This window comes from Stegostoma tigrinum, chromosome 7 (assembly GCF_030684315.1).
Source record: "Stegostoma tigrinum isolate sSteTig4 chromosome 7, sSteTig4.hap1, whole genome shotgun sequence".
Taxonomy (NCBI): domain Eukaryota; kingdom Metazoa; phylum Chordata; class Chondrichthyes; order Orectolobiformes; family Stegostomatidae; genus Stegostoma; species Stegostoma tigrinum.
The window spans coordinates 75,493,830-75,737,622 of NC_081360.1; the positions used below are offsets into that span (position 1 = coordinate 75,493,830).

The window sequence follows — 243,793 nt, forward strand, 5'->3', positions numbered from 1 at the left end:
ATTTGTTAAACTCTTTACTGGAGAATATAATATGAAATTAAAGTTGAGTTCAGAAAATTTACAAATGCCTTTGAGACAATTTGAATAGTGCTGTTTCTTTTTTAATATACTGCTTTACATGGTTTCTTACCATCTTTTAACAACAAAACATTTCTGTAACATTTTTCACAGATACAACCATGGAATCCATTAGGAGATTGTCATTTCACTGGCTCCAAGCACCACTATTCTGATACAGTTTGGGGCATAAAACATCTTGTTACCCTAAATTTAATAAGTATTTTTATCTTACGGCACACTTAAGAATTGTCTCGAGACATGACTTCTATGTTATTATTAAGGTATTATATGAACTTAAATTGTTTTTGTTTTTAGGAATCCTTTGAATGAATCAACTGCTGTAAAAATTGCTAGTAGATTAAGCCATAGAGCCATACAGCATGGAAACAGACCCTTCAGTGTAAACCAGTCCATGCCAAACATATTCCTAAACTAAACTATTGCCACCTGCCCGTGCTTGGTCCATAAACCTCCAAACATTTCTTATTCATATACTTGTTCAAATGTCTTATAAATATTGTAACTGTAGCTGCATCCATCATTTCCTCTGGAAGGCCATTCCACACCTGATCCACTCTTTGTGTAAAAAGATTTCCCCTCGTGTCTTTTTAAAATCTTTCCCCTCTCACCTTAAAAAATGCCACCTAGTCTTGAAATCCCCCAGCACAGAGAAAAGGCGCCTGCCATTCACCCTACCTATACTCCTCATGATTTTATGAACACCTATAAGGTCATTCCTCATCCTCCTCAGTTCCAGTGAAAAAAGTCCCCGTCTATCTTCTTATAATTCAAACCATCCATTCCTGACAACATCCTGGTAAATCTTTTCTGAACTCTCTCCAACTTAATAATATCCTTCTTATAACAGGATGTCCAGAACCAGACCAAGTCTGCCATAAGAGGCTTCTCCAACTTTCTGAACAACCTCAACGTGAAGTCCCAACTCCTGTATTCAAAGGTGTGAGTGATGAATGCAAACATGCCAAACACCTTCTTAACCATTTTCATATAATGCAAACTTCAAAGAATTATGAGCCTGAGCCCCAAGGTCTCTGTTCTACAATGTTACCCAAAGCTCTGCCTTTGTTTGTTTTACTAAAACACAATACTTCGCATTTATCCAAATTAATCTCCATCTGCCACTTCTCAATCCATTGACCTTATTGATCAAGATTTCTTTGTAACCTTGGATAACCTTTTTCACTGTCCACTATACCACTAATTTTGATGTCATCCACAAATTCACTAACTATGCCTTTTATATTCTCATCTAAATAATTTATATAGGTAATGGTTAAGGATAATCCAAAGATATTCTAAAAGCACATTACCAGCAAGACAGCAACTAAAGAGAGAATAGGGCCCCTTAAAGATCAAACAGGTTGTCTTTAAATTGAATCTCAGGAGATAGGAGAGATATTAAATGAACATTTGCATCAGTTTTTGCAGTGGAGAAAGAAATAGAGGCTAGAGAACCTGGGGAAGTAAATATTGATGTTTTGAAAACAGTTCATATTACAGAAAAGCAAGTGTTCTTAAATCTTAGAAAATATAAAGGTGGATAAAAAGTTCTCTTCTTAGGTGCATCTTAGTTTTCCAAGACCAAGTGAGGTGCAATGGTTCAAGTAGGCTCCTCACCGTCAACTTATAGAGTCATACAGACATACAGCATGGAAACAGACCCTTCAGTCCAACCAGTCCATGCTGAACATAGTCCCAAATTAAACTAGTGTCACCTGCCTGCTCCTGGCCCATATCCATCCAAACCTTTCCTACTCATATATCCATCCAAATATCTTTTAAACATTGTAATTTTACCCGCATTCACCACTTCTTCAGGACGTTCATTCCATACACGAACCACACTCCATGTAAAAAAAATTTACCTTTTATATCTTTTAGCAATCTTTCTCCTCTCACCTTAAAAATGTTCTTTCTCTCTCACTCAAGTTTGTGAGACATGATTTTCCTTGTACAAAGCCATGCTGACTATCCCTAATCAATTATTGCCTCTTAAATGTCCACAAAATCCTATCTTTTATAAATACCTCCAACAATTTACCCACAACCGAAGTCAGATTCTCAGGTCTAGATTGATATTAGTAGGATAATAGTTTGGCACATCATCGTCGGCTGAAGGGCCTGTACTGTGCTGTACTGTTCTATGTTCTATGTCTATAGTTCCTTGGTTTCTCCATACAACCTTGGTTGGTCTTAAAATTCCCCATCTTACAGAAAAAACAACTACTATCAATTCTATCTGCACCTCTCATTATTTTATAAATGCCTAACACGTCACCTCTCAACCTCCTATACTCCATGAAAAGGTCCTAGCCTATCCAACCTTTCCTTATAAGTCTAACTTTCCATACTCAGCAACTGGTAAATCTCTTCTGAACTCTCTCCAGTTTGATAATATCCTTCCTATAACTATGTGACCTGAACTGGATGCAGTATTCCAGAAGAGACATCACCAATGTCTTGTACAACCTCAATGTTGCATCCCAACTCGCGTACTCAAAGGGTTGAGCAATGGAAGCAAGTGTGCCAAACACCTTTTTAACCATCCTGTCTATCTGTGACACAAACTAAAGGATTATGTACATGCATCCCTAGGTCCCTCTGTTCTACATTACCAAAGGCCCAACAATTAATTATATAAAGCCGACCCTTCTTTGTTGTATCAAAATGCAATACCTCATATTTATCCAGATCAAACTCCATCTGCCATTTTTCAATCCATTGATCCATTTGATCAAGATCCCTTTGTGATCTCAGAAAACCTTTATCATTGTCTATAATGCCACCAATTTTGGTGTCACCCGGACATTTACTAACCATGCCTTCTGTATTCTCATCCAAATCATTTATATAAATGACAAACAAAAGAGGACCCAGAACCAATCCCTACGGAACACCGCTGGTCACACGTTTCCAGTCTGAAAAGCAACACTCCACAATTACTCTCTGTCTCCTGCCATTAAGCCAATTATGTATCCAACTGGGAAGCTCACCCTGAATGCCATGTGACCCTACATTATGAATTAGTCTACCATGTGGAACCTTAGCAAAGGCTTCACTAAAGTTCAAATAAACAATGTCTTCTGCTCTGCCACGTTTTGGTAACTTCCTCAAAAACTCACTCAAGTTTGTGAGACTCGATTTTCCTCACACAAAACCATGCTGACTATCCCTAATAAATTATTGCCTCTCTAAATGTCCACAAAATCCTATATTTTATAAATACCTCCAACAATTTATTGTACAAAATCCAGAGGAATGGAATTGTGGGAGATATAGCAGTTTGGATCGGAAATTGGCTTGCTGAAAGAAGACAGAGGGTGGTAGTTGATGGGAAATGTTCATCCTGGAGACCAGTTACTAGTGTACCTCAAGGGTCGGTGTTGGGTCCACTGCTGTTTGTCATTTTTATAAATGACCTGGATGAGGGCGTAGAAGGATGTGTTAGTAAATTTGCAGACGACACTAAGGTCGGTGGAGTTGTGGATAGTGACGAAGGATGCTGTAGGTTGCAGAGAGACATAGATAAGCTGCAGAGCTGGGCTGAGAGGTGGCAAATGGAGTTTAATGCAGACAAGTGTGAGGTGATGCACTTTGGTAGGAGTAACCGGAAGGCAAAGTACAGGGCTAATGGTAAGATTCTTAGCAGTGTAGATGAGCAGAGAGATCTCAGTGTCCATGTACACAGATCCTTGAAAGTTACCACCCAGGTTGACAGGGCTGTTAAGAAGGCGTACAGTGTTTTAGCTTTTATTAATAGAGGGATCGAGTTCCGGAACCGAGAGGTTATGGTGAAGATGTACAAAACTCTAGTGCGGCCGCACTTGGAGTATTGTGTACAGTTCTGGTCACCACATTATAACAAGGATGTGGAAGCTTTGGAAAGGGTGCAGAGGAGATTTACTAGGATGTTGCCTGGTATGGAGGGAAGGTCTTACGAGGAAAGGCTGGAGGGACTTGAGGCTGTTTTCATTCGAGAGAAGAAGGTTGAGAGGTGACTTAATTGAAACATATTAAATAATCAGAGGGTTAGATAGGGTGGATAGGGAGAGCCTTTTTCCTAAGATGGTGACGGTGAGCATGAGGGGGCATAGCTTTAAATTGAGGGGTGAAAGATATAGGACAGATGTCAGAGGTAGTTTCTTTACCCAGAGAGTAGTAAGGGAATGGAACGCTTTGCCTGCAACAGTAGTAGATTCGCCAACTTTAGGTACATTTAAGTCGTCATTGGACAAGCATATGGATGTACGTGAAATAGTGTAGGTTAGATGGGCTTGCGATCAGTATGACAGGTCAGCACAACATCGAGGACCGAAGGGCCTGTACTGTGCTGTAATGTTCTATGTTTCTACGTTCAATTCACCCACAACCGAAGTCAAATTCTCAGGTTTAGATTGATCTTAGTAGGATAATAGTTCGGCACAACATCGTGGGCTGAAGGGCCTGTACTGTGCTGCACTGTTCTATGTTCTATGTCTACAGTTCCCCGGTTTCTCCTTACAACCTTTCTTAATCAAAGCTACAACATTAGCCACCCTCCAGTCATCAGGCACCTCCCCTGTAGTTATAGATGATGCAAATATTTCTGTAAGGGGTCTCGTAATTTCCTCCTTTGCTTTCCACAACATTCTCAAATACATTTGATCTGACCATAGAAATTTATCCACCTTTATATGCTCAAAGATCTCCCAAACCTCCTCTTCTGGTATGTGAACTGTTTTTATCTCTCTACATTCTCCAGACTCCATTTCTTCCTCTGCAGTAAATTCTGATGCAAAATATTCACTTAGTATCTCTCCCATCTCCTGATGGGCCAACCTCCTTGATCTTTAAAAGACTCAGCCCTCTCTCTAGTCACCCTTTTGTTCTTAATGTATTTGTAGAATCTCTTTGGATTATCCTTAACCTTATCTGCCAATACTATCTCATATCCCCGCATTATTATTGAATAAGAGATTCAATTGAACCAAGTTGTCTGTATCTAAAAAATAATTCTCTTTTATTCTTGACTAGAAACTCAATATTTTTATTCATCCATTATTCATCTTACCAGGCTTACCCTTCACTCTAACAGGAACAAGATGCCTCTGAGCTCTCATCATCACACTCCTGAACACCTCCCACTTTTCAGCCGTTCCTTTACCTGTGTACAGTCTCCTCCAAACAACTTTTGAAAGTTTTTGTCTCATACCATTAAAATTTGCCTTACTCAAATTTAACTCTTATTGAAGGCTTACCCTTTCCATAACCATTTCTCAATTAATAGAATTATGTTTGCTAGACACAAAGTGTTCCCCTACATTTACTTCAGTCACCTGCTCTGCCTTATTGCCCAAAAAGGTCTAATTTTGCCCCTTTTCTAGCAGAAGCAGCCACATATTGACAAAAAGATTTCTTGAGCACATATGACAAATTCTTCACCATCCAAACCTTTAACGTTATGGTAGTCCCAGTGATTGTTTGGAAAATTAAAATCCGCCATTATTAAAACCTTATTATGCTTAGATATATCTGAGATATCCCTACATATTTGTTTCTCAACTTCTCTCTGACTATTGGGGGGCCTATATTACAATCCCATCAAAGTTATCTTTCCTTTCTTATTTGCAATTTTGATCCACATATTTTCACTGAGCGAATTTTCAGAAATCTCTTCTCTAGTTACAGCAGTAATATATTCCTTAATCAAAAACACCACCGCACCCCCCCCCCCACATGCACACACACACATACACATACACATACACACGCACACACATGCATATACACACTTTTTTGCCTCCTTTTCAATCCTTCCTGTAGCATCTGAAAGGGGAACATTGAGCTGTCAGTCTAGTCCATCTTTGAGCCAGGTTTCTGTAATAGCTGAGATGTCCACAACCCATGTTCTTAAACATGCCCTGAGATGATCAGCTTTACTTGTTAAGACCCCTTGCATTGTAGTTCTTCAGAGTTACTACGTGCTCTGGATCTCTCTTATCTTCCCTTTCTAATTGACATGCTGTCGTCACATTCAGAACATACCCCATCAATCCTTCCATTTAAACTGCTGCTTAGAATTCCTCCTCTTGCCTCCTCTGTAAGTATAAAATCTCCCTTAACATAATGAGCAAATCTCCCCGCTAAAATATTAGTCCCTTTCCAGTTTAGGTTAGACCCATCCTTTTTGAACAGGCCTTTTCTATCCCAAAAAACGTTCCAATCGTCCAAAAACCTGAATCCCTGAACAATATATTGTCTCGTCAGCCATTGATTTATCTCCTTTAACCTTTTGTTCCTTCCCTCATTTGAATTTGGCTTTGGGAGTAAACCAGAAATTACTACTTTTAAGTTTTGTTTTTCTTATTTTAAATTCACTTTGTACTGCTTTAGTCTCTTCCCTAAAAAACATCATTCCTACCAATGTGTACAAATAATTTCTGGCTTCTCAATCTCACCTTTAACAATATGCTAAAAATTTAGAAGCATCCTTAATCCCAGCAGCAGGAAAGCGACAAACCATCCTAAAATCATACTCAATGCCATAGAATTGCTTATCTATGCCCCTGACAAGAGAATCCCCTATAAAAATAATTCTATTAAATCTTGTCAAACGCTGGCTAAGATAAGAATTGCTCCAAGTGTCCAATGACTGACTGGACCTTCCTTTTGTCTCGGAGAGACAATTCCCTTCAACTATTCCAGAAATTGCATATCTATTTGCTAGAGGAATAGCCATCGGAGACTTTTGAACGACCTTCTTACCTTTCCTGACAATCACCTGTCTATCTGACTGACCCTGCTGGGTAATAACTTTTCTAAATCTACAAGCTATCTCACTCTGTGCTCTTTTTATGGCTTTAATAATATTAAGCCTAAAAAATGAATGTTTCAATAACACCTTATATATGAAATAAGCTACTTTCATTGCCTACAGAAAATAGTGTTAAAATGGAAAATATATATATCTCAAACATATAAAAATTAAATAAAAGCAACCAATTAGCTAATTAACTGAATAAAAATAATTCCTCTTCAATAAATTCCTCCTCAAGGGCAATTAGGAATGAGTAATAAATGCTAGCTCAGCTACCTCTGAATGAATTAAAACACCTTGTCTCAATCAGCAGAAAAGCTTTAATATGATATTTAAAGATGAGCAGAGAATATAATCTTTAATTATATGGCTGCTCAGCTACTTTTACCATTGATTTTCACCTTGAAAACTGACTTAGATGTAGGAAAATGGCAATCATCATTGATTTTAAAAAGCGGCTTAGCTGTAATAAAATTCTTGGAATGACTGAGCAGAATAGAGCAGCCTAGGAATTGTTGGCCTGCCATAAATTACATACACTATAATTTCCTGAAAATCTGCAATTTTATATGCCACAACCAGAAAATTTAAAGCTATTTACAGCAAATAGATTTTTTTTCTGAAAATGCCTATTTTAAAATCAAAAATAGGTAATGATGCTGACTAAACAGATAAACTAAAGTAAACTGAAGCCTAAATGTAAATTAAAAATTTTAATAATGTCATGATTGTGGTAAAATATGGTAATCACTTTTTGAATCCATTATCTGAATTTCATACCTGGGACTTTTATGTACAAAGCTGTACTATAAGCCAGTATCAGTGATAATGGGAACTGCAGATGCTGGAGAATTCAAAATAATAAAATGTGAGGCTGGATGAACACAACAGGCCCAGCAGCATCTCAGGAGCACAAAAGTGCTCCTGAGATGCTGCTGGGCCTGCTGTGTTCATCCAGCCTCACATTTTATTATCTTGTACTATAAGCCTGGTATCTTTGCCTGAGGGCATGATGCACAATGGTAGAGAAAGCAATGTAGTGTCAGCATGCTGTAGGCATCCAAGTAGGTTCTGAATTTGTGAGCATTACGAAAAGAAATGAACATACTGGAGATGCAATCCGGTCCAGTCCAGGGACTGGGTGCATGTTCCTAAATGCAGTGTCCTTGTTGCAGCGTTACAATGATCAATGCCATTGCAGCCTGAGGTGAAACATTTGAAATGCAGAAGAGTAGTATAAACGGATCAGGTTCTTCAAGGATGCTAAAATCCATAACATGAGTTGAATGTAATCGATGCCCAGGAAACATGCCCTGAAATATTAATGCCTGATGTCCAACATGGAGGTCCTCTGGAGCAAGCAGTGAGTTAAAGTCGCCACATCCCCAGTCTCACTTCTATGTCAAGAATTCTCAGCTTTTCGTTTCCTCGTGACTAGTAGAAGGATAGGAAGGAGCATTTTAATGAAATGAGATATGCAGGTAATAAGATTGTTAACAAGCAATAAACTCCCTTAATAGCCAACTCACCTCTGTCTAGTGAGGAAGTTGCCTGGATGCCCAAACTTTGTTAAAAGATACAACCGGTTGCTCCTAACATTGGACTTTCTCACCATAACCCAAATTATTCAGATCCCTATAAGATTCCATCCATTAAATCCAGGCTAGCTGGGGAACATGCAAAGATCGACAGAATCAGGGAGAATCTTTCCCCTTGGTGTGTCCTATGAGTCCGAAAATATCCTGACTTGAGCTGCCCATCTTGGTCATGAAAACCCAGGCCTAAGTTTTTGCTCAAAAGATTGCAAAAGCTTCATCAGCAACTATCAGCAAGATGAACAGTGAGCAACATTTCATAGCTGCTGATTACAAAGTACAGGGTATTATTTTCCAAGCCTGAAATTGCTCCATTTACTAAACGTTGAAAACTCTGTTCTTTTTAGCAATGAGATTTTGATGATATAAATAGGATGAATGGCCTTGTCAGTGCACTGAATTTTATTTGCTTTCTAATTAATCACCAACAGACAGAATTTTTATGGCATCTCATTGTTTTGTTTGAATTCTAAAAACTATTATTCATCATCTTCAACATAAATATCAATGAGCATATTGTTTTAGGAAGGCTTATTTGAAAGGACAAAATGAATGGCTTATATGGCAAGTTGTACATTTTCTGACTGAGCTCTCCTCCCAGAAAAAACACAAACTATAGAGGCATCATGCTTCAGGATAAAGTACGTTAAATTACCACTGCTCTACCTTATAAAGCACAACAGTGAAGCAACATACGTGGGTGGATTTGAAGTCTGAATTCAAACTAAAATCCATTTGCAAATTCCTTTTTGTATACAACATGATGTTTTAATAATGTTAAACTTAGTAATATCAATTTTCCCTCTCTCATTTACAATCCCCCAAATTCAGGGTATTTTCAGCACCCAGGAAAACTATAACATTATGCAAGAGAATATTAATCAACGTGCAGAATGTGTACATAAGTGGCAAATTAAATTCAATACAAATAAGTGCAACATGCATTTTGGTGAAAAGAATAGAGAAGTTACTTTACTTTAAAGATGCAAATGTGAGTGAGTGGATGAAATATGTGATCTCTGAGTATAAATACATTAATCACAGTTCTGATCCCAGCTGATCTTGCTACTGGACAAGTCAGATCCCCAGAATGAAATCTACGTTGTTCGTTTTTATTTTTAATTTATTTGATATGGTGGCCATTCACTGAAACAATGTCACATAGTAAACAAAGTTTCTTTAACAACAGACGTTTATCATACAAAGTATGAAAACAAACAAAACCAAGCTATATAGATATAGAAGACAGTTTAGAAACAAAGTCCTAAAACATTCAATTTTCTAACACTGTTACTTTACAGTGATTCAAATCCGAGCAAATTCTACCTGCAAATGAAATCTTTAGGTTTTACTTAATTGATTCTCCCTGGTTCTATCCTATAAACTATGAAGTCTTTTTACATGAATACTGACAAAAATGAAAGCTTACGCTTTCTCAGCTTCTTATAACTGGCAGATTTTTAACCAAACACTCCTGGTCTGCAAATTACACAGTTATACAGATTACACTTTTCTATCAGGTAATTTATTCACTTCACTTCTGAAAAGCACTACTTTTTAGGAGCGAGATCCCACCCTTCATGCCTCTGAACTGCCCCACAACATTTTAATTTCTGTGTTTTTGAGACAAAAACAAACTTTGATTACTGTAAACTGAAAAGCTAACTTCAATGTTTACTCCATCAGTGCAAACCACCTCAGTATCAATAATATCGCATTAATACTCTATGGGTTCACAATCACCTGCCATCTGACACATACAAAATTTAGTTACTTTTCTAAAAAGACTGTCTGACCTAAGTTTCTTTTTAAGAAAGACTCATTGCAAATGTAAGCATCTTCAGTAGGTCACCGTTTAGAATCCAACCATAAAAAGTATATTAATGTGTAAATAAATCACAGACCTTTTATCATATCACTAGCCATTATGTCATAGGTTAGTAAGACCATTACAATGGCAATGAAGCACTAGATTTTATTTCTAGAAAAATATAATTGAAGAGCAGGGAATTTACGCTTAACCAGTATTATTCTGTGGATAGAATACACTTAGACAATTGTACAGATGTCCTCATGGGAACACAAGGCGGTGCCAAAACAGTCAATGTAATGGAGGAAGAGATGGGGGGTATTGCCAGTGTACCTTGTTCCACGGATCCTATCTTAAGGTTGGGGTGGAAGGTGTTAGTGAAGTGGATGAACTGTCAGCTTAAGTTTACCTGGGCCATCTCTGACACCTCTCTCTCCTTCCTGGACCTCTCTGTCTCCATCTCTGGCCTCCACCTGGAAACCAATATCTATTTTAAGCCAACCGACTCCCGCAACTACCTAGAATACTCCTCCTCTCACCTACCTTCCTATAAAAATGCCATCCCCCATTCCTAATTCCTTCGCCTCCATCGCATCTGCGCCTGAGATGAGGCATTCCATTCCCAAACATCCCAGATACCTTCTTTTTTCAAGTACTGCAACTTCCCCTCCATAGTGATCAAAAATGCCCTCGACTGTGTCTCGCATTTCCCGCAACTCATCCCTCACACCCCCTATCTGCAATATTAATCAAAACAGAATCTCCCTTGTCCTTACATACCACCCAACCAACCTCCAAATCCAATTCTTCAATCTCTGACATTTCCACCATCTGTAATCTGACCCCACTACCAAAGACATTTTTCCTTCCCAACCCTTATGTGCTTTCCAGAGGGACCACTCTCTCCATGACTCCCTTGTCCGCTCCACACTCCCCTCCAGCCCCACCACACCCGGCACTTTTCCCTGCAACCGAAGCAAGTACTATATCTGCCTCTATGCTTCTCCTCTTATCCCCATCCCAGGCCTTAAGAAGACCTTCCAAATCAAACAGATGTTCACCTGCACATCTGTTAATGTGGTGTACTGTATCTGCTGTGGCCTCCTCTACATCAGGGAAACCAGCAGAGGCTTGGGGACTGCTTAGCGGAACACCTATGCTCACTTCGCAACAAACAACCACACATCCCAGTCGTGAACCATTTCAACTCCCACCAAAGCCCCCCCCCCCCCCCCCCCCCCCCCCCGCCCCCACCGACTCCTCCAATGACATGCCCATCCCGGGCCTCCTGTTTTGCATGATGACACCACCTGAAAAATGCAGGAACAGCATCTCGTATCTCGCTTGACAATCCTGCAACCCAATAGTATCAATGTGGGCTTACAAACTTCAAAATCTCCCCTCCTCCAACCACATCCCAAAACCAGCTCAGCTAGTCCCCGCCTCCCTAACCATTCCTCCCAGCTCCAGCCCCACCCCCATCTCCTACCCACTAACCTCATCTCGCCCCCCCTGACCTGCCCATCCTCCCTGGACTGACCTATCCCCTCCCAACTCCCCACCTACATTCACCTTCACTGGCTCTACCCTGCCTCTTTGACTAGTCTGTCTCCTATCACCCTATTTTCTCTCTTATCCATCTTCTATCCACCTCCCCCGTCTCCCTATCAATTTCAGAATCCCCTTCTCCTCCCCCATTTCTGAAGAAGGGTCTCGACCCGAAACGTCAAATTTCCTGCTCCTTGGCCTGCTGTATTCATCCAGCTTCACACTGGTGATCTCAGATTCTCCAGCATGAGCAGTTCCTACAATCTCTGACACCAGAAATGTGTAGGAAAAAATAATCAAGGTTGACCTAATAGAGGTCTTTAGAATTATGAAAGGTTTTGAAGGAATGGATACAGAGACAATGTTTCCTCTTGTGGGGAAGAACATAACAGGAGGCTGTTAATATAGAAACTTCTTTACCCAAAATGTGGTGAGAATGTGGACCTCATTGCATCAAGCAGCAAATAGTATACATGCATTTAAGGGGTAACTACATAAGTATATAAGAGAGAAAGAAAAAGAAGGTTCTAGTGATGGATTTAGACCATAAGACATAGGAGTGGAAGTTAGGCCATTTGGCCCATCAAATCTACTCTGCCATTTAATCATGGCTGATGGGTATTTCAACTCCACTTACTCACACTCTCCCCATAGCCCTTACATCCTTGCGAGATCAAGAAATTATCAATCTCTGCCTTAAAGACATTTAACGTCCCAGCCTCCACTGGGCTCGGTGGCAATGAATTCCACAGGTCCACCACTCTCTGGCTGAAGAAATGTCCCCTCATTTCTGTTTTAAATTTACCCCCTCTAATTCTAAGGCTGTGCCCAGGGGTCCTAGTCTCCCCGCCTAACGGAAACAACCTCCCAGCATCCACCCTTTCTAAGCCATGCATGATCTCATATGTTTCTATTAGATCTCCCCTCAACCTTCTAAACTCTAATGAATACAATCCCAGGATCCTCAGCCGTTCATCTTACGTTAAACCTACGATTCCAGGGATCATCTGTGTGAATCTCCGCTGGACATGCTTCAGTACCAGTATGTCTTTCCTGAGGTGGGGGGCCCCAAAATTGGACTCAGTATTCTAAATGGGGCTAACTAGAGCTTTATAAAGCCTCAGAAGCACATCGCCGCTTTTATATTCCAACCCTCTTGAGATAAACAACAACATTACATTCGCTTTCTTAATCACGGACTCTACCTGCAAGTTAACCTTTAGAGAATCCCGGACTAGCACTTCCAGGTCCCTTTGTACTTCGGCTTTATGAATTTTCTCACCATTTAGAAAATAGCCCATGCCTGTATTCTTTTTTCCAAAGTGCAAGAGGGTTGATATAGTAATAGACGAAAGTGGAGTGGAGGTTTGAATGAAGCATAAAAAATAATCTGGATTTGTGGGTCTAACTGCCCTGTTTCTGTGCTGTAATCCTGCAATGAAGAAAGTTTAAATCTTAATCCAAATGCAAATGCAAATACAGCTTGCAGACAGGATTATATAATTAAGTAATTTGTAACTCTGATAAGTCTTGAGAAAAAGAAAGGGAAACTGTTGAACTTTATTTCAGCACAATTGACAACAGTACATCCTAGAGAGGTTGAAAAGATGAGATGCCTGAATTTTTATGCTTTCGCACCATTCATCATTGGCACAATGAAGAGAGAATATTTTGTGTCCAAAGATTTATTTTGGTGAGACGATGGCATAGTGAAATTATCACTGGACTGTTAATCCAGACATCCTGATAACATTCTGGGGGCCTGGCTTCGAATCCCACCATGGCATATAATTGAATTTGAATTCAGTAAAAATATCTGGAATTAAGAATTTAGTGATGACCATGAATCCATTGTTGGTTGCCAGAGAAACCTATCTAGTTCACTCGTGTCCTTTCGGGAAGGAAACAGCCGTCCTTGCCTGGTCTGGCCTACATGTGACTCCAGACCCACAGCAAAGTTGTTGACTCTGAACTGCCCTCTGGGCAATTAGGGATAGGCAATAAATGCTGCCTAGCTAGTGACGCCCTCATCTTGTTAATGTTTAGAAGAACATCAAAAACGTTTATTACTCAATTTGTGAAATGTTCCGCAATTCTGAACTAAGTAGCAAAGCTTTTGTATTTTTGGTTCAAGAAATGTTTTGCGAAATGAACTTGCTTTTAATGATTCATTGTGAATCTGTAGCAACTGAAGGCAAAATAGAAGTTTATTCTTTTGATAAAGAAATTCTTGCTCTCAGTGGTGAAATTTGGGTGATTATTCCATTCTTCCATTTGGTTTATGTTTCATAATGGAGTAACAGCAAATATAAGGCAGCAAGACTAATTGATGCTCTGGCTTACGTTCTTTCAAGTCTTTTGAGACATATTCTAGGCACCAAAGCTCCCACAGAAACAGAGGCATGGCCTCATGGATTTATGGTAATTGCTGAGATTAATCCCCATGTGCCAGTTTATGCCTTGTTTCACCAAAAATAGATTAGAAAGAGGCATGATGCAGGGAGGGGACAGGCATTTTGAGCATCTGTTAAAGGGTGGTCAACAATAGAGAAATGGAAGTGCAGATTTTGCACATGTATTTATGCCAGTCACTTGTGAAGTATGAAATTTGAATTTCATAATGCTCCAAACGTTCAGCAAGCGTTTTCTTTTTACCCTCCTAACAATAACGTCTTCACTTTAAGTTGCTGATAAAGATGGAGTCTGCTGGTTTCTAAATAAATCCAAACCAGAAATTCAACAAAAAGAGTATCAGGCTTTTGCGTTTGGAATTACAAATTTGAACATAATGAGCTTCTCAAAGTCAATGTAAATGTCAATGGTACCTCATAAATCAAATTACCTCAGAACAATTGGAATCACTTCTGAAATTACCATTAACTTGTCATATATAAATGTATTTGGCATATAAGCAATAGCCTGACCATGGAATCATAATAGTCAGAGTTTAGCCAGAATATGTTTTTTGTTCAACCAACATGGCCTTCCAAAAAAACCATAGCTTAGAAATAGTCTTTCAGTAGTAAAATAACTACCCATTCTACTGGCGCTTCATAGTGGTCATTGTTATAAATTATGGAGGATGGTTTCCTGCAGTGTTTTTCAATTCAATCTTTTTGATTCTGCTTCAGGTAAAAGATACAGAATGAATCAAGATTCAATCTGCTTCCAGTTTCCTGGGCACAGGCAATAGTAGATCCTCTCTCAGGTTCTTTGCTCTCTATCAACTCAGTTCTTTAGAAATGAAATAAATTTATATTTCCCTCATATCATCCTAGTATTTATTATTTACAAGAGAAGAGTGTAATTGTGATATTTCTCATGTTAACAGTTTTAAGTTCCTTATGTATCTGAATTATGCATGTTGAATTCCAGAATCTGTATTAAACATTGGAATGTTCTGTAGCCTTATTTTGGTCCAGACGTAGATTGAGATGACCCACAAATAGTCAACTTTCTCATATACATCTTCTGAATGCAAATTATTTTCTAATCATAACAAGAAAAGGATATTGTTCCCCATTCAAACAGGGATAAAAAATATAAATTACAGATTACATTGAAAAGTGAGCGACTTTAAATCAGGGACTTGAGCTGGGCAGAGAGAAACAATCAGACAACTTGGCTACTAATCCTTTTTCTGAAGACAATAGTCAATAGAGATAGTAGGAACTGCAGATGCTGGAGAATCTGAGATAACAAGGTATAGAGCTGGATGAACACAGCAGGCCAAGCAGCATCAGAGGAGCGGGAAAGCTGACGTTTCGGGCCTAGATGCTTTAGATGTGGCTAAATCAACCTAAACTATTGCCTTAAATCTCCTGAAACCCAGTAATATTTATGTCCATCAATGAATATGAATTCAGCCTAGGTTAAGGACAATGTTCAAAACCTGATTCCATTGTTTCTTTTTTATTACTAACAAAATTACTATAATATCTAGGAACAGAAGTTGGTTAATCAGGCCATTGGGTTACATTAATACTGTGATATAAAAACAGAAGGTGCTGGAGAAACTCAGCATTTCTGCATCATCTGTGAAAGAGAGAAAAACAGTATAGAACAGGCCCTTCAAACCACTGAATCCATACCAACCCATATACATGAGTCCCACTTCCTAGCACTTGCCCATAGCCTTGAATATTCTGACATTTCAAGTGCTTATCCATGTTCTTTTTAAAGGTTTCCTGCCCCTACTACCTCCCAGGCAATGCCTTCCAGATCCCACCATCTCTGGGTGAACCTCTGTTCCTCAAAGTGAAAATGATGCTCCCTTGTTATTGACCCTTCAATTAAAGGGAACGGATGCTCCACATCCACCCGGTCCAAGCTCCTCAAACTGTTATTGACCACTGCCAGGACCTCATTCAACCTTCTCTACTCCAAAGAAATCCACCCGAGCCTATTCAGCCTCTCTTCATACATGAAATTCTCCATCACAGGCAACATTCTGGTGAACATACTTTGTACCCCATCCAGTGCAACCATATTCTTCCTGTCTTGTGGTGACCAGAACTTCACACAGTGCTCTATCTGTGTCCTAAACAAAATTCTGTTCGGCTCTAACCTCCTTGCTCCAACAATCTATGCCATGACTGATAAAGACAAGTATCCTGTATATGTTATTAAGTGCTCCGTTAGCCTGTCCTTCAAGGATCTGTAGACAAATACCCCAATACCCCTCCTCTCCATTGAACTATCTAGTATCCTGCCTTTAATTGAGTATGTCCTTGTCTAATTACTTCTTCCAAAGTGCACCACTTGATGTATTTTAGGCTTAATTCCATCTGCTACTGATCTGACCGTCTGACTAGCTTAATACCTTATTCCTCGTTATTAACTACCCTACCAATTTTCCTGTCATTCACAAACTTACTAATTTTCCCTTCCACACCCCATATTCTCATTTATATCATTTTTATATATGTTCAATGCTGATCCCTGTGGTACACCATTGAATACTAGCCTGACAAACAGCCTTTTCTGTTTGCTATCGCAAAGCCAATTTTAGGTCCAACTTGTCAATTTACCCTGAATCCCTTGTGTTTTTAACTCCTTTATCAGTCTCCCATGCAGTAACCTTGTCAAACGGTTTGCTGAAATCCATATAAACAACCCTCATTAACATACCTGATCACAAGCTTGAAAAATACTATCGATTTTGATAGACATGACCTTTTCTTGACAAAACCATGTAGACTATCTCTGATCAAATCTTGCTTCTACAACCGGAGATTAATTCTCTCATTCAGAATTTTCTCCAATGGTTTCCCTACCATTGATGTAAGACTCACTGGTCTGTGATTCCCTGGTTTATCTCTACCACCCTACTTGAAAAGGAAACACATTAGCTCTTTTCCAGTCCATTCACTCCAAGATCCCACTCTGCTCTGCCTTGCTCCTGCTGCTTCCAGACTGAGCCAGACAGAGACCTTACACTCCAGGCTTTTAGCAGGAAGCTCCAATGCCATTCATGCCCCAGGCTCCATTTTGCTGCACTCTGCTCCTGCTCAGAGTGACATGACTCATCTTAGGTACTTATTTAATCTTCCCAGCATCTGCAATGTTTTGTTTTTATTAATATCATGACACTTGTGCCGACGAACACTGGACCTGTTAAACTATCTGTGTAGCTTCTCCTGTTTCTGTTTTTATTCAGAAGGATTAAAATGGAAATTTTTTCATGTGTGGTTGCTCTTGATCTGCAAATTAGAAGCAGTTGAAATTCAGAACAGACAAGGTTGACGTTCTACACATAAGAAGGAGAAATGGGTTTTACAAATGCACGAATGATGCTGCACCAGGAGCTACAGATCAATTTTAGATTATGGTAGTTTGGTCCCTTAACATTTTGAATGATGGTGTCGCGACAACAAATAAAGTGAACAGACTGCTAAGCTATACCATTAGAGTATTCTTTCACTGCTTTGTATCTAAGTTTTTTTACACTTAGTTATCTTTGTACCTAAGATCACGTCATATGTGGTGATATTACGCACTTTTCACTGTACTCCTGGTCTTCTGCGCTTGAATACGTGACAATAAAATCTAAAACTAAATCTAAAAACAAAAATTTATAGTCAGGTGATATTGCAATGAAACCGGAAAGAACTGCAAATGTTGTGAATCAGGATTTAACGTTTCTGAGGAAGGGTCACCAGACCCGAAACATTAACTTTGTTTTTGCCTTCACAGATGCTGCCAGACCTGCTGAGATTTTCCACCAACTTTGTTTATGCTCTTTATGTCGCAATGAAACTTTATCATGCCTTGGTTGGACCATGTATTAAGTGCAGCATAACAAAGTATGAAGCTGGATGAACACAGCAGGCCAAGCAGCATCAAAAGCTGACGTTTCGGGCCTAGACCCTTTATCAGAGACGGGAATGGGGAGAGGGTTCTGGAATAAATAGGGAGAGAGGGGGAGGCGGACCGAAGATGGAGAGAAAAGAAGATAGGTGGAGAGGAGAGTATAGGTGGGGAGGTAGGGAGGGGATACGTCAGTCCAGGGAGGATGGACAGGTCAAGGAGGTGGGATGAGGTTAGTAGGTAGGAAATGGAGGTGCGGCTTGGGGTGGGAGGAAGGGATGGGTGAGAGGAAGAACAGGTTAGGGAGGCAGGGATGAGCTGAACTGGTTTTGGGATGCAGTGGGGAGAGGGGACGAGCTGGGCTGGTTTTGGGATGCAGTGGGGGAAGGGGAGATTTTGAAGCTTGTGTAGTCAACATTGATACCATTGGGCTGCAGAGTTCCCAAGCGGAATATGAGTTGCTGTTCCTGCAACCTTCGTGTGGCATCATTGTGACACTGCAGGAGGCCCATGATGGACATGTCATCTAAGGAATGGGAGGGGGAGTTAAAATGGTTCTCGACTGGGAGGTGCAGTTGTTTATTGCGAACCGAGCGGAAGTATTCTGCAAAGCGGTCCCCAAGCCTCTGCTTGGTTTCTCCAATGTAGAGGAAGCCACACCGGGTACAGTGAATACAATCCGACCCCACCACCCAAGACACCTATCCCCTCCTCCCACCTCAAGCCGCACCTCCATTTCCCATCTACTAATCTCATCCCACCTCCTTGACCTGTCCGTCTTCCCTGGACTGACCTATCCCTTCCCTACCTCCCCATCTATACTCTCCTTTCCACCTATCTTCTTTTCTCTCCATCTTCGGTCCGCCTCCCCCTCTCTCCCTATTTATTTCAGAACCCTCTCCCCATCCCCCTCTCTCATGAAGGGTCTAGGCCCGAAACATCAGCTTTTGTGCTCCTGAGATGCTGCTTGGCCTGCTGTGTTCATCCAGCCTCACATTTTATTATCTTGGATTCTCCAGCATCTGCAGTTCCCATTATCTCTAATCATTAAGTGCAGCATGCAGTTTAGGTTCCCAGGTTGTATGGAAATGTTCTAGCCTTCAATTCAATGCAGAAAGAATCTCCATTCTGATCCCTGGCAACCAGGCAACTGGCAATAAAGAAAGGATGTGAATTGTGCTCTTTTGCTCGGAATGGAGGAGTCTGGTGAAAAATGAACAGAAGTATTTATGATGTTAACCAACATGGTTAAAAAGAAAATGAGATATTTTTTCAAGATGCCACATTTATCAAGGATAGCAGGGAAAAAGAATGAATTTACATTACAATTGCTTTTTCCCTTTTAAGCCAGAGAAGTGAGGTATTTTTGTTTCACTCATTTCCCTTTTTATTCCTTACTGAGTTTGGCTGAAAGTTGACCCTCAAACGTTGGATTTTGGATTCAAATTTTTGGAATAAACTCACAGCAAAATCCTTTAAGAGTAAATCACCAATAGGGATTATTAACAAAACATTGATGAATTGCTGTGTTACTCCAAATGCACAAGCACTCAGGACATGAAAGCGGACAGGACAGAGGAGTTAAAAGAATCAGTCACGTGAATTACAACTCCAGGGAGGTCAGTGTCCAATAGTAGTTTCCTCAGTGAACCAGGCCCAGTAGTTGGATTCCTCCTGTCTTTTGTGTATGGGACATAACTGGGCAATTTTCAACATTGTTGGGTAGATGCCAGTGTTGTAACTGTACTGGAAGACCATGGATGGGGTGGGGTGGCAAGTTCTGGAGTACAAGTCTTCAGTATATTGCCAGAACATTGTCAGGACCCAAAACTGTTTCAGTATCCAGTGCCTCCAACCATTTGTTGAGAGCACATGGCGTCATTTGAATTGGCTGAAGGCCGTTATCTGTAATGCTGGAGACCACTGGAAGATGCTGAGATGAATCATCCACTTGGCACTTCTGACTGAAAATTGTTGCAAACATTTCAGCTTTGTCTTTTGTCCTGATGTGTTTTCTCTCCTGTCATTGAGAATGGGGTACTTGTGGAGACACCTCCTCCAGTGAGTTGTTTAATTGTCCTCCAGGGTTCATGCCTGCATGTGGCAGGGCTGCAGAGCTTAGATCTAATCCATTGATTGTGAGGTTGCTGAGCTCTGTCTATCACTTGCTGCTTTTGTTGTTCGGTGTGCAAGTTTGGTAGCTTCACCAGGTTGGCATCTCATCTTCAGGTATGCCTGGTGCTGCTCCTGGTATGCCGTCTTACACACTCCATTGAACTATATGCTGTGATGATTATGTCTGAAAGGAGGATATGCTGAGATTTGAGGTTGAAGATTATGTTGGAGCCCACAGTGCCTCTTGGATGCCCAGTCTTGAGTGGCCAGCTCTGTTCAAAATCTATCCCATTTAGCATGGTGATACTACAACACAGTGAAGGTTATTCTCAACGTGAAGCTGGAACTTCATCTCCACAAGGACCGCGCGCGCCCTTACTGTCATGGGCAGTTGGATCTTCAGCTGGCAGATTGTTAAAGATGAGGTCAAGTATGCTTTTCCCTCTTGTTTGTCCCTCACCATCTGCTGCAGACCCAGTCTAGCAACTATGTCCTTTAGGAGCCAACCAGCTCAATCAGTAGGCTGAATGGAACACAATAATACAATTAGGTTTACTAATGCCAAGTGTTGAGGAAATGAGTAATGATGAGTGGTTGAGTAGATTGTGCCTGTACTTATTGAGTTTAGAAGAACGAGAGGTGACCTTATTTAAACATACAAGGTTTTTAGGTGACATGAGGAGCAGATGAGGAAAGGTTACTTTCCCTTGTCGGAGAGTCTAGGACTAGAGAGCACAATCTAAGAATAAGAGGTCACACATTTAACACGGAGCTTAGGAGGAATTTGTTCTCTTAGAGAGTCATGAATTCTTTACCACATAGGGCTTTTAAGATTGGGTTGATAAGGAGATTCCAGGCTGAGATAGGCAGATTTTGAATAACGAAGGGATAGCACAGTGGCTCACTGGTTAGCACTGCTGTCTCCCAGTACCAGGGACCCGAGTTCAAATCCAGCCTCGAGCAACTGTCTGTGTGGAGTTTGCACATTCTCCCCATGTCTGCATTGGTTTCCTCCAGGGGCTCTGGTTTCCTCCTACAGGCCAAAAATGTGCAGTTTAGGTGATTGACCATGCTGAATGAATCATAGTATTCGATAGATTAGCCATGCAGGGTAACAGGGATCTGGGTGGGATGCTGTTCAGAGAGTTGGTGTTGAGAAGGCCTGTTTTCACACTGTAGAGATCCTATAATAAGGGAATGAAGGGTTAGAAGGAAAAGGCAGGAAAGCGGAGTAGAGGGATATCAAATCAGCCATGATCTTATTGAATGACAGAGCAGACTCAATGGGCTATATGACCTCCTGCTCCTGTGGCTAAAGGCCTTATCGTTTTATAGTCCATTCAGCATTGGAGCTTGCTGAATTTACCCATCTATGCTGCATACATCCTTTGATATCCTAAGCTAACAAAAATCTATCAATCTCAGTCTTGAAAATGTCAATTGACCCAGAAAACAAAGCATGATTTAGATTCCCTACAGTGTGGAAACAGGCCCTTCGACCCAACAAGTTCACACCGCCCTTTGGAGCATCCCACCCAGACCCATCCCCCTATAACCCACACACCCCTGAACACTGCGGGCAATTTAGCATGGCCGATCCACCTAGCCTGCACATCTTTGGACTGTGGGAGGAAACCGGAGCACCCGGAGGAAACCCACGCAGACACGGGGAGAATGTGCAAACTCCACACAGACAGTCACCCGAGGCTGGAATCGAACCCGGGTCTCTGGTGCTGTGAGGCTGCAGTGCTAACCACTGAGCCACCGTGCTGCCCACAATCTTTAAAGAAAATCTTAGGTTTTTTTTCTGGCATTATGAAAAAGTGTTTCCCGACTTTAAAAGTATACCCCTTATTCTGGATCATTCCATCAATGGAAGCAATTTCTCTCAGTCCTTTCAAATCCCTTTGTAATTTTAAAGGCCTGATTCAGATTACCCCTCAACCTTATCAAATCATTGTATACACACCAAATTTATTCATCCTGTTCTCACTGATTAAACCTTTATCCCATGGTATTGAATTTGCTCTGTACATTTTCCACAGCCATTACATTCTGTGAAGAGTGAAGCCTAAAGTAAAATGTTGTACAGTACTCCAGATAGGGTTTGAACAAAAATATTATCCCTTCAATTCTGTATTTCAACTCTCTTAAGATAGAAGTTTCAATCAGATTGACAGGTAGAAGATGGAATAATAAACCAATTTAGTTCCTTTCCCTTCAGAGTTAAGTGGCTCAACACACATGAGGCAGAATTTTCCTGAAGTTGCCTGAATCCTGTTGACGGGTTCAGATGGGGGTCAGGATCCCACACTGTGGCGAAAAGATCACGGACTGTGATTTTCCCCATTGCAATCATTTGATAGCTAGAGGACAGGTTCGCCATATAGACAAGGATGACTGGGTTAGGAGAAAAAAAACTTGAATTAAAAAATGCATTCAGCAGCAGAGCCAAAATTTCCCCTTAAGTAGTCATTAACTGAACCCGCCTGTTTGGGGTGCCAATGGCTGATACTGGAAAAAAATGACTGAAAGTGGCTCTCTGCTGACTGAGAAAGTGACTCGGGAAGATTTTTAGCCAAAACAGCAGCTTCCCTAGTCTGATATGTAAAATCAGATTATAAACTAGAATAGTTGTAGCCTTCATAGAAGGAGTTTATCTAAGGTAACAAGATGAAGACAACACAAAAAGGCCGGTTGAACAGAAGCAGATACTGTTGCCTGTATAGAAACTGTATATAAGGTACACTCTTGACAAGTGCTGATCGATGCCGCCATGCCAGGCTGGCCCAAAATCTAGTGTTTATCATGGATTAGAAAGGAAGGGTCTGACATCTAACAGTTAAGACTACAAGTAACACAATATCATGGGCCGAAGGGCCTGCACTGTGCTGTACTGTAATTATGGCTGCGTGTTATATATCAAAATGGTGTTTTTAAATGTACAGGCATTACGAGATACAATTACATTCCTCTGGACATTCAGTCAATGTTGGATGGAAGAGGACCCCTTCCTATCAGCAGAAGAGTGCTGTACAGCTGGCATAGGAGGTAATCGTGGAATGTGATTGACTAAGATGTATTGTGAAGGTCCAAGAATAATTGATAAGGAAGTCTGGTAAACATCATGAGATCATGGGATGACCTAAAACTGCCCACAAACTGCTCACGCAATCATATGATTAGCTTGACCGATCAATTATAACTCAATTGATCTGACTTAATTGAGGCAGGCTAAAAGCAAATGTATCAAAAAGTGTATGTTTCCTTTTGTTTGGTTGGGAAGTCCGTGGACCGCCCAGAGCCTCTCTTCCCACTGGTGTAAAACGATAAACACTTTGTTGCATGAACTGGTCGTGGACAACGAGTGATTCAGTTAGTCATTCTCACCACAACATTCGCTGAACAACTTCCTCCCACACTCCAGAACCACAAAATTTCCTTCCCTACTGGCAGCATAAATGCATCCCCATTGAATCATTTATACCAGAAAGAAACCATTTGGCCCATCGCGCTGTTTGAAACCATACATTCAATTTGACCCCATTCCTTGCTCATTCCCCATAGAAGTTTGTCACTTCTACATTTGCATGCAACACAATTTGGAAAGGTTACTTTTGAATCTGATCACACCACCTTTTCAAACAGTGCAGTCTAGATAACTGGAACTCATGACATAGAGGCCTTTCTCCTCACTCTCTAGTTTTTTTCAATCTTAATTATGTTGGCCTGCATCCCCTGCTAACTGACTCTCCTGCCAGTGGAAACAGTTGAACCAATCTGCTTGATCACAATCACCTCCTTTTTCCCACAAGCAGTTTTGAACAGCTCTGTTAAATCCATCAAGACATTTTCCTGCTCCCAGGGGACAACACCTAAGTCCCTTCTTCTCTCCATATGACTGATTTTCCTCAACCTGGCGTAATCTAGTAAATATTTTCTCCACCTTCTCTAGGATTTCAACATCCTTACGAAAGTATGGTGCCCAGAATTGGATGCTCCATCAAATCTTCAATAGCTTTGATGCTATTGCCCCATCAAAGCCAGGTTGTGGTGACCCTTGATGACTACCGCTGTAGAACCCTTTGCCTTCCCATGACTTACTGCCTCCCAAGACCCATTATTCTCTCCAAGGCTGCTGAGCATGCTGCCTCCAAACCCCACAACTGACTTCCCCAATTCCCTACCACAGTAATAATCCATGAAAAATCTCTTGACTTTCAGTAAGCAGATCTCCAAAACAGTCCAAGACCCATCTCCTTGGTAGACTTGGAAAAATAGCCCCAACTGATGATTAACCAGCCCATTGATTGATATCTTTGCAGCTTTCTGGCTTATCATTAAACTGCATACTATAAGGATATGGGCCACCTGACACTTGATGCTCAATCCAGTTGATCAGCCATATCCAAATCCCCAAATTGATATTGGATGTTATCCTTGTGTAATGTCAGATGCTAGATTCATGTAATTTTAATATAATTTATTCAGAACTTTTTAATCTGGTCTCGAGGAATGTGAATTTTCAATGTGTGTGAAGAGATTTCCTGATTAAATTGTTAGTATTTCTGTAGCCAAAATAGAATGAGATAGACAGTTCTCGAATCGAATGGAATTTGTTTACATTGGGAAAGTTTTGCAAATACATGCATTAGGCTTCAATTGGAAGGTTCCTGAATGATTTTTTTTGGCTTGGGGAAACCCCCATTCCCTAAGTAGAGCCCTTTTGACTTCAGTTTGCAGAGGTTTTAGCTGAAGCTGTATCTTTAAAACAGAGATAGTGGAAACTGCCGATGCTGGAGAATCTGAGATAACAAGGTGTGAAGCTGGATGAACACAGCAGGCCAAGCAGCATCAGAGGAGCAGAAACACTATATTTCTGAAAAAGAGTCCAGACCCGAAATGTCAGCTTTCCTGCTGCTTTGATGCTGCTTGGCCTGCTGTGTTTCTCCAGCTCTACGCTTTGTTACTTCTTTAACGCAGTTGCCCTGAGAGCAAGAGATAGTTCAGAACTGATAAGAAAGAAATTGCCTTCGGGTAAGAGGTGTGCTTTTGAAAGCCCAGATGAGAAATGATTGAGTAAAACCCTGATTAATTTGATTGAAGTTGAGAAAGCCGAAGTTTGGTTGCATGAAGAGGAAGAGATAATCAGATCTCAAGACCGAAGAAGTAAAGCCTCAGCAAAGTCGAGATAATAAAATGTGAGGCTGGATGAACACAGCAGGCCAAGCAGCATCTCAGGAGCACAAAAGCTGACGTTTCGGGCCTAGACCCTTCATCAGAGAGGGGGATGGGGTGAGGGTTCTGGAATAAATTTTTTAATCCAGAACCCTCACCCCATCCCCCTCTCTGATGAAGGGTCTAGGCCCGAAACGTCAGCTTTTGGGCTCCTGAGATGCTGCTTGGCCTGCTGTGTTCATCCAGCCTCACATTTTATTATCCTCAGCAAAGTCGACACAGTTCTGAGGAAGGGTCACTGGACCTGAGATGTTAACGCTGATGTTTTCTTCACAGATGCTTCGAGACCTGGGGAGCTTTTCCAGCAACTTCTGTTTTTGCTCCTGATTTATCGCATCCGCAGTTCTTTCGGTTTTTGCTCAGCAAAGTTAAACCCTATTTGATAAAGTGAAGACAATTCTCTCCCTGGTGTTTGAGTGCTGTAAAAGCTGCTGTTAGGATTAATGGGATTGTAATTTATCTGGCATTTCAAAATCCATAAATTGTGTTTCTAAAACTTCAGTTTTATTGTTAGACACAAATCTGGGCATTTTATGGTTGTGTTTCAATGGAAACCACCTCATTATAACCAAAACAAAACAAAATCTGATCTAACAAGCCAGATTTCAGTCTGGGTTCTGACTTGTCTGTTAAAACATCAACTTGGATCATGATACTTGACTTGTAGCTGCCGTCGAGTTTCTTTCCACTGTTTGGGAAATGACAACTCACATGAAAATGATACAAGATGGGAAATTATGAAATCTTAAAGCATGAAAACAGGCCCTTAGTCACTAATGAGCAAGATTTTCTTCTCATCCTTGGAACTTTACAGCCAAATTTAGACTTTATTGTTGAGAATTTTTTTTTTTCATTTTGCCATATCAGAAATATAAGGGCTGAAGTGGGAGATCAGCCATTTGATTTGTGGAGTGTAAAGACAGTATAAATGGATGATGGGACGGCCAGAGTACTGTAGTGAGTTATGGAAACAGTCTGGTCAAGGAAAGCAAGGTTTTTTTTGGGATAGTTGCACTGTTGTCAATGATGGAAGGGAACCCTATGTTCTGGGAAGTCTAAGACATACTTATGAGGTCACAGTCTGTTCAATTGACATCTTTTGCTATGTGTTCAAGGCTGCTTGTCTCTCAGTTGAACCCGAGGTCAAAATGAAGTGCAGGCCCCAGTAAAATTGGTAGTAGATAACTAACATTTAAACTACATACCTGCAAAACTGGGACAGGCAACCCTCCAATGTCTGAATTCAAGGAAGTAAAAATGGAGAAGCTAGGTGGACACAGGGACCATACTGCTGAGGCCAACCTTACCATCTGAATGTCAATCTGCATCACTCACACCATTTCAGTATTAGAATGAGTCCTCCTGATGTTTTATTGCTGATAGATCTCATGCCCTGCTTTGTAGACTTGGAAAAAAGACACCCAGGTGCAAGTGACTGGTCTGAGCTCAATGCAGAATTTGCCCAAGTGCTGCACTAAATATCCATGTAAAATTGAAATAAATAAGGAGTAAGAGGAATCTTTCCAGTGAATGGCTTCCAACCTAGCATAAAGCAAAGTGTTTATCATCTTTGCAGGCCCAGGACATGAGGAGTTCCTCAGTGCAGCACTATGAACTCAATTGCCGTGTTTTCATCATGACTATTCTAAGATCGGAAGTCATGCCATTATGTCTTATTTTGAATTACTTCTTTGACTTAATTTATTATTATTGCATTTTAACATGAATAGAGATTAAAATTTGAACAAAATGCATATTATGTAATATGTTTTTAAAAAATTCAAGATGTTTCACAATGCCATCTTTGAAAAAGCAGATGTGCTTTATATTTTAAATGTAGTGTTCCCACTTAATATTGTCTGATTGTTATGTTTCGCTTCAACTTCATTGTTTGTTACCCAAGTCAGCTGTGCTCTATTTCCATCAAAGTTTCATGAAGCGGAAATTTGTTTGAGATTACATTATGCAGCAAGAATGAAGAAATGTATGACAAGTACAAGTAAAACAGTGAAACATGTGATCTTTTCTGCTTCATTTTATAACCACAGAACATTGGTGCCTGAGAACTAGGCCAAGACAGCATGAAGTTGTGACAATGTTGTTCTGAATGGCCCATCAAAATAGACTCAACTTCCTCAGTTTATGAACTTGTTACATCTACAAGGTTTCATTCAGCAGCATCATTTGCGTCTAATAAAATTTGACCAGCTGAGGCTTGCAAATGTTACATTTTCTCTTGGCCCTATTTCTTTCTTGCCACTCTCGTACTTCCAGCCAAGATAATGCCAATTGTGCCTGAGGAAATTGCGTAGAACTAAAACAAGTTCCTCTGTTTCTAAAGCAGTAATTACAGCTCATTGAAAAGGAGCCATTAGTTTTGGGAAATGTAGTTTTATAATCAAATGCTGCCCATTATTTGTGTGACTGCACATTAACACTATTTTTATTGCTTTCTCTGAGGATAAAAATGTTTTGTGAAAGCATGAGCTATAACACTTTCACTGTCAACACATCTGCCACTTTCAGTTTAATCCAGAGGTACATGACCAGTTAGTAACTGTAAGTAAGTTCAAATGATAGTAATCATTTTGTCTTCTTCTATACTGCCTGTATTAGGCAGCGTCAGTGGGGAAGAATTAAATCCTACCACACATAACTGAGGGCTTTGATATTTTACTTCTATTCCTCCATGCAGCAACCATTGTATACGATCAGAGCTTCAGGAGACTGAAGTTGTCTGACTCAGTCAAAATAGCAGAATTATATTGCAACATTGTTGCGATGCCCATTGTAATGAACAGGAACTAGATTCCAAACGCAGCTAAGAACACTGGAATACTATAGTAAGCCATTGTGCCGTATTTTTACAAATAAACTTTGGAAAAGGTAAGTTTTTGAAAAGTAAAACCTAATGTTTGTAAAAAAACACAATATGAAAATAAGTAAACATTATTTGTATGTGCTGTGATAACTTCTACTGATTGACCATAAGTGTCTAAGCACAGGTTTACAATCACTTATCATAGTGAATGGAATGTATCTAACTTAGCAAGAATTTCTTTGAAAATGACAGAACAATTCAATATCTTTCTACTATGTAAGCATTTCATTATCTAATTTCAAACTTGTTTCATTAAAGTATAAGAAAGAGATGTACAATCCTCATCATAGGTTAACATCATGTTCATCCAAACAGAGATTGCTTAGTCCTACCTTAGCCTCTTACTGTTTGCCCTATTCCTAACCAGCATCTGCCTATTCCTCTTCTTACTCCAAGACTACTTAAATATTCTGTTGATATCAGCACGAAAGTTCGCCTGGAGAAACTGCTGACGCTGACTTTTAGGGTGCATGAGGTTCATTTACTAAGCCTTCATGATATGCTTTTGCCCATCAGAAACTGTAAAATTGTATTCCCTAAAATCTATAATTTTGAGGTCATTGTAACAAGTTCATGTCTATCAATCAATATGAGAATTGTTTTCGGTACTTGTTTAATAGTCTCAAGCCTTCCATTAATCTTTTGCAACTCTTGTAATTGCTTAACTTTGGCAGATGCTGATTACAACTGTCCACACTGGCTCTAGCCAAACACCACATTGGTCTTTAACATTGTTAATGTTAAAGTGAATAACATTGTTGTCTAGGGCAACAGTGTGTTATTCAAGAAAAATGTCTTTGTCTTTATGTATGTTGGGTAATCAGCACATCGTGTCAGATGTACTAATCCTGATGCTTGGCTGATATCTTACTTCAGAGTCGTATCGTTTCAGATCATCGACTGATTGAAATGTGTCATGTGTGGTCTGTTCCAGTATGGTATGAATCACATAGTGAGATCTGTGCAAACTGTTAGTCTTGCCACTGCTGGATTATTTATCTCTATTCACTAAAAGATGTCAGGAAGCCAAGCTGACCCTGTGTATTGGCACTGCGGTGTGATTTGGTCAATGAATGGAATTGGTGATCCCTTATATATTGTTAGATGGTCTCTTGTAGGCTCTGACCTCTTGCTAAAGTACACGTCTTCCAAGAGGCATAGTGGTTACATTTTGGCATTAACCCCCATTTTGACTTTAGCTTTTAGCGTGCATCATCCTGCCTTTCCAGGACATATGGGGTCATTGGTTATCAAAGCATCTGTTTTTTTCCTGTATTATCTATGAGGTGGGTGAGGTTAATAATTGGAAAGCTTGGTCATCTTCTGAAATTTGCGTTTTCTTTGGCTGACACTGAATCCTGTTGAAGTGTTGCAATAGTTTAACTTCTTAACACTTTGCTTGCTGCCAGTGTTCCGGCTGTACCATTTTGTTGCTGACTTTGCATTGCTCTAGGGTCTAGATTAACATTTGGAACCAAATTTCCTGAACTTGTGTGCTCAATATTCCTCAACGTCACCTGCTTTAGAGGTATCAAGAGAAAGAATGGACAGCTTTTGGGCAGGTGTGACAAGCACACCTACTACAGATTAAACAGTATGGACCTGGAAGAACACAGCAGGCCAGGCTGTATCAGAGGAGCAGAAAAGTTAGCGTTTTGGCTACTGCAGATTATGTTGGGTCAGTGCATTTTGCTGACCATATCAATAGTGTTGGCTGTAACTAAAACATGTACTTGTTTTTCGCCTCATTCTTACTTCTATCCTTAAGTAATGTGTCAATGGTATGGCCCTTTTACGTGCCAAATAGATTCCTTTTAATGGCTTTAAATGATATGGAGGTGACAACAAACTCAGAGAGCTTCTCTGACAGTTACTCATTGAAAAGTCATATTCATACTTTTTGCTGTGACACCCTTTGTCAAGTTTTTCAATAGACATTGGGGTTGTTGTCTGTGTCAAATGAATTGGAGTCTGCTAATCCTTATATTAATTTTTATTTTGAATGGATCTTCAAAAACTTTCCAGATCTTTTCTGGATCCTTCTGCTCATTCATGATAATATGGGATGTGTTAATTCTGTGAAATCCCTCCTTGGCAATGGCAGATGAAATGTTTAGAGTTTTTTTCTGATTTTCACCTCTCACGTAATCTGTAAAATAGAACTGTACACATTGGATCAGTAGTTGTAATTAAGTCTAGTTGTAGTGGATGCCCATTCCATTGTGTTATCCATAGTTCAACCTTAAAATCATTCCATTTTACGTTAAGCCAGTGTAAGCAAACAAAAAAATGCACATTGGCTTTGTGTCATGAAAATTAAAATTGATCCTTCTTTAAGAATCAGGCACTGAAACTATTTTGAGAGATTGTTATTTTTGTATCAACTATCAGGTAATTGAGGCAATCTGGGAAATATTGTTTATCTGGAAAGAGTGTATGTTTTCTAGCATAATACTTAATTGCCTATCTATAGAACTATACAAGTAACTGTATTCACAGGAACTGACGTTGCAAACCTTTTCTATGTCTGATTTCTCTGTTGTCCAAAACTACTGCTTGGTTGGACTTTAATTAGCTTTCCAAAAATCTACCATAGAGGATATTAGAGTTTATTTGTTTATCAACATCCCACTGCTGTCACAACAATGTGTGTTTTTCTTTCTTGCAGCAGGGTATTTCATCTGAAATAGTAATTTTTATGTTCTCCTTCCAACAGACAAAACTGGCCCTGAATATCAGGGTATTGAAGATTCCAACAGTCATTCAGCACATTTAGTTAATGCTTACATAAGATTGCATTTACAGAAACAGGTAAGAGCCCATTGCATCCAAGGAAATTTAGCACATTGGGCCTACAGTTGGATGAATGGTAGGGAGCAGACAGTAATGATTGAAGGGTGTTTTTCCAAACGGAGGTCTGTGTCCAGTGAGGTCCCACCGGGGTTAGTGTTGGGGTCCTCGCTGTTTGTGCTTTTCATAAATGATTTAGACCTGAATGTGGGAGTATGATCAGTAAGTTGACACACAATATAAAAATTGATAGAGTGGTGAATAGTGAGGTGGATAGCCTTAGATTAGAAGAGGATATAGATGGATCCTTCTGCTCATTCATGATAAGATGGGATGGGCTGGTTAGTTGGGCTGATCAGTGGCAAACGGAATTCAACCCAGATAAATGTGAGGCAGTGCACTTGGACAGTACATTTGAGGCAAGGGCATACATAATGAACTGGGAAGCACTGAGGAGCAGAGGGACATTGGTGTACATGTACAACATCTTCCTGAAGGTATCAGGACTGGTAGATAAAATGGTTACAAGGCACATATGGTAAATTGCCTTCATTACTTGGTCACAGGAATATAATGACATTGAATCATTAGGATTACTTTCATTAGAAAGACGGAGATTGAGGGCCGACCTGATTGAGGTCTACAAAATTATGAGGGGTATAGACAGGGTGGATAGCAAGAAGCTTTTTCCTGGAGTGGGGAACTCAATTACTAGAGGCCATGAGTTCAAAGTGAGAGGAGGAAAGTTTAAGGGAGATGTGCGTGGAAAGTTCTTTACACAGAGGGTGGTGGGTGCCTGGAACGCGTTGCCAGCGGAGGTGGTAGACGCAGACACGTTAGCGTCTTTTAAGATATATCTGGACAGGTACATGGATGGGCAGGGAGCAAATGGACACAGATCCTTAGAAAATAGATAACAGGGTTAGACAGAGGATCTCGATCAGCGCAGGCTTGGAGGGCTGAAGGGCCTGTTCCTGTGCTGTAATTTTCTTTGTTCTTTATTCTTACAGTGCGGAAACAGGCCAATTGGCCTAACAGGTCCACATTGTCCGTCCAAAGCGCATCCTACCCAGTCCCATCCCCCACCCCTTCCCAATAGCCTGAATTTCCCATGGCAAATCCACTTAACTTATTGAGATGTATAAAACTATAAAGGGCATAATGAAATAGAGAGGAAAGGGCCTTTCCCCGTAGTAGAAGGATCAATGACTGGGAACACAGATTTATGATAAAGGAATGAAAGTTTAAAGGAGGTGTGAGGAAAAACCTTTTGATATAGAGGGTAGTGGGAATTTTGAACTCACTGCTTCTGAGGGTGGTACAGTCAGAAACCCTCATACCATTTAAGAAGTATTGAGATGTGCTCTTGCAATACCAAGGCATACAAAGCTATGGACCAAGTGCTGAGGAAAGTGGGCTCAGAATAGTCAGGTGCTCGTCTTTGATCAGTATAGAAACATTGAGCCAAAGGGCCTTTTTCTATACTGTAGATCATTATGACTCTTCAACTCCATGGCTCTAACACTGTCTGACCTAACATGAACAACATGAACAAATGAACAAATTAAAATGTACAGCTCAGGAACAGACCCTTTTGACCCTCCATGCCTGTGCCAACAATCACGCCCTCATTATTCTAAAAATCAACCTTCAGAAAATCATTTTCTGAAGAAGGGTCCAGACCCGAAATGTCAACTTTCCTGCACTTCTGATCTGCTTGGCCTGCTGTGTTCATCCAGCTCTACACCTTGTTATCTCAGATTCTCCAGCATCTGCAGTTCCTACTATCTCTGCCATTTTTTGATCTGTATCCGACTATTTCCTCCCTGTTCATGCACCCATCTAGGTGCCTCTTAAATGTCTTCAATGTGTCTGTGTCTACACCTCTTCTGGTAGTGCATTCCAGGCTGATGCCACTCCCTGCACGAAAACCTTCTCCTGCGCATCTCCCCTAAACTTTCCCCCTCTGACCTTGAACCTGTGTCCCCTTGTAGTTGAAACTTCATCCCTGGGAAAATGCCTCTGACTATCCACTCTATCAATGACTCATAATTTTCTAGACCTCTATAAAGTCTCCTCTCAGCTGCTGTCTTTCCAGTGAGAACGGCCCTTGTTCTTTAACCTTTCCTCGTAGCCAATGACCTGGAGGCCAGGCAACATCCTGGTGAAACTTCTCTGTACTCTGTCCAAAGCTTCTATATCTTTATGGTAATGCGGTGACCACAGCTGCACACAATACTCCAAATGTAGCATAACAAGGGTTTTATATAGCTGCAGAGATAATGGGAACTGCAGATGCTGGAGAACCCGAGATAACAAAATGTGGAGCTGAATGAACACAGCAGGCCAAGCAGCATTTAGGAGCACAAAAGTTGGTGTTTTGGGCGTTGACTCTTCATCATCTAGGCCCGAAACATCAGCTTTTGTGCTAAGATGCTATTTTATATAACTGCAACATGTTTTGCTGACTCTTGTATTCCATGTCCCAGGCGATGAAGCCAAGCATGTCATATGCCTTCTTAATCACCTTGGCTGCCAGTGTTGCCACTTTCAGGGAGTTGTAGACCTGCATGCTCAGATCTATTTGAATGTTAGTGTTCCTAAGGTTTCTGTAATTTACAATGTAATTCACACCTAAATTTGATCCTCCAAAATGCATCGCCTTGTATTTGTCTGGATTAAAGTCCATCTGCCATTTCCGTACCCAAGTCGCCAATCTATCGATATTATGTTGTATCCATTCACAATCATCGGCATAATCAGCAACTCCACCAATCTTGTGTCATCAGCAAATTTGCTTATCAGACCACCCACATTTTCCTCCAGATCGTTTATATAAACGACAAACAATAGAGGACCTAAGACTGATCTCTGTGGAACATCACTAGTTACTGGTCTCCATTCTGAAAAACATCCTTCCACCACTACCTTCTGCATTCTATGACCAAATCAGTTTTCTACCCATAACCCTGCAACCCAATGGTATCAATGTGGACTTCACCAGCTTCAAAATCTCCCCTTCCCCCACCGCATCACAAAACCAGCCCAGTTCGTCCCCTCCCCCCACTGCACCACACAACCAGCCCAGCTCTTCCCCCCCACCCACTGCATCCCAAAACCAGTCCAACCTGTCTCTGCCTCCCTAACCTGTTCTTCCTCTCACCCATCCCTTCCTCCCACCCCAAGCCGCACCTCCATCTCCTACCTACTAAGATCATCCCACCTCCTTGACCTGTCCGTCTTCCCTGGACTGACCTATCCCCTCCCTACCTCCCCACCTATACTCTGCTCTCCACCTATCTTCTTTTCTCTCCATCTTCGGTCCGCCTCCCCCTCACTCCCTATTTATTCCAGAACCCTCACCCCATCCCCCTCTCTGATGAAGGGTCTAGGCCCGAAACGTCAGCTTTTATGCTCCTGAGATGCTGCTTGGCCTGCTGTGTTCATCCAGCCTCACGTTTTATTATCCAGTTTTCTACCCATCTAGCCAGCCCATTCCAAATGCCTTGTCATTTTAGTTTTTGTACCAAACCTGCCAATTGGGACATTTTGAATTGGAGATTGACTCATAGAAGCCCTACAGTGTAGAAAGAGGTCATTCCACCAATCAAATCTGTACCGACCCGCTGTTGAGCATCCCACCCAGACCCGCTCCTGCATCTCAACCCCCTAACCCCACATTAACCATGGATAATCCACTTTACCTACACATCCCTGGACACAATGGACAATATAGTAAGGTCAATACACCTAATCTGTACATCTTTGGACTATAGGAGCAAACCGGAGGTCTCAGCAGAAACCCATGCAGACACAGGAAGAATGTACAAACTCCACAAAGTCAGCAAAGGCTGGAATCAAAGCCAGATCCCTGGCACGGTGAAGCAGCAGTGCTAACCACTATGCCGTTTTTATGCAGCATTACCCGTTTTTAGCTTAAGCTCAGCAAAGATATAAGGCTATTTTGCTTACTTTTTGATAATTAGACCTGCTTAAACTGCTTTTTTAAATGCAATGTATTAAACTTTTGAGGAAGTCATTATATTTTTCCTCTACAGGGGACTTCTTGCAAATCCCCACTCCCCAGAGTTAAGCAGAAGCAACAGCAGGAAAAAAAAGTACAGATTCAGGAAAATCAGAGAGCTGAAGGTGTCCTACGAGGTAATCTTAGCAGCACCCCCCAAAAAATGTCATTTTGTCAGAAATTGGACACAGGCATGCTGTATTTCTTCAATAAGGAACTCTGGACCATTCCTATCTGGATAGCTGCGCCACCTCTGGAATCACAAGCCTCACCACAAAACAGCACGCTTTAAAGATTGTAAAAGTACTTTACCATCTTGCAGAAGTCCTCCAATATATTATAGCTTATGACATGTAAGCACAAATACTGTTTCATTCATTCTAATCATCCCGAATCCTTAGAGAAGTAATTGTAAAAGACACATAACATAATTTGCTTTTAATCACCCAATGCCCTTGACAATGATCTTCTGGTAAGGGTTTGACTTATAATGATTAATAAGATGACTATGACTGCCTGCTTCTCAGAAGATGTATTATCATGTTCTTTGATTTGGGCTCATTTGTCAACCAAATTATGCCATGTCATTTCGAACATCTGGTCGATCTGCACTAACTTCATACAACCATAATTCATGTCTTAAATGTACTGCTGGGCCTAATTTGAGATTAATAATTTAGCTTCTTGTATGACATTTAAGCTTAATCCTATTTTTCTAAAACAAAATATTCTTTTGATCATGCTTTAATTTGAAACAAAATCTATGTGGTATTCTGAAAGGTTAATTTATATTTTGTTTTGTTTCATGTCATAAAATGCTGCAAACTCGTATTATCCATTATACATGCAGACAGGAAAACTGTTAATTGCTTCACAATTCCAGTGCTAATTCCGTTCAAGATCAAACAGAGGCATTCAGTGCTTGCTAACTATGTTGAAGCAGGAAAAGTTGAAACAGACCAAAATTTTCAATGTTTGACCGAATCCATTTGGGGAGGGGAAGGAGGAATATAAATTGTCAGCAATTTTAGGACATCATCTGTAAAAATGGCTTGGGATTTGCAACAGCAGTGAAACCATGTTTTTCATCATTGACCTTGAACAAAACTGCACATATAGATCTAAAGAACTCTGGTGTAGTTTTATCTTTTCCTGGCCTCAGTTTGAAACTGATGCCAAATCACCTCAAACTGCAGGCAACCAGAAGTCATGTCATAAAGTAAAATGAGCAATCGATCATATTGAAGTATTCCCACAAGCAGCAAATCAAGAAGAAAAATACACTAAATCTTTCATGTTTTAATAAAATTTTATAGATAGCTAAAAATGATTTTGACATACAGATCGGATTAAAATAAGTTAAGCTGTCACAAGCAAAAACTATTAAAAATGTGTGAATGTACTTCCATAATGGAGTTATATGGCGCTTTAAATTAGAGATGAACCTTCTTCAATGAGGTCCAACGTTTTCAAAAAATTTTACAGGGAGACTTTTTTGTGGATGGAGCAAACAAGGACATCCTGTATGACAGGGCGAGACAGTGTACAGTGGATCCCCTGTTTTTGACCTTCTTAATTAGCAACAATAATGTTTAACTTTACTTTCATGCACAAGACTCATTGTAAAGAATGTACTTGCAGCAACGAACCTTTTTTTTCTCTACATTGAAGGGAAAACCAATTTTCTGAATCACAGCATTGTTAAGCAGCTGAAGGAGACTGTTTGGCCCAATGTATCTGTGCCAGCTCTCTGAATGAACATTGTGACTTGGTGCCCCCTTCTGCATTTTCCTCATCATCATGAATAATTTTTCAATTTAACTAATGGCCTAATGCATTCTTGAATATCTCAATTGACTATGCCTTTTCTACCAAACGTATCGCCTCACACTTTTCATTGAACTTCTATTTGCCCACTTGACCAACTTGTCAATGTCCTTTTGTAGTTTTACACTACCCTCCACATAATTTGGACTGCTTCCAAGGTTTGTATTATCTGCAGCCTTTGAAATTATCCCCTGCACACCAGGATCTGTGAGGAGAATGTAGAAATGCTCCAATGTGATTTGAACAAGGGGCAAATGCATGTCAGATGCAGCATTATACGGATAAATTTGAGGTTATCCACTTTGGGAGAATAAAAAACACACAGGAGGCTGGATTATTATCTGAATGGCTATCGTTTGAGAGAGAGAAATATGCAGCAAGGCTTGGCTGCCCCTGCACACCAGGTGCTGCAGGCAGTCAATAAGGTAAATGGCTGTTGGCATCATAGTTAGAGGATTTGAGTATAGAAGTCTTGTTGCAATTATCTTGTGTTGTGGTGAGATGATACCTGAAATATTGTGTGCAGTTTTGATCTTTGTGTTTGATGAAATATGTTTTTGCCACAGAGAGAGCACAGTGAAGTTTTATCAGACTGATTCCAGGGAGACCAGGACTTATGCATGAGGAGAGGTTGATTCAGTTAAGATTATATTGACTGGAGTTGAGAAGAATGAGGGTGAACCTCATAGAAACCTATAAAATTCTAACAGCACGAAACAGGAGCGGATGTAGGAAGAATATTCCAAATGACAGGGGAGCCCAGAACCAGGGGTCAAAGTTTAAGAATATAAGGTGAACCATTTAGGGCTGAGATGAAAATAAATGTTTTCATCCAGACAGTAGTGAGTCTATGGAATTTGCTACCACCGAAAGCCAAAATATTGTATTATTTCGGGAAGAAGTTTGTTGCAGCACTTCGGGCTAAAGTGATCAAAGGATATGGGAGAAAAACAGGAACAAGCTATCAAGTTGGATGATCAGCTTTGGTCATAAAGAATGTTGGAGTAGGTTTAAAGGGCCAAATGGCCTACTCGTATTTTCTATGTTCCTATTAATATACAGTACACTATTGTACAATTTTGTATCAATTTATAATGTCTCAGTTATTCTATGAGTTATGTAAATCCTCACAAGTATCTTGTGATACATTCTATTGAAAGCTTTTTGAAAGTTTATATACACCTCATCAGCCCTGTATGTCACCTCTTTGAAAAACTCCAGCTGTAGTTATTGAGTTGTAACCAGTCATAACAATTATTCTACCACACTATTTCCCAAGAAATCCATGCTATTCCTTCAAATTTAACCATATATTTCCATATAAGTATCAATTCCTGAATAATTGATTCAACAAGTTTAAGGCACTGAAGTTAAACTGACTGATATGTAATTGCCTGGTTTGTCTTTCAGAGGGCAATTAAAATTCAACCATATTGCTGTGAATATGGAGTCACACGTAGGCTGGTCCAGGTAGGGTCAGTAGCTTCCTTCCATAAAGGTCTTTAATGAACTAGATGGGTTTAATATGGAACTGTTTTTTAATATCAGTTAATTCCAAATAAATAATAAAGATGCAACATGAAACATGTATGCACCCAGACACAATGTTAATGAAGGTAAGTGCCCATTACAATAGCAAAATTTTTAAAAAAAGCAATTTAAAGTACTTAGAACATCGTTGACCTGTTTCATTTTCAATCTGTGACTGTGGTTGTTTAATCATTGTCTTGGGTTTTCAGCAGTAGTGAATATTGCAAATCTAAGTTTTCATAGTCCAATGTTTCTCTCCAGTATGTGCTGTCACTGAGTGTTTTGTCCTTTGAGAAGTAGACAGAGAATAAGAGAAGTTTCTCCAGTTCTGCAATCACAAATCCATCTCTCCTATTCTGCCAAAAGCAGTTTCCTGGTGTACAAACTGCTTTGTGTATTTTTATGCCTGAGTTCACTGTTTCCAATCTTGATAATTACAGGTGATGTCTTTCATCTCCAATATGCGAAATGTATGCCAGTATAAATCAAGAATAGGAGATGGGGATTTTCATACATGGCTGGATTGATTAGTTTCAATAAAGATGTCAATTTCAAGTCACAAAATTTTGTTTATTCCACGTTGATTTCATGAAGTTTGTCTTATTTCTGTAGTCAGCTAATTGTTGTGGCCATTTTAGATTGTGTGTTTACTTTATAAAACATTTTCAGTCCATGAAAATCCCAGCTGTTAAATCAGATGATGGAATTCGGAAACCAATTGTCCATATTTTGGCACTAATGTGACAGGTTTTTTAACAATGTTGGGTTGATGTCAGTGTCATTGCTGTACTGGAACACCTTTTCTAGAAAGAAAGCTTGAGTAGAGCAGACGTTGTTAGCATTATAGCAGAGATATTGTCAAATCTGGTAATTTTTGTTCTGATTATCTCAGTTGTTCAGCATCATCAATCTTGCATATATGACATGGAATAAACTGGATCAAGTGGTGACTTTCTGAGACAGACAAATTAGGGAGATCATAGTCTTCGCAAACTTAGTAGACCTCAGCCAAGCCAATTATCAAGGCTCTGGAGACAGAAATCTACAGATGTCTGCTTCTGATCTCTATCTACCAACTCCTACTGAACATTGAGAAATGGCAGAATCAACTTAGTGGATTTCCTTCATTACTTCTTTACACTCAGCAGCACTTAAGCATATAAATTGAGATAATGGAACGTGGTGCAACATGGAATCATAGTCATGAATTGAATTCATGTCTCAAGGAGGGAGAAACTCAACATGTAAGCCATCAGGACAATATGGTATGTGGCAATATGGCCTCACTTTCAACTGACGCTTAAAGAAAACACAAAGGGACAATGGATAGAATTTAATGAACGTGGCACAGGGTTGGAAGTTCACCAACAAAATTGATGAATTATAACCCCCACTGATGCAAACTCCAGGACTGCTAAGGAGATTAAGTGTCCAACTGGTAATATTCTTTCATCCATTTTTTCTTCATCTGACTATTGCCCACCACTGTGGTTGACAGGGCCTTCAACCATCTCCAAGCCATTCCCCATTCTTTTGCCCTCATCCCTTCATCACCCTCCCAGACAACAATCAAGTTCCCCTTGGAATGATGCTCATTCTTTTTGAAGAGTTAGTGCAGGCAAGTTGGGCCAAGGGGTCTCCTTCTGCACAATAACAATTCCATGATTCTCTGATTGTCCTCACATTCTACTCCATCGACCTTCACATTCAAAGCAGCATCTTACTCTATTTCCATCACTTCCAGCAGGATGCCACCACCAAACCCATCTTTTCCTTTCCTCCACTGTCAGCATTCTGCAAGGACTATTCTCTCTGTGACACCTTGCTTCATTCTTCCATCAGTCTCAACACTTCACTGTCAAAGCACATTCCCATACATCCTTTTAAGATGTAACAAATGCCCTTTTGACTCCTCCTTCCTCACTGTCCAAGGTCAGAAATGCACCTTCTAAATGAAGCAGCAATTTACTCCTACTTCGTTCAATCTATTTTACTGCATTCACTGTTCACAGTGCAGTCCCCTGCATACAGCTGGGACCCCAAATGCAGACTGGGCGACCACTTTGCAAAATACCTCACAAGAATAATCCTGACTTTCCAGTTATCTGCTATTTCAAAGCACCATCTGATGTTTATGCTCTCCTCTCTATCCCAGGCTTACAGCAGTATTTGAGCAAAGCCCATTTCGTGGTAAGGGAACTACATTTGATTTTATGCTTAGGCACTTATAGATTTCAAGACTCAACAATCAGTTCAACAACTTCAGAACTTGAACACCTTCCTCCATTTTGATTGCAACACCCCTTAACCCAACCCCCAGGGATTGCTGTCAGCACAAATGACCAATTTTCTGTCTTATCACTTATAATTAGTATCTACTTTTCATTTCTATCCCTCGTCAAGTTCAGGAGAAAGTCATTCACACAGGGTAAATGAAAATATCCAAACTAATCAACAAGTTGAACCAAAGACCTTACATGCTTCAACATATCAGTGATTGAGAGTAAAGATTCTGAAAGAGCTAATGTTGAAGTGACATTAACTTGAAGCAGTCTGAGAATGTCATACAGTCTTTAGGTGGAGAATCAAGCTAATCTGTATCTACTGCTCTCATGCAGTGAACTACTTCTCCTGTGTAAGACAAATGCCTTTCTTGTTAATGCTTACAGTGGCCTACCTGCGAATAGTGATTATTGAACAAACCCTTAGACTTGCTATAGAATGGAAAATTAGTGGCAGCTCTAGATCTCAGATACCTACAGCATGATATGATGAGTGCACCACAGTCAGAGACAAAATCAAATGTTTTGCAAACGGGTGTTTTAATCATCTAAAGAAACAAAATTTGTTGGATATGGGGAAATGGTGGGCGAATGGCATTAGCTGAGTTGACGAAAGCTGTCATTAACTCAATTGGGCGAATGATTTTTTTTCTGTGCTGCAATGATTCTTAGATTCTATCCTGTTGTGGATGCCATACAATTTCATTAATTAAACATTCTTAAAACTGAGGTCAATCATTGTTAAAAAAAAATTTACATTCTGTACACCTCAGGAAGAATCATTTTGTTATTTGACCTTGATGTGAAATTTAGCTGCCATTTTCTCTCCATCACAAAAAAACTACTTCTATTTTCATATATTATCTGTCCCCATCCAGGCATTCGTTTGCTGTCAAAGCTTCCATCTATGTGTGTGGCGGGCTCCAATGCTATCTCCACCATGTCTCATTCCCCATTTTCATAATATTTTATTTGACTCAAGCATGTGTTATCTATATCCTCTCCCACACACAAAAAAAGTACCCGCCAACTCTGACTTTTTCTAATCTACAATCCAGCCCTCCAGTGTCTCAAATTAATTTCATGTCTGAACGTTCAATTCATTTCACTTTCTGCTCTTCAATTTCTCTGTAACTATCTCCCATCCCTATAAATCTCCAAGAACTCTGCATTCTTCCAACTTTACCATTTGCATCTCCCTTCCAAGCCATTGATAGTCATGCTTTTGACTTTTTACGAATTCCACAATCTGGAATTCTCTTGCCAAATCTTACTGCCTTCCAATTTCCCTGTTCTTTTAGGATACTTCTTATAACTCATCTCTTTAACCAAACTATTGTTCACCCTGTTAATATTTCCTTCCGGAGTTAGAATCCATTCGTTACTGACTATGCCTCTAAAGTATATTACAAAAGGTAACTTATCAACTTAGCAAGGCATTTGATAAGGTTCCCCACGGCAGGCTCATTCATAAAGTCAGGAGGTATGTGCTACAGGGTGATTTCACTGTCTGGATTCAGAATTGGTTGGCTGACAGGAGGCAGAGATTGGTTGTAGATGGTAAGTATTCTGCCTGGAGGTCAGTGCTGAGTGGTGTCCCGCAGGGCTCTGTTCTTGGGCCTCTGCTCTTTGTAGTTTTTATAAATGACTTGGATGAGGAGGTTGAGGGGTGGGTTAGTACGTTTGCTGATGACACAAAGGTTGGAGGTGCCGTTGATAGTATCGAGGGCTATTACAGGCTTCAGCGAGACATTGACAGAATGCAGAGCTGGGCTGAGAAATGGCAGATGGAGTTCAACCTGGATAAATGCGAAGTGATGTATTTTGTAAGGTTGAACTTAAATGCTGAATATAGGATTAAAGGCAGGATTCTCAGCAGTGTGGAGGAAGAGCGGGATCTTGGTGTTCAAGTGCATAGCTCCCTCAAAGTTGCCACCCAGGTGGACAAGATTATTAAGAAAGCATATGGTGTTTTGGCTTTCATTAACAGGGGGATCGAGTTTAAGAGCCACGAGGTTATGCTGCAGCTCTACAAAACCCTGGTGAGACCACACTTGGAATATTGTGTCCAGTTCTGGTCGCCCTATTATAGGAAAGATGTGGAGGCTTTGGAGAGGGTGCAAAGGAGGTTTACCAGGATGCTGCCTGGACTGGAGGGCTTGTCTTACGAGGAGAGGTTGACTGAGCTCGGACTTTTCTCTCTGGAGAGAAGGAGGAAGAGAGGTGACCTGATCGAGGTGTACAAGGTAATGAGAGGCATGGATAGATTCGATAGCTGGAGACTTTTCCCCAGGGCAGGACTGACTGCCACGAGGGGTCATAGTTTTAAGGTGTTAGGAGGAAGGTATAGAGGAGACGTCAGAGGGAAGTTCTTCACCTAGAGAGTTGTGAGCGCATGGAATAGTTCACCAGTGGTAGTCGTGGAAGCGGAGTCATTAGTGACATTTAAGTGACTACTGGACATGCACATGGACAGCAGTGCATTGAGGGGAATGTAGGTTAGGTTATTTTATGTTTGGATTAGGACTATTCCACGGCACAACATCGTGGGCCGAAGGGCCTGTACTGTGCTGTACTTTTCTATGTTCTATGTTCTATGTTCTAATGCAGGTTTTCATTTGAACTAATTGGGCTTAATTTGTGCTTATTTGTATTTTTAATTGTAACTTCCTCCCAAAACAATTTAAGTACTTTGACGTTTTGGCAAAGATCTGTAGCTTGCATTGTGGATAAGTCAACAACCTCACAATTTAAGCACCTTGTATATACTCCAGTGTTGGGCAGAATTTATTTGTTACTACTTATTTTGTAACAAACTTTGAATGTCTCTTGTGGTATTCCCAGAGAAACCTTGATGAACGAAGAGTCTAATAAATGCAGAGAAAGCTTTTGAAACAAATGGCAAATGTCTCCACAACAGTAAAAGTTGACTGATAGTGTGTTCAGGAGTCCAACTCACACTTGCATGCAAATGTCTTCATCAGCCATTCAAGCACCAATCAGATTGTTTGCAGTGTCAAAATCTGTCGGATATGTTTGTGCGTATCAGCCGTTGTTCTTAATATGTTCAGAAAATTCACATTCAAAAGAAAAGTGCTTTGTTGGCAGTTTGAACAATTACAATGTTCAGAGATCCAAAGGAGGTTTAAAAGAATGATCCTGGGGATGAAGGTCTTGTCACATAAAGAATGCTGTATGCAATGGAGTTTAGAAGGATGAAGGGAGATCGGATTGAAACTTACCAAAATACTGAGTGGTCTGGATAGAGTAGACATAGCAAGGATATTTCCACCAGTAGGAGAGACTGGGATCTAAGGGCAGAGCCTCAGAGTGAAGGGACAACCCTTTAGAACTGACATGAGGAGGAATTTCTTCAGCCAAAGGATGGTTAGTTGTGGAACTCATTGCTGCAGAGGGCTGTGGGCCAAGCTTCTGAGCATTTTTAAAAGAGATGTAGATACATACTAAACAAAAGAAAAGAACTGGATGCTGAAAATCAGAGGCAAAAACAGAATTTTCTGGAAAAGCTCGGCAGGTCGACCAGCATCTGTCAATGGAAAGCAGAGTTAACATTTTTGGTCCAGTGACTCTTCTTCAGAAATGATAGCAGGGATCAACAGGTACTTAATTCATAAAGGGGTCAAGGGTTATGAACAGAAGGCAGGAGAACAGAGTTGAGAAGATTATCAGCCATGATTGAATGGTAGAGCAGTCTTGATAGGCTGAATGGCTTAATTCTGCTCCAATATCTTATGATGTTATTAACCCTTCTTCTCTCTCCATGGATGCTGTCAGAGCTACTGAGTTTTTTCTAGTATTTTCTCTTTTTATCTGTAATTTCACTGGTCCACTTGCTCTAGCATTTTTATGTTAAATTTGATGCTAGCTGTCCTTGGACAAAAAGGCAACATAACTCAAATTATGTATAAATAAAATTTGGAACTAATCATTGACATTTTCTAAAGTGGAGTGAGAGTCACTGGCAAAGCCAGCATTTATTAACCATCTATAATTAATCTTGAGAACGAAATGGTGAGTTTTCTTCTTAAAATGCTGCAGTTCATGTGCTGTAGGTAGAGAGGGAGTTCGAAGAATTTTGACTAATGACATGAATGAATTGCTACATGTTTCAAAGTCAGAATGATGTCTGACCTGAGGGCGAGTTTGCAGGCAGTGGTGTTACCATTAGCCTGCTGTCTTTGCTCTACTATGTAATCAAGTTCAAGGGCAGATGATAACACCAAAACCTAATTGATGAGGTGCTGCAGTGGACATTGTACACACCGCACTTATGTTGGTGGAGGGAGTAAATGTCTAAAATAATGGGATACCAGTAGGGTTTCTGTCATATGGATCACTTTACCCAAGATTGTGCTGAGCTGCTTGTATGTTGTTGGAATAACTTCAATGTAGGCAAGTAGAAACTATTCCATCCCATCATAGTCCTGAATAGAACCTTGTCGATGTGCAGACAAATGATGTTATTTTTTGCAGGATTTCCAAGACTCTGACCATGCTGCAAATGTAGCCTGAGTAATTAAACAGCTGTTCTTGTTAAAATTCTGATTAGTAGTGACTCTTAAGTTGCTGATGGCAGGGAATTCAATTAATGGCCAAATGGTTAGATTTGTGTTTATTGGTGGTATTTATTGTTTAATGCCTGCTACTTCCACTTACGTTATGATTTCAGATGATGAACACACCGGACAAATGAGATTCCAGAATGAATCCTGACTGAATAGATCATATGTCCATTACCATTGTGATTTGTTACTTGAACATGTTCATACAAGGCTGCAGATGTTCTTTAACAACATATAAATACCCACACAACCGTTGGGAAAATATTAGTATACACAGCAAATCAACACCAGCTTTTTCCCAGAGTGGGGGACTCAATTACTAGGGGTCATGAGTTCAAAGTGAGAGGAGGAAAGTTTGAGGGAGATATGCGTGGAAAGTTCTTTACACAGAGGGTGGTGGGCGCCTGGAACGCATTGCCAGCGGAGGTGGTAGACGCAGACATGTTAGCGTCTTTTAAGATATAATTGGACAGGTACATGGATGGGCAGGGAGCAAATGGACACAGACCGTTAGAAAATAGATAACAGGTTAGACAGAGGATCTTGATCGGCGCAGGCTTGGAGGGCCGAAGGGCCTGTTCCTGTGTTGTAGGTTTCTTTGTTTCAACACTTCAACATTTTTCTTAACGCTATCCTTGTATACATAAGGAATGTCAGACAAATTTCACTACTGTTTCAATTCTTCACGTTTTCTCTTAACTGGCACTTTCTTGTTGCTTTTCCTACAACCGCAAGGACAGCTTTACCATTTTTTTCTAGTCCACTGATGTGAGCCTTTACATTTCTGATGACTGAAATCTTTTCAGTTCTGACAAATTGAAGATTTCTATTCAAACTCTCCTGGTTTTGAAATTCCTGAAACAAAACACATTAGCTAAGGTAATAAAATGTGAGGCTGGATGAACATAGCAGACCCAGCAGCATCTCAGGAGCACAAAAGCTAGGCCCGAAACGTCAGCTTTTGTGCTCCTGAGATGCAGCTGGGCCTGCTGTGTTCATCCAGCCTCACATTTTATATCTTGGATTCTCCAGCATCTGCAGTTCCCATTATCACATTACCTAAGGTGATTGCTTCTCTTAACTGAAATCTTCACTGGCCAACTAAAACATTCTTTCTTTTACATAGAACACAGAACAGTACAGCACAGAACAGGCCCTTCAGCCCACAATGTTGTGCCGACCATTGATCCTCATGTATGCACCCTCAAATTTCTGTGACCATATGCATGTCCAGCAGTCTCTTAAATGTCCCCAATGACCTTGCTTCCACAACTGCCGCTGGCAACGCATTCCATGCTCTCACAACTCTCTGTGTAAAGAACCCGCCTCTGACATCCCCTCTATACTTTCCACCAACCAGGTTAAAACTATGACCCCTCGTGCTAGCCATTTCTGCCCTGGGAAATAGTCTCTGGCTATCAACTCTATCTATGCCTCTCATTATCTTGTATACCTCAATTAGGTCCCCTCTCCACCTCCTTTTCTCCAATGAAAAGAGACCAAGCTCAGTCAACCTCTCTTCATAAGATAAGCCCTCCAGTCCAGGCAGCATCCTCGTAAACCTCCTCTGAACCCTCTGCAAAGCATCCACATCTTTCCTATAATAGGGCGACCAGAACTGGACGCAGTATTCCAAGTGCGGCCTAACCAAAGTTTTATAGAGCTGCAACAAGATCTCACGACTCTTAAACTCAATCCCCCTGTTAATGAAAGCCAAAACACCATATGCTTTCTTAACAACCCTGTCTACTTGGGTGGCCATTTTAAGGGATCTATGTATCTGCACACCAAGATCCCTCTGTTCCTCCACACTGCCAAGAATCCTATCCTTAATCCTGTACTCAGCTTTCAAATTCGACCTTCCAAAATGCATCACCTCGCATTTATCCAGGTTGAACTCCATCTGCCACCTCTCAGCCCATCTCTGCATCCTGTCAATGTCCCGCTGCAGCCTACAACAGCCCTCTATACTGTCAACGACACCTCCAACCTTCGTGTCATCTGCAAACTTGCTGACCCATCCTTCAATCCCCTCATCCAAGTCATTAATAAAAATTACAAACAATAGAGGCCCAAGGACAGAGCCCTGTGGAACCCCACTCACCACTGACTTCCAGGCAGAATATTTTCCTTCTACTGCCACTCGCTGTCTTCTGTTGGCCAGCCAATTCTGTATCCAAGCAGCTAAGTTCCCCTGTATCCCATTCCTCCTGACCTTCTGAATGAGCCTACCATGGGGAACCTTATCAAATGCCTTACTGAAGTCCATATACACCACATCCACAGCTCAACCCTCATCAACTTTTCTAGTCACATCCTCAAAAAACTCGATAAGGTTTGTGAGGCATGACCTACCCTTCACAAGGCCGTGTTGACTGTATTTGATCAAACCATGCTCTTCCAGATGATCATAAATCCTGTCCCTCAGAATCCTTTCTAACACCTTGCAGACGACAGACGTGAGACTTACTGGTCTGTAATTGCCGGGGATTTCCCTATTTCCTTTCTTGAAGAGAGGAATTACATTTGCCTCTCTCCAGTCCTCAGGTACGACTCCAGTGGAGAGCGAGGATGCAAAGATCTTCGTGAGTGGCGAAGCAATTGCATTTCTCGCTTCCCAAAGCAGCCGAGGACAAATCTGGTCCGGGCCTGGCGACTTGTCAATCTTAATGTTTGACAAAATTTTCAGCACATCAGCTTCCTCTATCTCTATCCATTCCAGCATGCACACCTGCTCTTCAAAGGTTTCATTCACTACAAAGTTCGTTTCTTTCGTGAAGACAGAAGCAAAAAACTCATTTAGGGCTTCCCCTACCTCCTCAGACTCCACACACAAGTTCCCTATGCTATCCCTGATCGGCCCTACTCTTTCTGAATTCAAATTGGAATAATGGTTTTGTGATTTGTTGGAATTCAGCAGTAAAAATAATCCATCCATTAACACCACACAGTTTCCTCATGGTACTTAACTAAAACTGCGTACTCCCCTAGATTTGTTACACGTGGGTCACTGCTCCGAATAACATTCTGACCTGCTTTATAGAGAAAAAAAAATCTTCACAGAGCTGATCCACATCTATTTGCCTCTATCTTAGGGGTCCACTCAGAGGTCCTGTGCACAGCAATTAGCAAGCCAATACATTGATTTCAGCATGCAGAGGTCATTGCTGTGCATAGACCTTGGAGATCCGAGCAGCAGAAAAGAAAATTAGGTTCCAATGACTTTGTTTTGAGTTGGATTAATTGCAGGTAACAGTCATTCCAACATGTAACTTCCAAATGGTCCAAATACAGAGCTGAGTTTCAGCACCTTTTATAGTGATGATAATTTCAGCTCAGCCTGACCCTTCATACTGATATTTTTATGACCTTGGCCAGGTGATCATAAAGGTCAATATTTGTCTGCTTTTAAAAAGACCACAATGGTCTCTGGTACTAAAATAGATTGATAGAAGTTGAATATTGATTTCAGCTTCCAGCTACAATGAAAACATATGCCATCAGCAAGCTCTGTTTTCAAAGTACACCTGATCATAGAATGTACAGCATAGAAACAGACTCTTCAGTCCAACTTATCAATGGTGACTAAGTTTACCAAACTAAACTAGCCCCACATGCCTGCATTTGGCCCATACCCCTCTAAACCCTTTCATTCATGCACCAGTCCAAATGTCTTTTAAATGTTGTAACTGTACCTGCATCTATGACTTCCTCTGATAATTCATTCCACAGACAAACCAATATCTTTTGAAAAGGTTGCCCCTCAGTTCCCCTTTAGACCTTTTTCATCTCTTCGTAAAAATATACCTCCTAGCTTTGAACTCACCCACTCTAGGGCAAAGACCTTTGCTGTTCATCCTATCCATGTACCCCATGATTTTACAAACCTCCACAAAGTCACCCCTCAAACTCCTACGGTCATAGTTCTGCAGACAGGGGTCATTCCCAGACTCTCTCAGGTGATTAAAAATCAAGATCTATATGTGAAAATTGTATAAAATCTATTGGCATAATTGCAATAATCTACTATGTTTCTGTATTCCTTGATTGATTTAAGCTATGACCTTACAATGTACTCTTGTATACGTCTTATATTTTCAGTATTTTGGACTGCAGGAGTATTGATTTAATTTATATCAGAATGATTTGAGCTGCAGTGAAAAGGTGTGCAGCAGTATTACTATGTCACTCATTCTTCAGATAGGATTTACTACAGCATTTCTGGACAATGCACAATCATTTGCAATTTAATAAGTAACAGGAATGTACAATGTAAGAGCACATAAAACAAGGAAACTTGATTGGAAACTCAAAGCCTAATCTTTTCACAGAATATTTCACGGAGCTACCAGCTCTCTGCTAATAAATAATTTTCCGTTTTAAGACCAATGAGAATTTGTTCCATGAAATATTTCAAATTCTCTCTGTACACATATCTCAGTTATTTCAATTCTTGTTCCAACATTGATACACAAACACTTTCTTTTGAAAGGCTATAATTTAAATAATTTAGTAAGGCTCCCACATGCTTCAAGTGGGCCAGACAATTAAATGGCCTTAGCAAAATCATGCGAGGAATTAAATGAGGCACTGCAATTTTAAGGGGACTTCCGCTTCAACCTCAACGACTGGAGTGAATTAAAACTGATTGTTTCACTGTTTAACAGCAGTAGTGTAGATCTATGTTCTTTTCTGGGATAGATGGAAGAATTTTCTTGCAGCGATTGAGCTTAGAGGGTGATTTAATCTGGATGAAACATGCCAACCTTCTGCAATTGCCCAAAATCTGCCAATTATACTCGAATAAACAATCTTTACAGAGCAAACTGTAATTTCATGATGCTCTTTCCTACAATCTTACTTCAGATCTACAAACCTGTTTTATCATTTCTGTCAATAATGCCTGGTTGCATTTCATCTTTAACTTTCTATACTGTTGTGATGATATTCATTATATTGCTGTTCTACTTTTACTGTTTTACTCACACCTGTTTTCTTGTTTACAATCTGTTATTATTGATCACTTATAATCCTATTATTTACCTGCAACTATATTGTTTACTGGAAGCCAAAGTTTATTTTCACAAGAAATTCCAACTGAATTACAAATTTGAAAATTTAATGTTATCCAACCCATGTACAATTTGAACTTTAATTTGTAACAAACATTGTATTTATCACCAGACCCTCTAATACATTGTTTTTATTCAGATGAATGTGATGATTTGAGTTTGTAAGACAATGTTTATTTTTGAGGTTTGTTTATATAATTCTTTAATTGAATAGAGAAAGCACATTTGTTTGCATTTAATGTCTTTGTACAAAGAAGCATTTATATGTAAAATCGTAAATTGGGAGATGTTGTGTGGGAGCAGAATATCCCTTCTCTGGGAAATCCATTAAAGTTCTTTTGTGGTAGCTATAAGGGTTCTAAATTAAACTAATTTTGTCAATTTTACTTCATTAACCCAATGGGCATCCGTCCATAGCAGAAACTGTAATTGAATACTGACTGGCAAGTGTTTTTATAATCCAAAAAATTGGCTGATTTTTAAACGTCAAATAGGGAAGAAATAGGGCCTGTTGTGACATTGTCTGAAAGCCAGTTGATCATGGGCGCATTCCAGGAACTTTATGTCGCATCTCACTAATATTTTGTTTGACATATATAAAATTGAAACAAGGTTAACTAAGGTATTAATATGTTCTAATCTTTGTGTTGATGAGTGCAAAAGTTGTTATATTGCGGTGTGCTGCCACCTTGCTCTGTAATTCACCCATATAGAAACATCGAAACACATAAAATGTGGGGAATACATCAAACAAATTCAAGGAAGGAGAAAGAGACCGTAGCTTCTATCTTGGTATATTGCATTATGCAGATAGACCAATATAAATGGGAATTAATAATCAGGGGAGTTATTATATTGAGTACTTAATTTACCAAAATTTGAATATGGATGGATATCATAATTTAGGGATATGGAATATGAATTGCAAAAATAAAAAAAAGCACTGAAAAACACAGGAATTCTCTAGAATATATTGCCTCATTAAGATGATAAACATAGCCTGTGGAAATAATTTGTATTATTTATTCTTGCTCTTCCTCTGAGATTTAGCTACATCTATACAACACAAAATTCAAATCAGATTTCCACTAGTTTGCAGTAGAACTGCAGTATAGTAGGCAAGGGTAATCATCCACAGATCACTCTGGGAAAGTAAGTGAGCCTGTGGAAACTGTGTAAAGTTAACTGCACATTTAGCTGCAATGTCCCATGTGGTTGCACAGCCTGCCACAACACACTCTCCAGGCCATTACACAGAAGATGAACACTGAAGAAGTAGCAGATGGCTTCCAGCATCTGTATGACAATGCCCAAACTGAATCACCATTGTCAAGATGGAACATTACAGGAAAAACAATCATGTTTCAATAAATAGAATAGAGAACATTAATTTGGATATTTTTTGTTCCATTTTCCTCAGGCAACTATTTTAAATAGTGGTTACCTCCTTCCCCATTGATAAGAACATTTTGATTCTTCATTCCTTGCCCTGTTTCTGGTCTGAGCATGCATAGCTGAGGGATACTGGAACATTACCTCTTATACAATATGTAATTGAGTTTTCCAGGGCAGTGCTGAACAGTAGTCCCTTGGCACAACCTGCAGAAGAAATTGTGTGGACTCTACTTTTACTTCTACCGTGAAATGGGTAGCATTCCAATATCTTATCGAGCAGCTTATTCAAATAATACACTTAGAAATACAACATTTAGTTATGAATATAAGCTTAGTGACTAACCTTCTGTTGGAAATTTTGCACTACAGTAGTGCAAATGAAGAACAGCGAAAAAAAACAAAGCTGTGTACATTTGTTGAACTGTGCGTGGCATTTGACAATAGTGCAGCATGTTCAAGAACCAACAACTGCACCATTACACCCCCATATAACAAAGTTATCATTTTAATGGATTATGATGTTGTGTTTGCAATCAGTATTTTACCATTATTCCAATTACATTAATAGCTGTGTTCATCAGGATAATCATAGTTTTTAACATTCTTTCTGTCTAATTCTGCCTCTTCCTGTTTATTCTATTCTCCTTATTTTATTCTCCTCTGATTCTGCATTATCCACTTTATCTCTTTTTATATTCATACATAGATGAGGGTATTGCTGTGGGATTTGAAAGAATGTTAACCGGGTCTCTGGATTAATAGTCCAGTGATAATACTACTAGGCTGTTGTCTCTCCTAACGTATCAAAGAATATATTTGAATTACAGTCTTTTAAAAACAATAGCTTTCAACTTGTCAGGAAGAAAAATAATTGTCAAAACTATGGTTATAAATTGATATAGAACAATGGCTACCAGGCAGTGAACTGTAAGGCAGGAATCCAACTAAGTGATTTTGGGCATGTCACAATCTGTGAAAATAATTATTATTCAATCTATGAACGTCAGCAGAAGAACAGCATTGATTTGTTATCTTTAATTTGCTATGTCTCATTTTTAAATTATCTTTTAAGTTTTCCTACTTGTTTATGCATTCGTAAGGTTTCATGCTTCCAAGGTTCATGTGTGAGCTTTGATAATAGTTACTAATGGGTTATCTTACATAAATGAGACAGCAATATATACAGACTGATCTAACATCTAACACATAGGAGGATGACCAGTATCAGTATCTTGATCGCAAGAAGGGTCAACTGAAACTTGATAAGCAGCCAAAGGAATCTGACTCATATAAACCCATGAGTTCGTGGAAAACATAACTGAATTATCAGGGGAACCCCTTCATTATTCATTTGTTATTTATATACAATTATATGATATTTATACATAAATGCTTAACATAATGCTTATTCACCTATATATCTCTTAACCAACATCATAAAAGTTATCTGATCAAAATTGTTTCACTGTATGTGGCCTTGCTGTTTGTGAATTGGTTGCTATGTTTCCCATATGACAACAATTTCCTTCAAAACCTAAGTGTCTATAAAGTGTTTGTTTTGTGCTGAGTGACAGTATGGGTAGGATTTTCCTGTAGTGTCAGAATTGCTCATCTTTGATTGATTTGCATTACACTTCTGTTCCTCAGTGCTGCGCCTTGGACTGCACTGTACATTCAGGGGCATTGACCATCTGGGAGAGTACATGAATAGGAAGGGTTAAGAGGTATATGGGCCAAATGCAGGCAAATGGGACTGGATTAATTTAGGATATCTGGTCGGCATGGATGAGTTGGACTTCAGGGTCTGTTTCTGTGCTGTACAATAACTCAATCACTCTATGGCTACATGATCCAGTTCATGAACTGGATCAGGCTGCACCTCTGGGCTGTTTGCTGGCTTTCACAATGCTCACAAACTCTGAACATGTTTGCATGCTTACCCTACCTTACATTGCCTTTTCTGCTTTTTGCCCCTTCAGCCAGAGATACCCAAGCAGTGTTTTCATGTTGACTTGTAGTTTAGCACAGACACAGAGACAGGAACCTTGTTATAGTTGTCAATAACGCTCAATAATGTCGAGGGAAATAGTCTTAGCTCAAGGGATCCTGGCACAGTAAGTCAAGGGTAGCCTCTGATATCAGTTCAGTGGCTTAGACATGGTAGTCTACGATTTCCAGCAGTCAGAGTCAGGATCTTTTCCTTTTAAGATGAGAGTAGCCAAATGTCCACCATCCATGTTGACATGTTGTGCCCTTTAGTGGGCTGTTTCCATCTGGAATGAGGGAGAGAGTCAGGTATTACAGAAGATGAAAGTCGGTGTCACAGTTTTGGTGCAAGTGTGGGATGTTCCAAATTAATGACCAGGCAGGGCAGAAGGGATGGTGAGTTAGTGGTGCCACAAGGTAGGGTGGGTGACAGTGAGAGAGGGAAGACGTTGCAGGAAATAGTGAATTGTGGTAGAGCTTCAGCTTTGGTGGAAGGTGGGCACAATACCTGAGCTAGAACGAGTATGAGTTTTGGTGAGAAAATGATGACACTTAGCCGGCAGAGTGGAGAAAATAACTGACCTTCTTCCCTCATTGCTGTCCATTCCACCAAATGACTGAACCTGCATTAACTCAGGCAACAAACTTGGACCAGGCTGCAAATTCCCCTTTTCTGCCATGTCCAGGACATGTGTAATGAACTATACATGGCACCTCTGAACTGACAGTGCACATTCCGGTGTGCAAAGACCTTTTAAAGATGATGTCAGTACCAGGGAGGCTGGCCAATTCCAGGGTAGTCTGGCAGTAGTGCATTGGTCCTGAAGTGATGCATGGTAAGGTGGAGCTAGAATGGGTAAGAGGGACCATAGTGATGAGGTAGATAGTTAATGAGGCGAGTTTAATAAGCTACAGCAAAAAATCTTCTGGGCCTTATGGAAAAAGACCTTCCAAAAAAGTGACTCAACTTACACTTTACCAAAAAAAGTAAGATCCAACCTATGGGTTTGATTTTAAGAGTCTCTTAAAAATTAGTTGTTCTGACAATCCATCCAGATTTTGTGTGTGTGTGTGTTTTGAGTGTTTTTATGAGGGTCTTTCATTATCTGAACATATTTTTGTGCTTATATTTTTATATAACTTCATTACACAGAAAACTAAACAACAAAACTATTCTCACACACACACACACACACACACACACACACACACACACACACACACACACACCACATATTAACATGAACATCAAGTCAAAATTTCAACTTCGTTCCCCTGGCCACCCATTGCACAGACTCAATCCAGAGAACTATCAATTTTCTGAGATAATGGGAACTGCAGATGCTGGAGAATTCCAAGATAATAAAATGTGAGGCTGGATGAACACAGCAGGCCAAGCAGCATCTTCGGTCTAGGCCCGAAACGCCAGCTTTTGTGCTCCTGAGATGCTGCTTGGCCTGCTGTGTTCATCCAGCCTCACATTTTATTAACTATCAATTTTCTCTCAGCTTTTTAAACCATTACTTTCATCATGAGTTATGAAAAGTATCAGCTTATTCATTGTCTGCAGTGTCCAATAAAATATATGCAGTCCTTGAACACCACACTATAGAATCTTTGGATCCCAAATATTGGTACAATATTTTTATGCTTAATGTTTGAATAATTGGATTAGCTTTGTGAAGGACGTTGAGATCCTTCTGCAATTGGTTTGTCTTTTTTCATAATACATACTTCTAGCCTTTTCTGACGTACGTGAACTTCCAGGATTTTCTCCTTCCTTGGGCCATGCTACTTTAGGAGACAAGTTTCTGCTGATAACGCTTGTTCAAATGACTTGCATGTATTGCTGGTCCTCTTGCCGTACTCATGGGATGTACTTCCTTAGGAACACTCCTGATGAAGGTTTATATCGTGTTGTGAAATATAAAAATCAGAAACATCACTGCAGGCCTTCTTTGTCCCAGAACGTACACGTGCTGTATACCTTCAGCTTTGATTGGGTTGGAATAGTTCCTATAACCCAGATAGCTGGAACCAAAATGTTGATATGATTTACGTTCACCTTGTCATTTCTTGCTACTGAGAAAGAATCTCTCACAACGAACTGCTGCCATTATTAGCACACATCTATATGCAGGCACATTTTCTATAATTTTCTCCGTACAGTGTTGGAACAGGTCCTGACTGACTGATAGACTGAAAGGGAATCTCTTAAAGAGGTATTTTCCAGATGTGTTCTGAAAGTAGTAATGTATTGAGACTCCTTTGCCAAGTGAACTTACCAACATCTGTGTTTAGCATCCAGCTTTGAGAAGAATTTATCTCCTGTGAATTTGGAATTGAATTCTAATGTTGGAATTTTATGGGGCCATCTCTTTAGAGAATCAAGTGTCTTGAGCCCAAACATTCTGAGATTGTGACATCTTTCTTTAGCACACAAGTAAGAGAACACCATTAGCCTGTGTGATGTGCTCAATGGATAATAACATTGCATTAAATTCCATATCTTCCAACTCATTGTAAGGTTTTGCTTGGCTATGAACGTTGCACTTTCTGGGAGGGTTATATGACGCAATTGCAATTCCTCTGACGTGTAAATATGGCATCACCTTTGAATTTTCCTGTGTCATCAAATCATGGGTCTTTCGTTGTGAATTCTGTATCTACTCAATGTGAGTATTCTTAACTAGATTTATAATTTATATTTTGGTGATTTTGAGAGTGGTCACAGTGTTGAATTCTGTACATCCTGGCAGTCCTGACATTACTGGTCCATTTATGCTCACCAGTCCAAATATCTGTGTTTTCTACGTAAAATTGTTAAAACATGTAGCTATCTAAAGTAGCTACAATTCATTGTGAATGTTCCAAAGTTAGGAATGGGTTATTTTCAATCAGTTTTGCTGTTGTAGATTCTATCATTGACTTCCAATGATGAATGTATATACCCATAATTCTGGCTGGTACAACGTTTAAACTAGGTCTTAACTCTTGAAGTAGTGTCTTCCAACACAAGTCCTCCTCCTGGACACCACCCCCAGGCCTCCTACCCTCCCTCGACCTCTTCATCTCCAACTGCCGTCGAGACATCAACCGCCTCAACCTCTCCACCCCTCTCACCCACTCCAACCTCTCCCCCGCAGAACGGGCAGCCCTCCGCTCCCTCCGCTCCAACCCCAACCTCACTATCAAACCCGCAGACAAGGGTGGCGCAGTGGTAGTATGGCGTACTGACCTCTACATCGCCGAGGCCAGACGCCAACTGTCCGACACCACCTCCTACCGCCTCCTCGATCATGACCCCACACCCGAGCACCAAACCATCATCTCCAACACCATTCATGACCTCATCACCTCAGGGGACCTCCCACCCACAGCCTCCAACCTCATTGTTCCCCAACCCCGCACGGCCCGTTTCTATCTCCTTCCCAAAATCCACAAACCTGCCTGCCCTGGTCGACCCATCGTCTCAGCCTGCTCCTGCCCCACCGAACTCATCTCCACCTATCTGGACTCCATTTTCTCCCCTTTGGTCCAGGAACTCCCCACCTATGTCCGTGACACCACCCACGCCCTCCACCTCCTCCAGGACTTCCAATTCCCTGGCCCCCAACACCTCATATTCACCATGGACGTCCAGTCCCTGTACACCTGCATTCCGCATGGAGATGGCCTCAAGGCCCTCCGCTTCTTCCTGTCCCGCAGGCCCGACCAGGCCCCCTCCACCGACACTCTCATCCGCCTAGCGGAACTCGTCCTCACACTCAACAACTTCTCTTTTGACTCTTCCCACTTCCTACAGACCAAGGGGGTGGCCATGGGCACCCGCATGGGCCCCAGCTATGCCTGCCTCTTTGTAGGTTACGTGGAACAGTCCATCTTCCGCACCTACACAGGCCCCAAACCCCACCTCTTCCTCCGGTACATTGATGACTGTATCGGCGCCGCCTCTTGCTCCCCAGAGGAGCTCGAACAGTTCATCCACTTCACCAACACCTTCCACCCCAACCTTCAGTTCACCTGGGCCATCTCCAGCACATCCCTCACCTTCCTGGACCTCTCAGTCTCCATCTCAGGCAACCAGCTTGTAACTGATGTCCATTTCAAGCCCACCGACTCCCACAGCTAACTAGAATACACCTCCTCCCACCCACCCTCCTGCAAAAATTCCATCCCCTATTCCCAATTCCTCCGCCTCCGCCGCATCTGCTCCCACGATAAGACATTCCACTCCCGCACATCCCAGATGTCCAAGTTCTTTAAGGACCGCAACTTTCCCCCCACGGTGATTGAGAACACCCTTGACCGCGTCTCCCGCATCTCCCGCGACACATCCCTCACACCCCGCCCCCGCCACAACCGCCCCAAGAGGATCCCCCTCGTTCTCACACACCACCCTACCAACCTCCGGATACAACGCATTATCCTCCGACACTTCCGCCATTTACAATCCGACCCCACCACCCAAGACATTTTTCCATCCCCTCCCCTGTCTGCTTTCCGGAGAGACCACTCTCTCCGTGACTCCCTTGTTCGCTCCACACTGCCCTCCAACCCCACCACACCCGGCACCTTCCCCTGCAACCGCAGGAAATGCTACACTTGTCCCCACACCTCCTCCCTCACCCCCATCCCAGGCCCCAAGATGACATTCCACATTAAGCAGAGGTTCACCTGCACATCTGCCAATGTGGTATACTGCATCCACTGTACCCGGTGCGGCTTCCTCTACATTGGGGAAACCAAGCGGAGGCTTGGGGACCGCTTTGCAGAACACCTCCGCTCAGTTCGCAACAAACAACTGCACCTCCCAGTCGCAAACCATTTCCACTCCCCCTCCCATTCTCTTGATGACATGTCCATCATGGGCCTCCTGCACTGCCACAATGATGCCACCCGAAGGTTGCAGGAACAGCAACTCATATTCCGCCTGGGAACCCTGCAGCCATATGGTATCAATGTGGACTTCACCAGTTTCAAAATCTCCCCTTCCCCCACTGCATCCCTAAACCAGCCCAGTTCATCCCCTCCCCCCACTGCACCACACAACCAGCCCAGCTCTTCCCCCCCACCCACTGCATCCCAAAACCAGTCCAACCTGTCTCTGCCTCCCTAACCGGTTCTTCCTCTCACCCATCCCTTCCTCCCACCCCAAGCCGCACCCCCAGCTACCTACTAACCTCATCCCACCTCCTTGACCTGTCTGTCTTCCCTGGACTGACCTATCCCCTCCCTACCTCCCCACCTACACCCTCTCCACCTATCTTCTTTACTCTCCATCTTCGGTCCGCCTCCCCCTCTCTCCCTATTTATTCCAGTTCCCTCCCCCCATCCCCCTCTCTGATGAAGGGTCTAGGCCCGAAACATCAGCTTTTGTGCTCCTGAGATGCTGCTTGGCCTGCTGTGTTCATCCAGCCTCACATTTTATTATCTTAACTCTTGAATGCTTCTTTACTAATTTTCTTTGTATGTATGATGTTGATAGTGGCAAAAGCTTCTAACTCTTTTACTTTATCCACACATTGCATCACTTTCACAATGTGGAAATTTTATTTACCAACTGGTTGAAAGTTCTTTCACTCTGAATCTTTACTCTGTCATGCTACGAAATCTGGTGTGTGCACTCACACTTACGTACGTCCCTCTTGTTTTTGCAAGTATGCTGCACAAGTTTTATTTTAGTTGTGCCTTATTGTAGCTTCTTTGAAACCAGATTTCCTGCATAAATGGGCCCAGTGTCCTTTTACACACATGACTTTCAATTATCTTTGAGGGCATAACTTTCACAGTTGGCGCAATAGACCACACTTTTCACACAACAAGCTTACATTCTGCTTCCTAGTTACTGTTTCAGCCCTGGGAACCAAACCTGATGCTTGCATATGTTTTTGCCTGGCTACAATTGCTCCATGATTTCTGCCACCTTTTAGCATGCGGATGACATGACCTTCCTTTTCTCTGAGTTGTTTGGGAAAGCTTTAATGGCCATTAAAGTTGCAACCAGCTTGTTATCTGCTCAGACAGCCACTCTCTGAGAAATCACAGACCATGATCTTGTCACACAACCGACTGATGAACTGATCAATTAATTCTTGTAGCTGTTGCCACAAGCTCTAGATGGTGTAAAAGTTCACTTTTACACCGAAATTGATCCTCCAGCATTTCCCATAACTTAGCAGGATCCTTTTGTTTCACATCAGAAAGGTCTGAAGTTGACTTAGTGCAATATCTCATTTCTAATGACCATTTTCACTTTCTTCTGTGTTTATCTATTTCTGTAATAGAACAAACAAAAACAAAGAACAGTACTGCACAGGAACAAGCCCTTCGGCCCACCAAGACTGCACCAATATATGATGCCTTTCTAAACTAAAAACCTTTTGCCTCGACACAGCCCATATCTCTCAATTCCCTGTCTATTCTTATATCTGACAAGATTCTTCTTAAACATTGCTATTGTATCTGTCTCCACCACCTCTCTGAGCAGCACATTATAGGCACTTAACACATTCTGTGTAAAAACCTTTGCCCCTCGCATCTTCCATAATGTGCGTGGAATAACCTGCCAGAGGATGTGGTAAATACAGGTACAATTACAAATGTAAAAGACATTTGGATAGGTAAATGAACAGGAAGGGTTTTGAGGGCTATAGGGCAAACACAGGCAAGTAGGACCAGTTTAGTTTGGGAAACATTGTTAGCATGAACGAGTTGGATCAAAAAGTATGCTTCCATTCTGTATGACTCTGTGTTCCCTTGTCATTGTCATTTCTATCCTGGGAAAAAGACTCAATTTAAACATTCTATCTATGCCTCCTGGAATTTTGTGAACTTCTGTCAGGTCACCCCCTTATCCAACAATCTTCAAGTAGAAATTAATCAAGTTTACCCAATCTCTCCTCATAGCTAGTACTCTCTGAATGAGGCAACACCCTGGCAGACCGTTTCTGTACCCTTGCTAAGGCCTCACATCCTTTTGGTAGTGTGTCAACCAGAATTGTATATAATATTCCAAATGTGGTCTAACTAAAGTTTTACACAACTCCAACATGATTTGCCCATTTTTACCCTCTATGCCCCGACCAATGAAGACAAGCATGCCATATGCTTTCTTGACCAACTTATCCTGGTGTTGCCTCTTCCAGGGAACTGTGGACCTGTACTCTTAAGGATTGTGCCATTTACTGTATACTTCCCTCCTGCATTAGATCTTCCAAAATGAATCACTTCATATTTGTCCAGATTAAACTCCATCTGCTATTTCTCTGCCCAAGTCACCAGTCTATCTGTATCCTCTGGCAATCCTCCCCACTATCCCCAGTTCTGCAATCTTCATGATGTCAGTAAACTAATGAGGCCACATACAATCTCCTCCAGATCATTTATATATTGAGCAAACATTTTATTGCCCAGCACCAATGGAACCAGGAGTGCACTGGTTAATCAAATATTCCAGTTGATCAAGAGGTCCACATAATCAATGTAAAATACACGCTAAGTAATAGAAACATAATGCAGGAGGGAGACACATCACTGTTAAACTTTATTTACAAAATAAATCTCTAAATTGGAATGCAACTTGACCTTAAATAAACTTACTGGCAGCCAACCTTCTCATTCACACCCTCAGCTGACAACTTAGATGTCACGGAGATCATGATAACAAAAGAAACTTCTGACATTTCAGGTATGTAATCTTTGCTGGTCTAGTGAGAGTGCTGGTTCATAAGATGCCAGTTAAAACAAAGTTTGCTGTATTACAGATATCAGGAGCCCCAGCACTGTCCCCTGAGGAACATACTCCAGTCAGAAAAACACCCTTCCACTGGAGGAGGCTATTCCCTGTCTTCTATGACTAAGCCTCCATCTTGCCAGTTCACCATGGATCCCATGTAACTTTGCCATTTGTATCAGTCTGCCATGAGGAACCTTGACCTTGTCAAAGGCTTTGCTAAAGTCCATCCATACATCTACCTCCCTGTCCTCATCATCATCTTTGTCTTCTTCAAAAAAAACTCAATCATATTTGTGGGACATGATTTTCCCTGCACAGAGTCATGCTGCCAATCGCAAAACAAGTCCATATTTTTTTAAAGTGAGTAAATCCTATATCTAAGAATCTTCTTGAATTATTTTCCAAAATTGACAAAAGGCTCATCAGCCTGTCATTTCTTGTATTATCCCTGTTATCCTTCATAAACAAAGACACAGCTTTGGCTATTCCCCAGATCTCTGGGCCCTCTCCTGTGACTAAACAGGATACAATGATTTCATGCAAGGCCCCAGCAATTTCCACACCTGCCTCCCTTAGCATTCTGGGATAGATCACATCAGGTCCTAGGAACTTGTCTACCATAATTCTTAATACCATAATACCAAAACACCCACCATGTCTTACCTTTTTATATGGAAATGACCTAGGATATCAATGAACCCCTTTCAAGGCTCCACAATGTACTTCTTCTTTGTGAATAGTGACGCAAAGTATCCATTTAGGACCTCATCCACTGCCTTCAGTTCTATGCATTAGCTCCCCCCTTTGTCCTTGAATGGACCTACCATTTTCGTAGCTAACTGCAAGCTCCATTTATATGTATAATATACCTTGGGATTTCCCTTAACCCTGTTTGCCGAAGAATTTCATTGCCCCTTTTAGCCCTCCTAATTCCTTGTTTGAGTTCTTCCCTGCTTTTTTTTTATATTCTTTGGGGCCTCTGTCTGTCTTCAGTTTCTAAAATTCTACATTTGCCTTCTTTTTCTTTTTGACTAATCTCTCAATGTTTCTTGCCATCCAAGGTTCCCAACTTAATACTTTCACCCTCGGACTACATCTGTCCTTATCCATAAGTGATTTAAAGCTTACAGAATTATGGTCACTGCTCCTGAAATGCTCCCCCACTGAAACTTCAATCACCTGGTCAGGCTTCCTCTCCAATACCAGGTCTGGTATGTCCCCTTAGATAACAAGGTGTAGAGCTGGATGAGCACAGCAGGCCAAGCAGCATCAGAGGAGCAGGAAGGTCGACATTTTGTGCCTAGACTCTTCTTCATTTTCTGAAGAAGGGTCTAGGCCCAAAACATCAGCCTTTCTGCTCCTTTGATGCTCTTGGCCAGCTGTGTTCATCCAGTTCTACACCTTGTAATCTCAGATTCTCCAGCATCTGCAGATCCTACTATCTCTGGTATGTCCCCTTCCCTGGTTGAACTATTCATATGTTGCTTCAAAATAAAATCATTCTGGACACACCTAACAAATTTCCTCTCATCCGAGCCCTGACAAGAAGTGAATCCAAGTCAATCTCAGGAAAGTTAAAATCACCCACCAAAACAATGCTGTTATTTTAAACATTTTCCATAATCTATTCACGTATCTCTTCCTCTATCACCCACTGGGTTATGGGAGTTCTGTAGAACAAGCGCATCAAAGTAATTGCACCCATCCTATTCCTGAGCTCTATCTCAAATGGTGTCATTGGATGAGCCTTCCAAGGGTCCTCCCTCAGTACAGCTGTGATGTCCTCCCTAATCAGTCACGCACCTCTTTATGCACGTCTGCAGCATGCCTGAAACATTTAAATCCTGGAGCATTAAACTTCTTGTCCCTTTCTCAACCAAGTCATTGTAATTGCTACAATATCATAGTTATATGTATTAATCTAAACTCTAAGTTTATCATTGTATGAAGTTTGTCTTGAAATGAACCCATTTTACAAAAAAGCTTACGAAAATGAAAAGACATTGTTGTGCGTTTTGAATTGATTTACAATGAGAAACTAATGAAGGTTTACAAGCTGTTTAATTATCAATTTGAAAGACTTAAAATACAAGTGTTGTCAATCTTGTACAGTATAGCATCTATCAAAATAAGAGGGGCTTCATCTCACTGGACCTTCGCTGTTGTTTTTGTATCTCGGACTCAGGCTCATCCTCTCTAAGTCCCTGATTCAGGCTTATCCTTATGGTGGCATAGTAGTTAGCACTGCTAATTCACTGTGCCAGGAACTCAGGTTCGATTATAATGTTGGGTGACTGTCTGTGTGGAATTTGCACATTCTCCCTCCCTGCATCTGCGTGGGTTTCCATTGAGTGGTTCCAGTTTCCTCCCACAGTCCAAACACATGCATGTTAGATGGATTAGCCATGCAAAATTGCCCGATAACAGGCTAGATGTGTTAACTTTGGTAAATGTGGGGTTACAGGGATAGAGTGGGATGTTCTTTGAAGGGTTGGTGCTGACTTGATAGGCAGAAAGGCCTTTATCTGCACTGTCAGGATTCTATGGTTGTCTATGACTTCCCGATTCAGGGTTATCCTTCTCATAAGTGCTGTTGCTAGATTCTCATCCCTGCAATTGAATTTTAATTAGGGTTTAAATCCTGTTTCCAGGATGTTTATACTCATAAGTACTGATGCTGCTCCATTCAATCTTAATCTGTCACTATTAGCTCCTCAGTGGTCTCACTCTCTCCAGAAATTTATGCTCCATTATTGGCAATACCATCTATCTTTTATTCAAACAGACTCGTGATTTCTTATTTCAGTTTTCAGTAACTTGTGACTACAGCTGTCCTAATTTGCTTAGCACACCAGAATGACTTAACAACATTAATTCATTAAAGTTCACAGATGTATACAAATGGTTACATTGGGGATCATGCCTCTTGATTTCCTGCTTTACAATTTGAACTTCAATGGATGTGAGAGATATATCTTCATAATGTATTCCAATGTTTTGGGACCTATTGGCACCAGCTGAAGATTCTATGCATTATAGGCATAACCTCACGTGTGTTACAAATTCTGGTCTAGGTTCAGCACCATTTGTTGTATTAGCAAATTACTTCGTATTATTAAATAGGTAGGAGTCATCCAAGTGGATAAAATCAATTGGATTGACTTTCTACTTCTGCTTAAGTTTGACTTTTAATGAATTTGCTTTGTATCTATAATCTGAGTCACAGTCTAATAATATATTTAATTTTTTCTCAGCTTCTGCTACCTAGAAACTAGAAAAACATGCTGCACTCATGTCAATCCTGCCTGATGATTATAGTTATAAGGTTTTATTTTCAACCTTGTGAGAAATGCAACATTATTAAATATGGTACATAAAAGGTCACATTATGATTCATAGGCAATGAGATGAAATGGGCTCCTATTTATAATTTACTGCTCAAGATAATAAGGTCTGCAATATCAAATGTCAGATGTTACAGATTTATTAAACATCTAATAATTAAACATATATTTAACAGTAGCAGTTACAGAAAATAGCATCTCATATGACTACAACTGGCTGGTGATGGAGTCCATCTATTATTAATTCACAAGGGGCACCTTTGTACCAGTGTGAGACTAGCACCACTGGGGAAGAGATCTCATTGAGCAAATTAGAAAGAGCCTTGCTTCAAAAACGATGTTATCTCAGTCAATAAAGAGAGGCTAATCTGCTTTATCAGCAAATTATGTTTCTTCAATACAGAGGTTCAACACATTTTCAACTCACAAGCCAGAAACATCCTACCTCCATTTATCTTCAGGGAACCCAGAGAAAATGCTTCAAGTTTGTAATGACTTCAACCAGCATCTTAAGGACAATGTAAAGCAATGATCTGGTTTGGTGTGTGTGTGTGTGTGTGTGTGTGTGTGTGTGTGTGTGTGTGTGTGTGTGTGTGTGTGTGTGTGTGTGTGTGTGTGTGTGTGTGTGTGTGTGTGTGTGTGTTTATAATATTGCAGTTAGTCAGATGTTGGAATAAGGGAGAAATTATTTCAGATCCCATCTGGTCTGTAACAGAGGGAAGCCCTTATCTCCAAGCCTTTTCTTGAGTGAGTAAATTAATCCTCTTTGCCATCATGTAGTTACTATGATGTGTTTTAATGAGGCTAAACTGACCATTGAATTAACATCAATCTTAATTCAACAGTTCAGTGGTCCTTGGAACTAAATTGATAGTAAATTGTTAAAGGTTACTTTTACTGAAATTTATATAGAAATCCATGAAAGTTGAACATTGACAGACTTCAAAGCACTCTGGTTAACCTCTTCTTTTCAAATAACTGCTTGCCTATGGGAATGATCTATATCAGTTAAGTGTCTAGTGAAACTTAAAATGAAAATATTCTTGAAAGCTGTAAGTAAACATTACTTTGGATTGCTATGCTGCCTGAATATACCATCATAATTCCACTGGTACCTGTCTGAGAACAAAACAGAGAATGCATTGCAGACAAGAGGTAGAAGATGTGCCATGTTACTTTCACATGGGTTCAATAGGAAGAGTTATAGAGCAAAGGACAATGCTTCTTACTCAATTGTCTCCACTGGACTGGCCCAGGTAGTGAGATACCGATTGCCAGGTGACCTATTACAGTTGTGGCTCACTTAGACTTGTTACGTATTTAGCCGTTTGCACTTAAAATCGGAGTATGCAGGTCATTAATCTTCCTGCTGCATTGCTGGTTGCTCCTCTGAATGTCTGATATCTCTCTAACCCAGTTGGTGGCCTTGGATCAAGCTGGCAGGGTTTCTCTGATAGTCCTAAGATAAGAGAACACCGCTCTGCTACACTGTTGCATCCACTGAGATCTCCAGATCCCTGTCTGCAATTTCTCTTGACTGTAATGTCTAGGGCAATTGTCTTGAACCGTGCTGGGCAATTTGATATGGCGAGCACTTGACTGGATCCATAACAATCTTTTAAATATGACTCTTGTGTCAGGGATTCATACGTGTCCGAGCAACAGTGAATACATTCACCTATTGCGATTGTGAGAAACAGGCTAGCATTGGACAAGCAAGGTGCCATAGAAGTAGGGTATTTAATTAATGAGATGAGTCTGGGATGAAAGCACAAGAAAATTCATAGAGTGAAACCCTTCTTGAAACTCAATGAAAATGGCACATCCAATTACAATTCAGACTATTGTTACTGTTTGGAAGCAATGGGCCAAGACAAAATGGGTTCATGACAGCACAGCATAGCCAAAGACCTCTGATTGGTTCTTACAACTGAATACAACTCTGTGAGGGGAGCAAATCAAAGAGAAGAAGGGAGGAGAGCTCATGAATTTAGCTACATAAATCTGCATTGGCTATGAAGTTGTAATCTCCAATTAGCTGTTGAAAGAGCAGAAAACAACTATATTCCAAATGTTGAAAGAAATAATTTTAAAACTCGACAGGAAAGATGCCAAGTCTAATCAAGTACCCAATGAACTTTAGACAGACCATTGCCATGCACAGCAAGGCATCATTGAAGAATTGACAACTGTGAAACCAGACCATCTAGTTAGTGATTCTCATCTGACTGTACTGTATTTGCCTGATTTATAATATTTGTGTTTGTCCGTTTCTGTTCTTCAAGTGTGTGTTAGAGTTTTGATGGATTGGGATTGCAAAGTTTAGATCTGATTCACTGTTTGTGTGATAGCTCAGCTCTATCCATCACATGCTGCTTTGCTGTTTGGCATGCAGTAATCCCACGTTGTAGTTTCACCAAGTTGACACCTTATTTTCAGGTACGCCTGTGGCTGCTCTTGGCATCCATTCTTTCACTCCTTATTGAATCACGGCAGATTCCCTGGTTTGATGGTGATGATAATAGTAGAGTAACAGACATAGTGGGTCATGCGTTTGCAGATTGTGTTTGAGAACAATTCTGCTGCTGCTGATGACCTACAGCTAAAATGGATGGCTGTTGCTTCGTCAATCACTTAACTGGCTGCTGCTGATGAGCTGTGGCCTGGAGTCCTGTAGAGGGTTAAAGGAGCGTCACCCCTTGGACCTATTGGTCGGATTAATGTCCATAGTTCAATACTAGATTGTATGTGACAGGCTGTCTGAAATTAATACAATATGCAGATGTTTATGTTTACTTTACTAATAACTTCTACAGTCAAGAAAGCAATGAGCCTGATACCATAGTACCTCTTCAGTGTGGAAGCAGGCCATTCAGCCCAACAAGTCCACACCAACATTCTGAAGAGCACCCCTCCCAATCCCTGCGACCCTGCAATTCCCGTGCTAACACAACTAACATACATATCCGTGGACTCACTGGGCAATTTAGCATGGCCAATCCAGCTAATCCGCACATCTTTGGACTGTGGGAGGGAACTGAAACACTCAGTGGAAACCCATGCAGACATGCGGAAAACATGCAAACTCCACACAGACAGTGACCCAAGGGTGGAATTGAACACAGGGTCCCTGGCATTGTGAGACACAGTGCTAACTACTGAGCCACCATGCTGCCCCTTAATCTTAATTAACTGTTAACAATTCTGTAAAATTAGAATTTGATGACACATATGCTTCTGCGCCATAGGTGCAAATTATTTTTTAGTAAAATGAATTGCTATTAAATGGGCACCGAAGTATTAAATTGCCAGGAACCTGTAAGCAGGAATAACTAATTGCTTTTCTCAAACTTCTTCAAATGCATGAAGTAAATAACTTCTGAAGCAAATATATTCATGGCATGCTATCTTTCACTCTCAATGGCCCCAAACGTACGGTGGGAAAGGCATTTAATTTGGGGGTCTGCCAGTGTACCTGAATCCCATTGTGTTCCCACATCAACTCAGAATTAGATTCTGGGTGAGAAAACCCACTGTTGGCCCATTGTAGACCTATTGCCCTGCTTTCAATTGTGAGCCAATGCCCCAAATGCCCTTGCAGCTGACCCCCTTCCCTGCCTCTGCCCATGAATCCACCCTGACAACCCATCCCATCATTAATTACCACTGGCTGGTATTGTTCCACAATCCAGGGATTCCAGAGCCTATTGTTCTGTCCATTACCTCCTGGGTGGCACTGCTTAGCACAAGTGCTGCCAGCTTCAGATTGGACCGATGCTCTTGGAGGGTGAAGCTCCCACCTCCAGGTTCTTCATTGCAGAAGACAACTCGCCACTGACCTTGCCTCTGCCTGACTGGCCCCGGTTCAGCAGATGCCTCCCCCACCCCCGAAAAGAGTCAGTATGGATCAGTCACTGGCCTCCCAGTGAGACCTCTGCCATCTCAACAAGACTTAGTCCTTGATTTCTAGTGTAAATCCTCTGAGTAGAATTCACAGAACACTGAAGTAAGCATTTGGATGAAAAAAAAACTACAGCAACAAATCACCTTCATTAATGGGTTTTGCCAATCTGTTCTACTTACTCTAGTGGACAAATAAAGCATGCTTCCTGCTCAATAGTTCAACAAGAATGATATAGATATGAACTCCTACCCATAGTTGGCATCAAATGACCACTCCAAATCTTGTATTGCTGAAGATCTAGGAGCTCCATTTTATTAGTAAGGTTTATGCACGTTGTTCCAACCGGGTAAGAATGGTGAATTATTTCTCTTTGTTTCGGGCTCCTCAGTTGGTCACAACAAAAACTCAAGTTATTTTAGCATGATGCTATGACTTTCTCAAAGTAAAATATAATTAACTATTTGTAAGCGAAAGGAAAGCATCATCAGAAACAAGGTACAGAGCTGGAAGAACACAGCAGGCCAGGCAGCATCAGAGGAGCAGGAAGAAGGGTTCTGACCTGAAACGTCAGCTTTCCTGCTCCTCTGATGCTGCCTGGCCTGCTGTGTACATCCAGCTCCACACCTTGTTATCTCAGACTCCAGCATCAGCAGTTCCTACTATCTTGGAACGAATCATCAGCTTTTCTTGAAGGGTGAACATATTGATTTACCTGCTAATTCCAAGAAAAATAATGAGGATGCAACATCAAGCGCGCGTGCGCACGCGCACACACACACACACACACACACACACACACACACACACACACACACACACACACACACAAATTGAGATATCTAATAGAAAGGAAGATAAACAATTCATATAGTTCGGAGATCTTTAAAGAGACCTTGAAACATAAAGTATTAACCTGTGGTCAAATTTGATTAGTTAGCTCTTGGATGTATGGTGAAGATTAGCGGGAAGCCATTAAAAACTAACATTTGACAACATAAAAAGCAATGAACGGGCAGAAGATGAAATCTGAAGGCAAGCTAGCTAACAATGTAAAAGAAGATTGCAACAGTTTTTTGAGATATATGACAAGTAAGAGAGAGGCAAGAGTGTACATTGGACTGCTGGGAAATGAAACTGGAGAAGTAGCGATGGTAAACAAATAAATGGCAGAGGAACTGAATAAATACTTTGCATCAGTTTTCACAGTGGAAGAAACCAGCAACATACTAGAATTTCAAGTGAGTCAGGGCAGAAGTAAGTATAGTATCCATCACTAAAGAGGAAGTGCTGGGGAAGCTGAAAGATCTGAATGTGATATGTTATCCAGATCAGATGGACTATATTCTGGAGTTCAAAAGGAGATTGTGGAGGCATTGGTGGTGATCTTTCAGGAATCACTGCAGTCAGAGAGGGTCCCAGAGGAGTGGAAATGGTTAATGTAACACCCCTGTTTAAGAAGGGAGGGAGGCAGCAGACTGATTAGCCCAGTCTCAGTTGTTGGTAAGATGTTGGAGCCATTATTAAGGATGAGATTGCAGAATACTTGGAAGTGCATGGTAAAATGGGGCTGAGTCAGTACAGCTTCATCAATCTGTTAACATTCTTTGAGGAGGTAATAAGGAAATTCGACAATGGGAAGAGAGTGGACATGACCCATTTAGAGTTCCAGAAAGCCTTTGACAAAGTGCCACACAAAAGGCTGCTAAATAAGCTAATACACAACAGTGTCAAGATCACAGTACTGGCATGGATAGAGGATTAAGTTGACTGGTAGAACATAGAACATTACAACACAGTACAGGCTCTTTGGTCCTCAATATTGCGCCGACCTGTGAAACCAATCTGAAGCCCATCTAATCTACACTATTCCATTATCATCCACATGTTTGTCCAATGACCATTTAAATGTCCTTAAAGTTGGCAAGTCTACTACTGTTGCAGGCAGGGCATTCCATGCATTCCACGAAGGCAAAGAGAGGGAGGTAGAGAGAGGGTATAAAGGGGTCATTTTTAGGCTGGCAGCTGGTGGCCAATGGAGTCTACTACTGCACTAGTGCAGGGGCCAGTGTTGGGTTCTCAACTATCCATCCTAGACATTAGTGATCTGGACCAAGGGACTGAGGGCATTGTTCCTCAGTTTTCAGATAATACAAAGATAGGTGGAAGGAACAGGTAGCATTGAAGAAGCAGGAAGGCTTTGAAAGGACTTTGACAGGCTAGTAAAGTGGATAAAGACATGGCAGATAGGATTTAATGGGGGTAAGCATGAGGTTATGTACTTTGGGAGGAAAAATAGAGGAGCAACTGTTTTCTAAATGGTGAAAGCTTTGGGAAATCTGTAGCACAAAGAGACTTAGGCATCCTACTTCAGGATTCTCTTAAAATTAACATTCAGGTTCAGTTAAGAAAGCTCACTCAGAGATAGTAAGAACTGCCAATGCTGGAGTCCAAGATAACACAGTGTAGACCTGGAGGAACACAGCAGGCCATGCAGCATCAGAGGAACAGGAAAGCTGACGTATCGGGTCAGGAGCCTTCTTCAGAAATTTCTGACCTGAAATGTCAGCTTTCCTGCTCCTCTGATACTGCCTGACCTGCTGTGCTCCTCCAGCTCTACACCTTGTTACCTCAGTTAGGAAGGCAATGGGTAAGTGTCAATTTCAGCTCAGAATGTCTTCGCTCTAACTGAAATCAGATTGATGAAACTTGAACAAACTCTAGGTGATTCTTGTGACCACTTGCAGTTAGTGCTTTCATCCCTTTTTTTAAAATTGGTTCCAAACTTGAATATTCTAAGTATTAAGTCAGCTGTGGAATCTGAAGATTAATAGTCGTTTTTTTAATGTCGTCATGACAATATACATTAGAAAAAAAATGTTGTGTGACCGTTCCCAAAATTGCATTATCTTATTCTCCTTCCCCCTCTTACTTTACTAATATTTTCATTAAAGAATCAAGACTATTTTGAAAATAAATATATGTTCATTTGACCACAAAGCTGTCCACATGCAAGTTTTTGTAATACAGCATTCCTCTTCCTGACTCGGGATACTGCAATGAACTGCAGTTACCCCTTCAAATTCCCTAAGAATCTTAAAATAGAACAAAGAACTGCAGAAGCTGGAGATCTGAAACAAAAACAGAAATTGCTAGAGGAACTCAGCAGGTCCGGCTCTTCAAATCACTGGACTCAAAAAGTTAACTCTGCTTTTTTCTCACTGATGGTGCCAGAACTGCTGACTTTTTTCCAGTAATTTCTGTTTTTGTTCCCTAAAATTCTTATATGTTTCAATAAGTTCAGTCTTGTTCTCTTAAACTTCAATAAATACAGGCCCAATCTATTCAACTCTCCTCAGCAAAACATTCCTTAATCTCAGAACTGCCTCCAATACCAACATACCCTTCCTCAGATCAAGAGACCAAAACTGTTCACAATATTTCAGCTGTGGTCTATCTAGTGCTTTGTATAGTTTTATTGAGGCTTCCCTAATTTGTTGAATTTTCTTTGAAACAAAAACCAACATTTCATCCCATTCCCTCATGCCCACTGGATTTGGATGCTCAGATTTTGTGATTCATGCACAGGATCTCCCAAATCCCTTTTACCTGCAGTTTTCTGTTGTCCTTCTTCATTTGAATCATATTCAGTTCCTTCCTTCTTCTTGCCAAATTGCAAAACCTCACAATTTCCCAGATTATTTTTAGCTGCCAATATTTTCTTTTCCCACTCACTTAACCTGTTTGTATCTTTCTGTACATTGTTTGTATCATCCTTGCCACTTGCCTTATCACCTATTTTTATGTCAATCCACAAACCTGGTAACAGTATATGCACTTCCTTCATCCAAATCATTAGTATATATTGCACAGCACTTTGCTTTCCAATGTCATAACCCCTAATGACAGAAACAACAAACTGAACACCAGATATTCAAACTACTGAAAAATATTAATTCCATTAAAAATGCAATGCAACGCAGTAGATTTGTAGCTTGGGTTGTGGGTGTTGAGGTTGTTGAGATTGGTTGACTCACTGAGCCGGTTTCTTGTTTCACAGACGTTTTGTTACCATGTTTGATCCTGGGACAGGCTGGGCAGAGACAGGCACAAGAATTCCTAGAAGCATGGCGCTCCATGAAGCATGCTATTAATAAACACATTGAACTGAACCCCATATACATTCCGCTCTGAAGGAAGACTGGAAGTGAGGCAGTCCATCTCAATGGACCCCAGAATTTAAAAACCAGGTGGGAAAACACACTGACGCTTCATCAGAGACTGCACTGAGAATGTTACCAAGCTTGGCAAAAAAATGTCTGCAAAACAGAAACCATCTTGGCGAGCCAACCAACCTCAACACATTGTAGTACAATTTACTTTATTCAAATTCAACTGAGTACAAGAAAGAAAGAAACTAATTTTTCCACTTGACTTGGAATATGCATTACTTCAGTAAGACGTTTGATAAGGTTCCCCATGGCAGGCTGATGGAGAAAGTGAAGTCGCATGGGGTCCAGGGTGTGCTAGCTAGATGGATAAAAAAAACTGGCTCGGCAACAGGAGACAGAGAGTTGTAGTGGAAGGGGGTTTCTCAAATTGGAGACCTGTGACCAGTGGTGTTCCACAGGGATCTGTGCTGGGACCGCTGTTGTTTGTGGTATACATAAATGATTTGGAGGAATGTAGAGGTGGTCTGATTAGCAGGTTTACAGATGACACTAAGATTGGTGGAGTAGAAGATAGCGAAGGGAACTGTCAGAGATTACAGCAGAATATAGAGAGATTGGAGAGTTGGGCAGATAAATGGCAGATGGAGTTCAATCTGGGAAAATGCGAGGTGATGCATTTTGGAAGGTCTAATTCAAGAGTGAACTATACAGTAAATGGAAAAGTCCTGGGGAAAATTGATGGACAGAGAGATCCGGGTGTTCAGGTCCATTGTTCCCTGAAGGTGGCAACATAGGTCAATAGAGTGGTCAAGAAGGCATATGGCATGCTTTCCTTCATCAGACGGGGTATTGAGTACAAGAGTTGGCAGGTCATGTTACAGTTGTATAAGACTTTGGTTCAGCCACATTTAGAGTACTGTGTACAGTTCTGGTTGCCAAATTACCAAAAGCATGTGGATGCTTTGGAGAGGGTAAGGAGGAGGTTCACCAGGATGTTGCCTGGTATGGAGGGTGCTAGCTATGAAGAAAGGTTGAGTAGATTAGGATTATTTTCATTAGAAAGACAGAGATTGAGGGGGGACCTGATTGAGGTCTACAAAATCATGAGGGGTATAGACAAGGTGGATAGCAAGAAGCTTTTTCCCAGAGTGGGGGGCTTAACTACTAGGGGTCATGCGTTCAAAGTGAGAGGAGGAAAGTTTAAGATAGATATGCGTGAAAGTTCTTTACACAGAGGGCGGTGGGTGCCTGGAACGCGTTGCCAACGGAGGTGGTAGACACAGACACAAGAGTGTCTTAAGATGTATCTGGACAGGTACATGGACGGGCAGAGAAAAAAGGGACACAGACCTTGAGAAAATAGATGACAGGTTAGACAGAGGATTTCGATTGGCGCAGGCTTGGAGGGCCGAAGGGCCTGTTCCTGTGCTGTAATTTTCTTTTTTCTTTGTTCTTTATACTTCAGCTTTACAAACCTGCGTATCGTTGATTTTTGATAACACATTGTGAAGCTGGATGAACACAACAGGCCAAGCAGCATCTCAGGAGGAGAGAGGGGGAGGCGGACCGAAGATGGAGAGAAAAGAAGATAGGTGGACAGGAGAGTATAGGTGGGAAGGTAGGGAGGTGATAGGTCATTCCAGGGAAGACGGACCCGTCAAGGAGGCAGGAAAGGGTTAGTAGGTAGGAAATGGAGGTGCGGCTTGAGGTGGGAGGAAGGGATAGGTGAGAGGGAGAACAGGTTAGGGAGGCGGAAACAGGCTGGGCTGGTTTTGGGATGCAGTGGGGGGAGGAGACGAGCTGGGCTGGTTTTGTGATGCAGTGGGGGGAGGGGAAGAACTGGGCTGGTTTTGTGATGCGGCGGGGGGGAGGGGAAGAACTGGGTTGGTTTTGGGATGCAGTGGGGGAAGGGGAGATTTTGAAGCTTGTGAAATCCACATTGATACCATTGGGCTGCAGGGTTCCCAAGCGGAATATGAGTTGCTGTTCCTGAAACCTTCGGGTGGCATCATTGCAGGAGGCCCATGATGGACATGTCGTCTGAGGAATGGGAGGGGGAGTTAAAATGGTTTGCTACTGGGAGGTGCAGTTGTTTATTGTGAACCAACTCCCACAGTTACCTAGAATACACCTCCACCCACCCACCCTCCTGCAAAAATTCAATCCCCTATTCCCAATTCCTCTGCCTCAGTCGCATCTGCTCCCAGGATGATGCATTCCACTCCCGCACATCCCAGATGTCCACGTTCTTCAAGGAACTCAACTTTCCCTCCGCAGTGGTCGAGAACGCCCTTGACCGCGTCTCCAGCATTTACCGCAACACATCCCTCACACCCCGCCCCCGCCAAAACTGCCCCAAGAGGATTCCACTTGTTCTCACATACCACCCCACCAACCTCCGGATACAACGCATCATCCTCCGACACTTTTGCCATCTAAATCTGACCCCACCACCCAAGCCATTTTTCCATCCCCACCCTTGTCTGCTTTCTGGAGAGACCACTCTCTCCGTGACTCCCTTGTCCGCTCCACACTCCCCTCCAACCCCACCACACCCGGCACCTTCCCCTGCAACTGCAGGAAATGCTACACTTGCCCCCACACCTCCTCCCTCACCCCTATCCCAGACCCCAAGATGACTTTCCACATTAAGCAGATGTTCACCTGCACATCTGCCAATGTGGTACACTGTATCCATTGTACCCGGTGTGGCTTCCTCTACATTGGGGAAACCAAGAGGATGTTTGGGGACAGCTTTACAGAACACCTCCGCTCGGTTCGCAATAAACAACTGCACCTCCCAGTCGCAAACCATTTTAACTCCCCCTCCCATTCCTCAGACAACATGTCCATCATGGGCCTCCTGCAGTGCCACAATGATGCGACCCGAAGGTTGCAGGAACAGCAACTCATATTCCGCTTGGGAACCCTGCAGCCCAATGGTATCAATGTGGATTTCACAAGCTTCAAAATCTCCCCTTCCCCCATTGCATCACAAAACCAGCCCAGCTCGTCTCCTCCCCCCACTGCATCCCAAAACCAGCCCAGCCTGTCTCCGCCTCCCTAACCTGTTCTTCCTCTCACCCACCCCTTCCTCCCACCTCAAGCCACACCTCCATTTCCTACCTACTACTTCATCCCGCCTCCTTGACCTGTCCATCTTCCCTGAACTGACCTATCCCCTCCCTACCTCCCCACCTATACTCTCCTCTCTACCTATCTTCTTTTCTCTCCCTCTTTGGTCCGCCTCCCCTTCTCTCCCTATTTATTCCAGTTCCCTCTCCCCATCCCCGTCTCTGATGAAGGGTCTATGCCCGAAACGTCAGCTTTTGTGCTCCTGAGATGCTGCTTGGCCTGCTGTGTTCATCCAGCTCCACACTTTGTTATCTTGGATTCTCCAACATCTGCAGTTCCCATTATCCTTAATAGTCATCAGAGCTCTAACATATTTTTTCATGTTTAGTTCCTGAGGATCAAAAACTTGTAGAATGATACCTGGACTTAACGGATTAAGTTTTGAGGAGAGATTATACAAATTAGGCCTTTTTCTCTTGAATTTAGAAAGTTCATATTTAATTGGGTTTTAGAAATTTAGAAAGTTGAGGGGTAATCTGACCAAAGTCTTTGATATATTTACAGGAAAACACAGGGTAAGAGGTAAACAAACCATTTCCACCATTTGGAGATTTTAAAACTCTGGGCATAGTGTGAGAATTAAGGGCTAGACCATTCAGGAGAGATGTTAGGAAGCACTTCCACACAAAAAAGGGTGGCAGATCTTCCGCAAATAGCAGTTGTCACTAGGTCAGGTGTCAATTTTAAATCTGAGACAGATTCTTTTATAAGCAAATGCATTCCTGGATATGGGCCAAAGACAGGTATATGGAGTTAGGTCACAGATCAGCCATGATCTCATTAAATAGTGGGCAAGAACCCAGGGGCTGAATCGTCTACTCCTATTATTTTATTGTATTAAAATTCTGTGAGCATATTTTGCTGAATCTGTTTTATTCATATTAATGAATTATACCAGAAATTATCAAGTTCTTTCTTACAAACCTTTTAGACATTTGTAGCTGATGATTACTGAGGTGTCTGATCTCAGTCATGGGCATTGTGACTTTATTAATACAGAAAAGCATGCCATGCTATCATGAGTATATTCGAAAAATATCTAGATGTAGTCAGGGCAGGGGAAATGATTGTCTGCGTGGATCATTTTCAGCTCAGAAGAACATACAACCATCATTCCTTTACTGTTGAAAAAGCTGTCTAATGCTAAAGTAAACATAAACATTATAGTAACATTACTCTCAATATATAAAGAAATGCCATTAGAAAGGGAAGGCAAGGCAAGGCCTGGAGAGAGAGTCTCAAGGCCAATGTACTGGTCTGAAGAAGTGCCTTTTCATGGCACATAAGAATTATTCGTACATTTATAAAAACACTCATACTACAAATGGAATAGTGAAAACATAATTGTCGCAGGGTTTGCAATCCGCAGTGAAAGAACTGCACTTGATGTACGCAATGCTGACAGCTCCAACAGAACTTTTGTTGAAGTTTCAGTAGAGATTTGCTATCATTCAGGCATCTGATTCAGTGAGCTATCCTCTATGCCACCTGTGGTATTTGTGAGCAGGCGACAACATGGATTTTTTTCTGGTCACGTAATTCCTCAGTTAAATGCTGTCACAGTTTTGATGGCATCACATCTTTACAGTGTGGTTACCAGCTGTTCTGAGATGATGTTGCCTTAAATATGAAATAATCTATCCCAATTCCTGATGCTCTGCCTGCACCATTCCCATTCAGTGGGGAAATGGTTACCATCAAACTCTTCTGAGTAGTGAAAATCTCTGACAATTTTGATTGGGGATTCACATGTAAAGGTTTGATAAAGAAGGATGTAAACACCTTAGGCAAAAATAAGCCGTGAAGCATAATGCCATAGCTAATGGTTATGCTATTAGTGTTAAGGATCGATCTATCTCTGCGGGTAATGCTCTCAACTCTGAGGTGTGAAGCTTTGGTTTCAACTCCCAGTCCAATACCTCTTGGCCAAGGAAAGTGCATTCATGATGCAGTCAGATAAATTGAGAATAAACATGGTAATACTTCCGATGTACTTACTGCAGGCAGTAAGGGGAGGAGAGATCCTAGGTCACTTGGCCTTGATGTAGGGTGGTAACCTTCGAATTATAACAGCTTGTCTTTCTCAAAAATAGAGAGACACTTTCTGTGAATTATTGTTATTTTCAGATGGATGAATGATAGCAGCACTTAGCGTGATTGCGTATAACTTAGTGCGCTAAATATGGATATCTGGGTCTTGCAATCAGAGTTATTCTTTTGCTCCACGGCTATGCGATCCCATTACCTTATTAGTACGCTGTGCCTTAATGTACATGCTAAGGCATGAAGCTTTTATACTTAGCCACAAGGTTCAAATTTTCAGTGGCAAAAATATTTGCATTCAGTGCAATGGAAGTTACTAATACCTGGAATGATTCTTGTAAATCGTATCTGCACTCTTTCCAATGCATTCACATCTTTCCTGTAATGATATACCCATAACTGTACACAATACTTCAGTTGAGGTGTAACATATCTTCTTCAAGTTCAACATCATCTTGTTCCCTTATTAATAAGGCTGAGAACACTGTATCCTTTATTAACCGCACTATCCACCAGTTCTAACTGTTCAATGACCTGTAAACAGATACACCCAGGTCCCACTGCTCCTACACCTGCCTTGATATTGCAGCCCCTATTTTATATTATCTTTCAATGTTCTTCCTACCAAAGCAAATCACCTCCCATTTCCCTGCATTGAAATTTATCTGTCATCTATACACTCACTCTACTAAAATATATATGGAGTTCCATACTGTCCCCCTCACAATTTACAATTATTCCAAGTTTCCTGTTATCTGCAGACTTTGAAATAGTCCCCAGTGCACCAACTCACACAATGCAGACTCCCAAAACCATCTCCTTGGGAACTTCACTACAAACGGTCTATCCAGCTTGAAGAATATCCATTGAATTTGCTCTGTTTTCTAACACTCAGCCAACTTTGTATTTACATTGCTACTGTATCTTTTATACCAATTTCCTCACAAGTCTTATGTGGCACTGTATCAAATGCCTTCTAGAAATCCATATAAATCACATCTCTGCATTACCTTCATCCAACCTTTCTGTCACCCCATCAAAAATTTCAGCAAATTAAAAATGTCCTCCTCTTTAGAAATCAATTTGATTCTTCCCAATCAACATGGTTTTTCCATATGATTACTAATTCTATCCTGAATAATAGTTTCCACAAGTTTCCCAACCGAAGTTAAATGAATTGGTTTGTAATTGCTGACAGTTTCCTCACAACCTTTATTCGACAAAGTTTAATCTTCCTGTCTTCTGGCATCTCCACCGAGTCCAGGGAAGACTGAAAAATTATGTCAGCAAGCAGAAACCCAAGCCACAAATGTTGAAGAGAAGACAAAAGGTGTTGGAGGTCACAAAGCTAATTATTTCACTTTGATAAGAGGAGATTAAAATGACGTAGTATACTGCATTGTCAGAGAAATGAAAGATATCAGAACAAATGTTTAAACATCCATTGGTTCTCAGTACTCTATACTGAGCACACATTCATAATTAGTCCTCGACATTGGATTAAGGCTGATTCAGGCAGCCAAGAGCCAGAAAACTTGCAAATTAAACTTCTTTAACATTGTGTGATAATAAAAAGAGGCTTAACAAAAGCTATTCCAATTAAACTCCTGCTGTTTCTGTATACAAGTCACAATATTTGGAAAGTCACGGACAAATAAATTCGATGATCTGATTTTCAACGTTCATACTTGCAAATCCACTAATAGATTAGATGCACTTCAACCTTTAAACTTCTTGTCTAAATGAATGATTTTTCCATTAACCTGCATGGACAGTTAAATTGTTTGTGCCTGACTAATACTTTCTTTAAGTGAATGTTCTCATTAGTAGGATACAATCTGTCTAGAAGGGAAAGGGACGTTTCTTAGTGCAAAATGTAGCTAAATTCCCTTTATGCCTTCAGTGCGAGAGTTTAAATCACAGCAGCAATTATCAGAGACAGGTCAGAACTACATTTAATTACTGTCAGAATGTAGAGTCAAGTGAGCCTATTGTGGTTTCTGAATGATGGTCTTGGTCAGAGCTCTATCATTGTTATGTCCCTAGACTTCATTACCGGACAAGTAACAACAAACTGAGAGTCAGAAGACAAAAACAACATTTTCGGCAATTTTCTTGTGAATAATACACAGGTCGTGGTCTCGAGTATTTATATCTGGATTTCTCATCTTCTATCTCAATTTTGGCGGTGCAGCACTTGAGTTATATTTTAAAATTGGGGTGAGAGGAAATAAGTAAATTTTCTTTCCAATATAAAAATAATGTTTATGTGCAAGTAATCTTTTGTTTTCATCTTTCCAGATGTTTCATAGCTGCTGTATTTCTTTGAAGGAAATAAAATTGTTCTTAGCAATGACAGCTTTTAAACTGTGACTGCCACTGTTCAACTATAATAGCTGGCAATACCTGTTCATATTGAGAATTTAAGAAATTTAAGAACAATTGAAAGACACACATATTTCATCCAGGAGTGTCACAGAACTGCATTGTCTGTAATAGAACAATAATACAGTCAATCAAAAAGGAAATGATAACAGCCTAGAAATGTTTTATGTCACAGACAGTACCAGTGAAAGGGTACAGATGGCTTAGATTTCATAGTCAATAGTAAAATGATAGTATTCACCACTGCTCTTGATGAAAGCTGCCCACAACAAACTAATGATGCCTACGGCATTGATTTCACATTGATCATTGTTACTTTGATTACAGGATCAGCAAAATAGGTCACTGCTACTCAGTAATAGTGGTGGCATCCAGAAGGCTAAATAACCAATCGCTTTGAAGAATTCTCACAGGCAGCAAATCTGGAAAGTGAAATCCATTGATTAGTATGCTACTTTTTAATCATTTAAAGAAATCAGAATATAAATCTGGAGATATGTGTAGGATTACAGGTACAGCCTAAAGAAATAAGTTATATTAAATATATATAGATTATTTGTAATTTGGAAGAATCTGACACTGCAATTCTAAAATCAGCTACTAAAACCAGAGAGTTTGTTCATAAATAATTATGAACTCAGTACGGTGTTAAGAATGTAATCACACTCCGTTTAACTTTTAAAAGATATTTTACTGCAAGATTAAAAGCGTAGAAATGGACACACATCAAATAAATGATTTGAGAAAATTTCTGTCTGTGAGGGTTTCAACAATACAGGCCTTGATTGCGTAGGAAGTTGTTAACAAGGCTTTCTGCATTTCTAATGAATAACTGTGCACATACAGATGTCTAAATTTGCTGTCAATTTCACAATTGTAACACTAATAGTTTCATTGTCATTACAGCAACAAGCCTGATCTTCAACTGAGTTAGTATCATACAGTGCAGGTAGCCAATAACTTAATGTTAAATAGATTCTTTTCTTCAGAGTTTCCATTGGGACTAGTGGCTGTACAATATAGCATTGAATTCTCAAAACACATGAGACTGAATATTCATCTTAATTAGATATCCAAACTCAATGTCGTTGGCTAGGACTTATCAGTGTTGGTCAGGCTTCTTACTGAAATCTCTGAAATATATTGGATAACTGCTGAGGAATCCTTTTTTTCCCCATCCTGCAGCAGGCCACCTTTGTTCTGCAGGTGGATGAGGAGCATGTTTTCAGGCAGCCGTTCAGGTCATGCATCAGAAGTGTCTGGTTGAGGATACAATGCTTATTTGCTGACCATGATCTCCATGCATTGATATTCATTCAAGATCCTTCATTGTGTATTACAAGATAACCACACATGGACTGAATGGAAGCCTCTGTGGTCGACACAAACCATTGGATTTCCTTTGGATATTTTTGTCCTAATATACCAGTAAGCAGCATATAACATTTCTGAAAAGGTAATAATGATACAACAATACTGCTACCACTTCAACTTTCGGTCTAGCTCTTACGAGAAAATGGAAATAAAAATCTATGGTGCCTTTGAAACGGTAAGTAGTTATTCTTAAAACCATGCCAATGTCTTGTTGTGGCTAACAAAATAAGTTGCAGCAATGCAGTTGAAACAATCAGATAAAGAGTTGAGTGGAATGTGGTGGACATGTATTAATATATAGTAGGTTTTGATGGTATGTACTAGGTCTAATCTTACTACTTATTTGGAAGACCATAACTACAGGCCATCAATAAAGAACAGGCTCATGATACGCAATGTTGAGAAAAAAAAGCTTCTTTGGCAAAGGAATGGTGAGAATGTGGAATTTGTTATCACAGGGAATACTCAAGCTGAATGGTATAGATGCAATTAAGGAGAAACTAGATAAGCATACATGGGAGAAGAAGGCTATATTTAATTTAAATAAAACATGGAAGGAGCTTAGAGTCAAGCATAAACAATGTCACAATTGGATCCCAGGTGATGTCAGATTATGGTGGATAGTGATAACACCTGGACACTCACCGACACAAGCACATAAGAAATAAGACCATAAGACCATAGGACATAGGAGTGGAAGTAAGGCTATTCGGCCCATCAAGTCCACTCCGCCATTTAAATCATGGATGATGGGCATTTCAACTCCACTTCCCTGCACTCCCCCCATAACCCTTGATTCCTTGTGAGATCAAGAATTTTTCGATCTCTGCCTTGAAGGCATAGGAGCAAGAGTAGGGCATCTGGCTCCTTGAGCCTGCACTGCCAGTTAATAGGATCATGGCTGATCTTTTCATGGACTCACCTGCACATACCCACCCACTCACCATAATCCTTAGTTCCATTACTTTTCAAAATCTATCTATTCTCACCGTAAAAACATTCAGCAAGGTAACCTCAACTGTTTCAAACATTTTCAAATATTACAAAAGCATGATTTCCATGCAGAATTTACTTTGCAGAATTAAAAGTATACATCATTGTTCCTTTTTATGTAGATTTTGGCTTCTTAATGAGTAAATATGTTTGTAGTAACTTCTTTAGTCAGTCATGGATCTATATTTGCAGTATTCTTTGGGCAAACATGTCCAAGATAGTACGAGTGTGTAATTTTAAGCATATTTTGTTCAGACATGTTATGGTACACTTCTGTAGCAGGAATTTGAGCCTAGAATTAGGGACACTACCGCTGTGCCACCAGACCCCAGTGTTGTGGAATGATATGTTGACAGGAGAGTTAATGTCACAGATCTGATGTCTGCAATAATGTCTGTAGGAGAAAATGACATCTTTTGTCATCCAGATTATCCACATTAAAGATATGAGATAGCTTTTCCTCATTTAAATATTGAAATAACCAATTAACATATTATTATTTCTGACAGTAATGTGCATTAAATATGAGCTGGGCCATTAAACAGGAGCAATTTTTTTTAGCAAAAAGCCTCATTTTACATCTACACCTGTTGTTTGAATAGTATACAAACTGACATCACGTAGCATTTGTTAATTGGCTTTGGTTTGATTAACCTTGCAGCATAAAATGGATTCACATAACTGTGATCATGCTGCCAAACAGGTGTTGTATACTACAGAGTGGTTAGATAAGTGCTTAGTCTGTTAGAAGTGCTTTGAATCAAATTACTATTCTTTTTGTCATTGTCAAAATATCCCAATGAATCTTTTCAGTATTGTCACATTTTACTTGATTTTGAAAATCTATCGATGCAACAGCACTGTTCCTATAGTTTTCTAACCTTGATCCTTTGACTCCAATTTTAAAAAAATCTTTAATAAAATGTTGCCTTCGCCAATATTTGTGCCCATCCCTAATTGCCCTAGAGAAGGTGGGGCAGTGAGCCTTCTTGAACCACTGCAGTCCATTAACTGTAGATCTATCCATAGTGCTTTTACAGAGGGAATTCTAGGTTTTGACCCAGCAGCAGTGAAACGACATTCATTTTGTTCCAGGTCAGGATGGTATGTGGCTTAGAGGGCAAGTTGGGGGTGATGGTGTTTCAATGCATCAGCTGCCCTTCTAGGTGGCAAAGGTTGTGAATTGGAACATACTATTGCAGGACCCTTGATGGGTTGCTGCAGTACATTTGCAGGTGGTACACACCAGTGCCATGAAGTATGGGTGGTGGAAGATACAGTTATTGTGATGACTGGAGTGCAAATTAAATATCCTTTGATTTGCCTTCTATTCATTCACAGGATGAGGGCATCACTGGCTAGGCAGCATTTATTGCCCCTCCCTAATTGCTGAGAGGGCAGCTAATTGTCAACCACAATGCTATGGGTCTGGAGTCACAGGTAGGCCAGGCCAGGTAAGTATGGCCGATCCCTTTGCTAAAGGACATTAATGAACCAGATGGGTTTTTCTAATAATTGGTTCAAAGTCATTATTAGATTCCTAATTCCAGATATTTATTGAATTCAAATTCCACCATCTGCCATGGTGGGATTCAAACCCTGGTCCCCAGGACATTGTCTGGGTCTCTGGGTTAACAGCCCAACAATAATACCACTAGGCCATTACCTCCCCATATTCATCAATGTGGCCATGTGGGCCATGTAGGTATTGGGCCTGGTGCTGCCTTGTCTTGCAGAAGTAATGTATATCTGCAGAGATAGGTTTTTCCCCCTAAATCTTGCGATTTATATCCCCGGTTATGGTCCTATTGTTTATTTGTTAACTATGATCTTATTAGATTGCACTAATGATCAATGCTAAGCTCAATTAAATAGTACCGCAAATGGGAGGCATGGCTGTTTTCTCAGTTCATTTGAGTATTGATTTCAAAAAGCAGAGCTTTCACATGTTAACTCATCTCTCTAAGCTGTCTTCTCTAATCTTGCTGCTTAAATTTTAAATGATTAAGTACAGTCGACACATGGATGTCAGGTACAGTCAGGGTTAGTTTAAGCTGTCATGCTCTTGCAGACAAATATACCCTTGTTGAAAATCACTTGGCTCAAACACAGAACGATCTCATCCATGAACCATAGTCCAGGATGATTTACCATTTCAGGACAGTCTAAGGTGAAGATGAGAAAAACAAGAGGGTGGTTAACCAGCTATATGCCTTAAGAGAAAATAATCTGTATGTTAATTCTCCTTCTTAACATTGTCAAATGAGGCAATCAGCTTCAATATAAATGACTTTATTTTGGCACACATACATTCACACAACTGGGGCAGAATTTACAAGGTTAATCGCGCTCAAAATTGTTTATGGGTAAATGCGACAGCAACTTCAGGTTGCAAGCAGATATACATTTAAATGTGAATATCCAATAGTTGCCTCGTCAGTTCCGATGCACTGTCTCACAGCATCAGACTCCCTTCTATTTAGAAACTTACCATATTTGCCATTAATTTGCCAAAAGAAAATCAAGAGGAGTCATTACAGGTGGAAACTTATATAGGCCTATGCGACATAGTCTATGCTGAAATTTGTGGCAGAAGAAGATAAGAAGTCCTCCAAGGTCCATCTCAATACTGGGGACATCGCATTCCATTTTTTATACTTTTCACAAGTTGCATGAATGGTTTGTAACCAGGCAGCAACAACTTGCCAATTAAGAACACTGCATGTTAAACACATTGCTGATGGTCTAGCACACTTCATTAAAGTTTGGCTTCCTATCTTACCAAACTCACCAAACAAGCTAGATGTCAACGCTTCTCGACATAGAAATCCGGGCTGGTACTTGATGGGTTTAGCTCACCACTCGCTCTGAATGACCTCCGTGTTTATTTGATCAAATTGCAATCCACATACCCCAGCCATACATACGCCTCATTGTGTGACTTTGATACCTGGCATCTGTCATTGCCTGATGAGCACTCATGCTCACAAACAATAGTAGTGGGTAGGACAAGTACTCAACCTGTGAGGGTGTTTAAATGGAAGGAATATTACACTTAGACCAATGCATCACACAGAATACAGACACAACCCCCTCTAGAGTGCAGACATTTTGGTGGGGGGAGGGGTGCGGTGCTGCATATGGTTCTTCCTCATGCTGAGGGCCTCCTGGAGCTGCCCTGCCTGCTTATTAGCTTGGGGCATCTGGAGCACCCTGTCTTCCTGTTGCCATGCCTTTGGTACTGAGGACCAGTGGCTGAAGCTCTGGACTAAACAAGACAGTTACATAACTCACTGCACTACTGCAACTTTTGGGCAATGAGAATCATTACTTCCCATATCCCTGTCTACTGTTCCTGTTTCTCCCTGTGCATGAGATAAAGTCCCTGATTGCTGACAATATAGCATCCTTTCCTGCTTCAGCTTCATCAAGTGCCTGGTTTCTGGCAGTCCTTTCAGTGCTATGGGCATGGAATATTTCTTCTTCAGCAGGTGCTGGAACTGTTGCAGTGAGCTGCTCAACAGATTGTGGTTCCCACACTCCCCAAGCCTACTGTTCCCATCAAGGCACCCTTATCTGGGCAGGAAGTGCAGGAGACAGCCTTCCATTGTTTCTCCTGAGGCCTCAGTCAGAGGTTGAGGAGATTGGTTCTGGAGAAACTGAATGTTTCTCCATGAAGGTGGTGGCGATGCTAGCTGTACCTGAAAGACACAAAAAAGAGAAACAAAGAAGGCATCATGATCAGTGTTAATAAATAGCATGCAAAGAATAAAACTGACAGTGGACTTAATGTCAAAGTTACTGTGGATTGAAGTCTGGTAGTTACTTGGTTGCTGGGACATAGACGTCTTTGCATCTCCACAGGAATGGTACTTTTTGAGGACCAGAATGTTCTCCTTTTTTGCACTGAGGAGCCTAATTTTGGGCACTCATCCACCCATATGAGTTTGCTCAGCTATGTTTGTCTTCTCCTATATGAATTGAGGGGGTGGAAGTAGGTGGAATGCCTGTCAATCCCTGTTTTAGGTAGTCAAAATATGGTGAGGTTTTTAAGATCATGAAGAGGCAGCACAGAGGCCATGCAGAGGTTACTGATGTGGAAGGTTAGGGTGGGGAAAGATAACTGAGTGAAGATGTTGTAGTCAGTAATGAGAAGGATGAGAATGAGCCTTCATGGGATGTTGGGGCCTGTAGCAAAGATAGACTGAGTATGATGTAGGTAGATGATGGTGGCCCTCGCCCGAGTGTAGTGGAGAAGGTTATTGACCTTCTTATAGGCCCACTACTGGCTGTAACTCCGAACTGTGGATCTAGCACTGAACAATATCATTGATGTAAATTGTAAACTGTCGCCCAGCACTGATCCTTTGACACACTCGTTACTCATTACATCTTGTCAATCATAAAATTACCCATTACAGTTTGGTTCCTATAATCTAGCCAATTTTGATTCCATGTTAATTTGTTAACTGCAACACCATAAGCCTTTGTTTTCCTCAATAATTTGTTATGAAACCGCTTTTAAACACCATCTGGAATTCCAATAAAGCCAACCATCCCTCTTTATCTACCATACATATTACTTATTCAAAGAACTCCAGTAAATGGGTAAAACCATGTCAACTTTTGACTGCCTCAGCCTTTCTAAGTGTTCTGCTATAACATCTTTAGCAATAACTTCTAAATATTGTTCTGTAATAAATGTTAACCTAACTAGCCTGTACTTGTTACATTCTATTCTTTTTCCCCATTAAGTGAAGGAGTCTCATTTGCTATCTTCCATTCAAACTAAAATTTCTCTGAACCTTGGAAATTTTGAAAAATTAGACCCAATTCAAAGACAACTCTTTTTCAATGCTAGAATGAGGTTCATCAGGATGAGGATCTGAAGTTTGTGGCGCCAAATTTAAACAATGGTAGACATTTGCCACCCGAAGGCTGCAGGAACAGCAACTCATATTCCGCCTGGGAACCCTGCAGCCTAATGTGGTATCAATGTGGACTTCACCAGTTTCAAAATCTCCCCTTCCCCTACTGCATCCCTAAGCCAGCCCAGTTCGTCCCCTCTCCCCACTGCACCACACAACCAGCCCAGCTCTTCCCCCCCACCCACTGCATCCCAAAACCAGTCCAACCTGTCTCTGCCTCCCTAACCGGTTCTTCCTCTCACCCATCCCTTCCTCCCAGCCCAAGCCGCACCCTCATCTACCTACTAACCTCATCCCACCTCCTTGACCTGTCCATCTTCCCTGGACTGACCTATCCCCTCCCTAACTCCCCACCTATACACTCTCCACCTATCTTCTTTACTCTCCATCTTTGGTCTGCCTCCCCCTCTCTCCCTATTTATTCCAGTTCCCTCTCCCCATCCCCCTCTCTGATGAAGGGTCCAGGCCCGAAACGTCAGCTTTTGTGCTCCTGAGATGCTGCTTGGCCTGCTGTGTTCATCCAGCCTCACATTTAATTATCTTGGAATTCTCCAGCATCTGCAGTTCCCATTATCAATGGTAGACATTGTCAGGATGTAGCTCAGCAAGAAATTCTCTTTCATTATTTACTTTTTGAAGGACAATTTGTCCACTTGGTGTTTCCCATTTTAATTTTAAATAGAAAGTAATCCATGATACTCAACAGAAGAAAATGCATGTTTCAAGGGGCAGCTGTTCTCTCCAAAGTAAAATCACTAGATTAAAGGTCCTCCAGATATTACAACCAATCAATTGTCTGTTTCAGCATGAAAAACTCCTCAATAAAGGAGAAAAAATGTCCTTCAAATTAAAGGGGATTTCAAATGGCCAGCTGTAACTAGATGAGCATCACAGCAGTCATTGCTGGGGCCTCAATTATTTAAAATATATGTTAAAGACTTGGATGAGGAAAGTGAAAGTGAATAACCAAGTTTGTGGGTGACATAAAAATAAGTGAAAAGGCAAGTAGTGAAGATAGTATAAAGAATATGCAGAGGGATACAGATAAGCTAGTAAGTGGGCAACAACTTGGCCAATAGAATATAATATGGGAAAATATTATGTTATGCGCTTGGGCGGGAAGAATAGAGGAGCTAATGTTATTTAGATGGAGAAAGACTGAGGAAAGCTACAGACCAAAGGGATTTGGCAGACCTCATTCATGAATCACAGAAAAACTAACATCCAAGTTCAATAGATATGAAGGGAAGGCAAGTTGAATGTTGAGCTTTATTTCAAAGAAAATTGTGCGTGGAAATAGGAAAGTTTTGCTCAAACCATACAAGACAAGAGTCAAGCCACAGCTGAAATACTATGAATTCTAGAACTGTACACAAAGGCATTGGAGGTGATTTTATGGTTTTGTGGTTTTACTCAGTAATCTACCAATCTTCCAAATTAGAATACAACATGCTCTGGGAGAACAGTGAAGCCTTCAGACTGTCTGAATTTGTGAAGTCAGAGACTTGGGGGGGAGATAGGGTAACAGTAAAAGTAATTATTACACAGAACTGTAAATTATTATAACAAAACAAAAGTTTTGAGGCAAATGTTGTATAATGATACAATGTTCTTAAAGAGTTAATGCTGAGGAGGGCATTAGCATCAACAACTATATTGGTATCATGTGAACGTAGGGAGGGAAGGCAGCTTAAGATCTCAACGGAGTCTTCATAGTTTCTATCCAATCTACCCTATTTATGTAATATGTAAGTAGTTGTAATCATGTAATAAACTACATTTTGTTTATGACAGAGCCTCTGCTTACTAGATCAGCAAGTGATTTTCCTTGGCCACATTAGACAAAGGGCCTTGTAGAACTTTGGCAGGAAAGAGGATGGTAAAGTAAATCTACCCAATGGCTCATACAACATGCTGAGCAGAGGTGAGGATTCATCTTATAATAGGTCAACCATAAGTCTGCCCAGCCATAACTTTCAAGAAATTGAAAAGGCAGCAGGTTCAGTTATATCATTGTCCAGCTAATTAAATGCCCTTCCCCCTCCAATTCACAACTAGAGAGAGCAGAAGGAAAAATGAAATCCAGCATGTAAGACTTTGAGGACAACTTTTATTGGTATCAAATTAATCCACCACATATGTTCACTTTGCTCCACTGTTGGGAGAACTTTATCAATTCATGTGAATACTTTGCCTGCCTTTTGCTAGTCACTGGTTAATGTGTAATCTCCCTTGAATGCACCTTGTCAAAGGAAATGGAATGTTTAAAGGCTTTTATTTTTTTCTATATAGATCAAAGGAGCAGAAAGTGAAGTGCAGAATTAGGTTTTGAGCCTAAATGATTACACACAATAAAGTGCAATCTGGTCATAGTAAATGCAGAGTGAGCAGTGCATGCAGTGGCACATTACCTTCTGTATATGCAGTGGAAGCTTATCTACTTCTAATATTCTGATAAAAGAAACTTTTTTTTTCTTTAAGTTGTTTGACATCATCCTTTCATAGAACACTTCCAATTTAAGCTAGCTTCATATTGACTGAATCATATAAAGATTGACATTGAGATTGATGCTGAAACGTTTTATTACGTCTGGCTGTATTGTGAATGTGAGTTTTTACTCATTCATGGAATGTGGAAGTCAATGCCTGGGCCACCATTTATTGCTCATCCCCAATTACCCTGGAGTTTCTATTATGTCTTGTCAGTATTGAAGTTTTGAGGTCCCGTTACTTCTGGTTTGTTTTAAGATTGTGAACAAAAAAAGAAAATGTTGCAAATACTGGAAATGTTCATCAGCTCAGACAACCACAACAGAGAGAACAGATTAGATACTTTAACACAATGTGGAGCTGGAGGAACACAGCAGGTCAGGCAGCATTAGAGGAGGAGGAAAGCTGACGTTGCAAGTCGGGACCCTTCTTCAGAAATGGACCTTGACCCGAAATGTCAGCTTTCCTGCTCCTTTGATGCTGCCTGGATTGCAGTGCCTCCCCAGCTCCACACTGTGTTATCTCTGATTCCAGCATTGGCAGTTCTTACTATCTCAGACTAAATATTTTGTTCTGTCCTATCCACAGATGTTTCCTGACCTAATAAGTATTACTCGCATTTTCTATTTCTGTATCAGTTTGTGTAGCTCTTGACCCTCCTTCTTCGACCTTCTAATCTATTGCTATCTGTTGGAAGAAAAGCCCAAAGATGTGTCAGTGTCCCCATGTACATTGACCTCACTCAGCTTTATTGCACTGCGATATCTCTTGACTCCTTCACTACCTCTCTGTTGACAAACCAGTCTGCTTCCAATCCTGGTTGAGTTGAAATTACATCAATTTAACATCAGGAAGGCCAGTTTCATTGAGGTCATCAAGACTGCCTATATTCACCTCCATAACATCACTCAACTCAGTTCAGCTGAAGCTGAAATCCTCATCCAAAATTTGAGTATCTCCAGTCTCAACTATTCCAATATACTCCATCCAACACACTCGATAGCCTTAAGCTCAGCTACATTATATTCAGACAAAACCAAGGTCAATTCAGCCATCACCTCTGTGTTGAAATGCTTTAGATTCTAGACCACAAATAACTCCAATTTAAAGTTGTTATTCTCTGGTTAAAATGCTTCAAAGGCCTCACACCTCTCTTTTTTTTAACAATCTACCCTATCACCCCTCAGTTGGATAAATCCTGTGATCTGGAAAAGTGTAATTTTCTCCATCCTTTTCTTCTTGTTTAAGAGACTCATCAGACAGAGGTTGTGGGGAAGATGTCTTCAGAAAGGAAGACATGAAGGACTGAGATACATCGTCCTACAAGGAAATGGAAGATGATGCTGGTGATATTCTGCTATAGGAAGGATGTTGTGAAACTTGAAAGTGTTCAGAAAAAATTTACAAGGATGTTGTCAGGTTTGGAGTGTTTGAGCTAATGGTCAAGGCTGAATAGGCTGGGGCTATTTTCCCTGGAGGGTCAGAGGCTGAGGGGTGACCTTTTAGAGTTTATAAAATCAGAAGGAGCATAGGTAGGGTAAATAGACAAGGTATTTTCCCCAGAGTGGAGGAGTCCAAAACTAGACGGTGGAGGCTCAAGGTGAGAGAGGAAAGATTTAAAAGGGACCTAAGGGGCAGCTTTTTCATGCAGTGGGTGGTGTGTATGGTATGAGCTGCAGAGGAAGTGGTGGAGGCTGGTACAATTACAACATTTAAAGGCGTCAGGATGGGTGCATGAATAAGAAGGGCTTAGATGGATATGGGCCAAATGCTGTCAAATGGTCTAGATTAATTTAGGATATCTGGTCAGCATGGATGAATTGGACCGAAGGGTCTGTTTCCATGTTCGATATATCTATGATTCTGTATGGAGCAGGATGGATGACTTCAACTTTCCAAATATTGATTGGAAACATTTTAATTGTAATAGATTAGATGGAGCAGACTTTGTCCAGTGCATTCAGGAAGGATTCCTTACACAGTATGCAGATAGACTAACACGAGGAGAGGCCACTTTGGATTTGGTGCTTGACAACAAACTGGACTAAGTGTTAGACCTGTTGGTAGGAGAGCATTGTGGCGGTAGCGATCATAACTCTGTTTTTTTCACGATTGTCATGAATAAGGATAGGTACATAAAGCAGGATAAAGTCTGTAATTGGGGGAAGGGTAATTACAATTCAGTTAGGCAAGAACTGGGTAACATAAATTGGGAACAGATGCTGTCAGGGAAGAGCACCACAGAAATGTGGAGATTGTTTAAGGAATGCATACTGCATGCGCTCGATATGTTTGTCCCTAGCAGGCAGTGAAGATGCAGTAGAGTGAGGAAGCCATGGCTCTCAAGAGAGGTTGAACGACTGGTGATGAAGAAGGAGGCTTATGTAAGGTTTAGGAAAAGAGGAACGGAAAAGGCTCTAGAGGGATACAAGTTAGCCAGGGAGGAGCTGAAGAAAGGGCTTAGGAGAACTATTAGGGGGCATGAGAAAACCTTGGTGGATAGGATCAAAGAAAACTCCAAGGCTTTTTACACGCATGTGCAGAACAAGAAAATGACCAGAGAAAGGATAGGGCCAATCAAGGATTGTAAAGAGAATTTGTGCACAGAGCCTAAAGAGATAGGAGAGGTCCTTAATGAATATTTTTCTTCAGTATTCACAACTGAGAGGAACCTAGTTGTAGAGGAGGACAGAGTGAAACAGGCAGGTGGGCTAGAGGAGGGTGATGTTAGTAAAGAAGATGTGCTAGGATTTCTGAGGAAGTCCCCCAGGCCTGATGGGATTTATCGAAGGATTCTATGGTAAGTGGGGGATGAAATCATAGGGCTTTGGCAATGATCTTTTCACCCTCACTGTCCACAGGTACAGTGCCAGAAGACTGGAAAGAGGCAAATGTCATTCCCTTGTTCAAAAAAGGGAACAGAGATAACCCTGGAAAATACTGGCCAGTTAGTCTTAAGTCAGTGGTGGGCAAATTATTGGAAGGGACTCTGAGGCACCGGATCTATGTTCACTTGAAAAGGTGCAGTTTGATTCACGATAGTCAGCATGGATCTGTGAGGGGTAGATCATACCTCACAAACCTTTTTGAATTCTTTGAAGAGGTGACCAAACATGTGGACGAAGGTAGAGCAGTGGATGTGGAATACATGGATTTAAGTAAGGCTTTTGATAAGGTTCCCCATGGCAGGCTCATGCAGAAGGTAAGGAGGCATGGGATAGGGGGAAATATGGCAGATTGGATTCAGAATTGGCTGACCCTTAGAAGACAAAGCGTGGTAATGGATAGAAAATAATTAACATGGTGCTCAGTTACAAGTCGTGTACCATAAGGATCTGTTCTGGGTCCTCTTCTATTTGTGATTTTTGTAAATGATTTGGATGAAGGAGTAGAAGGGTAGATTAGCAAGTTCGCGGATGATACAAAGGTGGGTCATGTTGTGAACAGTGCGGAGGGCTGTTCTCAGTTACAAGGGGACATTGATAGAATGCAGAGCTGGGCTGAGAAGTGGCAGATGGAGTTTAATCTGGAAAAGTGTGAGGTGATTCATTTTGGAAGACAAACTTTAAAGCAGAATACAGGATTAATGAAGATTCTCAGCGGTGTGGAGGAGCTGAGGGATCTTGGTGTTCATGCTCACGGTTCCCTGAAAGCTGCCACCCAGGTGGATAGAGTTGTTAAGAAGGTGTATGGTGTGTTAGCTTTCACTAATAGAGGGACAGAGCTCAAGAGCCATGAAGTTATGCTCCAGCTGTACAAAAGCCTGGTTCAGCCACATCTGGAGTATGGTATCCAGTTCTGGTCACCTCATTACTGGAAAGATGTGGAAGCGTTGGAAAAGGTGCAAAGGAGATTTACCAAGATGTTGATTGGAATGGAGGGAAGGTCTTACAAGGAAAGGTTGAGAGAGCTAGAGCTTTTCTCTTTAGAACAACGAAGGATGAGAGGTAACTTGATAGAGGTGTACAAAATGATCAGAAGTATAGATAGAGTAGACAGCCAGAGACCTTTACCTAGGGTGGAGGTAGCTTTTACGAGGGGACATAGTTTTAAAGTGAAAGGGGGTAGATATCGGGGAGACGTCAGAGGTAGATTCTTTACTCAGAGAGTGGTAGGGGCTGAAAAATGCATTGCTGGAGAGGGTAGTGGAGTTGGCCTCATTAGGGGCATTTAAGCAGTTATTAGATAGGCACATGGATGATAGTATAACATAGTGGAGGAGGTTAGATAGACCTTAGATTTCGGGTAAAAGCTCAGCACAACATCGTGGGCCGAAGGGCCTGGACCATGCTATACTGTTCTATGTTCTATGTTCTAGGATGATTGTAGGTAGGGCAAAAGCAAAACAATGGTCAATTGAGGTAAACTGGCTGCTGAAAACCTTACTGTCAACAGATTTTAGTCCAAGCGAACTGCAGGTAAGTGTTCTTTTTGGAATGTCTTTCATAAAGTCATCTGGCAATAGCCCACTGCTTTCTCTTTGGGGTACAGAACTATGTGTTCATAATATTTCCTTTTTTTCATTACATAAAACATTTTATGCTGGACTTGTGAACTCTGAGAAGTGACAAACTTAGCCTGAGCACTAATTTTGTGTAACTGTATCTGCACAGCACTGTGTACTCAGGCTCCTGGAGGGATGCAACATTATGGGTCTTGCTTCAAACAAGCCCTATATTGGCACCTTTGCCGAGGTTCCATTGGTCTCTTGGGTCCTTCCTGCTATGATCTTGGGGAGGAGGATCTTCCTTTTATCCTGAATAGCTTGTACCAGAGCTTCTAGCAAGGCCTTGCCAAAGGATATGCAGCTGTTTCTTTTTGTCTGGTGTGAAACATTTGTAGCAGATGCACTGGTGGTAAATCTAGATTCCAGTGATCCATGGGCTTTCAGTGAGTGAATGGTTGTCAGTGCACCTTTAAACACGATGGCTAACCCTTTGACTAAGAAAGGTCCTAGCAGGAACAAGAGTTTTCTGCAAAACTTTGCCTCATAAAATTCACCATTGTACTCATGCAACATCTTTCATGCATGAAGCTGAAATTCATATGACCCTGAGTGTAAATTCGACATGCCCCTAAATAGAAATGACAAACACAACCGACACAATACTTAGACAACATAATGAAAAATTCTACAAAATGAGTTGATGGTGAGTACTATTGTTAAATGCATCAGAATTTGTAAAGAGAGTAAACAGGATGTTGGGGACTAGGGTGCCAGAACTATGACATACAGAATATCTTTTGTGACTTTGACAAGAGCCGTTTCAATGCTATTTTAGTAAAGCCATACAAACTCCTCACAGAACTATGCTTCTAGTCATCGCCCCATGTCTTCTCTTACTGCTCTGTGGGAATTGTTTCTGTCTTTGTGCTGTAATTTGGGATATCTCCAACATTAAAGGTGTTGTTGTATGAAGTGTTAAACTCTGAAAGGCTTAATGGTGAACAGTATATTCTGCTCTGGCAAATAACATGATGTTACAGAGATTTGAGTTGGAGTTCTAGATCTCAAAGTAGACAAATCTATGATTGATATCTCCTTCGTGGTTTTAGTAACAATGTCTAATGTACTAATGTAAATGGAAATCCTGGTTTCTGGTACCATATAGGAATTAAACTTTCCAAGATAAAAGGCCAGAGGGGTCCTGGTGGAGGGACAGTGTTGGAAATGGGCAAAGGGGTCTGTGGGACAGGAAGAGGACTCTTGTTCAAAGAAATGAGCACGGGGCGAAGACAGCAGAAGGCGAGTTTGGTGTCATGTTGAGCCCAAAATTCCTTAAGGTGGGCACGCAGAGGAATAAAGCTGAAGCTGTTGCTGAGTACAGAGCGTTCAACATTGGGGACTGGAAGGTTAGGAGGGATAGTGAATACTTGACAGAAGGTGGGGGCATCGGGTGAGGGGATGGAGTCAGAGGGAAGGGGAGGGGAGAAAGGTTCCAGAGGGCCATGGATATCTTTAAGATGTTGCATCTTGTGGGCCTTGATGCCTGAAAGGAAAGAAAACGTTTCTTGTTAGCCTGACGAATAAGCTGGAGGATGAATTGGAACTGCGGAGTGGTGCAGCCCTCAGCCAGTGTGATGTGATGTTGTTGAAGACAAATGTTGAGAGTGCGCATGTGGCACCGCATGGCACTGAGTGTGAATCTCAGGATACGGCAAGAGTAAGTGTCTGTGGAATGTTGAACTGTGATTCTGAGATATGATTGAACCTCATTTTTTAGTTGAAGAAGCACATGTTGATGAGCATGTTAGAGTGGATGCACATCTGAGAAGAGTAAAAACAATGTTCCTTAATGCGTTCTGCCTCATTGATCTCTCCATCAGTGCAGGAACAATTTTGGTCTTTATCTTGCAGCCGGAATGTATCTTCCTGAAAAACAGTGAGGATGTAGAGTTCAGGAACCCTGCTACTGGTCTGGGCCCTCTCTTTGTTATTTGTCCTGCACTGAGAGAAAGTGAAGGCTTGACGGTGATGGCAATGTGTTCGTGAGCATTTGTCAAGTGTGCATTGCACTGCTAGATTCCCCCAATTAAGTGAATAGAAAGCACAACAGTTTGGATAGTGTTTGAAGATTGGCAGCATAATGCTGATGTAGCCCCTGGATGTGCGAGAATTCCTGTCTGCCACTCGTAGGTTGTTTCAGTCTTGTCCTGTTGAGAAACTAACAGGATTACGTGAGATCCTGATTTTATTTCAATTCTAATTTTGTGCTCCAGTGGAGTCATTATTATGGATTTTTCATGACTTGATTCTTCCTCCACTCAGAGAGAAATGAGAAATATTAGGGAGTACACTTTCACAATTTATTCAATAAAAGCATTAGTAAAACACTGCCTAAATTGCATTCGCCTCACTTGTATATGAAATGAACTAAAAAGCAAATGCTCATTCCAGAAATCTCACCACGGGTCATAATGGAATTGATATCACCCAAGATGCTTGTGCCATACTTTAACTCCAAAATGGAAAATCCTGTCTGCTTTCTGATCCATCCACGTGGAACTATTGTAGCAATGATCTCAGTCAAATTGGATTGATGAAAATTTGTGAAGTGTCTTCCGAAGTGCAGTAGTCATATTCTTGAACTTGTAGGAGTGAGTAAAAATCCCTGTCATTTAGAATACTGGAGCAAAACCCCTGGATTTTTAACAAAACTTCTACAACAAAAAGAAATGCGACTGGGCTATGATCTGGAATTCACAATCATGGGGATAGTTGATGGAACCATGGTTCATTTAGAAATCCTATTCATGCCTCAGTCCTAGATGAACAATGAACGAGACCTAAGACAATAACTTCAGACAGCTTGGACTCTTCAGTGGTAGAAAGGCATTCAAAAACAAAAATTGCTGGGAAAAGTTCAGCAGGTCTTGCAGCATCTGTGAAGAAAAAAATCAGAGATAACATTTCAGGTCAGGTGCCGCTCCTCAGAACTTGAGACCTGCTGTGCTTTTCCAGCAATTTCTGTTTTTCTTCCTGATTTACAGCATCCACCGTTCTTCTGGCTTTTACCAAGGCATTCAACTTCAATTAATATTCATTCACATTCTATGCAATCGAAATATATTTACCCTTACTCTGATCAGGAAACCTATTCACTTCTGATTGAAAACACCTACTCGAAGGATCAGGAAGCCAATTCACCTCCAGAAGGGAAACAGTAATATTATTGCTGAAGCCAAATTTGGTGCCAAGATAAGAGGCCTGCAATCTTGGAAAATTGCAGGTCCCAATTTCATATAGAGGGAGAGAAAAGAAAGAGAGAGGGCGGAGGGAAAAAAAGAATGCTCCGTCTCAAGAGATTTCCCCTGCAGCTACCAACAGGGTCAGTGGTGAGCTTGCAAGATGGATATAAAACTGGCTCAATCATAGAAAACAGAGTATGTCAGTGGAAGGGTGCATTTCTGAATGGAGGGCTGTGACTAGTGGTGTTCCTCAGAAATCAGTGTTAGGGCCTTTGCTGTTTGTAATATATATAAATGATTTTGAAAACAATGTAACTGGTGTGATTAGTAAGGTTGGTGGAATTGCAGAAAGCAATGAGGACCATTAAAGGATACAGTTGGATATAGATTAGTTGGTGACTTGGGCAGAGAGATGGCAGATGGAATTTAATCCAGAAAAATGTGAGGTACTGCATTTTGGAGGATCTCATCCAGCTGGAAAATATACAGTAAATGGCGGAAAGCTTGAGAATACTGATAGGCAGAGGGATCTGGGTGTTCAGGTATACATGTCACTGCATGTAGCAATGCAGGTGGAGAAGGTAGTCAACAAGACATACGGTTTGCTTGCCTTCATTGACTGGGGCATTGAGTTTAAAAGTTGGCAGGTAATGTTGCAGCTTGATAGAACCTTAGTTAGGCCGCATTTGGAATATTGTGTTCAATTCTGGCTGCCACACTACCAGAAGGATGTGGATGCTTTGGAGTGGGTACAGAAAAGATTTACCAGGATGTTGCCTGGTTTGGATGGCATTAGCAATGAGGAGAGGCTGGAGAAACTTGGGTTGTTCTCACTGGAACGACAGAGTTTCAAAGGCGACCTGATAGAGGTCTTCAAGATTATGAACGCCATGGGCAGACTGGCAGTCAAAAGCTTTTTCCAAGGGTGGAAAAGTCAGTTACCAGGAGTCATAGTTTTAAAGTGCGAGGGGCAAAGTTTAAAGGTGATGTACAAGGCAGGTTTTTTACGCAGAGGGTGGTGGGTGCCTGGAACTCACTGCTTGGGTGGGGGGGTTGGTGGTGGTGAGGAAGCAGATACTACAGTGACTTTTAAAAGGCGTCTTGACAAATATCAAATATGTGAATAGGATGGGAACAGAAGGATACGGTTGCTGGAAGCGTAGGCGGTTTAGTTTAGACGGGCAGCATATTGGCGCAGGCTTAGAGGGCGAAGGGCCTGTTCCTGCACTGTAATTTTCTTTGTTCTTTGTTGGGAGAAGGACTCCAGAGAGCTACTGCACCAAGAAAGACTCCTACAACCATCTCCAACCACCGGCGACCGATTACGACCTGCAGAGCAAACAACCAACGAGCTCCAAGAACCAATAACCCTACCAACACGACAAGGCCCCAGACACATCCTGAGGTGAAAACATGCTCACAAACTCACCAAAAGGAAGAAAACCAAAGTATTGATCCGATACATCCACAACATGTCTCACCACATCAGTGGACTCAACCCAGACTGAAGGCCCACATTGTCCAAAGTCTTCAGCGAAGCTTCAACAAGCGGGAACACCCAGCTGTAATTCAAAACACATTTGTCGCCAGAGGTGAGCTTATTTTTCTTTGAGACCCAAAGGTATCCAACCTAGCTGGCAGGGAGGGAAAGGTGGGATGGTGTCTGTGCAGGGCACCCCAAGGTAAGGAAGTCTGATTATAGTGTCAGTGATTGAAACTATCGCTTACTTTATGATAATAGTTGGTCTCTGTTAATAATTAATAACTGATGGTGTCAATTTCACTGTTTTGCATTTGTTTTTGTTATCTCGTGTAAATTATTTACCTTTGTATTATTTGCCTTTTCACTTCCTGTGAGATATTCCCCTTTATATTTAATAAATACCTTCCTCCTGATTTATTACTCCACCTTCACTAACCTAAGTCTAGTGTCAGAACCAGGGACCTGGTGTGTGACCCAGGCAACCTGAGAGTTCTGGCAGGGTTACTGAGCACACAGACCAGAACTGCCAATATTCTTATTATTTCAATGCACTTTCGCTGGCTGGATAAGAAAGGGTTTATAATATAAACATTAACAATTCTATTTCTCCCAGGTGAAAACTCAAATTCAATTTAAAAGCTTTGAATCGTATACTTCTATTTTAACTAAGGCCTTTCCTTTTCAGAGCATTGTTTTCATGTCTGAAGCACAGATCATTTAAATTTCATGCTTATTAATATAACAAATTTCTTTCTGGACAGAAATGTATTCACTATTTTGCAGCTAGGAGTACTGGAAATGAAATTCTGGAGCTCCATGTTCTGCACAAATAATGTTCTTCAGAACCATCTTCTGAATTCTTTGCCCTTTATTCTCTTAAACCCGTGTCCTTTTTGCTTGAGATTTATAAATGAAATGTCAACAGAAGATGTAGTTTCAGCTCAGTGGTGCAGTATTTGTATGCTTTATTTAAAATCCAGAAGGTGCAGATTTGATTTTCAGGGATGAAAGTCACTTAAATGATGCAGTGTCAGAAGAGCATCTCTTAAGTCTTTTAACATCATGCATTAATTCAGGGCAAACTAAGCATTACCACCTCATCTGTTTGAAATGGTAAATTCCCCACCATCAGAAGTCAATTTTCTTTCTTTGTCAACAGTAGTGTCACATTTGATGACCTTTGACCATATTTCCACAGAAGGGCATTGGGAGAAAAAAAATGGTTATCTTTATATTCAGACTATAAGAAACTAGGACATGGAACAGTTTGAGTTTTCTGGCTCAATGGGGCTTCATTGTGTGATTTAGAGTCATAGAGATGTATAGCACAATAACAGACCTTTTGATCCAACTTGACTATGCCAACCAGATATCCTAAATTAATCTCATCCTTTTTGCCAGCATTTGGCCCACATTCCTCTAAACTCTTCCTGTTCATATGCCCATCCAGATGGCTTTTAAACATTATAATTGCACCACCCTCAACCACGTCTTTTGATAGTTAATTCCATACATGCACCTCCACCTGAAAGAGATGCCCCTTAAGTGTATTTTAAATCCTTCTCGCCTTATCTTAAACCTATGACCTCTAGTTTTTGACTCCCCTATCCTGGGGAAAGGTAATTTGACTATTCGCTTTTTCAAGCCCCTCATGATTTTATAAACTTCTATAAGGTCACCCCTCAGCCTCCAATGCTCCAGGGAAAATAGCCTCAGCCTATTCAGCCCCTCCCTATGGTTTAAAATCTTCAACTCTGGCAACATCCTTGTAAATCTTTTCTGAATCCTGCTACATTTCACAATAAGTTTTCTATAGCAGGGAGACCACAACTGAATGCAGTATTCCAGATGTGGCCTAACCTGTCCTGTAAGCTGCAACATGACCTCCCAATCCTTATTCACAATGCACTAACTAATAAAGGCAAACATACCAAAATGCCTGTCTATCTGTGACTTCACTTTCAAAGAATTATGAACCTGCATTTTAAGGTCTCTTTGTTCAGTAACGCTTCCCAGAACCTTACCATTAATCGTATAATTCCTGCCCTGATTTGCCTTTTCGTAGTGCATTTCTCTGCCCACCTAATCAAGGTTCTGTTGTACCCTGAGATAACCTTCTAAGCTGTCAGCTACACCACTAATTGTAGTCTCATCTTCAGACTTACTAAATATACCACCTATATTCACATCTGAATAATTTATATAAGTAAGGAAAAGCAGTGGACCCAGCATCAATCCTGTGGCACATCATTGGTCACATACCTCCAATCTGAAAAGCAACCCTCCACCACCACCACTCTTTGTCTCCTACCTTTGAGCCTTTCTTGGAAATAAAAAAAAACCCCAATAGGTAAAAGATAACTTTGTATTAGCTGTTATTTACTGAATAGACAAGTAATTTTGGAAAAAGAATACCAAGAAAGCTTTTAAGAGAGCTAAGAAGTGGATTTTCCTCAGTTGCGGAAAAGAAGATTTGGAGACGCCTAGGATCTGTGCTGTTCATTGCCTAGTAGCAGTGTCCAGGATCAGGTTGTTACATGTTTTCACAGGCCACAAGGTAAGTTGTTGAAGAAAGTTGCAGCAGAAAGCATCTGTCTTAGGAGCAGCATGTTGTTTCACTGCCAGGGACCTAAGTTCAATTCTAATCTTTGGTGACTGTGTGTGCCAGTCGCATGTTCTTCCCATGACTGCATGCATTTCTGCTTGGTGCTCTGGTTTTCTCCATAGTCCACAGATGTGCAAGTTAGGTGGATTAGCTGTGGCAAATCCAGGGTTATGATAGTATGGAGGGCTGGTCTGCGTAGGATGCTCTTTTGACTTTAGTGCAGATTCATTGGACCGAATAGCCTCTTTCCACACTGTCGAGATTCTATGATATTAGGAAGAAACAATCCTTCAAGCAAAAACCAAAAGAACTGAAGATGCTGTAAATCAGGAACGTAAACAAAGTTGCTGGAAAAGCTCAGCAGGCCTGGCAGCATCCATGAAGGAGAAAACAGAGTTAATGTTTTGGGTCCAGTGTCCCTTCCTCAGAACCCTTTCCTTAAAGCAAAACTAATTGAAAGTTTTCTTTGAGTGAATTAATTCGAGCTCATTAAACCACATATCATCTGCTTCAGATACTTTTTAATCAACCAGTTCAGAGATGCTAACACACACATCTGGAGTAGGTGGGGCATAAACCAAGTCCTTCTGGCTCAGAGTTAGGGAAACTACCGCTGCTCCATAACAGTCCTATATCACCTGCTTCATTAACAAGGCACCTATGACAATCACTTGAGGCAGCCAATGATTGTAGACAGATCATTAAGGGTGACTTGTTTGAGACATTGATTTAAGATAGCTCACAAGACATGAGCTAATCAATAGGCTCATCAAGTTACAATTAAAACATACAATCAAAATTGAGTTACAAGATGTTAGAGTGAGAAATACCCTTATGTGTTTTCAAGCTCTTAACTCTGTGGTCGGAATGATCAAGCAGTTGAGAAGATAAGTGAAGTTACTTCAGTCTGTCTCTTTTGCTCTCCACAGCACATACAAGCTTTGAGTTCTGCTTGTTGTTGGCTCTTTCCAGGTGTAGCTGGTGGAAATTTTAAAGAAGGATTTTAACGCCACAGCAGTGTCTACGCTTTCAAGTTGGAAACGTTGAGAATATTAGATTCAACTTGAAACCATCTGAGTAACTGAACTACAAACTGTATTCTGTCTTTTTAAATATATCCTAATTTGGTCAATCTACCCTTTCTCACTGTTTAATTTGTATTTTTGTCTCTGTGTGTGTGAGGTACTGTGGATTGTGCATCAGTATTATTTTACCATTTCACTTAAATCAGTTTAAGTAAAATAAAACTAACCTCTTTATTAAACTCAAAGAAACTAGTCCGCTTTGCTCTTCTATTGTCACAGCAAGTAAACTGTTATATACTCATTTTTAAAACCCTAATTCAGTTAGTCAAAGAAGGAAGCCCTTTGACTTCTTCTCAACTTGGTTATTAAAATACCAACATAATGTTAATTATGGGGGCAGGATTACTTGATGAGGAACACTTTTGCTGTTTAACAGGGTCGTGGCTATTTATGAAGTATTTCTGGTTATCAGAAGAATATTCCTCCCTTTTGTGGAACTCGTGGAGGCCTCTTTAAAATATTTGGGAATTTCCCAATTATGCATCTGCACTCCACAGAATTTTTTTGATATCAAAGTTCTGTTGAAAGTTTGATGGAGGTGGTAATTTGAACTATTTTGGAAAAGCAGGAGGTAATAACAGCTCAAAATATTTCTGAAATCTGCTGTCAGTTGAAGGACAGCCTGTACTGTTACTGTAGTTAAGTGTCCCAAGACATTTCAGAGAAGTGTAATCAAGCAAAAACTGACACACAATTAAATAAGGTGTTAGCAGGATTTGTGACTAAAAGTCCTGGTTACAGCCTTTTAATGAAGGCTATAAAGGGATGCAAAATTAGATGGACAAAAAAACGTTTGTGGATGGCATTTTAGAGAATAGGGCACACATGGTTGAAGGATTTTTGAAGATAAGACAGCCACTTTGCAATTTCTAACCTCTGCTCAATGTTGTAAAACACAAGAAATTACAGGTAGATGACTTGGAGAATGCTATGTTTTGGCACTCTAGTTATGAACAGTCCTAAGGGTATCTCCTAGACAGTAATGAGATCCTCAAAGCTGCTAATGCTCATAATGCCCTCTAAATGATGATATTGCTAGAGTAATATACAGCTTGGGTTTTTCACAATTAACTGTGGTGATCAATATTTCCACCTCACAATGAGAATATGTATGTTGAAAGAGCTTTATGTTAGAGCCTGGAATTTAGCAATTTGATTAAAAACAGGTGATTGTGAGCTCTTCTTGTGGTTGGATACTTTTCCCCCCCTACATTGAGATTACTAATTGCAGTTTACCTAAAAGCTACAGGTATTGAAGATATTCAATTTTGTCCCCATGTTAGATATGAAATGCATTCTCCATGATTTTACTTTACAGAACCTTGTATTCCTATACCATTATATTATAGGCTATATTTTCCACATAAAATTGATTTTTTGTGTTCTGCAAGGATATGTTGTATGTAATCACAATGTTGTACCAGCAGATATGAAATGCTAGATGTCAATTTGCTGGGAAACATTGGTGATGAAAAAAAGAGGAGAGCCCTGTTCCTTGCTGATTGCCAAAGGATGCCACACCATCAGACATTGATAGTCTGAACAAAAAAATCTGAAGGAAATGTGGATGTTGGAAATTAGAAACATTTTTTTTAAAAATGGAAATTGCTGGAAAAACTCAGCAGGTCTGGCAGCAAATGTGGAGAGAAATCAGAGTTAACGTCTTGGGTTCAGTTCTGAAGCAGGGTCACTGAATCCAAGGCATTAACTCTTATTTCCCTCCACAGGTTCTGCCAGACCTAAGATAACAAGGTGTAGAGCTTGATGAACACAGGAGGCCAAGCAGAAGGGTCTAGGCCCCAAACTTTTTCATTCAGCACTACACCTTGTTATCTCTTTTCCAGCATTTGCAGTTTCTATTATCTCTGCTGCCATACCTGCTGAGATTTTCCAGCAATTTCTTTTCTTTTCATTGCTCAGAGCCTGAACCCAGATAGCTGCCAATTCAGTACTGCGCCTCAAGCTGAAAGGAACATTTAGTAGAGCAGGAGTAAGGTTTATGATCACATGGGCTTTGCAAGCATAACTATCATATTACTATCATATTTCTGCAGTGTCATCTCCCTGCTAGATCAGGCTTGCACACCCACACCACCTCATTCTGGTTCTACTATTGCACACACTTCTCAATAAGGCTCATGGGCTACAACTCTCAATACTGGATGCTTCATGTTCACTTTGAAAGCTTTCATAGTCTCAAACTACTCCCCTTCCCCATTCTATACACTTCCTCCTCAATCAATGAGGACAGCTTACTACCTCTTTTGCTCACCATCACTAAATGCTCTTTCATCGACTTCCATCATATTCGATCCCTTAATGTGGTTACAGTGGGTAGCACACTACACCTATGGGCAACAGTAATAGTGATGAGTCCCATTACCTGAGGTCCTTGATTTCCCCTCATAATTGGAAAAGGATAGGGAGTGCAGTGCCCTGGAGAAAATAGCAGCAGTGACAGCCTGGTTGCCTTTGTAGGTAGAATATTGGGAGATGCTACACAGTTCCCAAGTTGCTCCTTGAAATGAGCTGGTGGCATGAAGCTTCAGGTTAGCTGTAACCATGATAGCCTCGAGTGTGGGATATCCATTGAGTCCTTCTAAGCTCTAGTGGTTGTCTAGCAGATACCACAGCTTGGTAATGATGGTCTGAAAATATCCTTAATGGCAGTTAAGACAGCCAGCCTTCTAAACAAATTAAAGTCCATACCTCCATCAAGTGTTTTGATGTATACACACTTATTTAAATGTAGATTGCACAGCTGTAATTTTCATGCTACAGTGGTGCAGAAGATTTGTGCCAGTAAACCATCATGATGCTCTGCCTCGAGGGATGCAAAAAAATGCACCTTTGCCACTCACAGCCATGCTTGCAGATTAGTGGGTAAATTTGGCAGCTGAGAAACATTGGTCTCTGGACAATGATTATTATAAATGCCCATAGCAAGTCATGAAATTTGAAAGGACTCTACTCTGCTGCCCAAAGAAAAGAAGAGTAACTTACACCACCCACTTTCCATGTAGTGTAGGCCATTTTGCGAAGTTATAATGTGGTTGGCTTTCAATCTAAGATGGCAAGGTGACTTCTGAGGAAGGTGCTGGTTCTGCCTGATTGTTTCTAAGCTGCTTGCATATTTTAGAAATATTTGCTGGTATCCAATTATTTGTGCTTGTATTCCTAACTGCCATTTACTGTCCAATCCTCATTGTGCATTTTTTTCATTCTGCTTTGACACTGAAGAAGAAAGCTCTATGTTTCTGAATAGATAAGCAATTAATTGCTGGGTAATGTTGTTTGCACTTGCCTTCAAGCATAAATTGTCATAGGGATGACAATCCTTAGCCAATGTCTGCATTTTCCTGCTACACTGATACAACAAGAAGATTTTCTAAAAAAGGACTGTTACCAGGTTTTGAGCTGTGTGGGCTATGGCAGCAAGAGCGGTACAATTGGGTAACATGCTTAGTGAGGTTTATCTCAACATCAAGATTATTTTATCTCACCTTGTAGTAAAGGAGTGTGGTAAGATTCCAGTGACGTGCTCCCAATTGATACACATTATTGATTATCAAATGCCTTATTAACAGCTGTACTTGCCATGGATTGTGATGTTACTAAACTCATTACATAAACTCAACATCAGAAAAACTCCTGTGTCCAAGAAACTGGTTCCATAATCATTGTCAAAAGTCACAAGACAGCAGGTTTATTTGCAATCTCAAGCTTTTGGAGCACTGCTCCTTTGTCTGATGAAGTCTCCTTGTGATTTCAAATAAACCTGTTGGACCACAACCTAGTGTTGAGGCTTTTGACTTTGTTCACCCCAGTCTGGCACTGGAAGCTCCACACCATAATCAATGAGGTGAGGAGCAGAAAACTGCATTGGAAATGCCAGCACAAGCCATGGCCTCACTCGACAAAACATTTTAACTGAGAATGGAAAAATTCCAACTTATTTGGTGAGTTCACAAACTTTTTACTTTGAATTCCTTTGAAATGAAAATATTTTGCCTTTACTGAAGTAAATTGCATCTCTTCAGAAATAACAGGATGCATGCAGCGGAACTATCACATTAAGTTTTAGCCCAAAAGTTTGGGAGGGATTGACATAATGGTTGTGTCACTAAGCTGGTAATTTATAAACCCTAAGGTAATTCTGTCATGTCATGGGTTCAAATCCCACCATAGTTGTAGATGTTTGCATTAAAAAAAAAGCCCTGGTTTAACAGTGCCCATGTGCCAATTGTTGATAAAAGACATCTGATTTACTAATTCCTTTAAGGAAGAAACCTGCCATCTTTACCTGGTCTGACCTACATGTACCTGTGGACCCATACCAATGTTGTTGACTCAACTGTTCTCTGGAAAATAAGTACTAACATAACCAGAAATACCCATGTCCCATGAAAGATGAAAAATTGGCAAATGACACAGGAGAAACATATTTGTATTCAAACCAAAGCTTTCAATGTAATTAGGCAGCATTGAATCTGTACTGATACATTCTTGCATAGTAGATTGTATATACCATATTTAACTATTCATTTGTTACCATAATTAGCCAAGTAGCTACGTTATTAACTGTAACACTGATCCTTTTTGTGTTTTGTCTTTTTTTCATTTTAGATATGTAAAAATGATGTATGTTTTATGAACCCTGACTTTTCAGACTGTTTGTTTGGCTGAGATTTAGCGCTCCATGCACTAAGTGCAGTACAGGCACTTTCAGGGGCCACTGCATCTACCAGAAAGAAACCTCGCTGAACCCAGCTCCAATCAGCCATTCAAGAGCTGACCGGTGATCTTCTTGGTGAATTATAAGCTTCGGTGCTGAAAATCCACACTGTAAGAAACTGTTGGCCAATCAGTGGCTGGCAGCTTTTAGGTCCTAGATCATGTTGCTGGAGGCAGATATCATAGACGCTTATACCCTAAGAAGGTAAGAACTTTTATGACAGATCTGACAAGTTGGGATTGTAGGAAGTGAAGCAACATCAGTTGCAAGACCAGGACAGTAGCTTTCATCAGCCACTCTTGGTTCCCTCATCTCTGATTCCAAATTGGCTCCAGACCAGGATAAAGGGAGAACCCCATATCCTACAATGTAGCAGGCAAGCTGTCCTGGTTTCTCAGTTATTTTCCCCACCTCCTGGGAAAACAGGTAATCAGACTGGTAGCAAACCGAGGCTCATAAGTGGCTGTTAAGTGATCATTTAAGGGCATTAATTGGCTGAGAGTTTAGAAGATTGCCCATGGATTTTCTTTTCTAATACTTACTTTTCCAAGGTCGGGCCATCTCTATCAATACTTCCAGAATCACCATCTGCCCTTCCACCTCTAAGAGAAGATATTGCTCCTCTGCCTTATTATTTTAGAAATATGGAGTGCACATTAATTTGATTGATAAATGTAAAAAAAGATACTTGAAAATAACACAGAATTCTCAGTCTCTCTCTCTGGTGCAATTAATTCTTTTCAATGTGGAGGCAGCAAGCTCAAGTGTGAAGACCTGTCTCCATGGAAATAATTGTCATGCTGTGATTGTTTGCTCCGAGGTCTGGGGTAAGGATGCTGGAGAGCATTTGACAGTGGTATGATCAGGTTGAACATGCTGCAGTTTGAATGTGACTGTGAAGACGGGTGAATGCTGATTTAAGCTGGTTAAATGACCTGCCCTAGTTTTGTGAGATTTCAGCTCAGTTTTTATAAAAGTTTGTTAGGCCCTCTAGTTGTTAACCCCCACATACCCTTCCACCCCATGCTACTTCCACAGCTGCACTCCCAAGATCCACTGCATGTAAAACATGGATGCAATGTGGAGATGAGAAAATAGACTCCTAACAATCTAAGACTACTGTCACTTATATAAACACAACAGAGAAAGAAAACCCATTCAAATTTTAAAATCTCAAGGTTTGTAATAAAGCAAAGAAGACCGTATTCGATGATCATTTCAAATATATCTAATCATCTAACAGCCTCTCAAAACTGTCAATCAACTCAACTCATCTCCAATCCCGACACTAATATCATTGGTCTTTAGAGCCTCTGAAACTCAGCCAAGCATTAATAATTGCTTCATCTGTAATAGCAACAGTCAGGAAATGTCAACAAGGAACTCCATTTAAGTTGTAGGAGCAGATGGTAACTTTTTTCCTAAGCTGCACTAGATAGCTTTTCATTGAAATCACTCCAAGAGCAGGTGTTTTGATTTTTATCTGACTGTGTATTTTATTTTTCATCTTTATAGGGTTGGAGATTTAAGTAACACCAAGTCATACTGCTTAAACAGACCTAACCAACCTTCCAAGGACATTTGTCCTCCTCACTGGCAAAAGTTGGATCTCCTGGAAATGGTGTGAAAATTTCCATATATAAGTGCACCTCACCCTGTAGTCAGCCTGACTCCTTAACAATCCATTCCAAATTTTGCAAAATACACATAATATTTCGTATCACAAAGGTTAAGTGGTACCTTCTCCAGATAATTAAAATCTCTCTCATGAAAATAATGGTTCAAAATTATGGTATCTAACACAACTGCTAGAAATTGGTGAATATTCAAACCAGAGTATTTTTTAATAATAAAAATAGAATCCATATTGCAGCTCACTGTGAAGGTTGAGAAGAATTTAAAAAGACACTAGTGAGATATCGATCTGGTGACTTTGTGCATGTGTTTCAAAAATCTGAAAATTGGAGGAAGAGTGGATGCTTTCTATCTGCTATACCTCAGGGTCCAAGAAGTTAAATCATATAGTAACCTTAACAATAATTCTGATTTTAACAATGAGAATAAAAGGAGCAGAATAGCTTGTTACCTGCTATATTTAGAGCTTAGAAGGCAAAATAAAGAAAGCCCAAAGCAACAGTGACTATGGATAAAATGGTACAAAATAAATGATTGAAATAGAAAGAAGTTGAGGATATAGATTTTAAAAAAGGAAACTATAGAGAGAATATTGCTTCTGATTTTGTTTTGAAACTAAAACTCAGGCCTACAGTGAAGTGCAAAGCAAAGATGAATTAAAATTAGTGTAATTACAGGATGATTAAAGGAAGTAGACTTCCTCTTGTTTGAAACTCTGCTTAAAATTTGTAAAAATATGTTTATATTAATTTAATAAGCTGTGGCCATTATGAACCCCAATTCATTTTAATACGTTCAGAAAATACAAAGACATGTTGAGATGAAACCATGTGACATTTTATTGAAGGACTGCACAACAAATGGAGAACAGAGTATTGATTTACTAAGTTGCTTTCGTTGTGTCCTCTAATTTATTCCCAATTTCAATATTTCATTGACACAAACAGCCTTTGAGAAAGAAACAATTTTACAGGACAACATTTACAAAACACACTATATTGTACATTTAAAATGTGTTTTCTTACAATGCTATGTTATGTTTTGGCTAGTTGAAACTACCTTGTATTTTTTTATTTCCCCTACAGAAGGAAAACAAACTATAAAGATTGCATTCTTCAATTCATGTGCAAATTTGACATTTAGAAAATTGCTCATTCTTGTATAGGGAGCAGTATTTGAAATATAAATATGCAGTTTAGCCTTGAGCTGAAGTTTCAAAGATAAAGTTTATTATTTTTATAACTGCATATTTTAATTTTGTTCTTGCTGTGAGGACTGCTTATAACAGCCACTTCATTTTACAAATGCTCATCATGCATTTACACCATCAGATGCTCCCTTTGGGGTAACGGCTGCATCAAACCAGAGGCGCCTGTCTTAAACATTTACTATCATTATTATTCCATGACATTGACTATGTATAAATAAGTTACATACAGAGGGGTGGTCTTCACACAACATAAGCCACGGGTATTCTGTTAACCAGATGAATAATAAGGGGTTTCACTATGATAGTTGTAATCGGGGCAAACCTTCTGCACAAGTTTATAATCTACACTGTAGAAAGCTATATATATGCATATAACCTTGAATGGTTTTGAACATAACCAGGAAACATGACTTTGGGTCTGTTCCTGATAGCATATCTTTGAAGGATCATAATTACATAGTGCAGTCTTCTTCGCTCTGTCCGTTTTCTCATACTCGATTCGACAGTTGAATGTTTTGGACTCCTTGGTCTCCAGCGTTGACTGCTGGGAGAAGTCAAACTCCACAACCTTGGATGGTGGTACCAGGCTTACAGATACATTCCCAAGACCAGTCGAGTTGTGTCTAAAGTAAACGCTGAAAGTCCCATTCCCGTGGTCAACTATCTTGCCGGTAATGAGAAGATTCAATTTAACTGTTTTGATGTTGGAATGGAAGTCTCCCCACCCAAACATTTTCTTGAATTTTCCTGTTTTAACAATGGGTCTGCGTTTGGTCCGTGAATGGGATTCCTGAATATCTGTTAGGTTGTTTAACCATGCCCACAAGTCATTTGAAGCTTTAACACGGGAAGTATCAGTGATGTCCTGTTTCAGTTTGGGACTCTCCTTCACAAACAGCCGCAATGGATTTACCCTCTGTGGGTCAGCCAAATTATCAGCAAGTGTTTCTCCTGCTGCCTTGTCTCTTAATTCCAGTAGTTCCAGTGTTCTTCCCAGATGATTCTTATGAGAGGTGACCTACAAGTAAAAACACAAAGCATCAATCAAGTCCAAATAGCAAATTAGCTCTCCCAATTCAGTCTTCAGGTGCATAGTTTTTGTGTTCTGGAGTTGGGTAAGTGATTTTTACCAAACATTTCCAATTATTGTAAAGTTTCTATGAACACTTATGAACAGACAGCCAGTGAATACTGTGGGAGCAGTTGTGTGGATAAGCTAAATTTAGCTCGTGTCTCCTACAAGCTGATGTGTATTCTTTTTAACAATCTATCCTGTAAGGAAATAAAATTGACTATTTAATTTTGTGTGAGAACTGGGGATTGATAACCCTCTAATTTCACTATGCAGAAGTGATATTTTCAAAGCCCACGAAAGTAGTAAAAAATTGATTGAAAATAATGATTTCAGTTAACGAACAATTATTCCTTTACAGGTATTGTATTCTGAAAAGCCAACAAACGTCTTTTTGTTTTGGTTTTAATGCCATAAGTTCCTTGCATCATTACACTCACTACTACAGCAGAAAGAAATCATTACCATATACAGATGACACAATAATTTATCTTTCTTTTATAAACCATTGCTTCACAAATACAATGACCTCTGTTTATCATTGCATTTGGATGTCTTTCCAAAGACAGTGATGGAAGTTTTATGGTTGATAATTAGGGTAGAACTAAGTGGGTGTATGTGTGTATCACATCCCTCATGAATAAAACAAAGCCAATTCACCACCCACATGGTGTTGCTGGGTTAAGCGCACTGCATTGCAAAAAAGATAGTTGGAATAAATAAATGAACTGGACCTGAAATACTTTATTTTAGGTTGAAATTCAATCATAACAATTAGGATTGTGCCCAGTAGATTCTACAGGATTGATGCTGCTGGAGCTTGTGGGTTTAGTCCCAGGAATATTAGTGTACTAGAATTAGGGGACAAAGGCAGCAGGACAGATGCTTTATTGGTAATTTGGCCGATCCATGGAGGATGAATCCATTAATGTTTGTGAGGGAGAATCCCTAGCTGAAACAGCACATCATTGTTATTTAACTAGCAAAACCTCCGAGGTAATTTATGGACATGGCCAAACAACATAATTAACATTCGGATATGGACCAGATGAGCATATCCTTGGTATCTGTCCGCCAGAAAATCTGCTGTCTCCCTGCCTCTTAAAGGAGGGCTGTCCAAAACTCACCCCACCCCAGGTTTTCAGACCAAATCTTTCTTGAAAAAAAGATATAACGTTTCAGGGGCCTATGCTGTTTGCTGAGTTCAAACGCGACTGCTAAATGCATATGTCATCATGTAAGTCCTTTAAACCTCAAATCAACACCAGTCACGATTAATACACCAGGGCCTCTTCTAGCCAATGTGATGGGAGCTCATAAATTTGAGAATGTTTGGATCCAGTTACTATCTTCCTAGTGATGGATGGCCAGAGGTAGAAATGTTCGAAAGCATCGGTTTCTTAAGAGTGGCAATCACCAATCAGTCCTGTTCCACCCACATTGATGCGATGGTCAAAAAAGCACAACAACATCTCTACTTCCTCAGGAGTCACGTAAAGACTCTTATCAATTTTTATTGATGCACCACAGAAAGCATTCTATCTAGATGCATCATGGTTTGGTATGGCAACTATTCTGCCTAGAACTGTAAGAAACTACAGAGGCTCGTGAACACAGCCTAGCGCATTACACAAACCAGTGTTCCATCCATTGACTCCATCTACACTTTTCATTGCCTCCAAAGGCAGCCAACATAACTAAAGACCCCTCCCACCCTGGTTATAATCTCTTCCAACCTCTTACATTGAATAGAAGATACAAAAGCTAAAACACATAGGCCAACAGATTCAAGAACAACTTCTTCCCTGCTGTTATCAGACTTCTGAATGGACCTCTCAAATCTGACATTTAATGTTGATCTCGTTCTTTGTGCACCTTCTCTGCAGTCGTAACATTGTATTCCTTGGTATGTTCTATTATCCTTATGGACTTTGTATGGTATGATCTGCCTGTACTGCATGCAAAACAAAACTTTTCATTGCAGCTAGATACATGTGATAATAATGAATCAAAACAAGAAGTCCCATAAAAGACAAAGGGAAATTTCTAGGAAGGGAAGAGATTAAGCACAACCTTGCATCCATCATTTTCTGGAAGTAATGGCAATCTCCAACTGTAATTATGGAAGGAGACTAGTGTAATCCCCACAGAAAATAAAATGTGAGGCTGGATGAACACAGCAGGCCCAGCAGCGTCTCAGGAGCACAAAAGCTGACGTTTCGGGCCTAGACCCGGGTTTAGGCCCGAAACGTCAGCTTTTGTGCTCCTGAGACGCTGCTGGGCCTGCTGTGTTCATCCAGCCTTGCATTTTATTATCTTGGATTCTCCAGCATCTGCAGTTCCCATTATCACTAATCCCCACAGAATCCTGACCCTTTGTTAATGCTACGTTAAAGGTTTAATAACTTAAACCAGCACCCATAAACAGATACAAGTAAGGAAAATGTCCACACGATCAACTATTTGTCTGTGATACTAGTAAATGTTTAATAATCAAATGTTGGAGAAAAGAGCTTGTGAGAAGGAGAATTTATACAGTACTGGGACAAAACAAACAATTGACACATAAACTGTAAGGCTAAGCTTTCAGCAATTAGAAAAATAACATAAAGCTGAATTTTACTCCCTGATAAGAGTGAAAGTGATGACCGGGCAGCGGGGGGTGTGTGTGTGTGTGTGTGTGTGTGTGTGTGTGTGTGTGTGTGTGTGTGTGTGTGTGGGGGGGGGGGGGCGCATGGTTCCTGGATGTTGCTTTGGCACTTGGGAGGTATCTTAGTATCATTCAGGGTAAAGTTGTGTGCCAGCTACCCAAACCACAAAGGTAGACTGCTGATAATTTGCACGATGTAGGATCTTGTTAGGGACCATTAAGTGGACCCACTAGGATTTTGCCAATGACTAGGTGTACCCCGCACCCTACAACTGTTCCAAAACCGATATACATGGTTACATTGCCAGTTTCTTTGAGAGTACTAGATAACAAAGTGTGGAGCTGGATGAACACAGCAGGCCAAGCAGCATCTCAGGAGCACAAAAGCTGACTTTTCGGGCCAAGACCCTTCATCAGAAAAAGGGGATGGGGAGAGGGTTCTGAAATAAATAGGGAGAGAGGGGGAGGCAGATTGAAGATGGATAGAGGAGAAGATAGGTGGAGAGGAGAGTGTAGGTGGGGAGGTAGGGAGGGGATAGGTCAGTCCGGGGAGGATGGACAGGTCAAGGGGGCAGGCTGAGGTTAGGAGGTAGGAAATGGAGGTGCTGCTTGAGGTGGGAGGAGGGGAAAGGCGAGAGGAGGAACAAGTTAGGGAGGCGGTGACACCACCCACGCCCTCCAATTCCTCCAGAACCTCCAATTCCCTGGCCCCCAACACCTCATTTTCGCCATGGACGTCCAGTCCCTGTACACCTGTATTCCTCATGCAGATGGCCTCAAGGCCATCCGCTTCTTCCTGTCCCGCAGGCCCGACCAGTCCCCCTCCACCAACACCCTCATCCACCGAGCCAAACTCATCCTCACCCTCAACAACTTCTCCTTCGATTCCTCCCACATCCTACAAACAAAGGGGGTGGCCATAGGTACCAGCATGGGCCCAAGCTATGCCTGCCTCTTTGTAGGTTATGTGGGACAGTCCCTCTTCTGCAACTACACAGGCCCCAAACCCCACGTCTTCCTCCATTACATTGATGACTGTATCAGCGCCGCCTCTTGCTCCGTCGAGGAGCTTGAACAGTTCATCCACTTCACCAGCACCTGCCACCCCAACGTCAAGTTCACCTGGACCACCTCCAACACATCCCTCACCTTCCTGGACCTCTCAGTCTCCATTTCAGGTAACCAGCTAGAAACTGATGTCCATTTCAAGCCCACTGACTCCCACAGCTACCGAGAATACACCTCCTCCCACCCACCCTCCTGCAGAAATTCCATACTCTATTCCCAATTCCTCTGCTTCTGCCGCATCTGCTCCCAGGATGAGGCATTCCACTCCCGCACATCCCAGATGTCCGCGTTCTTCAAGGACCGCAACTTTCCCCCAACAGAGGTCGAGAATGCCCTTGACCGCGTCTCCTGCATTTCCTGCAACACATCCCTCACACCCCGCCCCTGCCACAACCGGTCTAAGAGGATCCCCATCGTTCTCACATACCACCCCACCAACCTCCGGATACAGCGCATCATCCTCCGACACTTCTGCCATCTATAATCCGACACCACCACCCAAGTCATTTTTCCATCCCCACCCTTGTCTGCTATCTGGAGAGACCACTCTCTTCATGACTCCCTTGTCCGTTCCACATTTCTCTCCAATCCCACCACACCCGGCACCTTCCCCTGCAACCGCAGGAAGTGCTACACTTGCCCCCACACCTCCTCCCTCACCCCCATCCCAGGCCCCAAGATGACTTTCCATATTAAGCAGATGTTCACCTGCACATCTGCCAATGTGGTATGCTGTATCCACTGTACCCGGTGTGGCTTCCTCTACACTGGGGAAACCAAGCGGAGGCTTGGGGACCACTTTGCAGAATACCTCCGCTCGGTTCACAATAAACTACTGCACTTCCCAGTCGCGAACCATTTTAACTCCCCCTCCCATTCCTCAGACAACATGTCCATCATGGGCCTCCTGCAGTGCCACAATGATGCTACCCGAAGGTTGCAGGAACAGCAACTCATATTCCTCTTGGGAACCCTGCAGCCCAATGGTATCAATATGGACTTCACAAGCTTCAAAATCTCCCCTTCGCCCACCGCATCCCAAAACCAGCCCAGCTCGTCCCCTCCCCCCACTGCATCCCAAAACCAGCCCAGCTTGTCCCCACCTCCCTAACCTGTTCTTCCTCTCACCTATCCCTTCCTCCCACCTCAAGCCACACTTCCATTTCCTATTTACTAACCTCATCCCGCCTCCTTGGCCTGTCCGTCTTCCCTGGACTGACCTATCTTCTCCCTACCTCCCCACCTATACTCTCTTCTCCACCTATCTTCTTTTCTCTCCATCTTCGGTCCGCCTCCCCCTCTCTCCCTATTTATTCCAGAACCCTCTCCCCATGCCCCTCTCTGATGAAGGGTCTAAGCCCGAAACGTCAGCTTTTGTGCTCCTGAGATGCTGCTTGGCCTGCTGTGTTCATCCAGCTCCACACTTTGTTATCTTGGATTCTCCAACAACTGCAGTTCCAATTATCTCTTGCAAATTATAGTGTTCCCAGGTTTCTTCTGTCATTGTCCTACATGGATCTATACATGGTTTGGATGGTATAGTCAAAGGATGCTTGGTGAATTTCCATAGTGCATCTTGTAGAGAGTACACACTGCTGTTACGGTGTATCTTGGTGAAGGGATGCTTGTGGATGATGTGATACCAAACTTTGTCCTGGATAGTGTCAAGAATGATGTTGGAGCTGCACCCATCCAGGTTATTGGAGAGTATTCATCACACTTCTGACTTATGTCTTGTAGATGATGAACAAGCTGAGGACAGTCAGGAGGTGAGTTACTCACTATGGTATTCCTAGTCCTTCTCCTTCTCTTGTAGCCACAGTGCAGTGAATCCTGTTCATTTACTGGTGAGTAGAAACGATCAGGACGTTAATAGTGGGAAGTTCATTGTGGAAATGCCATTGAATTTCAAGGGAGGATGGTTAAATTCTCTCTTGTTAAAGATAGTCATTACCTGGCATTTGTGTGGCATGAATTTTATTTGTCAATTTAACTTATCTCTGTGGTGTTTAAGGTCATCTCTTTCTATGTCAGCAGCATCCACCTCCCTCAGTGGCACTGTTGAAGTATCAGAGATGCTGCCAGTTTGCCATTCTTCATGGACAGAGGGCTGCAACAGACAGCCAGTAATGATGTTGTCTCCCAGAAAATTACTAAATTGGCTTGTTCTCTCACATGTATGGGCTCAGGGAACCCACTTGATCCTGATGTCATTGTTTTGAGATTTGAGGGAAAATTCAACCGTTAGTTCCTGGGCTAAATAAATTCTCTGGAATTAAGAAGGACAACATACTTAACTTCTCTGGTCTATCTTCTGTGTAGGGAACCTAAACTTGCAGTACACACACAGGATATACCATTATACGACAGAAAAGGCAGTGGTATAGGATAAATCCTTTACAGGGGAGGTGACAGGCTAGTGATATTATTGCTGGACTGTTAATCCAGATAATGCAGGCACTTGGGTTCAAATCCTGTCACAGCAGATGGTAGTATTTGGATTCAATAAAAATCTGGGATTAAGAATCTAATGATAACCAGAGGTTGATTGTTGATTGCCAGGAAAAATCCATCTGGTTCAATAATGTCCTTCAGGGAAAGAATCAACCACTCTTGCCTGGTCTGGCCTGCTGGTGACTCTAGATCCACAGCAATGTTGTTGATGCTTAACTGCCCTCTGGGCAATTAGCAAGGGGCAATAAGTGCTGCCCTAACCAGCAATGCCCTCATTACATGAATCAAAAAAAATCAGAAAAATATTCAATTAGCTGACTTGTGCAAAGATCACACAATGCAACTGAATTGTGTTTACACAAGTTGATGTAAAGCAACATATGAATGTTTGTTGAAAACCAGAGCGAGCAATATTTACAACAAATTTCAGTGATCCAAGGTTACTGCGGCAAAGGCTTCATTTTCCCTCTTTGTAAATGCAAAAATAAATATATACCCTCATCGAGAAAAAGGTGAAACGTAGGAGAAACAAGAATATCTTATTCAGATGATTGGCATAAAAACAGATGAGGTGCATAAAAAGAAGCAGCAAAGATTAATGCCTTCTAGTAAACACCACAGTGAGCAGTACTACAAGGGGCAACTTTCCCAGAATAATCTGCAGCATATAGAAAAAGGCCTGAGAATCCATTAAGTGCATGCACTGCAGATCATTTTTATAAAATGTCAAGAGCAATCAGCAAAGTGTCTGGACAAGATTGAATATATTCAGTTATACTGTAGCAACGTGCCAATAGGTTTCAAATAGTACAAAACAGGGACTAAGTGGCAAAAAAAATTTTCATAGCTATGCTAGTTGAATTGGAATGCAGCTCACGTTGACAGGATGAAAGTCTTTCTCTGCCGACTGCAAGGGCTCTGTGTGGAATGGATTCTGACAAATGTCTAATCAGTTCCGAGTAATAATGAGCCTACAGCACCAATGTACTCAGAATTTCCATCACGCTGTCATCTCAGCTTGACTCAGTAGCTAGCATCTTCACCTCTGGGTTACCTCTGTTTTCAGGACCAGATTCATAATTTGACTATTTGGTCTGAGATGCCACTTTAATGCAGCTGCATTGCTGAAAGCGTCCACTTGTAAAAAGATATTCAACTGAGGCTCCAGGTAGCTGTAACGTATCCCAAAGTTCTATAAGACCTAATAAATTTATGTGGTGCTTTTTCCATTTCGTTTATATCCTCTTATAAAGGGAGGTTGAAAATTGCACACCAAATTATATAAAAGTTCAACGTTTCCTCCTTGATGTGCAATGTATGCTTCTAAGTACAAAACCAAAGATTCCTTTTACATTTTTATGTTGCATCGACTTGCGCTGCCACCTTAGTGACCTGTGGATTTGCACATTGAAATACCCCCACTCTTCGATTCCACATTAAATCTCACCATTTCAGGTGTACATATTTTCTCTCCTTTACTTCTAAAATTACTGCATATTTTTGCAAGCTGAACTGTTTCTGTCCATCCTGCTCCTCTTATCTTGCTCCTGCAATCCTTTCTACCACACCTCTCAATGTTGTGTTAACAGCAGCTTTTGATATCCTCCCTCAATTCCCAAGGTCAGCTCACTTACGTACATAAATAATAGTGGATCAGGACAGATCCTTCTGAAACACCATTCATCATTGTTTCTCAATATGAGAAACTTGGCTTTGCTGCCAGCTAAACCTTTCTGATCTCCAACCTCTTTATGCTTTTGGTGACAGTCTGCATAATTTCTTTTGTCGTTATCATCGCATTAGGCATTTGGTGTGGTACTTTATCAGGTGTGTTTTTGTTTGAAAATCCATATAATCAATCCACAATGAGTTTTAACCCTCTGTTGTTTTTCAGAAAAATGTTCTAGAGAACAGGTTCAGTATGCAGGGATATTGGGAACTGCAGATGCTGGAGAATCCAAGATAACAAAGTCTGCCAACGTGGTATACTGCATCCACTGTACCCGGTGCGGCTTCCTCTACATTGGGGAAACCAAGCGGAGGCTTGGGGACCGCTTTGCAGAACACCTCCGCTCAGTTCACAACAAACAACTGCACCTCCCAGTCGCAAACCATTTCCACTCCCCCTCCCATTCTCTTGATGACATGTCCATCATGGGCCTCCTGCACTGCCACAATGATGCCACCCGAAGGTTGCAGGAACAGCAACTCATATTCCGCCTGGGAACCCTGCAGCCATATGGTATCAATGTGGACTTCACCAGTTTCAAAATCTCCCCTTCCCCTACTGCATCCCTAAACCAGCCCAGTTCGTCCCCTCCCCCCACTGCACCACACAACCAGCCCAGCTCTTCCCCCCAACCCACTGCATCCCAAAACCAGTCCAACCTGTCTCTGCCTCCCTAACCGGTTCTTCCTCTCACCCATCCCTTCCTCCCACCCCAAGCCGCACCCCCAGCTACCTACTAACCTCATCCCACCTCCTTGACCTGTCCGTCTTCCCTGGACTGACCTATCCCCTCCCTACCTCCCCACCTACACTCTCTCCACCTATCTTCTTTACTCTCCATCTTCGGTCCGCCTCCCCCTCTCTCCCTATTTATTCCAGTTCCCTCTCCCCATCCCCCTCTCTGATGAAGGGTCTAGGCCCGAAACGTCAGCTTTTGTGCTCCTGAGATGCTGCTTGGCCTGCTGTGTTCATCCAGCCTCACATTTTATTATCTTGGAATTCTCCAGCATCTGCAGTTCCCATTATCTCTAACAAAGTATGGAGCTGGATGAACACAGCAGGCCAAGCAGCATCCTAGGGGCACAAAAGCTGACGTTTCGGGCCTCGACCCTTCATCACCTTTTCTGATGAAGGGTCGAGGCTCGAAACGTCAGCTTTTGTGCTCCTAAGGTTCAGTACGCAAGTTCTTTAGTATTCTATCCTACCCATCCCTGATGTTTTAAAGTGAATTCTTTCATTGTATGCAGGCAGTGCTGGCTGAGCTAACACTTATTGCCCATCCCAAATTGCCGTTGAGAAAATGATGGTGACATGACTTCTTGAACCACTGCTGACCATAAATATAAGCACATCCACAATTAGGGAGGGAAGTGCAATTAACTCCTGCATATAAATCTGTTATAAACTCTGATTGTGATAAGATAAAGTATCATACAATTTCCTGACATATCCCTGCTTCTTTGTTTTCAAAGTACAGAGTCATATTTACCAGATAGCCTTTCATGCTCTAGAACAGTTTGGAAAATGGCTGTCGGAACATCCATTGTTCAGTAATCTTTGCATTGTCAGGAAGATCGTTTCCGGAGTGAGACGCAACTCAAGTGAGTTTAAGTTTCGGGGACTTTGGAGACAGTGTGGGAATTCGGTGCAGAGGGGAAGAGGTAAGAATTTTTTAACAGAATAAATTGAAGCAGATCAGGCTTCAAAACCAAGTGTGACATCACAGGAAAGCTGTAAGTTTAATGGTTCATAATAGCTGTTAATTTAACTATCTATTATAGGTCACTGACAGAAACAAAATTAGAAATTTCTGGAAAACTCCGCAGTCCAGTTATTTAAATGTACACCTTATCTGAAACGAGGTGAATGAGCTTGTGGCACAGATTGAAATTTGCAGGCACTATGTTGTGGGTTTGACAGAGATGTGGCTGGAAGGGGATCAGCGTTGGGAACTAAATATCCAAGGATCCTATCAAAGGACAGACAGAGAGGCAGAGGGGTGGGTAAAGAAATAAAGTTAAATCAATAGCAAGAAGTGATACATCTTTGGAAGGCATAGGATCTGTGTGGATAGAGGTGAGGAACTGCAAAGACAAAAAAAGACCTTGATGGGACTTTTGTACAGGCTTCCTAGCAGTTGCCAGGATGTGGGAAAGAAAATAAACTAGGAGATAGAAAAGGCATGTAAGAACGGCACTATTACATTAATCATGCGGTACTTCAATATGCAGGTGGACTGGCAGCAGATACCAAGAAAAGGAACTTGTGCAATGTCTACGAGATTTTTTTTTACCACAGCTCACTAGGGAACAGACAATCTGGATTTGGTGATGTGTAACGAGGCAGAGTAGATTAGATAGCTTGATGTAAGGCGGGGGCCAGTGACCATAGTACAATAGAATTCACCATGTGTTTTGAGAGGGAGAAGTTTGAATCAGATGTAACAGTATTACAGCTGAGTAAAGGTAACTACAAAGGCATGAGGGAGGAGTTGCCCAGAGTTCATTGAAAGGGGGCCCTAGCAGGGAAGATGGTAGAGCAGCAATGGCAGGTGTTTCTGGGCAATTTGGGATGCCCAACAGAAATTCATCCGAAGGAAGAAGAAACACACTAAGGGGTGGACAAGACAAGCATAGCTGACAAGGGAAATAAGGGACAGCATGAAAGCAAAACAAAAATCATACAATATAGTGATGATCAGCGGAAAGACTTTAAAAACCAGCAGAGGATAACCAGAGAAAAGCAATATGGGGAGAAAAGTTGAAATAAAAGGGTAAGTCAGCTAGTGAAATATCGGAAGATTGCAAGAGCTTTTTTAGATATATCAAAGGGAGAGGTAAGAATAAACATTGGTTCACTGGAAAATGGGGTTGGGGAACTAGAAATGGGGAACAAAGAAATGGCAATGTGACTGAATAGGCACTTTGCATCAATATATACAGTGGAAGACACAACCCGCATACCAGAACTTCGAAAGAGTCAGGAGGTAGATGTGAGTGTGGAGGAAAAAGAGAAGGTGCTGGGGAAGCTGAAAGGTCTGAAGGTGGATAAATCACCCAGACCAGAGGGAGGACACCGCAAGTTCTGAAGGAGATAGCTGAGGAGATTATAGAGGCATTGGGGGTGATGTTTCAGGTGTCACTGGAGTTAGTGAGCATTCCAGAGGACTGGGAATTTGTCAGTGTAACAACCCTGGTTTAGAAGGGAGTATGTGGATTGCCTTTTCTCCTTCCTCCATGTTTGGGTGCGGGGGGCTGAGGTGGTGCCAGTCCTGCTCTCAACAGGGCAGCCAACATTCACCATTTCCCTGACTGACTGGTTCAATCAAATGTTGTTGTTCATCTCAGCTTGTAGCTGGAGGCCAAGATGATTTCTTCACAACAGCCCACAGCCAGTAGGCAGCTTTCCTCTCCATGGTTCATTGTTGTCACATGTACCAAGATACAGTGAAAAGTGTTGTTTTGCGTGCTCTTCAAGCAGATTGTACCATACAAAGTGCATCAGGATAGCAGAAAAGAGTGCCTTTTAGAATTGCTCCCTGATTGGTCGACAGAATTAGACTTTTACCTCCTGGCACCCTTTTTCCAGCAGCTTGTTCTACCCTGTGACATCTCTGCTCATTCTCCCTGTTGCTTTATAAAAAAGGAAAATGTTGTAGAAACTCAGGAGCTTAGGCAGCATCTGTGGAGAGAGAAACAGAGTTAATGTATCGAGTTTCATATGAGTCTTCTTGGAAACATAGTACTTTAGCTCCAAAGAAGAGTCATTTCAGTCTCGAACTGTTGACTCTATTTTTCTCTCCACAGATGCTGCCAGAGCTGTTGAGTTTCTATACACTTTGTTTCTATAGCATCCTCAGTGCTTTGTTTTTACTTCCTATTGGACTGTATACAAACAACTGCACACTTATCTGGGAGCAATAAATTTGTGCCGAATCCATGAGTTCAGGATAAAATTCTTCAGCTTGTGCTGTGACAATCCAATAAAGTTGATTTCAGCAACTTTAAACAACAGAAACGATTCAAACAGTTCTCCAAGTGCAGCAAGTGCTAATAGATGTCAATCAGCAACTGACTGGAAAGTTATTAATGTTTCCTTTGAATACTACTCATGAAGGGTGGGTTCCTTGCTGCTGACAAATGTGCGTTCAGATGTATAAGTTTAAAAGAGAAAGTTAGCCAGAAGGCTGCATTCTAAAATACTCATGCTGGCATTAAACCAAGGTTACTTGCTGGTTATTTGGTCCAATCAGGGAGCCCTGGCTGACATATAAAAAGGGGAGTGTCAGAGATGCTGACTCTCAATTAGGTTGTACTAAAGTCAAGAACTGTTCATGTGCAAACAAAGGGTGACATTGTTTCAGACATTGCCCTGTGTGGAGTTATTTCAGGAAAAGACTGGGGGGTCTGAATGGCCTACTCCTGTTTCTATATAAGTGTGAGGGGATTTTCAGGATCAAGAGTTAGATGTCATGGGGAGGGAGGTTGGTAGCAAAAGCAGGGTAAGTCTTTCAGAGGGCTACTCCCTTTTCAATGTCATATGGCAAGTTTTTTACTTAATTTGCTCATGAGCTGTAGGCATCGCTGGCTGGACCAGCAATTATAACCCATCCCTTATTTGTCCCTTGATCTGAGTGGCTTGTTACGGTTATTCCGGAGGGCAGTTAAGATTCAATAACATTGCAGTAGTTCTGGAATCACATGTAGGCCAGCAGTTTACTGCCCGACAGGATACTAATTAGTCAGATGGGTTTTCATTACAAATGTCAACGGCTACATGGTTGCAATTAGACCAGCTTTTAATGCCAGTCTGAATTCAAATTCCACCAACTGCTGCCTAGGCATGAGCCTGGGTTTCTGGATTTCTGGTCCTTTTGAAATGACCACTGTTCCATTGCCTCCTTTGTGCCATTGAAGTAATATTGGTACTGGTGGAATGAGGCCCTTAAGTGTGTACTAATTTCTCATTTAAGTACTTCAATTATTGGCGAGTTAGGAAATCTGCAAACTTAACCAGGCTGAGCACAGCGGGATCCCAATCCCCTAACCTGATTAAAAGCTGCTTGTTAAATTCCACCCTTAACTTTATCCCTATACAATCAAGTTACTACTTATTTATTGAAACCAAGTTTTGAGATATGTATTTGCAGCAGAGTTCCAGCTTCCTCCAAAATTCCATTTATTACTTCAGATCCTGGATGAATTAGGTCAACAGGTATTATCATTTTAATTGGATTTAACAGATTTAAATCTGCTTGTGTATCTACCAGAATAGGGTAAGGAAGCTGAGATAGCAAGGTGTAGAGCTGGGTGAACACAGCGGGTCAAGCAGCATCAGAGGAGCAGGAAAGCTGACGTTTCGGGCCTAGACCCTTCTTTAGAAAATGAGTAAGGAAGCTGATTCCTGCAAGTAATTGTTAGCTCAATGTCACAAGTTGCAACAGCCTCTGAGATGCTAATCTAACTTTAATTACATCTGGAAAGAATAGCCATGTTCTATCACTGAAACTTGATGGGATGAATGTCTTTATAGCAGAGAAATTAAATCAAAGTGTAATTGGCTGTTTTGTTCCCATATTTCATTCTGCATTTATACCACAGAATAAATTATTCCCGAAATTCTATTATACCATTAGCTGTGAAATCAGTCAAGGTGATTGTGTGGTAAATTAAAATCACATGCATTTCTGAGGTTCAGGGGGTACATTAAGGCATATTAATAGGTAGGCATATAGGGAGATTCACCTGTATGGGCATGATACTTATCAAATTTTTCTCTTCATATTTGGTGTGCACATGTTGTTGCACACTATGGATAAATATTGGTATTTACGCTAATTAGCTGCTTTTTTGAGATAATCAGAACAATCAGTAAGTACAATCAGTTTCATTTATTATCACAAGTTTTGCCAGGCAAGGAGTTAGTTTCATTGCCAGGTGTGAGGACATGCAATATATAGGCTTTTGGGTGCTCTAGCTAGAGGCAGAATAACAAAATACAGCTAAAATCAATCATGACTTGGCTGTCTGCACTAGAATTTTCACCATGAACTTATGCAACCCATGGTTACACAACTTCTAACTAGCATTTTAAATATTTTCTAATCAATCTATTCAAAGATCTTATTGCAGACCTCTGGAGCAGGTGAGACTTGAACTTGGGTCATCTTGGCTCAAAGTTGGGGTAACTGCCACTGTGCCACCATAACCAACATAGCATATGGAATTACCAATGCTCCAGAACTGCCTTGGCAACTTTAGAAATTGAAGATTAAGTCCTTGAATGTTGCTGAAAACATCACAGGCGTATTTAACAATGTGTATGTTAATATCTATATTCTTTGAACTTCTTTTAATTATAAAAGTTTGCAGTAAGGAAATGTTATTGGTATGGATTGATCATTCGGTCTGGGATGATTGGAAGCCCAAGGTCATGTGATGAAACCTCAAGTATTATGTCTGGCAAGAGTTGGCAGCTCTGTTGTTATCCTAAGCATTGGTCTAGAGCTCTGAGCTCATTTCCTTGCAGCTAAGCATTTGGGCTATGATTGACAACAAGCACAAGAGAGTGATGGGGATAAAACATTCTAAGATCACTTCCCCTTGGATCTCAAGTTAAATTGATTGGCCATTTGCCAGTGACTCAGAACTATAAAGTTTTGTTTCCAAATTTGGACACGTTCTACTCGATGATTTTACAGATCTCCTACTTTCAACGGCCCTTCTTCTAGACTCCTGCAATTGGTCACTCAACATGCCGAGCATCATGAAGCCTCACCTTCCCATGTCTTTTCAAAGTGTCCTGGTTTTGACTTTTGAACATCTGGTCACCCTAATAAAGTAAGCAGAATTGTTATTCCTTTTAAGATAATGAAGACAGCAGTCCACAAAGTATGGATGACTGCAAGTCTTTGACTGGCACTTGCCAATTGATCACAATTACGAGCACAAGGAATTAAAACTTGTAAGCTGTTAGGCTGTCTCACTGGAACAGAGAAACATAGAAATTGAAGTACGCCATATAATGTCTGATTAATTTCTTAATCGTCCCACTCTATGAACCAAGAACTTAATAATACCAATTACGAAATGTTCAGGAACGATTGGGAGCAGACAAAAGGGATGGCATCTTTAATCAAGGAACTATTGTAGCTGTAAAAGGGGATGCTGCGATTCTGGGGTCAAAGATTATGATCGTAACAATGGAAAGTAAAAAGTGTGTGAAGAGTAAATGAAATGTGTATAAAGGAACTACATTTAGGGGGATATGATGGCAGGTGAGGCAGGGTCGGAAAAATTGGGCATAACAGCAATGCTGCCACCTATGCTCTCACCTGGTCTGTTGTAATTTTACCAGCAGCTGTGGAGGAGTTGGATGCCTCATGGCCAAAGGGCTAATTGTGACCAATCCTTAATGTCCTAGGGACTGCTTTTGCTAATGCTGTTGGGGAGGATTTAAGCTAATGTGGCAGGGGGATGGGATCCAAATGAGGAGGTTAGTGGATAGTAAGGAGGTAGTAACTAAAGCCTGTAAGGGAGTAGATAATGAAGTCAGCGTGACTAAGGGGAAGAGTAGGCAGAGAGCAGATGATGAAGGCAGAGGGACAGGTGGTCTGAGGTGCACTTGTTTTAATGCGAGGAGTGTAGTAGGTAAGGCAGATGCACACTTAGGGCTTGGACTAGTACCTGGGAGTATGATGTTATTGCTGTTAGTGAGACTTGGTTGAGGGAAGGGCAAAATTGGCAACAAAATATCCCAGGATATAGATGCTTCAGGCAGGATAGAGAGGGAGGTAAGAGGGGTGGAGGAGTTGTATTACTGTTCAAAGAGGATATCACAGCTGTGCTAAAGGAGGATACTATGGAGCACTCGAGCAGTAAGGCAATATGGGTAGAGCTCAGAAATAGAAAGGATGCAGTAACAATGTTGGGGCTGTACTACAGGCCTCCCAACAGTGAGCGTGAGACAGAGATACAAATATATAGACAGATTATGGAAGATGTAGGACCAACAGTGTGGTGGTGATGAGAGATTTTAATTTTCCCAACATTGACTGGGATTCACTTAGTGTTAGGGGTCTAGATGGAGTAGAAATTGTAAGGAGCATCCAGGAGGGTTTTATAGAGCAGTATGTAAATAGTCCAACTCAGGAAGGGGCCATATTGGACCTGGTGTTGGGGAATGAGCCCGGTCAGGTGGTCGAAGTTTCACTAGGGAATAACCTTGGGAATAGTGATCACAATTCCGTAGGTTTTAGAATACTGATGGACAAAGACAAGACTGGTCCTAAAGGAAGAGTGCTGAATTGGGGGAAGGCCAACTACAGCAAAATTTGGCAGGAGCTGGGGAATGTGGATTGGGAGCAGCTGTTTGAGGGTAAATCCATATTTGATATATGGGAGGCTTTTAAAGAGAGGTTGATTAGAGTGCAGGACAGACATGTCTCTGTGAAAATTAGGGATAAAAAGGATAAGATTAGGGAATCATGGAAGACAGGTGAAATTGTGAGACTAGCAAAGAGGAAAAAGGATTCATACAGAAGGTCTAGTCAACTGAAAACAGATGAAGCTTTGGAAGAATATTGGGAAAGTAGGACCAATCTGAAATGAGGAACTAAGAGGGCTAAAAGGGGTCACGAAATGTCTCTAGCAAACAGGGTTAAAGAAAATCCTAAAGTATTTATTCATACATAAGCAGCAAGAGGGTAACTAGAGAAAAGGTTGGCCCACTCAAGGACAAAGGAGGGAAGTTACACAAGAAGTCAGAAAAAATGAGTGAGATTCTTAATGAGTACTTTGAGTTGGTATTCACTGAGGAGACGGACATGACAGATGTTGAGGTTAGGGTTTGATGTTTGATTACTCTAGGTCAAGTCGGCATAAGGGGCGGGGAAGTGTTGGGCATTCTAAAAGGCATTAGGGTGACAAATCCCCAGGTCCGGATGGGATCTATCTTATGGTCTATCCCAGATTACTGAGGGAAGCGAGAGAGGAAATATTTGGGGCCTTAACAAATATCTTTGCAGCATCCTTGAGCACAGGTGAGGTTCCGGAGGACTGGAGAATTGCTAATGTTGTCCCCTTGTTTAAGAAGGGTAGCAAGGATAATCCAGGTAATTATAGACTGGTGAGCCTGACGTCAGTGGTGGGGAAGCTGCTGGAGAAGATACTGAGGAATAAGATCTATTTACATTTGGAAGAAAATGGGCTTATGAGTGATAGGCAACATGATCTTTTGCAGGGAAGGTCACGTCTTACCAACCTGATAGAATTCTTTGAGGAAGTGACAAAGTCGATATATGAGGAAAGGGCTATGGAATGTCATTTACATGGACTTTAGTAAGGCGTTTTATAAGGTTCCCCATGGTGGGCTGATGGAGAAAGTGTGGTCACATGGGGTCCAATGTGTACTAGCTAAATGGATAGAGAACTGGCTAAGCAACAGGATTCAGAGGGTTGTAATGGAAAGGAGTTTCTCAAAAGTGGAGAAGTGTGACTGGTGGTATTCCACAGGGATTCATGTTGGGACCACTGTTGTTTGTGATTAGATTAGATTCCCTACAGTGTGGAAACAGGCCCTTCAGCCCAACAAGTCCACACTGTCCCTTGGAGCATCCCACCCAGACCCATTCCCCTCAAACCCACACACCCTGAACATGACGGGCAATTTAGTATGGCCAATCCACCTAGCCTGCACATCATTGGACTGTGGGAGGAAACCAGAGCATCCAGAGAAGACCCATGCAGACAGGGGGAGAATGTGCAAACTCCACACAGACAGTTGCCCGAGGCTGGAATCGTACCTGGGTCCCTGATGCTGCGAGGCTGCAGTGCTAACCACAGAGCCACCGTGCCACACAATATACATAAATGATCTGGAGGAACATATGGATGGTCAGATTAGCAAGTTTGCAGATGGCATTAAGGTTGGTGGAGTAGCAGATAGTGAAGGGGACTGTCGGAGAATGCAGCAGAGTATAGATTGATTGGAGAATTAGGCGGAGAAATGGCAGATGGAGTTCAATCCAGACAAATGCGAGATTATGCATTTTGGAAGATCCAATTCAAGAGCGACCTATATGGTAAATGGAAAAGCCCTGGGAAAAATAGATGCACACAGAAATCTAGGTGTTCAGGTCCATTGTGCCCTGAAGGTAGCAACACAGGTGAATACAGTGGTCAAGACCGTGTATGGCATGCTTTCATTCATCAGATGGGGTACTGAGCACAAGAGTTGGCACGTCATGTTACAGTTGTATAGGACTTTGGTTTGATCACATTTGGAATACTGCGTACAGTTCTGGTTGCCACATTACCAAAAGGATGTGGATGCTTTGGAGAGGGTGCAGAGGAGGTTCACCAGGACGTTGCCTGGTATGGAGGGAGCTAGCTATGAAGGGAGTTTGAGTAGATTAGGATTATTTACATTAGAAAATTGGACGTTGAGGTGGGACCTGATGAGCTCTACAAAATCATAAGAGATATAGACAGGGTGGATAGCAAGAAGCTTTTTCCCAGAGTGGGGGACTCAATTACTAGGGGTCACGATTTCAAGGTGAGAGGGGATAAGTTTAAGGGAGATATGCGTGGCAAGTTCTTTACGCAGAGGGTGGTGGGTGCCTGGAATGCGTTGCTAGCGTTGGTGGTACAGGCGGGTACGATAGAGTCATACATGAATGGGCAGGGAGCAGACAGATACAGATCTTTGGAAACTAGGCGACAGGTTTAGGTAGATGATCTGGATTGGCGCAGGCTTGGAGGGTCGAAGGGCCTGATCCTGTGCTGTATTTTTTTTTGTTTTTTGTTCTTTGTTCTAAAGTAGCCAATAAATGGCTATTGAAGGGTTTTGTCCCATTGGCAATGTGAGTTTACTGGATTGGGGAGGTTTGGGGCCTAGCCTGACAGGTGAAACCTGGCAGAATGCTGACTGTTCAATGCTGGAGAGGCTGCCTCCTTAATTGAGCCTGCTGTGCCCTTCAGAACCTAGCCTCCCCAAGCTAATTTCCCTCTTCCAAGTTTCCCCTTCCAGCTGAGACTAGATGGTTTCAACCTTTTGGCCCTCTCTCTGGAGCTTGCCAGCCTGGTTCCAGCAGCCCCATAACTACTTTTAACTCTATAACTTTGACCCTGTAACTTCATGACCCCTGCTGGTTAAATTCTAAATATGATCACCGTTGAAAGGGTTGCCATCGGGATAATACAGTGTCAGCCATTTGACTCATTGGTAATTCACATTAGCAGAACCTCCCTGTGATGGGTTTGGAAGACTCAAATCAAGCTGAAACAGGCCTGACAACTATTAATTGGCTGCAGGGCAAGCCAGTACAAGAGGAGTGGGCTCAACCCTGACTTTTATCCTGAAGGAAGAGTACCCCTCCCTATACCAAATTCAATCCACTAAGTATGTGACCAGCCCATCGAGGAAGGAAGCTGTGCTGGATCTAATTCTGGTGAATGTAATGGAGCACATCTCAGTGGGAGAATATCTCAGGGGCACCAATGATATCATCACCATCAAATTTAGAAAGGTTCTGGACTAGGTGTAATCAAAGCTTAAAATGTTTAACTGGAGTTGGATATCCCCCAGGTGCAAGATTTCACCTTGTGGATTGGACCAAGCTGAATCTAATGGTGGCACACTTGCTCCCTCAGTATTTGCTCAGATATTGCTGACATGCATTCACCATGCCATCTCTGTTAGAGCACTGGTGTCTCAGGCAGTGCCAAAGGCTATCAGTACTGTCATACTGACATGTTCTTTCATGTAGATACATGGACAGGCTGTCTATCATTAGGGATCTGTACAGTGGGGGCCAGGGAGGTCATCTTTATTACTGGCACACCAAGATACCAATCGAACACCTCCAATATGTGCCAATTCCCAGCACAACAAACACATCACACACTTATTCGACCAAACGACCATGCCGGAAACCTGGTGGGGTCTGGTCCTCAGCTCAGTTGGGATGGGGGGAGGTGAAGGAAATGGCTGTCTGCCATGGCTCCTGGTACCATCAATCATCTGCTTGGAATGCTCGCAGTTGAGAGATCTATTCCATATGATCACCATCAGTAATGATGGGAATTACACATTGTCACAGTAGTCAAGACTGATCAGTCGTCAAGGGGCTGCTCACCCAAGTTAGTCAGAGTTTTGGACTAATACAGTCCTGGTCACCTGTCTATTGATTGTCACTCAGGATGGTAGAGGCAGCTGTGGATCGCTGTCAAAGGGATGTGATGCCATTGTGTCAAAGGGCACAAGGGGGAAAGAAGAGGCATTTGTAGGGGTAGGAGTAAGAACAGTGACATGGGGAATCTCAAGGTGAGTGGGGGATAGGTGGAACAGCTTCACAGAGCATGGTAATGACAATCCCTGTGGTTTCCACAGAGGGAGCACACAGGAGCAGTTTAGCAATCAGTAAAGTGTAATGTAGGGGCTCAAGGGTAGGGAAGAGTATTGGAGGTGAAGTTCGATATGTTGTGTTTCCATACTGGGGAATGGGTAGAAATGGGCTGTCAGGGTACTGGATGGTAAAAGGGGATATGGTGGCTCTGTGAGGGTACCTGGCAATTAGGTGGAGCCCAGTGTTGACAGTACTGATTGCAAGCTGCATTCCTAGCCAAGCAGGCACTCCTTTGTCAAAAGTGTGCTGGTCACTCAACCAGAGTGGCAAATTCACCACGTTGCTGGACATACTGAGGTTGAAACTGAAAGGATGAAAGAGGCATAACTGTGGTTATTGGGGTGGTGCATGTGTCACTCTATGGAGGAGTGTTTGCAGCCTTCATCTGCAGGGTATGTCACCATCGACCATTCTGAGACCTAACAAGTTCTTTGTATTTTCCTGACAAATGTTATTTCCAGCAGGAGTGTTATGCCCAGAGGCATATTGGTAACCCTTCTCTCGATGGCAAAGGCTGATACAGGAACAGCAGGGCTGAAAGCAAGCCTAGGAGCAGCAGTGGGTTGCCCCAGAGGATGAGGTGCAGCCAGCTCAGGAAGAGAGGTCACAATTGCAACTCCTACCAGCCCAACCCCCACCCAAAACCGGATGCGTGGGCTGTGCAGGAGGCACACAGGTTTTCAGCTCCTACTTCATTTCCTGTGAATGGTCAAGGGGCAGTGGCAGCACTGATATCATGTATCCCAGGACCCCATGATGAATGAGACTAGATGCTGGAGCAGGACCTGAGGGCTTGCAGGAGTTGGAGGTTATACTTTCCCAGAGGCTCCCAAAGTAAAGGACACTTAGAACTTCTGTGTGACCAGCGAGTGATGGGTGACCTGTGTAGGATCACTCGGTGGTGCACTCACAAATACATCAGGACGGTCGCTGCTGTTATCTGTGCAAGATCACACCCGTTCATTTCATTCCCTTATGACAAAGTCCATAACCTGGACAATAGGGTTCAGAAACAAAGCTGGGTTCTTCAGGCATACAGTACCATTGACTGCACACCGTGACGCCGTATAAAAGAATGCAGAATTCATCGACAGGAATGGGTCCTGTTTTTAAGTCTATACAATCCGTGATCATGGTTACCACCTCCTGGAAGTGTGCGTCCATTACCCTGGCTGCTGTCATGACTCCAACATTCTGGAGCACTCTTGTGTACCTGCTGCCTTTTAGGTTACTGCTTCACAAGGGTAACACGCAGTGACCATGGCTCACAACGGCATTTTGTAACCCCCTGACTGATGCAGATACAGTGTTTAAAATACTATGCATGCTTCAATAAGACCATGGTGGAGCAGGTGATAGGACTGCTGAGATACTTTTCCACTGCTTGAACCAATCCATTGGGACCCAGCAGTGGAGTCTGGACAGAGTGTCTCAGATCAGCCTGCAGTGTTGAGCTTTGCACAGTTAGAGAGCCATAGAACCATACAGCACAGAAACAGACCCTTTGGTCCAACTCGTCCATGCTGACCAGCTTTCCCAAACTAAGCTAATTCCATTTGTCTGCATTTGGCCTATAACCCTCTAACCCTTTCCTATTCAAGTACCTGTCCAAATGTCTTTTTAAATGTTGTAACTATACATGCATCTATCATTTCAGCTGACAGTGCATTCCATGTGTGCACCACCCACTCTGTGAAAAATATCTCTCCTCTCGAATGCCTTTGCTCTTCAGCTTATCTATGCCCCTCATGATTTTATGAACTGCTTTGAGATTATACCTCAGCCTCTTATGCTTCAGGGAAAATAGTCCCAGCCTATCCAGCATCTCCTTATAACTCAAGTCCTCTAGTCCCGGTAACACTCTTGTAAATCTTTTCTGCGTGCTTTCCAATTTAAAAATGTCCTTACCATAGCAGGGTGACCAAAACCATACACTGTACTCCAAAAATGGCCTCAGTAATGTCCTGTACAGCCACAACATGACGTCCCAATTCCTACACTCAATGCTCTGACCAATGAAGGCAAGCGTGCTAAATACCTTCTTAACCACCCTGTCTATCTGCAATGCAACTTTCAAAGAACTATGTACCTAAACTCTGGTTCTCTGTATTTGATAACACTCTCCAGGGCACTACCGTTAACTGTGTGTGTCCAGCCCCGATATGCTTTACCAAAATGCAACACCTCCATTTATCAAAATTAAATTTCATCTGCCACTCCTCAGCCCATTGGCCCATTGGAGCAGGCAATTAGGCACTGAGAGAATGGAAGCAGTCTGCTGTGTAGGAGGTGGACTTTGGGGAGGAGAAAGCTCTTGTTTGTGACTGAGCTCAGCTGTGTCAGCTGCTACAAGCTAGACAGGACTTCATTCACTTCTGGTTCCAGCAGATGAGAGCTGACTGCAGCAGAGCCATCATGGAATATAAAATCGCCATTTGTTTTTATGCTAACATTTGGTTAGCATTGTAGCCTCAGGTTGTTTTGCTGGTGTCACTGTTGCAGCCTGTAAATAAAAGCTCATGTTTAGAATTGGTCCATTGCTTATCTGTTCCTCTGTTGGATTATGACAAGATGTAATCCACGGTGGGCATTAAGGCCAGAGTAACGGTGACCTAGAGAGAGTGTTTAGATAGGAAGTAGTGACAGACAGGCAGACTGAATAGCCTGGTGCTGAAACAGTGATGAAGGTGACGGAATGGTTTTCTATGTGCAAGGGAGTATGGTGGATTTGTGGCTGCTGCACCATTATGTTGCCCAGTGAGAGTCAATAGTGGATTACCAATGCTTGTTCAGTGCACAATGGCCTTTCCCAGGTGGTGCGGGCATAAGAGATGCCTGTCTTTCCACAGATAATGGGAACTGCAGATGCTGGAGATTCCAAGATAATAAAATGTGAGGCTGGATGAACACAGCAGGCCAAGCAGCATCTCAGGCTCCTGAGATGCTGCTTGGCCTGCTGTGTTCATCCAGCCTCACATTTTATTACCCTGTCTTTCCACAGATATCCACTGAGTGATGAGTTGATCTGGGAATAGCACGTGGTAAGGTGAGGTGGAATCAGATGTGAGGGATATCATGGGTGAGGGTAGGTGGTTACTTAAGAGTGTTTTGTGAGCTGACATGAGAAATCTTTCTAGGTCTTGCAGAAGAAAACCTTCCAAAAAAAAACTTGAGGGAACTGGTACTTAAAAATACACAATTTTTTGTTGCAGCCAAACAAAATGGCTGTAAACAGGGGAGTTGATTCGACCATCCTCACCTGGTCATAACAGTACTTCAAAGAAGAAGAGCTTCCTCCACTATATGAATAAATCAGCATTCTTTCTAAAATGACTTAGAACATCAGCGGCTTTAACTTTAAATCATCTGTTTGTCCTCTGTTCCAGCAGAAGAGATGCTTGAATGTGTATTATACCCCAGCAAATTACATGGATATTCTACACACAGTATATAATTCATTGATAGCAATCACTTTACTGCTTTTGGCAGTTGCCTTGGCTAAAGCCCAAGCAATTTAACGTAATCGTGCCACAATATATTTGTCAAAACTATAGCAAATTTAAATCTTGTCAAAAATTATCAATCTCAGCAGCAAATATGGTTGTTAAATGAACTAACAATCCTCCCATTGAATTGGATGTTTCAGATTGTTCTGCAGTTTCTTCTCGACAGCATAACCTGTGTTAATTAAACTCAGAGAATGACACTGTCAATAATGTAGGGAACATTGGGACTTGCATTCCTTACTGAAATTTCTAACATATAGAGATCTGTTCCAGTTAATCACACTCAATAATTCATCAAGATTAGTGAGCTTGAATTTTGTTGGCAATTAGATTGCAGGTTCTTACTCGGGGCTAATGATCTAAAGGATTTTATTACTGATACAGAAGCCATACAGAATACTGCTCCAATGTTTAAGAATGGAATAAAAAAGCCTGAAGCAAAAATGGGCAGCAAAGATGACACAGCAGCACCCTTCTACCTGACAGTACAGCTGGGTGTTTTTGAAGCCTAAAATGGGTTCTTTACATGGGTTCCCCATTGTATTAGTTAGGGAAGGCTCTTCAAACTGAGATAATAAAATGTGAGGCTGGATGAACACAGCAGGCCAAGCAGCATCTCAGGAGCACAAAAGCTGACGTTTCGGGCCTAGACCCTTCATCAGAGAGGGGGATGGGGAGAGGGAACTGGAATAAATAGGGAGCGGGGGGAGGTGGACCGAAGATGGAGAGTAAAGAAGATAGGTGGAGAGAGTATAGGTGGGGAGGTAGGGAGGGGATAGGTCAGTCCAGGGAAGACGGACAGGTCAAGGAGGTGGGATGAGGTTAGTAGGTAGCTGGGGGTGCGGCTTGGGGTGGGAGGAAGGGATGGGTGAGAGGAAAAGCCGGTTAGGGAGGCAGAGACAGGCCTCCCTAACCGGCTCTTCCTCTTACCCATCCCTTCCTCCCACCCCAAGCCGCACCCCCAGCTACCTACTAACCTCATCCCACCTCCTTGACCTGTCCGTCTTCCCTGGACTGACCTATCCCCTCCCTACCTCCCCACCTATACTCTCTCCACCTATCTTCTTTACTCTCCATCTTCGGTCCGCCTCCCCCTCTCTCCCTATTTATTCCAGTTCCCTCTCCCCATCCCCCTCTCTGATGAAGGGTCTAGGCCCGAAACGTCAGCTTTTGTGCTCCTGAGATGCTGCTTGGCCTGCTGTGTTCATCCAGCCTCACATTTTATTATCTTGGAATTCTCCAGCATCTGCAGTGCCCATTATCTCTGATGCTCTTCAAACTGAGTTCATTTTTCATGCAGGTACAGGCAACAGTAGAGATGCTTGAAATATTTAACTTGAAATTGATTGAGAGGTGTACATTTCTCAAACTATGAAATGATTCACTATAATTTTTTAAAGTCACTTTCAGTAATTTTAAAGCTGCTTATGCATGGGGGATGGATACATCTCATTGTTAGACTTAACACATTGCGGAGCTGGAGGACCACAGCAGGCCAGGCAGAGTCAGAGGAGCACGAAAGTTGATGTTTCTGAAGAAGGGTCCTGACCTGAAACGCCAACTTTCCTGCTCCTCTGATGTTGCCTGGCCTGCTGTGTTCTTCCAGCTCCATACTGTGTTATCTCTGACTCCAGCATCAGCAGTTCTTACTATCTCTCATTGTTAAACTTGCTTTTTCTTTGTTGATAAATACTTTTTCAACTATCTTAAGGAAAGACATTAGACTACCATCATTAAATACATTAAGGAAGAATTGAATTGTATTGACTTGAATTGAATCAGTTTTATTGTCTTTTTATTGGAGGAAAAATGTAGGGAGTGAAGGGATATTCTTATGAGAAGAGGTTCGGTTGGTTGGGCTTGTACTCATAGAACATAGAACATAGAACATTACAGCACAGTACAGGCCCTTCAGCCCTCAATGTTGTGCCGACCTGTCATACCAATCTCAAGCCCATCTAACCTACACTATTCCATGCACGTCCATATGCTTATCCAATGATGACTTAAATGTACCTAAAGTTGGCGAATCTACTACTGTTGCAGGCAAAGCGTTCCATTCCCTTACTACTCTCTGAGTAAAGAAACTACCTCTGACATCTGTCCTATATCTTTCACCCCTCAATTTAAAGCTATGCCCCCTTGTGCTCGCCGTCAACATCCTAGGAAAAAGGCTCTCCCTATCCACCCTATCTAACCCTCTGATTATTTTATATGTTTCAATTAAATCACCTCTCAACCTTCTCTCTCTAACGAAAACAGCCTCAAGTCCCTCAGCCTTTCCTCGTAAAACCTTCTCCTCTGCACCCTTTCCAAAGCTTCCACATCCTTCTTATAACGCGGTGACCAGAACTATACACAATACTCCAAGTGCGGCCGCACCAGAGTTTTGTACAGCTGCAGCATAACCTCTTGGTTCCGGAACTCGATCCCTCTATTAATAAAAGCTAAAACATTGTATGCCTTCTTAACAGCCCTGTCAACCCGGGTGGCAGCTTTCAAGGATTTGTGTACATGGACACCGAGATTTCTCTGCTCATCTACACTACCAAGAATCTTACCATTAGCCCAGTACTTTGCCTTCCGGTTACTCCTACCAAAGTGCATCACCTCACACTTGTCCGCATTAAACTTCATTTGCCACCTCTCAGCCCAGCTCTGCAGCTTATCTATGTCTCTCTGCAACCTACAGCATCTTTCATCACTATCCACAACTCCACCGACCTTCGTGTCATCTGAAAATTTACTAACCCATTGGAGTTTAGAAGAATGAGAGGTGACCTTAGTGAAATATACATGATCTTTAGAAGACTTGACAGAATCTTACAGCTTGTGTTCCTATGTATCTGCTGCCTTTTCCCTTCCAGATGAAAGTGATCATGGGTTTGGATGTTTCAGTCTGCAGAACTTTGGTGAATTTCTGCAGTGCATCTTGTAGATAGTACACACTGCTACTACTGGGAGTCAGTGATAGAAGGAGTGGATGCTTGTGGGTGTGGTGATAATCAAGCAGGTTGTTTGTCTTGCTTCTTGAGTATTTTTGGAACTGCACCCAACCAGACAAATGGTGAGTTTCTATCACAAACTTACTTGTAACTTGTCAATGATGCACAAGCCTTGAGGAGTCAGGAGGTGAATTACTCACCACAGTATTCCTAGCCTCTGACCTGCTCTTGTAGCCACTGTATTTATATGCTGAGTCCAGCTGAGTTTCTGGTGAATGATAACCCCTAGATGTTGATAGTGGGAGATTTAGTGATGGTAACACCACTGAATGTCAAGGGGTGATGATTTGATTGTCTCTTATTGGTGGTGGTCATTGACTGGCATTTGTGTGGCATAAATGTTACTTGGCACTTGTCAGCCCAAGCCTCAATATTGTCTAGATCTTGCTGCATTTGAATGTGGACTGCCTCAGTAACTGAGGGGTCATGAATGGTGCTAAACATTGTGCAATCATCGGTGACCATCCCCACTTCTGAACTTATGATGGACAGAAGGTCATTCATGAAGCAGCAGATGATGACGGGGCCAAGGACACTACCCTGAGGAACTCCTGCAGCAATGTTCTCGAGCTAAAATAAATGATCTCCAAGAAAAACAGCCATCTTCCTGTCGACCCAGGAATGACTCTAAACAATAGAGAGTTTATCCCCAAAAACCACTGATTCCAGTTTTGCTAGGCCTCCTTAATGCAACACTTGTCTAAATGTAGACTTGATGTCAGAGGCTGTTACCCTCACCTCACCACTAAAATTCAGCTGTTTTGTCACTGTTCGAACCAAGGCTGTAATGAGGTCAGGAGCTGAGTGGTCCTGGTGGAATCCAAACTTGACATCACTGAGCAGGTTATTGCTGAGCAGGTGCTGCTTGATAGCACTGTGGATGACACCTTCCATCACTTTACTGATGATCAAGAAAAGACTGCTGGGATGGTAATTGGTTGGGTTGGATTAGTCCTACTATTTGTGTATAGGACATACCTAAAGAATTTGCCACATTGTTGGGTAGATTCCAGTGTAATAACTGTTTTGGAACAGCTTGGCTGAGGGTGTGGTATGTTCTGGAGCACAAGTCTTCAGTACTATTGCCGGAATGTTGTCAGGACCCATAGCCTTTGCAATATCTAGTGTCTCCAACTGTTTCTTGATATCATGTAGAGTGAATCGAATTGGCTGAAGACTGGTATCTGTAACACTGGGGACCGCCGGAAGAGGCTGAGATGGTACCCTGTCGGATGGTGATGAACCTGTAGAATTCTTTACATCCAGAACGCTGTTGAGCCTGGGTTGTTAAGTGCAGTCAAAGCTGAGGTGAATAGATTTTAACAAGTCAGGGAATTGAGGGTTATAACGAGAAGGCAGGAAAATAGAGTTGAGCATTATCACAACAGCCGTGTTCTCGATGAATGGCAGAACAGAATTGATGGGTTAAATGGCCTACTTCTGCTCCGGCCACATGTGGTCCCATGATCGTCATACAGCAGAAACTTCTGAGCCATTGAATGGTGTGGGCAAGGCTAAGAAGGTTGGTAAAATATGAAACAGGAAAATTAAATTCTTGATGGTTAGAACAGAAAATCTGATTTTCTGCACAAATTTTTAACAGCAAGGCGGTAATCTTGCTAGTCAGTGGTAAGACACCTATTTACATGTGGTAACATCTTGTTATGATTCCATATCTCGCCTTTTATGTGGTTTGCTATTTTTCCAGGCAGTGGTGGAAAGCGAGATGGCGATAACTTCCAAAATATAAATCTAGGTGAGTACCTGGGTTTTGCAACTTGCTGCTTACTCTTTCGAACGTCTGTTTTGGCCAGTGTTCCCCATCATCTCAGTTGGGCACAGATTGCCCACATCCATTGTTCTGAGGTTGACATTGGACATGTATCAGCCTCACCACATCGTCATGGCACGAACAGTACTGACACAGTATGCAGCTCACCACTTCAACAGTACAGCTTGGAGTACACCAAAACCTTTCAATGAACCAGTACTGCCAGGCCACTTTGTGCGTAGGCACAGACCTCCATCTTGTGCAGACCAACAGGATACATCTCAGAAATCTAAGCTTACTATCCTAATGGTCAGTTAATTACATTTTGCTTACTTAATAGCTTGCTGCATTCCTTCCTTCCCTTGACTTTATGTGCATTACTGCCTCATTCAGAACTAACTAGTACTTCTGCCTTGCCCTGGCATTTAGCACCGACACAAAGCCAGGCAGCTTGTCTTGGATGCTAGCGGTGCTTAGGATCAGTTAGAATATGCCTGCACTGTCAATCAGGAACATTGCTAATCACAGTCCAGGGGCTTGGACATGCTTAGTTATTAGCTTGAGACAGGATCAAAGGTTTCATGTCATTACTGTTCATGGAGTGGGCCATGGTCAGTCATGCAGGTCCGGTGCAACCAGTCAGGGATTTGTGGTAAGTCACTCCTGAACTGTCATTCATGTTCTTTGGGATGTGAATACTAGTCAGTCCAGAGAATGTCTTCACTGAATGTCAAGGGGTTTGTTTGTCAAGGGGAACGTTGCTGTGGTGAGTAGATTAGATTAGATTAGATTCCCTACAGTGTGGAAACAGGCCCTTTGGCCCAACAAGTCCACACCGCCCCTTGAAGCATCCCCCCAGATCCATCCCCCTATAACCCACACACCACTGAACACCAAGGGCAATTTAGCACAGCCGATCCACCTAGCCTGCATATCTTTGGACTATGCGAGGAAACCGGAACATCTGGAGGAAACCCATGCAGACATGGGGAGAATGTACAAATTCTGCACAGACAGTCGCCCGAGGCTGGAATCAAACCCGGGTTCCTGGTGCTGTGAGGCTGCAGTGCTAACCACTGAGCCACCGTGCCGCCCTAAGAAATGAGAAGGGGAAGTGTGTTGCGAGGAATAGAGGCAGCACGCTGGGATGTACAGAGGGTAATAATTGCAAAAGTGGTTATTCAACATATAAGGGGTAGTAACGATGGTGCATTTAAGGACACAAGTTACTATGAGGTGGGTCATTGACAGTCGCCATTAACCCGGTTTCAGCACGGGGAGAAGAGCATTACATTATTGGCATAAATAAGCTGTAGGCCCAGGGCTCAGAGAGTAATTTTAGGCGATTAAGTTTTGGTTAAGAGTTGGGCAGAAACTCAGAACCAAATGGTGTCAACAGGAAGACCAAGGAACAAAGGAACATGAAGGTTTGTGCAGATTAACAGGCTAAGCCTTTAAAACACTCTTCATAGTGTGACTTGTGATGTCTTCTATCTTCATTCAATTTGCAAATGCTCGATGTAAATGACCAACGATGACTACCAGTGTTTTCTTCTGTTGTAGATTTAGGTTCTTCTTCTAGCGATATGAGGGCATCCATTCATTCATCAAGCTCTTAAACAGTACAGGATTAAGATGTCTATAATCACAGAATTCTGCATTTGAACCACATGCACTGAGCTTCACTGGAACACTGCAGCAAGCCTGAGACATCAGTGCTTCAGCACAAGCTGGAAAAACAGCACCTTGTTTTCAGCCTGGGGACTCTGCAGCCTTCTGGGCTCAATGTAGAGTTCGATAACTTAGGGCTTGAGCTCATCCATGTCCTTATCCCAAACACCACAACCAGGCCTTGTTATCACACAGTCTGCTATGATACACCACCCATTGTTAGCCACTAACAGTCCCCATTAATAGCTATTCATCCTCCTAGCCAGATCGTTATCCACTGCTTTGTCTGTTTATCTGCTCTTCACTCTCTTTGGGCTCGATCCCTACCTATCGTTTACTCCTTATCCCCTCCCCATAGGCAATTGACATTTCCCTAGCTACCAGCAGTTCTATGAAAGAGTCACTTGACATAAAATGTTAATTCTGATTTCTCTCCACAGATGTTACCAGGCCTGCTGAGCTTTTCCAGCAACTTCTGCTTTTGTTTCTGATTTACAGCATCTACAGTGCTTTTGGTTTTTATTTACCAATACTTACCATGTCATTGGTCATTATAAGCTGACCACAATGACCTTTGTGAAGTAGGAATAATCGCAGGCAACTTTAAAATTGTTACCCATAAGCCATCATTCACAAAAACAATCTATGGTCTCATCGGCTGCATGAGGAAGTAGAGCCAATTTTCTCTCACTTTGAACTTCAAAGGTTTGACAACATCCTCTTGTATGAGTTGCTGCCTTTCTTAAACAGTGTTGGGAATGTGGGGAGGAAAAAAATCAGTAATTCTATAGCACTAAAAATCTCCCACTGTATTTGAACAATATCTTGTGCTTCATATCTGCTAGTGCCTCAGGTCTGAGATGAAAATGTTGGCCAGGGAACACGGTGGTGTGTTGAAGTGGCAGGCAGCTGGAAGCTCAGGTCATTTTTGTGGCCAGAATGTAGGTGCTCCTTCTGTCGTGATTCAGCGAGGCTTGGTGCAAGCATTTTCCACGTGGGGACTCTGCAGCCTTCAGGATTCAATATCAAGTTCAATAATTTTAGGACTTGAACACATTCCTCTAGGTCCTTTACCCATCCCAACACCTCAAGCCCTGTCATGATGTGGGCTACTTTCAGCATGGTCAACCAATTTTCATCAACCTATGATCTCCAGCATCAGCTTTTCTTTCTTCTGGTCTTACCATGATCCAACCCTTTGTCTGTTTGTCTTTCTCTCTCTGGATTCCATCTCCACCAATTCGTTTACTCCTCCCCACCATATATTCAGCATATATACCACCTCTTCCTCAGAACTAATGGTTCTGAAGGAGGGTCACTAAATGAGAAATGTTAATTCTGCTTTGTTTCCTCAGATGGTGCCAGAATAGCTAAACACCTGGGCAATATCCAGGCTTGGGCTAAAAAGTGGCAAGTAACATTCATGTCACACAATTACCAGGCAAAGACTATCTCCAACAAGAGAGAATCTAACCACTGCCCCTGGAAATTCAATGGCATTACCATTCATCATTTGAACCTTCCATGAGCAATATCCTGGGTTGACCAGAAACTGAACTAGACTAATCATATCAATACCATGGCCATAATAGCAGGTGACAATTAGATATCTTGGATTGAGTAACTCACTGCTTGATGCTCTAAAGCCTGTCTATTTACAAGGCACAAGTCTGGAGTGTGATGGAATACTCCCCACTTGCTTCAATGATTCCAGGTCCAATAGCATTCCAGAAGTCTGACACCATCCAAGATATAGCAACCTGCTTGATCAGCACCAAATCCACAAACATTCATTTCCTCCATCATCGATGCTCAGTAGCAACAGTGTACACCATCTGCAAGATGCACTGCAGAAATTCATCCTTAGACAGTACCTTCCAAACCGATGATCACCGCCATCTGGAAGATCAAGACCAGCAGATACATGGGAACAGCAACCACTTGCTAGTACCTCTCCAAGCCACTGGCTTGGAAATATATCACTGTTTGTCCTGAGTCGCTAAGTCAAAATCCTGGAACTCACTCCCTAACGGCATTATGGATCTACTTATAGAACTTAAACTGCAGTGGTTCAAGACAGCAGCTCACCATCATCTTCTCAAGGGGTGCTCAGGACGGGTAATAAATATTGGCCCAGCCAATGACACCCATGTCTCATGAATGAATTAAAAATAAATTGAGAGATAACTCACTACACCTCACAGAAAGAAACTCTCCATGAAACTTCTGAAAATTGACACTTAGTCAATTTTTAGTAAAATTCAGCTTGTGGGAGCAATTCCACTCTATTACATTACCTTATTGAACTATTTCATAAGTGTATAATTACAGTAATTAAAATTATTTTCAGCAGAACTTGAAGCCCTAAACAGCACAATTTGAATCACTAATAGCTTTGAGATTTAATGTGCTCTACATCTTACATGTAGAGGTTATTAATGTTAGCTAAAAACTTCTTACCAGGTTTGTAAAAATTGAAGTGGCAAAGGAATGGAGACTGAAAAGGTGTAAATGAACAGAAATTAAGGCCCACACAAAAATAATGTACTGGACGATTGCCAGAGAAAATGTGGAATATGGGTAAAGCTATTGAAAAATTACCCGATGCATAGATTTTTTTAGAATCTCAAGTACTGTCAGATATCTTGTATAACATATTATCTGTTTCTAAATCAAGGATAACCAGATTGAAACTGTTACTTTTAACTCAATTTGAGATAAGTCAGATATCTTCCCACTTAAAATCCATATAAATATTACGAATGATTAATTAAAACCAACACCTGTATGAGTAATGAGCAATCCACAAATCTGATGCATTACACTCACTCTTACATTTTGTTTTCTAACGGCTAGAGATATCGAAATATAATGATAAACAACAAATGGGGCTAAATGAGATAATGGGAACTGCAGATGCTGGAGAATTCCAAGATAATAAAATGTGAGGCTGGATGAACACAGCAGGCCAAGCAGCATCTCAGGAGCACAAAAGCTGACGTTTCGGGCCTGGACACTTCATCAGAGAGGGGGATGGGGAGAGGGAACTGGAATAAATAGGGAGAGAGGGGGAGGCAGACCGAAGATGGAGAGTAAAGAAGATAGGTGGAGAGCGTATAGGTGGGGAGGTAGGGAGGGGATAGGTCAGTCCAGGGAAGACGGACAGGTCAAGGAGTTGGGATGAGGTTAGTAGGTAGATGGGGGTGCAGCTTGGGGTGGGAGGAAGGGATGGGTGAGAGGAAGAACAGGTTAGGGAGGCAGAGACAGGTTGGACTGGTTTTGGGATGCCGTGGGTGGGGGGGAAGAGCTGGGCTGGTTGTGTGGTGCAGTGGGGGGAGGGGACAAACTGGGCTGGTTTAGGGATGCAGTTGGGGAAGGGGAGATTTTGAAACTGGTGAAGTCCACATTGATACCATTAGGCTGCAGGGTTCCCAGGCGGAATATGAGTTGCTGTTCCTCCAACCTTCGGGTGGCATCATTGTGGCACTGCAGGAGGCCCATGATGGACATGTCATCTAAAGAATGGGAGGGGGAGTGGAAATGGTTTGCGACTGGGAGGTGCAGTTGTTTGTTGCGAACTGAGCGGAGGTGTTCTGCAAAGCGGTCTCCAAGCCTCCGCTTGGTTTCCCCAATGTAGAGGAAGCCACACCGGGTACAGTGGATGCAGTATACCACATTGGCAGATGTGCAGGTGAACCTCTGCTTAATGTGGAATGTCATCTTGGGGCCTGGGATGGGGTGAGGGAGGAGGTGTGGGGGCAAGTGTAGCATTTCCTGCGGTTGCAGGGGAAGGTGCCGGGTGTGGCGGGGTTGGAGGGCAGTGTGGAGCGAACAAGGGAGTCACGGAGAGAGTGGTCTCTCCGGAAAGCAGACAGGGGTGGGGATGGAAAAATGTCTTGGGTGGTGGGGTCGGATTGTAAATGGCGGAAGTGTCGGAGGACGATGCGTTGTATCCAGAGGTTGGTAGGGTGGTGTGTGAGAACGAGGGGTATCCTCTTTGGACGGTTGTGGCGGGGGCGGGGTTTGAGGGATGTGTTGCGGGAAATACGGGAGACGCGGTCAAGGGCGTTCTCGATCACTGTGGGGGGAAAGTTGCGGTCCTTGAAGAACTTGGACATCTGGGATGTGCGGGAGTGGAATGTCTTATCGTGGGAGCAGATGCGGCAGAGGCGGAGGAATTGGGAATAGGGGATGGAATTTTTGCAGGAGGGTGGGTGGGAGGAGGTGTATTCTAGGTAGCTGTGGGAGTCGGTGGGCTTGAAATGGACATCAGTTACAAGCTGATTGCCTGAGATGGAGACTGAGAGGTCCAGGAAGGTGAGGGATGTGCTGGAGATGGCCCAGGTGAACTGAAGATTGGGGTGGAAGGTATTGGTGAAGTGGATGAACTGTTCGAGCTCCTCTGGGGAGCAAGAGGCGGCGCCGATACAGTCATCAATGTACCGGAGGAAGAGGTGGGGTTTGGGGCTTGTAACTGATGTCCATTTCAAGCCCACCGACTCCCACAGCTACCTAGAATACACCTCCTCCCACCCACCCTCCTGCAAAAGTTCCATCCCCTATTCCCAATTCCTCCGCCTCTGCCGCATCTGCTCCCACGATAAGACATTCCACTCCCGCACATCCCAGATGTCCAAGTTCTTCAAGGATCGCAACTTTCCCCCTACAGTGATCGAGAACGCCCTTGACCGCGTCTCCCGTATTTCCCGCAACACATCCCTCACACCCCGCCCCCGCCACAACCGCCCAAAGAGGATACCCCTCGTTCTCACACACCGCCCTACCAACCTCCGGATACAACGCATCATCCTCCGACACTTCCGCCATTTACAATCCGACCCCACCACCCAAGACATTTTTCCATCCCCACCCCTGTCTGCTTTCCAGTGAGACCACTCTCTCCGTGACTCCCTTGTTCGCTCCACACTGCCCTCCAACCCCACCACACCCGGCACCTTCCCCTGCAACCGCAGGAAATGCTACACTTGCCCCCACACCTCCTCCCTCACCCCTATCCCAGGCCCCAAGATGACATTCCACATTAAGCAGAGGTTCACCTGCACATCTGCCAATGTGGTATACTGCATCCACTGTACCCAGTGTGGCTTCCTCTACATTGGGGAAACCAAGCGGAGGCTTGGAGACCGCTTTGCAGAACACCTCCGCTCAGTTCGCAACAAACAACTGCACCTCCCAGTCGCAAACCATTTCCACTCCCCCTCCCATTCTTTAGATGACATGTCCATCATGGGCCTCCTGCAGTGCCATAATGATGCCACCCGAAGGTTGCAGGAACAGCAACTCATTCCGCCTGGGAACCCTGCAGCCTAATGGTATCAATGTGGACTTCACCAGTTTCAAAATCTCCCCTTCCCCAACTGCATCCCTAAACCAGCCCAGTTTGTCCCCTCCCCCCACTGCACCACACAACCAGCCCAGCTCTTCCCCCCCACCCACTGCATCAGTCCAACCCAAAACCAGTCCAACCTGTCTCTGCCTCCCTGACCTGTTCTTCCTCTCACCCATCCCTTCCTCCCAATCCAAGCCGCACCCCCATCTACCTACTAACCTCGTCCCACCTCCTTGACCTGTTCGTCTTCCCTGGACTGACCTATCCCCTCTCTACCTCCCCACCTATACTCTCTCCACCTAACTTCTTTACTCTCCATCTTCGGTCCGCCTCCCCCTCTCTCCCTATTTATTCCAGTTCCCTCTCCCCATCCCCCTCTCTGATGAAGGGTCTAGGCCCGAAAGGTCAGCTTTTGTGCTCCTGAGATGCTGCTTGGCTTGCTGTGTTCATCCAGCCTCACATTTTATTAAATGAGGCTAAATGTTGCTTGAGTATTTTCAGCCAAAAACACTGGTACTCGAGGAACTCAACCCTTATGCTCCCTCTTATGGTTAATTAGAAAACTGCTGCTAGTCACAATCTGAAAAAACTCCCAATAATTTATTTCTACCTGAGTTTAAGTAGGATTCATTAAATTTGTAAAATCATAACAAGCAAACACATTTAAATTGTAACCAAATCAATGTTTTGTGCAGACACACTGTTGTTTTAAATCAATAAGAGTTCCTTCAGATAGCAAGGTCTGTTACTGTGATTTCACATCTCCAAAGAAATATTGTAACTGATGAAACGATTTAGAAAAGTTTGTATGTGCAAACATTACTAGAATTCAATTACAATAATTTCCATTATTTGTCAAAATCTCAAAGTTAGTTTGCTTGGTGTCAGTAAATAAAGGCTGGCACATAGGCAGGTAAGAAAAGGGAATAGCTGTTCGCTGTCTTTGACAGACTGGCTGGTTCCAGTGGATTTCTGCAGGACACAGAACTAGGTTCCTTAGTTTTTGCAGTATTCATCAATGATTTGGACTTTAAAGTAAAGGGTTATAGTTCAGACGTTTGTAGACAAGAAATACAAATTACAAAAATATTGGCTGAGTCGTTGATAATGAAGCAGAAAGCTTCAGACTGGATCAAAACATCAATGGCTCATCAGGTGGCTGTAACAGTCAAACACAGAATTCAGTCTGGAGAAATGAGTTAATGCATTCGGGAAACACTAACATGACAAGAGATTGAACAGTAAACAGTACGATACTGAAAAATGTAGATCAGGAGGACTTCAGGGTGCATGTCCACAGATTCCTGAAGTTGCTTGACAAATAGATAAGGAGGTCAAGAAGGCAGACAAGATACTTGTCTTCATTGTCAAGACATCAAAGATCTGGGGAGGCTATACTGTAGCTGTACAAAACACTAGTTAGGACACAGCTCAAGAACATGGAATGGTTCTGGTCACTATACTACAGGAAAGATTTGATTGCACAAGGGGCCATGCAGAGGAGGCACATGAGGTTGTTCCCGCACTGGAGCATTTTAATTATGACGACAGCTTGGATAGCCCAGGGCTGTTTCTTTGGAATATAGGGGAGACCTAGTAGTAGAATTTAATAGAATATCACAGACTAATAGAAAAGATAGCTAAGTCCTATTCCCCTCCCTGAAATATTTAAAGCCAGACAATATGGGTTTATGATAGGAAGCAAGATATTAAGAGGGAATCTAAGAAGAATTTTTTCACAGGGATCTGGAATTCATTGGCTGAAAGGGGGATTGAGACAGAAACCATCATGATGTTTTAAAAATACTCAGGTGTGAATTTGGAATCCTGTAACTTATGAGGAAATGAACCCAGAGGTGAGGCTGGATGGTTCCCTAGCAGCTGGTCAGACAAAGAGTGCCTTCTGAGCTGTAAATTTCTTATCAACAGATACAAAATGGAATGTATATTAATGGGTGTCTGGCATACCCTGCAGTATCTAAAACAGCCAGTTTAACCCAAACTGAGCAAACAATTTATGGGGGGTTAAGTAGGACTACTTTGGGTTGACACCACGGATATTGCGAATTCTGCTATTCAAAGAAGAACCTACAGCTCCAAAAGTAAGGCAATGCTTTCAAATGAACTTTATGCAGCAAATCAACTGAATTTTGACTAATGTTGCTGATTATCCAATCTCTGAAAAACACCAAGGCAAAAAAGATTACTTTCAGGTTTTACTGTCCCTGTAGTTCAGTTGGCATGCCAGCCTTTCTCTCAATATTCTGAAATATTGCTTCATTGGGCACATGTTACATCAAATGGCATCTGGCATAGCTTGCTCTTGAAATTTATGCCAAATGACACTTGTAGTCCTGAAAAACCAGGCACGAAGAAAGCTTCAATCCCTGTGGATCTTAGGTGCAGCCTGCCCATGGAAATTATACTGCTTGAATATTGATTGTTATTTTAAGTAATGATATGGCTGGTTTAGTGGTGTTTATTTTAGAAAGAGCCGTGTTATCTCTGGTGGAGACTGCTCTATGTAGGAGCCTTCGGAGACGGCTTTTGTGGCAGAGTGTTAATGTCCCTTTCTTTGAGCCAGAAGGCTGGGTTCAGATCCCAACTGCTCCAGAGGTGTATAACAACATGTCTGAGCAGGCTGATTAGAAAACAGCTTGTTTGGATATTGACATTATTAGCATATGATTTGAGACCAGCAGGAGAGAAAAAGAATTGAACTTAAAGTCTTTTTTGACACCACTTGCTTGAGAATTGAAGCTAAATTTCTGCGATAGTAGGAATTGCAGATGCTGGAGAATCTGAGCTAACCAGGTGTAGAGCTGGGTGAACACAGCAGGCCAAGTAGCATCAGAGGAGCAGGAAGGCTGACGTTTCGGGCCTAGGCCCTTCAGCGCTGTGTTTTAAGTGCATTCTAACCGTCTCCATCTGACCCGCAACAAGAGATGCCTATGAAAAACAACGACTAAACAAAACAGGTCTTGGTTTCAATTTTCCTTCTTTAATGCCCATGCAGAAAGAATGAAAAGCAGGGAAAATTGGTCCCATAATACATATCTTGTGCTAACTGGATGCTGAGACTGCATGCTAATCCATTTAATCAAAGCACTGAAGCTATTTATTATACTTGTCTGTATGCAAATTTCTATGTCTTGCATGCACCTGATTGCCTCAAATTTAATATTCATAAATTAGCAACAAATCACAATTGAAAATATCTGTCAGCAATTGCCTCGTGAAAATAAGATCGCTAATTGTGCGGTTAAAAGAAACTACAAATAAGGAATGAATATTCGGTAGCATATCTTAATAAAATGAATTAACAACCCAAGAAAAAACATTCCACATTTGTTTGAAACACATCCTGGTTTCTCCACTAAATTAAGAATTTATAAATGAAAATATGATACATAGCATGACAAAAATCATAATTAACTGCAAAATATGTAAGTAAGTGTTTGCATTTATCCAGGAAATAGCGTTTCCTGACTTTCAAGTGCTAAATTTTATTGGCGAATTATACATGCACCCTTTTAGCCTAAGGATATTCATGATAACAAACTACAAGCACTCTGAGTACATCTATTCATGCAGAGAGTGGGTCAAAATGTGATCAGAGAAAATGGGAACTGCAGATGTTGGATGAAGGGTCTAGGCCCGAAACGTCAGCTTTTGTGCTCCTAAGATGCTGCTTGGCCTGCTGTGTTCATCCAGCCCCGCACTGTGTTATAGTGGGTCAAAATGTGTCTTTTTCGGGGTTGTAGCCAACGACTAGTAGAGTTCTGCAAGGGATCAGTGTTGGAAACACAACTGTTCATGTTGTACATTATGATCTGGACAACGGAACACCGGCTCAGTGTGAAACTTGTAGATTGTGGTGTTCCTGTGTATCTGCTACCTGTGCCCTTCTTATTCCTGCAGTGCATCTTCTAGATAGCACACATAGCTGTTACTGATCAATGGTGGTGGAGACGATGAATTTTTGTGGATGTGGTTAAATTACATTAAATGGGCTGCTTTGTCTTGCACATTGCCATGTTTCTTGAGTGTTGCTGAAGTTGCACTCAACCATACAAGTGGGGAGTATGCTGTCGCACTCCTCTCTTGTGCCTTGTAGGTGTTGGACATGGTCTGAAGAGCCAAGAGTTGAGTTACGTGCTGTAGGATTCTTAGCCTTTAAGCTGATCTTGTAGCCACTGTGTTTATACTGAAAAGCCCAGTTGAGTTTCTAGTCAATGGTAACCACCATTATGGATATTGATAGTAGGAAATTCAGCTATGGAAATGCTGTTGAAACTTAAGGAGTGTCATATGTGCATTCTTTTTTTGTTGGAGATGGCCATTGTCTGGCACCTGTGTGACACCAGAGTCATTTTCCACTTGCAAGCCAAAACCTGCATATTGTTCTAATTTTTCAGCATTTAGGTCTGAATGATTTCGGTATGCTTCAAAATTAAGCTCCAATATTACCGTGCATTAATTTCCAAGTATTACTCAGTTCTGCAACTCTGGGTGTAACTTTCCGGGGAACACAATGTCAATTGTAATTATCCTCTGTGAGTAAAACTTTCCCCTCATCTACGTCTTCAAAGGAAGTCCTCTTACTCTTAAAAAACATCTGCTACTTATAGTATCCCAAACAGGTTTTCACCCAATCCGTTCCCCTCAGAGTCTTCTACTCCATGGGATTTATGGCATTAGTTTCTCACAATAATAACTTGTTTTTATATATGGCACCTTTCACATAGTGAAAGGTCCAAAATTATGATCCACTGGGGTAGCACACTGAACATCACAAATGTTAAGCAAAAACAGAAATAGCTGGAAAGGCTCAGCAGGTCTGGCAGTATCTGTGCAGAAAAATCAGAGTTAGCATTTCAGGTTCAGTGACCCTTACTCAGAACTGACATTAGCTAGGAAAGTGTTGTTTTTTATACAGAATAAAGGGTGGGGAATGAGGTATTAAAAGGTTTAGTTTAACAAATGTTAAAAGGTTTAGTTAAATTTATTTCTCTGAAAAACTCAGGTCAAAAGAATATACACATTTAACCCGAAAGAAAATATCTATTCTGACCAATTTACCTTAAATCGACTGTAATAAAAGAAATATGAAACTATTAACTTAAAACTCTATTACTTTCACCTTTCTTAACTACCTAGATACACCAAAACCGATGATCAATGCATTTCAATAATGCCAATCTGGAGTGCTTTTCACTGCTTTGCTGATAGCACATAGTTGATTGCATCGTAGTTCAGTCCTTTGATTGCTGGCTGAGAATTGGTCCTTTAAACACTGGGAGACTATTCTTTCCCTTCCTTCAGCAACATTATAGAAAAAAAGCACTTAACTGGAAAAAGTGGATGAGAGCAGCCAGCAGGAGCTGGATTTGCAGGTACCTTTCACATATATGAAGGGGAGGAGCTATATCTTGACACTTTTCCTCGAGAAGTTAGGTCCTCTCTGCTGCTCATGCTCTCACACACACAACTGGTCTCCTTCTCAGAGGCCAATCCTGTTCTGCAGCTCTGAGAGTTCTCTGGCATCCATCTCAACTGATCATCCAGTGTCAATGGGCAGGTTGGTCGTGAACGCAAACCAGTAGAGACAATTTGTCTGGCTCCAATGAATCTCACATATGAACATAGATTTTTAACACCTGGTAGCTCCACTTGCTTTGCAATCTACAACCACATCCAGTAATTAATCTTTCGATACTCAGCTAAGTCTGAATGGTTATATAAAGTTGATGATGAACTAAAACTTAAGCTTCAAGATACTGGAATATGCTTCAAAACATGCGTGTTTGAACAAGGTTTGAAATTTCCATTTCTAACATCAGATGAGATCTGCCTCCTTTCAATCTTTGTTAGACCAGAGTGATCTTCTACATTGTTTATTCCCTATAATTCATATTCCCTCTATTCACAGGAGGTCAGTTTCTGCAAGACTAATCTGGGCAACTAATTCTGCTAAACTTAAATTAATTAAATTACAGTAATTAAAACAGATGTGAATGATCAGACAAGAGCCCAAACTACCATTTGTAGTATAAAGCTTGGTACACTTCATCTTCCAACACTAATGATCTCTGAATATAACCCTGATAGGCAAGGTTTTGAACATTATTAACAGATATTATATCAAAGCTTTTGCACCTGGTATGATCAGAAATTCTGAAATGTAGCACAATGGTAAAATCATGAAATGTATTTACTTTATAAAAATAAACATTTGTAGAACATGAAAAACACAAAGACAATGGTAACACATCGAATGAACAGATTCTAAAACAGTAAATTACGCACTTTTAAGGGAATTCTAAAATTCTTTACTGCTCATTGATCTATTTCTTCAGTGAAAGTTACATTATTCACCAGCAGAGGGAGTCACATGCAAGTTTCTGGGGTATGTATATTTGCATATATGGTATAAATCTAGTTTAATTGAGTTCTAAATGTGCAGCTTAAGTCTACAAGAACTTGGTGCAGTCTCTGAAATGTTTGTACTCTCCATTACAATGTTGGGAGACAGTAAAAATATATTACAAAGATTCATTCCCCAACCCCTTTGTCTAATCAGAGCACTTGGCATCACAATCCTCATTTGAAATGTCCTTACCAATAGCATGCGCAGCCACAGGGCACCTGAGCCCACATAGTATCATGACAGGGTAGCATTGCCCGAGTAGTAAATTCTCCACTGCAAATTTTCAGGGAGGGATTGATGTAGTAAGATCAGGGCTACACTCTGATGAGTGAATATTAACTGGCCTAATTAGATACACTACATAGAAATAATGGTGAGAGGGAATATCTTCTGGAGCCCTACAACTTCAGGTTCCAATTCCAGGTGATCTGACGTCACTACAGCACAACTATTTACAGAGATAACAAGGTGTAGAGCTGGATGAACATAGCAGGCCAAGCACCATCAGAGGAGCAGGAAGGCTGACGTTTTGGGCATAGACCTGTCTTCAGAAATGGGGTAAGGGGAGGAGGATCTGAAACAAATAGGGAGAGAGGGTGATGCGGATCAAAGATGGATAGAGGAGAAGATAGATGGAGAGGAGACAGACTGGTCAAAGAGGCAGGGATGGAGCCAGTAATGGTGAGGGTAGATGGGGAGGTAGGGAGGAGATAGATCAGTCCAGGGAGGACGGACAGGCCAAGGGGGTGGGATGAGGTTAGTAGGCGGGAGCTGGGGTTGGGGCTAGAGGTGGGAGAAGGGGATACCCTTGACATGTTCATCCTCCCTGGGCTGACCTCTCTCCTCCGAACCTCCCCACCTACACTCACCTTTACTGGCTCCATCCCCGCCTCTTTGACTGGTCTGTCTCCCTTCCACCTATCTTCTCCTCTATCCATCTTCTATTCGCCTCCCCCTCTCTCCCTATTTATTTCAGATCCACCTTCCCTTCACCATTTCTGAAGAAGGGTCTAGCCCCAAAACGTCAGCCTTCCTGCTCCTCTGATGCTGTTTGGCCTGCTGTGTTTATCCAGCTCTACACCTTGTTATCTCAAATTCTCCAGCATCTGCAGTTCCTACTACCCCATAACTATTTACATGTATGTACAGACACTATTCTCAGTGTTATGAAGTTGTGTAGAGTGTATGCTTCCTTTAAGAAATAAAGTGCTTTTCCAAGCTTAGAGATTTAAACAGAAATAAAATGTCTGCATGTAGCTGAAGATGTTCAGCCAGTTCGGAAATTGAAACATGTATCAATTAGTTGTGTGAGTGATAATGGGAACTGCAGATGCTGGGGAATCCAAGATAACAAAGTGTGGAGCTGGGTAAACACAGCAGGCCAAGCAGCATCTCAGGAGCGCAAAAGCTGACATTTCGGGCCTAGACCCTTTCTTTTGCCTGGAGATGCCAGCGCATGGCCCGAAATGTCAGCTTTTGTGGTCCTGAGATGCTGCTTGGCCTGCTGTGTTCATCCAGCTTCACACTTTGTTATCTTCAATTAATTGTGTGACTGGAAGCCTTAGGTTTGTTTTAATGTTTTGGCAACTAACTGGGACCAGCCAATTAACTTAAACTAAGCACATAGAGATTGAGAGTTAATTGAATTTAAATCTGATGGTTTTGACACCTTTGGACCAATGCTGTTGCAAAATTTATTTTTCATGCAAGGCATATCTGGAGATGATTTTTGAAAATTGCTGTGAGAACGAACTGCCATCTAAGAAATAAGCAGCTAGCTGTCATAAAAAAGCACTAAGATCTCTAAAAAAGCACCATCTTATCCATAAAAGGTACCACGGCACTTCTAACTAAGAGTCTTCATAGAGAAAACATCCCTGACAGCAGGGCCTAGGGAAGAAAGGCATTTATGACTGTAGAGGCAAGGGAGAAAGCAAAACATTCCAGAAGACACATTCTGTGTGGACTTTGAGAGACTAAGTTTTAATTTGCTTTTTCTCTTACTATTTGGGTTATATAAATGGGACTTGTATTTACTGAAGTAGCATATCAGTCAAATTTTGTTCCATTAGGAAATACTTAGAAGCCAGTGGGAATTGTTTGGGTTGTTGGAAGTTCTGGTAATTTGTTCACTGTTAGAGTTAAAGAAATAAATTGTTACTTGTTACTTATAAAGTGAATACCAAAGATTTTCTTTCATTTAACCTCTGCTTCTCCGTAACATCAGTCTGAAGTTATTATTAACCATTTACTCTATTTCTCCTCCAAGTTCTTTCACTGTATACCTTTTGGACATTAACATATTCACTCTCTACTCCAACATCCCACCCACCCCCTCATCTGAGTTCTTTTACCACAGCAATTAATCTCCAACAGTATCCTGAACTCTCTAAGAGGATGTGTAGAATGTACAATTTCTCAAGAAGGCAAACACATCTTCTCACAACGGCTGATTCCTGGGCTGGGCTGCAAGTGAAAACCTGAATGTAACAGCAGTGAAGTCCAATCATGGAGAAACTGATTCAAGAAATAACATTTGTGGACTCAAACAACTGTGAATGTTCTTTAGACTATTCTGTAGTCAAAGCATTCCATTTCTTCTAGGGTAGGAACTTTTCTCCTGGATGTAGTTGTGTGACTTCCACACCTGCTTGAGGATGAGTCCGATTTGGTACAAACTATAATATCTCAGAGACATCAGCAGAAAGTATGCTTACACCATCGTCAACAAGGGAATACACTTGTGGACCAGGATCTATAGGCAGTTCCTATGATGTTTCCCGTCTACAGGCTTGCTGGAAAATCAAACCTAATGCCAGGCACTTCTGGGACCAAAACCTCACTAGAGGTAGTAGAGAGAACAGCAAGTGTGGACTCCTTTCAACAGAGATTCTGCAGTTTGACTGCATTGTGTGAATGCAAATAGCTTCATTTTGGTTAAGCTTTCTCTTTTAGGTTGTTAGTCTTCTCCAATTCTTGCTTGGTTTTAATGTGACCAAGCTCCACTTGATGTTCACTTTTAAGCTTAAGGTTTTCTCAGCTCTAAGAGCTCTGTCATGGCTCTTTGCTCATATTCAAGGAAGGACTTTTTTGTATACATTCATGGGACATTGGCATCGTTAGTCCAGCACTTATTGCCAATCACTAGTTGCCCAGAGGCCAGTTAAGAGTCAGCCACATTGCTGTGGGTCCAGAGTCACAGTTGGTAAGGATAGCTGTTTCCTTCTCTAAATGGCATTAGTGAACCAGATAGGCTTTTCCCTGACAATAGGCAATAGTTTCATGGTCGTTGTTAGACTCTTAATTCAAGATTTTTTTATTGAATTCAAATTTCAATACCTATCATGGTGGGATTTGAACCAGGGTCCTTGGAACTTTATACGCATGTCTCAATTAGCAGTCTTGCAATAATATCATGAGGCTGTTGCCTCCCCTTAAACCTGACTACATCCTTAGATTTCTCATTCGGTCTATTAAACATGGGTAGACATTCGTGATTGTTTGAGTCTTAGATTACTTCTTAAATCTGTCACTCCATGGATGGGGTTACTCTTCTCAAGAAAAAAATACAAGATGTTCGATAATTCGTTAAGTGAGTCAATGAACTCAATTAGGTTTATTCAAATTAAGGTCTTGTTTATAAATATTTATAGATTGAAACTGTAGTATTGTTTTATGATTACTTCACTTAAATTATGGATAATTACACTTTTAGAATGAGCAAATGTTATATTTGTGTCCAGTGGACATATCCAGGGAGGCCTCTCCTATTCTGAAATACAACTGTGAATGCCACTGAGTCCCACTCAAGTATGCCCCCAAATCTCTGAGAAAGGTAATCAGATGTCTCTACATTGTCACAATGATTACACTTCAACAGTCCTTAAATGGCTGTAAGTGCTGAGGAAACATTGTGCAGCTGTGAATATACATCGTGAATATCTTGCCCAAGGCCTCCCAAATGGGAGAAGAAGTACACTACACATACACTATCAACTCCGTAAACATGTGTTCACTTTTCTTCATCAGCTGTGTGAGTGCGTATCATTTTAGCTGCAACTAGAAGAATGAAGGTACAAAAGCAAGCCATCCTTGGCACTGCATACTGTTCTAGCATGGAACAACAGCTATTCTAACCATAGTGCTCAGACCAGCATGAAACTATATCAGGATTGAAAGAAAGCACCCTGGATGTCGTGAAGCCTTCAATCTAATTGTAACTTCAACTTTTATTATATTGAATGAATCACGTTGAAAGATCAAAGTGGAAAGTTGCCTTTGGAGTTTGGCTCACACATGAATGCTGGCCTTAGCAATGACAACGGCAAAAAAAGACCTGTCAACTCTGCAAAGTTCTCCTTAATGACATCTGGAGACAAGTCTCAGAATTGAGAGAGCTGTCTTACTCATTAGTCAAGCAACAGCCGGACAATGTCCCTTACCATCTCTGGTTATTCCTATTGACTGACAAGTCAGCCCTGGCACAGGTAGTGGCACATTGGCATATAGTCAGGAACGAGTTGCCCTGGGAGTCCTCAGCAATGACTGAGGGTCCCATGAAGAGCTATGGCATCAGGTCAAACATGGGCAAACACAGTACTACCTCCCGCGAGCTGATAATCCTGTGCTCTTAAGGGAGTACTGAGGGTGACAAAGAGAGTTCTTTCAGTTTTTAATTAAAAAAGAACACTTAGATCCTTCTGCATCTCTGAATTCTGCAGTCATTCTCCACTTAGGTAATGCTGTGTTTTTGAAATTCTTCTTGCAAAACTGAATAATTTCAGATTTTCTCACATTTTACTTGTGTCACAAGAGTACCACCCTCCCCTCCTGATTTGATCTGTTTCTTTTTCCCCTCTAATCAACCTGTTCAAAGGTGTTATTACACAGTTCCAGAGCAGGAAGGACTTGAACCTGAGCCTCATTTTCCATGGGTAGAGACATTACCACTGCACTGCAAGAGGGCCACTCTTCCCATCTAATAAATTATTGATTTAAATTGTAAACAGCTGAGCCTCCTGCAAGTGCCCTTGCGGGACTTCATTCATCATCCTGCCAATCAGAAAAAGATGTATCTACATTTAAATCTCTCTTTTCTTTAAACGTTAATATGTAACCCATGCAACCATGTGCTTCTACTTTGTGCAATAGTGTTCTTTGTGACGCCATGTCAAATGCTCTATGGAAAGCCAAGTACAGCAATCTCAAGATTCCTCCTTATCTACTTTGCATTTTATTCCTTCAAAGAAATCCAACAGGTTAAGCAAGACTTTCATAAAACCATGCTGACTCTTGATTACTTTGAATCTTTCTAATTGCCTAGAAATAACCAGCCTTTAGTTTCCTGTTTTCTGCCTCTCTCTCTTTGTGAATAATATTTTCCAGTCTAATGGAACCTTTCCAGAACTTAGTGAATTTTGGAAAAGTAACACCAATGCACCTGCTACCTCATCAGTGTTGGATAGAAGTAATCAGAGCCAGACATTTTACCAGCCATTGATTCCACTAATTTGCTCATCAATAAATTTATTTTTGGTGATTGTAATTTCGCCAAGCTTCTCTCCTCCTTCCACCTCCTGACTCTCAGCTATTACTGTTTTGTTCATTTTATCACCCATTTTCTTACTTTATTAATTCCTCATTCTCACTCTTTAAAGGACCAAAATGCACTCTATTTGTATTCATTCATGAGAAATGGTTGCTGATAGTTATGCCAGCATTTATTACCAATTCCTAATTGTCTGGAAAGCAGTTAAGAATCAATCATATGTTTTATGTGTCTGGAGTCACTTGTAGGCCAGATCAGATGAGGATGGCAGATTTTCATTCCTAAAGGACATTCATGAACCAAATGGTTTTTACAACAATTGACAGTGATTACATGGTCAACTGCAGGCCATCCTTTTATTAAATTCAAATTTTACCATCTGCTGAGGTAGGGCTTGAACCCATGTCCAGAGGACATCAGCGTGGGATTCTGGATTGCGAGTGCAATGATATTGCTAAGACACAGCTGCCTCCCCCTGTTTAAATGCTTTGCCAAGTGGTGTGAGAGATTTTCATCTGCCCACTATTCGATACACACTGAAAAATGGAGCAAATTAACATTTCTTTTAAAAGTTGTTTGCTTTTGATGGCTTGACCATGAAGGTGGTTCTGACTGCCACAGTGGTGTCACTGTGCAAGGAATACTGTTGTTCCCCAATTCACATGCCTCATACTCCATATGAAGATTTTCCACATTGATGTTCATTTCCTCTTTTTTCAATTGGTTCAGTTTGTTTCAAGAATATTTTATTCGATTTATGGAAATCTAAACAGATTTTATAAAAGAATTTTTACATATCCAAGTGACTTCTCTTCACTCATTGAAATCTTATAAATACCACTAATATGTGCACCAGATTTATCACAATCTAGACAGAAGTAAAACACATGCCTTTCCTAAATGTGATGTGTAACATCTATAACAGTGCTAAAACCAGCTTCTGTTGCATACCTACTGATGCACTCTTTGACTTAAGCTGGTTTTTATGTCATCCTACTAGTTACAGGTTTGCTCTTGGGATTAGAGACATCTATTGCTATATTAGAATCGTCTACAAAACACCAAGATAAGCTGACAAGGCATTTTCAGTGCTAAAGCACTGCTTGTCTTTAATTTTCAGTCAATTCAAACACATTTGTATCAAAAAGCACACCAATTACATCCTCTAGAAAATCATTTTTGCCTTTAATCAAAATTCATTTCTAAAAACTCCAGTTATTGTTTATTATTAGCTACAAAACATGCAGGAATTTATTTTATTTCTAGTTTCATCTTCTAATTGATATAATAAGCTGCTTACTCTGCATATTTCCATTAGATTTTCCCTGTGCTTACTCACAAAAAGGGTGTCTGATGTGGTGAATACCAGAAATGCATGTGTACCTGGTCGCTTGAAAGCAAAACAATGCAAGCTTGTGCTGAAGATGGGTGCTCTAAACTTAACAGCGTATGATTGTTTAACCGTTTCTTTTTCTTTCTCCTTTCCAGCAGTAATATGCTATGATGTATTCAGTTATGTGGATTATACCGACGTCTATTCAAATTTATTGCACAGTGTAGTTCCAAACTGAAATAATTTATGAGAAAAGCTTTGCAGTTACATCTTAACCTAATGCTGAATTAGATTACAACATTCAACAGTTGATTTTTAATTTTCTCTGGGGCTTTTGCAAACTGATTTTGAGTACATGACTGTTGGTAATACAGGGCTGAATCTTACCAGAAATTGGCTAGGTGTCATTTTCATTGAGTTTCATGGAAGGCTTCTTTTGTTTTGAGGGCTGGGAGGTTTCTCGCACAAATGTCCCAAACTCACCTCATTTCATTGAACCATGTCCCTATGATGCTCCACACGTCAGATTCTCTCACTCAGAGTAGGCAAAAGTACTTGTCATTGCCAGGATCTTCCAGGATTCCTGGCACAGGCTATTGTGCACCCAGTCAAGAGCTGGCAGCATGGAACTGCCCTGCACGGTTCCAGTGAACTGGCTCGGAAACAGGAGGCAGTGGCAAGTTACCTCCATGATTTGCTGACAGGGTCCAGGAAGTCCTGGTAGATGAGATAATGTAAATGAGAGCCATCTTGCTTCCTCAGGAATGTGAGAAGAGACCATGCCGCAAGACCCTGTCAACCTGGGCTGAAGTTACTACTAGGGTCCGCTCCAGGTGTGTCTGTACTTGTTATACACACCACACCGAAAGGAAACATGAATCGCTCCTCACACAGTAAGTTTCAGGCTCAAAGCCTTACTAGTGCTGACTTGCCCAGCGTATGCAATCCTTGCATTCCCACCTTGGTGGTCCTCACTTTCAAACCTGTTGGCTTTGACCTTCCCCAAGTTTCCACCCAACCGTTATCAAAATGCTCATACCTCTTCTTTATATCCCAGACCAGGCATTTTGAAAAAATGTGACAGATATAGTTGTGCAATGGCCCTCCATCAAAACCAGGGTATTCTAACTGTCAACGACTCCCCCTCCCACATTACCAGTTTCCTTTCAACATTCCATCATCTCCTCCCCTATATATTGTGTTTTTTCCCTTCACAAGTGTCATTCCCTTTGCATCCCAGCATGCTGCCTCCAGTTCCTGCAATTAAGTCCAATGATATACCTCTTTTAGTGAATGCATCCCCAGATTGATCATGTTCAAACCTCTTGAGCAATTTAGATGGAGAGTCTCAGGCAATTTGTGACCATGTCCCTGAATGATCTCCGTATAGCCCTCCAACTGGCTACCAGTGGTTTCCTGGACTGGTTACATTAGACTCACAGGACTGACCATGGGACATGGAGGTACTGACCCCCTAATTCTTACTGCCTTAAGTGGCTTTAACTGGGTTCAAACCTTAGATTAATATTTGGAGACTGCCCTTCACTTACTGAACCTGGACCCACTGACTTAAGAGTGTCTCCCTTGGCTTAACTGAGGGTCACTTCCCTTGGACTTTGAGACATGGCTATTTGGTTAGTGTGCATACAGCATATTTGGCACATAGGCTGCTGGCACATGGTGCAGGAATGAGATTGGTGTAGCATGGCAACATACAGCAGCAAATCGATCCTCTTAGACCATAAGGCATAGGAGTGGAAGTAAGGCCATTTGGCTCATCGAGTCCCCTCCGCCATTTAATCATGGCTGATGGGCATTTCAACTCCACTTCCATGCACTCCCCCCCACCATAGCCCCTGATTTTCCTTGTGAGATCAAGTATTTATCAATCTCTGCCTTGAATACATTTAATGTCTCGGCCTCCACTGTGCTCCAGGGCAATGAATTCCACAAGCCCACCACTCTCTGGCTGAAGAAATGTCTCCTCATTTCTGTTTTAAACTTACCCCTCTAATTCTAAGGCAGTGCCCACGGGTCCTAGTCTCCCTGCCTAACGGAAACAACTTCCCAGGGTCCACCCTTTCCAAGTCATACATTATCTTACAAGTTTCTATTAGATCTCCCCTCAAACTTCTAAAATCTAATGAATACAATCCCAGGATCCTCAGCCGTTCATTGTACGTTAAACCTACCATTCTAGGGATCATCCGTGTGAATCTCTGCTGGACACACTCCAGCGCCAGTATGTCCTTCCTGAGGTGTGGGGCCCAAAATTGGACACAGTATTCTAAATGGGGCCTAACTAGAGCTTTATAAAGCCTCAGAAGCACATCACTGCTTTTATATTCCAACCCTCTTGAGATAAAATTGAGATAAAAATAACCGTTCCTTTGCACAAATGCCCTTGCAGCAGGATTGCAATGAAAGGTGCCAGTGCAACATTACAATATGATGCAGTGAGGCTGGTATGTGTTGAATGCCAAGGTCCATAGTCACTGTCCATTGAGAGTGCCCTGGGATATTGGTGCTGGGTACCAAGATGGAGATCTCAGGGAATAAACGGTAAGCTGCAGTCATTAGGTAATCACTCTGGCTTTCATGTTAGGAATTCTTAATGTCTAGTTTCTATCTGGTGGGTGTTTTCTTGTCTGCTTGTTCATAACTTATTTGGATAATAGGATGGTTTGCTTTTGACATTGAAAAGCTCTGCTCCAGATATCTTATGCAATTTTCCCAACTCCTTCACCATGGCCCACTTTGTACAGTGGCTGTGAAAATTCTGATCATCGTGTGCAATTTCAGTTGGCGGTAACTGCTGTAAACAAGAGAATGAATAGTAGATCAGGGACCCCTAACAGCTTGAACAGACTTTGTCATGATCATTTTATATTGCATGAATAAACAGATGAATTGAAGCATTTGTAATGCACTTCTGACTTTCTGACCAGAGGGAGCAAAGCATGATCATAATACCAGATCAGACAAAGGAAGGATTTCTAATTGACGGAGATCTCTGGCTTGGGTCAGAGAAGCTGTACACTCTTCAGGGTGGATGCTGCAGTTTCAAGTCTTCAAGAATAGAGGTGAGACTTGAGAAGATTACTCCCTGGGTCTTTCGCTTTGCCTGCAGGTCCTATTGAGGGTTTGAAGTGAGCTGAAGCTTCTTACAGACGGCAGGAAGAGGCACAGGAACAAGCAACATTGGATGAAAAAGCCAAGGAAGTCCACAGCAGGCGTGTGGTCCTTCCAGCCTGAACACACTATATCAAAGGGATCCAATAACTCAGGAGGGTGGTGGTGGGGGGGGGGGGGGGGGGCACTGATTGGCAGAACATTTTAAGGTGCCAATTCCAACACATTGACTTTTCTAGAATTCTCTTGAAAACCACTCGTCAGAACTATATATCTTTGTGGCTTTACAGTGACAGACACCTGGGTGATCACTGATAATTCTCAAAGGCAAAAAAAAACAGCAAAAAGCTGGCAATACTTGTAAATGTAAGTACTGGTTGCAATGGAGCTCCAGTTTGAAGTATACATGATTAGTATGTGTCATTTTCCTTCAAGGGTAAGACATTTATGTTTACTCCATGAGGAAGGAGGCCATGTTCTAGAAGGTTACAATATCCGTAATGACTTGAATTCCAAAGACACTGGTTCTTGGCAAAATGGCCATCCTACCTCTTTATAACTGCATTTGTGTCCATTGCTTCTGTCCTGTGAACAAGAGCTCTTCCTAGTGTTGCTCCCACTGCTGCTTTTGATGTTGATGTTGGCTCTCACTGCTCCTTTTGTCACTCAACAGATCTGCAAGCTAGTGTTTTGTACATTACTCACTTGCATTGCTGAGGGCTTAAAGCAAGTGCGTGCAGATATAGGTGAGTGAGATAGAAGAAATGACTTCTAACAAGTAGGTAATCAAGAGTCAAACTCTGAAAAGACTCTCTGAGAAGAGTGCTGGAGGCAACAACCTATCACCTGAGCAAGGCTGGAATTCTTCAGTCACACTAGTCAAAGGCTTCCTGGCCTATCAGTTTTACTGAAGAAGCAGCCCCTGGTATGCAACATGGTGACATTGGTGAGTTGTTGATAGATTGCAAATTTAGTGCACTTTTTGTTAAAGCCAAAGGGGTTGATTAAAGCAGAACTCAATTTCACATTTGCATATTAAATAATTTAGTTGGTGGTTCCCTGCTTGCCTTCAAACTCACCCAGCTGGAAACCAGAAGAAGGTGAGATGACACCTGGATCTCAATCCTGTGTTCATCCTAGAGAGGGGCTTAACTCCCTGAGTGTACCCAAACCTGCCCATAACACTTAATCAAAATTTTGTCACCCCTCCTGCTCCATAATGTCCATTGCTATACGAGGTTCACATATACAAGGCGAATTTATATTGTTTAGCGTGAAATCTAATTTAATAAATTCTATTTTTTTCAGTTACTATGCATTTTTTCAAGAATTAATGTGCAAAGATTAGGTACTAAAAAATTATGAATGGATTCTGGATTAAATGTGTTTCCTTTATCGTTCTAATCTCAGACTGTTTTGGTAAACAATGCCATTTTTCTTTGTCTTGGCTCAAATAATATGGGACAAGCATTAACTGCAAACAAATTTATCATGTTGCAACTTTGTTCTGCATTAAACTTCAAGCCTTAAATGATTCCTGCAGAGGATTATCCTCCTGAGAACATCATTGCTAACAGCAGCCAACTAAGATGCCATTGATAAGCTTGAAACTAATATCTGCCAAACAATGCAATAGCTTCCTCTAAATGGTTACTGCTGTACTCCACCAAGTTGTTATCACTGTCTTGCATTGTTGGATACATGCCACCATCAGGACTGCATGCATATGAATGAAGAACGTGGGGACAAAACCAACATAGATAAACTCAGCTATTTATTCTGCAAAAATTTCATCTCCAAATTCAAAGGAAGAGTGAGAACCCATTAATCAAGCATTAAACAAAAATCATTGTGAAACCCTGGTTAAAGACACACTGTTGAATTGCTTATTGCCAGTACAGTTAAGTTGTGCTGCTTTAAATAAATATTTTCCACTTAGTTCCGGCTTTTACCCTTGAATACCCTGACAGTGCACAAACGTCTGATACAAGGCAATGGCTTTTTTCCTGACTTAATCCAATGGTGCACTCTCACAGAGAAAGTGTTCCTTAAAGATTCTCGGATGTTTTGAACATACCCACTGTCTTCAAACCACAATAGTATATTAGTTTACATTCTAGTTTAAATAAGTAAGCTCTAAAGATCTCAAACAGCTAATTGAAATAGATAACAGGAACATAAATTATGCTTTGATTACAGTAATAGCCATTGTATTACGTGAACCATATATTACAAGGCTGATTGTTCCGGAGATGTAGACCAATAACACAGCATACTGGTACTTAAATCTTTTGCACCACATAGTGGAAGGGGCCCAGATTTCACAGTCCTACCCTCAAACAAGACCTTTTGGGTAAAGGGCCTGGTAAAATTGAAGTGAAGATGACAGACAGATCTTTTTGGTCAACCTAAGAGTAGAATTGGCAGATTTGTAGGCGATTAGCTGGTTATCCTCTTCAGTTGACATATAATGTGACTTAAAGCTGGGGAAGGCAGGCACAAGTTATAAAGAGGGTGACAGTAAACGTCAAAAATATGATCAGTTGTGATATGCACTGGGGATTCTCGTACAGTGGTAATGTTAGCAGACTTTTGATCCAGAAGTCTTGACTATTGCTCCAAAATGATAGGTTTGAATTCAATCCTGGTAGTTGGAGGAAATTCTGCAGCAAGTAACTCACCTTTTGCCCTTACAAAGCCTGTTCACTACATGATGTCATTAAAACTTATAAAATACTGAGATGTCGTGATAGATTGGAAATGGAGAAGATGTTTCCATTCATACAAGTGAAAGAATGACCCCTTAGAACTGAGATAGGGGGAATTCTTTCAGTCAAACAGTTGTGAATCTGCAAAACGCATTGTCACAGAAGGCTGTGGAGGCCAACTCATTGAGTGTCTTTAATATGGAGATCAATAGGTTCTTTATTAGCTAGGGGATCAAGGGTTAGGAGAAGGCAGGAGAATGAGGTTGAGAAACTTATTAACCATGATTGAATGGTGAAGCAGGTTCGATAGGCTAAATAGCCTACTTATGTTCCTATATTTATAGTTTAACACTCAGTGTCATCCAGAACAAAACAACACATTTCAGTGGCATCACATCCATCATGAACACGCAGTGGTATCAGTTTCTACCACCTATAAGATGCGCTGCAGACGTTCACCAAAGCTCCTTACCACCAAGGCACTTTCCATACCTGCAAATTCTCTCACCTAGAAGGACAAAGGCAGAAGATGGGCAAGAACATTACCAACTGCATGTTACCTTCCATGATACCCACTACACCAGCTTGGAAATATACCTCTATTGCTTCACTGTTGACTGGTCAAAATCTCGGATCTCCATCCCTGACAGCACTGCAGTGACACCTTCACTACATGAACTGCAGCAGTCCAAAAGGGCAGATCACCACCACATTCTCAAGGGAAATTAGGGTTGGGCAATAATTGCTCATTATCCAGCAATGCTCATCATCCTATGAAAGAATAAATGAATGAAGATAACGAAAGTCAATGGACTTGTCAATCCCACAGCATTCACTGATGTCTTATGGCCCAGAATTAACACTGAGGTCAAGCATCAACACAACTATGTTGAAAAGATGGTCAGAAATATGCTTTTTCTAAAAACTCTGGATTGATTCTTTATGAACGCTTGGCTAAGATCTGTAATTGACTAATCTTAGTCACAGCTTAGCAGAGTGCTGACTTCTTTTGACATGTTTCTGATGTTGTAATCACCTAATCTTTCTGTAGACTTTTGTTTTACAGGAAACTTGCTCACGTTGAGAGTTTCAGGGGCATTTTAACAATCACCAGATTTGTCAACACATCTGCACAGACAGCAGACTTGTGTCCAGCCTATGCCTGCTTCCCTGTCACAAAGGTAGCTAGGTGAACTCCTCAACATCAAAGACAGGAGTTTCGCAAATTCCTGGGTCCTGACACCAGCCTCCTCGATGAAATCTAGCCCTGTGTATCAGTCACTAACAGAAAGTTATGATGTGATTTTTTTTAGAAAAAGCCCTTTTAAAGGTTAGCATAAGTCTTTTTTAAAGGAAAGCCTTAAAAATGACTGTTTTGAAATGGCTGCAGGCCCAAATACAACTGTACATTTCAAACTGGGCCTCCAGTCCGAAAATTCAGGAGCTATACTAAGTTGAATCATCAATTTAATTATGTTTCACTGGTGTTGTCCAGGAGATAATGAAGTTTAATTGTCGATTCACTGTAAGAATGTAAATTAGATGCTGAATAGAACAAAAGTTCAGAACCACAGTGGGAGAAGGTCTAATTCTCGAAGTGCTAATGCCATATATTGAACATGATTAAGGTTTTGTGATGAGATCACATGATAACAGTGGCCACTTTTTCCTGCCGGCTAAGAGTGATACAAAAGGGTAAGTAGGCTGCCCAGAGAAATAGAAATTCCATCTTGCACCATCTGGAAGAAAGCTCTCTCCAGTGAGATAGCGAGGGAGGGAGACACAGCTAAACACCTCAAAACAGCTGGTCATTTTTTGTGGAGTAACAGAGCAGCTCAAAGTGACACACTTGCAGGATCCGAAGCCAGAGATCTGCTCTCACTCCTAAAATCTGTAGTCCTGCTGAATCAACCTCTCTAAGAAGTAACAACTGTTCAACTAGAGAAGCTATTGCTGCTGCTGGATATGACTGTGATGGTTAAGACCACAAGAAATAGCAATAGAAATAGGCCATTCAGCCCCTCAAGCCTGCTCTGCCATTCAACAGAATCAAGCTATTCCCCACATCCACTTTCCTGCTCTTTTCCCATAATTCTTGTATACCCTACTAATCTAGAATATATCTATCACTGCCTTACATGTACACAAGATTAGGATATCTGGTTGGCATGGACGAGTTGGACCAAAGGGTCTATTTCTGTGTTGTACATCTCAATGACTGTATGACTCTGACTCCACAGCTCTCTGTAGCAAGGATCCAAAGACTCAAAACTCTCTGAGAACAGTAGTTTTTTATCATCTCAGTCTTAATTTTGGGCTCCTCAATTCTAAGTTTATGCCCTCTGGTTCTAAAGTCTCCCATGAGGAGAAACATCCTCTCAGCATTTGCATTGGCAAGCCCCTACTGAGTCTGATAAGTTTCAGAGATCACCTCTCATTCTTTTAAAAGCCAGTGAGTAGTCTCCCACTCTAATTAAAATGTTGGCTCACAAGATAATGCATCCACACTGGAAATCCTAGTGAACCTTCTCTGAACTGCCTCCAATAAAATAATATATTTTCTTAAATAAAGGGACGACAACTGCTCACAATACTGCAGATGTGCTCTCACCAGCACCTTGTACAGTTTAAGTAAGGTTTCCCAACTCTTACACTCTGACCCCCTTGAAATAAGGGCCAACATTCCATTAGCCTTCCTGATTACCTGCTTCACCTGTGTGCTAGCTTTTTATGATTTATGCACGAGTGCCCTGAAGTCCCCTCGTGTTGCAGCTTTTTGCAGTTTTTCTCTATTTAAATAATACTCTGGTCTTTTGTTCTCCCTTCCAAAATGAGCAACTTTACAACTGCCCACATTGTACTCCATTTACAAACATTGTGCCCACTCACTGAGCCTATCAATAGCTCTCTGCAACCTCTTGTAGCCGTCTTTCAAAGAGCCTTTCCAATTATTTTTTGTGTCGTCTGCAAATTTTGGTATTGTACATTCACTTCCTACCTACAATTGATTAACCTTTGCACTTCAGCAAGAAAGGATTCAAGCAACATGGTTCATGGTTACCATAGAGAGTTATTGGGACTCATAAAATGCTTTCTTTTATCTGTATTTGTTTCAATAGTGTAACCTATACTTTTACTTAATATGATTAACTCTTTACTCGAAGAAACTTACAGTAATATCTTGTAGCAAACTGAACGTTAGCCTGTTTAAACAAAAGCTTGACTGTTAGTCTATTTGAATTTGAATCACAGAAATGAAAAGAAATTGTCTCAAGAAGATATATTAATTCACAGCCCACTGATCATGTTGGACACCTGCTTGGATCTTGAGATGTATGTTTTTGTCGAGCGTAAAATAAATATAACAAAATGGAAAGGGACCATTCAAATGGTAAAAGAAATATTTGGCAAACAAAAATAAAACCAGACAATTAGAATTTATTGTAGAAATTCAATTTCAATTAAACAAATACTGATAATTGAAAATGTCTGTACAACTGTGTAAGGTCACTTCTCAATGTAAATTGGTATAAGTTGTTTGAAGTGAAGCTTCAGGCTCGTTTGACAAGATTTAACCACCTAAAGAGCTGAAACTAAATGACAGAAAATTGATAAGCGGACAGAAACCCAAAGTAATGGAAATTCAGAATTACATATTGTAAATAGGAGAAAGCATGTGTTGATTGAACGGAGGTTGCTCTTATTGAATTTATTTGATGTTTTAAGGTTGTGACTGATTTATATTATACATGAGAAGGTGTTAGACAAAGAGACTTAAAAAAGAACTTGTTCAACTATTTTAAGGCTGAGGGAATCAAGGAATCAGCAATTAAGTTGGATTAAAAATGGGTCTGACAATACAAAGTAGACAGCAATCATGAATAGCAGCAATTCAAGCTGAGCAACTATGACTACTGAAATCCAGCAGTGAGTAAGTCATGGCAACCAGAATAGTATAATGTCTGGAATAGAAGTCCAAGATGATACTCCAAGTGGCACCATCTGGACTTCTGTAGCTAGTTCTGATCACTGCAACGACAAAAATGCTGCAGAACAATTAGAAAGAGGACAGCGACTAACAGTCTAACCACAGGAGAGCATTGGCTGATTAGGTAAAGCACTGTGACTCAGGTTCTAATGCAAAAAATAATGAAAGGAAAGCAATGATTTATACATTTAAAATTGTGATGGCACCTAATGAAGCAAAAACTCACTGTGTGGAGCTACAGCAAGCCATTTTACAACCTTATGAGAAAAAAATAAGTTGCTTCTCACTTTGAATTGCTTCCATGGAATGAAATCATAATCAAAACAGTGAAGGCAGCTTCTGTGGAATGCTTCCGGGAAGGAAACACACAAGTTCCTAATTTGAGAGAAAGTTAGTTGATGTTGGGGAAAAAAAATGAACATCTAGAAGACATATCCCAATCATTAGACTTCAGTGAGGATAACCTGGTGACTTTTTCAATTATGTTCTGAGAACAAAGAAAAAGCATCTCTGAATTCAAGACAGTGCTAGCATATGTGTTTCGTGGCACAATCAAGTTCTATCACAATGCAATATGTCTCTATCATACAGCTTATTCTCAGATTCTCTAGAATTAATTAGTTGTTTTCATTTTGTAAGATTCAAATGAAACTTTTGAGTCAACAAAAAGAAAATTAAATTCATTTGCTCTAGAGTCTGAGAATTACTTGAGGAATATTCCAATATATTACTGGATGGTTAAAAAGATTAGATTAGATTAGATTTCCTACAGTGTGGAAACAGGCCCTTCGGCCCAACAAGTCCACACTGCCCCTTGAAGCATCCCACCCAGACCCATCTCCCTATAACCCACACACCCCTGAACACTACGGGCAATTTAGAACGGCCAATCCACTTAGCCTGCACATCTTTGGGCTAAATCTGAATCTGATGAATATCAAGCTTTCAGGAAACTGCTTCAGCTGACCACACAGGCATTTCCAGCAAATAATTGCTACTGTTTAAAGCATGCCTTGTCCCATCAAAGTAGGGAGGCAACCAAGATTAACTTAAATCGTGCAGTTCACATTCAGAGCAATAGACTTGACTTATTTACCAATGAGTGTTACCAAGATTGATGATGTAGTCTGTTAGGAATGGGAAGTAGCATGGAAATATTGTAAAGTTGATTCAAATGGTCACTCTCTCTGAACATATAACTCTAACACCTGATCTGTTGTTCAATGTAACTTCTGGAAGAAAGTCATTTTGTTTCTTTTAAATTTATATCTGTGCACTTTTATTCCAAGTAAGAAAAACTGCTTAATCATCCACCATTCATATCTACTAATGAAAAATATGCCAAGGTGTTTGAGATGTGACTTACAGTCACAAGTGGTGCTCACCCAAAGTACATGTCTATTCATTTGACTTTTCATTAATGTCATGAATACCCAACAGATCAAAACTCATTCTTGTTTAGACCATGTATAAGAGACAATATAAATATGATACAATTATTATGTTCTTTTCCAATCAGGTTTCTCCACTAACTGGAATTTCTGGTGTACCCCTTTTGTGAATTTTCACTTTACGGACCAGAAGACATCAAGAAGCTACCCAGAAACCAAAGATTCTCCAGCTCACAGCTAGTTGGTGGTAGTCCTTGCTGCCATTGTCATTTTTAACTTTGCAGATATATGAAATGTAAACCCACTGAGCTCTCATGGCATCCAATAAACCAGTGAAAGGTTGACTTGTAAGAGTTAAATAAATCTAAAAATTAATGTGTGGGCATATTGAAAAGGATGAAAATATTGATGAAAGAATAATATTGACATAATCGCAATGTAAAATATTCGGTTCAAAAAGAACAATCACTGAGGTTTTGCACTAGCTCTGAATCAAATAAAGCTGGTGAAGGGTGCTGTACTCTGCGTGCGCCTAAATTGAGCAGCTGGACTGTATTATATGAATAGCTTTTATTGAAGCACTCAGTGCGTGCCCTTACCTCCAGCCTAATGTTCATTGAACAGACAAAAAAAAATTACAACCATAAATGCTATTAACCAAATCATGTGCATTTTCTAATGGATGGCTTTAATGTTTTAACACCATCATCTCGTTAGAAAGTCAATTGCATCTAGTAAACAAAAATCTTCCAAACTGCAGAAAACTGCAGAAAAATATTGTGCATTCTTTATTAAATTATTTTCTGAACACAAACTATGTTTTGATCAAGTTTATACCGTCAACCTGAGAGAACTTAAGTGCTAATTAATTCAATTAGTAACATGTGGCTAAAAATACATGTTACAAATTTTCACTTATTTTAATTCTAAATTAGAAGTTTTGATTTAACATAAAATAAACATTAGGAAAACCTATTTCGATGATCACAGGAATGAAAGTAAAATTGCTGGAGAAGCTCAGCAGGTTTGGCAGCACCTGTGAAGAAAAATTCAGAGCTAACATCTCGGGTCTGGTGACCACAGGCTGTGTTAGCTTTTGAAAAGGCATTTTGAAATGTTAATTTCAGGTATGAGAGAAAATCACATGGGCACAACATTGCTTTCTCTTAAATATTATTGTTTAATTTTAACCTATAAACTTAAGAGAGGCTCATAGTCACATGTTGATTTGTTGAATGCATCCAGTTTCAACTTGATTTGGTTGGTAACACTTTCTCTTCTGCATCAGAAGTTTCAAAATCCAAATCTTCCACCAGCACTTGGACACGTAACCTTGCTTGAGATTTCCTTGCAGTATCGTTGAGGTTATATTGTCAAAGCACTGGCTGAGAAAAGAGATATTAAAGCAGTGTCCCATTTACCTGGTCTCTGACCAGGGTGCATGCCAAGTTCTATGGAAATATACAGTGTGGAGCTGGAGGAACACAGCAGGCCGTGCAGCATCAGAGGAGCAGAAAAGCTGACGTTTTGAGTCGGGACCCCTCTTCAGAAATAAGGGAGGGGAAGTAGGCTCTGAAATAAATAGAGGGTGAGGGGGGGGCGGTGATGGCAAGTGGATAGCGGAGCGGATAGGTGGAGAGAAGACAGACAGGTCAAGGAGGCAGGGATGAAGCTAGTAATGGGGAGTGTAGAGGGGTCTCTTGATTTTCTAGTCCACATTCCTTCTCAACCAATGCCACAAGAGCCAAGATTAATAACCTCTCAACCTCACATCATAGTTTCAATACCATTCTGTGGTAGATTAGCTACTGTGTATATTTACAAAATGATAGCGGCTCCATTTTGTTGGGGATATGATAATTGCCGAGATAAGTGCAAGGCTCTTTTCATTTCAATGAAAGATCCCATTCTGTTGGCTTCCCTCATTCATAGCCCTGCTTGCAGACTAAAGGTTTATACTTCACACACCACTTCACAGAGCTCTACAACGGCTTAGTATTTAGATAATATGCCTCTTTTTATTCTTACTGCCAGAATATACTACATCACGTTTTCCCACACCATATTCCTTTTGCCCACTCACTTTACCTATCTAGTTCCCTTTGTTGCCTCCTCATGTCCTCTTCACAACCTTCCATCAACAGCAAATTTAGCAGCCATGCTTTCAGTCCCTTCATCCAAGTCAGTTTAATAAATAGTAAAATGCGGAAGCTGGATCCCTGAGAATAATTTTATTTATGCTCTAGATTTTTTTTGGCCTTTTCAATGAGCATTGGGCTGGAGGTAAGGACACACTCTAAATGATTCAATGAAAGCCATTCATATAAAACACCATCTGCTCTAGCTTTAGTCCATGTTGAAAACAACATCCTTCACCACTTGATTTGGTTCAGGAGTAGTGTAAAACTTCAGTAATTATTCTTCTGTATTATTGTAGTCGAGCTGACACTACATTCCTTCATTAAAATCTCACAGTTCGCACCCGTCACAATCTGTTCACAAATGTCAATTTTCTGCTTTCATCAACACTTTTGCACATCTCGAATTAACCTTTCACTGGATGCCATAATAGTTGGATGGGATTTAAAATTCACACGTTAAAAAAATGAATTTCCATCAGTTTCCCTTTATCCACAACACATGCTACTTTTTCAAAGAACTCAAACAAATTGGTTAAACATGATTTCCCTTTCACAAAACCATGCTGACTCTGCGTGATATCCTGTATTCTTTTAAAGATAACATCTTTAGTAATTGTATCTGACATCTTCCCTGTGATAGATGCCAAGCCAACTGGCCTGTAGTTTCTTACTTTCCATTTCCTCCCCAACTTGAATAAAAGAGTTACCTTCATTATTTTCCCATTTATTGGAACCTTCCCTAAATTTAGGGAAGCTTGGCAAATTAAAACCAATTCATTTCCACCATCTAAAAAAAGAGCTATGGATGCTGGAAATCATAAATAAAAATAGAAATTGCTGGAACATTTCAGCAGGTCTGGTAGTACCTGTAGATGGAAATCAGAGTTAAAATTTTGGGTCCAGTGACCCTTCTCGAGGATGGAGGAACTATCCTACGAGCTTTTTCTTTTGAAAACGTAGGATGAAGCTCATCATGACCAAGGGGCCTACCATCCTGCAGCTCCACCCATTTTCTCTGTATCACCTCCCTGGTGGTTATAAATTTAAGACTATAAGACCATAAGACATAGGAGTGGAAGTAAGGCCATTTGGCCCATTGAGTACACTCTGCCATTTAATCATGGCTGATGGGCATTTCAACTCCACTTCCCTGCACTCTCCCCGTAGTCCTTGATTCCTTGTGAGATCAAGAATTTATCAACCTCTGCCTTGAAGACATTTAACGTCCCGGCCTCCACTGAGCTCAGTGGCAATGAATTCCACAGGCCCACCACTCTCTGGCTGAAGAAATGTCTCCTCATTTCCATTTTAAATTTACCCCCTTTTAATTCTAAGGCTGTGCCCACGGGTCCTAGTCTCCCTGCCTGACGGAAACAATTTCCCAGCGTCCACCCTTTCCAAGCCATACATTATCTTGTACATTTCTATTAGATCTCCCCTCAACCTTCTAAACTCTAATGAATACAATCCCAGGATCCTTAGCCGTTCATCATACGTTAAACGTACCATTCCAGGGATCATCCGTGTGAATCTCTGCTGGGTACGCTCCAGCGCCAGTATGTCCTTCCTGAATCTTTACTCTTATACTCTAATTTCTTGAAATACATAGAAAAACACAGGAAATAGGCGCAGGACTACGCCATTTGGCCCTTTGAGCCTTTCCACCATTCAATATGAACATGACTGATCATTCAAATCAGTATCCTGTTCACATTTTCTCACCACACTCTTTGATTCCTTTAGCCCCAAGAACTATATTAAACTCCATCTTGAAATCATTCAATTTTTAAGTCTCAACTGCTTTGTGTGAAGAAGAACTTCAGAAGCTCACCATTCTCTGGGTGAAGAAAATTCTCCTCATCTGTCTGAAATGGCCTGTACACTATCCTTAAACTGTGATCGCTGTTTCTGGACTCTCCACTCATTGAGATCATCTTTCCTGCATTTACCCTGTCTAGTCCTGTGAGAATTTTAAAGGTTTCTATGAGATTTCCCTCATTCTTCTAAACTCCAGTGAATGAAGTATTAACCGATCCAGTCTCTCTTCATACACCAATCCTGCCACTTACCCTCGGTTTTTATTGTCCATTAAATCCCATCAGTCACCCTACCACCATTTCCTCGGTAAGACTGACTTCTTTCAGTTTCTACCTCTTACCAAACCCTGTGTTCCCCAACATTTCTGAGACATTATGTGTGTCTTCCTTTGTTGAGGCAAAACCAAACTATGCATTTAATTGATCGGCCATCTTCTTGCTCTCCATTAAAGCCTCTCCTGTTTCTGCCTGCAATGGGCTTAGATTTTCTTCACTAATCTGAGTCTCTTCACCTGGGTTTCTCCTTATTTCCCATTTCCTGATTTACAGCTATCTCTGCGATGTTACTTATACTCACTACAGTGCAAGATTGATGCAAAATACACATTCAGTTCATCTAGCATGTCCTTATTTTCCATTATTAATTCATCACTCACTTTTTACAAGACAAACATTCAGTTTGTTAACACTTTTTCTTAAAAAATCTATACAACCTTACTAGCTGCTTCTATATTTCCAGATAATTTACTCTTGTACTCTAATATTTCTCTCCTTATTAATCTTCTAGTTTTTCTTTGCTTTTTTTAATATTCTGTCCAATTTTCTGATCTGCCAACCATCTTTTCATGACGACATGAGTTACAAGTGTGATACTGTGGTTAACTTTTTGAGTTAACCAGAGATGGTGGGTTCTCCTCTTGGAACTTTTCATTCTTGTCGGAAGGCATCTATCCTGTGTATTCCAAATTTTTACAAGATGGTGGTGCTGGCATGTTAGGGAGTGTTAGGGCTCCCAAGGATGTATCGCCCAGGCTGGCCACATCATTCTCTCTTTCTCCCTCTCCACTTTTCCATCCTTTCTGTTCTCCGTTCTTTCTTTCATTTTCTGATGTTGGGGGAAACTGGAATGTTGCTCAAGGGTTGTTGGTAGCAGTAGTGGTGGTGCCCAGATTGAGGAATCCTGGTTTTGGTAGGCCCAGAGCCTGGACTCGGCAACTTGGTGGGTCATCAGTTGTGCTGCGGCTTGGCGTACAGAGGGAGTTACATCCTTTGTCAGTATAAAGTTGAGTTCAGGACGACTGGAGGGGAGTTCCTGGCATGGGACCAGAAATGAGGTTGGCAATGGACAGGAGGTGAGGCCTGCTATGATTTGGAGATAAGACCCAGCACAGTCTGGAGGTTAGATCTAGCCCAACCTGGAGGTGAGATCCAGTGCCATCTGAAGGTGAGACCCAGTGCAATCCAGAGGTGAGACCTGGTGCAGCTTGGAGGTGAGACCCAGAGCAGCCTGGAGCTGAGACCTGGTGCAGCCGGAAGCAAGGCCCAACATGGTCTGGAGTTGAGACCTGGCAAGGTCTGCTTAAAGGTCTGTAACGCTGAACTTTTTATTCCTTTATTTTTCTAATTTATTCCTCAGATCCTGTACCTAGGTATCTTTGTACTTAAGATGGCACCATAAGTGGCAACTTTATAAACTTCTCACTACATCCTTGAGAGTACATGTGCCAATAAACTTAAACCTTTTCTATTTAATTCTTTAAATTTCAGTTAATGTAGCTGCCATGACTCATACCTAACCTAATTAAACAGTTCACTTTGTGATGCTACCATAGTTTTAAGAGGTCTATTTTTTGTCTAGTTTTTTTTTAAAGAGTGGTTATGAGACAGGGGCATCTAGCTGTCTATTCAGAAGCCAGTGAAGTAAACAGCTTGTGAGGCCTTGGGGTCTTTTTTAAAGTTGGAACAATAAAAGCAGCTTGAATGGGTGTGGTCAAGTTCTCACAGAACCAAGGTTTTTAATTTCTTAAACAAAAACAGAAAATGCTGGAAAAGCTCAGTAGATCGGGCAGTGCCTGTGAAGAGAAATCAGAGTTATGTATTGGGTCTGGTGACTCTTCCTCATGATAGCTACATTAACTGGCATTTAAGGGAATAAATCAGCATAGGTTTAAGCTTATTATCACATGTTTAAGCTTATTATCACATATACACCTAGTAAGGTTGTATAGATATTTTTAAGAAAAAGTGTTAACAAACTGAATGTTTGTCTCACATTCAACCCCTTTAGAGATGCTGACAGACCTGCTGAGCTTTTCCAGTAACTTCTGTTTTTATTTCTAATTTATAACATCCACTGTTTTTTTTAGCGTTTCTTAGTTTTTCAATACCTATTGTTGTTAGGTCTGTTGCTGCAGTGTATCTCTCCCTGCCACACTTCTCAGAGTTCTCTTGATATTTTTCCTCCTACGTTGCTGGAGTTGCATGTGAGACAACCTGTTTTTTTTGAATTTGCCTTTCACTAGGAATGTGTTTTATGGGATGCTATTATACTGAAACAGCTATTGTTAAGTAGTGAACTAATCTGTTTTTTTTTGCTAAGTTTTCCAATAGAGTTACAGATAAACTAATTATTTTCTTTATTCTTTCTTTTATTGTATTTTAACTAGAGTGTATGAATAAAATGTATCTTGCATCAAATCTTACAGTTTGACCAATCAAATTATGTCTGGAATATGTCACCTTATACTTACCCTTAAGATAAGAAAATGTTAGGAACTAGACTATCATTCTAATATATTTTGAGGGGGTCAGGTCTGGTCCATAACAACTTTACCGTGCTCAATTTCAACAACCTTATAATTGCCAATATTTAATATACTGGTCTTGGACCCATTCGTTTCTCTGTCAAACTGAATGTAAAATTCAATCATTCTATAATCACTGCTAACTAAAGATGCTTTCACCACAAAGTCATTCATCAATCTTCACTGCACAAAGCCGGGTCAAAACAGCCCTCTGGTTAGCCTTAGAACAGGGTGTTTTAAGAAACTATCTGAAAAACATTCTTTGAATTCCTTACCTTTGACCAATTCATTTTTCTGGTTGTTGACACCCATATGGAACATGACAATAAGACACTTTCCCTCCCACACCAAGTTTCTCTCCATACCTGAAGTCATTGGTTTCCCAGGAAGGCAACATTACCTTCTGATCTTCCACTCCTCAGAGACTGACATTTATAGGTCCTCATTACAGTTTTCCCTGCTTATTTTGCACTCCTTTTGCCCCTTCTGCTTTAATGACTTCACGAACCACATACTATAGTCAATTAACTGACACACGCTCCAGCCATCTCTCTCAACCAAACAAGCTGAAAGAACATCTAGCTTCCTCCCTCCGGATCAATCTCAGGGAATCTCTCTCCCACTGCAACTCTCTTGTAATCCCTTCAGCCTTGAAACCTCTCTGATGAAGGGTCTAGGCCCAAAATGTCAGCTTTTGTGCTCCTGAGATGCTGCTTGGCCTGCTGTGTTCATCCAGCTTCACACTTTGTTATTTTGAACATCTCGTCTGTTGGACAAGTACAAAGAATAAGATTCCTATGCTCCTGCCCTCTGAGTCTCTTTACCTGCCACACTTGCGGGTGCTCCCTCCTTTTCCAGATTAGTGTCCAAATCAGAAGGCCTTATCCTAAGGGATGTGACTACCTTGTGCAATGAATACTCCAGGTAACTATACCCTCCGTCATGAATCATAATGTTTGTAGTTTTGCCTCTATGTCAAACTTGGAGCCAACTCTGAGCTGCAAACACTGACTGCAGATGTGTCTGGCCTTGGTCAAACTGATATGCAGGATGGCCACACATTCTGCAATTGCAACATATAGCTAGCATGAAATCTTTATTGGGTCTTAATTGAGTAATTAATTGTTGTAATGTCTTCTCACTATTACTTAATTCACTAACTTTAATCTTAGAATCCTATAAGCTTTACTGTTTTCAAGTAAGGTTCATAATGACAACACTTACAGCTACAGTGTCTTAATTACAGATTATAATTGCAGTTTGTCAAAAAAATCTTTTTTCTCAGTTTCATCATTTTGCACACTGTCTATGAAAGCAGTTACCCACTAACTATGCCTTTCCTGTGATGTCACTGATTTTGTTTCCCACACCCAGCACATTTCCTCTGCTCCCTGCTTTGTTATCCCCAGCAGAACCGGTCTGCTCCTCTCTGGGTAAATCACCTGCCAAGGGTAGACATGTCTGCAGTCAGTGTTTGCAGCTCGAGCAGATTTGGCTCAGTGTTTATGAGATACAGGCCAAACTACACACATGACGGAGGGAGAAAGTTATCTGGAGACTTTATTCTACAAGATAGTCATACCCCTTAGGACACGTTTTCTTGTGATGCCACTGTTCATTCTTTTCTATTCAAATGATTGGCTCAGGGTGCTCTGCTCATCTGCTCCTCTCAATATATTTTTCATGAATGAATTTGTTGAAATAATATAATTCTACTTCAGGTTTAGGCTTTGAATTTCAATGAAATTATCAATAAAATTAATAAGATCTATTTATAGAGTCTGAGTCATAGAGTAATACAGCATGAAAACAGATCCTTTGGTCCAACTAGTCCACGTCGACCATGTTCCCAAACTAAATTAGTCCCACTTGCCTGCATTTAGCCATTATCCTTTCAAACCTTTCCTATTCATGGACTTACCCAGATGTCTTTCAAATGTTGTAACTGTATCTGCATCCATTACTTTCTCTGGCAGTTCATTCCACACACTAACTACACACTCTGTCAAAAAGTTGCCCCAATATTCTTTCTAAATCTTTCTCTTCTCACCTTAAAACTGTGCCCCCTAGTTTTGAACTCCCTCACCTGAGGAAAAAGACTCTTGCTATTCACCTTATCTGTATCTCTCATGATTTTATCAACCCTGTAAGGTCACCCCTCAACCTCCTGCACTGCAGTTCAAAATGCCCCAGCCTATCCAGCCTATTTTTATAATTCAAGCCTTCCATTCCCAGCAATATTCTGATAAATCTTTTTTGTATCCTCTCCAATTTAATAACATCCTTCCCTTAACAGAGTGGCCAGAACTGCATACAGTGGTCCAGAACAGGCCTCACTAAAGCCCTGTAGAACCTCAATATGACGTACCAATTCCTATACTCAAAGGTCTCAGCAATGAAACCAAGCATGCTTAATGCTTTATGAACCAACCTGTCTACCTGTGAATGCAAATTTCAAAAAACGCTGGACCTGAATCCCAAGGTCTGTCTGTTCTACATACTACCCAGGGTCCCACAAATTAATTGTGTACAAAAACAAAGTTGCTGGAAAAGCTCAGCATGTTTGGCAGCATCTGTGGAGAAGAAAAAAGAGTTAACTTTTTGGGTCTGGTGACCTTTCCTCAGAACTTCTCCTCCACAGATGCTGCCAGACCTGCTGAGCTTTTCCAGCAACTTTGTTTTTGTTCCTAATTTACAGCATCCACAGTTCTTTTGGTTCTAAATTAATTGTGTAAGCTTTTCACTTGTTTGTTTTTCCAAAATGCAATACCTCACATTTATCCAACTAAACTCCATCTGCTAGTCTTCAGCCCATTGGCCCAACTGATCAAGGCCTCTTTGTAACCTTGGATATCATTCTTCACTGTCCACTATATCACCAATTGTGCTATCGTCCATAAATTTATTAACCATGCCTCCTATATTCTCATCCAAAACATTTATATAAATAGACTTTATGGCTTTCTATGCTCTGATGTATTTTACATAGTCATGAAACATCTTTTAACCCCAAAATATACCAATAACTCCTGTTTTTTTAATTGGTTACCTTGTTTTATCTTCTATGGCCATACTCATTGCTAGCTGTCCCTCAATTCAAGAGTGATGACTTTTCAGCGCAAAAAATTTCTACCCTGGGTCATCACAGGAGTGCAGAGGTTAAATCTTGGCTCACACACCTTTTTGCATATGGGTACTCAAATGCAATGTACCATGTGATAGTGGGGCTCAGAGTTTAAGATTTGTTTCCATTTCTTTCCTGTTTTGGGCCAGGAAATTTCATTGCCACCAATCCTCCTTTCTGCTCTTTTTAAATAAACATTAAACATGTTATATAGTGCAAGTCTTCCTTTTGATTCTGAGGCTAAGTGCCTGTCTAGCCATCAGTGGCACAGGATAGACCGATAGACCACCATAGAGTCTTAACATGAAGAGATAATTGTCACTTCAATGTTTGGTTTATTGCCTGATGCCAACAGGCATATTCAACATTGATTAGTTTGGCATAATTGGAACTATCAGGAGCCTGGTGTATCATATCTGTTTTGGTCCCAACCTCATGCAACAGAACTATTTCTCCACCCAAACACTGTGCAACTTCAGCAGATTGAGTGACTCTCACCACAGCTCAACATTACCTATTTCAGAACCATTTCCTTTTGAATGCCTCCCCAAAACTTTTTCCCAGGGATTCACAGAAAAGCTATAGTGTAGAAAGAGGCCATTCAGCCTAATCTGTCTCTATCAGAGTCTTAACTAAGAATTACACATTCATAATCCATGTTTATATATCCAATTCACACCTGTTCTCTTAGCCCCCATGCCTCAGGCAATCCTTCAGATCATACTGGATGATAACAGATTCACATTTCTCTTTCTCAAATAAATACACATATTTTATATAAAACAGACAGAATATTACAAACCAGTATTTTCTTCTTTCTATATTAAAAGTTCCAAGCATCTCTTTTCAGCACGCGTAGCAGTTTCTTTGAGCTTGCTTCTTTCTTTGTAAAACAATTAGATTTCTGATGGCTACTAACAACCCATTTCACTTTAGAGATTTTCTGTTCTCCAGCCTCTGCTTTAAAACTGCAATATTGATCCTGTCTTTTCTCATCCACACATTTTGTTGATCATTATCCCATAGTGACTTATTATTGACTGAACATTCAATGGGTTTTGCTGCTGAATCCCTTTTTTAGAATTGCTCCCAATATTTTCACAAAGAAAAACACTAAGACAGAATTTCTATCATGAAGGTATTTTTCTACTAATTTTCTGATCTCTTCAGCTTTGCAGACTAAAGGACAACATTGACCACCCTCTCTCACAAGAAAAACCGTACACCCTCCAGCACTGAAGGACCCACCACAGAAATTTGTACACGTAGCTTCACGAGAAACAAGAGGTTTCATGTTCCTGGCATTCCCCTGAAAAGAAATTTTCAAAGCACAACACTCCTGTTTTAGTTTTTTCAATGTTTTGTTCACCTAAGTGATACCTTCCAGATTGGGGTTTTACATTGTACTCAATTTTAATACATTAAAGCTGTCTTCTGAACTTGCTTGTGTGCCCAGCCAATTTAGCTGTCCAATTAGACTTTGCAATTCCCTAATTTCAGGTTAGATCTTTCTTGTGCCCACACTAAATTGTCAATATTGTTCAGATGCTTGCTAATAGCATTTTTTACCCTGTCTAACAGTACGGAGAGAACACGTGACAATAACTGAGATATTTTGTCTGTAAATTATTATAAACCCCTTTTGTTAAGACAGAATTTCTATCATGAAGGTATTTTTCTACTAATTTTCTGATCTCTTCAGCTTTGCAGACTAAAGGACAACATTGACCACCCTCTCTCACAAGAAAAACCGTACACCCTCCAGCACTGAAGGACCCACCACAGAAATTTGTACACGTAGCTTCACGAGAAACAAGAGGTTTCATGTTCCTGGCATTCCCCTGAAAAGAAATTTTCAAAGCACAACACTCCTGTTTTAGTTTTTTCAATGTTTTGTTCACCTAAGTGATACCTTCCAGATTGGGGTTTTACATTGTACTCAATTTTAATACATTAAAGCTGTCTTCTGAACTTGCTTGTGTGCCCAGCCAATTTAGCTGTCCAATTAGACTTTGCAATTCCCTAATTTCAGGTTAGATCTTTCTTGTGCCCACACTAAATTGTCAATATTGTTCAGATGCTTGCTAATAGCATTTTTTACCCTGTCTAACAGTACGGAGAGAACACGTGACAATAACTGAGATATTTTGTCTGTAAATTATTATAAATTATGTTCAGGTTACCATCATGAATTCCCTGTGACAGAGTATTTTAATACACTAGAGTCAATAATGTATGTTACACATCACTTATTTATTTATGAAGCACATACTGAACGATTGAAAATTAGTTATTTGCAGTAACTAATGCGCGCATATTAAAATAAGTTGAAACCTGACCTGGCAAAGGTTTCATAATGCAAAATGCTAATTGTGTCAAGAGATTGTACATGTGTATGCCAAATTCAAATTAGCTTAGTTTGTAGATGAAGTTGTTGGCTGCCATCCTCTTGGCAGTCTGAACATGAAATGCAGGCATGTTTGTTTCTTCCATGCACCACAGTACACTGATTGGCATCTCTTACTATTATATTCTGTCTACCGTCATTTTTTTTCTGAAGTCCCAGTTCTTCCAATAATAGATCCTCGTTCATTTTTGATCTGGGATGTCAACATTATATTGTCATTTCTGACTTACTGTCACTTGTTATAGACTGAAGCTTCAGGCTCACAGACATATCTCATCATTTTCTATCATTTTAAATGAAAGGACACTCAAATGGGAGCTTTCCTCTCTCTAATTCACTAAATCTAGTTATTTCTTGAGTTTATTGATGGGTTTGAGAGTCTCAGTGATGATGACGGACAACCGTCGTAAATGAAGTACACTAGCAAATGGATTATTTAATTAAAATCATGCAATTATCATTAAAAACTTATATAACACCCAAATTTAAAAAGACAGGGAGGCAGAATCCAGGAACCTAGGGGCCAGTTAGCCTGAACTCAGTCATTGATAAGACTTTAAAGTACATTATCAAGGATGAGATTGCCAAGTACTCGGGAAGTGCCTGGCAAAATAGGGCTGGCTTTGTTTATGGGAAGTCATCCCTGACAAATCTGTCAAAATTATTTGAGGAGATTAGTTAGACAAAGGAGAGCCAGTAGATGTGTTCTACTTGGATTTGCAGAAGGCCTTTGGCAGGGTGTTGCTCCGGAGGCTGCCAAATAAGATAAACGCCCATGGTCTCAGGGGCAAGGTACTGGCATGGATAGAGGATTGGCTGACAGGCAAAAAGCAGAGTGGGGATGAAGAAGTCTTTTTTGGATGGCAGCTTGTGACTGGTGGTGTTCTGCAGGGTTCAATGTTGGGACCACAAGTAGTCATGTTATACATTAACGATCTGGACAAAGGAACTGAGGGTATTATTGCAGATGACACAAAGATAAATGGAGGGGTAGGTAGTGTTAAGGAACTGGGGAGACTGCAGAAGGACTTTAATAGGCTAAGAAGGTGGGATACTACTGTAAACCGTACTGCACCAAATATAATCTTCAACTAACCACCATTCATAAACAATTCAGAGAATGATCCATATAATGCTTTTTAAATAAGATTCATTTGGATTTGCCCCTTATTTTTAATGTGTGTGTTGCATTACTCATTCTTATTGCATTTAGTAATAAGTTGTCCTCTTTCTGGGAGAAAGAGAAGAGATGCTTTTCAAATTTACCTCATTGTAGCCAACTGAGAGGCCGGTGAATAATAGGACAGAATAGAAGTTTATTGTCACATGTACTTTTGCATAAAAAGTACAGTGAAAAGTTTTATAAGTTGCCTCCCCAAGGCACCTACATCAATGACAGAAATCATACATTATAATTTCAAAAAAGTGAAATTAAGACAAAGTTCATCACAGTTCTGTTAATATCTCCTGGGGTCAGGGAAAGCCGATTTAAGAATAAAGATAGAGAGCCAGTCTATCTTTCTTACCTGGGAACTTAACAGTTTGGGATCATGAAGTCATGAAGTACAAGAAATTGGGTAACCACGCCCAGGGTTTGGTGGTAACATGACATAATTTTACTTCTATGAAAATCATGCACAATTATTTAAATAGACTTCTATGCATTTAATATATAAATCTGATGATATTTAATCAGTGAAAATCTGTGCATCCTTTCCTCCAGACTTCGTATAAGTAAAGCAGAATAGTTCATGCCTCTCTTAACAAGGGCAATACAATGCCATCCCTTAAAACTGCAAACATTCTCATAATATAGTTTATCCTGAATATGACTGTAAGATGAACCAGCCCAGATTACCTGAAGCTGTGTAGCAATGGGCCTCATTGCAACTGGCACCCAGGTTACGGTGTCCTCTATTTCCCAGCCAGCAGCTACCAGACTTCAAATAAAGGCATGTTAACAGTTTGCTCAATCCTCGCTTGAGTTGAGCGTTCATTTAATTCATAATCTTTACTGATAATCTCACCTGAAGCAGAGGGGCCAGCTATAACATGTGGCTTTCCCATTTTAAAGGGCTTGAGCAGGGATATTGAGACTTGTCTCCGAAAGAAGGCCTCTCTATAAACAAAATAAAAATTAAGAACGAAAAGTTTCACAAATCCCATTCATTGGTGCTATACTCTGCCTTCATTATTTCCTGCAAACACTTTTTTAGTCATAATTGTCCTTTTTCTTTTGGTATTTTTAGTCCTTAAAAGCAATTTTAATGAATAAGGCTTTCTTGCTGGGTTCTGTAAACAAGATGGGAGATGTCTGTCTGAGCTGTTTATTAACACATAAACTGGAAGCACCCAGAGATACAGTCCTGTCACCCACTTGACGTTGAATATGTCACAGGAGACCCACCTTTCCTGTTTCTGCTATGCAGGACAGAATGTCACAAAGGGAACGTGACTGACAGGGAACCTCTGGAAGAAGAATTAAAGAATTTTACAGCATGAGTTGAATCCTCTCAGAATCCTCTCAAACGTTGGCCATATTAGAGGAGTAAATTGAAGGAATGGGTAAGTTGGGCAAATGTATCAGGGAAAGGGATAAGTATTGAAGAAAAGAAAAACGAAAATTTAGAGAGATGGAAATAATTAATGGGGATTGGACTCAACTGTTTTACAGAAGGGCAAGTACTGAGCATCATTAGAAACCTAACTACAAACGGGACAACAATGAAAGATCAAATACATCAGAATGTAAAGGGGACAAAATACAATCACTCTTAAAAGTGGACCCAGTAAATGGTATGTTAATCTATTAATCATTAATTTATACCAGTTCCACCCATGCAGGAAATACAACAGCTTTATGTTCTTTGCTAACTTAATAATTCAGATCAGGCAGACCAAAATATGCTGCTTAGAGGTTACATGCCTCAGTGCAAGACATGAACTTGTGTGAGATTAGTACATCTAAACCGAGTCAGCGCTACTTAAAGCCAGGACCACCTTTTGAAGGGGAAGTACACTCTAGAAATGGCTAGGAAAAGGAGTAAAACCTGACAAAATGCTGATTTAATGGTGTAAGACAGCACGCTCCATGATTTTCTGAAGCAGCAATTAGGGCCTTAATGTTGTAAATTGGGGCCAGAAGGTGAATTCTGAAAAGGAAATGTGGAGAACAGAGGTCCACAAGATGTTTAATAGCCTCACACAAGTGATCAAGATCAATGAATTATCTTTGAGGGTCACAAAAGCCTTAGAATTGAGCCACTAGCCTGAGAGATTACTTGTTGGACTATATTCCTATCACTCATGAACATTAAACTCAGAAGCAGGAATTGACTATTTGGCTGTTTGAGCCTACTCCACCATTTGATAAGAATATGCACAAGGTATAAGGAGAAAGCAGGAGAATGGCATTAAGTAACAATGCTCTTTTAATGAGGTGATCAGGCATGATGGGCTGAATGACCTGTACTGCATCGTAAGACTTCTATGATCCTGTGATTGTGTCCTGTATTTTCCTGTTTACCCCTGTAGCTTTTGTGTGAGTCATGTTTCTGTCCAATATCGACTTAAAATTATTCAATGATCCAGGAGGAATCCTTAGATTAACAACATCTGAGGAGAAAAAATAAAGCTTTCCTCATCCCCATCCTAATGGTATATTCCCTTACTATTAAATTGTATTCCCTAGTTTTAGTCTCTACCATGAGGGGAAATATCCTTCTCGCATCTGTCAACACTTGGTCAAGATCCGTCAGGATTTTATACAAGGTTACCAGCAATCTCTATGAATCATGACTTGCTCCACCTGATCCTGTTGCATTTAGCACTGTTACAACCCTCACTTACATATCTCTCAGCTTGCACATACTGCTAGCTACTGACAGGCATTTTACACAAAAACTTTGTAGCTCACTCACTGAAAACCCTCCTACTTGCAAGAAAAAGTGATGCAGGGCCAGAGGCTTCCGCACACCTAAACAGCCAAGCTTAGCTATATGTCCTGAACTTTATGGAGGAGATGGTGCTTGCTTTCATTGTAGTGATCATCACAGAGATCATGATCAGTGGAGGGGCTGAAACTATGAAATGAGACAGTATGGTCATTTTGAATCCTCTTTCTCAATCTCACTTCCTCTTCAATGCATACCCCCACTTCTGAAATTCAGAATGTGGGCACCTCTTATTTTAATCTCTTTCCCTTACTAGCATCTCAACCACTGCGGTTAACACTACATAGAATTTAAAGAATAGGTTTGAAAGACTGGGACGAAGAGAAAGTAGGGTGATTGATTGCTTAGATTGTTAGATTAATAAAAATTGATTTGCAATGTTTGGTTATGGTGGAATTTATTTTAGCATTGTGGCTAAATGGGCAATGTTACAGTCAATTAACAGAGGAAGGAAGGTGTGAGGTAGCTGGTGCATAGGGAATTGGAGTTGTGTTGACTGATACCGCAATCACTCACAGACAGCATAGTCAGAAGGCAGACCTCCCTTCTTCCAGACTCCTCCTCCTGCTCTACTTCCTCTTCCTCAATTGTGTATCAATTGAGGTTAGCAAGGACTTTACTTATATGATGGTGAGGATGTGCCGCAGACCGTAATGAATCTTGACATGCACTCGGCCAAGTACTGCAGATTTCCATACGGCAGCCCAGGTAGGGAAAGAATTATTTCAGTGGACAGATGATTTCCTCAGTTTTGAATGGAAACCTGCCTTCGTTATATACATGATGCTCCTGTTTGAGTTGGTTGCAAACCGAGGTTACGAAGCAGTTATCAATCTGTGTCTCTTAGTAATCATTGTTTATTTATCATGATGGGTCAAACTGAGCTCCTTGCAATGCCATAAGTTTGCTCCACCTTTTTCTTTCTAACAAGAGAAAATAAAATGTTCTTTTGGAATGCAAAGCCCTAGTAACCTTCAGTGAGCATTAATGGATAGCAAACTGGAAAGTGTGACAAATATTGTCTGCATCCAAGCTGGAAGGAACCCAAAACATAAAAGTTCATGAACACGGCCACCTTGGGAGCTATTAGCAATATCATCTTTGCCTTCTTCTGCAGTTATGGCTGTGGCAGTGGTGATGAATTCAGTGAAAACAAACTTAATAAAGCGAAGACATCTGACACATTGTTCTTTACTGATGTTATAGCGGGAGAAGGGACATCTCTATGATGTGCTTGACTTCTCTGCAGGATCCTGATCCACAGCTCAGTGGTGGCAAGAGATTTTTATTCTTTACTTTCCAGATACATTTTAAGCAAAATCATATGGCCGAGGGATACATGCTCCCCGACTCTCCTCATTAAACACTACTTCTGTGCATTCCTGCACTTTGTTTCAGGGTCCTGCATCAAAAGTTTGCTAAACTGAATTTTAAAAATTGCGTCAGTGAACAGTCAGGCCTCACGAGCTCCCTCCCCTATGCCAGCCACAGGGTCACAGAATTATACAGCTCAGAAACAGACCCTTCAGTCCAATTTAATCATGCCAACCAGGTTTCCCAAACCAAATGAGTCCCACTTGCCCTTGTTCGGCCCATTTCCCTCGAAACCTTTACAGAAAACAACAAATGCCGAAGATCAGACAGCATCCACGGAGGGAGAGCAAGCTAACATTTTGAGTCTCGATGATTGTTCATCAGGATTGAAGTGAAGTGTGGAGGGGCAGTATTTATGCTATTGTTTGGGGAAGGATGTATGGGGGTAGTGATTGTAGGGTGCTGCTGGAGAAAAGATGTTGGTAGTTCAGATTAAGTGACCAGAATGTGAGATTGGCAGAACAATGGTGTGTCTAACAGCCAGACCAGAAAGGATAGACAACCCCACTGTCCTTGGCCTCTCGCTCCATTTCGAGGAGCAGACAGTCCGCTAGCATGCACTACAAAGCCACTGACTCCCATAGCTACCTTCACTACAGTTCATCATACTACATTTCCTGCAGGGACTCCATCCCATTCACCCAGTTCCCTCCTTTTCGTCACATCTGCTCGGATGATGTCACTTGCCTACACAGCACTGCTGACATGGCTCGCTTCTTCCATAACCTTGATTTCTCTCCCAGGACCCTCAACCCAATCCGACCTATCACCCATGTTTCCGCCCTTGCCTGTCCCATCACTCCCAACAGCATGATTATGTTCCCCTTGTTTTCTCTTTCTACCCCAACAGCATCTGCATTCAAAGGATCATTCTCTGCCATTTCAGACAACTCCAACAAAACACCTCCACCAAACACATCTTCCTCCCATTCTCCCGTCCGCATTTCACAGGGATTGTTCCCTCCAGTTCATTCCACAACCATGAACTCCACGTCCCCCTCCCTCCAGCAACTTCCTATGCAACAGTAGAAGGTGCAACACTTCCTTTCTGCTCACCATCTAAAGACGTAAACAGACTTTCCAGGTGGAGCAGTATTTCACCCGTACCTTCTCCAATTTTGTGTATTCTATACGTGCACCTAACTTCAGCTGTGCTAGTGACCAACAGTGCAGCTATTTGGAAGTCCAGTGTCAGTATATAAGGTAAAATTATTGACCAGCTATTCTGCTTTCTAACATGAGCCAAAGTTAGGCAAATCTCTCACGGCTTAGATTCTTCCTCTTCATTTACGGTAACCTAGAAGTAAATGTCCTATCAGGTAAAACGATTCTGTCTGAACAGGTAGTTGAAAGCCTACTTATACCCTGTGCTATATTTTTATTTCATTATGTGTCAACAACACCCAATGCATCTTTCACAATGTCTGACGCCAATGCACATTTGGGGTTTTTGCCAAGACAATACCTTTCACGAACTAGGGCTGTCCCAAATTAATTTATAACTGAGGAAGTACTTTGAAAGTGCATTCACTGATGCAATATAGGAAACACATCAGCCAAGTTGTTCCAATAGTCTGTTTATGTGATGTTGGTTGGGAGATAAATAAGTGACCAGGACACTGGGGCTAACACACTGTTGTTCTTAGAATGTACATGAGATATTTTACATGTGCATAAGAGGATGACAAGGCTCCAGATTTATATCTCATCTGCAAGATGGTACTTTCAAAGGTGCTAACTCTCTCTGCAATACATTGAAGCATCAGCATTGCTTTTGAGATCAATTTTCTGGAGTTCACTTGAACATACAGTCTCAGAGATGTACGACAAACTGAGCTATGTGGACACTTGCAATGTTCTGGTAACCAGGATTGCATGTGCCTGTGTATGTTTGTGCATGTGCGTGTGTGTGTCACTAGTTCATTAAAGAGACGCTTGAGTAACAGGTTCCTACACATATCAGATACTTCAAATTCTACCGTGAGTCATTTTGATTACATCCAGCAGAAAGTCTTCCTGGATTGCTTAGTGAAACAAGGAACAAAGAACAACACAGAGTGGTAGTGCAAGTGAAAATAAACACACATAATATTACTACCACTGAAATGAATTATTGCGTCAATATATTTCTCACATAAAAAATTCTTATTCATTGTTGTTGAAATCCCTTTTATTGAAACATCAAACTATTTGTTAATTACTGTGTAACACTTGCACATTTACATGGCAACCAATTCCAACAATTGTTTCAAATGTGATAAATCATGACTGCATGAAAATATAAACAGCTTTTTCCAATGTACTCTATAAAATGTGTGGTCTACTAATGAATTTTGTTGCGAGCCACTGAGTATGTGCAGCAATTGGAATAAATGTATTAAGTTTGAATGATCACGGTTTGCATTTTTCTATTAAGTAAATTGAAAATGGGAATTAATATCAGTCTCAAAGACAAAAATTGATATTGCTGGAAAAGCTCAACAGGTCTGGCAGCATCCATGGAGAGAAATCAGAGTTAATGTTTTGGGTCGATTGACCCTTCCCCAGAAATAATATCAGTCCGTTGGTTAGTGACCACATCTAGTCTATTTAGCTCACAGTTTCAAAATTCTCATTTGCAGACAGTTAAAATAACCAGGAGGCAATGGAAATTGGCTCACTTGCTAGCAATACATGTTCCTGAGGACGGGCTAAAAAGGTTAGTACACTATTTTCCATCTATGGAAATTAGATTCAAATCTGTCCCATTCTGATATGGTAAAAATTGCCTTCATCAATTTGGCCAGAGTGAGAACCTTGGGGCAGTTCTAACTCCATTACAAATGTCACACAAAGCCAGCCTTCATTTAACTAGCTTATTCAAACAGTGCAAGGATGGTATGGTTAGGATTGAGCATGTCTGGAAAACAGTCACAGAGTCATAGAGTTATACAGCACGATCCAACTCGTCCATGCCAATCAGATATTCTCAACTGATTTAGTCCCATTTGCCAGCATTTGGCCCATACCCCTTTAAACCCTTCCTATTCACATAGATATCCAGATGCCTTCTGTATGTTGCAATTGTATCTACCTCCACCACTTCCTCCGGCAGCTGCATATACACACCACTGTCTGTGTGAAAAAGTTGCCCCTCAGGTCCCTTTTAAATCTTTCCCAAGTTCCTTAAACCTACGCCCTCTAGTTTTGGACTTCCCTAACCTGTTGCTGTTTACTCTATCCATGCCCCTCGTGATTTTATAAACCTTTATCAGGTCACTTCTCAGCTTCTAACACTCCAGGGAAAAAAAAATCCAGCCTATTCAGCCTCTCCCAAGGTTTGGAATTTTATGTGTAAATACATTTTCTGTAAAGTTTTAATTTTTGGGGACTTGGAATAGCATCCTGACAACATCATCCAATCTTTGTGTTCAGCAATAATATGGGTGTCTGATCGAATTATATAGTTTGTCAAGATAAAATAATAATGGTGATATTGTAAAGAATCTGTCATCACTGTCTCTAAACCTAACAGCAAGCTGATACTTCTCAACGATTGACGGCCATGCAACAATCAGCATGATGCTTACCAATGACAAGGTAAATCATCACATAGCTGGGTAAAAAGTGACTGATAAAAGATTGACACTTTAATTAAACTGGAAAATTTCTGCATTATTATGCCCATACATTTTTTTGTTAAGGAGCAAATACTGTTCGTAGATTTCCAATTGATGAAAATTTTGCTTATTTTCTGGTAGGTATGCTATAGATTTCACAATAATTTCATGTGGAATTCAAGGTGCTCTTTTTACATATTTCTGTTGACTGTGTTTACGTTTATGTTTAAAAATGATATTATAATTTAAATATAGTCACATTTTAAGTCAGTTAAGTAAACAGTTTTTTTAAAAAAGCTTCCCTTGTCAACAACTTCTAAAATAATTGTTGAAATGAAACCTCACTTCCAGCTCCTTTGAATTACTAAAGTGTAATGTGTTTGTCAATATAAAAATAAATGTTATCAGATACATGCAGAGCAAGGCTAACTGCAGCTTTTGATCTCAGAAACATCCATACACTTTTAAGAGGCTAATATAGGAAAAAAAATTATGGGGACTAATTTGGATATCTGCTGAAAACAGGCACAAGGATTGTGATCACTTTGTACCTGTTCAATGTACTGCAGGCACATTCTAACTTCACGCTGCTTGCTCACTTGAATGATTTCTGAGTGCCAATAGTGTTAACTGTACTGTTCATTAGCAGCATGCATCAGCAGGCTGCCCAGAGTCATAATCCAATGGCACTATTTGAAGCTAGTCTGCACTGCTTAAACCTGGCCTGCAACTTTTAAATTAGGGATGGTGGCAGTGGTTGCGGGAGGGCTGTCAGTATTGGAAGAAGAGATTTGATCTGGGAAAGGATGCACAAAGGCACAGCATGGCTCATAGAAAGATCTAAGCTTCTGAGGTTTTCTGATTCTCAAACTCACAGCTTGTATTTTCTAGTTAATTCAGAGCAGCACAGTGGGTCTGCAGTCTAACAGTGCCAGGGACCCAGGTTCGATTCCAGCCTTGGGCGACTGTCTGTATGAATTTAGCAAATTCTCCCCATGTCTACATGGGTTTGCTCCTGGTGCTCCAGTTCTTCCCGCAGTCCAAAGATATTTGGCCTAGGTGGATTTGCCATGGGAAATGCAGGGTTACAGGGATAAGGTATGGTGTTAGATTGAGGTGGGATGCTCTTCAGAGGTCAGTGTGGACTTGACGGGCCAAATGGTCTGCTTCCACAGTGTAGGGGTTCTAGGGATTGTGACCACGAAATCATTCCAAAGCCCAAGCTGCTCCAGTCCAACTAAAATGCTCGTACCTACTCGGCAAAATGGAAAATTGCCCAAGTATGTTCTGTTTGTACAAAGCAGGAAATATCTACGCCAGCCAAATACCACTCATTAGTCTCTGTGTCTGACCATCAGCAAAGTGCATGAGGGATTGTTGACAGTGCTGTTGAGCAGCACTTCCTCAATGATAGCCTGCTCAATTTTGGTTCTGCCAGAGTTCCTGGCCTTACTACAACCTCAGTTCAAATTTGGACAAAGAAGCTGAATTCCAGATGTAAAGTGGCAATGACTCCCATTCACATATACATAGGTTGTTCACTGGAGTCATCAACCTTGTGGTTAGTGAATGGCCCTTGTCATCCAGTTATCACCCTTCAGTCTGTCACAGTTGCTTCTATGCAAATGGAAAATGTAGCAATACAGAATGAAGGCAACATGACTTTTGGCAGGACATTGCCACCTTATGGGATGAGTAGAAATTATTTTGCTCAGGGAGTTGTGAACCTTTGAAATTCTCGAGCATAGTGGGCTGTGTGGAAGCTCAGTCTTCAAGGATGTTTAAGGTTGAGGTTGATAGATTTCTAATTATCAGTGGTAGAGAGGGTTCTGGGGATGGGCTGAGCAAAAGGCCTTCAAGTATTGATCAGGTTCATAATGAACAGTGGGACAGGCTTGGTGGGCTGAATTGCCTACTCCTGTTCCTACATTCCTATGTTCTGCTGCTGTCTGACAAACTAAATTAATGGCTTTAAATACAGAGCCTTAGTGACTTATGCATCAGTATATGGAAGACTAGGATATATTGTAAATATCTCCAGCTAGAAAGTAAACAGATGCACAACCGTTTATTTTCAGGTTGAACATCACAGCCAGTGGCAATGTGACCTTTTCCCTATTTTGAGGTTGCGGCTGTGGCTACAGCAAGAGATAGTTTGCAGTAAAAATTTCCTTATTGAAGCACAGCGGGATCACACATTTTCCCTTGCTATGGTCCTGGTAGAAGGAATCCTTATCATAATATACATGTTTTATACTGACAAGAAAATCATTTGTTGAACATTGGGCATTAGCTGTAAATTTAATTTATATGAATCCACCTCATATTGAAGAACATTTTGATTGAGCACATTACAATAATAAATGGGAAAGCAGAGGAAGATTAATGATGGTATAATGAGCAATGCACAGATGCAGCCTTATTTTGGAGTAAAGGGAGATGCATTGAGGTAAAGTGGTTTTATGAAGTAGAGCACCGGCTGTTGGCACAGGATATTGAAATAAGAGGACAGAATTGAATTATCCAGATTCAGGGGGGAAAAGAATGTAAGCTATGACAAGTGACTGAAGATAATTGTACATGTTACCTAGAGTGGAGACCATTATGAGATATGAAAATCAAAATGGCTTAAGTGGTTAATGTTCGGGGAGTGAGTGCAGGGACAGAGGTGATGGGCATGTGACACACTGTCAATAACGATATTGATATTGCAGTTGTGCATTTTAAGGAGAAAGGATTGGGCTGAAAGCAAGAAATATTGCAATGATGAAAAATCAAAGCCTGAGAAAGGTAGTTTAACATGAACAAATTAGCTTTTGTTTCTTCACCAATGTTGCCTGATCGGCTGAATATTTCCAAAGGTTTTTTTTGCCATAAAATTTCCAGCAGTGCTTTGTCATCTGGAAAAAATGATTGTGCAGATGTGGAGATGGAAGAACAGTTTAAAATGAAGCCAATGTTTGTCATTGCATGTCGTTTTAATTTCAGCTCATGCATGCATCCGGGGATAGTTGATGCAGTTAGTGGTGGTACAAAGCTGAAAGAAATGTTGACTCGTCTTGAAATTGTCAAAGAGGGCAACAGTAGCCTTGAAATCCATACTGGGTATAGGGAGGTCAAGCTTAATTAAACTGAGCACTAGTTCTTTTATAAAAACTCTTGTGATATAGAAAATAGAATTAGTACTAAATAGAAACTAAACAGAATCATAAGCCCATAAAACATACAGACAGAAATTAGGCCATTCAGTACACCAAGTCTGCTCTGCCATTCAATCATGGCTGATAAGTTCCTCAACCCCATTCTCCTGCTTTCTCCCTGTAACCCTTGATCCCCTTAATATAATTAGTACGTTATACGTTATACTAAAACGAAAGGTATCATACGTTCCATAGCTACCACAAGTCCACTTCGCTAATTGACAGGTAGATTATTCAAATTATTATCAAACTAATTAATCTAATGATACAAAAATCCCGTGTTGCAAATGTTCCTGCTAACCACAAGTCATCATTTGTAATTGTCAATTAGTCAAAGCTTTTATCACTGCAGGGAGATCTGTATGTATTGACTGACATTTATCATCAAGGTATTTCCAAATACAGTAATCCTTTTGCATTAAACTTAGCTGGAGTTTCAGTATTAAAAGCTACAGCATATGCTCTTCTTTAATAAAGTCCTAGGCTCCATTCAGATTCAATGAATTTCTTCCTTTTCTTTTATTTTCTTATATTTCTCCAGTTTGACCATTTTTTTAAAAAAAATCAAACAACTTTATGTAATTCTTAAAAGGAAAAATCAGCCAATTAGAACAAGCCAGATGTTGCTAAGCAGGCAGTATTAACTTCAGGGCAAAGATCATTCATGTGCAGGATAACAAACTGTTTCCAACAAAATAAAGAACTTATAGAAGGTAACTTGACACATTTTAAGAGAACCTCAGTTTTTTTAAGTAAATTAGAACATTCTGATAAATTAAAACATGTGTAAAATGAAGCGCATTGTTATGATCAGATGAACACTAGTTTCTACACACTGAATAAATGAAATGAGTGGGGAATCGTGTAGCCTCTCTGGGTTGTTGGCAGCAAGTGTAAGCAGAGCTTGCAAGATAAAACACAACAGGGCAGTATCAAATATTTTGAGGACTTGTGGACCCTAAACCTTATTGGTTCGATGACATTTATATATTATTTTGCATATAGTGTGCAACACAGAAAAAGACTAATGAGTCCAGACAGTCCATATTGCTGTTTAAGCTCTACTGAACACTCTTCTCATTTTTTCTTATCAAAATCTACCATCATAAATATTGATTTTCCATTCCCCCAAGGTTTTGAAGAATAGTCATATCAAATGTGAAACATTAACTCTGTTTCTCTCTCAACTGATGCTGTCAGACCTGCTGAGGTTCTCTGGCATTTTCTGTTTTCTTTTCAGATTTTGCAAATCCAGATTCTCCTTTTATATAACTTTTTTTTATATATGATTTTTTTTAAAAAATCACTCTTGATGGGAGTGGGTTCTACTCTTCGCCCTCAGAGGGTACTGAATCAGTGGGATTGTTTAGTGTGGAGCATTGTCTCAGAACACAGAAGCAGGAATAGGCCATTCAGCCCTTCAAGCCTGCCCTGGCATTGTTTATGATCATGGCTGACCATCCAACTTATTTGCCTATTCAAGTCTTTGCCCCATGTCATTTGATCCCTTTAGCCCCAAGTGCTATACTCAACTCCTTCTTGAAATCGTGCAATAGTTTGTACTCAACTGCTTTTTGTGGTAACCAATTCTGCAGGTTCACCATTCTGGGTGATGAAATTACTCCTCACCTCAGTGTCGAATGTGTTACTCAGTACCTTGGACCATCATTGGGAATATACTTCCTGCATCCACACTGTCTGGTCCTGCTTTCCTTGCCCACCCATGCTGGCGCCCACCACCTGCATTCTTGTGAACGCCAGTGAATATAATCCTAATAGATTCAACCTCTCCTTGTCGGTCAGTACTGCCATACCTGGAATTAGTCTGGTACACCTTTGTTGCGCTTTTTCTCCAAAGCAAGAACATCCTTCCTCAGATAAGCAGACCAAAAACTGCACATAATGTTCCAGAGGTAGTAGGAACTGCTGATGCTGCAGAATCTGAGACAATAAGGTGTAGAGCTGAATGAACACAGCAGGCCAAGCAGCATCAGAGGAGCGGGAAAGCCGACGTTTCGGGTCTTCTTTTTCAGAAATGGGAGAGGGAAGGGGATTCCGAAAGAAATAGGGAAAGAGGGGGAGGTGGATAGAAGATGGATTGGAGAAGATAGGTAGAAAGGGGACAGACAGGTCAAAGAGGCGGGGATGGAACCAGTAAAGGTGAGTGTAGGTGGGTAACACCCAGCCCTTCCGGGTCTTCACCATCCCCCCAGACCTCCCCCTCACTGAGGATGAACAGTCAGTCCTCAGTAAAGGTCTCATCTTTGGCCCCCTCCACCGACACATCAACAAATATCACTCACGCTTGGACGTTGAACAGTTTTTCTGCCACCTTCACCTCTGCGCTTACTTCTTTAATTGTGAGCCTAACCCTCCCTCTACTGATCCCTTCTCCCACCGTCAACATACCCCCTCCTCCTGGACACCACCCCAAGGCCTCCTACCCTCCTTCGACCTCTTCATCTCCAACTGCCGTCAAGACGTCAACCTCATCGATTGCCTCAACCTCTTTACCCCTCACAACCAACTCCAACCTCTCCCCGTCAGAATGTGCAGCCCTCCACTCCCTCCACTCCAACCCCAACCGCACCACAAAACCCGCGGACAAGGGAAGAGTAGTTGGAGTGTGGCGCACTGATAACCTACATCACAGAGGCCAGACATCAGCTCTCTGACACCTCCTGCTACTGCCCCCTTGATCATGACCTCACCCCCAATCACCAAAATATCATCTCCCAGACCCATCCACAACCTCATCACTTCAGGTGACCTCCCATCCACAGCCTCCAACCTCAACATTCCCAACCCCGCACCGCCCACTTCTATCTCCTTCCCAAAATCCACAAACCCACCTGCCCTGGTTGACCCATTATCTCCACCTGCTCCTGCCCCACTGAAATTATCTCTACTTATCTCGACTTCTTTTCTCCCCCTTGGTCCAGGAACTTCCCACTTACATCCGTGACACCACCCACGCCCTCCACATCCTCCCAAACGTCCTATTCCATGGTGCCCAACACCTCATCTTTACCATGGACGTCCAGCCCCTATACACTTGCATTCCCCATGCAGATGGCCTAAAGGCCCTCTGCTTCTTCCTGACCTGCAGACCTGACCAGGCACCTCCACCGACACTCTCATCTGCCTAGCCAAACTCGTCCTCACCCTCAACAACTTCTTTCGATTCCTCCCACTTCCTACAGACAAATGGGGTGGCCATGGGTACCCACATGGGCCCAAGCTATGCCGGCCTCTTTGTAGGATACGTGGAAGGGTCCCTTTTCTGAAGCTACACTGGCCCCATCCCCCACCTCTTCCTCCATTACATCGATGACTGTTTCGGCACCGCCTCGTGCTCCCATGAGGAGCTCGAACAGTTCATCCACTTCACCAACCTTAAGTTCACCTGGACCATCTCTGAAACTTATTTCTCCTTCCTGGGCCTCTCTGTTACCATCTCTGGCAGCCACCTGGAAAACGATGTCCATTTCAAGCCCATTGACTCCCACAGCTACCTAGAATACACCTCCTCCTGCCCACCTTCCTGCAAAAATGCCATCCCATTCCCAATTCCTTCACCTCCACTGCATCTGCTCCTGAGATGACGTATTCCACTCCCGAACATCCCAGAAGTCCTCGTTTTTCAAGGACCACAACTTCCCCTCCACAGTAGTCGAAAATGCCCTCGACCGTGTCTCCTGCCTTTCCAGCAACTCATCCCTCACACCCACTCCCCGCAATAACAACAAAAACAGAATCCCCCTCGTCCTCACGTACCACCCCACCAACCTCCGGATCCAATGCATCATCCTCCACCAGCTCTGCCATCTGCAATCTGAACCCACCACCAAAGATATTTTCCCTCCCCACCCTTATGTGCTTTCTGGAGGGACCACTCTCTCTGTGACTCCCTTGTCCACTCCACACTCCCCACCAGCCCCACCACCCCCAGCACTTTTCATTACAACCGCAGGAAGTGCTACACCTGCCCCTACACCCTCCTCCCTCACCCCCATCCCAGGACCAAAGAAGACCTTCCACATCAAACAGATGTTCACCTGCACATCTGCTAATGTGGCGTACTGTATCTGCTGTTCCCATTGTGGCCTCCACTATAGCGGAGAAACCAAGCAGAGGCTTGGGGACCACTTTGTGGAACACCTGCGTTCAGTTCGTGATAAACAACTGCACCTCCCAGTCGTGAACTATTTCAACTCCCCCTCCCACTCCATGTCCATCATAGGCCTCCTGCAGTGCCAAAACGATGCCAACCGAAGGTTGCAGGAACAGCAACTCATATTTCATTTGGGAATCCTGCAGCCCAATGGTATCAATGTCGACTTCACAAGCTTCAAAATCTCCCCTCCACTGACTGTATCCCAAAACCTGCCCAGATCGTTCCCGCCTCCCTCACCTGTCCTTCCTCCCACCTATCCACTCCTCCTACTTCAAGCCCCACCCTCATCTCCTACCTACCATTCTCAACCCACCTCCTTGATCTGTCCATCCTCCCTGGACTGACCTATCCCCTCCCTAACTCCCCACCTACACTCACCTTTACTGACTCCATCTCCGCCTCTTTTACCTGTCTGTCCCCAATCCACCTCTCTTCTCCTTTATCCATCTTCTATCCATCTCCCCCCTCTTTCCCTATTTATTTCAGAATCCCCGTTCCCTCCCTCATTTCTGAAGAAGAGTCTAGCTCTGAAACATCAGCTTTCCTGCTGCTCTGATGCAGCTTGGCCTGCTGTGTCAGGTTCCAGGTGTCATTTCACCAAGGCCCTGTGTAATTTTAGGAAAACATCCCTGCTCCTGTACTCGAATCCACTCACCATGAAGGCCAATATACCATCTACCAGGGGCAGTTGATGGCTCAGTGGTATTATTACTATACTATTAATCCAGAAACTCAGATAATGTTCTGGGGGCCAGAGTTCAAATCCCACCATGGCAGAACTTAAATTCAGTAACTTTTAAAACTTCTGGAATTAAGAATCTACTGATCACTATGAAATCATTGTCGATTGTCAGAAAAAAACCCATGTGGTTCACCGATGTCCTTAAGAGAAGGAAATATGCCATTCCCACCTGGTCTGGCCGAGGCAGGACTCCAGGTCCACAGCATTGTGGTTGACTCATTTGCCCTCTGAAAGTCCCTTGCAAGCCACTCAGTTGTACCAATTGCTACAAAGTCTCAAAGAAATTAAACTGGGTGGATCACCTGGCATCAACCTTGGCACCAGAAAAGACAACGGCAAAAACAGCCCTATCGACCCAGCAAAGTCCTCCTCACTAACATCTGGAGGTTAGTGCCAAAATTGAGAGAGCTGTCTCACAGACTAGTTAATCACATCCTGACACAGTCATACTCACAGAATAATACCTTACAGGAAATGTCCCAGATACACCATCCTCATCCCTGGATATGTCCTGCCCCACCAACAGGACAGACTCAGCAGAGCTGGTGGCACAGTGATATACAGTCAGGAGGGTGTTGCCCTGGGAGTCCTCAACATTAACTCTGGACTCCATGAAGTCTCATGGCTTCAGGTTAAACATGGGCAAGGAAACATCCTGCTGAATACCACATACCATCCTCCCTCGGCTGATGAGCCGGTACTCGTCCATGTTGAACAACACTTGCAGGAAGCATTGAGGATGGCAAGGGCACAAAATGTGTTGGTTTCCCATGTGTTCTGGGTGGAGGATTTCAATGTCCACCACCAAGACCGGCTTGGCAGCAATACTACTGATCGAGCTGGTCGGGTCCTGCAGGACATAGCTGCTAGACTGGGTCTGCAGCAGGTGGTGGGGAACCAACAAGAGGGAAAAACATACTTGACCTCATCCTTACTAATCTGCCAGCTACAGTTGCATCTGCGCATGACAGTAACGATAAGAGTGACCATCGCACAGTCCTTGTGGAGATGAAGTCCTGCCTTCACTTTGAGAATAACTTCCATCATGCTGTGTGGTACTGCCACCATGCTAAATGGGACAGAATTAGCACAGATCTAGCAAATGCAAACTGGGCATCCATGAGGCACTGTGGGCCAGCAACAGTAGCAGAATTATACTCCAACACAATCTGTAACCTCATGGCCCGTCATATCTCCCACTCAGCCATTACCATTAAGCCAGGGGATCAACCCTGGTTCAATGGAGACTGCAGGAGGGCATGTCAGGAACAGCCCAGGCATATCTGAAGATGAGGTGTCAACTTGGTGTAGCTACCAAACGTGACTACTTGCGTATCAAACAGTGAAAGCAGCAAGTGATAAACCGAGCTAAGCAATCTAAGCTCTGCAGGCCTGCCACATCCAGTCATGTGTGGTGGGCAATTAAATAACTCACTGGAGGAGGAGCATCCACAAACATCCCCATCTTTGACGATGGAAGAGCCTAGCACATCAGTGCAAAAGAAAAGGCTGAAGCTTTCACAGCAATCTTCAGCTAGATGTGCCAAGTTGATGATCCATCTTGGCCTCCTCCAGTGGTCCACAATATTACAGACACCAGTCTTCAGTCCAATTGATTCACTCCACGTGATATCAAGAATTGGTGGCAACACTGGATACTGCGAAGACTATTGGCCCTGTTAACATTCTGGCAATGGTACTGAAGACGTGCTCTGGAACTCACCACACCCCTAGCCAAGCTGTTCCAGTACAGTTACAACACTGATATCTACCCAACAATGTGGAAAATTTCCCAAGCATGTTCTGGACGCAAAAAGCAGGACAAATCCAATCCAGCCAATTACTGCCCCATCAGTCTCCTCTCAATCATCAGTAAAGTGATGGAAGTTGTCATCAACAGTGCTATCAAGCAGCTCCTGCTCAGAAATAACCTACTCAGTGATGCCCAGTTTGGGTTCCACCAGGGCCACTCAGCTCCTTATCTCATTACAGCCTTGGCTCAAGCATAGACAAAAGAGCTGAATTCCAGAGGTGAAGTGAGAGTGATATCAAGGTGACATCAAAATTGCATTTGACTATGTGTGGCATCAAGGAGCCCTATTAAAACTGGAGTCAATGGGTATCGGGGGGAAAACTCTCTGGTCGTTAGGCTCATGCCTGACACACAGGAAGATGGTCGTGGTTGTTGGTAGTCAATCATCTCAGCACCAGGACATCTCTGCAGGAGCTCCTCAGGGTGGTGTCCAAACCATCTTCAGCTGCTTCATCAATGACCAATTTGACATAAGGTCAGAATTGGAGACGTTTGTTGATGATTGCACAATGTTCAGCACCATTCATGACTCCTCAGATACTGAAGTATTTCTTGTTCAAATGCAACAAGATCTGGACAATATCCAGGCTTGGGCTGACAAGTGGCCAGTGATATTCATGCCACACAAATGTCAGACTATGACCATCACCAATAAGAGAGACCACCCCTTGACACTCAATGGTGTTACCATCACTGAATCAACAGTATTTACATCCTCGGGTTTACCATTGACCAGAAACTCAACTGAACTCACCACATAAACAGTGTTGACAAGAGCAGGTCAGAAGCTAGGAATACTAGGGCGAGTAGCTCACCTCCTGAATCCTCAAAGCCTGTCTACCATCTACAAGGCACAAGTCAGGAGTGTGATAGAATACTCCCCACTTGCCTGGATGAGTGCGGCCCCAACAACACTCAAGAAGCTTACCACCATCCAGGACAAAACAGCCTGTTTGATTTGCACTAGATCCACAAGCATTCACTCCCTCCACCACTGATGCTCCATAGCAGCAGTGTGTCCTGTCTACAAGATGCACTGCAGAAATTCACGAAAGATCTTCAGACAGCACCTTGCAATCCCACTTTCCATTTAGAAGGATAAGGGCATCAGACATAAGACAACACCACCACCTCCGAGTTCCCCTACAAGTCACTCACCATCCTGACTTGGAAATATACCACCATTCCTTCACTGTCGCTGGGTCAAAATCCTGGAATTTCCTTCCTCATTGTATTGTAGGTCAACCTACAGCAGGTGGACTGCAGCAGTTCAAAAAGACAGCTCACCACCACCTTCTCAAGAACAACTAGTGATGGGCAAGAAATGCTGGCCAGCCAGCCACCTCCACATCCCACAAATGAATAAAATAAAAATCTGCCGTTGCGATTTCCTGCTGTGCCTGCATGCTTACCCACAGTGATTGGTGAACAAGGGTACTCAAGTCTCAATTTATAGCCATTCAAATAATAACCTGCCTTTCTGTTTTTGCTACCCCCAATTTATTCACATTATACTGCATCTGACATGTATTAGCCCATTCACTCAGCTTGTCCAAATTGCACTGAAGCATCACTGCATTCTCCTCACAATTCAACATCCCACCCAGCTTTGTGTCACCTGCAAATTTGGAGTTATTGCTTTTAGTTCCCTCATCTAAATCATTAATATCTCGGCTAGGTCATTAAGAATACTCAAGGCTGAGATAGATAGAGTCTAATTACTCAGGGAATCATGGGTAAAAGGCAGGAAAGTGGAGTTGAAGATTATCAGATCGGCCATGTTCTCATTGAATGTGGGGGCAGTACAATGGGGCAAATAGCCTACTTCTGCTCTTGATTCTAATTATCATTAGGTGAAGATGCACTCTCTGAAATCCCTTTTGGATTCTTGGTTACCATCTTATATTGATAATCTTTGGTTATGACAAGTTGAAACATTCTCTCTATATATTCTATCAAAACATTTCATAATGTTAAAGATCTCTATCGGGACCCCCAATCTTTTTTCACAAGAAAACAGCGTTGTCCTCGTAATCCTTTCCTGACTTGTACAGATGCCCCATTTTTGGTATAATTCTTGTTAATCTTCTCTGCACAGACTCTCTAGATCTTTTTTATAATACAGTGACCAGAATTGCACACTGTTCCAAATGTGAAGCCTAACTAAGGTAGAATGCCTTTCAGCCTAACATCGGAATTCTGAATTCCAATCCTCCATAAATAAAAGCTATTATTTTGTTCAATTTTTATCGCGCAACCTTTACTGGATAATGCACCTATACTCCAAGATTTGTTTTGGAAGTATAATTTATGAAATGAGCAAGGTAAAAATCAGGAAGTACTTTTTTTTCGAACTTGATGATAATGGCCCTGGATTTTAAATGAAATTTTCAACAACAATTCAAACACAGCCATGTGGGGAAAGTAGCTGCTACATATGGATGAAAACTGGGTCTAAGGATAGCCAGACAACAATTTCCTGTTTCCATCTTGTGGTTTTTATAGAATCAGATGAAACAAGACAAGATCCTAAATACAGGATCATTCATGATAAATATGAGCTAACTACTTTGCAAATCAAGATGCTGTAACTCCATGAGGTATCCTAATAGAACATAGAACATTACAGCATAGTACAGGCCCTTCGGCCCTTGATGTTGTGCCGACCTGTCATACCGATCTCAAGCCCATCTAACCTACACTATTCCATGTACGTCCATATGCTTATCTAATGACGAATTAAATGTACCTAAAGTTGGCGAATCTACTACCGTTGCAGGCAAAGCGTTCCATTCCCTTACTACTCTCTGAATAAAGATGAACATATTCTCATTACTTGAAATAAAAGTATGTTTTGTCCAAAACATTAGGAGATGAAAATGACACAAGCTGTTTTTCAATAAGGAACCAAGCTTGGCAAGTTAGATTGGTCTCAACACAATCCTTAGAATCTACAACTCTTAATCAATGAATAAATATTCAACTGAGATCAATATTTATGCAATGCATATGATATATTTATGGGAGTTGCTAAGGTGGGCGGAACAGAGCGCAAAACTGGATACTCTTAGAAGCAGACATAGGGTTCACAATGTGTGATTAACCTGCAGCAATTTCTCAGATGTAGGCAGGACGCAAACTTCCTTTTGCTAGGTTATTTAAATGATTGCTGTGTGCAGCATCACTAAAAGCACTGCTGAGTGGCTACACACTTCAGCAAGATGATCATGAGTGTTCAAGGATAGCATTAATTAAAAATAAAGCATGCTTACACCACTTTAAAAGGAAGTGCACTCAGCAGAATAAATGCTGGAAATGGTTGGGGAAGAATGTTTGAGCTGTATAAAAAGTGACAACAAAGCAAGTGAGAGAGCATATTCTAATGTTCTGAGATGCTAAACTGGAATCCGTGGTGCAGGAGGCAGAGATGAGGGGATTGGCCCTCAGTGCCAGAAGGTCCTCCAGATAGGCACTGAGAATGCAATTAGATCAGATATCTGTTGTGGTTGGTGCAAGCATTGGGGTCGCAGTGGCCTGGGTATAGTGCTGCAAGAATTCCAGTGACTTCACACAAGTGGTTGTGCTCAGGCCAAATACAACATCCCACTAACTGAAGCAGTGGTCTCAGACACTGCTCAATACACCTCACTCACCTACCAGTAGTCTTCACCTTCACCTTCACCACAGCTTCACCTTCCTGTCATCATAAGGTCAGAAAGGGAATGTTTGCCAATGACCTATTCCAGCCAGGAGCTAGCCTAGCATGTAAAGGTTCCTGACCGTGGTCACACTCACATCCATTGGCAATACTGCTCCAACTGTACAGTTTAAGATGCAGCTGATAACAGATTTCAGGGAGGACCTCTTTGGTGAAGTGCAGGTGCTGGATACTCTGATACCCAAGAGGCAAGTTTGTCTCTGAAAACTCTGGCCAGGTATGGGAGTTTCATGGTGAAAATTTTTCTCCATCCTGTCCTCCTCCTTCTTCCTGTAGCATGTCTTCAATTGTCTTCCCTCTACTGATATTTTTACTTTTCTGCTGCCAGAGCAATTCATCTGAGCAGAGTTGACGAAGTCATAATGACATGATTCCCTGCAGATTCCAGCCATGTGAAATAACAGCAGAAAGCACCAAACCATGCAAAACAAACTCAACAAAAGCGAGTAGAAATCAATCTGCAACTTACCCGGCCACTTTAAGCACAAAAAGGTGCCTACAAGGGTGAAGAACACTGTAAACCTGTGCAAAATGTACAAAGTTCCAAATTAGTTTCCCAGGGCTCAAATTTAAGATGTCAATTTGGGGTTTCAAATCCTTGTACTATTCACAGTGCTCAATGAAGAGTAGGTCAAAGTCATGAATTAAGCCACAACCACTGAGGAAGGCACACTTGACCTGAAATATTGACTCTGATTCCTCTTCACAGATACTGCCAGACCTGCTGAGCTTTACCAGCAATTTCTATTTTTATTACTGATTTACAGCATCCACAGTTTTTATTTTCTTTTTTTTTCGTGAAATAACCCACTATATCACAGTTGCATCACTGACTTTTATGAACAGACATGGATTTTGGTCTGTGATACTATCTTTTCTGTGTTTTATTTTTTGTTTCAATAACTTCATTGGAGAAATTACAGAACCTGCCAACGTACAAGAGTGGAATGAACAAACACATAATGCTGGATCAGCCTGCGTAAATAATGGTGTCTCTGCTTCCCAGCCTTTCATGGCAACATAGTCTCTCTAGCCAGCCACCACATTTATCTGAACCATCAAAAGATTTAAAAGCACAATGGAAAAAGGAAAAAACAAAAGGCTTTTTTCTTAAGAATCAGATTTAATTCTAATTTTCATAGTTTCCCTCAATTCAAATATTCCTGTACAAATTTGTTTTGTGCTGTTGTAATAAAGTGTAAAATACATGTAGTAACAGTGCATTTGCTGATTATCTTTGCCTTTCCTACCATTTCTACATGCTTAATGGATACCATTATTTCTTCCTTTGGGAGAAAAAAAACAATCAATTTCCAAAAAAAAACTGGCCATTCAAGAGTAAAATTGATCAATTCATGATTCATAGGTATTTTCGAAAATTGTGCGTTAAGATTATCTTGGTGGGTTATCACCACGGCAACCCGAAGAATATGCATTGTGACCTTTATCAGGGTAGGCTTGGAACAATGGTTTCAGAAATAACTTCACTCTGGATGGTCCAACCGAATAGGTAAGATCACATTTACTTTTTTCTGTACATCTGATATTTGAAGATAATACAACTGAACCTGATGCAAGCTACATCACGGGGGCCAATGTACAATTGTCACACCTGCACCACCTTCTAAAACTAATGCCTTTTTATCTAACTGTCAATCACTAATTTTTAAACATATGGACACTACAGAGGGAGAAAGGGAATGGGTGACCAAAAAGCAGAGAAAGAGCAGGAAGGCAGTGCAGGTGTCCCCTGTGGTCATCTCCCTTCAAAACAGGTATTCCGTTTTGGATACTGTTGGGGGAGATGGCTCACCAGGGGACGACAGCAGTAGCCAGGTTTGTGGCACCATGGCTGGCTCTGCTGTACAGAAGGGTGGGAAAAAGAGTGGAAGGGCGATAGTCATTGGGGGTTCAATTGTAAGGGGAGTAGATAGGCAGTTCTGTGGTTGAAAATGAGACTCCCGAATGGTATGTTGCCTCCCAGGAGCACGGGTCAGGGATGTCTCAGATCGACTGCAGAACATTCTGAATTGGGAGGGTGAACAGCCGGTTGTCGTGGTGCATATAGGCACCATCGATATAGGCAGAAAATGGCATGAGGTCCTACAAGGAAAATTTAGGGAGTTAGAAGCCAAGTTATAAAGGAGGGCTTCAAAGCTAATAATCTCAGGATTGCTACCAGTGCCATGTGCTAGTCAGAGCAGAAATGAAAGAATAGCCAGGATGAATGCGTAGCTTGAGAGATGGTGCAGGAGGAAGGGGTTCAGATATTTGGGACATTGGGACTATTACAAATTGGACAGTCTACACCTGGGCCGGACTGGAGCCAATGTCTTTGGGCGTGCTTTTGCTAATGCTGTTGGGGAAGATTTAAACTAATGTGGCAGGGGGATGTGAACCAAATATTAGACAGGTTATTGGACAGAAAGGAGGCAGTAACTGAAGCCTGTAGGGAACTAGATAATGAAGACAGTGTGACTAAAGGGAATAGTAGTCGAGGAGCACATGACAAACACAAAGGGACAGGTGGTCTGACATGCATTTGTTTTGATGCGAGAAGTGTAGTAGATAAGGCAGATGAACTTAGGGCTTGGATCGGCACCTGGGAGTATGATGTTATTGCTATTTCTGAGACTTGGTTGAGGGAAGGGCACGATTGGCAACTAGATTAGGGAACCATGGATGACAGGTGAAATTGTGAGACTAGCTAAGGGGAGAAAAGAAGCATACATAAGGTCTAGGCGACTGAAGACAGACAAAGTTTTGGAAGAATATTGGGAATGTAGGGTGAATCTGAAATGAAGAATTAAGAGGGCTAAAAGGGAGTACGAGATATCTTTAGCAAACATGATTAAGGAAAATCCCAAAGCCTTTTATTCATATATAAAGAGCAAGAGGGTAACTAGAGAAAGAATTGGCCCACTTAAGGACAAAGAAGGAAAGTTATGCGTTGAGTCAGAGAAAATGGGTGACATTCTTAATGAGTACTTTGCATCGGTATTCACCAAGGAGAGGGACATGACACATGTTGAGGTTAGGGATAGATGTTTGCTTACTCTAGGTCAAGTCGGCATAAGGAGGTGTTGGAGATCCTAAAAGGCATTACGGTAGACAAGTCCACAGGTCCGGATAGGATCTATCCCAGGTTTTGAGGGAAGCGAGAGAGAAAATAGCCGGGGCCTTAACAGATATCTGTGCAGTGTCCTTAGACACGGGTAAGGTCCCGGAGGACAGGAGAATTGCTAATGTTGTCCCCTTGTTTAAGAAGGGTAGCAGAGATAATCCAGATAATTATCGACCGGTGAGCATGACGTCAGAGGTAGGGAAGCTGGTGGAGAAGATACTGAGGGATAGGATCTATTCCCATTTTGAAGAAAATGGGCTCATCAGTGATAGGCAACATGGTTTTGTGCAGGGAAGGTCATGTCTTACCAACTTAATAGAATTCTTTGAGGATGTGACAAAGTTGATTGATGAGGGAAAGGCTGTAGAAGTCATATACATGGACTTTAGTAAGGCATTTGATAAGTTTCCCCATGGCAGGTTGATGGAGAAAGTGAAGTTGCATGGAGTCCAGGGTGTGCTAGCTAGATGGATAAAAACTGGCTTGGCAACAGGAGTTAGAGAGTTGTAGTGGAAGGGGGTTTCTCAAATTGGAGACCTGTGACCAGTGGTGTTCCACAGGGATCTGTGCTGGGGCTGCTGTTGTTTGTGATATACATAAATGATTTGGAGGAAGGTAGAGGTGGTTTGATTAGCAGGTTTACAGATGACACTAAGATTGGTGGAGTAGAAGATAGCGAAGGGGACTGTCAGAGATTACAGCAGAATATAGACAGATTGGAGAGTTGGGCAGATAAATGGCAGATGGAGTTCCATACAAGCAAATGTGAGGTGATGCATTTTGGAAGATCTAATTCAAGAGCGAACTATACAGTAAATGGAAAAGCCCTGGGGAAAATTGATGGACAGAGAGATTCGGGTGTTCAGGTCCATTGTTCCCTGAAGGTGGCAATGCAGGTCAATAGAGTGGTCAAGAAGGTATATGGCATGCTTTCCTTCATCGGACGGGGTATTGAGTACAAGAGTTGGCAGGCCATGTTACAGTTGTATAAGACTTTGGTTTGGCCACACTTGGAGTACTGTGTACAGTTCTGGTCACCACATTACCAAAAGGATGTTCAGAGAGGGTGCAGAGGAGGTTCACCGGGATGTTGCCTGGTATGGAGGGTGCTAGCTATGAAGAAAGTTTGAGTAGATTAGGATTATTTTCGTTAGAAAGACAGAGATTGAGGGGGGACCTCATTGAGGTCTGCAAAATCATAAGAAGTATAGGCAAGGTGGATAGCAAAATGCTTTTCTCCCCAGAGTGGGGGACTTAATAACTAGGGGCCACGAGTTCAAAGTGAGAGGAGGAAAGTTTAAGGGAGATATGCGTGGAATGTTCTTTATGCAGAGGGTGGTGGGTGCCTGGAACGCATTGCCACTGGAGGTGGCACTGACACAAGAGTGTCTTTTAAGATGTCTCTGGACAGATACATGATTGGGCAGAGAGCAAAGGGACACAGACCCTTAGTTCTCAGGTTGGGCAGAGGATCTCGATTGGCGCAGGCTCGGAGGGCCGAAGGGTCTGTTCCTGTGCTGTAACTTTCTTTCTTTGTTCTTTGTACAGCAAAACCATGAGGCCATTTTGACACCACAAAATCCATTTACATACTGATAACTTAAAATTTATCCTCAGATCGTTGCTTATTCCGGCAGGATAACACAGCCATAAACTGTTAGACGACATTTAGAATTTGTTATTTTTGGCCAAATTTGTTGTTTAAATTATAAACAATCTCTGGTTTATATGCAATAGTTATGCAGAATATATTTTATTGTTTCCTGAAAGGGTAAGTATAAAAGAAATGAATGGGACTCCATTCATCAATTTACTTTGAACACCTGGCACAAAGCAAGTTCACAAGTGATATAAGTGACTCATAGTTTCCAAATAAAAACTGCAGAAAGCTAAAGTGGTTCAATGTTCCTGGACTGGCCATGCTCCTCAACTGCCACTATCGTCTTGATTTTACAGATGACACTAAGATTGGTGGAGTAGAAGATAGCGAAGGGGACTGTCAGAGATTACAGCAGAATATAGACAGATTGGAGAGTTGGATTTTATCTGCCCAACTCTCCAATCTGTCTATATTCTGCTGTAATCTCTGACAGTCCCCTTCGCTATCTTCTACTCCACCAATCTTAGTGTCATCTCTAAAGCAAGTTCTGACCTACACAAACACATGTCTGACTGCTTTAATTGAGAAGTGGGGGGACTATTTTAAAAAAAGAAAATTGAAGGGACCTAACCTGAGTTTTGTTACTTTTGTATTTTTGCTACTTTCTTTGTTTGTTTATTCCTCACCTCAGAACTTCCCAAAATTTCAGCACAGATTCTCCATCTGGATTCATCCTATCTCCTGGACCAAGGAAAAGGTCCTATCAGGCTCAAAAGAGAACAATATGAAACATTACAAACAAAAACAGAAAGTGCTGGAGATACTGAAAAAGTCTGGCAGTATCTGTAAGGAGAGAAACAGAGTTAATGTTTTGAATACACATGGATGGCAGGACTGCCATTTGAAGAGAGATTGCATTGGCTCGGAATGTATTCACTGGAGTTCAGAAGAATTCTAACAGGATCAGATAGGTTCAATGCAGGAAGGATGCCTTCAATGGAAGAAAGGTTCAGAACCAGGGTTCATACTTTAAGGATAAGGGGTGAATTTTTTAGGACTGAGATGATGGCACGGTGGCTCAGTGGTTAGTACTGCTGCCGCACAGCACCGGGGACCCAGATTCAATTCCACCCATGGGTAACTGTCTACATAGAGTTTACACATTCTCCCTGTGTCTGTGTGGGTTTCCTCAGCGTGCTCTAGTTCCTCCCACAATCCAAAGATGTGCAGGGTAGGTGGACTGGCCATGCTAAATTGCCCATAGGGTCCAAGGATGTGCAACTAATTGGAGATGTAGGGTTTCAGGGATAGGATAGGGGAGTTGAATGCTTGTCGGAGGGTCGGTGTTGTCTGATGGGCTGAATAGCCTGCTTTCTCTTTGTAAGTATTCCACGAGGAGAAATTTCTTCACCCAGAGAGGGGCGAGCCAGTGAAATTCATAACCACAGAAAATGGTTGAAGCCAAAACATTAGGTGCTTCCAAGAATTGAGTAGATATAGATGTTGTCGCTCAAGGGATATGGAGAGGGTGATAGTAGGGTATTGATCTCAATGATCAGCATTAGTCATATTGGATGGCAGAGAAACCTGAAGGATTGAATAGCCTGCTCCTGCTTCAGTTTTCTATGTTTCTATTTCAGAATCATTCAAACAAAGGGTCACCAGACTCAAAATGTTAACTCTGCTTTTCTCTCTACTGGTGCTGCCCAACCTGCTGAGCTTCTGTAGCATTTTTCTTTTCTTTTTCAGGTCCAGAATATGTAGTTTTTTGTTTTGTTTTAAAATATTACAAGCTTAGATAGGGTTTTGTTAGTTTGAAATTATTTGCACTGATGCTCGTGGACAAATATTCAATTTACATGTCCAGCAAATCAAAGTGGTCTAGGGATGGGCTGAAATGCTGCTAGAAACAGCAGTAATTTTGAAATATCAATAATAAGGCAAAGGAGGAGATACTGAAGGAAATGGAATTTAAAGCAATAATTGAGCACATATCTTTTGAATGACTATGCTGGAATCTCAGAATTGCAAGTAATGAAAACAGGTGGATGCGATTCAGGGAGTTGAAGAGCAAAAGAAAGCTAACAAAAATCTCCAGGAATTATGAAGTAAGATCACCCACTAAGTATCCCTTATTGATGATTTAATGTCTGAGATAGGAAATTTATGAAGGTATGTTCTGGAGATGGAGGGGGAGGATAGGAACATAGGAACAGGACTAGAATCATAGAGCCATACGGATTAGATCATTTTGCCCCTTGAGCTTACTCCACTTTTCCAGATTATAGCTGACCATTTAGCAAAATTGCATTTCCCTATTCTATCCCGACATCAGCTGATGTCATTCGCGTCTAGAAATCTGTCAATCTCTATCTTGAATATTCTCAATAACTAGAAACGTCTGTAACCCATTGGATTACAGAGTTCCAAAGATTCATTGCCCTCTGAGTAAAGAAATTCCTCTTCATCTCAGTCCAAAATGGCTTGTCCCTGAGACTGTATTTCATAGTCCTCGATCCCATCATCAGGTCAATTGACCCAGAAAGAATTGCATCAGAGCCGCCTGATCCAGCCCTGTGGCCCTTTACATGCCATGAGCCATTCTATTCTCCGGCACCCACCCCCAACCCCACCTTAGTCTCTCATATTTCCTAAACCAAACTATCCATCGTCCACAGTCCCTCATGCCCTGGATGCCTTCAGTCATCGACATGACCCCTTAAAACTCCTAAGCAATTTTATGATTATTCATGTTCCACACCTGCCACCCTTTCGTCCTTCCCTCTCAATGCCAAATCATCTGCTAACCGGCATGAACACTTACCAACAGGAAACTGATAGGACAAAGTTACCAATCTATTAATAATGTTTGTACTGAAGTTTCATAGATACAAGACCAACATTGAAATTGCCTCAATTAATCCCTTGTGTAAACAAACATTTTACATAAGTGATTAATATCTTATGCCAACAAACATCTCATTAAAATACTAAATATTTTATGTAAATAAATATTTCCAATGAGTAAGCATTTGGGTTTGTACCTTAATAGGCATTCCATTGATAAAACTATATTTTGGGAAATCAGCGATGCAGCATTAATTCTACAACAATTTGACACTGACAGGAATTGTGAGCTAGTTAACTTTTTATTTAAATTTCATACACTGAATCTTCTCAGCCATTGAACAATAGGGCAATGGTCAGAAAGCTAGGAGATTGGTACCAAGGAGGTTGCCGATGTCAATATTCCATTTTCCAACCAAATGTTGAATGGCAAGAAGAGATTCCCACTAGTTTATTTGCATGTAGTAATAACCCCAGTATGAAGTCATCTTGCCCCACTGATTTGAAGTCTCCTATTCTCCCAACTACTGCAGAGAAACAAGACAGGAACAGTTGCCAACATGAAAATCAAATTGGATGACTGGAAACTCCAGCTTTCTGTCACTCCTCTGGGCCGACATTTTGGGCAACAAGCAACAACTTCTCAGGACATGCGATAAGGATCTGTATGTAATCTCCACCTACCAGAACCTCCAGGTTCTTGTCGGCAAAGCAGGGTACCAATTTCTCTCTCTGACAACATGTCTGGGGCATTTAACAAGAACCACGCAGGGCAGCTACGACCTATGTTCCCAAAATAACCTTCCTGAATTTTGCCCATATCCCTCCAAACCTTTCCTATTCATGAACTTACCCAGATGTCTTTTAAATGTTGTAACTGTACCCACATCCACCACTTTCTCTAGCAGTTCATTCCATACGTGAACCACTGTCTGAGTAAAACAGTTGCCTCTTCCAGCATTTATGTCTGTATCTGTCTATTATCGACTCAAATTTGCAATTATTAATCTTTTCATTTTTAGGCACCTAAGGAAGTTTATCGCGGTCTGTATATATAGTTCTTGCTAGTTTACCTTGATAATTTATTCCCCCTTTTTCCATCGCTCCACCACTGCTGAATTCTAAAATGCTCCAATTGTCAGGGTTACTACTTTGTTTGGCAATTTTATACATCTCTTCCTTTGATCTAATACACTGCTAAAATTCCTCTGTTAGCCACCATCCACTCACTTTACCTGTTAATGTCCTGTGTATCTCAAAGGAAGCAATTCTTTAAATATTGCTGTTTAGCATCGTACTTTTTGGATTCTGAATCCATTGTAGCCACCTAGCTCCGCAGGCCTCCAAATGCATCTTACCTTCGAATTAAGTTCTGAAATGATTTATTTATTGACAAGTGTATTTTGTTGAAAATACAGTCAGAAGTAGGCGACATGGTGGCTCAGTGGTTAGCACTGCTGCCTCCCCGCACCAGGGACCTGGGTTCGATTCTGGCCTCAGGTGATGATCTGTATGGAACTTGCATGTTCTCTCCGTGTCTGTGTGGGTTTCCTCTGGGTGAGCTGGTTTCTTCCCACAGTCCAAAGCTATGCAGGCTAGGTGGATTGGCCATTCTAAATTGCCTGTAGTGTTCAAGGATGTGCAGATTACGTAGGTTGTAGGGGGTTGGGTCTGAGCAGAATGTTCCGAGGGTCGGTGTGAACTTGTTGGGCCAAAGGGCCTGTATCCACACTGTAGGGGATTTTATGAAAGCTTGCATAGTGTCACCATTCTCAAGTAACATCTTAAAACACAGATAAATAAGCCAAAATATATTATATAAAAGCTGAAAAATGAAGGAATAAAGAAAAGTCGTTCAAATTTACCGTCCTTTTTGTTAATTGTTCAATCCTGGGCCATGGGCCTGGTGTTCAGGTAAGGGAACCCAATTTGTACTATACCTACATTCTTCCTACTGATTAACCTATAAATAATTCCTACAAATACTCGTTGCTCCTTGCTGTTTCTTAGTTCAACTCATTCAGATTAAATACATTCGATGTAAGATCCTCTCTAACTAATATGCTGATGCTATTGGTCCCATTTCTTTTAAACAGCAATATCCCATCTCCTTTTCCTTTCAGTCTGTACTTCCAAAATGTTGAATATCCTGGAAATTTCAGATAATATTGCTGGTCACCTTCAGCCATATCTTGATAATGGCAACTCAATAGTATCTATTTACTTTCACATGTGCCATAAATTAACCTGCCTCACTGTGAATATTGCACGCATTTGTGTGCCTTTACTGCTGGCTTTTAATATTTTTTTCTGTCTTTTGACTCTATTCGATATTGGTATTTGTTTCAGTTGCCTTTAGTTTAGTATATTCCTACTTTCTCTGTTTTTCTCCTATTCGAATTTTTCAACTTGCCCCCCCATGGAAAGCTAGTTTAAACTCTCCCGAACACCATTAGCAAATATCCCTGCCAGTGCCTTAGTCCTGGTTCTGCTAAGGAGTAACCTGTCTCTCTTCTACAGTTCCCAGCTGCACTGGAAGCAGTCCCAGTAGCTTGGAATCTGAAGCTTTCCCTCATTCAACAATCCTCCAGCCTTATACCAAATTCCCAAGTTACTGCAGATGCTGGAAATCAGAAACACAGACAGAAGTTGTTGGAAAAAACACAGCAGATCTGGCAGCAACTATGGAATAAAAGGATCATTGGACCTGAAACCGTAACGCTGCTTTCTCTCCACAGATGCTGCCAGATCATCTGAGTTTCTCCAGCAATTTCTGTTTTTTTTTCTCCAGTCTCATATTCACTAACCACATCTTATCATTCCTATACTCAGTACAATGTGCTGTTGGGAATATTCCTGAAAAATCTGCGTTAGACGTCCTGCTTTTCAATCTCCTTCCAATGATGACCTTGACATCTGGATGATCATCCTTCCCCCAAAAGAATATGCTTCAGACAATGAAGTGACATTCTTAACTCTGCACCAAAGGGGTGCAGTCTCATATATAGCCACAGAAATAGCTATTTGTTCCCTTAACTATCAAGTCACTCACTGTAAATGTACTTCCACTCTTTTCTCCCACTCACTCTTACAGCTGATCCACTGTGGTGCCACAGACTTGGTTCTCGATACATTTCTCTGAGGAACCACTGCCCTCACCAGTAATCAAAATGGGAAACCAGTTAGTAAGGGAGATAGGTTCATCGATCTCCTGTATTACTTGTCTGGTATTCCTAGACTGACGAACAGTCACTCATTCTCTTTCTGCCTGTATGCCAATAACCATGCTCAGGAATTAGTGGCTCGCAAAGGTGAACAAACAATCATTCATATAAGTCTAACTTACAATGGAAAGAGAAGCACTTCAACCAACAGAATGAACAGAGACATGCATTCAGTCAGCCAGGCATTTGTGACCTGGTGTTCTGAAGTCAACTGACTGATCCAATGCATATATGAAACATCATCCTTTCATAATTAATAAATTCTGTGAAACTTGTGAAAATATACTCATATTTGAAGTGAATGTGTAGTTTGTCAAGAATGAAACGCCTTTTCGATTGACTCTGTCATACACATTCTATTATAGTAATTGATTTAAGGACAGAATTGAAATTAGTTGAATGATTCAGATCTTACAAGTTGAAGCATCCATGCCTCCCCGAACGCCACAGATGGGCATTTCATACTTAAAGATGATGAGGTGATGAAATCAGAGGATTAACAGTAACCTGCACTCAATGTCATTAAGCGTAGAAAAAGCACGACAAGCTATCTCACTAAGGCATAATCAGACACAAAGTCAATGCCAAAACAAGAAGGTATTTGTGGCGATGATCAGAAACTTGAAAGGCTTTAAGGAAAGCTTTCAGGAAGAACAGTGAGATGGAAGGGTTTGGGGAGAGAGCTTAGGACCATCACAAATGAAGGCACAGTTGTTAATCCTGAGATAAGAAAGGATTACACACAAGTTTTGTTGGAGGTTAGAAATAGAAGAGCTGGAGAAATTCATTAGGTCTGGCAGATTCTGTGGAGAGGGAAACAAGTTACTGTTTCAAATGCAGAGTGTTTCTTCTTTGGAGAAAGAGTTACAAAGAAGAGTCCTACCTGGACTGAAAATATTGACACTCTCTCTCTTTTCACAATGCTGCAAGACCTGCTGAGTTTCTTCAGCATTTTCTGTTTTTATTTCAAATTTCTGCATTCAAAAGTACTTTTTTTTGAGGTTGTTTGACCGACAGAGGTTAGTGTGATATGGAGGGGAAAGGGCATGAGGAGATACTACAAAAGCAGGTCAGAGACTTGCAGCAAATAACTCACCTTGTGCCTCTGAAAGCTTGCCATTATCTACAAAGCACAAGTTAGCGGCACGGCGCTTCAGTGGTTAGCACCGCTGCCTCACAGCGCCTGGGATCTGGTTTGATTCCACCCTCAGGCGACTGTCTGTGTGGAGTTTGCACATTCTCCTCATGTCTGCGTGGGTTTCCTTCAGGTACTCCAATTTCATTCCACAGTCCAAAGTTGTGCAGGATAGGTGGACCGGCCATGCTAAATTGCCTGTAGTGTTCAGGCATGTGTAGCTTAGGTGGATTATAGGGGGATGGGTCTGGGTGGGATGCTCCAAGGGCCGGTGAGGACTTGTTGGGCGGAAGGGCCTGTTTCCCCACTATAGGGATTCTATGATCTTTGACACTGAGCAGCTTAAGTAGGAGATGCTGGAGAGCTTAGTAGGCCATCAAATGCAGAGCTTGGTGCAGGAAAGGATATGAGCAGTGGGATTCTAGCTCATTTTTACAGATGGCGAAGGATTGCAAAGATTGCCATGGAGACCATGAGAGTAATCGCACCTCAAGGTAATAAAAGTATAAAGGAGAGTTTGTGTAGCTGACGGGCTTAAGTAGGGGTAAAAATGGGTGGTGTTGCAAAAGTCAGAGTAATTTATACTTGTGAGCCCAAGAAACAAGGTTGGATGCTTAACTTCATGCATGGAATAAACTGAAAATGAAACTGCAACAGTTTGTCAAGAATGAAACGCCTTTTCCACTGTTGTGACCAAACACTGGAAAATTCTGAAGAGTTTCACAGATCTCTTAAAATTAAAAGTTGTCTTTAATAAAAGCAAATCTGGCTCTTCATGGCTCTCCGAACTACTGAAAAGCGTCTAATCAAGAACTTGATCAATGAGAGAGATAGCAGGAACTGAAAATGCTGGAGTCAGAGACAACACAGTGTGGAACTGGAGGATCACGGCAGGCCAGGCAGCATCAGAGGAGCAGGAGAGTTGACGTTTTCTGAAAAAGGGTCCCGACCTGAAACATCAACATTCCTGCTCCTCTGATGCTGCCTGGCCTGTTGTGTTCCTCCTACTTGATCGATGAATTGGAATTGATAAAAGATAGAATGAAACAAATTGGAGTTATCAGGCAAAGACTCTGAATTCTCAGCTGAAAGGTCAAAAACCTGAAAAAAAACTCAGTTGGCTGAAATTTACACTTTTTAAGCTGAGCGCGAGTCATGCTGAGTTTTTTTTCAGGGATTGTCATCGAAAGGCGTATTCTGTTTTCTTGCTGTTTCATAGCCAACATCACCTCATTATCTGAGACAAAAAGGTATACATCTGAATGAACACAGCAGGCCAAGCACCATCGTAGGAGCAGAAAAGCTGACATTTTGGGCCTAGTCCCTTCTGCCTATCCTGTGCTTATGTTCTTGGAGCAAGTCACCACTCTGCAGATTCTTGCTGAAAGATCTGGATCGCTTGCTTCCATACCATCTTTGAAAGGTCGTTATGCACTCAGAGGATTGTTACAATCTGGTGCTGCCCCTCAATAGCAATGTCATGGCACAAAGCCTCACTGCCAGACTTTTATTAAGGCACTGAGTTTGATTGTAAAAAAGTTGCTTAAAATAATTAGTTTGAAGTTGGCCTATTGAACACAATAGAAGGTACAATACTGTGTATTTGGGAGTTTTACAGACCTCCCATCTGGTGTATTTGAAGATGATAGGTACATAAAACAAAGCTGGGTGGCGGCCAACACATTGTGGTACAGGTGTATAGGTCAAGGTGTCAGGAAGCCTGTCCTCCTTGGGACCTGAATGATCACAGAATCCCTACAGTGTAGAAGTAGGCGAATTGGCCCATTGAGTCCACACTGATCTTCCAAACAGTATCCCACACAGACCCACCCCCTCACTCTATACCCGTAACCCTACATTTCCTATGGCTAATCCATTCAGCCTGCACTTTCATGGACACTATGTGCAATTTAGCACAGACAATCCACTTAGCCTGCATATCTTTGGACTGTGGGAGGAAACCGGAGCACCCAGCGGAAACCCATGCAGACATGGGGAGAATGTGCAAACTCCACACAGACAGTCACCTGAGGGTGGAATCGAACGTGGGTCCCTGGCACTGGGAGGCAGCAGTGCTAACCACTGAGCCACCATGCTGCCCACAGGAGAACAATTAATGGTTACTTCAAGTCTTCCTACCAACTTTGCCATATGGCTTGGGAAGGAGGGAGGAAGACCTGTCCTGCAAGTTTCACTGTATGAGCTAAAAGGCTGGCAGGAAGTGGACATACTTCCTTTAGTGGCACCTTATGTGCCCATGGTCCCTCCAAGATTGGATCCCCTCTGTATGCCTCAGCCAGCATCTACAGCTGACCTTCTCCTGCAGTCCACTCACTGGAGTCTTGAATCCCTACCTGACCAAAATGCCTGGGCTTACTTTAAGCCTGGGACAATCCTGTATTTCTCAGTTCTTCTTGTTTCCCCATCAACGGCTGCTAATGCGTTTTTGCTGGCACTACAGATCTACAAATCAGTTTGATGGCAGCTCATCGAGGCGAGAGGTCAGTCTCTGTAGGATGAAAGTTCCACAATTGAATCATGTGTATCAACCAAATTCAAAATCAATGTGGTGCCAACCAACCTTTCGACAGAAGGGGTCTTAAGGACTACTTACCCCATAAAATTCACATCACCATGTCTGATAAGCCTCATTGATCATAATGGATCAAATAACAAGGCCTTCATTGTTCCTTCTGCAGAGGATCTATCTTCCAAATATTGTGGTCACTATTTTTTTCTATATTGGTAAATAATGCAGAAAGTAATTATGAACTAGTAGACAATATCTTGTGTAAAATTCATGTCATTCAGCAAAAAGAAGGTAAAATACTAAATTTCCATAAAGCCTTTCATTATCACCGGATCTCTTAAAGCATTTTGCAGCCATTGAAATGTTTTTAAAGGATTTATAAATGTAATGATGGAAAGCAGGCAAATGACAGAAGGATAGAAATGAGATGGATGGAAGATGTGATTATAGTAGCTGAAATAATTCAGCAGAAGCTGGCATCCTGTCATCAAGTCACCCTTTATTTACACACGGAGAGTCCTTGACACTGATCCGCTTCTTCAGATCCAGCTCTCAGGCTGAGCAGGGTGTCTGATGCTCTTATTCATATTTGTCAGCCAGGGCTCCCTGATTGGACCAGATTAACAGGCCCAATCAGGGAATTCATATTCTATGAGTCCACATGGCTGAACTCATTCCAATCACAGCAGTGTTGTTAGAATTTTAAAAATATACATAAACACATTTAGTCATCAGCATTAAACAGGCAAAATAATAAATTAGTTCAGTAAGTTTCGTGTTCAGAGAAACGGCTAAAGATTTTGATTATCCAGAGACACACCAGTCAAATATAACAAAGTGTGAAGCTGGATGAACACAGCAGGCCAAGCTGCATCTCAGGAGCACAAAAGCTGACGTTTCGGGCCTAGACGCTTCATCAGAGAGGGGGATGGGGAGAGGATTCTGGAATAAATAGGGAGAGAGCGGGAGGCAGACCGAAGATAGAGAGTTAAGAAGATAGGTGGAGAGGAGAGTATAGGTGGGGAGGTAGGGTGGGGATAGGTCAGTCCAGGGAAGACAGGTCAAGGAGGCGAGATGAGGTTAGTAGGTAGGAAATGGAGGTCCAGCTTGAGGTGGGAGGAGGGGATAGGTGAGAGGATGAACAGGTTAGGGAGGTGGGGACAAGCTGGGCTGGTTTTAGGATGCAGTGGGGGGAGGGGACGAGCTGGGCTGGTTTTGGGATGCAGTGGGGGAAGAGGAGATTTTTTGAAGCTTGTGAAGTCTACATTGGGCTGCAGGGTTCCCAAGCGGAATATGAGTTGCTGTTCCTGCAACCTTCGGGTGGCATCATTGTGGCACTGCAAGAGGCCCATGATGGACATGTCGTCTAAGGAATGGGAGGGGGAGTTAAAATATTCTTCCTCTCACCTATCCCCACCTCCCACCTCAAGCCGCACCTCCATTCCTACCTACTAACCTCACCCCGCCTCCTTGACCTGTCCATCTTCCCTGGACTGACCTATCCCCTCCCTACCTCCCCACCTATACTCTCCTCTCCACCTATCTTCTTTTCTCTCCATCTTCGGTCCGCCTCCCCCTCTCTCCCTATTTATTCCAGACCTCTCTCCCCATCCCCCTCTCTGATGAAGGGTCTAGGCCCGAAACGTCAGCTTTTGTGCTCCTGAGATGCTGCTTGGCCTGCTGTGTTCATCCAGCTTCACACTTTGTTATCTTGGATTCTCCAGCATCTGCAGTTCCCATTATCTCACACACCAGTCAAATGATTACTTTAGTGATAGTAAATTGCCCAGAATGTCCAGGGATGTGTAGGTTGGGTGGATTAGTCCTGGGAAATGCAAGATTACAGGGAATAAGGTTGAGGGGGAAGAATGGGTCTGGGTGGGTGGGATGCTCTTCCGAAGGTCAATGCGAACATGTGGGCCAAATGGCCTGCTTCCGCATTATAGGGATTCTATGATTCTATGATGGAAAGCGGACATGGTCAGATGAGGCCTTTGCAATGCTGGGAAATCCAGCTGGTTACTTGAACAACCATGTAGCAAAACTGTTTGGGCTTTCCATTTAATGCTACTTAATTTGGATTCTTGTTGAAAAACTTGAGTTAATTAGTGTGTGAACATAAAATAGCAGCTAATTTAGTGAACGGCTGTATGGTTCAATAATCCGATATGAAACAAGAACAGCTGAGTTGAATGACTAGAACAGGTCTTACAAATAACCTTAAATATAAATAATCACTGGTAGAATAGGTACAAGTAAGGAATTGTCAGCAAGTTAGCTTTGAAGGTCAAAGGTGAAATTATCCTGAGAAGGATGCAACTTTTCAGGAGAACTTTAAACGTGTAAGGGATGAGTTAAGGACCTGACTATCGAGGGCATAAGGTATGTACGAAGGTTCACAAGGTTAATGTCAGGTGAATAACAGTAATGTTGGGATTTCACGATTTGGTTTAGACAAAGAACTCAACAAAGAAATCTAACAGTAAATCATACAGTGCAAAAATTTTCTGTCAATAATTTAACCAGTTCCATCCCTGAAAAAGCGCATTAAGTAAGAAATGTTGAGAACCTCAGTGCAGCACATGGAGTAGCGAAACTGTTGAGGTTAGATCCGTACTGACATTCTTAAATAGTTAAGAAGTCATGAATATAAATATGAATCAACAATAAAAATAAAGCTGACAGCGCACATGGTCTGCGCTACCTGATCTGGAATGTTACTCACTATTTATTACCAATGGGGGTTTTCCTTCTTCAAAACTGATATATTATGTGCTGTCTTGATATCTGATTAAACTAACACCTTATCATCATGTGAGGCTGGATGAACACAGCAGGCCAAGCAGCATCTCAGGAGCACAAAAGCTGACATTTCGGGCCTAGACCCTTCATCAGAGAGGCTCTTGTGCTCTTGTCAGCTTTTGTGCTCCTGAGATGCTGCTTGGCCTGCTGTGTTCATCCAGCCTCACATTTTATTATCTTGGATTCTCCAGCATCTGCAGTTCCCATTATCTCTTATCCCTTATCATCATGGCTGTAAACAATCCTGATTGGTTAGATATTAATAACATCAATGAAGTGGAAAGATTACTGCACCAGTTGGAGACCAATTGAAGACACAGGGAAGAAGTACAGGAAGATGGGACAGAGAAAAGAGGAAGAGTAAATAAGAAACATAAGTTGGGGGCAGAGGATGAAAAGACAAAGATGGAAAAAGAGTTTGAAGAGCCAGGATGTGAAGGGAGATGTGATAGTGAAAAAAGTAGGGCAGAGAGAGACAGGAATATGAGGACAGGGAGAAGATGAATTGAGGGAAGGAAATGGAGCTGGGGAAGGAAAAGATTAGATGCAACACCAAGATTCTAAATCTTCGTGGAAGTTGGAAGTGTTAAGGTTAATAAGAATTTAATACAATGAAATTTAATGAGGGGAAATATATGCAAACTTGCTGTGTTGAGAGTGGCTTCATTAATGGTATAACCTGTAAATGTCTTTCTGCTCTAACAAAGCACTTTAGGTTATATTAGAAAAAATGCTCTAATTAGTGATGAACAGGGTGCTATTTACTTAATTGCAATGTCTGCCAATCAAGCTTTGTTTTACGTTTCTTAAGGAAATAACATCTGGACGAAATTGTGCCTGGTATTAATAAAGGAATAGTGAAATCCTCGTTCTAGCAACTAAGAAAGGGAATGAATAGTCTGCCTCAAGATGCCTGATCTGTTTGATCCTTGTTAATAATATTTAATGAAATGGTAAATATCAGTAGTTCAATGTAGGCTTGTACAAAGAATCCTGTATTAGACAGTGTGAATGTTAAGAGGCATTATGACTGCATTTAAAAATCTGATTGCACAGCCTAATTTTTTAAATGCAAAATTGCATTTGAGATTTTTGCTACAGGGCCTCATGGTAAACCAATTTACACCACATCTAAATTGGGTTATGAAGGATGAACAGATCATGCACTTTGTACTTTACAACATAATGGTGTACAATTATTATCATCTCCACAGGGACTTGTTCATTTGGGCACAAAGATTTTTTTTATTCATTCATCTGACATGGACATTATTGGTTAGGTTGGCATTTACTGCCCATTCCTAATTACCTACAGAAGGTGGTGGTGGATCTGCATTCTTGAACTACTCTAGTCCTTGTGGTGCAGGTCGACCAATACCCCTGTTATTGAGGGAGATCCAGAATTGTAACTCATAATAGAATAAAGGTGACATAGTTCCAAATCAGGGCAGTGAGTGGCTTGGGGTAGAACTTGTAGATGGTGAAGTTACCATATGTCAGCTACCCTTGTCCCTCCTTGGTGATAATGGTTGAGGGTTCGGAAGGTGCTGTTTAAGGAACCGAAGTGAGTTGTTGCAGGCAACTGGTACACAGTACACATGGTTGTCACTGTGCCTTTTGGTGGATGGAATGAATGTCAGCTGTCAATCAAGTGAGTTGCTTTGTCTTGGATAGCATTGAGCTTCTTTGGTGTTTGAGATTTACAACAGTGGCTCTTAGTTATTTAAATTGGTGTGTTGTTGAAGTAAATTTGGACTCCTCATGTTTGAGTTCACTGACAGCAAACTAATTAGATAAGAGCCAAGATCTAAAATCAACCATAACTCTTGCTTCAGATCAAGAAACAAACAAAAATAGAACTTGCTGGAGAAACTGGCAAGTCTGGCAGCATCCATGAATGGAAAACAGAATTTGTGTTCCAATTCCAATGACTCTTCTTCAGAACATGCTTCAAATTATTATCAATGAAGTCTGCCAGACAATATATTTGGGTATCACGTGAAGGCAGAATTGAATTAAACGGTGAAAGGAACAATTTTCGAATAACTGTATTGTACTGATTATTTAATACTATAAAGTAACAACAGTAATTTTCCTACCACTCTAATATTTGCAATATACCGATAGCAGACTCAAAAGCACAAAGAATGGCCTTTTCCAATTCCATCAGCCAACTGTCTCCGTACCCACCCACCACCATCTGCATCTCACCCATCCACTGCTTTCATTACCTCTGCATCACTTTTACTAAACTACACAATAATATTCCCTTCCCACAACCATAATGTGCCATCTTCTTGTGTGTATTGGAATTTCAAATAACCGCTGAACAAGAAATTAGATATGAAGTTGAGGAAACATAACAAAAATGCTTTACATTGACCAAGATAACGCAATAACATGACTTGAATCTTAAAACTACTGCTTGCATCCCAATAAAATTAATTAGGAATGCAATTCCCCTCATTCAGGCACGAAAAATTACAACTACAATATGTGCATGACATAATATAGTGCATGTTACAAGCTTAAACTATGAATCCCTTGACTGTCCATTGGCAATGACATAGACAATTTGCTAGCAATGTATTTTTGGATTCAAAATTTGAATACAAAAGTATTTCAGTTTACAAAACTGATTTTACTCAGTATTGATCAATGTCTTACACCAGCTTTGACATTCAGCCGAGCTGCTATCTGTTTAGGAACCTCATAACCTCAATGTCAGTGTCATTTATATAAATCACAATTATTGAGAGAGAATCTGTGGTTGATTACTGAAAGATTCTTTGTATGTATACCTGTATTTGCAAATATATGATGACATTATTGTTAAATCTTTCAATGTCAAGATTTAAAATGGACCTGAGGGGCAACTTTTACGTACAGAGGGTGGTTTGTGTGTGGAATGAACTGCCAGGTGAAGTTGTAGGTGCAGATACAATGAAAACATTCAAAAGATATTTGGACAGGTTCATGAATAGGAAAGGTTTAGAGGGATAGGGGCCAAATGCAAGCAAGTGGGACTAGTTTTGTTTAAGAAACTTCGTCGGCATGGACAAGTTGGACCAAAGAGTCTGTTTCTGTGACATATGACTCTATGACATTGACACACAGATTACTGACAGCATTGTCAATCCATGTCTTGTGTCAAAGCTGGCACAAGTCATAATCATAGTGTCATACAGATGTACAGCCAGGAACAGACTCTTTGGTTCAAACCAGCCTCACTACCCAGATATCCTAAATTAATCTAGTCCCATTTGCTAGCACATGGCCCATATCCCTCCAAACTCTTCCTATTCATATACCCATCCAAATGCTTTTTTAAGTAATGTAATTGTACCAGCCTCCAGCATTTCCTCTGATAGTTCATTCCATGCTTGCACCATCCTCAGCATAAAAAAAAGTTGCCTCTTTGGTCCCTTTCCAATATTTCCTCTCTAACCTTAAACTTATGCCCTCACGTTTTGGACTCTCCTATTCAGGGGAAAAGGCCTCTTGACGATTCATCCTATCCATGTCCCTCATGATTTTATAATATTCTATCAGGTCACTCCTCAGCTTCCAAAACTCCAGAGAAAATAGCCCAGCCTAATTAGCCTCTCCCTATAGCTCAAACCCTCCAATGCTGACAACATCCTTGTAAATCTTTTCTGAACCCTTTCAAGTTTAACAAACATCCTTCTTATATCAGAATAGAATCAAACTATTGCATAAAATTAAACACATAATATTGCATTATAACCTAAAATAATAGAATTTTATATTTTGCCCTAAGCCGAATTTTGTCAATTTATGAATTTTTGTTACATTGTTAAGTTCTACCAACTGACAGCGTGCTTACAGTTTATTCTCAATCATCTGTCTGCCCTTCATGTTCGCATTGGAGTGGTTGAGAGTGGAATCAGCAAATAATGCCGCCAAATCAGGTCTCCAAAACTAACTAATTGGTATTGTCTCTGGAGACACAATCATGACGACAACGTAGAAAGAAGTGTTTTTTTTTGCCATCTCTCACCTTCAGTTTCACTGTGTCACATCACCTTCAACCGCAGTATACTAAAAAGTGACGGTGTGGCAATTCAAAGGTCTGTTTGAGATAATTAATTCTTGAATTTGTTTCTGTGTCAGCAGAACTTATAACAAACTTTTCACTAGTGTCTAATTGCATTGGGTTAGTTATATTCATAATTATTTTATTCACTCATATCTTCTTTTGATGTTTTATTGAGGCATTTGCTTAGTGGTTTGGAATGGGTCTGATGCCCATTTGAATCATCTTACAGGGAAGAGGAAAAATCAAGAGAGATGAGTGATGTGTGGGCAGTTGCCTCCGAGTTGATGGGCATAAATTTCATTTACTGCAATGTTTTGACTGTCGAGCTAAGTCGGACCAATGATTACAACAAAATGTCTAAAGAATGGCAGGAGAAATATTTGTGGATTTTTTTGATATAAATGAAAATACTGTCTTATAATAGCTGTTCATTATTCTATGATGAGAAGTATAAGTTAAAATAAACAATGAAATCCAACTCTGAATATAAGACATGAAGTATTGCAAGAATAATGAAAGTACTGTTCTGACATTTAGTCCTCGTCTGACTATTACTCAAGCAGTTTCTTGTTTATCTCTAATCATAAGCATAGGATTTCAGCACAGCTTATTTTTGAAAGGTTTCCAGGCTACATTCACAAGCACTGTGTTCTCCTAGAATAATAATGAGAAAATATATAGCAGGCATACACAGAGCAAAATCAAATGCTAGATGACTCTCACAGACCTCATCGGAAAAATTGGAGCATTCACAGAAATCATCTTAGAGTCAAGACCGAAAAGTGTACAAGTGGAACTTAAAGGAGGAATTCTACAATTTAGCTATGAGTAAATGTAGTGTTATATTCAGCACATAACATAATGTCGGCATATATGCAATGTGCTGCCACGATATAACGGAAGACTTCTATTCTCACGATGAATTCATTTTTTAACACGATCCATTCAATCAGACCTTAAGTCTGTGAAAAAAAGAATTAAAAGTATCAGTGAGAGTTCCAAAATTGCTGGTAGGTAGAGCACAGCAAGATTATCAAGGATGAATAAAAATATGTGGGTTTATCCCTCAAATTCAGAAAGCAAGCAACGTACCATTAACCAATGTGCTCATGTTATGTCAGTGCCTCTCACTATACAGCTGAAGTGGAAAGTTGTAAATGGAAGAAACTAGTAGGACAGGCAAAAGAAGTACAGAAAATATTGCATTCAGGATTCCCATATACTAGTTGTCAGCTACAATCTACTGTTTCCAAAAAAAAGGGAGGTATACATGCTCTATGACTTCTTGAAATAGCTTGCAGCAACAAATGGGAATTTCTACTTCAGATAAATGAAAAGTATGAAAAGAAATCTCTATTACAGTGCACTGCAACTTTTGGAAACAAACAATAATTCACAACCTGAAGGAATGAGACTTCAAACTCTGTTCTCACTCTGGAAAAGAGAGATTGAATCACAGTTGTTGATAGCTGCTGCATCATTAAAAGCTGTCTACATTATTAATTACTAGACTGTGATCATTTTAATGGGAAACAAAAGTGCCAAACAACTGCAAAGACAAGCCCAGAAATTCCAGACCAATCATCTTAATTTCAGTGGTGGGAAAATATCCAAAAACAATAATTTGTAATAAACTTAATGCATACTAGACACAAGGAAGTTAATTAAAGAGAGCAAACATGGATTTTCTTTTAAGGAAAAATCATGTTTAACTAAGTTGTTGCAGTTATTTGAGGCTGATTCTGTTGATTGATGTACACAGACGTCCAAAAGGCATTTGTTACAAGCCACACAACAAAAGGACATAGGCTAGCTATCCTGCAGCAAGCAATTCACTTCCTAACTCTTCAAAACCTGTCCACTAGTTACAATAAACACATCAAGAGTGTGATAGAATGCTCCTCATTTGACCGGATCAGTGCAGCCCCCAATAACACTCAAAAAGCTTGACACCACCCAGGGCTAAGCAACTGAATTAATTGGCACCCCATCCACAAAAGTTTTCTTGCTCCATCACTGACATGGCACAGCAATAATATGCGTCATTTACAAGATGCATTGCTAAAACTCACTAAGGCTCCTTCAACAGCACCTTCCAAACTCATGATGCTTACCTTTGAGAAGAAAGACAGCCTATACATGGGAATATCACCATTTTTGAGTTCATCTCCAAGTCACTTAACATCCTCATTTGGAAATATATCATTGTTCTTTTCCTTTCATTGGATCAAAATGCTGGAAATCTTCTGTAATAGCATTGTGAGTGTACCTATATCAGGTAAACTGCAGTAGTTCAAGAAAGCAAATCTGAAGGAGAAGTTGTTAAGGGGAAGGACGAGTGTAGTGAAGTGGATGTGGGTATCAGTGAGGGGGACTGGTTAGGCCTGCGGGACAGGAAGAAGCGGATGGCTTTTAACCTCGAATCTAATCCACCCTCTACAGAACCCTTCTCCCACCCCAACGTACCCTATCCTCCTGGACACCACCCAACACTTCCCACCCCACCCCTACCTCCTCCAAGAGTTCCAATTCCCTGGCCTCCAACACCTCATCTTCACTATGGACATCAAATCCCTGAACACTTGCATTCCCCATGTGGATGGTCTAAAAGCCCTCTTCTTCTTCCTCTCCTGCAGGCCCAACCAGTCCCCCTCCAGCGATACCCTCATCTGCTTCACCGAACTCGCCCTTACCCTTAACAACTTCTCCTTCAACTCTCTCCCACTTCCTACAGACTAACAGTAGCACCATGGGAGCTCTCTGCCAAGCTATGCTTGACTCTTCATAGGATATATGGAACAGTCCCTCTGCCGCAGCTACACTAGCCCTATCTCCCACCTCTTCCTCTGCTACATCAATGACTTAGTTGGTGCTACCTCGTGCTCCCACAAGGAGCTTGATCAGTTCATCCACTTTATTAACACCATTCATCCTAACCTCATGTTCACCTGGACCATCTCTGATACCTCTCTCTTCTTCCTGGACCTCTCCGTCTCCATCTCTGATAACTGCCTTGAAGCTGGCATCTATTTCAAGCTCACTGACACTCACATCTACGTTGACTAGATCTCCTCTCACTGACCTTGCAGCAAGAATGCAAATCCCTACTCCCAATTCCTCTGCGTCCACCGGGTCTGCTCCCAAGAGGGGGCATTCCACTCCTGAACACCCCAGCTGTTCTCTTATTTCAAGGGCCATAACTCCCCCACTTTGGTGGTCAAAAATGCTCCGGACTGCATCTCTTGCATTTCCCATACCTCTGTCCTCACATCCTGTCTCTGCAACAAAAACAAAGACAGAGACCCCCTTGTTCTCACATATCACCCCACTAATCTCTGTATACAACATATCCTTCTCTGCCATTTCCGCCACCTACAATCCTGCCCCACAACAAAGGATATATTTCCCTCCCTATCCTTATGTGTCTTTCATAGGGACCACTCCCTCCACAACACCCACATCCACTCCAGGCTGCCCACTAACCCCCCGACCCCTGGCATCTTTCCCTACAACTGAAGGAAATGCCGCACCTGGCCCTACACCTCCCCTCTCACCTCCATCCAAGGCACCAAACAAACTTTTCAAATCAGACAGAGGTTCACTTGCACATCCATTAACGTGGTTTAATGTATCCGCTGCCCACGATGTAGCTTCCTGTACATTGGTGACACCAATCAAAGGTTCGGAGATCGTTTTGTGGAGCACCTGCACTCTGTTTGTGACAAACGAAAATACCTCCCTGTCGTGAAATATTTCAACTCCCCCTTTCCACTCCCTGAGTGATATGTCCATCCTAGGCCTCCTCCAGTGTCACGACAATGCAACCCGGAAACTGGAGGAGCAGCACCTCACATTCTGCCTTGGGAGCCTACAACCCAATGGTCTCAATGTGGACTTTACCAGCTTCCAAATCTCCTCACCCCTGGTCTCATCCTATGACCAACTCTCCCTCTCATCCCTGCCCCTTGACCTGACACAACCTGCCCATCTTTTCTCCCACCTAGCCGGTCCTCCTACCTCACTGGCCAATCCCCACCACTGCCTACCTGCACTTACCTATCACCATCCCACCTACCTTCCCCAGCCCCACCCCTACTCTCCCTATTTATTTCAGAGCTCCCTTTCACCTCCACATTTCTGAAGACCTGCCTTGATCTGAAATGTCACCTTTCTTGCTCCTCTGATGCTGCCTGGCCTCTTGTGTTCCTTCAGCTCCACATTGTGTTATCTCCGACTGCAGCATCGGCAGTTCATACTATCTCTCATGATTAATGGATGCTTCTTTTCTGGAAGACGGTGTGCAGTGCAGTTGTTGAGTTTATGTTGGGCTTTCACTTTTCCTGATTTACTTTTATCACTTATGCCTTGATACACAGTGTGCAACTACAAAATTTTATGAATGATATAAAACTTCAACGCATTGCAAAGTTTCAGGATGATTGTGGAGAACTTCAAGGGACATTGAGAAGTGGTGGAATGAGCAGGCACATGGCAGATGAAGTTAAATGTGGAGGAATGTGAGGTGATTCATTTGGGTAGGACGAACGTGGGAACACAATATAAAAGACAGAACTCTAAATGGTTGCAACAAAAGCATTGCTTCCGGTTTTGTGTGCTACACTTTAGGAAGGCTGTAAAGACACTGGAGAGAGTTTTACAAGAATAGTTCCAGGGATTAGGAACTTCAGTTTGGGATGGGTGAGACAGGATCTGGTATATTCAAAATCATGAAAGGCTGAGACGGCGTAGATAGGGAGAAGCTGTTCCCAAATATGAAAGGATTCAAAACAAGAGGCTGCTGCTTTAAAATGATTGGCAGAAGAATCAAAAATAATATGGAAAAAGCAGTGAATTGTTGAGGTCTGGAATACTCTGCTTGTGAGTGCAGTGGCTGCAGATTCAATTGCTATGTTCAACAGAAGGATTGCTATTTGAACAAAGACAGTGCGTAGGTATCAGGGGAAGGCAAGAGGACATTTCATGAAATACTCAATTTGGAGGTCTGGTGCAGCTGCTATGGACCAAATGGTCTTCTTGTGTGGTGTAACAATTCTGTGATTCCGTGAAACACAATTTCATGAAAATAACAAGGAGATTAAGGGTGAGAGATTTGTGAAGCAGCAACTAGTGACAATTTGCACTGGGTATATATTAGAGAACCAGATTTGGATTCAGGTGTTAGCAGATATCCAGCACTGAACTAAATCTATTGCATCAGATTCTGCTGGTAAGTACTAGTATCTGAATGATGCATACTGTTATTAATATATTCATCGTTTGGTAAATTCAGAGGATTAAGAAGTAAATTGTGGGTAATGTTAACTTGCAGTTTCACAAAATACACCTCGTCCTTAACCTTCTTGTGCTTTTTATCATATAGCCCTTCCAAATTAATTGCTTATTTAAATTGTCAAAGAGAGCTCAGTCTAATAATTAAAGTGTATGTAACTCTGAATAATACAACAATTATCAATGACAGTCAATCAACCTCTCTTGGTCAGAAAGTGAACTAATAAGAGCATGGAGTCTCACTTCTCCAGATAGTGAAATGGAATGGTATTTGGGGGATGGGGGTGGGGGCTCTTAAAAATATCAAATTTCAAACTCCTAATTAGCTTTGTTATTTTCTCTTTCTACCTCTCATTCCTAATCCATTTTACTTTCCCTTGTTCTCTGTCTCTTTTTATACCAGACTTCATATTCAATCACCCACCTTTAATTCATTCATCAGTCTGCGTTCAGTTTATTTCTGGAACAAAATTCTCAGATGGACTTTTACGCTTACCACACCATTACTAGCTCATTTTCAAAAATGTCATGCACCCAAGAGATTTCTTTTTTAATTCATGAAATTTGGGCATTGCTTGTTGAACATTTATTGCCTAACCCTGGTTGTTCTTGAGAAGGTGGTGATATGTCGCCTTCTTAAACTGCTGCTGTCCATTCAGTGTAGGTAGGTCCATAATGCTGTTGGAGATGGAGTGCCAAGAGGTTGACCCAGTGACACTGAAGGAACAACAATGTTTTATCAAGTTAGGATGATTCCTTTGAACTTAGTGAACGATGAATACATTAGTGACAGTATGCACTATTTAGGCACTGGTACCTGTGGACTTTGATCTAATAGATTTAGTCTGGACGTTGACTTGGAGTGAAACTTGCAGGTGATGATGTTTTCACATATCTGCTGCCCTTATCCTTGTGGATGATTATAGTCGTGGGTTTTGAAAGTGATATCTAAAGAGCCTTGGAGCGTAGCAAGTGGACTACTTCATCCTGGATGGTTTTGAGCTTCACGAATGTTGTCGGAGATGCAGTCACCCAGGCAAATGCTTGTCTTCCATCATACCTCTAACCTGTGACTGTAGACGGCAGATTAACTTTTTGGATTCAAATGAGTTTTTGCTGCAGGATTCTTAGCATTGACCTGCTGTTGTAGCCATTGTGTTCAGATGGCATCCAGTTCAACGGTAGCCCTTGGTATCTTGATAGTGGCCAAAGGGGTAATGGTTCAGGTTGGATGTCTATCTGGGTGCAGGTTTTAAAGTCTAAATGACCAATCACGCTGTGGAATGCCCTGCTCCAGAAAAAAATTTGGCCCAATTTTATTCTGTCAGTGTTTTAATTTGTGATTAACGATGAATGACAACTTAATGAAGAAGTAACTCTAGTTGCTGTGAAAATTAACTATGAGCCAAGTTTCAGTTCTACTTTTGTCAAGAGTCTTGTTGTAGTTCTGAATTATTGATTCAAATTAATGATCCTTCAAGGAGATTCCTTAATAAACATTAAAATGCAAACTGAATTTTAGCTTTCATCACTTTGCTTGCATTCTCTATGACAGTGGATCACATAAAGTGATTAGACAGCTGTTTGCACTTTACGTCCTGTTGCAATCACAGCCAAGATCAGAAACTGTTACGAGTTATACTGATGATCTAATGAAGGAAGCTGATCATAAACCTCTTTAAACGTATATATCAGTGTTTATTTTATACGGTTACATCAAAATAAACAGTAGGTTTAAGACAAATTTATTGAGAATTACTGCAAATAAGTGAGAATTGATAAGTAAGCTTTGACCTGTGGAGATGTGCTGCTCTTTGTGTCCGTTTCCACAACTCATCAGTTCAGATGTCTTATTGTAGCCAGCTACTGAGGGGCCCACATGGGGATATGGAAAGTTGATAAAATTTAGTGAGTGATTCTCACTTTTCATGTGCTGCACTGTTATTTAATACAATTTACACCTTCAAGGAATCAGTAGTTTCTAATTGATGAGACTGTTAATAAAATTATAAAGTCGCATTGATTTTGATGTTGCTGAATTATGCAAGTGTTTCAGTTTATAACTTGTTTTCGTGGATTTTTTTAATCTAAGTAATTGGTGTCAGCACATTCTTAAATAAAACATTTATTTAATTGCACACCATAGGATTAATCAAAGGAGAATAGGATCAGAGTCATGGCAAAAGCCAGTTCCAGGTATCTACCGCTTTCTGTGTAAAAAACAACTTGCCTCACACATTACTTTTGAACTTCTCCCGACTCACCTTCACCTATAATGCCTAGTATTTGCTGATAAAAGTGGTCTCAGCTTCAGTATGTACAGAAGCACTATGGTTAACCTTTGTGCTCAATATTAGGAAAGGAAAAGAAAGAAAACTTAGCCAATGTTCCAATACCCGATCATTATCCAATATCTAATTTGAATTGGAAAGTGGTCGATTGGAAGTGGATATCAATGCTATGAATGGGTTTGACATTTAATAACACTCAAGTCTACAGACAAACAACTGTAACTTGCTATGGGAGGTTGCTGGCAACCATGAAACTAGCATGAAGCACCAGGATTTGAGAAGGAGGTTATAGGGAAAAGAGACAGTTCTAATGCAAAAATACGGAGAGTCAAAAAGAAATAAATCTGTGTGTATACTGCTCTGAAGCAGCACAAAAGCCAAGAAAAATACTTATTATGGCATTGATAACTTTACTAAGTGATACAAGGATGATTTTTGGGAGTATTTTAATAACTAATAACATCGCATTATGAGCTGGTGGACATTAATAAAGAAAATGTTATTTGCTCAGTCATTTAAATGTGGAAATAAAAGTGACATCTTGGTGAAGTGTACTGAGCTCACTTGGTTGGATGGCTAGGTTTTGCAATGCAGAATGATGCCAGCAGCACATGTTCAACTCCTGCACCGGCTGAGATTACCAAGAAGGTCCTGCTTTCTCAATCTGGCCTCCATACCTGAATTGTGGTAACCTTCTGGTTAAGCTTGCCTTCAGCTGTCTCTCTAATGTGAGAGCACCCCAATGATGGCCTCACCTTCACCCATCAAAGGTACTTATAATCAGATATGGTTAGGTTTCAACCAGAGAAAAAATTACTTCTGTGTAATCATAGACAAGGGGAATTCAGAGGAGAACAATCCTACTGGCTTGCATAAAAGAATGGTTGATTGTTTAAGCACAGAGATAAAACTGTGAAATTTAATGAAGGATTAAATACTTATGTAAACAAGAATGAAATGCCATTTTATTGGTACTGTTGTGAGAATCAATCATATGTCCTGATTTGTTTTGGCATTTTACGAGTCAATCATAGTCTGTTGCTGGTTAATGATTCAAAATCAAGCTACACCAACTTGGATTCTCCAATTCTATCAAAAAGATTTTTTGTAACATTCCTGCTCAGCTCATTAGTGAGTGTAATTTTAAGGCAATATAATGCAAAGACATAATTCTTTTTTTCAAGTGGTAGAATGTAGGTGGAAAACAAAGGAATGTAAACAAACTATTGTAATGCTATTCTTCTATATCTGGAAACTTCAATTGAAAGCTCAGCCTCTGTAATCTCAGTAAATGCCTAAAAATAATCCTAAGAAAAGAACAAAATAAATTGCAAACAAGCTCCATTAGATTAACTTTATTTTGTTATTGGGCTTTTAGATAATTTAGTCTTATTCCAAAGATAGAAATTAAAATGTTGTTCCTAACAGAATGTCACTCTGGTTTAAAATAAATTCTAATTATTTAACTTTTAAAGTCTACAAATGAAATAAGTATTTAAAGAGAGGCATACTAGGCCGACAATAAATAACTAATGTTTGGCAAGAAATGTTGTAGAAAATAACATCATTGATTAGTACAGCACAGAAGGCCTTTGAGGCTGTGATCCAGGGATATTAAAACAAACAGTACCCTGAGTAAACATAAAATTCAACAAAAATAGTTAAACATAGAATACGCCAGGTTTTATGTCTTGAGTGAAATGAACAGACACTGAAAAACTCTGAATGTTTTAAGCATTTGATGGGTTAGCTGAGGCACAGGGTGCAGTATAGTAATATTAGTATTGGGTGCCGAGAGATAATTTTACAAACAGGAGGATACATCAGTTCTATATGCTAAACATGTATTTCAACAACAATTATGCGATTTATTAAAGCATTTTATATAGTAGGATGTAATTGAAAATCCTGCAATCAGGAAAAAAATCTATAATTTATTCAATGACAACATTGCTGTTTATATCATTTATCATTAGAACAGCCACAGTACATATTGAACAATATTATTTACCAAGAAACAAATCAACGGGGTAAGCAAGCAAGCACAGTCACATCTGTAATCACTTTGATTTCACAATTATGAAATAAAAAGATCATTTGTGCCATGATGTTATACTGAAACTCTTGATTTCTGATTATTCCTTTTCTTACTAATTATTAGATTATTGATAATGTAAAATAGTAGTGACCATAAAGATGTCCTGAAAATTTTTCTATAAGTTTTATTCAAGTGGCATGCTTTTTGAACAATTGTAAATAACTACGGGATATTTTTGTCAAACGAAGATTCTGCAACATCTTTCACTGCATCAGATGAAAATGGACTGGAATTTTTTTAAACCATCCTTTAAATGGTAGCTACCATTTTTGCCATTATTTAGTAATTAATATTAATATTATTTTGAATAGCCCAATTCCAAAATATTTTGTAATTCCTGTAATTTGAAAGGATCTAAGCCAGGCTTTATTTTATTCATCTTCCATAGTCAACACATTTAACGATTTACAAAATGCTGTTAGATGCAAAAAGGCAAGGGGCAATTTCAATATAAGACTGCACACAAATGATCATTGCTCTTGAACGAAATGATTATAGACTTAGCTGAAAGCTAGTCTTAAAGAAAGATTTTGATTGGGCACTATTACAAAATGCTCTTTCGTTCAATTTTAGTGCCTCATTGTTCTACATCAGAGCCGCTGCTGTGAAGTCAACAGATAACAAATAACTAGTAATGCAAATTGCATGCAAATTCCGATAAGAAAATGTAAAATGCCACACATCCATAAATGAACTACTTCAAAGACATCCAATTATCTAGATTTTGGTGCACCAGGGTCCATTTTCACTGTTGGCTTTTTTTCATCTGAAAATAGTCCCCAGGGTGTTACAATCTATGAAAATCAAGACATCTTCTCAGTTCATTGTTGCTGGAATTATTATAGAAGTATTATAATACATATATTTCAGAAATAATCCCTAAAACACATTTTCCATGATTCAAGACCAGAGGCAAACTACTACAAATTTGCCACTGAAGTACATTGAGATCAATGCAACATTCCACAATTTTCCATGTGAATGAGTGCCTTGTTACATTATTTGTTCAGGACTGTTGATCACACATTTAGATTTTTCTACTGAACAAATCAGCACATTCATATTTTAATCAGTACACCTTTTTGTGGTTCTGAATTTTCCAAGATGTAAATAAATTACAAGTAAACATTTTTGTATTGCATTTCATTAATTTCTCACGAATGACTCTAAGTTTCAGTAACTGATCCCTTAGACTGATTATTAAATGTTGTGGATGCAAACGTATTTTTGAAATTAATCATTATATCAAAATATGTTAAGCTATTTATTTTATTATCGAGTCATAGAATCATACAGCACAGAAACAGACCTTTCAGTTCAATTTGTCCATGCCAACCAAGTTTCCCAAACTAAAGTGATAAATTATAGTCATTGAGTTGATGTAATATTCTGGTACTCACACATATCAAGCTCTATCTGTGATCACAAAGTAGTACATTCACGACACGTCTGGATTGATTGGTTCTGTTTCTCAAATATTAATCTTGCAAATGGACATTCTTGCATGTCAACTTTGAAGTTTTAAAGATTTCCTCCAACACTAAATAAATCCATAGACTTATATCACGCATTATAAACTGCTAACAACAGACATATCAGATTTTGAGTACAAGCTGGAGGAAATGGAAGATATTGTTCATACCAGCTTGGGAAATGAATTGTGAGATAGAAAAATCATATGATCAGAAAGGTCTTGTGCACATGTCCTGCTTTGTTGACCAAACTGACCTGGGATGATACTAAGATGCCAAAATAGTCCCATACCTGGCTAAATGACAGAATGGAGGGCAGAATAAGGAATTACGATAAGTTAAATAGGATCTGGAGGTTTCTGATCATTCAGAGACCTATGTGCACGGGTAGAGCCAGGCTTCGGCTTTGTGTTTCTCATGATTGAGTAGTTCACCAACTCAACAAAATTTGCTCATATCAATCACCCACTTCAGTATGGTATCAGTGATGATGAGGTTATCATCTTCAATACAATCATACTCCAAAATGGGCTACAGGCTTCGGAAAATTTTCTGAAGTGTGAATGAGCAACATGTTCCTTGCATTTAGGAAATATGGAGACCATCGCGACAATAGGTTAACCAGTTTCTCACCTAACTGTACTGTTTGATGAATGGGCACCATGATACTCGGCCAACACGCAGTTTAGATTCATTTAAATGTTCCGGGAAAGAAATTATTTCTGCAACATAACAAATCTGCCCGCCAGTCACTGTAGATGGATGGCACTGCCTAATTAGCATTTGCACTGATGAAGTGAAATGAAAACGAGCCCCTTGATGGTGTACAACAATTCTAAAATTGTCTTTTTTTCGTTACGTTCGAAACATGAAAAGTGTAGCGCTAAAGTATAATTCATCCATCAGTTCCAGTCAGATTATTGTCAACGTGTTCAATGAAGTATGCCCCTGATGAAATTTCATAATTTCTTACCCTCGCCTACTTCTTTACTAGTTTAAAAGGAACAGACAACGTTTTAGGCAGACAAATATCGGGCTGTTCGCGGAAAAAAAACCTTTCCAGCACCAAACCCCTGTTGGTTTAGTCTGCGGCAGGCAATGTATCGGTTGCATTTTGATCTCTTGCAATGTAGGTTTTACATTTGAAATGTTATATTTAATTAGGCTTAAAATAGCCAGAATAATGTAGCATCATGAGTTGTGGGCAGTAATGTATTCATCAGTGCACGCTTTTCTCTGCGAGGTCCTGAGAATATACCATGGGCGTGCATCTCGTTAAGTTGAAAGCAAGCAATTGTATTCGGAAAATTTCGGTACTTTAACTAGTGAATCCATGCGCAATAAATAAATAGAAATGACAAACGACTCCCAGAAAATTGAAACTTCAAATTGTAAAGCTGCAAGTTATGTTGCACACTTTGGGAATTCAAGTCTTTGGGAAACGCCTGCGTGGGAAGAGGTCTGGTACCTTGGAGCTCATGAGTTCCACGGGAACTTCGGCCTTTTCTGGGACTAAACCATCGTTTCACAGCCAGACAATGGGAGCGGTGTATCTCTAGTTTTAAAATGTCTGGCCTTGGAATTAAAGTGACGGATGCTTGTATTCTAAGATTGGACGTGGTTTAAATCCGCAAGTAATTTATTTCTCGTAAGGAAATTATCCAAAAGGCAATATTTGAAACGCTGGCTTGCCTCGGTCTGCAATGCGTCCGTATCTGCAAAAAGTCTCCGCATTTTTAAGCAATTTGATTTGCAACTTTGGTGTGAAGAAGATTGGAACAAAAGGCTTGGCTTATTGAATGGAAGAGCACGGCACGGAGCACTGAATCCCTTATCTCTCGGCTGCAGCTCTGTAATTCATGGCCGTGATAAAGCACCAGAGGAGAAAACATTACAACACTGACACAATCCAAAAACGGATTAGATTCTGACATAAGCTTGCTCAAAACCTAATCAATCAACTCCTTGCTGTAACATCAGAAACTAGTGCTTAAGTAGAGTGCATAATCTGTGCAAGTTGCATTACTGAATTAGCAGCGACCATGTTTTGAACAAAGTAAAACACATTTCGCCGATTGAAAGATTCGAGTCTCTGGAGGTTCGATTTAAACAGTTGGAGGGAGCTGGCCTATGTTCCCAGATGATTATTTTATTGCTGCCAAACCGGGAAGTCCATGGCCAAACATTTCCTAAGACAGTATTCCAAGGCGTACGCCCCTCCAATTTGAAAATAACTTGCAGTGAACCCTCGCAGTCGCTAATCATTGCCATGTAGAATATCCGAACCCCTTTTCGCTATTTCACGCCAAGTTATGAACCGCAGTCCAGTGACATCCCGGAGCCGCAGCTAATTCTCCGTGAAGAATTAACCAGCCCCTGATATGAACAGGGGGATAAGAGAGACCACGTTTACACCCAGGCCAGCACCGGGGGCTGTAGTCACTTTGCCGTTAACGGAACTGAATCCACACCAACGCCAATAACAGCACTTCAAGTATCGATCACTGGTCTGCCTGCCCCTTGGTTGGTGCCGAATAATGTCCTACACTGACATATTTTTTAAAAAAAGACCCAGAAAGTTCTCAATAAAAGCATCGTGTAAATAGCACTTACCGTGTGAAGGAAACACTGAAGCAGAACGAGAAGGAACGGATGATGAACGGGATACCTCATCCTGGCTTGCTGTCTCTGAAGTGCTGCCTCTCACTCGGCTCTCGCATATATCCAGTGTCAGGGATGGACAGGGGCAAAGGGAGCGGGTCCTGCACACACAAAGGAAGGAGAAAGGGGTTTTAAAACAAAACGAAACACCGAATGACTTGCTGTCTGGTGAAGTTCAAGCCTTCGTCAAAAGCAGCAAGAATTCAATCAACGGGAATCGCGTGTCTTACCGTCACTTCCAACTTGACAAATGCTCCCGCTTTGAATCTGACTGAAGATGTGAAAATATCAGTTTATTTTTCCTCTCTCGCTATCCTCACCACTCTCGCCACGAATGGAGCTAGTTCGTTAATACATTTTCGGTGCCCCGCACTCTTCTATTTTGTCGGTGCTTGTAGAGAGTTTTCTAGTTGTTTATGTTATTATTTTGTTTGTTTTTGGTCTTCCCTCGCCCTGCACTCAGGTTTTGCTGGTGAATGTGACCGTCCGACTGCTTGTAGCCTGGGGATGTTGCTGATTCCCGGTTTTGCTCTAGTGGCTCTGACACACGCCACGTGGTTGGCTCTGAAAGCAGAGAGAGATACATACACACAGAGAGAGAGCAATGGAACTGCCTCTCACTCCACTGGGATTCCAGTCCAGCTCCTCATTGCCACTGACACCACGGAAAGACTCATGATTGATGACCCCTGCAGTTAAACCCGGCCTGGCGAGTCTCTGCCACTCCTCTCTGAAAGGTATGAATGATGTGATGAATGTTACCGATCATCAGGAAATGGCTTTAAACTGGACGCCGCTGCAGCATAGCCTCTTCTGCTAAAGCACCGGCTCCACACGAAGCAGAGCACCGTAAAAGCGAAATGTAGAGGGGATGGGACGATTACAATCGCTCAAATATGCACCATTTCCCCATGTGGCTCACCCATAGTTCTATAATTCCAAAACAGGTCAGACTAACTTCACACAATATTCCCCGCCTCAGATTGATTACACACTCGTGATATTTTTTAATGAGATGCGGTGTGTAAGCCAGATCCAAACCTTTCCTCTGGCACTGTCCACTTCATCAGGTTTAACTTTTGACCTAGAATGAAGAAGCTCTTCACTGCAGCTCCGGCCCGCGGCGGTGGTAATAGCGTACAATGAAATACATTTTTCACTTAAGAGACGAGACTATTCGCCTAACACTTCCAGTTTGCAAATTCTGGGACGCCAAATCTTTGAATTTCTCAACTTTTAAAGTCGATTGACCGTAAAACGTTCAAAGATAGACGCAACTTATCCGGCCGAGTGGTCGTCCATCTCGAGGGAATTGGACCTGGTTGCAACAAGTCGCATGAACCATCGCAAACTTCAGCAGCCCTCACAGTTCGCCCCGTCAAAAGGGAGGCGAAGCAAACGGTTACATCGTCAAAGAAAAGTGCTCGCTATCATTAATTGCATGACTTGCCAGTTGACTTTAAAACAATCCCTGCCCCATCCCACACTTCAAAAGAGCTGAGATTGAAGGTGTACATGCGGGAATTTGGAATGGTCAATCTGAATCGAGTCAGGGCAGTGAGTGACTTTAAAATAAAAGCACTCCATCAGCGCAATCTAGCGGCCAGCCTGCGATATACATTACACTGACTTCATGCTCTGTTCAATTTCAGCATTTTTTTTATTAGTGGCTGTTTTCTGTTGATTCTGCAGTCTCTTTTTTATATAGGTTTTATGCCGTAATAAATAGAACATATTCAACAGGGAACTGTAGAATAGAGAACTTAATTCCA

The 243,793-nt window shown here is 41.3% G+C and overlaps 1 protein-coding gene across 2 annotated transcripts; it reads right to left on the minus strand.

Moving 5' to 3' along the window:
• Window positions 1-110,433: 110,433 nt before the first annotated feature.
• On the minus strand, window positions 110,434-243,561 carry nxph2a (neurexophilin 2a). Of its 2 annotated transcripts, XM_048533784.2 has the most exons (4): window positions 242,252-243,561; window positions 241,974-242,122; window positions 126,558-126,611; window positions 110,434-111,825 (listed from the first exon to the last, which is right to left on the minus strand). In XM_048533784.2, exons 2-4 carry the CDS (start codon window positions 242,031-242,033, stop codon window positions 111,076-111,078), a joined length of 864 nt encoding a protein of 287 aa, XP_048389741.1. In that variant the 5' UTR covers window positions 242,034-242,122; window positions 242,252-243,561; the 3' UTR covers window positions 110,434-111,075. The 2 variants fall into 2 exon arrangements, with proteins under 2 accessions (XP_048389741.1, XP_048389743.1); XM_048533786.2 differs by lacking the exon at window positions 126,558-126,611 and having other exon boundaries at window positions 242,252-243,559.
• Window positions 243,562-243,793: the final 232 nt, after the last annotated feature.

Excerpts from the sequence above, each read along its gene's own strand:
- nxph2a (XM_048533784.2), bottom strand. The coding sequence starts at position 242,033 with ATGAGGTATCCCGTTCATCATCCGTTCCTTCTCGTTCTGCTTCAGTGT. Across the intron at positions 126,612-241,973 it reads TTCAGTGTTTCCTTCACACG|GGTGACCAGATGTTCAAAAG; the intron begins GTAAGTGCTATT and ends TTACTTTATTAG. Across the intron at positions 111,826-126,557 it reads CTTTGAAAAGACATGGGAAG|GTCACCTCTCATAAGAATCA; the intron begins GTGAGGCTTCAT and ends TTTTACTTGTAG.